At 39.3% G+C, this 288358-nt stretch overlaps 4 protein-coding genes across 5 annotated transcripts; 2 read left to right on the top strand and 2 right to left on the bottom strand.

Moving 5' to 3' along the window:
- Window positions 1-10986: 10986 nt before the first annotated feature.
- Window positions 10987-11898, bottom strand: LOC128740989 (glycine N-acyltransferase-like). Its single transcript, XM_053836565.1, has 2 exons — window positions 11686-11898; window positions 10987-11625 (listed from the first exon to the last, which is right to left on the bottom strand). The coding sequence occupies exons 1-2, from the start codon at window positions 11896-11898 to the stop codon at window positions 10987-10989; spliced, it is 852 nt and encodes a 283-aa protein (XP_053692540.1).
- Window positions 11899-75548: 63650 nt separating this feature from the next.
- LOC128740988 (RNA polymerase-associated protein LEO1-like) lies at window positions 75549-76178 on the top strand. Its single transcript, XM_053836564.1, has one exon. It carries the CDS (start codon window positions 75549-75551, stop codon window positions 76176-76178), a length of 630 nt encoding a protein of 209 aa, XP_053692539.1.
- An 89745-nt stretch (window positions 76179-165923) lies between these two features.
- On the top strand, window positions 165924-265070 carry LOC128744002 (protein sickie-like). Of its 2 annotated transcripts, none has more exons than XM_053840738.1 (6): window positions 165924-166854; window positions 223598-224926; window positions 263030-263113; window positions 263174-263296; window positions 263363-263669; window positions 263736-265070. In XM_053840738.1, the coding sequence occupies exons 2-6, from the start codon at window positions 223733-223735 to the stop codon at window positions 264695-264697; spliced, it is 2670 nt and encodes an 889-aa protein (XP_053696713.1). In that variant the 5' UTR covers window positions 165924-166854; window positions 223598-223732; the 3' UTR covers window positions 264698-265070. The 2 variants fall into 2 exon arrangements, with proteins under 2 accessions (XP_053696713.1, XP_053696711.1); XM_053840736.1 differs by having other exon boundaries at window positions 263360-263669.
- LOC128740987 (serine protease inhibitor dipetalogastin-like) lies at window positions 193849-202541 on the bottom strand. Its single transcript, XM_053836563.1, has 3 exons — window positions 202117-202541; window positions 195358-195650; window positions 193849-194048 (listed from the first exon to the last, which is right to left on the bottom strand). The coding sequence occupies exons 1-3, from the start codon at window positions 202539-202541 to the stop codon at window positions 193849-193851; spliced, it is 918 nt and encodes a 305-aa protein (XP_053692538.1).
- Window positions 265071-288358: the final 23288 nt, after the last annotated feature.

Genomic DNA, 288358 nt, shown 5'->3' with positions numbered 1-288358 from the left:
CAGCTAGTAAAGAATATTATAGTTCAATACCTGAATAATTGCCTTAGTCTAATATTTTGTTTTAGCTAGCAATCAAAAACTCATCAAAGCAAAGTATTTTGCAAAAAGAATGTTAATATCAATCGGTTTTCCTGTCATAGGAAACAACTAGGATGATTTTGTTAGAGTTTGAGATTGACTAACTGAATTTATTTATGTTGTTAAAACAATCAGTTTTCGAAAATTGCACAGTTTCGATGGCGCGTTGTTTTTATCCACCTATCATATCAATATGCATGATAAAATTTAATGCGCATATGCTGCAAACCAACGGAGACTGTTGAAAATTTATTAATTATTCTATGGGATAAGGGTCGCTACAAACCAAATCAATCAGGATGATCTGACAACTTTTCTGCTAACGTTTATATTTTCAAATTAACGAAGCTGGCGGACTGATTTAGCTTTTCGCTAGGCCATGGGCCGAAATAGATGGAGAAATCATACTGTGCAGGCCTTGTCATAAGACGTTAAGTCAAATAAGTAAGCAAGTAAGCCGTGAGTAGGATTTTTGTTTACGGTACATCGTTGTTTCTTGAAGTTTTGATCAAATAAACAACATATCATATTCACCTTTATTCTTGTTTACGGCCGTATCCTGCATTCGTTCGAATAGTTTGCTTCGAATGAATCGGGAAGCACTTTTCTCATAATCGAATGAACAAAAGGAAGGGGAGCTCGAACGTTCGAATTGATTTGAACGAAAACAAGAATACGAATCGGCTTAACTTTCGAACGAATATCATTCGAACGAAAACAAGAATAAGGGTGATTACTCCAATATTTTTATTTAAAAGAAAATATCTTTGGTTTGAGCTTGGCTAGAGTCGGTTTTACTCCAGCGGATTCCAGAGTAATTGATAAATACTTCTCTGTATTCCGAGAAAAGCAGGGTAAAATGCCTTTCATTTGGTCAAACATGCAGAAACAGAGTTGAGCCGTCAGCAAAATATCTTTCTTTCGACATCAAAAGGTTGAATGCAACACAACAGTTAATGGTAAAGGCTATAAGACACCGACTTTTTAAATTTTTGATAAATTGATTACCGTTAATGATAGGAGAAGGTATAGTTTCAACAAGACGATGCAACATGCCATACCACAATTGTCCTATGGGTTTCATTTTATTCAATGTGCAGTCTGAGGTATCCGCTACCTGATTTACGACCTCCATTACTGCAAAAAGCAATAGGAAAAATTCATTTTTCATTACGATCTGTCTGTGACCCACTGTGAAATAGAGTATCCCACGCGATGCACTATGCAAGCAATCAAAACGACAAAGTAAAATACTATAAAAACGCTGGCAGCACCTGGTATAAAACGAGCTAGCTGAGGATAAATTGCACTTCTGTCATCTCGACATACCGCTACCGGGCGATAGAAGTTTTACGGGTTTAGCAGTATTGTTTTCATAGCCATAGCTTGAGAATGACACATCAATACTTTCAACTTTATTTTGTTTTTTTTTCCTGGTTTCCGTTAAACCGGAAATTGAAAAAGACTTCTATATGTGGGGCTATAACCACAATGATGATGACAATGAGTGTTGTGACGAATGTTCGCAATCGAAAGTAGAATTTGCCATTCCGGGCTGAAAAATTCACTCCCAGAAGTGCCTTTTAGACGTTCCAAGTGGCACTAATATCGTTGTAAATTTTATTTGTACACTCAACTAAAACTAGTTTCTGCAGCTCGAAAATCGGAATCACTAGTAGTTTCAACTCTCAGTTACGAAAGTGAACCACCAAGGGAAATTTTATGGCAGAATCGAGAGGTTTTTTTTACGACGCTTGCAGTTTGGTCATCCATCAATTCGTTTGCATAACATAATCTAGTGGAAGAAGGATTGAATATTTAACCATTTATAACAGAAAGTTTTGAAGGTTCTTTCCAACGCAAGCAGGCAACAGACGACAAATAATTGATTATGGTAAACTTAAAGAAATATGTCCCATTGGACACATCCTCAATTTATATCCGGGTTAAAGGATTGAGACACGTCAAGCAGGTGAAGCAAACATAATCAATTTTCACGAAAATCGGTTCATTTTAAAATTTCAATTACTTTAAGGTCACCTTCATGCTGCAGGTAAATTCCCTGCATGCAAATGACCGTGAAATCAAATCAAAAACTTACCGTCCGTGATTGATTATTTCTTCCCGCTCATTCGGTTGTTTCCAAGGACCACCAGGCCAGGACATTAAACTGATTCCATCAAAACCACGTTCCGGTGATTCGCTCTAATTGCTCTGTGCCGGGCCGGGCCGGGCGTCCTGCCGTCCCCGTTCGTTCCTTAGTCCCCGTTCGGCCGACAGAACTCATCGATGAAAACACGTTCGGCCCATTCCGACGCAGTTTTCTTCGGTTTTTTTTTCCTGGAACGAAAATAAGAAAAATCAGGATGGCTTTTCCTCCGGAGAGTTCAGCTTAACCAAAACCCCATCTTGCTTCGGCGGGTGTGGGATGAAAGTTTGCTTGCTTATCAGGTCACAGCAAATTGATATAAATCTCCCGTGGTTTCTCGCTGTTTTGGTTGCTGTTGCTGCTGCTGCTGTTGCGTGATGAATGTTCGTACTTCAGACCTCAATCCTCAGCTTGAACCTGAAAATGTCCCTCGGGAATGTGAAAAGCTTGTGCGTTGACTACAGAGTTACTGCTTTCAGGATGGATGAAGTGTAGTTGGAATAAATTTGAAATAAACTATTTTCAGTTCGTTCGTTGTTTGTAGAAAGTGAAACAACGAACGAATAGGTAAAGCTAATTCCTTTTACATCCCACTCGTATCAACGGAAGTATCAACAGCTTACCCGGCACAGGATGAGCCCAAACACAGACACCCGGACCGGTAAGCAATGCTGTTAAATTAGATGACTTATTACATCATGGCAAGCGCTAGATCCGGTCGGCAGACCGACAGACAGACCACCGAACGAGAAGAAAAAGGGATTATCCGACCGGCATCGAATGTGGTAGACATGGCAACATGCCCGAGTCCGAACCTGAGCGAACAATGGGGATCACATGCACATGTCAGGCTCCCGGGAGGACTTGTAGAGTAGCATCGTTACACTTTACACAACAGGACCAGCAGCAGCAGCAACAGTAGTTTATGCCTATCCTAGCTCTAGCTACCTACCGGGCAACAGCCAGCGCCACATTTGCCGGGGAGATGTTCATTCGTTATTCATATCTCGATATGAAATTCGTAATTGGTGTATTTAAAATTTATGCCTTTAACTTTAACGACATAAAACTGAATTACGAGCTAGCGAGCTCGAACATGCCGGGTTGAGGCAAACTATAGCCTAAAACTATTTTCTATACAGAAACTTTGAAATGAAAGGTCGTTAAATTTGATTACAAATTTGATTTGGAAATAATTCCTTGTAGTCAATCGTCATACACGATTGTTTTATTATGATATCAAATATATGACTTTAAAAGGGTTACACTAGCACCAACTAGTCACTAGTGGAAGATTCCAGTAACATAAATTAAATATTGGTCGGATCTGACCTAGAACCTAGCGTATCATATTGCCCTGACAAATGAGAGTAATGATGGCGCCCCCTTAATGAGCCTCAAATTTGAAAACAAAAGAGTTGAATAGGAATGTTTCTTGTCGATAATTTCTCCTAGTAACCCACTTGAGCCAAAAAAAATTAATATATATTTTGTTTTTAAATGTCTTCAATCCAATAGTGAAAAAACGCATAACATTTTTGTCAAAGTCAACTTTCAATTTTCAGAAAAGAGGTTCGCATTTTCCGATCTCCATTGCATTATCGGTTCCTATTTTTTAAAACAGATTCTCAAAACGGAAAAATTAAACTAAACTGGACCTTCTTGGACAATATCCTAGAGAAATAAAAGCCGGCACGTTACTGCATACTTATCTTGTCTTGTCTTATCTTGTATAACATGAAATTAACTTTTAATGGATTAAAAAACAGTCTTTTAAGTTTCTACTGTTTCCAGTTTTTTCACTTATTTTACGTCTTTTTAATGTTTGCTATTTGTTCTATTCATTATCCTTTTCCCGTCATTTTTATGATTTTTTAATTTGTATCTTCTCATCTTTTCCAAATTCCTTAATAAGTATTATCTGCTCGTCTTTTGTTTTGGCTTAAATCTATTTCAGGTGCTCCATTTTCCAGTACATTTTTTTCTTTTTCTTTCCGTTTCGCCTTTTTTCTTTCGTTCTACTTTTTTCTATTCCCTGTTTCCTGTTTTATTGTCCCATTTTTCGCTTGTTTTTTGATATTTTCTTTCCTATGTTTCGTCTTGTTCTTTTCTCTTCTCCTTTTCCCTTTTCAGTTTCCAGTTTTCATCCTTTTCTAACTATTTATTTCCTTTCCTTCTCGTTTTTGGTTTTACTTCTTTTCCACTAGAACTATTCTGTTTTTTTTTCTGTCACGTTTATTCTGCTTATGGATCCCATTCATCTTCGCATTTCCCTTTTTCTATCCCGCCGATCGCTTTTTCTCTTCCATTTGTCTTTAGCCATTTTTGAATTTGTGTTTTCTTCTGTCCCATTGTACAGTTTATTCGTTCTCCTTTCTCCTGTTCTTTTTCTTTTTATATCACGCTTTTTCCCATTTTCTTGTTTCCTCCATCGGTTTTGTTTCTCGCTATTCTTCTGTTCCCTTTTGATTTCTCTTGTTTTCCGTTGTATTTCCTTTCTTGTATGCTCTCTCTCTCTCTCTCTCTCTCTCTCTCTCTCTCTCTCTCTCTCTCTCTCTCTCTCTCTCTCTCTCTCTCTCTCTCTCATTTTTCCCTTTTCTGCCCGCTGTACACTTCTTTTCTTGCTCTGTTTTTCGCCGTTTTCCTCTGATCCGGCCTTCGCCTTTTCCTGTTTGTGTTTTAATGTTCAGTTTGATTTCTTTCTTTTCACGACCCTGGCTTTCGTTCGCTTTTAAACTGCTGTCCTGAGATAGAGAGAGAGGAGGGGTGCTTTTAATTTTTAACTTTTATCTTTTAACTTTTAACTTCCAACTTTTACCTGCCTTTTCTTTTCATTTTTCTCGTTTCAGGTGTGCTACTAAGATGCAAATAAACATTAGTTATTTTTCTTTAGTTTATTTTTCCTGTTTTCCTTTTCCTTTGTTTCTATTTCTATCTTATTTTTCCACTTTTGTCCCATATTTCTCCTTTAATATCCCGTTTGATCTCTTTTTCCTCATGTTCTCTATGGGGGTTCTTCTCTTTCTTTCGCTATTCCTATTTTCCCTTTCGGTTTCTCTTGTTTTCTGTTCCGTATTTCCTTTCTTATTTCTTATCTTATTTTACCTTCTCTCGTTTTCCCCTTCCTCTGTTTCTTTTTTTTTCTTTTCCTGTCCCGTTGCTAGTCCTTCTCCTGAATCTTGATTGTTTTTTTTCGTTTTTGCCTTTTTCTACCATTTTTTCTCATTTTTAGGATCATTTTCCCACTTCCTGTGTCTCATTTTTTGTCATTTTCTGTCCCGTTTCGACTTTTCAGGACCTTTTTGCTTTTCCGTTTTCGTCTGCTATGATTTTTCTGTTATTATGTACTGCTTATCCATATTTTCTATCACATATTGTTTACTTTACTGAACGCTTTTTGCCTTTCGTTTTCTCTTTTTCTGTTCCGTATTCCCTCTCTTTTTCTCTTGTTTTTTTTTCTTTTTTATCCGTTGTTTCCTCTTCTTCTTTTCTATTTTTATTCTTTTTCTGTTCCGTTTTTACCCTTTCCCAGAGTCCTGGTTGTGCTTTTCCGATTTTAGTTTTTTTTGTTATTACTCGTCCCCAATCTGGTTTTTGGTTATTTTCTGTCCCATTTCAACGTTTTCGTCTCTTTTGTTTTCGTCTGTTCCGTTATTCCTCTTATTAGATCCTGCTTTACCTGATTTCCTATTACGCCGTTTTTCTATTCTTCTCCCTTTCTCGTATTTCGTGTTTCGTTTTTCGTTTCATTTTCCGTTTCATAATTTGACATTTTTCATTTCTCGCTTTTCGTTCTTCGTTTTCAACGTTCCATTTTCCAATCACCATTTTCAATTTTCCACTTTCCATTTTCCATTTTGCATTTTCCATTTTCCATTTTCCATTTTCCATTTTCCATTTTCCATTTTCCATTTTCCATTTTCCATTTTCCATTTTCCATTTTCCATTTTCCATTTTCCATTTTCCATTTTCCATTTTCCATTTTCCATTTTCCATTTTCCATTTTCCATTTTCCGTTTTCCGTTTTTCATTTTGCATTTTCCATTTTCCATATTTCGTTTTCCATTTTTAATTTTCAATTTTCAATTTTCAATTTTCAATTTTCAATTTTCAATTTTCAATTTTCAATTTTCAATTTTCAATTTTCAATTTTCAATTTTCAATTTTCAATTTTCAATTTTCAATTTTCAATTTTCAATTTTCAATTTTCAATTTTCAATTTTCAATTTTCAATTTTCAATTTTCAATTTTCAATTTTCAATTTTCAATTTTCAATTTTCAATTTTCAATTTTCAATTTTCAATTTTCAATTTTCAATTTTCAATTTTCAATTTTCAATTTTCAATTTTCAATTTTCAATTTTCAATTTTCAATTTTCAATTTTCAATTTTCAATTTTCAATTTTCAATTTTCAATTTTCAATTTTCAATTTTCAATTTTCAATTTTCAATTTTCAATTTTCAATTTTCAATTTTCAATTTTCAATTTTCAATTTTCAATTTTCAATTTTCAATTTTCAATTTTCAATTTTCAATTTTCAATTTTCAATTTTCAATTTTCAATTTTCAATTTTCAATTTTCAATTTTCAATTTTCAATTTTCAATTTTCAATTTTCAATTTTCAATTTTCAATTTTCAATTTTCAATTTTCAATTTTCAATTTTCAATTTTCAATTTTCAATTTTCAATTTTCAATTTTCAATTTTCAATTTTCAATTTTCAATTTTCAATTTTCAATTTTCAATTTTCAATTTTCAATTTTCAATTTTCAATTTTCAATTTTCAATTTTCAATTTTCAATTTTCAATTTTCAATTTTCAATTTTCAATTTTCAATTTTCAATTTTCAATTTTCAATTTTCAATTTTCAATTTTCAATTTTCAATTTTCAATTTTCAATTTTCAATTTTCAATTTTCAATTTTCAATTTTCAATTTTCAATTTTCAATTTTCAATTTTCAATTTTCAATTTTCAATTTTCAATTTTCAATTTTCAATTTTCAATTTTCAATTTTCAATTTTCAATTTTCAATTTTCAATTTTCAATTTTCAATTTTCAATTTTCAATTTTCAATTTTCAATTTTCAATTTTCAATTTTCAATTTTCAATTTTCAATTTTCAATTTTCAATTTTCAATTTTCAATTTTCAATTTTCAATTTTCAATTTTCAATTTTCAATTTTCAATTTTCAATTTTCAATTTTCAATTTTCAATTTTCAATTTTCAATTTTCAATTTTCAATTGTCAATTTTCAATTTTCAATTTTCAATTTTCAATTTTCAATTTTCAATGTTCAATTTTCAATTTTCAATTTTCAATTTTCAATTTTCAATTTTCAATTTTCAATTTTCAATTTTCAATTTTCAATTTTCAATTTTCAATTTTCAATTTTCAATTTTCAATTTTCAATTTTCAATTTTCAATTTTCAATTTTCAATTTTCAATTTTCAATTTTCAATTTTCAATTTTCAATTTTCAATTTTCAATTTTCAATTTTCAATTTTCAATTTTCAATTTTCAATTTTCAATTTTTAATTTTCAATTTTCAATTTTCAATTTTCAATTTTCAATTTTCAATTTTCAATTTTCAATTTTCAATGTTCAATTTTCAATTTTCAATTTTCAATTTTCAATTTTCAATTTTCAATTTTCAATTTTCAATTTTCAATGTTCAATTTTCAGTTTTCAATTTTCAATTTTCAATTTTCAATTTTCAATTTTCAATTTTCAATTTTCAATTTTCAATTTTCAATTTTCAATTTTCAATTTTCAATTTTCAATATTCAATATTCAATTTTCAATTTTCAATTTTCAATTTTCAATTTTCAATTTTCAATTTTCAATTTTCAATTTTCAATTTTCAATTTTCAATTTTCAATTTTCAATTTTCAATTTTCAATTTTCAATTTTCAATTTTCAATTTTCAATTTTCAATTTTCAATTTTCAATTTTCAATTTTCAATTTTCAATTTTCAATTTTCAATTTTCAATTTTCAATTTTCAATTTTCAATGTTCAATTTTCAATTTTCAATTTTCAATTTTCAATTTTCAATTTTCAGTTTTCAATTTTCAATTTTCAATTTTCAATTTTCAATTTCATCCTATTTCCAGTTTTATATGTGCATTTGTGTTTTTCTATTTATATTTCTCTCTTTTTTTTCTTGTTTGTCTTTTTCGATGTTTCTGTTTATACATTTTTCTGTACTCTGTTCTTCTGGTTTTATGTCCATCTGTTTCTTTTTCATTGTTTAATTTCACTTTCTGTTTTTCTGCTTTTCCATTTCAGCATGCTTTCCTATTTTTCCGTTTCCTGATTTTGTATTCTGCAACTTTTCGGCCACTCTGTTTATCCGCTTTTCGTATTTCTGTCTCCTGTTTCTCGTGTTTTCAGTATTTCTGTGTTTCTGTTTTTCTTCTGAGCTGATTTTTTTCCTTTTTCTCTATTTTTATGTTTTTCTGCTTCACTGTTTTCTGTTTTCTTATGTACTTCTGTTTTTTCTTTTCCTGTTTTTCTGTATTTCGGTTTCTCAATTTGGTTTTGTTTCTATTTTCTCATTTTTTTGTTTTTCTATTTTTCTATTTTTCTGTTCTTCTGTTCTTCTGTTCTTCTGTTCTTCTGTTCTTCTGTTCTTCTATTCTTCTGTTCTTCTGTTCTTCTGTTCTTCTGTTCTTCTGTTCTTCTGTTCTTCTGTTCTTCTGTTCTTCTGTTCTTCTGTTCTTCTGTTCTTCTGTTCTTCTGTTCTTCTGTTCTTCTGTTCTTCTGTTCTTCTGTTCTTCTGTTCTTCTGTTCTTCTGTTCTTCTGTTCTTCTGTTCTTCTGTTCTTCTGTTCTTCTGTTCTTCTGTTCTTCTGTTCTTCTGTTCTTCTGTTCTTCTGTTCTTCTGTTCTTCTGTTCTTCTGTTCTTCTGTTCTTCTGTTCTTCTGTTCTTCTGTTTTCTTATATTTCTGTTTTTCTACATTTCTGTTCTTCTGTGTTTTTGGTTCACTGTTTATTTGTATTTCTGTTAATCTGTTTTATCTGTTGATTTGTTTTTCTGATAATCTATTTTTTTGTTTTTCGATGTTTCTGGATTTCTGTTTTCTGTACTGGGAAATTAACTAGATATGAAAATCATGCTTGCTTTGAATGATTGTAAGCTAGTTTGAGCTTTAAGCTTAAACTGACAGCATCTTGGTATCGTTAATGTCACACCAAATAGTTTTGGACTGGCTTTGAACCGTCGTGTCGCTACAATGCATCATTTCAAAGGTTGTTAAGACAACACGGTTTGCAACCTGACTGTAGTACATTTGGAAATATGTTTCGAACAGATATACTCAAGCATTTTATTCGAGCAGTTCGCTCAAGCTCTCAGGCTATTGGTATAACTGAAGTTTATTTTAAATTTTTCAACTTTTACAGAACAAAGAAAATTATCTTTGCGTGATTTTTTATGATTTATGATTTGTTGAGGATGCAATAACAATAATATTTTGACAATGTTAATAGTCAAATAAAATCCGAATCATTAACAAACCAATTTCTCGATCTTTAAGAAAATCGCTTGGCATCCTCTGCTCAGTGCTCACGACAAACAATTTTACTTTTCTTTTGTTTCACACCGAAACCACCCCGCGGGAACTAACCAGATTGCGGCACACGTGCTCGGGATCTTTACCGGCGCGGCGGCATGGACATCTTTTGGATGGTGAAACAAGGTGTCATCGAACATAGGTTTTGTGCTCGGTTCCCGTGCACTTTGACGTCTGAGAGCGTTGTAACCTTTGTCGGGAGCTAATTTGAATACAATTAGATTTCGAGAGGCAAAGAAATTGATCTAACCAGATAATTGCGCTGGAACTTGTATAGAAGCCATCCGCGTGCAATTCATGCTGAGCTAAACCAAACTCCACTCGTGTAAAAAGCCAGAAACTTTTACATTGTGGTAAAAGTTCATTCATACTTCACCGACGAATACATGTAAAAGTTTGTCTCTTCATGCTGATGAACAACAGCTCATATGTACTTCCAACTGTAGGAAAGCTTTTATGTTCCAGACATGATTTAGTTGTGCTTTACTGTATCAGACTAGCTGTCATGTAACTTTGACTTGTACCCGTTTGTATACAAACACAAATCGCCTCCAGAAGTGAAGTGTATGGCCTCAACCGGACTTTCATTAGCCTGTTTATATTGACAATATAGTGCGTTGAACTAGATGAAAGCGTACTAATTTCAGTTGACTTCAAAAAGGAAATTGTAACCTTTTTCACGCGACATGTGCATGGGACCTTTAGCGGTTGTTTGATAGTCGGGAATATTAAACATCTTTGAAGTTACTTTCCAACATGTTCAGCTGCAGCTGAGCCAGATTGTACCACACTGCTTCTGGAGCAAACTGCATCCACTTGAAACAAACTCCGATCCTTGGGGCAATAAAATGCAATTTACAAGACCACAAAAGAATTTATAGCGATGGCGACAAACGCTCAAATTTAATGATCTGCAGGGTGCAGAGTAGACTGATACAATCTATCTCGGTGTCTGATTTGAGCCTGGAGGCTGACATTTACGTTGCACATTACTGAGTTCAGTGCAAATATAATTATGAATCGTGACAGTTTGTTTGCCAGAAGCTTTTTTAAAATTAACTAAATTTGGTTAGAGCTCAATAAACATTGTGCTGTCACAACCGGGTCGTGAGTTGCCCCAAAGATAAAAACAAATCTGGACTATATTTCACAAATCTAATGGCTACTTAATTTAAATCCAAGTCAGTTTAACTCTTTTTCGCTTCATTAACCACCCAATGAACGCGTTCCCGTGGCAAAAATCCAACACTCAGAAATAGTTTCTGGGATGGCTCGTTAGACGAGGTAATATTGGCGTAGACTGGTTGACCTTCGGTTGCAAGGCGTCTAGCGCAAGCTTTGATCAGCAGCGAGCCAAAGCCTTGCCGTCGAAATTCGGGGTCTACATGAAGTAGAGCCATTTCACCGCAGCATGATTGCAAACACCAGCCGATCAGCTGATCGGTAGACTCGATGAGTAGACCGATCGTTGCATTGTAAGCGATCAGTCGTCGAATGAAAGCCTCTGTCCCCGTAGTTCGATGTTCCCAGTTGCGGTCAATCTGGGCAGCGTGATGCGATTCGAGTGCAGCTAAACGGAATCCGGTGGGAACATCGATTTGTATTTTCATTGCCACTTCTTTCGGTAGGTGGTAGATGAAATCATCAGTAAATAGTGCGATTTGTATTCCGAGATCATGAAAAGTGTCCAAGATGATTTCCTTGAATTTAGTTGAAAGCATACAAACAGTATAACTATGACTCCAATCCAGTAAAAGCAGTGATTGTTTCAACGAATCGAAGTTATCGTAAAAGCTGTATGCATGAATGTACAAATGTATGGAATCCTAGAAAATTTATTGAACATCTTTAGTAAGTATTTTCTAACCATAAAACACGAAGCTTACCAGAATTATGAACGTTCCATCACTCTCCCAATTTTTGTTTAAACTAAAAATATTCACCTCTTCCGATAAATCAGGTTCCTTGTCAAGCCACACGATATAGTTTTGAACAGTGCGGCAAGCAATTTCGTAGTTTAGCAAATTATTTTGCAAAATCAACTTCAATTGCCTTAGATCGGAACAGTCTAGCTGTTCCAGAACGCCTGAGGATGACATTCTCTACTGTGGCAAAATGGGACTAAAGGATGATGAATGAACTCGCAGCGATAAGCACTCAATGACAATGGGATTACGTTATCGCCGCACATGTGCAAGCTTTGTAAGATTGCACATTTAACTTTTTATCACTTTTATTCAGACATGCGATTTAGCCGGCTTTGGAGGCTGAGTCTGATGCATTCACTTACGTTTTGTTAGATGAGGGGCAAGACGAAGAAATGGAACCAAATTTCTATAAGTTATCAGTAGGATTTCGAGTTTAGCAACCAATTTGTGTCCTCTTTTTTTCTTCTTCTTCTAGTAGCATTGAACCAAGGAGGCTCTTGGCTGTATCAAGAATTTCTCTCCACTGACTCGGTCCTGGGCTACTCGTCACCAATTTATGGAAGGTCACGACATACGCAAGTCGGTTTTAAATTAGTCGAGCCTTCCAACACGCTGCGCCCCTCTATTCCTGGTGCCTAGGCTCTTGAAAGGAACAAATTTCACTGCATAGTAGTCCGGCATCCTTGCAATGTGGCCGACCCATTGTAGCCTCCCGACTTTCACACCAGGTGTACGATGAGAGTAGTCGTGATTCATGGGTCAGGGCCACTCTCCGCCTTCCGTTTGTACTCCGCCAAAAATAGTCCGCAACACCTTTTGTTCAAAAACGGCCAGTGCGTATGTCTTCCGTAAGCAAAGTTACAATCTCAACTCCATAGAGGACTACCGGTCTGATTGATTCCTACCATATATTTGCTTTAGACGCATTGATTTGTAACCCAATTTTCCTAGCCTCCATTTTTAGTCTGGTGTAGATTGCCTCCGCCATCCCAAGGATTCTAGTAATGATGTCGAGGTCGTCTGCAAAGGCTAGGAGTTGGCTACTCTTACTGAAGATCGTTCCTCTCGTTGATTACACCTACAATAGCGATGCTGAATAACATGCAAGAGAGTCGAGCCACATGCCGCAACTCTGCATGATTCAACGGGACTCATGATTTTCGAGACTCGAAATCAACACGAAAATGTTGCATAGGCACGTTCTCAATCATTTCTGTAGAGTTTTGCCGGGAGTCGGTCCTTGCCGGCGGCCTTTAGTTATTCTTCAACTCTCCGATTTCGCGCCGGATCTCATCGAGACTGGAATCCGGCACACTGTTTTCATCCGGCATTCCTAGGTTAACTGTTGTTCCGTCTCCTTCTGTTATATCGCCACCTAAGCAACAATGTGAGTTTTATTGCACTCTTATGGAGGTTTTTATGACCAATTTTGGTCTTAAATGCCATCGTAAGAGTGTAATAAAACCCAAATTGTTACTTGGGCATTGAAAAACTACTTCCACATTTCGACCATTTCGCGCTCGTTTGGTCGCACGTTCAGGTTACTGAACTCACATATACTGCTACTAGGTAATGATCCGAGTTGATATCCGCACCCTGAAGAGAGCGTATATTCGATACAAGCCGACCATCGATGAGAATTTGGTCGGTTTAGCTCAGTATTCGTTGGTCAGGTGATCTCCGGAAACCCGATCGCCGGTTTATACATCACTTCCCTTCCGATCACATCCTCGAAAGCGATCTTGTCCTTATTTCGTCGCATTTATCCGTGCCGAATGTTTCGAGTCGAATTTTCTTGGTAACTCATAGTAAATGGGTTTAGCTAAGTTGTCTTTCCTTGGCTCACGCTACCGAGTCTCGCGATGGGGTTGCCATCTTAGGTGTAGTGCCGAGCAAACACATTTCTTAATTCAGCCAGCCGCTCAGGATCAGACGCTGTCATGAGCCGCTCCTAACCTTAGTACGATCTTAGTTCTTGCGGTTCCACTAAAGTTGCTCGTATTCTGGCTGGTACCACGGTGTTTCGGTTGGTACCAGAGATGTGATATATTTTACACCTGCAAGTGCGCGAGGCACCGATGTTATGCATTATCCAGCCACTCACCAATCCATATTACCTACTATGATTATATTCAAAAACTAAATATGTTTCACCTCCGAAACACATCCTTGAAATTCCGGATTTAAGGGAATCAGCTAAACTGAGTTATTACCAATCAGCACTGAAAGGGGAAATATTTCGATACAAACTGCTGTCAAAACATTGCAGATCCGACGTTGTAGTAAAATTAACAGTGCGTTCCGATGATAAATGACTCTAGTTTTATATGGATTCCACTCGATTCATTGAAGTAGCACTGACTAGTTAGGTTCATTACAATATTGAATCAGGTTGAATCAGGTTATAATCACAGTCAATTATAACCGAATTCGGGTTGCGGCATCTTGAATTAATCGATTTTTGGCAAATTTAGATTTTTTCCATAAACATGAAACAGGTAGGGTACTGGAGGGTATTTTCAGCCTGCTACTAAATTCAGCCTGCATTTTGTTTCTTTTGTTGCGCTTTCCCAAATAAAAACTTCGCCGTTATATAACAATATCGTTGATAGCACCCGTACGCCTTAATTTGCTATAACTATTTTTATTAAATTTCACAAATTGTGCTAATTTTTATTGAATGAACATTACCATCATGCTCAATTCTATATGACCCCCATAAAAGCCCTCTTGACAGTGCAAAGAGTCACTCTCATAGTTAAATGTACTGGCCAGCCTCGCCAGGGATGACTGTAATTGGAAACAGTACTGGCAGTGAGGAGCAAGGTGGGTAAAGTAGATCTAGCATTGAAGGAAGGTTACACACAAGCACGCATAAAATTTAATAAGCATATCGCTCATTCAATAGCAATAGCAAAAAATGCAGTGCATGTTATACAGCAAACACCCGGGCGATATCCCAATAGATCACCGATACTGGTCGCAGTGATGAGTCCATACAGGAAAAAAGAATTGAATGAACATCAAAGCCACTGTTTTCCCACTAGCACTCAATTAGACTGAAGAAATAGAAGCAATATTTGCAGCACTTGCAAAACACTAACACATAAACCTTTTGGTCTGCTGTTGAAGTACAGCAATCCACCGAATAGGGCTTGAGTTTGCTCATCGCAGTTTCACAGGCTTCTTTAAACAGATATGACTGATTTTTGGTAGGCGATAAGCCTTTGATAACCCGAGCAGGAGCGAAGAGCAAAATAATATCAAAACTATATCAAACTAAGGTATAATACTATATTTTGTTATTGAATAGATGTGGAGATACATTGATAACACATTTTGTTATTGAGCAGATATTTAGAACATTGTTTGGAAGATGAGTTTAATAACTGATTTTGTTATCATATCTTATTGTGATCTTAAAATGACATTCGATATTTTTCATAAAAATTTTTTCATTGTTTAAAGGGATTTTGAATTATAAATATTTTATAAAATAATTTTTTAATATGTCATATGCTACTACATTTGTTATTCAATACCTTAATAATACTAAAATATGTTATTCCAAACTCTGAATACAGTCATGTTATTGCTTTGTTATTCAAATAACACAAGTAGTTATTCTTTTGGCCTACAGAAACAAAATTTTGGTTTTTTTTGTTATTTTACCAACTATGTCAGCCAAGACAAGATCAAATTTTGATATGAGTTATTCGATTTCCATAACACATTTTGAAATTAATTTGCTCTTCGCTCCTGCTCGGGAAGCCCGAGCGATAGCCAAAAATCAACTTTATTGTTAATTAAGTAACTAAGAAAATACCTTGGGGCACGCACAGCGCCACCCCATGAGTTATTCGAAGGATTGTTTATAAGTGTTATGGTTTGTACCATACAGGCGTGTTCGGCCTGCTGGAAATTCAAGCTACACAGACGCCACAATAGTGTCGCAGGCCTGCAACAACCTAATCTTTTATAGCGAAAATAACTCAAATTTAAAGGCGTTTCATTAAAACTAAAATGCACTCCACTAAAATGCATGTACATGTTATCCAATCAATTGGAATGAATTGTGTCGAAAAAATAGAGTTTTACCATAATTCATGAATATTGTTCAGGATACTGCTTAATAAGCTGAAATTATCGTACCTTATATATTTCAATTGAAATGAGGCCGTAATTTGAAGTAAAGCTTCTAGTCTAGATTGGTCCAAATTTAAGTCCCATTTCATGTTCAACTTCATTTTTAGGTAAAATTTCAAGTTTAGTGTTAAATCAAACCCAATTTTACGTAAGATTAAGTTTTATTTCAAGTTCAATTTTATATCCCATTTCAAGTTCTATTTCACGTCTAATTTCAGGCCCATTTTAAAATCCAAATTCTTGGTCAACTTCAAGTTCAATTAGCATAGCATAGTTTGACCACCCGTGAGTTGCCCGCGATTGATCTAGATCAGCTGAGATTGCACAAGGAACCATCAGAACGATGCTGGGGAGTAGCAGATCATTCTCAGTGTGCATTTTCTGGTGATATAATTCTTTGTGATAATCAATAGCAAAGCAGGCCACGTCCATGCAGGCCAATTTGGGAGGGAAAGGAATGTTAGTCCGACACTTGTTGCTACTAGAGACCGAGGAATCCTCTACATCATCCACAAATGTCACAGGAAGGAGTTGTTGTTAAATGAAAGGAATTGATCTGGATGCACCGAGGCAGGTGGTGCGATCACTGTCATTCGAGCTCGCGTACGATTTGAGGACGTTTTTGGTTACGTGGCCATTGCGAAACAGGCAGTGGAGATCCGACATACCGATATAGGAAAAAACTATGAGAAATCAGTTTACCGCACTGAATGTTATGTTCTGTTTATGTTTATGTTCTACGTACGAGCGGTTCGGATAAACAGTTACTGGCCACCGCGAAATTACAATTTGCTGGTCCACCATCAACCACAGACCACCCAATTGCAGGCCTTTCAGTACAAAAGTTCTTTAACTTTCAAAAGGGTGAACCCCCCCCCCCCCATTACATACTGAAACTGAGTCATCACCCGCGAGAAATAGCACTGCACCACCTTTGCAAGCGCACCCAACACGTACCTGGACACTCGACCCAATGCGTCCACCTATCGTCAGCTTAACGCAACAATCAGCTGGCGGAGACGGACGGTTCCTGAAGGCGCGGTTGCGAGATCCGAAAATTATGTATCTCGTTCGCCTTTACCTGGCTTACATGTACGACAAGGAACCAGCGTTCTGCTACGAAGGTATGACGAACACCTAGTAAACCATTTGGTTTGTATATCTCGATTGCAACTGAGATATACGAAATCATATCTGAACGAAAAAGTTATATTTCACGCCATATAAGAACATATATGTACCAAAGTGGAGGCGATATACGTGCGAAAGCTTTGTCAATTAGTTGTAATTCTATTTTGCGTAGTTTTTATAACACGCAACTAAATACTCCTGAATATATGATTAAGATATAATCAAATATTGCAATCGCCTATCCTGCTTTATAATTCACAGTCATGAATTGTATATGAAGGCACGCACGACTGCAAAACAACTTATTGTTCACTTAGATTTGACATACTCTAATCATTATACAATTCCAATGTGAAATTGACATGAAAACGATTTAATGTGAACTTTCTATTACGATTTTGTGTTATCTGGGCACCGGCATAAAAATTAATTTAGCATCTGAAGGACTACCCGTCGCAGCGCAGGATCTCCTGAAAATCTTTATAGAGGTACATGAGGAACTTGGAGTACCGAAACAGGCGGCATCTGACGATTTGGAATCTTACCGGCGGCATCTCCAGAACCAACGAATTCAGTATCTGCAACGCGCAAGGAAAAGCGCCGACAAATTCAACAATCCGGTACGAATTTCCAGTCAAAATTTTCGGAAGTAACGACTCCTTTCGATGAGAAGGTAACTAGTTTAATTATTTCTTCAACCGACCCAGATCCATTTCCATTGATTTCTTCACTAAGACAGGATGGGACTGAAATTTTAATTTATTGTTAAAATTTCAATCGCATGAAAAGTCCAGCAAAAATGAAGGAAATCTATAAAAATTTACAGAGTTCATTCTTTTTTATTATTCTGGCAACTGAAACAAGCTGGGACGCAAGCGTAAAAAGTGAAGAAATTTTCGGAAGTGCCTTTAACGTATTTAGAGACGACAGAAATTTTCTTGAGTCTCAAAAGAAATCGGGTGGCGGGGTCCTCATAGCTTTGTTGTCTAATTTCAATTCTGAAATTATAATGACAACGCAATTTAAAGAATTTGAGCATGTCTGGGTGAAATCACGTATAGCAGGTGAAACACATGTATTTGCCTCAGTGTATTTTCCTCCAGACGCCAATTTCACGCCCAATATTAAGTTTAATTTTATGTAGAACTAATTAGAACTAACGCCCGGCAAACTTCGAAAAGCCACAAATTTATCTAAATGACGTTAATTGTAACTTTCGCGTGTGCTTTAAGCATAAGTTAAGTTTTGCACTTTTTTGAGAAGTTTACAGGTACTTTGATGAAATGTTTAGCTGAACACGGGATTTTCACAGAACATTTGTTTCTTACAACTGGGCTAAACCGTTAGTTAGAAATGATAATCTTTAAAAAATCTTAAAATTTATTGCTAAATAAGCATTGGAAATATAGCGATTTTTCAATGAAGTTTTTGGAGCGAAACCTAAAATTAAACATCCGATTTAATCCATCTAGTGGTGAAAGGAACCTTTGTTATATGTCATTTGATATGGGCATTTCCAGCTCAAATATTATTTTTGTTTTGTATTTGAATTTGTAATTTTCATAAAACTCTGTCAGTCAAATTATATACGTATCACTTTGAACTAAATTCATATATAAACTGTTTCTTAGGCCCAGCCGTTCTCAAGTTATTCAGATGTGAAATCTAAAAATTATCTATTAGAATCAACACATGCAAAGTATCCGATAATCGTGTAATCGGATTTGAACCAAATTTTGTCAGATTGTTCATTTTAGGTCAGAAAGCAAAAATCTTAAATTTGGTGCCGACTGATACAATTAGTGGCAGTACCCCCTTTTTTAAAAAAAGATCCGTTTTGTTAAAACTTTTTATTTTTTACTTACAGATAAACATGGAAATCTCGACCAACATGTCAAAAGGTCCAATGTGCAAATGAGAGATTCTCTTTGCGTTTCTTCTCTTATGCTTATTACGGCAACATAAATACATTTCAACCCAATTATTCTAAAGTATAAGCTTTCCAATAACACCAGTAATCGTTTCATGCAAAATAGACGCATTCAAGTGCATTTATGCCGCCGTAATAAGCCTAAGAAACGAGATGCAAAGAGAATCTCTCATTTGCACATTGGACCTCTAGAAATGTTGCTCGTCAAATATTAGGTTTAGAAAGAAACTATTTTCACATTCAAATTCCAATTCCAATCGAAAATAGTCAAGTAAAAAATTACTTTTTTAGCGTTTTGAGCTGGAAATGATCATACAGAAATCGACACGTCTTCGGAACTTAATTCAACTGTTTGTTAATGCTGTGCTAGTTATCATCCATATGCATCCTAGCGATAAATAATCTTCATTGTGTATTTTAACCTACTAAATAACTTTATAGAACAAATGAAAGCAATGAAAACAGCGTGTACAGAATTTTTGAGCAGAACTGATTTTAAAGTGGCTGTTAGCCTCAGGGCACAATGCTAGCCTAATAAGCCAATCGTCGTATGTTCGAATCTCGACTGATCGGTGCCGTTACGGAGTTAATAGGATCTTTGCCCTAGCCCGTAATTTTCCTGTACTCTAATAACCGGCTGCGAAGTCTGTCGATAAAGAAGGGTCAAGTTCTGAAGGACGTTTACACTCATGGCTTTGCTTTGCTTGATTTTAAAGAGATTTCTTTAAACAAATCATTAAATTTCGCAACCAATAAGAGGTAGATAGTTACTATTTGCAGCAAAGTTGCTTATTTTAGTGTGTTCTGCAATTCTGCAAGTTCGAAAACAGACACTGAGGAAGCCTGCAAGTCGTAGGCGAAATACGTATCTGTCGTGAATAAAATATACATAGTATAATTAAATTGGATAAATTGTCTTCTTTTTTAATTTTAGATTTTTCAATCTCCAGTACCCACCAAATGTACTGGTGTCTTTTTTTGTTAAGTGTTAATGTTAAATCCAACTCGGTTGGTTTAGAAATATATTGTGAATCCTCCCGTAAATTTTGACAGATCATAGTATTTTCTACTGGAACATTTACATAACAGTGTATTATCATAGTAGAACGCAACGAAATTATTTTTGGCAAAAAATGTATTTTTTTTATTTCACATTTTGTGCTTTAGTTGCCTGGATAATTCTCATAATTGGATGAATTTTGTATTTCATTTATATGAGAGCTCTCCCCTCTCCCCGCTTCCAGAGAGTAGACTGGTCTCGAACCACCATAGAAACATTTCTTGCCTTCAAATACCTTCACATTTCTTCATTTACTTGATTAGCTCTTGAGTTATGCAGAAATTTCTGTTTCATCTGTATGGGAGCCCTCTTCTTCCGGAGAGGAGAGGGGTCTCGAACCATCATAAGAACCTTCCCCGGTCCTCAGAACCCGATTCAGTAGTTTCCGAGTCTATAAGGGTCATACAGACCGATAGACAGACAGATATTTGTTTTTATTTATTTTATAGCCTGTTTTAAGTCTAATTTCACGTTCAATTTGAAGCTTGAAGTTCGTTGTAAAGTTCAACTTCGAGTTCAGTTTGAAATAAAGTTTCAAGCACAGGTTGGTCCAAAATTAAGTCCAGTTTCGTGTCAAATTTCAAATGAAATTTCGATTTTCATTTAAATTTAATTTCAATTTCAATCCCAATTTTAAGTCTAATTGAACATGTAACTTCAAGTTCTATATCATATCCAAATTCATGTCACATTTCAAGTCAAATTTAATTTCTATTTCGAGCTTAGCTTTGAGTTGTTTTTCTAGCCTAATTTTAAACTCACTTTTCAAGTATAGTTTCAAGTAAAATTTTAAATTAAATTTTTAGTTCGCTTTCATGTCTAATTTAGAGTAAAATTACATGCCTAATTTCCAGTCCAATTTGAGCTTCGATTTATAGACATACTTCATGCCGGATTTTATCTCGAATTTTAAGTATTTCGAATTTCCAGTTTAAATTGAGGTAAGGCTACAAGTCTAAATTGGCCTAGCTTAATTTCAGGTCCAATTTTGTGTCCAAATTCAAGTTCAATTTTGAATCCAGTTAGAAGAATTAAATTTTAAGCTATTGTGAAGCTCAAATGTATGTCTAATTTCGAGTCCGCTGGGGGCCCAGGCTGAGACATATGATCTATCTTCTCTATAAAATTTAATGTAAAAAATCGTCATGGTGTAACCCGGAAGGCCGGAGTTTTTAGTCTGATCAGCCGATGTTTTTTAATAAGTACCATAATTGCGTAAAAATATATGCGCCATCCTAACATTACAGGATTTTTCTAGGCTGCAATATGCTGCAGAAAACTCATTACAAAGCTTAGCTTCTAATCTCTAGAATACCAACTTTTTCTCCATAACTGAAACAGCAAGCTGCAACTGTGATGAACCAGATCCCATTGACACAGAAATAGAGTGTATTTGACAAACCTACTTCTAACACCTAGTGATAGGATTAGATCTTTTCTTCTTCTTCTTAGAGTTTAGAAATTTTCCTTTTAGAGATAGGCATACCGTTATTTCATCCCCTATCGTGCCTCTGCTGGCGAGTAGACGAAGCAGCTAACCATAAACTCCTGGTGGTGTGCTCGTTAGCAAATTTTATGGTTTCTTTCGAAAATCGTTAATGGTTTTCAATACCCATACGAACGCCTTGAAAGTGTTTCCTAGCTACGATTTCGTATCTTTGATGACAGAATTTACCAGCTTAAATTTAAAACTGAATGCAGAACAAAGAATTGGAAAGAAACTGCATAACATTTTTCAACTGATTCTTATAGATATTTAGCGACTGAATTCAGATAATAAACATTGTCCATCACGCCTAGTTTTTTTGCCAAACTTCTCAAACAATCTTGAAACTTGAGGTAGTTTACATTAAAATCTTAATTTTTCATCACAATTAAGTTTATTAATGTAAACTCTCCTAAATAATGTATTATTTTAAAGTAGAGTTCGTGCGCCCAAATACGCTCACTTACGCTAATTTGATTGTTTTGCTTTAACTATAGACGCAAATTCGGTAAAAGTCATATATATAACATTTGTAGAGCTGAATGCAATCTTCAATCTTCCTGAATTGTGTGGTGCACTATTTTTTGTGTTTACGTTGTAACAATGTTGCAACTTTATCATTAGCGCAAACAATCGTTTAGTTTTAACAAGGATAAAGAATAATGCAGTACTCAATTCAGGGAGATTGTAGATTACATTCAGCTCTGCATGACTTTTACAGATTTTGCTTCTATGAGGCAGTGAAGTTGAAAGCGTGTAATTGAGTGCAGTAACCCTGTTTTGCAGGAGAAAAATTGAAAACGGTTCAGGAATGCATCTAAATGCATCTATTGGTTGGAGAAGAAGGCATAAAGAACTGCATAGGATTTTTCTACCTACTGATTGTCGTCTACTAAATTAAAAAAAAACTGGTATAGCAGGTCTATCCGATCACGATTTCTTTATCAAAATAATTCAAGACTCCGATTTTTTTCTTTATATTTCATACCATTTGGTATGAACCAATGTGCGTCTTTCCGGTTACGTTTGATTGAAGTGAATTTTGCATGAACATTTCACATAACCTGAAATGCCGGAATTTGTTGTTTCCCCACAATCAACTGGAATTACTAGAGAATAATTGATACGGTCGATACAAATTTTTTAGGACAGAAAAATTTAAAAAAGTTCAACCGTTCACCAACAAACTGAAAACGATTGATTCTAAACTGGCTAGCAGTAAAGGTGTTGCAGCAGCAAATGGTCTTAATGATAATAGCTCCTACTATAGCACCTTTCGTACATTTTCGATTTCCGTTTAGGACGGAATGATATAATGAAAACAATAGACACAACATTTATGTTAGGTGTTACAGGAGCAACAGCAGCAGCATCAGACCGGTCGGTCCGGTGTTGATACGGAGCTTTACCAAAAAAACGAGTGTGATTTCTTCCATACCTGCTGCTGGCACCGTACCCAAGCTAACCAATGATAGGAGGCACCACTTTCAAATTGTGCATGGAAAGCAAACTGGGAAAATCCGACTAAAGAAAAGCTGGCCGTAGTTCGTTTTTTACTTTCTTTCCCCATCCCGCTTTCCTTGCTTGCTTCCTTCCAGAGCCAACCAAATCGAGCGGCAAATTCCGTCTGTTCGTACCTCTATAGGTTTCTCTACTTCGACTTCGACAAGGAGCAAGGACACAGCGGCCGTATGGAACCACCTGCACCGTCGCGACGACGACCGTCTGTGTGATGATGATCATATTTTCTTTTCGTTTTTCGGGAAATGTTTAATCCTCCGGTGTATATACGGTTTAATCTTTCGTGTTTTGCTTTGCTGTTCCTTGCTGCCGGGTGCCTCTCTGCCGGCAGGATTTGGGCTGCGGAACAGAGAAAGAAAAAGTGGAAAGCACGCAGTCGGCTAAGTGTAAGTACAATAAAATGTCCGAATTTATTGCACACTTTTTGTACAATTATCGAGCGGGAAAAACACGGGGTTTGCTCCCCCTTCGGTGGGTAATTAGAATGAAAATTAATGTTTCGACGGCTATCGATGTAAATCGTTAAAAGTTTGTAATGTCAAAGTTTTACTTTTTATCTAAAATATGACTAAAACGAATGTTCCATTTATTGTTTAAATTTATATTTCAAATGGACCACATTATAATGATTATAATAAATTAAAAGCGTGTTCATTACTTAAAATCATTCGTGAATTCCGAGCAAAGTGATAACTCATTTTGCGAGCGGGGGAGTGCCCCCTCTAGCATTGATGCTGATTCAAAGTCCGAACCGGTCCATGCCAGTGGCTGGACGTTCAGTCGTCCCCCATTTTCGCATAAATTGTGACTGTGAAAAATTCCACACTCAACTTCAAATTTATACGTATGAAGTGTGGTTTCGCATGTACGACTATGATAGATGATGGGTTTTCACGGCTGTGCGAGTTCGTAAATTGATTGTGAGCGCCCATGGCAGGGCCACAGCGCGCGTGAATGGTCGACACCGGACCGGCGGACCCGGGTCTTGAGATTAGATTGAGTCCGAAATCATGTGGATGTCGGATGTGAATTCGTAGCAATTGCGTTGATGATAGGGGAAATTTGGATTAATTTTGTTCGGGAGGATGAAAACTTGTTGTGATTGAATGGTGTGTATTAGGTGGATCGAAGTCAAATATAGAACCCCACAATATATCTTCTTTGTATGTAATATATTAATTTCTAATGTAATGGGCGAACCCAGGCTGGAACACACTGTGGCACGTGCCCCACCTTCTTTAAAAAGATTAATGTCTAACCATGAGACTATTTTTATGTCCCATTTTAAGGCCAATTTCAGTGCAATTTCAAGTCCAATGCAAAGTCCCATTTCAAATAAAATTTCAAGTCAAATTTTTAGAGTTAAATTTGACCTGAAATTGCATTTGAAATGGGACTTTGCATTGGACTTGAAATTGCAAGCAAATCTTTAGGCTTAAGTCTTTCTAAGATTGGACCCTTCTTTATCGACAGACTCCGCAGACAGTTATTAGAATACAGGACAGTTACGGGGCTAGTGAAACAATCCTACTGACTCTATCTAGCAGCATCGCCTAGCCGAGATTGGAACATACGACGACTGGCTTGTTAGACTAGCATTGTTCCTCGAAACCAGCTTAAAGCGGCCTAAATATAATTCCAATTTCAAGTAAAATTTGGTCCAATTTCAAGTCCATCTTAAGCTTCATTTAATTACAATTTCAAGGTAATATAAAAAGATAGTTATCGACCTTTCATAAGTATGTTTTGTCCTAAAAATTATCAAGTAATCATAGGATTGTCAGTATTGATACGTAATCAATTTACTTACCGCAAAAATGGCGGTCGATTAGGTTATGAATCCGGACTTTTGAACGTGAAAACTTTTTTACATTAAATTGTATAAAGAAGCCGGGAAATGTACCCAGTCTGATGCCACCGGACCAAGTCGCCAAATTAATAAAAAATGAGTTAATGACAGCGAAAGATCAAGAATTTCTCTAATTTGACTGTAATCAGAGTACATAACTAATACTATCTGATCAAATATTTAACTATTCCTATTAAAAATCGGTGACGAAATTTTACTAGCGAACCTCTGACTGCTATTACTTTCTCATCTCAACTTCTCCCTTCTAATTGAATCCGGTTATAATTGGCTCCCATTGCTTCGATCAGCGGATCCCCCGGCTTGGGTTAAGAGGAACGTTACACATACCTAATAAGCCTTGATTCAATGACCCTCCTTTACCTAACTTTTCTCTTTTTTCCCTTTACGTCTTGTCCCACTCTGTTTGGATACTAAAAATACCTTTGTTTCATTACTTTCTTCCGACGTTCCCAACGTCGATTGTGGAAACTACCGTTATAAAACATTAATACAATGTCTGACCTCATTATAAAGGTTAAGACAAAACACGATGTTTGTTTGCGAAAAGTTTTTGGTAGATAATTAGGCGTTTATTCTAATAATGATTCAAACGTTTCCATTTCTTCCTCTTGCTCAAATAGAAACACCTAAAATAAAATGATTGGATATTGACTGAACAAAAACGTAACAAATCTATTTAATTTTTTGAAAATTGTGCATGAAAATTGACTGTTTAATTGGTGGGGAGTCTTGTTTTTCTAACAAATGCAGTTTAACTAGTAGTTTATTTTTCTTATTTTTCCAAACCATCTTTCAACTCACAGCAATTTTCTTCATTCAAAAAGACAGCATCAGGCATCGTGAGAAAAGTAAAAGACAGTCTTTTAGGGAGGGAGAAAATGAGTTCTCTAGAGTTAGTCTGGACAACAACCATCAATGCACACTCTTTAGTACGGAAACTCTAATACGAAAACTTCTCGACAGAGGGATGAGAAGAATTTAGTTTCGTAGCAAATCTAGCCCCTGGCAGAGATATGTTATTCTTTGCATTTAACTTTTTCGGATGTTAAATGATGAAAGGAAAAATTAGTTGAATCAAAAACTGAAATGTTGGTAACACTGTTAAGAAAAACTTTGTTATTTACTGTATAAATGCTTTCCCGTTATGCCAAAGTCTTTTTATATTGCATAGAGAATCACTGCTTCAAGAAAAAGTTAATTTGCTCTTAATTTTACATAAAAAATGGAAGATTGCCTGCTTTAAAACGCTGTATCTCGGGATCGGCAAAGAATACCTCGGGGCGATGAGTGATTCTTATGTAAAAAAATCTGCGAAACACGATGAAGTTGGTATTTTTGAGATAAAATTGTCTTCATTGGAAGAAAAAAGTAAATTTGATTTTTAAATTGAGTTTAAAAATATTTGGCAGCACTGGTGCTCAAAAATAATATTTTTTTCGGTTACCTTACCAACGAGTTACCTTTGAAAATTGTGACTGGAAATTAAATAAAAAGAAAACTTATCCAATTTAATTCGACTATGTATATTTTATACTTGACAGATACGTATTTCGCCTAAGACTTGCAGGCTTCCTCAGTGTCTGTTTTCTAACTTCGAAAGGTTCTACTAAGACGCTCCAAAAACTTCATTTGAAAATAGTGTCTTTCTAAACCTAATATTTCCGGAGATATGAGCAAAAGAAAATAAGAATTTTTTGTCAAAAACGTGTATTTTCCTTAAAAAGGAGGTGCTCCCATTAATCGAGAGAATGTCCGATCGCCGCTAAATTTTGGATTTTTACTTTCTGACCGAAAACGAACAATCTGGCGAAATTTGGTTCCAATCCGTGAAGATCTATTACACGTTTGAACTTTTCTCGGTCACTTGACGTGGAATGACCCGTATTTACTTAATTAAACTTCAATACCATAATCGTATGCTCGCACCTTACGCTTACCTCCACTTATAAGGCTCTGTACAACATCTGGCTGCCGCTTCTTCTGTATGGAAACCCACTTTTTCTTCTTGTCTTCATCAGATGATTGACCTCCTTGGGATGTTTCCATAGTGCCTGGTTCATAATAGCCCAGTATTTTTCGATAGGTCTTAGTTCCGCTGCATTGGGGTTAGTTCATGCCCTTGGGTACGAAAGTGACTCCGTTGGCTTCGTACCTTTCTAGAACATCCTTTGAATAGTGGCACGAAGTTAGATCCAGTCAGAAGATCGTAAGGCCCGCGATTTGCTTCAACAGAGGAAGCAGCCGCTTCTCTGGACGCTGCTTGAGGTAGATCTGTCCGTTTACAGTCCCGGTAGTCACGAACGGTTTGCTACATGAGTAGATCGCTTGCCAAATCATGTATTTCTTGGCAAACTTTGTAAGTTTTTGCTTCCTTACTTCCTCTGAAACATAAAACTTGTACTTTTCGGGTGACGCCATTTTTCCAATTTTAGAAAAACTGATAGCAATAAAAATGCATTGTAAACATTACACTCCCCAGCTAGCACCAACTCGTATATCAATGTACGAAAATTATCGTAAATATCTCTTAACAAATCCGAAATCGTAACTAATGCTTGATAAAGTGGGCCCAAGTTGATTTTCTATCGTATATAATGATAATAACTGACTTACATACGATTTTCAGCACAAAATCGTATAGCATTACGAAGCGAGTCGCGCTTAATTGAATATTATCGTATATAAATACTTATATAGTCGTTACGCCTAAAATTATTCCTAATCACGTATATCGCCTCCAAAATAGTACGGATAAGCCAATTTTGCGCATCAAATACGATTTATTTGCATGTATATCGGTACGTAATGCTGAATTTTACCTTTTATATACATATGAAAATGCTAGCTGGGTCTAAACTACTTCTACCAAAATTTTCAAAAAAAAAATTTTTTTTTCAAGAAGAAAACATCCAATGAGTAATTTTCTACAACGTTTTGTCCGTGATGCAATTTGATGTGGGACACCCTTTAATAACTTGAACCTAACCTCAATTTGACTTTCTCGGAACTGTCTTATTTAGCATTGCAACCGTACACATCATGGGTGGCTGATATGATGTACCCGTAAGTAAACCATACACCTGGCCATGTCCTTACGATTGTAGAAATGGGTACGTTAGTTGACCACCTACTTTAAGAGGATGCGCAAAAACTCACGCAATCTTCATAGGTGTTTTTGTATCCAGTAATATACGATATGAATAAAATATTAAAAGTAAAATTAAATGAGGCATATATGGGAAAAATAGAACAATCGCACCATCAAACCTTCGAATGAAAAATTGCGTCAGTTTCCTTAATCTAATATCCAATAAGTAATTTAATTTTTCCTTACGATATCCATGTACATTATTCAAGCTTGTTACGGTTAGTCTAATTGTACAATAGGAGGTGCTTGAGCTAAAACGAAACAAATAATTAAAATAACATTATACTTACCAGCTACCAAGGCCATGTGGCTCAGCCGTCTGCATCTGAGAACCACGCGGCATCGCACCTCCTAGCTTAGCTACTCAATAGAGTATTACCGGGTATGGCCACGTGGAGGCGCTAGGTAGAAGCTTGGGCTGGCAAAAGCTATGTTGGTCGCTTTCTCGTTTACCTTCCCCATTTCATAGCCACTTTCCCGGAACTGTCTTATTTGCAACAAAAAAAATTTCAGGATGAATTTTCGCTGAAGACTTTTTGAGGGAATTTCAAGAGCTATCAACATTTTGGTTGCACAAGGCGTGTGCTAACTATTTGGACGCTAATTTTGATAGAGCATCCAAAAAGGCTCCCATCGTATTCTCCTGCTCAAGTAGATTGAACTGAAATAGATCGAATAGATATGGACTGATGGGGCTCCGTAGCCGCAAGGTTCCCGAGTCTGCTTTGACAAGCGAGTGGTCGTAGGTTCGAATCTTAGTAGAATCAAGCCATTCGATGTCAAGTGACTTTAGCATGGGTTTATTCTCAGGCCCCTCCATATACCCTTCCTTCATGCTGAATTCTACATATTTACCCACTGAAGCCTCCTGACAGTGCAAATGTCCCTCCTATATTTAAGTGTACGAATGAGTCCTCGCCAGGGACAGCTATAATATGGGATAGCACTGGCAGCGAGGAATAAGTGGGTGAAGTAGATCAAGCTTTGAAGGAAGGGTAAACCCCAATACACAAGCACGCATAAATTTAATAAGCATATCGCTCACTCAATAGCGATTATAGCAAAAAGAAATGCAGTGCAGGTCATTCAGCAAACACCCGGGCGATATCACAATAGACCAACTATACTGGTCGCAGTAATGAGTCCACACATGGAAAAAATGGACTGAAAAGGGATATTTTTCAAAGCCTATAAAAATATTTACAGTAATCGTAAAATTAACTGAATATACCGTTCTCATTTTTTAATTATTTTACTTTAAAAATCTTCTGTTTAATTGAAGAGCTTTTGCCGGTAGACTCAGTTCTTCGTTTTACAGCAAATGTTCTTTATTAGTTTAGTTTTGATAGATTTATTAGCAGAATAGAATCCTGCTATACATTTCAAATAATAAGTAGAATTCGACAAAATTTAACCAATGTTACCAAACTGACAGCATTCACAGCACGTTTTCTCCGGTATTGAAAGACAGCATCAGATTTAAATGGAAAAAATTTAGACAGCCTTCATGACGAAGGAGAAAATGAGTTCCATAAGGTTAGTCTAGACAACAACCCTCAATGGATACTCTTTTGTATTATGAAAACTTTCCGACAGAGGGACGACGAAAATCTAGTTTCGTATGCCCCTAGTAGATATTTTTTACCTTCCAATTAGTTTCTCAGATGTTAAATTATGGAATTGAAGATTTCTAACCTAATTAATGCTAATCGCTTTCTGTATAATATATGTGCAGTCGTTGAGAGTATCCTTGCTAATAAAAGTTAAGAGATACTCCGGACTCTCGGGGACGAACTAATGGCATTTAGACCAGAAGCTAGGCTGCAATGGGCCATGGATATAGCGACTTATTTCGCTCTCTGAAAATAGATTAACTACAGTAACTTCCAAAAATAATAGTTAAAATAATATGCTGATATCACTTGAAAATAAAGTCACGTGGTTTAGTGGTTGCCTAAAACTACAGTTAATAGACCAGGAACTGAAAACCACACGGCCTCGCATCTATGGCCACGTGGAGGCACTAGGTAGGGGCTTGGGATGGCTAGAGTTATGTTGGGTTTCTTCCTAATTGCCTTTCCCATTTCATATCCATAAATGATGGAGGTAAGCATTTTTAGAAAAACCTCCATCTTTCAATTTAAATAAACTTTTTTGATTGTCAATTGTTAAATGAAAGCATTGTTATAATACTAAGTAGCCAGCATCCCGGGTGGTGAAGTTATTCAGGTAGACGCAGACGACTCAGCGACAGCAAACCGAAGACAGCTGACCTGGTGAAAACCAGGAAGGTGTTGAGTCTGATTCAAGTGTCGTTCAAAACTTGCGTTTCGCGATGGGGCAAAGAAGTCACATGTTTCCATCTGGCTTATCCAAAAAACGCTTAAGCCGACCGGTTTTTCCGGCATTTAAATATTCAATGTCCGGCAGATACCGAACCGGAACGACAAATAAAACATGGTGGCCGTTTCCCTCGGAACTAAGGAAGATGAAGGTGGACAAATTCGTCAAAAGAATTTTGCTTTGGAATGCCGCGGGTGGGGCAAGATCACGACGGCTACCGCCAACGAACAAATTTACCGGAACAAGTGCCTCCAGAAGCACCTGCCACCCGTTCCGCTTTCTCACGGGGACGAGACGCTGTTTTGGCCGAATTTGGTATTCTGCCATAACACACAGCCAGTATTACACTGGCACAGAGAAAACAATGTGGTTTTGTACCAAAAGACGTCAACCCACAACACTTGCCAGAACTTCGCTCGAAGAAGAAGTTATGGGCCATTATGAAGGCCAGACTTTAAGAAACTAACACCAACAATAAAATTCTTGGAGAAAAATCTGAGGATAAACGTATCAAAAGAAATCTGTCCATCATTTCGCATAACCTTATGAGTGGTGGCAATGCCCGCACCTGGGGCATTCGATAATGTCGAGAAGATCCAATGAAGTAATAAAGTAGAAATCTAAAAACCTAATAACCTATACTTAATTTTGAGCAATGTTTCCTGAACATTTGAAGAAAACCAGACTGTTACCAATTTACCAATAGAGCAAACAAAATCGATTTATTCTGCTACGAAACTTGGCGCTTGAAGGGCTGATAATATCTCACGAAAGCAGGATTTTCAAAATATTTCTATTTCAACTCCTTCAGTAAAGAAGCATTTCGTTTTGTAAATCAGACTTGTCCTGGTAAATCAATACGTGTGGTTATGCTAGCCAATAATACTATCAATTTGTGCACAATAGTATTCAAATATATAGGATTAGGTCTCGGAAAGTGTGGAAATTTATATAAATTTTATAATTTAGTTATACACTATTCGATTTTCACAAACCCGATAAACGCAAAAAAATATTCGAAAAACAGTTCGTTAAAGCATAACTTCAGAAAGTCAAATAAATAATATGAAAATTTCCTCACCACAGCATCTTTGCATAAAAAAACTTTTCTCCAAACTTTCTACCCTAATGATTTCTACGACATTGAAACAACGGCAGACATGTCTAGCGTCAATGGCCTACAAGGACTGCAGTATTCACCATCATTCCCCCTCTTTCCCGGCAAGCATCTTAGCTAGCAACTGCAATCGTCTTGTCATCTTGCACGTAATCACAGATCCTAGATCCTATTTTATGGTCGTTGCATATGCTCGATTCACATCGCCGATAATCCCCCCGCCCGTCGCGCTAAAGAAAGACAGTTGTAATCTCCCTCCGGGATATGATGATAAAGTATCGCACAATCGTGATTGCTTTGCGATGTATTTACTGTTTAGAGTTTTAGATGAATCGAATGAATTCACTTGTTATAGCGTACATGCCATGATGTTGCACGACTAATTTAGTCATTTTGCTTCATTTGAAAGTAGTTAGTAATACGCATGTGCGTGTTTTCTCCTAGTTTTTACCGTTTCTCGTTCATCGACATTCATTTTCTTCAAGTTATCTGAAAGTTCAGAATATCTTCTGAATGAATTCATCAGTGACCATTGCAATATGCTGTTGCACCTGCTCGGTTGTTTTAATAAAAGCCAACATATGCCTCAAAAGTCCAGAAAGCATAAATTATAAAAGTGAAGAAATGGTGCTAATATCTCGAAAAACGAATTCAAAGATTGCTACTCTGTATTGTTTGTAGCTTTCAATCGTTCGGAATAATCTCATATCTCTGGCTGCTTGCAACACTTTTTTAGTCTGATCTATTCTTAATCCTTTGTTGTTATTAACTAACTTATGTAAATTTTTTCGACTTGGTCCGGTATGACTTAACACCGATCAACCGAAAATTAATCTTCTTTTTGTTTATAAGAGACGAAAAATACTGCAACCATTAATTATAATCTACATATATGGGAAGCGTTTGGTATGGGAGGTCCACACTTTCTTCCTTTCCCTTGATTTCAAGGAGTTGAACGAAATAAGGTATTATTTCTAGTTCCAGTTGAATGCTTGGAATTATATCTGCGGTACATACTGCGCAGTTGGCCTGACAAGTGACAAGAAAAATGAGAGATTCATGGTCATTTTCCAGTCATGGTCATTTGGAAGAGTTTCTTAAAATTAAAAATTCTATCGTCCAGTGGAATTCAAATTTTGATTAATCTCCCTAGCAACAAAAAATTTTTTTTTCATCAGTTTCAATATAACACATTGATATGTTCTGCAAAGTTTTACAACATATTATTACTAGAAATTTTTCTGAAGACACTAACCTTCTATCTCTTCAGCAAAGATAGAAAAATTCCATTTCTCATAAATGAAAAATCGATAAAATCAATTTTTCTATTTTAGCTGTTTTTGTAGTTGTTGTATGTCTTTTTTCTGTTTTACAAAGTTGTACAAATAGTAAAAATACACAACATTGCTGAACATAGTATACCTCTACCTTTACTTGTTTAAGAACTATAGACCTTTTACTATAAAAATACCCTTATTTTGACCCCGAATTACTCGCAAGAAGGCATCATTTTATTCAAAAACTCTTCCCAGAGAATCAGAATGGTCTCAAACAGGCTGAAAAGTTTTATAAATCATGTTTAAAAGCACAAAAGTTAAACAAAATTTATAGACTGACAAAATCGGGAAAATGCAAGCAAATATTCTCAGCAAATATTACTGGACGAAATTTTTCACAAAACTCAAAAGAATTGCCGAAAAAACTGTGTTCTGCTTCGAGGAAAATTCTCAGAATATTTTTTTCACAGATTTTCAATCTTTTGATGGTGAAAATTTCACAACTACGTTTCAATTGGAAAAGTGACGCATCTTTGAACTAGCCATTTCAGTATATCTCTATGTATTTACAGTTGTTTAAAGTTCATCAAGATACTACTTTTTTTTGCCAAACGAACTGTAACAAATTACCAGCTGCTAAATATTCGATTAATATTTTTAATACAAGTTAATCCTGCCTACAGCAACATTATACCATAAGTAAAGGACGTAATTAGTCCAAATGCGAAATAATCCATACGCTATCCAACATCCGGTAATTACCGTCATAAAACTGCCCTAATTTTTCTTTATTGAAGATATCCCTCGAATGTAGCCATTTGTAAGGCGCAAAAATCGTAAACCAGAATATCCGTTTTGCGTTTTCGAAAACCTCTCCAAATGGATTGCAAACAAACCACCGAGCCACCGGTGGTGCTTGCTGCCGCCTCATTGTATTCCTTTTAGGCTCAATAAAATTTAAGGCTTCAATCATAAACATTTGCTAATGCGGGAGTTTTTATGGCCACGACTAGCAGCAGCAGTGGCAGCAGTTCCAGATTTGGGGGGTAATTCTCACGCGAGCCAGCTGGAATTGAAATCCCTGCTCGGCTGGCAAAAGCGATAAGGCAAGCCTACTTCCGGTTTGCATTTGGCAAGGAGCGTCAGATTTATAGCTCAACATGTTGCCTACATAATTGATGAGAAAGTTCTCCGCTCTCTAATGTTTGTTAAACTTTTATTAAATTAGGTCATTTAAAGTTTAGTCTGGTTGGTAGAAAATCAATTAACTTTCTACGGGTCGTCGTTGTTCGGCTTCGGAGCACCTCGTCAATAATTAGCATATAATTTAATATCGCCTTCCGAACTTTCCGGTTGACGGACGACGAAGGGAAGACAAAGTCAATAAAAGTGAATACTACGAACCCTTTCGGTCGATTAAATTACGATGACGAAGGCTAGCGCCTTCGAAGGGACGCTTTTAGCCTTAGCAGTAGGTGTGGAAGTCCTTTGTAAGCCGTTTAAATGGAACCACAACAACTAAGAGCCTGCTGATGATAGAGTCTGTCTGTAGCAGGCGTAAGGTGCGCCGATTGTAACCTGACGCTGTTTGCTGATCGGAACAAACAATGCAGGTTGCCCACTGCCGATACCGGCGATGTACGACAAACGACAGGTGTTCATACACATCAGTCTGCTCACGCTGATGAAGAACAAATTCTAACTACTCTATTTCGACATAAAATGCTGAAATTTATCGAAACTAAAATTGAAACGGATTGGAACGTTAACATACATAATGTCTCCCCCAATCATCGGTAAATATTCGCAAATTGTAACAGATCCCATAACCATCGCAGCACCGCTGCGCATTCTATTCTGCATAAATCTACAAATATAATTTGAATATCATTTCCATCCCGTTCGTTCGACAGTCTGCTGATTGAGTTCCCCCACTTTGATTATCATAAACTGGCCCCATCCATCCGTGGAGCGGAATCCTCCTTTGCATCCGGAATTTTGCTTTCCAAAGCAGCAACGCGGTGGCAGGCAGCCAGGCAGCTACGGGTTCCGCAATATCAATCCATAATCTCCCCTCCGGAATCCGGACAACCGGTCGACCACTTTCCCAAGGATCGACTCAAGCGTGACCAATGATCGTTAAATTGATAATTGATTCGATTGTTTCCACTTTATCGGTGGTGTTCTTCCCGAGCTACCCCATCATATCGGAGCTCGGAACTGATTTCTAGTAGGGAAGTGGCAATTTTGGATCTACCTATTGTTGCTTTCCGCTCGCCCGGGGTCCGGGGAAGGGGGAAAAAGATGCGACTGTTCCTACGGAGAGGTCGTAACTTCGCATAGATTACTATCGAAATCATGCTCTTAGCCTTGTCCCCCATCCTTGCGCAACAGCAGTGGCACAGTCGTAATCGTAAACCGTTAACCGTTATGACCGATTAAATACATGTAGCTGCACAATCTGGACCCGAGTTGAGCCGGATAGGTGAACAGGTGGACAGCAGGAAATCGCTTTTCGATTTGCGTTAAATTACACGGTTAAGTAGTGAACATAAATGAGCACATTCCAGCCGGAAGAAGAGAAAAAGTTTGCGGATTAGTGGGCTTTTAAGACAGGAAAGAACCATTGAACAAAAGTTTTCAATGGTTGCACAGGGAACCAACACCATTCTAAAGAGATCTTCCACAGAAAAAAGTTTTTTACTGCGATACCAATGGATTATAATGACGGGTCCTTGGCGTGTAATTGCGGAACGATTTCTAAAGTGAATTATTATTCGAACAAATAATTGTTACTGAATGTCATTATTTGTTTAGTTTAATTAGGCCATTGCAAATTATTTTTAAAGTTTTTGTCCCCCGTCCTTCAATATTGGCTCTAAAAATTTTTGACGTAGGACTACGTCTTACGGTAAGTTTTGAGATAGGGTGTCATTCCAAAAAATCGAAAAATGCGAGCGTCACGAAAAATGAAAGGTTTTGAGCGCTAATAGCTCAGCGGGTTTCCGATCGATTTTCAATATTCTTACACCAATCGATCGGAAAATCTTCTAAGAATTGACCCAAATGAAGAAAAGTGTGGATTCTTGATGTTGAACTATTGAAAAATTGAAAATAATGTACCTATGTTGTACCAGAATTCTCGCTTTGTGATTGGTTGGAAGATTCTTTACGATGATCTAAACTTATACCAATTTGATATCTGTGCTTGGGAAGTAAGCCAAAACAAGTGACAAAGTTTCCTCATTTCAACAAGATTTCTTAACACCGCGGTTAAACCTAGACCATTTTGATGTCCTTGTTTGGGAAGTATGCCAGAAAGAGTGACAAAGCCCCCTCGTGCCAACAAATTTCTTACGAACGCGATTAAACCTAGTCCAATTTGATGTCTGTGTTAGGGAAGTGTGCCAGAAAAAATGACACAAGTTCATTGTCCCAACAGACCGCAAATTCTTTACTGCGAGACGATTAAACCTCGGCGAATTTGATATCTCTGTTGGAAAAATGTACTACAGTTGTAGTGTTCGGTTATAATACGACTCTGTATGAATACGCATGCTTGCCGTTTCATTAGAAGTGTAGTGAAAAGATGTGCTGTTGATAAAATAGGATTGAATAGGTAAAATCCCTTCAACGTGGGGAACCGTGGGTAATAAAAACAATCTTTAATTTCAGTAAGGTAGCAGGAAAGCAATAGTTTGTGTTCTTGATTTTGTTAAATTGTTTTCAAATGTACAATCTTTTGAGAATTGAACGTATGCAATGTTACTACTTTGATAAATGTTACATACAACGCATGTAACATGTATATATGTTGCATATAGCATGTATAGGGGAGACCAGGTAGACTTGATCCCTTGGGACACTTGATCCATTCATTGTTTCTCAGTAAATACAATGTTTTTTTTTATGCAGAAAAAAATAAAGTTGTACATTTCATTCAAGTAACAAAATTGCAAAACAAAAATGTAATAAATTTTTACATTGCAAGGAAAATATAATATAATAAGATTTGCAACGGAATAATTCTCTATACTTCTTTTTTTAGTGAAGTCCAACTTTTTGGCTACGGAGAACTGTCTTGAAATTTTTTAATTGCTTTTCAAACAAAAAATTAGCTAAACATGTGTATTCATTGATACTATATACATTTTGCAATAAAACTTGTATATATTTTACAAAATTAATTTTCAGTAAAACTTACTACGACAGGTACACTTGATCCACATAATTTCAGTGACACTTGATCCTTTTATTAGGAACTGAAGAGCTTGGAATCCGTTATGTCGTAAATAATAAAGTGAACAATTCTTCATATCGTAAACATTCGTCATGTAAAAATCACGAATAGTCCGGAGATCCGGTCAGAATGACTGCAAAAATGTTCAACTTGAATGTAATGACACTTAAGCGATATGTGAGAAAACGAAAAAATGCTTCTGAAAAGATCATTTAGCAACCGGACTATGGAGGAGCAACCCGTGCATTTTACAAGGAAGAAGAAAGACCGCTCGGACCGAAGTATTTATCTAAACAAAACAACTCATCTTCTTTGAAGAATTCTATTAATCATTGGTACCCGATGATTCCGAACAATACAATTATCTAAACACCTGTAGATATAAAACCATTTCCAAAGGCATCGCCACGTAAAAATATGCGAAGAGTAGGAAAACGAGGAGATACACATCCTTACAGATGCACTAACGAAATTGAAGCTGGAGGCTGCTCTGATTATTAAACAGGAAAAATATAATGCTTCGAAAATTCAAACCCAACGAAAAAGTTCTCGTCGCAGATTATAAAATATGTCCAAAGCTATACTTTTACAGATCGATGGACTTAACGATTTCTAAATACTTTTTATATTTTTGAATTAAGCTGTTGTACACTAAATAATGATACTACATGAACTAGGCCTATTTTAATAAAACTTCCAAATGAAAGTTGAGCTTTAAAAATATATATTTGCAAATGGATCAATTGTGCCTAAACTGGGGATCAAGTCTCCCGCATATTTTGAATATGTACAATTTTCTGTACTTTCCAAAATATCCCATATCTTTTGATTAGCGCTACGTATCACTAACTGATAAATTGTAGGCAGTAAGCTGTATTGTAAACTGTCGAAAAATTGAAAACCCAGGGTTTTGTTCTAGTGGACTTTTGAGAAATATACATAAAACAAAATGGGGATCAAGTCTCCCTTGTTTCCCCTACATCAAGAATCGAATGATTACAAGCATGAGTACATGCTACTATCACTACAAAGACACTTACGTAGTCCTGCGTCACCTATATATGCTGTCGTGTCTTGTACACAACCCCTCTGATTTTTTGTATAAAATCAATTATTTGTGGGTTTTACAGCCTAAAGAACTCGAAAAAAGAGTGCACGAAATGTTAACGCTTCTAGCACGAAACAAAAATGGAAGTACAAATAATGTAGCTTCCGAAAAACTGCAAAATTTTGTTTTCGGTTTTGACTCTATTTTGGAAGGTTTTTGCATGAAAAATAACAACGTACATATCAAAAGCAAGAATAAATTCGGGTTTCACGATTAAACTTTAAACAAAAATTCCTAAAAATGTTAATTTTTTTTGCGTGATTAAAAATTTCTATTTGTTATTTTTTGCACCAGCTGTTTTGGCAGCCAAATCCCATTTTCTCTTGAATTCCTTGCGTTTCATCCTTCCTCTTTTATTTGCCCTTCAAAATGGGCCAGTATCCCTCAATCGGGAGTATGAAATGGGGAGAGTTACTTGGAAGGAGCGTCAAACATAGCTCCGGTTCTCTCAAGCTCCAACCTAGGGCCTCCACGCAGATCTAAGTCAAATGATGACGATTGATGGCCTTACCTGGAAATGCTTCTTGTACATACTGGAGCAGCTAAGCTAGGATGTGCGTACTTGAACGCCTGTACCCTAGATAAGGGGCGGCTCACACAGCGTCTGTCTCGGAGCGAGCGGCTGATTATGAAATGCGGTATGCCGAAAGCTACGCCTAAGATGGCAGACCCATCAGCGGAATGTACGTACCGCAACCGCGGTAAGGTAGTATACTGAAACTCTCACCTACCACTTACAACGAATAAGGAAACATAGGATGGAACAATTGGTATAGGGCACGCAAGGAACAAGGAAACGAGTAATGTATAAATTGTGTTTTTTATCGACTGGATTCAATTGTAATTGTTAATATTTGGTAGGGCAGTCCTCGGAGAAATTTATCAAGACTGAAGTTTGATATTTTCCCGACGTTTCGACACCTTGTTGGTGTCTTTTTTCAAGGGGTAACATCATTTTGTCATTCGTTCTGTTTTTAGGAGTGTACATTTTACGGTCATGGAGGGTAGTAGTTGGTACATGAGTTTGAATATAAAAGATTTAAAAGTTTTTCCTGCTTTATAGCTGTACTGCGAAACACTCATGTACTTCATGTACCACATCTACTACAGTTGCGGCAGAAAAGCAGAATATGGTGTCGGTTTCGTAGTGTTTGGAAAGCAAAAGCAACAAGTTATCCGGCGGAGGCCCGTAGATTAGCGTATACAGTACTGGACAATATAAAGTACGCACCCGCTCTCATACTATATAACACGCGGTATCTTTTTTATTGTCAAACATATGAACTCGGTATATTTGGACAAATTTTGATCAAGCTATTGTATAGTTCTAGAAAAAGTCAATTTTTAGTTGGTCATAAAGTACGCACTACTAACATAATGACTGCACAACGCCGCCTACTGCATACGAATAGTTTCCTCGCCATCACACTGCAGCAAAGTGTCAAAACAAATTGTTTGTGATTGATTTTTCATTACTGGTGCGCGTTTTTATCTGGTACGATGTCAAAAAAGCAAATTTGTGAAGATATCCGTAAACTTATCGTTAAAAATCGTAAGGAAGGTGTAGGGAATGTACCGAGTTAGATGAATCAACGTAAAAATAAATCTGATTAAACTGAATTATTTGCTTCAGTGTAACTGAAAGTCTCTCGCATGTGTTGCGAGAATTCATCGTACGAACGATGAGGGAAACAGAGAGAAATCAAGAAATCGTTCAATATGAGACTTACGCATACTGGGGCATGTTATATTATGCTCTAAGCAAAAAGTCAGTTTTTGGACGAACGTAGACTTTATCGGTTGTTGTTGCTCTGTCGTCCGAAAGGTTCGGTTAACAGTGACTTACACTGACGGATACTACATTGGCGCAGAAGGAAAATGCTCCCAAAGAGTGAGTATAGTTTCTGGTTAAATTATTCAGTGAATAATTGGTGGCGTCTGGCAAACGCCTGTTTGAAACGGAACGAAAGACGTTTGTGCGCGTCTGTTTGGTTTGTTTACGCATGCTTCGTGCGCCTCTGAGAAGGCAGAATAATTTATTGAAATACGCTGGTATGCGTAGATTGAACGCCTCTGGGAGGGCTATTAAAAACGCTCGTGTGCGTTTGAATCGCTTGAGTGCGATATCTCCTCTGAGCGGGACTTATAGTAATTCGCTTGGGCGCGTCTTACTTTATTTAAATACGTTGGTATGCGTATATTGAACGCCTCTGGGAGGGCTGTTGAAAATCGCTCGTGTGCGTTTGAATCGCTTGTGTGCGATAGCTCCATTGAGAGGAACTTTCTTGGTTGTGTGCGTCTTTTTGCCAGTTTTTTCTGAGTATCGAAATGAAAAGGACGAAATACAGTGTAATTTAGATATTGGCAACTAAAGCTTGATTTTCACAACACATTGTGGCATGAGTTTGTAGCGAAAACGATGATATCGAAAATAGAAATGTAAATGGCGATAAAGGAAATGAAAATTATAATGGAATGTTGAAAATGATTATGATAATTATGAAAATGATGGAGATGATGAATATGGTAATGATGGTAATAACGAAAATTGTAATGGAAACGAAAATGTTGCAAATGATTATGGAAATGACGGAAATGATAATGACGAGAATAAAGTTGATAATGACGAATATAATGAAAGTGATGACGAATACGATGAAGGCGATGTCGAATATGATGATTGAAATGACGAAAATGATGATTATATTTACGAAGATGATGAAGGGGATGACGAATACGATAAAATGTGTTAACGAAAATGATGATAGAAATGACGAAAATGATGATGAAAATAATGATGGTAGTGACGGAAATGATGATGATAATGACGAAAATGAAGATGGAAACGACAAAAACGGAAACGGTAAAGACCAGAATTTTAATGGTAACGAAGATGATAATGACGAATTAAAGGTGATAAATACGATGTAGGTGGTGACGAGAATGATGAAATTAAAGATGGTGATGAAAAAATTATGATGGTAATGTCAAAAAACGATGTTGGTAGTGACGAAAATAACGATGGAATTGACAAAAATCAAAATAATGAGGAAAATGATGATGATAACGAAAATGAAAATGGTCATGATGAAAATGCTGATGGAAATGACGAAAACGATGATGGAAACGATGAAAATAAAAATGGGAATAATGATGGAAACTACGGAAATTAAGATGGCAATGACAAAATCGATGGTAATGATGAAAATTGTAAAGGAAAAAAAATAAATTACAATGACGAATATAACGAAGGTGATGACGAATACGATGAAGATGATGATGAAAATGACGAGAAAGATGGAAATGACGAAAATGATGATAACTAATTATGAAAATGATAGGTATGACAAAAATGATAGTAATGACAAATATAATGATGTTAAGGTGAAATTAGCAGTCATCGATTCTGCCAATTTCAAAAGCAGTTTTTTTGTTTGAAACAAAAATTCTGTTCATGAAAATCTATTCGCTGTGTTCAGTTTGGCAAGAAGAATGCAGTATTTAGATTTTACAATCAGAACTCCGCTTTTGAGTCCAAAAACTGCTTCCGAAATTGAGCTCTCTGACGAAAACGTAATGACTGCTAGTTTCCCGTTAATAACGAGAATAATGATGGTGATGACGTAAATTATAGCGATGATGACGAAAATGACAACGATGATGATAATGAAACTTTTTAAGATAATTTTTCAATGGAGTAGAAAAGAGGGTGAATGTAGGGAATGTACCGAGTTAGATGAATCAACGTAAAAATAAATCTGATTAAACTGAATTATTTGCTTCAGTGTAACTGAAAGTCTCTCGCATGTGTTGCGAGAATTCATCGTACGAACGATGAGGGAAACAGAGAGAAATCAAGAAATCGTTCAATATGAGACTTACGCATACTGGGGCATGTTATATTATGCTCTAAGCAAAAAGTCAGTTTTTGGACGAACGTAGACTTTATCGGTTGTTGTTGCTCTGTCGTCCGAAAGGTTCGGTTAACAGTGACTTACACTGACGGATACTACAGAAGGTTTCTCGAATAGAGAAATTGCTCGAAGATATGAAATTAGTGAGGCATGAGTACGAAAAACTTTGAAAAAATATGAGGAACTTGGAAGCGTGAAAGACCGGACTGAAAGAGGAAGAAAGCGGAGGACTACAACCAGTGATGATCGCCTGATTCGTCGAAAAGTGGCTAAAGATCCGTTCTCTACCAGCCGAGTAATCCGAGAAAATACGAACTTAAATATTTCCGAACGAACTGTTCGTCGAAGACTGAAGGAAATGGGATTTAAAAATGGATTTGCTCAACGAAGGCCATTTATCCGAGATGTTACAGGTTTGTTTATTTCATATTCAATATTTGTTTTTAAGTAATATTAATTTGTATAGGATCAAACGTCTTAAATTTGCTCAAAAATATATGGACAAACCTCTGGAGTATAAAGCCTCTGTATAAAACATCTTCTGAAAGTACATCTATAAAGCTAATTTTTGTTCGATCACTTTGAATAGTTATCTACTATAAATAATGAGAAAAGCATGAAAGTTTCAAGATGTGGTAAGTGCGTACTTTATTTTGTCCAGTACTGTAAGCATTGGCGGAACTAGGGGGGCCCGAGTTCTACGATAGGGTCGAGATGACCTATGGAGAGTGCCTAAAACACGACGTGACATAATCGGAGATCCAAATGCGCAGATCGGGGGGAGAAATTCTTCTGTCCAGTCATTGGAAGACATTTTTTTTCCTTGTGTGGACCAGTATAGTTGATCTATTGTTATAGCGCCCGGGTGTTTGCTGTATGACCTGCACTGCATTTCTTTTTGCTATAATCGCTATTGAGTGAGCGATATGCTTATTGAATTTTTTATGCGTGCTTGCGTGTATTGGGGTTTATACCCTTCCTTCAAAGCTTGGTCTACTTTACCCACTTATTCCTCGCTGCCAGCACTATCCCATATTACAGTCGTCCTTGGCGAGGACTCATTCGTACCTCTGACCAGTACACTTAACCGTTATGTGTGCGACAAAAAAAACACCTTTAGCAGGGCGACAAGGGTACCCGGGTACCCACAATTGATATTGTTATAACATCAACAATTTTAAACCGATTTTGATGAAATAGGTGTCATTTGATTCGTTAATTTATCTAGTTTTGAATCATTCGGCCGTTTGGCCATTAAAAGACATACGGGGCCCGAAAATCCGGAATTCCGACAGAGTGTCCGCTGTGGGATAGAGAACTGATTGTATTGCAGAAAAATCAGTCATGCGAATTTAAAAACTCTAAAAATTCATACAATGAACTATTTCATGTAATGAGATGAATCAGGTTGGCCATTCCGGAGTAGGTTCCTGTGGGGTCATGGGTGGCCAGTCTAGGATTGGAAGTAAAACCTAGCAATATGGGTATCAAAGTTCTTGGAATTAGTTCGGTAGGTGATATTTTTTACATTTCGATGTATTTTGATTGGTTATTTCGAAAATGGTTTCTACGGGGTCACAGATGATACCGCAGGATTCAAGATAATGCTTAGCATTATCAGATCAGTTCAAAACGTAGAACCATCCGTTATACATTTGGAATCAATTCCGAAATTATTAATAAGTACTAACTAAACTGGCCATATCAGTTCAAAACATCTAAGAGATCCGCTAAACCAATTCTAGTATTGGGTTATGTACCCAACTGGCCATCTATAACCCTACAGGAACCCAATTCTGGAATGGCCAATGCGATCTAAAGTCACCAATTTATATAATAAGATGAAAAAAGGGTCCACAATGTCAAGTTCAAAGCTTATAGATTCGCTGAAAGCTGATATTCTTTCAAAACAAGCGGCTTCCTACGTTTTACCGGACGTTGCTCCGGAATTATCGATTCCCGGGAACTACATATCATTTGATGGCCAAATGCTTTATCTAATCAAAACTAGATAAATGTACGAATCAAATCCACTGGTTTCATCCAAATCGGTTCAAGATAGCCAAAGTCATGAACATAGCAAATCATGGGTACCCGGGTACCCTTGTCGCCCTCCTACGTAATAAAAAAATTCAAGTGCCTCTCATTGCTAATCTCCTTTATGGATATGCACCAAAAAACCGCAATAACTTAAGATCAACGAGTTTTACAATGTCGCAAAATTTCAATGACGTATGTTTTAAATTGAATGAGTTATAACTATTTTAAAACTGAAAAGGTACCCGGGTACCCTGTTGCACACATAACGGTTAACTATATGAGGGACATTTGCACTGTCAAAAGGCTTCAGAGGGTAAATACAGAATTCAGCACGAAGGAAGGGTAAATGGAGGGGCCTGAGAATAAACCCATGCTAAAGTCACTTGGCATCGAATGGCTTGATTCTACTAAGATTCGAACCCACGACCACTCGCTTGTCAAAGCAGACTCGGTAACCTTGCGGCTACGGACTTACGGAGCCCCCCGTCATTGGAAGACATAGCCTTTATCTGTCGATCAATGGTAACGGTCTGAGGCTCATAAATTTTGCCGCGGTCAGAGGAATGGCCATCTGTAGCACCTACTTTCCACGTTTGAATATTCGGAAACACACCTGGAGGAATCCAAATGGAGACTCTAGCTCTCAGATCGATCATGTCTTGATTGACAATCGACACTTTTCGGATGTTATCGATGTACGGTCTTTTCGGGGATCAAATATCGACTCTGACCACTATCTCGTAGTGTGTAAGACTCGCGTAAGACTGTCGAACACGGCGAAGGCTCGCACTGTGAGGACGCTTCGTTTCAACATCCAGCGGTTGACGGCAGACGACGTGGCAGTGGAGTACGCCAGGAAGCTGGATCAACGAATCGCTGAACAGCAGGTAGAAGGAGATATAAATGAGCTGTGGAGGAATATCCATGGTGCCATCGAAACAGCTTCGAGAGAGGTGGTAGGCACGACGGCTGGAAGACAGCGTAACAGCTGGTTTGATGCTGAGTGACAGATGAAAAGAACCAGATCAGGAGTCGCATGCTCATTGTGGAAACGCGTCAAAACGGAGAGAGGTACAGGGAGACTAGAGCTGCGGAAAAAAGAACCCATCATCCAAAAAACGCGAGTACGAGGAGCACGTGCTCGCCGGCGCAGAGGAGCGATACGCCAGCAACGACACACGGAGTTTTTATAAAACGGTGAGATACAGGAATTTTTCCATGCTTGTGATGTACAATGATAGTAATAAACAGTGGTGGGCACCGCCAACCGAAAATTTAGCGTCGCAAACCGAAAAGATTAGCTCGCCAATCGCTAAACGCTAATTGATAAACTCAGATTAGCAAAAATTTCGCTAATCACTAAATCAAAATTACCCAAAAATTACTACATTTTCGTTTGAGCATGTACTATATATAGCGCAAATAAATGATGACATTTAATAATTTTGGAACATAATATATGGATAAAAAATTAACTGATTATAGCAATTACCCAGCCAACTGGCGATGAATCCACCTATGTACCGCCATTCTTTATCAATTGATTTTTAGCAGTTGTGACGAAAACAGGCAAGTAACTACACTTAATGCTTTGTTCGTACTGCCAGATGCAGCCCAGAGTGAAGAAATTGGACATCGTGAGGCACTTCGTGTCCGCCGGATATAGCCGATCCGGCACATGGAACATCCTCTCCCTTCTAGAGAATGGTTAAGCGCAGTAGAAGTTGAAAAGGGACACCGAGAGCAAGGTGCCCTCAGCCTTCCGCGCCTTGGGGAGGTCGGAACTAATCAACGAAGAAGTACCTCGCCAAAATGGACATTTTTATGTGGATGCGTCCCAAGTAACCAGTGAGCACTTAAAGAAGCAGAAATTTAGCTTTTTATTAGCCTATGGTGCACACCATATCGTGCAGCATAGCTCAATATGCCTATAAAAAGCTGCTAGAAAGCCGGTTTTGGCGAAATATCCGGCTACATTAGTGCTTGGAGCTTTACAAAAGTCATAAAACGTAACGTCTGTTGCGTAACGGTAAAACGTCAAACATAAAAAAATGCGAAAAATATATTGTACAATCCTTTTTTATCTTCCCTCTCTGTTATGCTTATATGGCGTACTTTGTTGACGTTTCAAGACTGCTTTTTGTTATTTTCTTTTTCGGTTAGAATTGAACCGCCAGCCAATCTGTCGATAGGAATAGGAATAGAGGAGTAGGGCAACGCCTTTACCAGTTGATCTGTAAACGGTAGTTGCGAGTCAGCTGCCAATAGCTCTACTTAAATTGCCGAAATTCTTAACTCGGATGTTTGATTTGTTTATCGAGGCGGAATGGAGGAAAAGATTTTGTTTTTCACATATCTTCCATAAGTTGCGCTTTGGGAGAATTACCTACCTTTTATTTTCTTTTTATGTGATCCGTATCCGTATCCGTATGCATATGCCCTATAGATTCGTGTTGATGTTTATTCAATCGGCGGTGCAGGATTTTGCGTAAGACAAAAAGAGAGGGAAGCATTTTTTCTGTTATCACGCGTACGTTAGCAAGGAGATTTCCTGCAAGTGTGAGCAGTGTTCAAAATCTCTTTTGATGCCGGTAACGGCAATAAAGCTTGCTTAGAGCATCTAAACAGCCCAAAGAAGGTCCTTCTATAACTGATGATCAGATAGAAGCGAATATCTAAGCCACTGTTCTTTCCTTTGGGCTTGTGGTGAACGGGGGTATATGCAGTATGAAGTGTTTGCTGGAAGTTACCTCCTGGAGGACGTGGTCTTTTGGCCGCCCTGGCCTCGACCTAATATGCCAAAAGATCAATGGAGAAAATGTACCGGCTAAAGATAATCATTGTACTGTGTACCGCCAACCCATCCAGCATTCCCCAGCTGCAAACAATAGAACACTTTCATCATTTCATCGGCCATGACTAAGGTTCCGGCTAATTGCCATAAAGCCGACAAACAGGGCGTCGAAATATTTGTTGTAGAAGGCTTAATAGAAGTAGCATTTAAGTATATTTTTGTAATGCATACGTTATCACCACAACTTGTATTGCTATCCTTAAAGAAAGAAACTGTGAAAGTAAACTAGTAAAACCTTCTCGGAGCAAAAGACAGTGAATTGACGCCACTAACTTACGTGCCTGTTGCCATTCATGTCAAAAGAGAAGCACATTCGAATGACATTTTGGTTTTAATGTTGTTTGTAACCAATGGCCCTTTTAAAGGCCACAAGCGAGTTAAAGTAAGATGATTGAAATATGTTAAGCAACGCATAATCATATTTAATACAATAATCTGTGGGCTGGTCATTCATTAGTATTTTAACCTTTATAATGCACACAAGTGATTTTTAAAAGGAATCTCTATGTCTCAATAGTTGCAGGCGTTGTACTTATGAACCCCCGTCTACGTATTTTCAAAGCCGCCATTGCATTCAATGAGGAATTGAATCTGAATATTTCCCTCTTCTCTTTTAAACATTCACTTAAACAATGGCACTCACAGATTGTTATAAATATACACATACCAGAAACGCAGTTTACATTAGTCTTTGATCTAATGATCTGATATAGTCGTACGTCACCCTTTCGTACAACCCTTAGGGCTGTATACCTTGTAGTTTTTTTAGCGAAGCTAACGGTTTCGCTGGCGTACTCCAAATTTAACGAAAATGCTAACTCGCTAACCAGAATTTAGCGTCGCTAACTAGCGATTTAGCGAATTAGCGAAAATGTGCCCAACGAGGGTGCTGAACCTGCTTACTGACAAAACGGCGGTAGCAGCCAGATGGAAGGAGCACTTCCAGACACTATTGAATGGAGAGGTAAACGCGGAGATCACCAGGAACACGAAAAGAATTGTAAGCGATGGCCAAGCTGCGGACAACACGAGAGGAGGTTAAGAAGGCAATCAGTGAGCTGAAGAACGGCAAGGCTGTTGGGAACTTCTAAACGTTCGCTCCACGACGGATCAGATGTTTACCCTGCGTCAGTAACTAGACAAGTTCCGGGAGTACAACTTGCAGACCCATAATCTTTTTGTGAATTTTAAGGCGGCGTACGATTCAGTCAAACGAAACGAGCTGTGGTAGATAATGCTAGAGTTTGGTTCTGCGATGACAATAATTACACTGATTCGTGCGATGCTCTGAAGCAAAGGGATGCATTCTCTAACCTGCGATTTAACATTGCCTTGGAAGGTGAAATACACCTGCGTGGAAGGGTACGGAACTATTGGTTTTGCGGATGACGTTGATATCATCGAAATCAACCACAGGGCAGTGGAAAAGGCCTTTGAGCCTTTTTAACGAGAAGCAGTGAGATTTGGACACTAACACCGTCAAAAGGAAGGTGACCGACGGGGTTTTGTGCGTAAAATTCTGTGATCAATACTTCGTGGCAAAATGGAATATGGAGCATGACATAGAGGTTTGATCCACGAGCTATATCACGTATACAAATATACTGATATAGTGAAGGTAGTACAATGTGGTAGGCTGCGGTGGGCTGGGCACGTGACCAGGATATCCGACGAAAGAGTAGCTTAAACTATTTTCTGCAGATAACCAGGATGAGGCCGTAGACTTTGGGGCAGATCCTGTGCTCGATGGATGTGCGCTGTCGAGTAATCATTCAAAACATTACGTTGAATTGTACATCGAGCGCCAGCAGGATATTTGGCAGATTTCCAAAAGTAACGATAAAATGCTACTTCCTTTTAGCTAAGCTCATTTCACAGGAGTCACGATGATTACTTTGTATACACTACGAAATCATCATTAAAAGTTGAAAATTTTCGTGTTTGAGGTTTACTTTGGTTCTGCTAGGTAAAGTCAAAAAAGTAAAGTACCTCCTAATTCACTTTTTTCAGTTTGCGTTTTTTAATCTACTTCCTGCATATTATACAAAAGAAAAAAGAATTATGTAATATAGATTTTCAATAATCTGCCTTTGGGGTATATTTTTCCATTAATTTTGTATCTAAATCTTAAGTTCTCTCTTCGTCGATTTTTTAAACTTTATGCTACAGCTCAGCATGAGAAACTCGCCGCAATAACCCATTCCAGAGTTACTCATTCCTCTCTGCGCCGCTGGATGAACTCTCGCAAGCACAACCATGCGTTTACCTTATTCGGGTTAAAAACTTTTTCATTCACTATACTCGTTCAGTTTCTCTCCAGTCCAGATCAGAATGCCTCCACTGCGCAGTCGAGACCAGCCGTGCACGCAGTATGCCACCACCGGCATCGGCAGCGCACCGCAAGGAGGCTGTGGTGGCTGTTGACTTGACTACCGACCGACCAACCGGCGTGCGCTCGCGATTTGTCGTTTCCGCCACAACAACACACCGCGGGCAGATCGGAATGATGATTGATTTCTATCACACGCGATCATCAGCATGCAACCCCGTTCCGTTTGAATGTTGTCGTTGGCAATGAGCTTGGGAGTTGATTGTCTAATGGCGAGGGCCATTAGAACACCTGATGACCGACCGGCTGGGGTTTTGTTTTTTGTTTTGCATTAGACAATATACGAGGTGCAGCGGAAATTATCTGTCAAGAGTGCATTGGTTATTATATAACTTGATTGTGGTGAATCTAGTACATTGTTTCTTGTTGCATTTCAATTTGACTGACACTACATAAAGTTACCGTCGATCTAATTATCTCATTTCCAATAACAAGATACGTATCGAAAGTGATATTGAGCGGATGCATTCCACAGCGAAAGAAGAAGATGACTACCGATTTGATCCGAATTCAACCGGGTCCGATTTCGTTAATTAAAGGGCCGGAATTCCAGGCAGTCCGTGGCGACTAAGGCACAGACCAGGCGCTACCGCCGACCGACCGACCGGCCGCACAACAACGCAACGGGCTAACGAGTCGCGACAAGTGAGCCGATAAATCAAGCGTATTTTGTCGGCTGTCCTAATACTTGATTTATGAACTAGCAGCCAGAGCCGTTGTTTAGCCGGTATTTAGTGTGGTGTTATACTTTTGCCATACAAATTTAAACACATTCCCTTGGGTTTCGGTTTGATTAAAGATACGAACGCTCACCGTACAACAGTAGGTATAGGCTTTGAATGCGAGCAGCCAACAGCAGTCGTTAATGAAGCTGTCGCCAGACTATTTGGAGTTGCTCCGCTCAGGGTGGCAATCTTCCGATGGTTATAATTAAAACCTGCGCCTATAGTTAACAAGTTCAAAGTCGTTGTGTTAGATAAGGTGGTTGTATAGAATTGAGAACTCACATCCTGCATGCATGCATGCGATGAAGTCGAGTGGCAGCTAATTCAATTATAATTCAATTCAACTGAATAATGCGTGGTATTAAGCATATATTAAACTCCCCGCTGATATAAAAGCTGTATAAAAGCTTATCAAGCGCTTGTTTTCAGATTATTAACTCATTAACGGCTTGCGTGGTGTTGAAAAACTTTTTTCTTTAAATTTGTCTAACTCCAAGGAAAAAACGACTTAAGAGAACAGGTCTCATTGATCCAATGTGGATTTAAATTGGATCTATGGATCGCTGCTTACACAGTAGCAAATGTATCTCACAAACTGATAAATTTTATTACCGCTTCTATTGAATACCCTGAATGCTTTGCAGATTTGCTCTCAGCTGTAGCACATTTATGCACAAGTTAAACAAGCCGCAGAGACAGGGACAGGACGGCGAAAAAACGGCAAGTCACCATTATGCACAGTTCGCACAACCATAACAAACAAGCAAACAACGAACAAATGGTGCACTAATCGCGATTATGACCTTTTACGGCCACTACCAGACCATTAGTTCAACATGTACAAACCTAGCGGCGCGGCTCCGTTACCAATGAGTCACCAAACCGACCGACCAAACCTACGGTGAAAGGTCACACTTTCCCGAATTGGTAATAAACATGGTGGTTGTACCTACAAAGATGGAACACACTAGAGTGAAATGGCTCGTAAAATCTCGACCGTCACTTTTCTATTAGCTTTCTCACATGCCGTAGATGGATATTCGAAGCAAGAACAATAACGCACAGGCCTCGCTTGGTAAGTGCGTTGCGTTAACCCACTTTCAAGTAAACCTCAGTTTTTCGACCGAAAGTAACAGGATTCTCCGGGTAGTAAAATTACTTGACACGCCCAATAAAATTCTATAAAATTCCAGTAAAAGGTTTCCCATAAATGTCATCAGCAGCAAGAAAGGAAAGCTGTTTTCCGCAACGTTTCCTGTTATGTGTTTGCGGTTTGTTTCGGCTTACGCCGCTCCTCCTCGGTATGGGTACGAGTGCTTGAGATTTTCAACTGGAAAATGAAAATTTATGCTCGACAGTAGGTTATGAGAGACATAAAAGCTCTATTAAAATTCATGTTTTGTTCAAATTGATGGGACTAATCAATATTTGCAATTTCCAACGACAGACGTATCCTGTGTTGATAGCTTCACACGAAGTCGAAAGCATTTTCCATTGAAGTGAACTCAAGGAAGCAGCTTGGAGTGGATTTAATTTAAATTTAATGACTTCATTCCTGTCTAGTAACAGTACGAACCAAATTATGATCCATGATTCATGGATCAGGCTGGCGGTCAATGTCCTCCCAGCCTCCACCGCCGTACCAGCAGCCCATCAAATTCCACCGGTTGACTGAGTGACTGCATTGCATCGCAATGCATTGCATTGTATTGCATTACATAGCATTGTTTCTGATTTAAAATTCAGGAATTCTGCATCGAGCCATACCGGGGATTGGCCTTCCCGTCGTGCATCGTGAGATGCTTCCATAAAAATCAGTGCCTGCCGCAGCAGCCCGTTTACAGCGCTGCCATCATACCAAAGTGGCATCATCACTATGACGTCTTGCTGTCCTGCTACTGCCATCTACGGGTATGATCCCCTCGACGGCATGCCACTCTTTACCCGTTCATCCATGGCGCACCATGGCAGGCATTATCATGCAGGGAGTTTATTTTTATCGACAGAACTATTTACGGTTGTAGCGCGGGACGGTCGACCGGCTCAATACAAAGAGGAGAAAATTATAAAATGTAAAATTGACCGCTGAATTCGAAAATGAGGTGAGCAAACTTTAAAGTAGGATAGTTTTTGAGATATGCATTAAAGTTGAAATTTTGCTTAAAGAAAGAAAGTACATGCACTTTAATACAAATGACTCCAGCTGCGGTGCACCAATTTCAAATCTCTTTTTTGCATATTAAAGAGGAGAAAATTTGCTATCGATTAGTTGAACTCCATTTTTCTGTAAGGATAATAGTACTGTAGATATTTGAGAATTTGTTCACAACAAAACAAAAAAGAGCGCAGTTTTTGGAATAATTTCAACTTTATCAAAGATTTTAGACAAGATTAACGCGTTTAAAACATTTCATTTTATGTGAGTCCTAAAGGCCGATAAAAAACCAAGAAACCATGGGGTTAATAACTATCGGTTGAAAATTGTAGAAATTATGACCATTTTACTAAAACAGTAATGTTTGCGCATTTAAATATCATGCTCTTGCAAACACCCCCTTACTTTAAGCTTTTACCCTCTTACTTATCCACATGTCTCAAATATACCTCTCTCTCTCTGTCTTTCTCTCTAGTCTTTCTATGTTTCCTCTCTTTATTTTTAAACACACACGCATCAATATTAAGGTCGGAGCAAATTTTCCAATCTGTTTCAAGCATATTTTCACACATGACGCATGATGAAACACTAGCGCCAACTTCTGTTTTATTTTCAGAAACTAGATGCGGTGTCCTATACAGTCTTCAAGCTCTGCTTAATGCTATCTATGAACAAACACCATTCAGCTGGGTCATAGGGCTCACCAATAGCCCCTTTACATCCAAACAGTAATTTCGAATTGCCCCTTCATATCCAAACACTAACAATCACTGTCTTAATTGGCATAACATTTATCGAATTGCTTGTCATGATCTTTATAAATGGACACGCAATTGGAAGCACAGTTTCCAATGAAGCAGTGAAATTAACCGGGATTGTAAAAATATAGTTTCCACAGGCGTAACAGAGTTTCTGTGGATTATTTTCACGTTTAAATTCATGCTTTGTTACGCTCATTTTTCTTACTGTTCTTACTATTTTCACAATACTTACTATTAAATTCAATCACTCTTCAAGCATGATCATGAGCATGATATTCAAATGCACAAATATTACTGTTTTAATAAAATGGTCATAGCTTCTACAATTTTCAACCGATTGTTATCATTAACCCCATGACTTCTTGGTTTTTTATCGACCTTTAAGACCCACATAAAATGAAATGTTTTAAATGCGTTAATCTTGTCTAAAACCTTTGATAAAGTTGAAATTATTCCGAAAACATGCGTTCTTTTTTGCTTTGTTGTGAAAAAATTCTCAAATATCTACAGTACTATTATTCTGATAGAGAAATGAAGTTAACCTAATCGATAGCAAATTTTCTCTTCTTTAATATGGAAAAAAGAGATTTGAAATTGGTGCATCGTAGCAGGAGAAATTTGTATTTATGTGCATGTACTTTCTTTAAGCAAAATTTCAACTTTAATGCATATCTTAAAAACTATCCTACTTTAAATTTTGCTGACCACATTTTCGGATTCAGCGGCCAATTTTACATGAAAAATCACCTTCAGCCCTCCTTCACCTTGGTTGTGGATATACTTTACATTAAATTCACTCAAAATTAAAATTAATGCAAGCGTTAGAGTCACTAGGATCGTAGCAACTGACCCTGCAATTGTCCCACACTCTAACAGCTGGCTGCGAAGTCTGTCGTATAAATATAGAAGGTCAAATTTCGATAACGGAATGTAGCACCTAGGTTTTGCTTTGCTTTGCTTTGCAAGCGTCTTATTTTTATGACCATTTACTTTACTGACAGTTATCGCTACTCACCCTATAGAGTCCCACTTCAAGTAGAATTTTGAGTCCGCTTTCATGTCAAGGTTCAAGTACATGTCCAAGTTTTAAGTTCAATTTGAAACTAATTTATATTTATTGGAAATTTTAGGTCCAATTCTAAACCCAGCTAGCATTTTCATATGTATAAAAACCCGAATTAATCCACCTAGCGGCGTGACCTAGCCTTTCTACTGCCACAATAATCATTATTTAATTTCTCAGGAACTTAATTGTAGATGTATAGATGTTATATTAGACTATATTTTTAAATATCCGTTCCGTATTCCTCAAAATCCTTATTTGCCAGTAAAATTCACAACGTATTGTGTAGAACAATTATATTTTCTTTCCTTGGGTGCGTAAATACATGTAAGCGTCATTTATGTTACTTGATGTTTTAGTGATGTATTTAGTTTTATAATATTTATAGAAAAATAATGTAAACACAAAAGATCATTTTTACAGACTTGAATGAATATGTATAGAAAATTAGAAATTAACCCTCTAACGGGTCTACAGACGGCCTTAACTTTCGGGCTTCAGAGCCACATACGAAACTTGTTATGAATTGACAATATGAAGTATTTGTTCATAGCAGATTTTTTGATATTTTGATATTAATACCATGCATTCAAAAGTTGGCATCTTTGAAAAACAAGAGTTCAGAAAAATTATTATTATATTTCGCTTTTGAAGAAAAAGGATACAACAAAATGTTTGATCTCAAAATTTTACCATTGGTTTGCTTGGCTTCAATTTTGCAATATATCTGAATTAGAAAAAAATTACTGAATAGAGCATTAGATATGAAAACGAGAAATGGAACTATTTCTTAGCTAGCGCTCCTTCAGATAATTATTTTTGCATGAAAATCAAAACTTAAGCTTCTTTTGAATGTACTTTCATGAAAAGATAGTCATTAGCTTGATCGCATCGTTTTTACAATGTTAGAGGGTTAGGAAAATAAGATGAGGTCGAAAAATAGTGCCAAAGCTGCGCCATAAACATGCTTGAGAATGGGAAATACGATCGATATGATTCCCAGTGCTTGTCTTTTTTGATTTATTTATTAAAACATGATACATGACATAAGACATCTGTCCTTTAAAATATCACTAACGAAAACAAATCTTACAAAATTTCTACCGTGCATCGTTTACTTCCTATTTTTCATATAACATTTCTAAGCTCTAGTATCTATTGATTTAAAAGAGCATCTATTGATGCGCAGAATTTGTTTGGAATTTGTACAAATTTATTTGGAAAAATCAACTCACTAGTATTTTTGATTCTATACACCACTATACCTACATGCTTAAATAAACTGCTTTTCTTCGCTTTTTGCTTTTCTTGTACAATTCTGAGTAACAGCAAGTGAAGAAAATGACAATTGAAATCTGAAATCAAAGAAAAAAAAAACTTTTCGATTGAATCCCACTATTTAATATTTATTTGCATCAGATACGTAGTTCGCCTACGACGTGCAGGCTTCATGAGTGTCTTATTCCAAAGCGTATACGTATCTGTCGCGAATAAATATTAAATAATGGAATTTAGTCGGTAAAAGTTTTTTCTTTTCTTTAATTTCAGAGTTCGTATTCCACTAAGAGGCTTCAAAAACTTCAGACAATTGACATGTTTCTCACTTTTCTTGAATTTCATTGCAAATTTTAAAATTGCAAATTGTCATCACATACATACATACATACATACATACATACACACACACATACACACACACATACATACACACATACATCACATACATTGAATACAATCAACATTTGATTGATATGTTTTGATTTCACACGTTTTAACGGTTTAATATACGGGGCTTAAATGTTAAAGTTTAAATAACTTTTGAATGAAGCGTCCGATTTTAAATAACTCGGTTTCGTTTGATAGATCTCAGCAGTAATTTTCAAATAATCATAAAATGTGTGATGTTTTTCATTAAATTAATGCTTATATGTTACATAAATATGTTTTAAATACTATTTTTTCACATTTCTTTATGTAACTTTCAAACTACAAGTCCAATCGTCATGAAATTTGGAAGTTAAGGGTTTGCAAGGCTCCTCTTTCATATGCAATCAATTTTATTCAAATCGGTTAAGAGACCTATGAGATAATGAAGTCCCATATTTTTCGTGTTTTTATACATAACTTTTGAACTAAAAGTCCGATCAGTATGAAATTCAATAGCGACCAATGGGACACCTAGACCTTTCATTTGACACTAAGAACATTAAAATCGGTCCAGCCATCTCCGAGAAAAGTGAGTGAGATTAAAAGCGTCACATACACACACACACACACACATACACACACACACACACACACACACACACACACACACACACACACACACACACACACACACACACACACACACACACACACACACACACACACACACACACACACACACACACATACATACACACACACAGAAAATGCTCAGTTTTCGAAACTGAGTCGAATGGTATATAACATTCGGCCCGCAGGACCTTCTTTCCATTTCCGGTTTTCCAAGTGATTTCTATACCTTTATACTATATATTTATATAGTAGAAAGGCAAAAAGGTAAAAATCTGCATTACGTACAGTTATACATGATAAATAAATCGTATTTCATGCGCAAAATTGGCATATCCGTACTATTTTGGAGGCGATATACTATATAAGTATTTATATACGATAACATCCGATTAAGCGCGAGTCGCTCCGTACTACTTTACGATTTTGTGCTGAAAATCGTATGTATGTCAGTCATTATCATTATATACGACAAAAAATCAACTTGATCCCACTTTATCCAGCTTTAGTTACGATTTCGAGTTTGTTAGGAGCTATTTACGATAGTTTTCGTACATTGATATACGAGTTAGTGCTAGCTGGGAGTCAAGTGAAGGTGGAAATCTACAAAAGTAAAGTCGGAAAACTATGTTCTGCAGCATGGAAATCTTTGATTTTTTTCTTAATTGTTTATTTCATTTGATAACCTTTTTGCCTTTCTACTATATAAATATATAGTATAAAGGTATAGAAATCACTTGGAAAACCGGAAATGGAAAGAAGGTCCTGCGGGCCGAATGTTATATACCATTCGGCTCAGTTTCGAAAACTGAGCATTTTCTGTGTGTGTGTATGTATGTGTGTGTGTGTGTGTGTGTGTGTGTGTGTGTGTGTGTGTATGTGTGTGTGTGTGTGTATGTGACGCTTTTAATCTCACTCACTTTTCTCGGAGATGGCTGGACCGATTTTAATGTTCTTAGTGTCAAATGAAAGGTCTAGGTGTCCCATTGGTCGCTATTGAATTTCATACTGATCGGACTTTTAGTTCAAAAGTTATGTATAAAAATAGGAAAAATATGGGACTTCATTATCTCATAGGTCTCTTAACCGATTTGAACAAAATTGATTGCATATGAAAGAAGAGCCTTGCAAACCCTTAACTTCCAAATTTCATGACGATTGGACTTGTAGTTTGAAAGTTACATAAAGAAATGTGAAAAAATAGTATTTAAAACATATTTATGTAACATATAAGCATTAATTTAATGAAAAACAGCACACATTTTATGATTATTTGAAAATTACTGCTGAGATCTATCAAACGAAACCGAGTTATTTAAAATCGGACGCTTCATTCAAAAGTTATTCAAACTTTAACACTTAAGCACCGTATATTAAACCGTTAAAACGTGTGAAATCAAAACATATCAATCAAATGTTGATTGTATTCAATGTATGAGATGTGTGTGATGTATGTGTGTATGTATGTATGTATGTATATATGTATGTATGCGATGACAATTTGCAATTTTAAAATTTGCAATGAAATTCAAGAAAAGTGAGAAACATGTCAATTGTCTGAAGTTTTTGAAGCCTCTTAGTGGAATACGAACTCTGAAATTAAAGAAAAGAAAAAACTTTTACCGACTAAATTCCACTATTTAATATTTATTCGCGACAGATACGTATACGCTTTGAAATAAGACACTGATGAAGTCTGCACGTCGTAGGCGAACTACGTATCTGTTGCAAATAAATATTAAATAGTGGGATTCAATCGAAAAGTTTTTTCTTTTCTTTGATTTCAGATTTCAATTGTCATTTTCTTCACTTGCTGTTACTCACAATTGTACAAGAAAAGCAAAAAGCGAAGAAAAGCAGTTTATTTATGCATGTAGGTATAGTGGTGTATTGAATCAAAAATACAAGTTAGTTGATTTTTCCAAATAAATTTATACAAATTTCAAACAAATTTTACGCAACTTTAGATGCTCTTTTCAATCAGTAGATACTAGAGCTTAGAAATGTTATATGAAAAATAGGAAGTAAACGTTGCACGATAGTAATTTTGTAATATTTGTTTTCGTTTGTGACATTTTAAAGGACAGATGTCTTATGTCATGTATCATGTTTTAATAAATAAATAAAAAAAAAACAAGCACTGGGAATCATATCGATCGTATTTCCCATTCTCAAGCATGTTTATGGTGCAGCTTTGGCACTATTTTTCGACCTCGTCTTGTTTTCCTAACCCTCTTACATTGTAAAAACGAAGCGATCAAGCTAATGACTATCTTTTCATGAAAGTACATTCAAAAGAAGCTTAAGTTTTGATTTTCATGCAAAAATAATTATCTGAAGGAGCGCTAGCTAAGAAATAGTTCCATTTCTCGTTTTCATATCTAATGCTCTATTCAGTAATTTTTGTCTAATTCAGATATATTGCAAAATTGAAGCCAAGCAAACTAATAGTAAAATTTTGAGATCAATCATTTTGTTGTAGATATCCTTTTTCTTCATAAGTGAAATATAATAATAATTTTTCTGAACTCTTGTTTTTCAAAGATGCTAACTTTTGAATGCATGGTATTAATATCAAAATATCAAAAAATCTGCTATGAACAAATACTTCATATTGTCAATTCAAAACAAGTTTCGTATGTGGCTCTGAAGCCCGAAAGTTAAGGCCGACCGATTATAAAACTAAATAAGGTGTTCATCAAGTAACATAAATGACGCTTACAAGTATTTACGCACCCAAGGAAAGAAAATATAAATATTTTACGCAATACGTTGTGAATTTTACTGGCAAATAAGGATTTCGAGGAATACGGAACGGATATGTAAAAATATAGTCAAGTTAATTGTTGATGTTCCTGAGAAGATAAATATTCATTATTGTGGCAGTAGAAAGGCTAGGTCACGCCGCTAGGTGGATTAATTTGGGTTTTTTGTTTGGTTTCCCGGAATATTTATCTAAATCAAAAATTCGTATCTTTTGAGCCAAGTAGTAGGTTGTTGTACTAGCAAACAGTTTCTTATGAAAATATAAGTATATTTTCTTCGCACATTCACGGAAGGATTACCGATGAATCTAGAGGTAGTTCGTTTGTTGCTGCTCCTAGAAAAAATTGAAAAGAGTACGGCGGAAAACGTGACAGAAACTGGACTCGAGATAGAAAAAGAGCCAAATCGCTAGAGAAAAGATAAAAACTGGCATAAAAAAAAGAAAACTAAAAAAAAATCGTAACAGATTAGGAGGGAAAAAAAGACTGAACAAAAAAACGGAAGGGAACGGAAGCGAAAAGAATAAAAATGAGAGAAAAAAGGAAAACGATACAGAAAATTAAGGCAAACTGGAGACAAGTAGAAAAACCGGAATAAAAAAGGAAAAAACAGAAAAGATAAAGAAAAATAAGGGAGCCGGAAAATTGAGAAACGAGAACACAAAAAAATGGAGAAAAAAATACAAACACGATAAAACATGACAGACAATGAAAGGAAGTGGGACATAACAAGAGGTGGAAAGGAACAGATGAAAATAAAAAAACAGAATTGGAGTTATCGGGACAGAAAATAAAAATTAAGACTAGAAAAGAAGAAAAATTGGCCAGAAAATGAGGTAAAACAGAAAACCGGAAGAGAGTGAGAAAGAGGAAGCAGCTGACAGAGAAAAGGGGTAAAACAAGACAAATAGTAGAGACCCTCCATCAACTGTAAAACCCATCGTTTCAAAAAAATATTAATACTAATGCCTGACCGCATTCAAGGTCAAAGACTAAAACACGAGTTTGGTCAAGACAAATAGAGCGATGGGACAGAAAAAGAGGAATCGTTTTTCAGAAAAGGAAATGAGACAAACAAAGAGGAAACTGGACAAAGAGAGAGAGAGAACGGAGAAAAATTAGAGAAAAGAAGAAAAAGAAAATGAGAACAAACTGGACAGAAAAGTAAAAAAATCGGAACAAGAAAGGAGAAAATACAGGATTTGAAGGGAGCATGAGCAGGAAATTTGAGAAACAAGAATAGAAAAAGAGGAGAATGGAGAGAGAAAAATGACAACGGAAGAAAAACGAGTGAAAAATATAACGTCACAGAAAATGAGGTTCACCCTCTAACGGTTAAGACCGTCTGTAGACGGCCTTCACTTTTGAAGCTCCAGAGCCCCACATACGAAATTTGTCTTGATTTGACAATATGAAATGTTGAGAACAGATTTCCTGATATTTTGATATTAATATCATAACATTCTGACCATGCGGTCTAACGTTTTCATCTTTCAAAAACATGAATTCCAAAAAATTTCGAAAAAAATGTGCTGCGAATATTTTCTTTTTTGCTTTTGAAGAAAAAGGACATCTAGAACAAAATCTTCGACATTAAATTTTTGTATCAGTAATTTACATGCATTATTTCAATTTTGTGATATAATTGAACTGAAAAAATATTTGGATAGAGCGTTAGGCATAAAAAACGAAAAGAAGCTATCTCATAGCTGGCGGTCCTCAAGATAACTATTTCCATGAAAATCAACTCTCCAGCTTCTTTCATGATAAAAAGTTATTTGCTTGGTCACATCGTTTTTACGATGTTGCCCGTTAGAGGGTTAAACAGAGGAAAAAGCGGAACACACAAAAGTATAACAAAAGGAAAGCAGGACTGCAAAGGGCAAAAACGGGATAGGAAGAGTATGCGGTAACAGCGGGCAAAGAAAAAGAGGCAAATAGAGGAAAGACGAGACAGAAAAAGAAAAAAATCGTGACTGAAAAAGTGGCAAAACGGGATAAAAGAAGCAAAACGAGACAACAAAGGAAAAACGGAAACAAACCAAACCAAAAGATAAAACAAGAACAGCATGGGAAAAAAGAAAACCGATAGGAGAAACGAGGAACACGGGAGGACAAAGATGGGACAAAATGGGAATGCGAAAAGGAATCAGTAAATGGAATTGAAAAACAAAAAAAGAAAGATAGGTAAAACGGGCCAAATAAAAACAAAGGACTGGAAAGAAAAAGACGAAAATTGAAAATGAAAAAGAGAAAATAGGAAGAAAAAAGACAGAAAACGGGAAAGAAAAGACGAAAAACGGAACAGACAGAAAAGAAATTAAACATGTAAGAGAGTGAGACAAAATTAGTCATTTTTAATTTTAAATAAGGCCATTACAAATATTCAAAAAAGTTTTTGTTCTTCTGGTGTTGGCCCACTGAAGGGTGGTGTGAGGGAGGGGGGGGGCGTGTGCCGAAAAAAGCGAAGAGATTTATTTAATCGAGCAAAAAAACAGCGTTTTTAGCATTTTTACTTAAAGCTTAAACGTGAAAACTATATTCGTTATTATTTTGCTTGCACAAAATATGAAAAGAAAGACAAAATCGAATGAAATTTTTTTTGCCGATTTTCGGAAATTCCGTTGTTCGAAATTTTTATTTCTTTTCCGTGTTAGAAGCGTTAATACTCATTTTTCGAGTTTTTAAGGCTGTAGAGTCCAAAGACAATTGATTTTATAAAAAGAATGTGACTTATATCCCACAAATTATTTTTTCGCGCACCGATTTTTCATGCCTATTTCAAAGGGAGGGGGGGGGGGTTGACACAAACTTTAAAAATAATTTGCAATGGCTTATACAAATTTGAAAAAAAGTTTATGTCACCCCCCCTTTCAAAAAATTTCGAAACGCGAAGGGGCAAAAACTAAAGTGTCATATTAAGCCATATTGTTCCATTTCTTGTTAGTAACTAAATGAACGTTCATTTAGTCACAGATGAGTTACTAGGATTGTAGCACCGTAACTACAAAAGATACAGCAAAACTTTGTTCAGCAAAATTGTAGATAGGAACTAGTTCTACAAATGTCCCATATGTAACTTTGTCATATTTGGCTCGGCTGAGAAAGTACTGTCATATGAATCAAAGTTGACACAAAGTGATCGAATCATCCCTGTGTTGGAGAACAGGAATAAGGAATAAACACTGGTTTCTTCTCTTTTGTTTAGTTAGTAATTTTTGATTTTATTTTTTCTTACCCCTAGCTTTATAAAATATTTGTAATGGCCTAAAACTTAGTATCTAATTTCAACTCAATGTACAAATTTAAAATTTAATGTCCAATGCGATGGCAAGTTCAATTTCAAGTCCGTTTTCTAGTATAATTTGAATTTCGATTCTAATTTCAAACGTAATCCACAGTCTAATCTCAAGTTCAATTTCAAACCAATTTCAAGTTCAATTTTAGGTTCAATTTCAAGCTTAATTTCGAATCCAATTTCAAATAAAAAGTCTTTTGAGTCCGATTTCATGTCTAACTTCGAGTGAAAATTCCAGTCCAAATTTTTCCTAATTTGAGTTCTATTTCCAATTCAATTTGAAATAAATCTTCAAGTCCAAATTAGTTCATTTGTTTAAGTTCATTTAATTACTAGAAACTAGACAGTTAAAAATACGTATTTCGATCTTGCACTGCAATAATTTTTGTTTTCTTTCTTATCGTTTCAGGTATTCTACTAAGACGCTTAAATAAACAATGGATAATATAAATTGTTTAATTGAAATTGAAATGATTATCATACGATTATTTGTTAATAAATCAGAGTCGGAGCGCTACCTACTGATTAGGTTAGTGCGTGCCAGTTGATAATAATCAAGGCTCGATAGGACGACTGCGGATTATCAAACAGTTACTCCAGCCTGTACCCAGGCTCATCATGCCCAGGGCGTGGTTGATCGGCTCGGGCGTTTCATGTTCTTTACCTGATGCACAGTGCACAGTAATTCTGGTTTTACCTAAGCCCGACACTGCACTGCCTTTCCCGTTGGCACAAGGGCATGTGACTTTAAAATCCGCGGGTGGTTCGGATACCTGGTCGCTTATCGTGCAGGCATGATAGTAAATTTTTTGGAAAAATAATTAAAATGGTTTATTTTTGAATAGTTATTCAAGCTCTGTACCTGGTTTTAACATTGCTGCTGTCCTGTTGTCTGTTTTTTTGAGGACCAATATTTAAGTCCTGGCATGAAAGTTTCCCTTTTCGGTGTATTTGACTTTAAGCAAGTTAGAATTTAGCTTTCCACATATTTTTTCATAAATGAGAGAATAAGAAAAAAAAGAGAAAATAATAAAGAGACAGCGATAGAAAATGAGAGGGAGAGATGATGTGAAAAATGAGAGAAATGAGACAAGGAGAAAGCAATAAAGAGAATGACAGAGAATGAGAGAAGAGAAAAAAGGCACCCTAAGATGTAAATATGTATATGGAAAACTTCGCAAAATTTTCATAAAATCGTTTAGTTTGACAAATCTTTTAGTTTTTCAAACATGTGCTTCAAAAACTTTAGTAGGTCTAAATATTTAGATTTAAACAGGTCTCAGCTCACTTTTATGGATCGCGCATGAGAGCCTAACTAACTACAATATTATGGAATAACTAATCTCACTTTATGTGTCATAAAAAATTGTAATATTTTCTATTGAATGGAATGGGAATAGGCAATTACGAAGATGATGATGTATGAGGAAAAACTGCAACCATTTCTAATCCTCTGTGAATAACAACATTCAGCAGCATTATTTAGCTAATCGCAGTATTCAACTCAATACTGCAGATGTCGCAGAGACGTTTAGTTTAGCTGACGAGTTACAAAATACTCACCATTTTACGCTTTTCGACTTCCAGCTTGGTCGCTTGCATCGACTTCGACTTTTGTTCGAGCATCTAGCGAGCTCGCATCAACACCGGCTGTGAGTAATTGGTTTGTTTCTTCGCTTACCTACAATTTCGATTTCACGCATCAATGTTGCGTAAATAATTCGAGCAGTTTGATTTTTCCTAGGACAAGAACTATGATTACGGGGAAATAAACGGCAAAAACTACAGACTTTATTACTTATTTTGCTACTAATTTTGTAATGATTCGACCACGTGATGTGGATGAAAAACGATCATACACATGTTAGTATTTCAGTGCCCAGCGGAACAAACTCGTTGTAATGAAACACCGCCCCCAAAAACACGGTTTTCAAAGTTTATGTACCTTTTTCTCGGAAACGTATTGACTTAAACTTTTGTTTTGTTTTGCAGGTAGAAGTTTAGAGAAAACTTTTATAACTTTTGAACTATGTACACAAAACACAGACAAAATTTTATTTTTTCTTCAAGATGCTTACGAATTTCAATCTTGCTCTGCACATATCCCATGCATAATCTTTTCAAGCTTTGTTTGACTGACGGGGTGCAATAAAATCAGCATATCCAAAGGAAAATGAGCAAATCAAGACCATTCTTTAGTCTATCTTTTTGCACGTCGTAAAGTACAATTATTTCCCCTTTTCTTATTTTCTTGCATTATCTTTTTTCTGGTCGTCGAAAGGCCGCCGTCAAAATAGGGTAGTTTAAGGCACCGAGACACGCCCAGATGTTGGAAAAATAAACAATTCAAATCGTTCGTGGGGCCAAAAACAACCAGGTAGATGCGCTATTTGCGCTGCAAGTCAAGTACCTAGCTAAAAGAAATGAATAAAGTACGGTCCAGGTAGCTTTACTAGTTGACCATCAAACTGAAGCAACTGAACAGCGCATAAGTTCAAACTGTACACAAACCCCAATAGAACGGCAAGGTTCTTATTTCCCAGATACATACATATCTGGTGCGTAACCAACATCTTTGGCATCCGAAAACCAACTTGTTCATCCTTTAATTCGGAAATTAGTTTTCGATTAAATCGAATTGTCCCATCCATGTTGAAGCGGTACATTTCAATGAATCAAAATCGAATGGAAATGATTGTACCTTTGGGAAAGCCGGTTAGAGTCAATAGGATCGTAGCAATATAGCCCTCGCAATTGTCCTCAACTCTATAACAGATCTGACTGCAAAGTCTGAACAACAATCTAAAAACAGAAGATCAAATTCCGAAAATGGAATATATCAGCTAGGAGGGTTTGCTTTATGCAGAGAAGTTGTTGAAGTGGACTTTTGCACGTAGATGGATTTTTTTGTTGTAAAATTCATGTTTTTGATCGCACAATTTCAATAATTTGATGAGCATTTTTGTAATTTCTAGCGTTAAATTGAACTTCAGCAGCCATATTTCATTTCATTTTTTTACCACGTGGCCAGTTGGGTCTTCATGCATTTTGTTGGACAGGGAAAAGACCGTTAAACATGTGACTTACACGATCCTTGGCAGGTAGTTCCCGCCTGCTTAGAAGAAAGCAATGTGTAAATAAGGAAAAACCTCACAACTAGGATCTTACATAAAGCTTTCATGGCAATGCTTGCTTAGTTGCCATGTAGCCGACTAATAATCACCAATTCAGACGTTCTAGACCTTAGTGGAGGCAAAATTATTTTTTCTGAGTTTGGGCGTTATTCGTCACTCTTGTACTTGTGCATGTATTGTCAATTACTTATACCCTGAATATTGTTCTGAATGCATACGGGGATACTCTCGGTAGTATTTACCTGAACCAAATGATCTACACCGAGGGGATAAAGAGCTGATCAACATTCTTATAGAACACCTTTATATGCTTCCTACCCGTTCCATAATAGAATGCAAAACACCAATTTTGTTCGAGTGCTTATCTTATATATTTACTAATACTTACAATGGTAAAATGGATTTTATGAATGTGGACTTTGTTCTTCGTCAGTTAAAAGTACAGTACTATTACGAATTTGGCAACAAATGCGTGTCGCCTATGTTGCCAAACTCGAAATCCCACTGCAGTTGAAAATACTTGCAATCATTTTTGCGCGTTGTTAACGGCCAGCTATTACGTCCCAACGTCTCAACGTCTCAATTACGTTGGTTACCAATGCTTGAGCACTGTTTTCAGGCGTCAATCGTATGGAACTAAGTGGCGTTAATCAGAAACTTCACATGGTCTCACAACACGAAAAAAGATAGCGGTGTTAAATCGCATTATTTTGGAACTCGAACATATCAATGAGTTACACCGTCTTGTTGAAACTACCGTCTTGTCGATGAAATGGTTTTTCGACTGTGGCATAAGGATTCTCGTCAGTCCGATACGAAACGACCGGCCGAAATTGTTACTCATATGAATAATAGTCCCGTAGCTCACTTTTACAAATTCTGCTTGGTTGAGATACAGTAATCAAAAAAGCAAAATTGAAGTGAAAAAAGCATGTCAGGCATGCCGGCACCAATCGGAAAATAACAAAATCTCTTTTTCTAGTCCGAAGAAAACCTGACATGAGCTGGTTTGTCATACTACCGTAAGAAAAGTCGACAGTACCGTTGAGCACATAACCACGACGACTGTATATGAAAAAGATCATACAAAACTGAAGGAATTGTGTCCGATCTAGTGGATAACGATGCCAAACAGTAACTGAGCAATAAATGTATTCTGGTGCAAAAGTTGCTACGAATGTGCTTCGGACCAAATACGAACCATTCGTAATAACAACTTTTGCGGTAGAATATAAAGCTACGAATGTTGTTAAGTGGTATGATATGTTTTTATTGGTTAGGAATATAGTTCTACGAATAATTTTTCTAAAACATTCCGAAATTATGTTCTCATTGTGGATTTTTCGTTGAATTTGCAAAGGCTCGCAATGTTTTTCTAATTTAGTATTGAGATGCAAACATTGTATAAGTATTAAGCACTGACTGACTGACTAAAGACTGACTGACCGACTAAAGACTGACTGAATCACTAAAGACTGATTGACTACATGACTAAAGACTGACTGACTGACTGACTGACTGGACTGGACTGGACTGGACTGGACTGGACTGGACTGGACTGGACTGGACTGGACTGGACTGGACTGGACTGGACTGGACTGGACTGGACTGGACTGGACTGGACTGGACTGGACTGGACTGGACTGGACTGGACTGGACTGGACTGGACTGGACTGGACTGGACTGGACTGGACTGGACTGGACTGGACTGGACTGGACTGGACTGGACTGGACTGGACTGGACTGGACTGGACTGGACTGGACTGGACTGGACTGGACTGGACTGGACTGGACTGGACTGGACTGGACTGGACTGGACTGGACTGGACTGGACTGGACTGGACTGGACTGGACTGGACTGGACTGGACTGGACTGGACTGGACTGGACTGGACTGGACTGGACTGGACTGGACTGGACTGGACTGGACTGGACTGGACTGGACTGGACTGGACTGGACTGGACTGGACTGGACTGGACTGGACTGGACTGGACTGGACTGGACTGGACTGGACTGGACTGGACTGGACTGGACTGGACTGGACTGGACTGGACTGGACTGGACTGGACTGGACTGGACTGGACTGGACTGGACTGGACTGGACTGGACTGGACTGGACTGGACTGGACTGGACTGGACTGGACTGGACTGGACTGGACTGGACTGGACTGGACTGGACTGGACTGGACTGGACTGGACTGGACTGGACTGGACTGGACTGGACTGGACTGGACTGGACTGGACTGGACTGGACTGGACTGGACTGGACTGGACTGGACTGGACTGGACTGGACTGGACTGGACTGGACTGGACTGGACTGGACTGGACTGGACTGGACTGGACTGGACTGGACTGGACTGGACTGGACTGGACTGGACTGGACTGGACTGGACTGGACTGGACTGGACTGGACTGGACTGGACTGGACTGGACTGGACTGGACTGGACTGGACTGGACTGGACTGGACTGGACTGGACTGGACTGGACTGGACTGGACTGGACTGGACTGGACTGGACTGGACTGGACTGGACTGGACTGGACTGGACTGGACTGGACTGGACTGGACTGGACTGGACTGGACTGGACTGGACTGGACTGGACTGGACTGGACTGGACTGGACTGGACTGGACTGGACTGGACTGGACTGGACTGGACTGGACTGGACTGGACTGGACTGGACTGGACTGGACTGGACTGGACTGGACTGGACTGGACTGGACTGGACTGGACTGGACTGGACTGGACTGGACTGGACTGGACTGGACTGGACTGGACTGGACTGGACTGGACTGGACTGGACTGGACTGGACTGGACTGGACTGGACTGGACTGGACTGGACTGGACTGGACTGGACTGGACTGGACTGGACTGGACTGGACTGGACTGGACTGGACTGGACTGGACTGGACTGGACTGGACTGGACTGGACTGGACTGGACTGGACTGGACTGGACTGGACTGGACTGGACTGGACTGGACTGGACTGGACTGGACTGGACTGGACTGGACTGGACTGGACTGGACTGGACTGGACTGGACTGGACTGGACTGGACTGGACTGGACTGGACTGGACTGGACTGGACTGGACTGGACTGGACTGGACTGGACTGGACTGGACTGGACTGGACTGGACTGGACTGGACTGGACTGGACTGGACTGGACTGGACTGGACTGGACTGGACTGGACTGGACTGGACTGGACTGGACTGGACTGGACTGGACTGGACTGGACTGGACTGGACTGGACTGGACTGGACTGGACTGGACTGGACTGGACTGGACTGGACTGGACTGGACTGGACTGGACTGGACTGGACTGGACTGGACTGGACTGGACTGGACTGGACTGGACTGGACTGGACTGGACTGGACTGGACTGGACTGGACTGGACTGGACTGGACTGGACTGGACTGGACTGGACTGGACTGGACTGGACTGGACTGGACTGGACTGGACTGGACTGGACTGGACTGGACTGGACTGGACTGGACTGGACTGGACTGGACTGGACTGGACTGGACTGGACTGGACTGGACTGGACTGGACTGGACTGGACTGGACTGGACTGGACTGGACTGGACTGGACTGGACTGGACTGGACTGGACTGGACTGGACTGGACTGGACTGGACTGGACTGGACTGGACTGGACTGGACTGGACTGGACTGGACTGGACTGGACTGGACTGGACTGGACTGGACTGGACTGGACTGGACTGGACTGGACTGGACTGGACTGGACTGGACTGGACTGGACTGGACTGGACTGGACTGGACTGGACTGGACTGGACTGGACTGGACTGGACTGGACTGGACTGGACTGGACTGGACTGGACTGGACTGGACTGGACTGGACTGGACTGGACTGGACTGGACTGGACTGGACTGGACTGGACTGGACTGGACTGGACTGGACTGGACTGGACTGGACTGGACTGGACTGGACTGGACTGGACTGGACTGGACTGGACTGGACTGGACTGGACTGGACTGGACTGGACTGGACTGGACTGGACTGGACTGGACTGGACTGGACTGGACTGGACTGGACTGGACTGGACTGGACTGGACTGGACTGGACTGGACTGGACTGGACTGGACTGGACTGGACTGGACTGGACTGGACTGGACTGGACTGGACTGGACTGGACTGGACTGGACTGGACTGGACTGGACTGGACTGGACTGGACTGGACTGGACTGGACTGGACTGGACTGGACTGGACTGGACTGGACTGGACTGGACTGGACTGGACTGGACTGGACTGGACTGGACTGGACTGGACTGGACTGGACTGGACTGGACTGGACTGGACTGGACTGGACTGGACTGGACTGGACTGGACTGGACTGGACTGGACTGGACTGGACTGGACTGGACTGGACTGGACTGGACTGGACTGGACTGGACTGGACTGGACTGGACTGGACTGGACTGGACTGGACTGGACTGGACTGGACTGGACTGGACTGGACTGGACTGGACTGGACTGGACTGGACTGGACTGGACTGGACTGGACTGGACTGGACTGGACTGGACTGGACTGGACTGGACTGGACTGGACTGGACTGGACTGGACTGGACTGGACTGGACTGGACTGGACTGGACTGGACTGGACTGGACTGGACTGGACTGGACTGGACTGGACTGGACTGGACTGGACTGGACTGGACTGGACTGGACTGGACTGGACTGGACTGGACTGGACTGGACTGGACTGGACTGGACTGGACTGGACTGGACTGGACTGGACTGGACTGGACTGGACTGGACTGGACTGGACTGGACTGGACTGGACTGGACTGGACTGGACTGGACTGGACTGGACTGGACTGGACTGGACTGGACTGGACTGGACTGGACTGGACTGGACTGGACTGGACTGGACTGGACTGGACTGGACTGGACTGGACTGGACTGGACTGGACTGGACTGGACTGGACTGGACTGGACTGGACTGGACTGGACTGGACTGGACTGGACTGGACTGGACTGGACTGGACTGGACTGGACTGGACTGGACTGGACTGGACTGGACTGGACTGGACTGGACTGGACTGGACTGGACTGGACTGGACTGGACTGGACTGGACTGGACTGGACTGGACTGGACTGGACTGGACTGGACTGGACTGGACTGGACTGGACTGGACTGGACTGGACTGGACTGGACTGGACTGGACTGGACTGGACTGGACTGGACTGGACTGGACTGGACTGGACTGGACTGGACTGGACTGGACTGGACTGGACTGGACTGGACTGGACTGGACTGGACTGGACTGGACTGGACTGGACTGGACTGGACTGGACTGGACTGGACTGGACTGGACTGGACTGGACTGGACTGGACTGGACTGGACTGGACTGGACTGGACTGGACTGGACTGGACTGGACTGGACTGGACTGGACTGGACTGGACTGGACTGGACTGGACTGGACTGGACTGGACTGGACTGGACTGGACTGGACTGGACTGGACTGGACTGGACTGGACTGGACTGGACTGGACTGGACTGGACTGGACTGGACTGGACTGGACTGGACTGGACTGGACTGGACTGGACTGGACTGGACTGGACTGGACTGGACTGGACTGGACTGGACTGGACTGGACTGGACTGGACTGGACTGGACTGGACTGGACTGGACTGGACTGGACTGGACTGGACTGGACTGGACTGGACTGGACTGGACTGGACTGGACTGGACTGGACTGGACTGGACTGGACTGGACTGGACTGGACTGGACTGGACTGGACTGGACTGGACTGGACTGGACTGGACTGGACTGGACTGGACTGGACTGGACTGGACTGGACTGGACTGGACTGGACTGGACTGGACTGGACTGGACTGGACTGGACTGGACTGGACTGGACTGGACTGGACTGGACTGGACTGGACTGGACTGGACTGGACTGGACTGGACTGGACTGGACTGGACTGGACTGGACTGGACTGGACTGGACTGGACTGGACTGGACTGGACTGGACTGGACTGGACTGGACTGGACTGGACTGGACTGGACTGGACTGGACTGGACTGGACTGGACTGGACTGGACTGGACTGGACTGGACTGGACTGGACTGGACTGGACTGGACTGGACTGGACTGGACTGGACTGGACTGGACTGGACTGGACTGGACTGGACTGGACTGGACTGGACTGGACTGGACTGGACTGGACTGGACTGGACTGGACTGGACTGGACTGGACTGGACTGGACTGGACTGGACTGGACTGGACTGGACTGGACTGGACTGGACTGGACTGGACTGGACTGGACTGGACTGGACTGGACTGGACTGGACTGGACTGGACTGGACTGGACTGGACTGGACTGGACTGGACTGGACTGGACTGGACTGGACTGGACTGGACTGGACTGGACTGGACTGGACTGGACTGGACTGGACTGGACTGGACTGGACTGGACTGGACTGGACTGGACTGGACTGGACTGGACTGGACTGGACTGGACTGGACTGGACTGGACTGGACTGGACTGGACTGGACTGGACTGGACTGGACTGGACTGGACTGGACTGGACTGGACTGGACTGGACTGGACTGGACTGGACTGGACTGGACTGGACTGGACTGGACTGGACTGGACTGGACTGGACTGGACTGGACTGGACTGGACTGGACTGGACTGGACTGGACTGGACTGGACTGGACTGGACTGGACTGGACTGGACTGGACTGGACTGGACTGGACTGGACTGGACTGGACTGGACTGGACTGGACTGGACTGGACTGGACTGGACTGGACTGGACTGGACTGGACTGGACTGGACTGGACTGGACTGGACTGGACTGGACTGGACTGGACTGGACTGGACTGGACTGGACTGGACTGCACTGGACTGGACTGGACTGGACTGGACTGGACTGGACTGGACTGGACTGGACTGGACTGGATGGAATTCCCATTTTTGGGCGATTCCGTAGGTCAAGATACCTTCTTGTAACACAGTTTCTGCTTAGTTCAACGTTTCCTTACGCATTTTCTTATCAGAGCATTGCCGGTTTTAAGGGATACTTGCTTAAAAAAGATGCTTCTTAAGACTTAATAGTTTTGGCAAAAATTTATCACATTCTTCTGCAAGATTGGTTTATCTTAATAATACTGCAATTAAACTCTCTTAACCAAACCGGTTATCCTAAGTATGAAAAGAACAAGGAAATCAGTCGGTGTTCAATATTTCGAAGTAAACAGAAGGGGTTCGATGTAGTGCATAAAAACTGTTGTTTTTTTGCAAAGCAATTTTTCAAACAAATTTAGTCAACAAGTATGCAAGCAATAAGAGATTTTAAACAATTTGACATGTATTTTTAAGAACTATAAGCCCCGAATTGGTTTAATTTATGATTTCTATTAAATTTCCGGTACTGGGAGACACAATTTTTAAGTAATGATTTTTAGCGATTTCTTATTTGGCTTCTACAATGGTTCATTAGTGTTGCAAGTACGTGTAACCTATTTTTATTGGAAAATAGTCTTCTAAACTACTCTTCCAGCGAATAATAACTGAAGTTATGCTAAGTGTTGATTTTATATATGTTAAAATCCTTAGGTGTCCGGTACTGTGGGACTTCAAATATACCTTAACCAATAACCAAAATACCCCAACATTTAACTACAATTCTAGCATCTGAAAAAAGTTTAAAAAATTTATTATTTTTCGGTCTTCCAGAGTAGGGTCCCCCCTTAAGAATGATATAAGCATAGAGGAGCTTATTGCCCTCTTGGACAAATTTTCATCATCTTGCGTTAGTCTAAGAATCGCTTTCTGGTTGATTTAGATAAAACCATTGCAAAAAGGGCGAACAGGGCTATTTGTAATTAAAATGAAATTTTGAAATTGTTAATTTTTTTTTGACGTAGGACTACGTCTTACGGCAAGTTTTAGGATAGGGTGTCATTCCAAAAAATCAAAAAATGCGAGCGTCACAAAAAATGAAAGGTTTTGAGCGCTAATAGCTCAGCGGTTTTCCAATCGATTTGTAATATTCTTACACCAATCGATCGGATATATTCTTACACCAATCGATCGGATAATCTTCTAAGAATTGACCCAAATGAAGAAAAGTATGGATTCTTGATGTTGAACTATTGAAAAATTGAAAATAATGAACCTATGTTTTACCAGAATTCTCGCTTCGTGATTGGTTGGAAGATTCTTTACGATGATCTAAACCTATACCAATTTGATATCTGTGCTTGGGAAGTAAGCCAAAACAAGTGGCAAACTTTCTTAATTTCAACAAGATTTCTTAACACCGCGGTTCAACCTAGACCATTTTGATGTCTTTGCTTGGGAAGTACGCCAGAAAGAGTGACAAAGCCCCCTCGTGCCAACAGATTTCTTACGAACGCGATTAAACCTAGTCCAATTTGATGTCTGTGTTAGGGAAGTGCGCCAGAAAAAATGACACAAGTTCGTTGTCCCAACAGAACGCAAATTCTTTACTGCGGGATTTGATATCTGTGTTGAAAAAATGTGCTACGGCAGTAGTGTTCGGTTATAATATGACTGTATGAATACGCATGCTTGCCGTTTCATTAGAAGTGTAGTGAAAAGATGTGCTGTTGATAAAATAGGATTGAATTGGAAAAATCCCTTCAACGTGGGGAACCATGGGTAATAAAAACAATCTTTAATTTCTGTAAGGTAGCAGGAAAGCAATAGTTTGTGTTCTTGATTTTGTTAAATTGTTTTCAAATGCACATAGAAATAACTCTGAAATCTTTTGAGAATTGAACGTATGCAATGTTACTACTTTGATAAATGTTACATATAACGCATGCAGCATATATATATGTTGCATACAGCATGTATACATGAAGAATCGAATGATTACAAGCATGGATGCATGCTACTATCACTACAAAGAGACTTAGGTAGTCCTGCGTCACTTATATATGCGGTCGTGTCTTGTACACAACCCCTCTGATTTTTTTTTGAAACGATGGTTTTTACAATTGAAGGAGGGACGGTAGGGGAAAGTAATGAAATTTTTTTGGGAAAGGATGGGAAAGAGTGGAAAGGAAGGGGAGGGGGGGGTAATAGGTAGCCGCGTTTAACAAGTGGTCATTGTGATTCCTATCTTTTGTCCAATGCTGGAAGGTTCATGGGTCGAACCAAGCTATAATCTAAGATTATAACCGGATTTGAACCCATAACACCTGCCAGGGCGTGTGGCTCGCTGGTACCAGTGTACCTTTGAACCATAGAGGCGCTGGACAAAAGAAGTCTGCACAACCCCCCTTATTAACGTAGCGACATGGGTCCACCTACTGTAGAAACCACCGACCGAGAAGTTTTAATCTAACTTATTTTTACTTTCAGGACGACGACACTATGCAGGCCCTTACGACTTGCAAGTTACTGAGTGTGACATTGTTCGTCCGTAAGCGTGTTAATCCGCGTTTCTCAGCGCGAGTCTTCGGAGAAAGGCTCCATTCCTATGAAATTGACCAAACTCGTGTTTTTAGTCTTTGACTTTGAAATGCGGTCAGGCATTAACATTAATATTAATATTAATAATGATCCGATCGCTCAGCTGCTTCGAATGGATTCGAACGAAAACAAAGATACGAATCGGCTTAACTTTCGAACGAAAACAAGAATAAGGGTGTATAAATAGAATCGATAAAAAGCTAAGCTAAGCGGCTGCGAAGTCATCCAAACCAGCATAGCTGAAGCGTACATATCCGATAACGATTACACGTCACATTTCTTTGAGTACGGCCAAAACAATGAACGTCTAACAGGAACTACTCACTGTCCTGATACCAAATGTACCACCTCTAGCAGCTAGTCAGCAAAACGGTCGTCGGACTTGATGTCCCGATAGCGGAACAGTCGTCAATATTGAAAAAACCGAGGCAAGCTCGGATTACGAACAAGAGGCAACTAACCAGCACTTACTTGATCATGTATGCGCTAGTTGGTTAGCGGACCAACAGATGGAGTGCACCAAATTATTATCAGAAAACAGGAACTTGGAAGATAGACTGTAGATAAAAGAGTGTTTTCAAGTATGGCTCATATTTTAAATCAGTTGGTCAACGGTGATTCTGACTCTTCGAGCGATGGCTCGTTCGTGTTCGTTAATCCGCTAGCGGAGAGCTCGGGTAATTCCCCGCAGGGAAGCGAGATCGATTCCGCCGATGATAGTTATTTCACTGCGGAACGAGGTGTAACCAACGAAGGCAATAGGTTGGAAATGGACCAACATTGTGCCGAAGGTGGTGGCGAATGGGATCCGGAAGAACTAATTGAAGGGTCGGATCCGGAAGAAACGGAGGGTGAAGAATGGGACTCAGAAGAAGCATCTGAAGGGTCGCATCCGGAAGAAGTGGAAGGTGAAGAATTGGACTCAGAAGAAACAGTTGAAGGGTCGGATCCGGAAGAAGCGGAGGGTGAAGAATGGGACTCAGAAGAAGCATCTGAAGGGTCGCATCCGGAAGAAGCGGAGGGTGAAGAATGGGACTCAGAAGAAGCATATGAAGAGTCGCATCCGGAAGAAGTGGATGAAGGAGAAGATTCTCCAAACGATAGCGGAACAGTCGTTAATATTGCTAAAACCGAGGCAAGCTCGGATTACGAACAAGAGGCAACTAACCAGCACAAACTTACTTACTTGATCATGTATGCGCTAGTTGGTTAGCGGACCAACAGCTGGAGTGCGCCAAATTATTAGCAGAAACCAGGAACTTGAAAGATGTGGAACAAAATTGCAGCGGTGCTAATGAGACTGTTAGTAGCCTTACGGATTATTCGGGCGGAAATCTGAGCGGCCTAAGCGAATTGGTCAATAAGTTGTACAAGTAAATTTTCGAGTGTCTGGCTGTGGCTAGAAGCCTCCGGAATGGCCAAGAGTACATCAGAAAAAGGTGTCCATCGCGAAAACAGATCAATCAGTTGGGATGGTCTGCATGGATTATCTGGTAAGGTATAGGCATTAGACTGCACAATGACGGATGTCTGATGATAGTGGATGATAATTTTTGGGCCACAGTGCGCGTCCGTAACTCGGAGCTTTTGAACCAAACTACCGATTTTGCCATGGCAAAAAACACTCTGTGCGAGCAACTAGAAATTGTTCAAGTTTTACGGGATGGTATGATAACGGAGAGTGACGCTCAGGAAAAGTTGCTAGTTGAGACGATTAAAGCTTCCTTAGTAGAGGAAACTTTCGGGTTGGATTGTATGCATCTAACTCATATAATTAATACTTATTCAGGTAGTTTAAAACCTGAAAAATGCCTGACGGATGTCACACTTCTTCGAGTACGGCCAACACAATAAACGTCTAACAGGAACTACTCACTGTCCTGATACCAAATGTACCACCTCTAGCAGCTAGTCAGCAACACGGTCATCGGACTTGATGTCCCGCGAGTAAAACGACGCTGATGCAATCACTAATCCTGCGCCAAAAATATCACGTGCTCCTGTAGTATGGCTAGCACGATCGTTGAAACTGAAGTCCCGTAAGTAAAACGCTGTCTGTGCTAGCGCCAGGGCATATCCTGGTCACGGCACCAGTGTTCGTGACCGTCGTTAGGCTGGGCCGGTTACCAACGGGACTGGATTCTTCACAGTAAAATAAAAACGCTAGATTGTCGGATGGCAACCATCCGCCAGCGGCGGTGCATCGCGTTCGGTTGAACGGACAATAGCGTTTTGTGACAATATTCGGCTGGACAATAGAAGCTTACTGTGAAGGAATATTACATTGCGGTTTTCTGCCGCAACAGGAGCAAATGCTACAAACCTCTTCAAGTGCACCTTAAAATTGAATTTGTTACTTGAATAGTCAAGCTTGTCCGGATTTTAAAATATTCCAATGTGTTGGTTTCACATCCGGCAGTGTAATTATTTATTAAAATGCATTTTATTTCAATACTATAATGCTTGACACTGCCTCAATTAAATAAAACTTATCTTCTATGTTGATGCTAAGCTAAAGATATCAATTTCCTCGCAATAATTAGTTCACAAAACCTTAAAACATGAAAGTACTACTTTTTGACTGAGAGAAAGAAGCCAGCTCAGTGACAGATTGATTGTTTTCGTTTTTGACGTAGGACTACGTCTTACGGCAAGTTTTGAGATAGGGTGTCATTCCAAAAAATGGAAAAATGCAAGCGTCACCAAAAATGAAAGGTTTTGAGCGCTAATAGCTCAGCGGTTTTCCGATCGATTTTCAATATTCTTACACCAATCGATCGGAAAATCTTCTAAGAATTGATCCAAATGAAGAAAGGTACGGATTCTTGATGTTGAACTATTGAAAAATTGAAAATAATGAACCTATGTTTTACCAGAATTCTCGCTTCGTGATTGGTTGGAAGATTCTTTGTGATGATCTAAACCTATACCAATTTGATATCTGTGCTTGGGAAGTAAGCCAAAACAAGTGACAAACTTTCTTCATTTCAACAAGATTTCTTAACACCGCGGTTCAACCTAGACCATTTTGATGTCTTTGCTTGGGAAGTACGCCAGAAAGAGTGACAAAGCCCCCTCGTGCCAACAGATTTCTTACGAACGCGATTAAACCTAGTCCAATTTGATGTCTGTGTTAGGGAAGTGCGCCAGAAAAAATGACACAAGTTCGTTGTCCCAACAGAACGCAAATTCTTTACTGCGGGATTTGATATCTGTGTTGGAAAAATGTGCTACGGCAGTAGTGTTCGGTTATAATATGACTGTATGAATACGCATGCTTGCCGTTGCATTAGAAGTGTAGTGAAAAGATGTGCTGTTGATAAAATAGGATTGCATTGGAAAAATCCCTTCAACGTGGGGAACCATGGGTAATAAAAACAATCTTTAATTTCTGTAAGGTAGCAGGAAAGCAATAGTTTGTGTTCTTGATTTTGTTAAATTGTTTTCAAATGCACATAGAAATAACTCTGAAATCTTTTGAGAATTGAACGTATGCAATGTTACTGCTTTGATAAATGTTACATACAACGCATGTAGCATGTATATATATTGCATATAACATGTATACATGAAGAATCGAATGATTACAAGCATGGATGCATGCTACTATCACTACAAAGAGACTTAAGAAGTCCTGCGTCACTTATATATGCGGTCGTGTCTTGTATACAACCCCTCTGATTTTTTTTTGAAACGATGGTTTTTACAATTGAAGGAGGGACGGTAGGGGAAAGTAATGATTTTTTTTTGGGAAAAGAAGGGAAAGAATGGAAAGGAACGGGGGGGGGGGGGGTAATAGGTAGCTACGCTTAACAAGTTGTTATTGTGACTCTTATCTTTTGTTCAATGCTGGAAGGTTCATGGGTTAAACCAAGCTATAATCTGAGATTATATTCGGATTTGAACCCACAACACCTGCCAGGGCGTGTGGCTCGCTGGTACCCGTGTTCCTTTGAACCATAGAGGCGCTGGACAAAAGAAGTCTGCACAACCCCCCTTATTAACGTAGCGACATGGGTCCACCTACTGTAGAAACCACCGACCGAGAAGTTTTAATCTAACTTGTTTTTACTTTCAGGACGACGACACTATGCAGGCCCTTACGATTTGCAATGTAATTTCTTCACATTTCTTCGAGTACGTCCAAAACAATGAACGTCTAACAGGAACTATTCACTGTCCTGATACCAAATGTACCACCTCTAGCAGCTAGTCAGCAACACGGTCATCGGACTTGATGTCCCGATAGCGGAACAGTTAATATTGAAAAAACCGAGGCAAGCTCGGATTACGAACAAGAGGCAACTAACCAGCACTTACTTGATAATATATGCGCTAGTTGGTTAGCGGACCAACAGCTGGAGTGCGCCAAATTATTAGCAGAAAACAGGAACTTGGAACAAGAAATGGAACAAAATTCCAGCGGTGCCAATGAGACTGTTAGTAGCCTTACGGATTATTCGGGCGGAAATCTGAGCGGCCTAACCGAATTGGTCAATAAGCTGTACAAGTACAGTTTCGAGTGTCTGGCTGTGGCTAGAAGCTTCCGGAATGGCCAAGAATACATCAGAAGGAGGTGTCTATCGCGAAAACAGATTGACCAGTTGGGATGGTCTGCATGGATTACCTGGCAAGGTATAAACATTAGACTGCACAACGACGGATGTCTGATGATAGTGGACGATAATTTTTGGGCCACAGTGCGCGTCCGTAACTCGGAGCTTTTGAACCAAACTTCCGATTTTGCCATGGCAAAAAACACTGTGCGAGCAACTAGAAATTGTTCAAGTTTTACGGGATGGTATGATAACGGAGTGACGCTCAGGAAAAGTTGCTAGTTGAGACGATTGAAGATTCCTTAGTAGAGGAAACTTTCGGGTTGGATTGTATGCATCTAACCAGCGATACCAGATCAGCGGTTTTCCCGCTAGATTTAGCGGGATTTCAAGCCGGATAGCGGGACTTAATAACCAAACAGCGGCTAGCGGGAATCTAGCGGTTTTTTTTAAATAACTCAGCGGGGTTTTAGCAGGATCTCGATTTAGCGATATTTGGTAGGCAAGAAGAATGCTGACAGAGAGGTTGACCGCAAAAAACTTCGTTTATTGACAGTCTAATGTCTGCTTATGCATTGGCAGATGGTTCAGTATATTCTGCTGATTAGAAAACTCCGTGGTTTTTACCTAGAATGGAATCAGTTCTGACAAATACTCATTAGAACTTACTGAACAAGAAGACCACCAAACCAATCCGTTTTGCGTATTCCTAATTTTTCCACAAACTAATTCGTTGCCAATGGCAAAATCCAACTGATTCATAAATTGCAAACAAAACAACACAAACAACTTATGTATCTATATACATCATAATTTGCTATATACCTCAGCATTTGTATGATAACAAAACCAAAACAAATCGGCTGATGAGCCGATAAACCCTAAGTCTAAAAGTCTAAAAGACAAATCGGTACATTTTTGCTAAAACAAAATATCAGCGAGAACAAAGAGCCGATGCGCTTTTCAGATATTTTTGAATTTTGGCTGCCTATAAAGATTGAAACATATCTTCTTTTGTCACCAAAAACCATAACCATTTGCCAGCTTTGCTGAAATTTTACATTACTTTTATCATAGCTAGACACAGAAAGAGAATTTGTGCTAAAAGCTTTTTTCGAAATTTTCGCATGCGTTCTTAGACTCCTTAATCTTATAATTCTTGCGAAATGTCGTAGTAAATTGTCATTATATGAAGGATAACAAGATACTTCTTTTTCTGTTTGCTGAAGCTTCGTCATCATGAATGCAGCAAATTTGCATAATGTTCATTTAATTGCAACCTCTCAATTTCAGTAGATCATCTTGATTTCAAATGCAAGCCTTACTGAAATGAATATTCTGCACCAGAAACGAAAGAATAATATGACTTTTGGTTCAGCGGGATTTCTGGCGGGAAATAGACTCTAGACAGCGGGATTTCAGCGGGAATCAACCTCTGGGCAGCGGAAAAATGGGCAATCGACCTGGTAACACTGCATCTAACTCATATAATTAATACTTATTCAGGTAGTTTAAAACCTGAAAAAAACCCTGACGGATGTCACACTTCTTCGAATACGGCCAACACAATGAACGTCGCACAGGAACTACTCACTGTCCTGATATCAAATGTACCACCTCTAGCAGCTAGTCAGCAACACGGTCGTCGGACTTGATGTCCCGATAGCGGAACAGTCGTTAATATTGAACAAAACTGAGGCAAGCTCAGATTACGAACAAGAGGCAACTAACCAGCACTTACTTGATCATGTATGCGCTAGTTGGTTAGCGGACCAACAGCTGGAGTGCGCACAGGACAGGAACTTGGAAGATGTGGAACAAAATTGCAGCGGTGCTAATGAGACTGTTAGTAGCCTTACGGATTATTCGGGCGGAAATCTGAGCGGCCTAAGCGAATTGATCAATAAGGCTTATACAAATTTGAAAAAAAGTTTATGTCACCCCCCCCTTTGAAAATTTTCGAAACGTGAAGGGGCAAAAAAATAAAGTGTCATATTAGTCTGTTGCATTTTTTTAGTGACAAGCAGATTTTTTCACAGTTCAATGAGTTTACATCTCTAAATTATCCAATATATAGAAAGTTATAGTTATCTCGTTAGTCTCGATCAACTTTCTTTCGCCAACTAAGCTTTCTGATTCTGCTGCAAGTCACAGGCAACTATTGTGCTAAATCTTTAAGTTCCCGATGTCGAAAATTGGGGTGCTTGCAATCAGACTTTCGGCTTGATTCCATTTTAATTTACCTTGTTTTAAGAGAACCGAATTAGATGGAGGCAACAATCAATTAAACAATATATTAGTGAAATTTGGTACCGCTTTTGACGGAGATATTCCGATTTTTGAATTGCAGTGGGATTGCAGTGGGTCAGAGGTACTAGATAAGATGAAAATAGAATTTTTCGGGTTTTCGGGGCTCAAAATGAGTCGTTTTACTCCGTAATGTCCAAGTAACTACCCTAATTTTGGAGGTAGGGGACGTAAAACACAACGATACAGTTTTTACCATTCATTGGATGCATGCAGCATGCAGGATGTCACTGAACTGTTCGAAACTTGAAATTTTCGAAAGGGTGTGCATCCTTAATATACAAAGGTAAACATGTTATTGTTGGAGAAGAAGCATCAGCTGCGGAGAGGCCTGATATTCATGACTAAAAGGTTGACCAAGAAACGTGAAGAGCTTCAGAGATTTGTTTTCTTAAAACATGTCGATAGCACAGCATAAGCGTTCCAAGTAATAAAGTGGCAGGGACTTAAACTGCCATTTTCACAATATGGTTAGATTACGATACTATGTCGGGGTTTCCGAGTTCTGAACTAGTAAGTGACACGGATTTCGATTCTTAAAAAAAGCAAGGTAACTAACCGAGTGGTTCAAAACAAAATTCAAATGAAGGTCAAGTTATACGTTTGTGGCTCTCTAAGGTGATCCTGTGGCACTCCACTATTATCAAACTGGTTCATCTCTACCAGGATGCTTACTTACTATGTGCTTGGGTTGAAAAATTTCGAAATTTGAAAGTCTTGAACTAAAATTTAAGTACTGTACAAAATATCTGTATTAAAATTTTAATAATATGGAAAAATAAACGCTGGTTTCTTCTCTTTTGTTTGGTTATTGAAGGTTTAATGTTATTATTTTTTTCTTGCCCCCCCCTTCAACAATATTTTGAGACCAGGACATAAACTTTTTTTCAAATTTGTATAAGCCTAAGTTGTACCAGTAAAGCTTCGAGTGTCTGGCTGTGGCTAGAAGCCTCCGGAATGGCTAAGAGTACATCAGAAAAAGGTGTCCATCGCGAAAACAGATCAATCAGTTGGGATGGTCTGCATGGATTATCTGGTAAGGTATAGGCATTAGACTGCACAACGATGGATGTCTGATGATAGCGGATGATAATTTTTGGGCCACAGTGCGCGTCCGTAACTCGGAGCTTTTGAACCAAACTACCGATTTTGCCATGGCAAAAAACACTCTGTGCGAGCAACTAGAAATTGTTCAAGTTTTACGGGATGGTATGATAACGGAGAGTGACGCTCAGGAAAAGTTGCTAGTTGAGACGATTAAAGCTTCCTTAGTAGAGGAAACTTTCGGGTTGGATTGTATGCATCTAACTCATATAATTAATACTTATTCAGGTAGTTTAAAACCTGAAAAATGCCTGACGGATGTCACACTTCTTCGAGTACGGCCAACACAATAAACGTCTAACAGGAACTACTCACTGTCCTGATACCAAATGTACCACCTCTAGCAGCTAGTCAGCAACACGGTCATCGGACTTGATGTCCCGCGAGTAAAACGACGCTGATGCAATCACTAATCCTGCGCCAAAAATATCACGTGCTCCTGTAGTATGGCTTCAACGATCGTTGAAACTGAAGTCCCGTAAGTAAAACGCTGTCTGTGCTAGCGCCAGGGCATATCCTGGTCACGGCACCAATGTTCGTGATCGTCGTTAGGGTGGGCCGGTTACCAACGGGACTGGATTCTTCACAGTAAAATAAAAACGCTAGATTGTCGGATGGCAACCATCCGCCAGCGGCGGTGCATCGCGTTCGGTTGAATTATTCGGTTTGAATTGTGACAATATTCGGCTGGACAATAGAAGCTTACTGTGAAGGAATATTACAATGCGGTTTTCTGCCGCAACAGGAGCAAATGCTACAAACCTCTACAAGTGCACCTTAAAATTGAATTTGTTACTTGGATAGTCAAGCTTGTCCGGATTTTAAAATATTCCAATGTGTTGGTTTCACATCCGGCAGTGTAATTATTTATTAAAATACATTTTATTTCAATACTATAATGCATGACACTGTCTCAATTAAATAAAACTTCTATGTTGATGCTAAGCTAAAGATATTAATTTCCTCGCAATAATTAGTTCACAAAACCTTAAAACATGAGAGTACTACTTTTTGACTGAGAGAAAGAAGCCAGCTCAGTGACAGATTGATTGTTTTCGTTTTTGACGTAGGACTACGTCTTACGGCAAGTTTTGAGATAGGGTGTCATTCCAAAAAATGGAAAAATGCAAGCGTCACGAAAAATGAAAGGTTTTGAGCGCTAATAGCTCAGCGGTTTTCCGACCGATTTACAATATTCTTACACCAATCGATCGGAAAATCTTCTAAGAATTGACCCAAATGAAGAAAAGTATTGATTATTCATGTTGAACTATTGAAAAATTGAAAATAATGAACCTATGTTTTACCAGAATTCTCGCTTCGTGATTGGTTGGAAGATTCTTTGTGATGATCTAAACCTATACCAATTTGATATCTGTGCTTGGGAAGTAAGCCAATGCAAGTGACCAAGTTCCCTCATTTCAACAAGATTTCTTAACACCGCGGTTAAACCTAGACCATTTTGATGTCTTTGCTTGGGAAGTACGCCAGAAAGAGTGACAAAGCCCCCTCGTGCCAACAGATTTCTTACGAACGCGATTAAACCTAGTAATTTGATGTCTGTGTTAGAGAAGTGTGCCAGAAAAAATGACACAAGTTCGTTGTCCCAACAGATCGCAAATTATTTACTGCGAGACGATTAAACCTCGGCGAATTTGATATCTGTGTTGGAAAAATGTGCTACGGCTGTAGTGTTCGGTTATAATACGACTCTGTATGAATACGCATGCTTGCCGTTTCATTAGAAGTGTAGTGAAAAGATGTGCTGTTGATAAAATAGGATTGCATTGGAAAAATCCCTTCAACGTGGGGAACCATGGGTAATAAAAACAATCTTTAATTTCTGTAAGGTAGCAGGAAAGCAATAGTTTGTGTTCTTGATTTTGTTAAATTGTTTTCAAATGCACATAGAAATAACTCTGAAATCTTTTGAGAATTGAACGTATGCAATGTTACTACTTTGATAAATGTTACATACAACGCATGCAGCATATATATATGTTGCATACAGCATGTATACATGAAGAATCGAATGATTACAAGCATGGATGCATGCTACTATCACTACAAAGATACTTAGGTAGTCCTGCGTCACTTATATATGCGGTCGTGTCTTGTACACAACCCCTCTGATTTTTTTTTGAAACGATGGTTTTTACAATTGAAGGAGGGACGGTAGGGGAAAGTAATGAATTTTTTTTGGGAAAGGATGGGAAAGAGTGGAAAGGAAGGGGAGGGGGGGGGGGTAATAGGTAGCCGCGTTTAACAAGTGGTCATTGTGACTCCTATCTTTTGTCCAATGCTGGAAGGTTCATGGGTCGAACCAAGCTATAATCTAAGATTATAACCGGATTTGAACCCATAACACCTGCCAGGGCGTGTGGCTCGCTGGTACCAGTGTACCTTTGAACCATAGAGGCGCTGGACAAAAGAAGTCTGCACAACCCCCCTTATTAACGTAGCGACATGGGTCCACCTACTGTAGAAACCACCGACCGAGAAGTTTTAATCTAACTTATTTTTACTTTCAGGACGACGACACTATGCAGGCCCTTACGACTTGCAAGGTATTGAGTGTGACATTGTTCGTCCGTAAGCGTGTTAATCCGCGTTTCTCAGCGCGGGTCTTCGGAGAAAGGCTCCATTCCTATGAAATTGACCAAACTCGTGTTTTTAGTCTTTGACTTTGAAATGCGGTCAAGCATTAATATTAATATTAATAATGATCCGATCGCTCAGCTGCTTCGAATGGATTCGAACGAAAACAAAGATACGAATCGGCTTAACTTTCGAACGAAAACAAGAATAAGGGTGTATAAATAGAATCGATAAAAAGCTAAGCTAAGCGGCTGCGAAGTCATCCAAACCAGCATAGCTGAAGCGTACATATCCGATAACGATTACACGTCACATTTCTTTGAGTACGGCCAAAACAATGAACGTCTAACAGGAACTACTCACTGTCCTGATACCAAATGTACCACCTCTAGCAGCTAGTCAGCAACACGGTCGTCGGACTTGATGTCCCGATAGCGGAACAGTCGTCAATATTGAAAAAACCGAGGCAAGCTCGGATTACGAACAAGAGGCAACTAACCAGCACTTACTTGATCATGTATGCGCTAGTTGGTTAGCGGACCAACAGATGGAGTGCACCAAATTATTATCAGAAAACAGGAACTTGGAAGATAGACTGTAGATAAAAGAGTGTTTTCAAGTATTGCTCATATTTTAAATCAGTTGGTCAACGGTGATTCTGACTCTTCGAGCGATGGCTCGTTCGTGTTCGTTAATCCGCTAGCGGAGAGCTCCGGTAATTCCCCGCAGGGAAGCGAGATCGATTCCGCCGATGATAGTTATTTCACTGCGGAACGAGGTGTAACCAACGAAGGCAATGGGTTGGAAATGGACCAACATTGTGCCGAAGGTGGTGGCGAATGGGATCCGGAAGAACCAATTGAAGGGTCGGATCCGGAAGAAACGGAGGGTGAAGAATGGGACTCAGAAGAAGCATCTGAAGGGTCGCATCCGGAAGAAGTGGAAGATGAAGAATTGGACTCAGAAGAACCAGTTGAAGGGTCGGATCCGGAAGAAGCGGAGGGTGAAGAATGGGACTCAGAAGAAGCATCTGAAGGGTCGCATCCGGAAGAAGCGGAGGGTGAAGAATGGGACTCAGAAGAAGCATCTGAAGAGTTGCATCCGGAAGAAGTGGATGAAGGAGAAGATTCTCCAAACGATAGCGGAACAGTCGTTAATATTGCTAAAACCGAGGCAAGCTCGGATTACGAACAAGAGGCAACTAACCAGCACAAACTTACTTACTTGATCATGTATGCGCTAGTTGGTTAGCGGACCAACAGCTGGAGTGCGCCAAATTATTAGCAGAAACCAGGAACTTGAAAGATGTGGAACAAAATTGCAGCGGTGCTAATGAGACTGTTAGTAGCCTTACGAATTATTCGGGCGGAAATCTGAGCGGCCTAAGCGAATTGGTCAATAAGTTGTACAAGTAAAGTTTCGAGTGTCTGGCTGTGGCTAGAAGCCTCCGGAATGGCTAAGAGTACATCAGAAAAAGGTGTCCATCGCGAAAACAGATCAATCAGTTGGGGTGGTCTGCATGGATTATCTGGTAAGGTATAGGCATTAGACTGCACAATGACGGATGTCTGATGATAGTGGATGATAATTTTTAGGCCACAGTGCGCGTCCGTAACTCGGAGGTTTTGAACCAAACTACCGATTTTGCCATGACAAAAAACACTGTGCGAGCAACTAGAAATTGTTCAAACTTTACGGGATGGTATGATAACGGAGAGTGACGCTCAGGAAAAGTTGCTAGTTGAGACGATTAAAGCTTCCTTAGTAGAGGAAACTTTCGGGTTGGATTGTATGCATCTAACTCATATAATTAATACTTATTCAGGTAGTTTAAAACCTGAAAAAATGCCTGACGGATGTTACACTTCTTCGAGTACGGCCAACACAATAAACGTCTAACAGGAACTACTCACTATCCTGATACCAAATGTACCACCTCTAGCAGCTAGTCAGCAACACGGTCATCGGACTTGATGTCCCGATAGCGGAACAGTTAATATTGAAAAAACCGAGGCAAGCTCGGATTACGAACAAGAGGCAACTAACCAGCACTTACTTGATAATATATGCGCTAGTTGGTTAGCGGACCAACAGCTGGAGTGCGCCAAATTATTAGCAGAAAACAGGAACTTGGAACAAGAAATGGAACAAAATTCCAGCGGTGCCAATGAGACTGTTAGTAGCCTTACGGATTATTCGGGCGGAAATCTGAGCGGCCTAACCGAATTGGTCAATAAGCTGTACAAGTACAGTTTCGAGTGTCTGGCTGTGGCTAGAAGCTTCCGGAATGGCCAAGAATACATCAGAAGGAGGTGTCTATCGCGAAAACAGATTGACCAGTTGGGATGGTCTGCATGGATTACCTGGCAAGGTATAAACATTAGACTGCACAACGACGGATGTCTGATGATAGTGGACGATAATTTTTGGGCCACAGTGCGCGTCCGTAACTCGGAGCTTTTGAACCAAACTTCCGATTTTGCCATGGCAAAAAACACTGTGCGAGCAACTAGAAATTGTTCAAGTTTTACGGGATGGTATGATAACGGAGTGACGCTCAGGAAAAGTTGCTAGTTGAGACGATTGAAGATTCCTTAGTAGAGGAAACTTTCGGGTTGGATTGTATGCATCTAACCAGCGATACCAGATCAGCGGTTTTCCCGCTAGATTTAGCGGGATTTCAAGCCGGATAGCGGGACTTAATAACCAAACAGCGGCTAGCGGGAATCTAGCGGTTTTTTTTAAATAACTCAGCGGGGTTTTAGCAGGATCTCGATTTAGCGATATTTGGTAGGCAAGAAGAATGCTGACAGAGAGGTTGACCGCAAAAAACTTCGTTTATTGACAGTCTAATGTCTGCTTATGCATTGGCAGATGGTTCAGTATATTCTGCTGATTAGAAAACTCCGTGGTTTTTACCTAGAATGGAATCAGTTCTGACAAATACTCATTAGAACTTACTGAACAAGAAGACCACCAAACCAATCCGTTTTGCGTATTCCTAATTTTTCCACAAACTAATTCGTTGCCAATGGCAAAATCCAACTGATTCATAAATTGCAAACAAAACAACACAAACAACTTATGTATCTATATACATCATAATTTGCTATATACCTCAGCATTTGTATGATAACAAAACCAAAACAAATCGGCTGATGAGCCGATAAACCCTAAGTCTAAAAGTCTAAAAGACAAATCGGTACATTTTTGCTAAAACAAAATATCAGCGAGAACAAAGAGCCGATGCGCTTTTCAGATATTTTTGAATTTTGGCTGCCTATAAAGATTGAAACATATCTTCTTTTGTCACCAAAAACCATAACCATTTGCCAGCTTTGCTGAAATTTTACATTACTTTTATCATAGCTAGACACAGAAAGAGAATTTGTGCTAAAAGCTTTTTTCGAAATTTTCGCATGCGTTCTTAGACTCCTTAATCTTATAATTCTTGCGAAATGTCGTAGTAAATTGTCATTATATGAAGGATAACAAGATACTTCTTTTTCTGTTTGCTGAAGCTTCGTCATCATGAATGCAGCAAATTTGCATAATGTTCATTTAATTGCAACCTCTCAATTTCAGTAGATCATCTTGATTTCAAATGCAAGCCTTACTGAAATGAATATTCTGCACCAGAAACGAAAGAATAATATGACTTTTGGTTCAGCGGGATTTCTGGCGGGAAATAGACTCTAGACAGCGGGATTTCAGCGGGAATCAACCTCTGGGCAGCGGAAAAATGGGCAATCGACCTGGTAACACTGCATCTAACTCATATAATTAATACTTATTCAGGTAGTTTAAAACCTGAAAAAAACCCTGACGGATGTCACACTTCTTCGAATACGGCCAACACAATGAACGTCGCACAGGAACTACTCACTGTCCTGATATCAAATGTACCACCTCTAGCAGCTAGTCAGCAACACGGTCGTCGGACTTGATGTCCCGATAGCGGAACAGTCGTTAATATTGAACAAAACTGAGGCAAGCTCAGATTACGAACAAGAGGCAACTAACCAGCACTTACTTGATCATGTATGCGCTAGTTGGTTAGCGGACCAACAGCTGGAGTGCGCACAGGACAGGAACTTGGAAGATGTGGAACAAAATTGCAGCGGTGCTAATGAGACTGTTAGTAGCCTTACGGATTATTCGGGCGGAAATCTGAGCGGCCTAAGCGAATTGATCAATAAGGCTTATACAAATTTGAAAAAAAGTTTATGTCACCCCCCCCTTTGAAAATTTTCGAAACGTGAAGGGGCAAAAAAATAAAGTGTCATATTAGTCTGTTGCATTTTTTTAGTGACAAGCAGATTTTTTCACAGTTCAATGAGTTTACATCTCTAAATTATCCAATATATAGAAAGTTATAGTTATCTCGTTAGTCTCGATCAACTTTCTTTCGCCAACTAAGCTTTCTGATTCTGCTGCAAGTCACAGGCAACTATTGTGCTAAATCTTTAAGTTCCCGATGTCGAAAATTGGGGTGCTTGCAATCAGACTTTCGGCTTGATTCCATTTTAATTTACCTTGTTTTAAGAGAACCGAATTAGATGGAGGCAACAATCAATTAAACAATATATTAGTGAAATTTGGTACCGCTTTTGACGGAGATATTCCGATTTTTGAATTGCAGTGGGATTGCAGTGGGTCAGAGGTACTAGATAAGATGAAAATAGAATTTTTCGGGTTTTCGGGGCTCAAAATGAGTCGTTTTACTCCGTAATGTCCAAGTAACTACCCTAATTTTGGAGGTAGGGGACGTAAAACACAACGATACAGTTTTTACCATTCATTGGATGCATGCAGCATGCAGGATGTCACTGAACTGTTCGAAACTTGAAATTTTCGAAAGGGTGTGCATCCTTAATATACAAAGGTAAACATGTTATTGTTGGAGAAGAAGCATCAGCTGCGGAGAGGCCTGATATTCATGACTAAAAGGTTGACCAAGAAACGTGAAGAGCTTCAGAGATTTGTTTTCTTAAAACATGTCGATAGCACAGCATAAGCGTTCCAAGTAATAAAGTGGCAGGGACTTAAACTGCCATTTTCACAATATGGTTAGATTACGATACTATGTCGGGGTTTCCGAGTTCTGAACTAGTAAGTGACACGGATTTCGATTCTTAAAAAAAGCAAGGTAACTAACCGAGTGGTTCAAAACAAAATTCAAATGAAGGTCAAGTTATACGTTTGTGGCTCTCTAAGGTGATCCTGTGGCACTCCACTATTATCAAACTGGTTCATCTCTACCAGGATGCTTACTTACTATGTGCTTGGGTTGAAAAATTTCGAAATTTGAAAGTCTTGAACTAAAATTTAAGTACTGTACAAAATATCTGTATTAAAATTTTAATAATATGGAAAAATAAACGCTGGTTTCTTCTCTTTTGTTTGGTTATTGAAGGTTTAATGTTATTATTTTTTTCTTGCCCCCCCCTTCAACAATATTTTGAGACCAGGACATAAACTTTTTTTCAAATTTGTATAAGCCTAAGTTGTACCAGTAAAGCTTCGAGTGTCTGGCTGTGGCTAGAAGCCTCCGGAATGGCTAAGAGTACATCAGAAAAAGGTGTCCATCGCGAAAACAGATCAATCAGTTGGGATGGTCTGCATGGATTATCTGGTAAGGTATAGGCATTAGACTGCACAACGATGGATGTCTGATGATAGCGGATGATAATTTTTGGGCCACAGTGCGCGTCCGTAACTCGGAGCTTTTGAACCAAACTACCGATTTTGCCATGGCAAAAAACACTCTGTGCGAGCAACTAGAAATTGTTCAAGTTTTACGGGATGGTATGATAACGGAGAGTGACGCTCAGGAAAAGTTGCTAGTTGAGACGATTAAAGCTTCCTTAGTAGAGGAAACTTTCGGGTTGGATTGTATGCATCTAACTCATATAATTAATACTTATTCAGGTAGTTTAAAACCTGAAAAATGCCTGACGGATGTCACACTTCTTCGAGTACGGCCAACACAATAAACGTCTAACAGGAACTACTCACTGTCCTGATACCAAATGTACCACCTCTAGCAGCTAGTCAGCAACACGGTCATCGGACTTGATGTCCCGCGAGTAAAACGACGCTGATGCAATCACTAATCCTGCGCCAAAAATATCACGTGCTCCTGTAGTATGGCTTCAACGATCGTTGAAACTGAAGTCCCGTAAGTAAAACGCTGTCTGTGCTAGCGCCAGGGCATATCCTGGTCACGGCACCAATGTTCGTGATCGTCGTTAGGGTGGGCCGGTTACCAACGGGACTGGATTCTTCACAGTAAAATAAAAACGCTAGATTGTCGGATGGCAACCATCCGCCAGCGGCGGTGCATCGCGTTCGGTTGAATTATTCGGTTTGAATTGTGACAATATTCGGCTGGACAATAGAAGCTTACTGTGAAGGAATATTACAATGCGGTTTTCTGCCGCAACAGGAGCAAATGCTACAAACCTCTACAAGTGCACCTTAAAATTGAATTTGTTACTTGGATAGTCAAGCTTGTCCGGATTTTAAAATATTCCAATGTGTTGGTTTCACATCCGGCAGTGTAATTATTTATTAAAATACATTTTATTTCAATACTATAATGCATGACACTGTCTCAATTAAATAAAACTTCTATGTTGATGCTAAGCTAAAGATATTAATTTCCTCGCAATAATTAGTTCACAAAACCTTAAAACATGAGAGTACTACTTTTTGACTGAGAGAAAGAAGCCAGCTCAGTGACAGATTGATTGTTTTCGTTTTTGACGTAGGACTACGTCTTACGGCAAGTTTTGAGATAGGGTGTCATTCCAAAAAATGGAAAAATGCAAGCGTCACGAAAAATGAAAGGTTTTGAGCGCTAATAGCTCAGCGGTTTTCCGACCGATTTACAATATTCTTACACCAATCGATCGGAAAATCTTCTAAGAATTGACCCAAATGAAGAAAAGTATTGATTATTCATGTTGAACTATTGAAAAATTGAAAATAATGAACCTATGTTTTACCAGAATTCTCGCTTCGTGATTGGTTGGAAGATTCTTTGTGATGATCTAAACCTATACCAATTTGATATCTGTGCTTGGGAAGTAAGCCAATGCAAGTGACCAAGTTCCCTCATTTCAACAAGATTTCTTAACACCGCGGTTAAACCTAGACCATTTTGATGTCTTTGCTTGGGAAGTACGCCAGAAAGAGTGACAAAGCCCCCTCGTGCCAACAGATTTCTTACGAACGCGATTAAACCTAGTAATTTGATGTCTGTGTTAGAGAAGTGTGCCAGAAAAAATGACACAAGTTCGTTGTCCCAACAGATCGCAAATTATTTACTGCGAGACGATTAAACCTCGGCGAATTTGATATCTGTGTTGGAAAAATGTGCTACGGCTGTAGTGTTCGGTTATAATACGACTCTGTATGAATACGCATGCTTGCCGTTTCATTAGAAGTGTAGTGAAAAGATGTGCTGTTGATAAAATAGGATTGCATTGGAAAAATCCCTTCAACGTGGGGAACCATGGGTAATAAAAACAATCTTTAATTTCTGTAAGGTAGCAGGAAAGCAATAGTTTGTGTTCTTGATTTTGTTAAATTGTTTTCAAATGCACATAGAAATAACTCTGAAATCTTTTGAGAATTGAACGTATGCAATGTTACTACTTTGATAAATGTTACATACAACGCATGCAGCATATATATATGTTGCATACAGCATGTATACATGAAGAATCGAATGATTACAAGCATGGATGCATGCTACTATCACTACAAAGATACTTAGGTAGTCCTGCGTCACTTATATATGCGGTCGTGTCTTGTACACAACCCCTCTGATTTTTTTTTGAAACGATGGTTTTTACAATTGAAGGAGGGACGGTAGGGGAAAGTAATGAATTTTTTTTGGGAAAGGATGGGAAAGAGTGGAAAGGAAGGGGAGGGGGGGGGGGGTAATAGGTAGCCGCGTTTAACAAGTGGTCATTGTGACTCCTATCTTTTGTCCAATGCTGGAAGGTTCATGGGTCGAACCAAGCTATAATCTAAGATTATAACCGGATTTGAACCCATAACACCTGCCAGGGCGTGTGGCTCGCTGGTACCAGTGTACCTTTGAACCATAGAGGCGCTGGACAAAAGAAGTCTGCACAACCCCCCTTATTAACGTAGCGACATGGGTCCACCTACTGTAGAAACCACCGACCGAGAAGTTTTAATCTAACTTATTTTTACTTTCAGGACGACGACACTATGCAGGCCCTTACGACTTGCAAGGTATTGAGTGTGACATTGTTCGTCCGTAAGCGTGTTAATCCGCGTTTCTCAGCGCGGGTCTTCGGAGAAAGGCTCCATTCCTATGAAATTGACCAAACTCGTGTTTTTAGTCTTTGACTTTGAAATGCGGTCAAGCATTAATATTAATATTAATAATGATCCGATCGCTCAGCTGCTTCGAATGGATTCGAACGAAAACAAAGATACGAATCGGCTTAACTTTCGAACGAAAACAAGAATAAGGGTGTATAAATAGAATCGATAAAAAGCTAAGCTAAGCGGCTGCGAAGTCATCCAAACCAGCATAGCTGAAGCGTACATATCCGATAACGATTACACGTCACATTTCTTTGAGTACGGCCAAAACAATGAACGTCTAACAGGAACTACTCACTGTCCTGATACCAAATGTACCACCTCTAGCAGCTAGTCAGCAACACGGTCGTCGGACTTGATGTCCCGATAGCGGAACAGTCGTCAATATTGAAAAAACCGAGGCAAGCTCGGATTACGAACAAGAGGCAACTAACCAGCACTTACTTGATCATGTATGCGCTAGTTGGTTAGCGGACCAACAGATGGAGTGCACCAAATTATTATCAGAAAACAGGAACTTGGAAGATAGACTGTAGATAAAAGAGTGTTTTCAAGTATTGCTCATATTTTAAATCAGTTGGTCAACGGTGATTCTGACTCTTCGAGCGATGGCTCGTTCGTGTTCGTTAATCCGCTAGCGGAGAGCTCCGGTAATTCCCCGCAGGGAAGCGAGATCGATTCCGCCGATGATAGTTATTTCACTGCGGAACGAGGTGTAACCAACGAAGGCAATGGGTTGGAAATGGACCAACATTGTGCCGAAGGTGGTGGCGAATGGGATCCGGAAGAACCAATTGAAGGGTCGGATCCGGAAGAAACGGAGGGTGAAGAATGGGACTCAGAAGAAGCATCTGAAGGGTCGCATCCGGAAGAAGTGGAAGATGAAGAATTGGACTCAGAAGAACCAGTTGAAGGGTCGGATCCGGAAGAAGCGGAGGGTGAAGAATGGGACTCAGAAGAAGCATCTGAAGGGTCGCATCCGGAAGAAGCGGAGGGTGAAGAATGGGACTCAGAAGAAGCATCTGAAGAGTTGCATCCGGAAGAAGTGGATGAAGGAGAAGATTCTCCAAACGATAGCGGAACAGTCGTTAATATTGCTAAAACCGAGGCAAGCTCGGATTACGAACAAGAGGCAACTAACCAGCACAAACTTACTTACTTGATCATGTATGCGCTAGTTGGTTAGCGGACCAACAGCTGGAGTGCGCCAAATTATTAGCAGAAACCAGGAACTTGAAAGATGTGGAACAAAATTGCAGCGGTGCTAATGAGACTGTTAGTAGCCTTACGAATTATTCGGGCGGAAATCTGAGCGGCCTAAGCGAATTGGTCAATAAGTTGTACAAGTAAAGTTTCGAGTGTCTGGCTGTGGCTAGAAGCCTCCGGAATGGCTAAGAGTACATCAGAAAAAGGTGTCCATCGCGAAAACAGATCAATCAGTTGGGGTGGTCTGCATGGATTATCTGGTAAGGTATAGGCATTAGACTGCACAATGACGGATGTCTGATGATAGTGGATGATAATTTTTAGGCCACAGTGCGCGTCCGTAACTCGGAGGTTTTGAACCAAACTACCGATTTTGCCATGACAAAAAACACTGTGCGAGCAACTAGAAATTGTTCAAACTTTACGGGATGGTATGATAACGGAGAGTGACGCTCAGGAAAAGTTGCTAGTTGAGACGATTAAAGCTTCCTTAGTAGAGGAAACTTTCGGGTTGGATTGTATGCATCTAACTCATATAATTAATACTTATTCAGGTAGTTTAAAACCTGAAAAAATGCCTGACGGATGTTACACTTCTTCGAGTACGGCCAACACAATAAACGTCTAACAGGAACTACTCACTATCCTGATACCAAATGTACCACCTCTAGCAGCTAGTCAGCAACACGGTCATCGGACTTGATGTCCCGCGAGTAAAACGACGCTGATGCAATCACTAATCCTGCGCCGAAAATATCACGTGCCCCAGTAATATGCTAGCACGATCGTTGAAACTGAAGTCCCGTAAGTAAAACGCTGTCTGTGCTAGCGCCAGGGCATATCTTGGTTGACGGCACCAATCTTCGTGATCGTCGTTAGGGTGGGCCGGTTACCAACGGGGCTGGATTCTTCACAGTAAAATAAAAACGCTAGATTATCGGATGGCAACCATCCGCCAGCGGCGGTGCATCGCGTTCGGTTGAACGGACAATAGGGGTTTGTGACAATATTCGGCTGGACAATAGAAGCTTACTGCGAAGGAATTTATTTATTTATTTATTTACTAGCTGACCCGACAAACTTCATATTGCCACAAATTAACCTGTGTTGTACATAAATCCTAAATCTCAAATGACCTTTATCACAATCTCGAGTTTTGCAAGTTTCTGAGGAGTTCATGGGTGTTTTAATATACAGATTTTCCTCACAGTAAAATAGAAAACAACTCCTCTCATTGCTTAGCCTTATCATTTCGCGAAAAACCTTACGCGGGATGTACCATTTTACGGAAAGCCTTTTCGTAGAAAGTACCATTTCGCAGGGGTGGCTCAACTGAAGGGAAGTAATAGAGGTCAGTAGTGATAGGAAAATAAATAAATCTGGATAGAGGTGATCTCTACGGGGGGCTACCGGGGGTATGTAAAAAACTGATTTTTTTTCATCGCTTGTATCTTTTTCTGTCATAAAAATTTAATGGTATTGATATTTTATCTCAAAACTAGACTTCATTTCCAGTCGATTGGTGAAAAGAGGATGGAGATCTGTCGAGGAACAGCCAGGTTATGGTCATTTCTTTGAAATCAGTGCCAGTAACAACTATTGCTCTGACCATATTAGGACATGACGCAAACCATATAAATATGAGCGTCAAACATAAGCCACTGAAACTGGAAGTAGTTCCAGGTTCGCAACTTGCCATGGCAACCCTGTAGCAGGTTCTGAGGACCTCAGCGGAAGTGGTCGTTTTTAGAAATATCCGAAATCATATCAATATAGATATCAAACTTCAGGATTTTCAACCCTCTTCAATTATTGAAGTTTGGCATCCACATTGGTATGGTTTCGGTCATGTTTTAAAATTGCCATAAAGGTAAGACGTTACTGGCAACATTTCCGGCACTTAATTTACTGAAATGGCCATATCTCGGTTGTTTATCAACGGATCTTCGTTCTCTTATTACCAATTGACTGGAAATAAAGTCAAGTTTTGGGATAAAATATGAATATATTTGAATTTTTATGACAGAAAAAGATCCAAGCGATAAAAAAAATCAGATTTTGAAATACCCCCGGACAACCCGGAATATCTCCGGTGGCCACCGGCTGCTGCAAATTTTGAATTATTATTATTTTATTATTTATTTATTTATCATACTTGTAGATTAAGAATACATTTTTATAAAATTCTACAATCGGAATTGACAACTACATTTTCCACTTGTTCTCACTTTCTTAACTTACTTAACTACACAACAATTATTTTCAAACCTAATTCCTTCCTTTCAACCATTCAATTCGCATTCGCTACGGAACCGAGCAGATGAATTTATCATTTTAATTTCGGCAGGAAGTTGGTTCCACCAGACTACTGCACGTGCAAAGAGGGGACCACTATAATGTGATGAATTGAAAAAGCTGTAATTTTTCTCGCAGATAATTTGGACCTGTTTGAAGAATTTTGTGAAAAGTTACACAGCATCTAAATTCCAAATAATTTTTAAAGGAACAACCCAGCAGTGTACTTTGAAGATGTGATACTCTTGAAAACCTACTCAATTTGTGAACCCAGCGAACGCAACAGTTCAATACATTTCGCAGTCTTTCGATAGCTCTAGCGGAGGCATTGACAATCCATTCTAGACCATAATTGAAATGCGGAAGTAACAGGGACTTGAATAGTTTTAACTTCAAAGACAGCGGTAATATAGATGCAGTCAATTTTAAATGTCGTAACCCTGCGTAAATTTTACCACATTGTGCATTTACCTGATCGTCCCATTCTAGGTCTTGCTGGAAAATTAACCCCAAAATAGATATCTTCGAAATATAACTGACTAGCTGACCCGACAAACTTCGTATTGCCACAAATTAACCTGTGTTGTACATAAATCATGAATCTCGGAGGATCTTTGTCACAATCTCGAGTTTTGCAAGCCCCCCAGTGGGCGGCGCTTCCGACGGCGGGTCACCGGCAACACTCGCGACCGTCTCGTCTTGAATGATCTAGTGTTACTATAGATAGTTTTTGTGGTCTTTTATTGACTAATGTTTTATGGAAGAGTCTCGAATTTCTCGAGTTCAATTAGTTTTTGAGTTTCGCACAAATTTCTGTTTTATTTGTATGAGAGTCCATATCCCCCTACCCCTGAGAGGTCTCTAACTATCGTAAAATAAATTCAAGACTCCAAAATCTCCCACATGCCAAATTTGGTTCCATTTGCTTGATTAGTTCTCAAGTTATAAGGAAATTTGAATTTCATTTGTATGGGAGCTCCCCTCTTAAAAGGGGAAGGGGTCGTAATTCACCATAGAAAAAATTTCTGCCATCTAAAACTCCCACATGCCAAATTTGATTCCATTTGATTGATTAGTTCTCGAGATAAGAGGAAATTTGCATTTCATTTGTATGGAAGCCCACCCTCTTAAAGGGGAGAACGGCCATAACTCGCTTTCTAAAGAAGAGAGGGGTCTCAATTCACCATAGAAAAAAATTTTGTCTCCAAAAACACCCACGTGCCAAATTTGGTTCCATTTGCTTGATTAGTTCTCGAGTTATGAGGAAATTTGTATTTCGTTTGTATAGGAGCCCCCCCTCTTAAAGTTGGGAGGGGTCCTAATTCACCATAGAAAATATTCTTGCCCTCGAAAACTTTCACATGCCAAATTTGGTTCCATTTGCTTGATTAGTTCTCGAGTTATGAGGAAATTTGTATTTCATTTGTATAGGAGCCCCCCCTCCTAAAGTGAGGAGGGATCCCAGTTCATCATAGAAAAAATTTTTGTCTCCAAAAACACCCATGTGCCAAATTTTGTTCCATTTGCTTGATTAGTTCTCGAGTTATGAGGAAATTTGTATTTAGTTTGTATAGGAGCCCCCCTCTTAAAGTGGGGAGAGGTCCTTATTCACCATAGAAAATATTCTTGCCCTCGAAAACTTTCACATGCCAAATTTTGTTCCATTTGCTTGATTAGTTCTTCAGTTATGAGGAAATTTGTATTTCATGTGTATAGGATCCCCACCTCCTAAAACGGGGAGGGGTCCCAATTCATCATAGAAAAAAATTTTGTCTCCAAAAACACCCACATGCCAAATTTGGTTCCATTTGCTTAATTACTTCTCGAGTTATGAGGAAAATTGTGTTTCTTTGGTACAGGAGCCCCCCCTCTAAAAGTGGGGAGGAGTCCTAATTTACTATAGAAAATATTCTTGCCCTCGAAAACTTTCACATGCCAAATTTGGTTCCATTTGCTTGATTAGTTCTCGAGTTATGAGGAAATTTGTATTTCATTTGTATAGGAGCCCCCCCTCCTAAAGTGAGGAGGGATCCCAGTTCATCATAGAAAAAATTTTTGTCTCCAAAAACACCCACGTGCCAAATTTTGTTCCATTTGCTTGATTAGTTCTCGAGTTATGAGGAAATTTGTATTTAGTTTGTATAGGAGCCCCCCCTCTTAAAGTGGGGAGAGGTCCTTATTCACCATAGAAAATATTCTTGCCCTCGAGAACCTTCACATGCCAATTTTGGTTCCATTTGCTTGATTAGTTCTCGAGTTATGAAAAATTTGTATGGAAGCCCCCCCTTTTAGAGAGGAGTTATAATTCCCCTTATAAAGAGGGGAGGGGTCTCAATTTACCATAGAATAAATTCTTGTCACCGAAAACACCCACATGCCAAATTTTGTTCTATTTGCTTGATTAGTTGTCGAGTTATGCAGAAATTTGTGTTTCATTTGTATGGGAGCCCCCCCTCTTAGTGGGGGGAGGGGTTTCTAACCATCACTTAAACCTTTCCTGGCTCCAAAAAACCTCTACATGCATATTTTCATGCCGATTGGTTCAGTAGTTTTCGATTCTATAAGGAACATACGGACAGACAGACAGACAGACAGACAGACAGACAGAAATCCTTCTTTATAGGTATAGATTTTCTCTTGATTTATTACTATGTCTGGCAAAAGTGTTGGACGTTGTCTTCGTGTTATGAGCATAGTTTTAGTTTTAGAGGAATTAATGGGAAGTAAAGTTCTTTCTGACCACGAGAATACATTAGAAAGATCACTATTTACAAGTCGGCACATTTCATTGATTGGAAGCTGTGACGAGCACAAATAGATTTGGACATCGTCGGCAGAAATATGAATTTTACAAAACTTTAATACGGTCGGCAAATCGTTGTTGAAAAGAGAAAAAAGCAGTGGCCCTAGAACTGATCCTTGTGGGACACCAGAAACCTGAAAGTTTACCCTCAACTTCTACAGCTTGGTATCGATTATTTAAGTATGAAAATATCAGGTTGACTGCATCGCGAGAAAAATTAAATTGATAAGAAAGTTTCTTCAAAAGTTTCACATGAGACACCCTATCAAATACCTAGCGAAAAAATCTAGCGTCCAAAACCACTTACATGTCAAATTTAGTTCCATTTGCTTGATTAGTTCTCGAGTTATGAGGAAATTTGCATTTCATTTGTATAGGAGCCCCCCTTCCTAAAGTGGGGAGGGGTCCCAATTCATCATAGAAAAAAAATTTGTATGTATGTATGTGTATGTATGGGGATAGCCACCATCACCTCAAGGGTTTCCCATTGTATGCAAGTAGAATTACTGCAGAATCGAATTTATCTACCCAGCAACTTTCATGCCAATGCTGTTCGTGAAGGACTAAAAGGGGTTTGGGTGGATCTGTAATCAAAGTCGCTTACAGGATTCCACGGGAATATAAGACACTCCTTCCAGCATAGACATCCGGCCACACGATAGATAACTTCGCCGTGCAAACTGAACTTACGTGATGATTTGTGTGTTAGAAGGGCGCGTCAAAATCCTCTCCGACCTTATATGACTTGGGCTGGTTACCACATCCCTCATCCAGTCTTTGATTCATTCGATACCCTGATGCTCCCTCCCCTCCCTTTTACAATTGACATATAGATTTATATGAATATAGTTATATGAATATGAATATAGCACTATGAAAAAATAGTATAACGTATATATATATAATATTGTATAATAATATAATAGTCATATAATAAATATTATATTAGATGTATTAAATAATACAATGTATTATAACTAAAGTCAAGCTTGTTGCACTGCAGTTGGAATTTCCGTTCAAACGTTTTGAAAGTTGTAATTTTGAGCTTCACTGTTAATCCATGGTTCATTTATCTTTCACAGTCATTGTCACTACACCACTTCATGCATGTCCACTTCATCCGAACCTGCTAGCGTTCATTTGCTCCTAACCCTAATTCACATCACACACAGCATGCACTGCTGCTAAACATAAACGAAAACGCATACATTGGTTACCGGCAAACGCTTATTGCAAAAGTCATCATCGTCATCGCTCTACGTCAATGCGCATTCCACACGATTTACGAAAAGAAACAAATAAAAAAATGTCATCACCAACACACTACCAACATCCGAGGTAGAATCAGAAAAAGCTTTGCACTAACACTGTTTCCTTTTTTCTTCAGCGTAGCAAACGAATACTAGCGCTATGCAAACCTCACGAAACAATTTCTTTACGTAAGCATTCACTTTGCAAAATCGACTCTACAGCAACCACCAAAATTTGGTCATTTAATGACAATACTAGTGTTCTGAGACAACAACTTAGCTGATATTTTCCGCTTTTCATCATAGAAAAAAATTTTGTCTCCAAAAACACCCACGTGCCAAATTTGGTTCCATTTGCTTGATTAGTTCTCGAGTTATGAGGAAATTTGTATTTCGTTTTTATAAGAGCCCCCCCTCTTAAAGTTGGGAGAGGTCCTAATTCACCATAGAAAATATTCTTACCCTCGAAAACTTTCACATGCCAAATTTGGTTCCATTTGCTGGATTAGTTCTCGAGTTATGAGAAAATTTGTATTTCATTTGTATAGGAGCCCCTCTCCTAAAGTGAGGAGGGGTCCCAGTTCATCATAGAAAAAATTTTTGTCTCCAAAAACACCCACGTGTCAAATTTGGTTCCATTTGCTTGATTAGTTCTCGAGTTATGAGGAAATTTGTATTTCGTTTGTATAGGAGCCCCCCCTCTTAAAGTGGGGAGGGGTTCTAATTCACCATAGAATATATTCATGCCCTAGAAAACTTTCACATGCCAAAGTTGGTTCCATTTGCCTGATTAATTCTCGAGTTATGAGGAAATTTGCATTTCATTTGTATAGGAGCCCCCCTTTCTAAAGTGGGGAGGGGTCCCAATTCATCATAGAAAAAAATTTTGTCTCCAAAAACACCCACGTGCCAAATTTTGTTCCATTTGCTTGATTAGTTCTCGAGTTATGAGGAAATTTGTATTTCGTTTATATAGGAGCCCCCCCCCCCCTCTTAAAGTTGGGAGAGGTCCTAATTCACCATAGAAAATATTCTTGCCCTCGAAAACTTTCACATGCCAAATTTTGTTCCATTTGCTTGATTAGTTCTTCAGTTATGAGGAAATTTGTATTTCATGTGTATAGGATCCCCCCCTCCTAAAACGGGGAGGGGTCCCAATTCATCATAGAAAAAATTTTTGTCTCCAAAAACACCCACATGCCAAATTTGGTTCCATTTGCTTAATTACTTCTCGAGTTATGAGGAAAATTGTGTTTCTTTGGTACAGGAGCCCTCCCTCTTAAAGTGGGGAGGGGTCCTAATTTACTATAGAACATATTCTTGCCCTCGAAAACCTTCACATGCCAAATTTGGTTCCATTTGCGTGATTAGTTCTCGAGTTATGAGGAAATTTGTATGGAAGCCCCCCCTTTTAAAGAGGAGAGGAGTTATAATTCCCCTTATAAAGAGGGGAAGGGTCTCAATTTACCATAGAATAAATTCTTGTCACCGAAAACACCCACATGCCAAATTTTGTTCTATTTGCCTGATTAGTTGTCGAGTTATGCAGAAATTTGTGTTTCATTTGTATGGGAGCCCCCCCTCTTAATGGGGGGAGGGGTTTCTAACCATCACTAAAACCTTTCCTGGCCCCAAAAAACCTCTACATGCATATTTTCATGCCGATTGGTTCAGTAGTTTTCGATTCTATAAGGAACATACAGACAGACAGACAGAAATCCTTATTTATAGGTATAGATACTACTTCATTTTCATCACAAGGCGCAAATTTCAGTCCGTTGGTATTAGGTGGTAATATTGACAAATGTTCAGTATCTCGTGTAAAGTTTTCACTGAAATACTTATTAATTTCATCATTTGTATTGATAAATTGGGTGTTACTGGAAGAAGAACTTACAACTTTTATCTCTTTGAGCTTTTTCCACATTACGCGGTTTGAATTTGCCGAGTTTAACGCTGTGGAAAAATATTCCGATTTAGCCTTGTTGATCAGATATGTAACATTATTGCGTAATCGTTTATATTGAACACTAGCTGACCCGACAAACTTCGTATAGCCACAAATTAAACTGTGTTGTACATAAATCATGAATCTCGGATGATCTTTGCCACAATCTCGAGTTTTGCAAGTTTCTGAGGAGTTCAACCTTAGATGATTCATTTTGGCAGTTACGTAACTATGAAAGCCAGGTAACCAATAAGCATCACAAATGCTATTCAAATGTAGGCCAATAAGCATTTAAGTCGCCTTAAATGCTGCTTAAATGCTATATTGGAAAAATATACAGCTACTTTACTGATAATCTTCTAATAGTGCTGACGATGCTAATTTACAGCTAATTACCAACACGAAGAATTTGAATGCAATTTTGCATGCCTATGCAGTCAAAAAGCTAATATACAACAACGTGCAGTGCCAGAAACGCTGATTTGCTGCTTATGTTAATGCTTATTAGTTACCAGGAATGGGTAGTTTAATATACAAATTTGCAATTTTTCCTCACAGTAAAGTAGAAAACAACTCCCCTGTCCCCTCATTGCATAGCCAGAAAGCGGATAGTAATATTCGCCATGATTGTATAACATTTCGCCGAATATCATTTTGCAAAAAACCTTAAGCGGAATGTACCATTTCACGGCAAACTTTTTTGTGGAAAGTATCTCGCTGTCGCTCGTTCCAGGAAACCCAAGTAGACCTAGGAAAGCAAACAAACCTAGACAGTAGTGATTTTTGCGGGGAGTTGCCTCCCCCCAGTGGGCGGCGCTTCCGACGGCGGGTCGCCGGCAACACTCGCGGCCGTCTCGTTCTGAATGATCTAATGTTACTATTGATACTTTTTCTGGTCTAGTTATTGACTAATGTTTTATGGAAGAAGTTTGTCACCGTTAATGATTGCCGTCCGTGGGAGGCGCGCGTTTGTCTCCTTTGAACCACTTCCTTTCATGTATTTGGTTTTCGGCGGATTTTTAGTAGTTTTATTTTTAGTCCAATCCTTCCAGACTCCGCTTTCAGTCTGGCGTCTAACCTCCACCGTCGCAAAATTCCTGGCTATGATATCAAAGTCATCTGCGAAGCCTAGAAGCTGACTGCCGCTATTTGAAAATCGTGCCATTCGTCTCGATACCCGTTCATCAGATCACGCCCTCAAAAGCGATGTTAAACAGCATGCAGCAGAATAAGCCGTCCGTCACCTTGGTTCAACCTTCGCCATGCCTCGAAGCGACTTAATTTTAAAGTTGTTGTTTTATTTGTCAAGCATTTGTAGACTACATACAATAATGTTATTACAATGTTTACTTATATACTATACATTGTTCCTATGGCTAAGTCGTAGTTTCATTTGGATTCTGGACATAGTGATGTCAATTCTTTCGCAATTTTGATTATAAAGGCGCATCATGTTATTGACTGGTCCATTTTTCGCATAATTGGTCTTATATGATTTTTCCAAAAATATTTTTCTAGTTCTAAGGTTACGACTCGGCGCATAAAAGTTTAATTGAGCAAGCAAATCTGCGGACTGGATGCGTTGAGAAATAATGTCATTGATAAAGTAAAGCATTGCTTGTTCGCGACGTTCTTTAAGTGTTTGTATATGGATGAGCATGCAGCGCGCTTCATAAGATGGTAATGGAAATACTGTCCAGTTAAGTTTTCGATGCGCGTATAGTAGAAATTGTTTCTGAACAGATTCAATGCGTCCTTCGTGTGACGCAGTGTGTGGGTGCCATACAATATTGCAATATTCCAGAATAGGTCTTACATATGTAATGTATAAAAGTTTTATTGTGTACGGGTCTTTGAAATTATGACTGAAGCGTTTGATAAAGCCCAGCATTCTATTTGCTTTATTAATAATGGTATTGTAATGTGCTGTAAATGTTAGTTTTGAGTCTAAGATTACTCCTAGATCCCTTACAATTTTACATTTTGGTACAATATTGTTTCCTAAGTATATGTCAATAGAGGGAGTTTGAATTTTCCTGCTAAATGCTATTGAGTTACATTTTTTTACATTGAGGTTTAGTAAAGATTTGTTGCACCAAGTGTTGAATACATTGACTTCATTCTGAAATACTGCGACGTCATGGGCATTTTTTATTTCCATATATATTTTCATGTCGTCTGCATATACAAGTACTTTTGAGTGGTTAAGTATGTAGAAAATGTCATTTACGTGCAAAATGAAAAGAAGTGGCCCTAAGTGGGAACCTTGGGGAACCCCAGAGGTGACTTGAATAGGGTCCGAGAGGGTATTTTGAAAGCGAACAATTTGTTTACGTTCCGTTAAATATGATTGAAGCCATTTCAAGAGCTTCGGTTCTATTCCAATTTTGCCTAATTTGAAGATTAATAATGGTATGTCTATTCTGTCAAATGCCTTACTAAAGTCCGTGTAAATAGCTTCTACGTGGTTGCCACTGTCCATTACATTAAGAGTAAAAGTTACAAATTCCAGAAGATTTGAGGCAGTAGAGCGGCCTTTAAAAAAGCCGTGTTGCTGACTTGTAATTTTGTGTTTTACTTGTTGAAAATTTTTTCATTTATAATTGATTCAAATAGTTTAGGAATGCAAGAGATAATGGCAATTCCACGGTAGTTTCGGATGTCTGATTTTGTTCCTGATTTGAAGATAGGGACTAAATACGAAGATTTCCATATTTCCGGGAATTTTCCATTTTTCAGAGACATGTTAAATAGGCGTTGTAATGGTGTAGCAAGTTCTTCGGCCAGGTTTTTGAGAAATATGGGTGCTATTCCGTCAGGCCCCGGCCCTTTTGACGCATTCAAGCCTTTGAGTGCTTCAAATACGTCAATTTCTGATAGTTGAGAGACAGATATGTCGTTAGAAAATTCGGGGATAAATGAGAAATTTCGTTTGTATGGGAGCCCTCCCCCCCTCCTAAAAAGGTAAGAAGTCCTAATTAATCATAGAAAAAATGGTTGCCTCCAAAAACACCCACATGCCAAATATGGTTCCATTTGCTTGATTAGTTCTCGAATTATGAGGAAATTTGAATTTCATTTGTGTAGCAGCCCCCCCTCTTAAAGTGGGGAGGGGTACTAATTCACCATAGAAAATATTTTTGCCTCCAAAAACCTCCACATGCCAAATTTGGGTCTATTTGCTTGATTAGTTCTCGAGTTATGCAGAAATTTGTGTTTCATTTGTATGGGAGCCCCCCCCCACTTAGTGGGAGGAGGGGTCTCTAACCATCACTAAAACCTTTCCTGGCCCCAAAAACCTCTACATGCAAATTTTCACGCCGATTAATTCAGTAGTTTTTGATTCTATAAGGAACATCCCGACAGAAATCCATTTTTATATATAAGAAGATGCAGAAAAAAAATATCTAGCAAATACGATGGAGTTAGATTTTTGGGACCAAATTGTATTCATTGAGAGAAAAATAGAACTTTAGTTTTTAACCCTCTAGTTCCCAACCCTGCCAATTGGCGGGCTTCAGCTTCAATCGTTGTAAATCTACTATGCTTATTCGTTTTATGTTGAGATCCACCCATACCTTCTCATTATAGTCTAATCTAACTATTCGAGTGGTTTGTTTGTTTTATTACGTTAATTTGAAACAGATATTTGGTGCGAAACTTGAAAAATGCCAGAAAACTGAGAAAAAAATTATTTTGCTCTGCAAAGTGAAATTCAAATTGTTGTAAATTGCTTATTTCTTGGAATAAATGAACAAAAAAATTATTGGTGAGTAGCTGATAAGTTGTACTTCATGGTGAAAAAGGAAATTTGCGATAAAAACTTTAGGAACTGGCCGATTTCTATCAAGGAACTGACCCCGCCAATTGGCGGGGTTGGGCATTGACGTCAACTTTTTTTTGGTAATTTGACAACGTGTTGTTTTCGTTGTATTTATTGATTTTTTTCGAGTTTAAGCTACAAATTATTGTTATAGGCCTTGTTAGCTTCTTTTATATGCCTTGAAAAATACACAAGCATGCAGTGGCATTAATATGGAAGGGGAATTTACAGGACTTATCGCCTAATTTTCAGTGCGCCTTTTTGACGAGCCCAGCTAGCTTCGAGGTACGATGCTGGTCTAACAAGCTAGTCGTCGCAAGTTCGAATCTCGGCTAGGCGGTGCTTGCTTGATAGAGTCAGTAGGATCGTTACACTGGCCCCGTAATTTTCCTGTACTCTAAACAGCCGGCTGCGAAGTCTGTCGATAAAGAAGGGTAATGTCTAATGACGGTTTAAGCCCACGACTTTGCTTTGCTTTGCTTTGCTTTTTGACGAGTTGCAATATAACGCTTTATAGCTATATCACAAAACATTTTTGCATTTTATGGTATTTGAAAAGCATAACCCTATAACCAAGAAACAGATTCATTGAAACCCGGCGAATTTTACTGCTTAACGACAAAATATTGATAAGCAAGACAATATTATTCAAAATGGGATCTATCATAGACCATTTTAAAACCGAAAATTTTAATCTATACCGCTTAATTAGTTTGTGTTAATGAACAAATTGAATGAATTACCAGTCGATAAAAGATTATAGTGAACAAATGTGTACTACAAAACTGAAAAACCCAATTTATCAAACAAGTCACATATATGAGGATTTAAGTTTCATGTTCTATCAGACTCTAAAGGTTTTTCAAAGGTTACAGTTTCAAAGCATATTATGGTGTAGGCAATCCTGACTTGGGAGCAGCTACTAATATTGTTGTTCGCCTTTCTAAAATTTTGCCGGATTTAAAAAATCATATTTTTCGATTATTATTATACGGCATTACCATTGATTATATATCTCCACTCGAGAGGAACGAGAGGAATATACGACTGGGAACTATTCGGAGTAATAGAATCCCCAAAAGCAAACTGCTTACTGATAAGCACAGCAATAAGGAAGATCGTAGTGATTCTGCTGAATTCATTGCCAAATTTGAAAATACAACTGTTTCTGTGTCTGTTTGGAAAGATTCGCTTCCCACGGGCAATGCCTATAGACAACGATGAACTGGAAGTGGTTGATGAGTTCATATATTTGGGATCTCTGGTCACCGCCGACAATATTACGCGTAAGGAAATTCAATGACGCATTCAAGCTGGAAGTCAAGTCTAGTTTTTCTCCGCAAGACGCTTCGATTAACCCCTCTAGGGTCTACTTCATTTTTTAGCACTGCAAAATTCACTAAAATGGCCGTAACTTTTTTATCTTTCAATATTTTTTAGCAAATTTGGGAATTTTTCCGGAAATATTTTCTATTTTCATAATATCTATAGATAATAGCCATATGTCATATGGTCCCGGAGTTATTCCGGAGTTCCTTAGGCGACCGTGACATGGCTTTCTTAGATAAAGTTGCCAAATATTTAAAACTTGTTTGAAATCTGTTGATTTTTCTAAACATATCATCGACTGTGGACATATCAGTTACTTTGCCGCAGTTATGAGCCATGGTGCGCGCCATCCGAATCCGGGGGGACATTATAAATCCGGAACCGGTTCCCATAAAGGGACATTTCAGCATCAGTAAATTATGTGGTGTCGCATATCAAAAACATCAGCACTCGACAAAATAGCGATTGGCGATCATCTCATGTCTCACAGAGGCCGTATGACCGGTTCCGGGCCCGGGGAGGGTTTCTTTTCTGATTCAAGCACGGAACGGATTTCGAAGGAAATTGTCCGGGACCTGGAATCGGCCATATGGTCAAAAATTTCAGTTGAAGCTCATTATAACTAGTTCCATAAATACTAGCACAGTTATAGATGTTCTAAAATCGATGTCCCGAATTAAATCGAAAAATTTGATTTTGCAACTTTTTTGCGCCCAGGTGCCCAACCCCGCCAATTGGCGGGTTACGAATTTTTATAAATAATCAAACTATTCCTGAACTTAGTAATTAAAGAATATTTTTTCCATTATTCTGGCCACGAAAGGAGCATTTTAAAATTTTTTCAAGCAAATCAAAAATTTGGGCACTAGAGGGTTAAGCTCACAGAAAAAAGACATTGTTTGACACCATTTTGGATTTATTTAAGTTATTTTGCGTAGTCTATAGTAAAGTTATCTACATAGTTACGCCTCATAAAATGCATATATTACATATTACATATACATATTACATATACATATTACATATAAGGATAAGTTCGTTAAATGGTCCAGATATTGGTACCGTCTGGATTTTGATGCAGCATTGTACACATATTTTGTAAAATGCCTTAATGCCTTACATTACATTACCTTACATTTACAAGTTTTGACTGAAATGTGGCGTTCGACAGTTGAAAAAGACGAAATTGTCAGGCAAATATTTTGTGTATTTTGTGTATGTGTGTATTGTGTATATTTGTGTATCAAACCAAAACCGGCATCTCAAGTCAGATCTGGAAGTGTGACTTTCGGTCAGGGCATGCTACCTGGTGGTAAATTTGATTTTTTGTTTCATCCCAATCTGGCGACCAATCGAATGGCGCTCGGCGATAGTGGATTGCTTCGATGTCCTTTCTTTGCATATTAACGGATACGGTGATTTTTCTGCCTGCGAATTTACGCCTGTGTTTGCGCGCGGTCATTGCTTCCTACCTGAACGGGCAGGGAACCGACGGAAGGTTTAAGTTTGCGTTTTAAGCGGCTTACGGCTTAGTTTGGATTTTTCGGTGGATCGGTGCAGTTATCTGTTCTCTGATTGTAATCGTACTGAGAGTAATCTGGTAGTGTGACAGTTTAGTGCCATTTTTATACTTTTTTCAAAAGCTGTTTTATAGTGAATCGCAATTTAATAGACTTTTCTACAGACAGTAATCTGGTAGTGTGACAGTTTAGTGCGATTTTTATACTTTTTTCAAAAGCTGTTTTATAGTGAATCGCAATTTAATAGACTTTTCTACAGACAGTAATCTGGTAGTGTGACAGTTTAGTGCGATTTTTATACTTTTTTCAAAAGCTGTTTTATAGTGAATCGCAATTTAATAGACTTTTCTACAGACAGTAATCTGGTAGTGTGACAGTTTAGTGCCATTTTTATACTTTTTTCAAAAGCTGTTTTATAGTGAATCGCAATTTAATAGACTTTTCTACAGACAGTAATCTGGTAGTGTGACAGTTTAGTGCGATTTTTATACTTTTTTCAAAAGCTGTTTTATAGTGAATCGCAATTTAATAGACTTTTCTACAGACAGTAATCTGGTAGTGTGACAGTTTAGTGCCATTTTTATACTTTTTTCAAAAGCTGTTTTATAGTGAATCGCAATTTAATAGACTTTTCTACAGACAGTAATCTGGTAGTGTGACAGTTTAGTGCCATTTTTATACTTTTTTCAAAAGCTGTTTTATAGTGAATCGCAATTTAATAGACTTTTCTAAGGTGAAGTGGAATTTTTTTCCAACAGTTCTACAGTGAAGTGGATATTTCCAAATCGTAAAGCTCAATTTTAATAGACTGTGGATAAAAGAGTGTTTTCAAGTATGGCTCATATTTTAAATCAGTTGGTCAACGGTGATTCTGACTCTTCGAGCGATGGCTCGTTCGTGTTCGTTAATCCGCTAGCGGAGAGCTCGGATAATTCTCCGCAGGGAAGCGAGATCGATTCCGCCGATGATAGTTATTTCACTGCGGAACGAGGTGTAACCAACGAAGGCAATGGGTTGGAAATGGACCAACATTGTGCCGAAGGTGGTGGCGAATGGGATCCGGAAGAACCAATTGAAGGGTCGGATCCGGAAGAAGCGGAAGGTGAAGAATGGGACTCAGAAGAAGCATCTGAAGGGTCGCATCCGGAAGAAGCGGAAGGTGAAGAATGGGAGTCAGAAGAACCAGTTGAAGGGTCGGATCCGGAAGAAGCGGAGGGTGAAGAATGGGACTCAGAAGAAGCATCTGAAGAGTCGCATCCGGAAGAAGCGGATGAAGGAGAAGATTCTCCAAACGATAGCGGAACAGTCGTTAATATTGCTAAAACCGAGGCAAGCTCGGATTACGAACAAGAGGCAACTAACCAGCACTTACTTGATAATATATGCGCTAGTTGGTTAGCGGACCAACAGCTGGAGTGCGCCAAATTATTAGCAGAAAACAGGAGCTTGGAAGAAATGGAACGAAATTGCATCGGTGCCAATGAGACTGTTAGTAGTCTTACGGATTATTCGGGCGGAAATCTGAGCGGCCTAACCGAATTGGTCAATAAGCTGTACAAGTACAGTTTCGAGAGTCTGGCTGTGGCTAGAAGCTTCCGGAATGGCCAAGAATACATCAGAAGGAGGTGTCTATCGCGAAAGCAGATCGACCAGTTGGGATGGTCTGCCTGGATTACCTGGCAAGGTATAGGCATTAGACTGCACAACGACGGATGCCTGATGATAGTGGACGATAATTTTTGGGCCACAGTGCGCGTCCGTAACTCGGAGCTTTTGAACCAAACTACTGATTTTGCCATGGCAAAAAATACTCTGTGCGAGCAACTAGAAATTGTTCAAGTTATTCGGGATGGTAGGATAACAGAGAGTGGCGCTCAGGACAAGTTGCTAGTTGAATCGCTTAAAGCTTCCTTAGTAGAGGAAACTTTCGGGTTAGATTGCATGCATCTAACTCATATAATTAATACTTATTCAGGTAGTTTGAAACCTGAAAAATTGTGCGAACAAATCGCAAACAACGAATTTATGAGCGAAAAAGTAAGGCAAGCGGTTAGATCGCTTCGGTTTAGCAAAGCTTACAGCACTTCAAGGGATGTTGTATTGGAACGTTTTGGTTACTGCAGGCCACCGGCACCTAAAAGTACCTTAGAAAGACGATTGCGCGACATGTTAAAAACATACAGTAGACTTTACAGACAACAACTTCTGAAAGAAGCACCGGCTTTTATGGACAGTGCTCTCGGCAGCCTGAGTAATGAGCGAATTCTGTTCGTTCAAAACCATCACATCCAAACGTTTTACGATATAAAGAATATGATCTCGGAAGACGAACATCACAAACTGCTGGTTAATCTCACCCGCCGTTGGGCCAACCGCTTGCGGAAAACTGACATAAATGATCTACTCTCAGTGGCTTCTCAAAGTAATGAAATTATTTTGTTTTTGATTCAAAGTTTAATGGAGTTGGTAGATGAAATTAGCAGCAATTCGGATACTACTGCGTCGCAGTTGCTATGCAAGTCCCACGAAGCATGGCAGTCAACCCGCATTTCCAACTGGAAATCGGACAGCGATTTAGAGAATAGTTTACAATGGGAGTACAATACTCTTATCCAGCTATTAGAGTACTACGATTTGGGTTCCGTCAGTCAAAATCAATTTTTCGACTACAATCCTAAGATTACAGTAAACACACCAATTATTTCCATTGAAAAGTATGCCTGGTTCTGTATGCTTGATAACGTGTTGCGTCACACTCTGACGGGTGAGCACTCGTACGACTGCTACATGCCCATGTTCCAAGCTTATACCCAGTGCTTGAGCAAAGCGGTAAAACATTTATTTGACTTGGAAATGTTCCGTGCCAACACCCACGTTATGATCCGTTTTGTCGCACACACCAAGACCTACGTAGAACGAGAGCATCGCTTGCCGATTGATGGACAAATCCTGGCGAAACAGCTCGAACGAATCGATGAACATACGTTCGGTTCATGCAAGTTCCAATCTATGCTAGGCGTATTCAACAATTATTGGTCCATCAGAAAAGGATTCATAACTCAGATTACCTCACACGTCAAGCAGCTCGATGTGGCACCGTTGAGAACGGCGTTGCTGGAAATCGTTTCGGTTGCGTTGGACAAAAAAGTTAGCCCGGAACTGACTATGTCCTTTTTCCGGGAATTCAACAATTTTTTGGAGGAGTTGAGATATTATCCGTACGATTGGTACACTACACATATTTGCAAGCAAGATGGATACATCTCTCAAGTACTGATGACCATACTGGCGTTCGTAAAAGAACAATTAATGAAAGCCAACTGGAAATTGGGTAATCGTCTATGTGAAAAACACCAAATTCGTTCAGCCACCGAGCTGATCGCTACCCTGCGAGTTCTGTTCTGGCATCCCACGGATCTGTCGGCGTACAAGGAGAGCCTGTCGGAGTTTTTCTTCGATAACTGGTTTGCACTCTTCGAGAGCGCAATGGAGGACAGCCTATCGGAGCAGGACCTTTCGGAGCGACTCGATCGGGTGCGACAAGCAGTAATGGTCGCAACGAAGAACAGCGATGGTAAGGCGGATTTGATTTGTTTAAACTTTCTACTTTAACTAACCGTATGTTTCGTCTTTCAGCTAGAGGAGATACAACACAAACCGTAGATGTCCTGGAAGAGTGACGACCCGGCGGAACTGACGGCTGAACTGGTGTTTGAATTCAGTTTTTTTTGTTGGAAGTCGGGCCAAGTTACAGTTAGAATGACAGCGTGTCATCGTAAGTACAGACATGTTAAGTCATTTCTGATAGAAAAAGTGATAAAAAGACTGTGGTAGTCTAGTAAACTCACCCGCTAGTGGATAGAAGCTTTTTATTCACTTTGTGAGGGAATCCATCTAGGAAATCTGGCGTATTTAGTTCCTTAAATAGTCTAAGGTTTTATCCCAGAGGACACCAATCTGTGTTCTCTGTGGTCCGATAAAATCGGTTGCAAAAAATAAAAAAAGCCTGATATTTTTTTTTCTACATAAAAATTTCGGAGCAAAAAAAATTCTTTAATATTTAATAAATTAAATTAATAGTTAAAATATAAATAAAATAGTTAATAACGAAAATTAAACAGTTAATAGTTAAATATGCTTTCAGGAACAATTGTTTTTATGTAGAAATAAAATATTTTTATTTCTACATAAAACTTTCGGAGCAAAAAAAAATGGTTGAGTAGTTAATAAATTAAATTAATAGTTAAAATATAAATAAAATAGTTAATAACGAAAATTAAATAGTTTATAGTTAAATATGCTTTCAGGAACAATTAACAGAGAAAAGTGTGTAGCTGTGCATTCAAGTACGAAAACTATATTAGCACTAATTAAACAGCGTTTTCAAACTTGATGAGAATGATAGGATGGTTTGATTGAAAATGTTAGAATGATAGAGAGAAGTTTGTTTGAGTTCCTATTATCTGTGATACCTTAGGAAATGTAACTCTAAAAAAGTAAAAAAAGACAAAAAAAATTATAGCGAGTTATTAATTTATTTATTTATTTAGTTATTTATTCCATTACGTTTGTATGCGAAGAACGGGATGCAATGAGTATTAATTATAGGAAAAGAAATTACAATGCATGTAAATGTATATTTTAAGTAGAAAAAAGAAATAAAAAAAATAAAGTGAGATTAACCAAGTTTTTTCCTCAAACACAGCATGGTAATGTTTGCGATGAGCATTAATTATAGGAAACGACCCAGTTAGCTTTGAGTTAGGTACGTTGCTACTCTAACTGGAATCCCGGCTGGGCGGCGCTTCTGGAGTCAGTAGGATCGTAGTAGGATTGACCTATACCCTAGTAAACCGACAGCGAAGTTTCTCGATAAAAAAAGCAGAAACTTGTATCAATAAATTATGGGCGAGAGAGAGAAAAATGCAAAAACGTCTTGAAAATTGATATGAAATATTATCACGACCCATAAACTGGCCAGGATTATAAAAACACTCTGGTATATCCTGCTTGGTAGTAAGTGAGGCTGCTCGGATAAGTGTTTGGTTCCGAAAAACGCCATAAAAACATTAGGTAATTAAGTGAAAATACGTATTGTAACAACGTTTCTGGTTTTGTCATAAGCCGTGATTTGTCTTAAATTGAATTGAATTAATTAATTAATTGCTCCACTGCCACTGAAACACTCGATGCTTGCTCGTAAAACGATGAAGAGAACTGTCGTGACTTCAAAAACTGTTTTTGGGCTTTATGCTCCAAGATATTTGAAATCCCGGTAAACTTCGAGTACTCTCTCTCACTCACTTCCTGCTTCACGCACTCACTGATTCTCTCTCTCTCTCTCTCTCAGCTGCTTGTAGACCGTTTTGCATAACAATTTTATATCTTTTGTTCTAGTTTACGCTAGAAGAAAGTAATGAAACAAAGGTGTTGATAACCTAATTACGCAATTTTCCGCTCTTTTCCCCTTCATGCTTTACCTCGTTCTATTTGGATACTATCAACACCTTTGTTTCATAATATTAAAATCTATTTTTATTTAATTTTAATTAGGATGCACTTGGGTTATTGCAGGTTGACTTATGGCCTAACTGCTATTAGTTCATCCCCATTGGCGTAGCTAGTGCCTAGGAGACCAAGCCCCCCCCAGAAATTTTCCACACTGCACCACTGATTCATCCAAACTACTTCTAATTTGTCCCCGTAACGGTTAACCGTTCCTGGGAGGCACACGTTTGTTTCCTTTCAGCCTCTTCCTTCCATGTATTTGGTCTTCGACGCATTTAATTTTAGCCCAATCCTCTTCAGTAGAGGCGTAGATTGCCTCCACCGTTGCAAAATTCGTGACCATGTTATAAAAGTCATCTGCACAGCCTAGGAATTGGTGGGAATCATGCATCTCGTTTTGATGCCCCCCGCGTATGATCACCCCCTCAAGAGCGATGTTAAACAACATGTAGGATAAGCCGTCACTTTGTCTCAACTTTCGTCGCGTCCCGAAAGGACTCGCGTCAGTTTGTTCGGAAAACTGTGTTCGAGCATTGTCTGCCATAGCTGGTATCGAAGAACTGTATCGTATGCTGCTTTGAAATAGATAAAGATGTGATGAGCGGGTATGCTGTATTCCCGACATTTCTACAAGATCTTTCCATCTCTATTAGTGCTACCGGTAACAGAGAAAGTGCCTTGTGGGTGACGTTTATTAGATTTATTTTTGTAGATAGACAAACCACTCGTTGCATCCATTCCACCGGTAGCTTCTTCTCCCAAATCTTGGAAATAACCCAGAATACAACCATTGTCAGCTTTTCTCGGGCATGTTTATAAAGATCTACTGGTAGGGCTTTCAAATGGAATAAAACATTTTTGCGGCCATCTTGGATTTGGTCGCCGCGTTGGATTTTATCAAAAAATCGCCGTTTTCACCATGAGCCCCAATCACAGAACAGAAGTGCAAAAGTTCCAATTTTTGAAGACATCGTGTCAGTGGTGGCCCCGTTTCAGCGAGAATTATTCATGGGTTTTCGACATTCAGCAATTTACAACGGTTCTCATAGGGTGGGAGATTTTGATAGGAGATGTCTTAATGATTAACTGATAAATCTCCGTTGCATGACTTCGATTTTTGTTGGCACCACGGAAGCCGTCTCAAGAATAGCGTGCACCAACAAAAGGTAAATAGCTCTCAAACGATGCGAGTCACGGAAATCTTTAGACATGCGCATGATAAAACCCAGATTACGATTCGCTTTCGAAATAATGTGTGAGTGATGGTTGTTCATGGTCATTCTAGTATCCAGCTCGACCCCTAAACTCCTAGACTACACTCCTAGACAAGACTAGGTGTTTTGCTTAGTGTAAACGTGAGGACAGTGCATTTGGAAATACTGATGGTCAAGTTATTTAAGCGACAACATTTTGTAAATTAGTCAATAAAACCTTGCAGAAGCTTACAGTCATACAGAGAGAATCTATAGATCATCAGCGTACAGTGGCTTGCAGCCCGGGGAGATCATAGAACAAACAATGTACAATGAACAACAATGTAATGAATAATAATGGTCATAGGTTGCTTCCTTGTGGAGCCCCAGACTGCTTGGAAAAGCAATACGACTTAGTGCAGCCAAATTTAACTGGAAGTTGACGATTTGTTAGACAAGTCTGACGATAGCAGACGAAGCCATTAGAAGCTACTAAATAATACAGTTTCCGAAATAGGTGGTCAATGCGGTCAAAAGTAGCTTTAAGATCTGTACGTACTCAGTCTCCTTGCCCTGCTTATTTTATCCGGCGAATACAAATCGAACACCCACACCATTAACTACATCATCATAAAGCATTCTATGCACAGCTGGAGGCAATGTACGACAGCTGCTCACCACGGGACTCGTCATAGGGGATATGAACACCCAGATCTGTAGGCAAGCAATGAATAGAGCGGTGATCGGGTGCCATAGCCTGCACACCGACACGAGCGATAACGGCTGATCAAAGCTACTCTGGAGCGAGTGATGTGTTACGTGCGCGTTTCTGGGACACTCTCGAGTCCTTTCGAATCGGGCAGAGGATTGCGGCTAGGGGATGGACTGTTATTGTTATTCTATATCGCTATTGAAGGTGTAATCCGGCGAGCGGGCATCGAAACGAGAGGAACGATCTTCAGCAAGAGTAGCCAACTCCTAGCCTTTGCAGACGACCTCGACAGCAGCACTAGAAACCGTGGGACGGCGAAGACAATCTACACCAGATTAAAAACGGAGGCTAGGATTGGGTTACAAATTAATGCGTCGAAAAACAAATATATGGTAGGAAGAGGCTCCCGAGAAAGTAACGTTTGCCTCCCACGGACAGTGACTATTGACGGCGATGAACTGGAAGTCGAGCCTACTTTTCCCTCCGCAAGACGTTTCGATCAAGGAGCATACGCCACCGCACAAAGCTGACGATGTACAAAACGCTAATCAGACCAATAGTCCTCTACGGACTTGAGACAGTAACTTTGCTTACTGAAGACATACGTGCACTTGCTGTTTTTGAACGAAAGGTGTTCCGGACTATTTATGGCGGAGTACAAACGGAAAGCGGAGAGCGGCGGAGTTGCAGGCACTACTTGGAGAGATTCCCATCGTACACCTGGCGAAAGTTGAGAGACTACGGTGGGCCGGCAACGTCGCAAGGATGCCGGACGACTGTGTAGGGAAGTCCGTTCTCTTCAAGAACCCCACCGGCACCAGGAATAGAGGGGCCCAACGTGCTAGATGGCGACCGCGTAAATTCCGAAATTCGCGTTTTTTTACTACTCTTCCAATGAAATGTCAACACGCGCAGACATATAGAATGGTATTACAATCGTACACTACAGCTGAAGTGCACTTCCCCAACACAGATATCAAATTTGTCTAGGTTTAATTGTCGTACGTAAAAAAACCCGACCTGTTTTATCACTTTTTCTGGCGTACTTCCCTAACACAGTAGGATTGAGCAAAATTCCCGAAAGTATCAATAATTGATTATCAATGATTATCAAATCCGCCGCTTTATCGATACCGTCGATATATCGATATATCGTTCGTGAAGCATCGATATTAGATTTATCGATACTATTTAAGGCGGCATCACAGAAAAGAAGTGGAAGTAGAAATCCAAACACGTACATGCTACTTTCTACAGATACTAGCGAACCTGGCGGTAGCGAGTCACTTTTTTCCACGAAAACACACGAACGCATACGAATGCACACGAAAGCATGTAAAAGCTGCTATGCGATTGGCAGCGAGCGTTCTGCTTATATTGCTGTTATTTGCTTCTATGCAAAAACCTTCCCAAAGAAAAATAAAAACAAAAAAGACGCTGTTACCAGTTTTGATCGCCGAATCATTCGGACTTCCACTTTTGTTCTATGGCGGCATTCTGGGATTAGGAAATGCTACACAAAAAACAGGGATTTATAAAAATTAAACAATAAAAAACAGCAAAGAGAGTGCCCCCAAAATACGCACGCAACACAACATCACTCGCTCCAGTGCAGCTCTATTTCGGACACGTCGCTGTGTACGGAAAACCGAACCACCTGCCAGAGCTGTTCGCGTTCGACTGAATCGTCTGCTGCTCCGGAATCCACAAAAATATGATGGGTTGTACTCCCGACATATCTGGATGATCTGCCGAAGAGTGAAAATTTGATCCGTAGTAGCACGGGCCTCCAAAAAGCCCACCTGGTATTACCCTACGAACTTTCCTGCCACTGGGGACAGATGACGCAACAAAATCTTGGAGAGCACCCTGTTGATGGCTTTGACCAGCGTTATGCTGCGCACGGAAAGAAATTTGATTCCGATGCCATGAATGGAATCATAAAATCATGAAATGTGAGTTCATGTCAAATCGTGACTGAACTGCCATATCAGACAGCACAAAATCATGAATAATAGTTCATGATTTTGCGTTGTGTTGTACTGCAAGAAGCTCGTGATATCATGATTTTTATTCATGGTGTATTTTCATAAATCATGTGCTAGAAACCGGGAATCATGAGTCATTTTGCTCGTTTTGGAGATCAAATTTCTACCCGTGCGGTAATTACAGCAATCTATCCAATCACCCTTTCTGTAGATCGGACAAACTACACTCTCAATCCCCTCATCCGGCAGCCCTCTCCCAAACCTCTGAAATCATCCATGTGTCGTTACTGGCGGTTCTTGGCCATTCCTGCAGAGTTCCGCCGGGATTTGCTCCTTTCCGGTTCTAGCTCTTCTCGATCTCTGTCTCACGTTTGCTACTTTCACCACAATTATGGCGCGTAAAAAGCTGGAAAGTCTTTGTTAATACCCTCAACGCCCAATACTACTCTCTGTGCTCTCTGGTCAGTTCTGAATTGCTAAAAATCGCGTATCGCATTCACTTACTGTTCAATAAGCGTTAAACATGTAAGTGACATTGTTCAAGGTTTTGCATAAGAGTCCATTCCAATAAAGTAAATTTGAGAATTAAGGTTAGTAGATACCTGAAAAGAAAACAGCGCGAGAAAAAATCCTTAAAATATTTCTTTCTTGTGCATTTCCTGGCCTAGTTTTAGCCTATTGTTTTCAGCTGCATATCCCGCTTTATCAAAACAGTATCGGGATGCAATTATCGATTTAGCATAATATCGACGACGTAAGTATCGATGAAATATATCGAAATATCGGCCTTCAAGTATCGATATCGCGGGTATCGATATGGTATCGGCCAATCCACAGACACAAAGATGCCAATGTTCCTCGCTTTTTACCTTTGTTATACTATAACAAAGGTTTAAAAATTGGTCGAAAAACACGAAATTGATCCGAGGCCCGGAGGTCCAAGTCACATATACCAATCGATAGGGTTCGACGATTTGAGCAATGTCTGTGTGTGTGTGTGTGTGTGTGTGTGTGTGTGTGTGTGTGTGTGTGTGTGTGTGTGTGTGTGTGTGTGTGTGTGTGTGTGTGTGTGTGTGTGTGTGTGTGTGTGTGTGTGTGTGTATGAATGTAATGATTTTTTCTATCGCCTGTTTCTCAAAGATGGCTGAACCGAATCGTTCGCTATTACTTTTGTTTGAAAGGTATTATTGTCTAGTAGATCACTATTGAGTTACTTCGTGACACGACGTTTCGTTTAAAAGTTATAAGCAAAAATGTGAAAAATACGTGACACGGTTTTCTCCGGAACTACATGACCGATTTCAACGATCTTAGTATCAAATGAAAGCCCTTATTAAAGCTAAATTATTCAGAAATTTTTAATTGAAAACAAACAAGTAGTTTAAAAGTTATGCTTAAAAAACCTGTTTTGACAAGGAAATAATTATCGCCTGTTTCTTAGAGATGGCCAAACCGATTTATGCGCTATTAGTCTCATTTGAAAGATAATATATGCTAATAGATCACTATTGAATGGTTTTTTGATTGGACGTTTAATTTGAAAGTTATAAGCAACCGTATACACCACACCAAAATTAACAATAATTTATAATGATTTTAACCAAGATAATTTACCTAATTTCAATTATTTTAATATCAAACGAGAGGTTTTGACACTACGAATATATATGCAAAATTTCATAAGAATTGGTTGTACCGGTCAAAAGATATTAACCCTCGAACACTCGCGCCAACTTTTGCAACACGGTTACTCGCGCGCACTATAACCCCAAACCAAAGAAAACGTGCGCACTAGAGGTTTGACTGGGAAAACTTGGTTTTAGGTTTATCGAACCTTTAGAATAGTTTCTTGAAATTAAAAGCTCTATCGTCTGGTGGAATCTAAATTTTGATTAATCCCCCTAAAAGTGAAATTAAAAAAAATATTTTTCTTTAGTGTCAATATAACACATTGATGTGCTCTGCAAAGTTATAGAGCATATTATTGCAAGAAATTTTGCTAGAGATAGTAACCTTCCATCTCTGCAGCTAAGATAGAAAAATCTTATTTGTTGTATATGAATTTGTAAACTCAGTTTTTATATTTTTGCTCTTTTTGTAATTGTTGTATGACTTTTTCTTGTATTACAAAATTGTACAAATGATAAAAATACACAACTTTGCTGAATTTAGTATACCTCTATGTTTGCTTGTTTAGGAACTGTAGAACTTTTATTATAAAAAATACCTTAATTTTGATTACGAATTACTCGACTACCAGCAGACGGATACATTTTAAACATTTTACATTGGCTAGTTTTGCTGCATACAGACACCATTTTTCCATATGAAGAAACGAAAGAAAATTCCACTTGGGGTCAATTGCGGTACACCTCGCATGCTGATTGTTTCGTTTCTGTGATGACGGTTTATGCTGATCTATTTTTCCAACAATTTAAATTATTAATGCATTGAATAATTATGACATTTTGCTCAGAATAAGTTTATTGAAGAATATTCGTTAGTTAAACAACGATTTGTAACTTTATAACAATATGGCGTTGAAAAACCTGCACGTGTTGTACAAAATACAACAGAGTGAGTAACCGAAGGTTAATAAAAATTGATTAAAATTATTCAAGTAAACTCTATTGATGTGAATCAAATAGAATGGCATTACAGAAAATTATGCATAGTTCAAAAACCTATAAACTAGACCTTTACTAGGCAATGTATTTGTTAAAGAATAAGATTTCCTCTTACAACTTACTTTTATTTGCACTTACTCAAATTAATAACAACTTACTTATCCTTACTCAGCAATTACATGAAAATAGGATCTATCAAAATTTAAAAGTGTTCCTATTTTGTTCAAAATTTGTAAACTTATTCAATTTTCAAAAATTTTATGTAAACCAACGCATTACGCAACGTTAACCAATAGATGAATTATGTTCCGAAAACGTATCGATTTTTATCTCAAATACCAAGTAAGACCGTATAACAAAGGTTCCTTTCACCACTAGGTGGATTAAATCGGGTTTTATCCTGATATTAAAAAACAACAATCTTGATTTTTCCTAATTTTCATGAATCTGAATTAACAACCTTTATTTTCATTTCTCATTTAATTTCATTTAATTGCCGAAACTAAACCTTGCGGAGATGAAACAAGAAACGTCAATGACGTCTTAAGGGCGCTTATTTTCATAAAATTCCGTATGGTTGCGACAGCGGCAGATAGTCAAAGCATAAGGAACAATGTAAGAGAATTTTGAGTATGTAAATCTATACCTATTGCTTTCACAAAAAATTAAAGAAAAAATCCTGAATTATCCTGATTTTCATTTCCTTTGTATCTTGAGTTCTGGAGAAAAATACTTAGCAACTCTGTGACAGACATCTAATTCTAGGTTTAGGTTGATCGTGATACGTACAAAATCTTGTTGATGTGGGAAGATTTTGTCACTTTTTCTGGTGTACTTCCCAAGCACATATATCAAATTGGTCTAGTTTCAGTCCTCGCAAAATATCTTCCACCTGTTGGGACGGGGAGATTCTGTCATTTTTTTTTCTAAAAACACACTAAAAGTTTGATAATTTCCGGTTGGACAATGCTTCATGCTTCTCAATAAGCTCACTTAAGAATTATTAGCGTTTGGGTGACGCGTAGAAGGTTTCCGGACAATCGGTGTAAGAATATAGAAAATCGATTTGGAAATCGCTAAGTCTGACCACTTTTAAGATAGATTATTTGGAATGACCCCCTGTACCAGCGACCTTCCTGAAAGACGTAGTCCAAACGACAAATATTATCTTGTACGAAATCGAGATTTCGAAGATGATATTTGCTGGTACAATATCCTGTCATGAGACTGACTGGTAAACGTGCTGATATCTTCCATAATCTAATTGAGACTCAGCAACTTTTGACTAATCTCAATATTCGGTTTTATAATTCTGCTCGATTGTTATTGGCCATGACTTTTCGGCTTTCCTATTGTTTCAATTCACTCTACACACCACTATAACAGGACTTTACTGAGTTTCTTACATGGCTTAGGTACTTGCCGTAAGAAGCAAATGCAGTCCCAGACAATTTTCCAGAGAAAAGTTCTCAAACTCAAAAGCTTTGAATGCCGCTGACACTCCAAAAAAATTCAGATATTGGCGTAAATATCGCCCAGTTAGCTCCGGGGTACGACCCTGGTTTAACAAGCCAGTCGTCGTAGGCTCGAATCTCGACCGGGCGGTGTCGCTATTGAGTCAATAGGATCTTTACACTAGCCCCGTAGTTTTTCTGTTCCCTAATAACCGGCTGCGAAGTCTGTCGATAAGGTAAAGTCAAGTTTTGAAGGTCCTTTATACCCATGGCTTCGCTTTGCTTTGCGTAAATATTTCCTTTTGGTGTTGGTAAATTTTATTATCGCAGCTAAAATAAAATTGATAATTATATGAGCTTATATAAATTTTTAGATTGGAAAATTTTCGTGAGAGGTAATAGTGAGCAACTATTTTTCAATTTCGATGTTATTTATCAGTTTTATGAGAGTCTTATTCCAGAAAAATCTGGTGATCAATTTGTTACTCCATTAAAGGCTAAACTTATCAAAAAAGTGTAAAACTTAACTTATAATGTATGCATAAAAAATGGACTTTTTTCGGGAGGTGGTAAATATACTAAGACAGCTAATTGAGTTAGAATATACCCGAAATTTATGTCATTTAGTTCAATTTGTGGCAGTACGAAGTTTGCTGGGTCAGCCTGCTAGCTGACCTAACTGAGTCTTAAAGTATCGTTTTATCTATACAACTTTCCTTCTACGAAATTTCTAACATTCAACTGCAATGTTTGTCCGTTTGCTTTTATTATAAAATTGGTTAAGATAATCATAGGGGAACTGTGGGTAAGACGAACAGGGTGGGTAAGACGGACAGGTGGTTGATTCTACCAGTTAAGCATTAAAATTCGTAAATGTTTTGATGGGCATCCAACCATCTTACTATCTCATGATTTCTGAACGTTTCCATCATCATTTATAACTTTCAACTTTCGATAAAATACAGAAAAACTTAAAAGTGGAAGTGATTCTGCGTTTGGATGTAACTTTTTTGCCATTGAAAATAAGCTTTTGGCGTGGTTTAATTCTAAAATGTTACCCATAACATGAAGTATTTCGATTTAATACCTTTTCAAGTAACGTCTGTATTGAAAAAATACGTAATTTTATTTACATATGAAAAATTGTAAACGTTTTAAAAATATGTATAATGGTGGGGTGAAATGGACAGCTGCCAGTGTGGGTAAGATGGTCAGTGAACATATTATAATAAAATGGTTTATTTTGCTTCTTAGTATTATCTCATGCATAAAAATGAAAATTTAACCGGCAAATGTGGACTTCAAACAAATTAGCAGCAGCCAGGCACGAAATAGACTTTGGAATGCTAGTTCATATTGCCGCTGCCAAACAATTTTCGATTGGCTGCTATTGGTGGGAGGGGGTGGACTGCCCCCTTCACTTTTTGCACGCTACACCACCATATTTTACGTATTCAATTTGTTAAGGGTCAAAAATAATAATATGCTCACTGTTGGGGCGATTTACAAAACCTGTCCATCTTACCCCCACACATTGTCCGTTTCACCCGCAGCACTAAAAAAGTTCACTTTTTCGGACCATTTTTAAAACTCAAAATACACTTTGAAAAACATTTTTTGTTAAATATTTCACTAGCTACTTTTGAAAACAATATATTGAACTGAAGTAGAACTGTATTTAGGTTTTGTAAATCATAAGTTCTCTGTATTATATTAGATGTTCTTCTTAACCTGTTCGTCTTACCCACAGTTCCCCTATCAATCGTTTCCTTTTCTTATCGTTGAATAAACTATAGAATGGTAGGCACTGTGCTACAGAGCTGATAGCCAAATCCGCAGATCCTTTAACCATGTCAATCGGGTAGGAGCACTCAAAACCACGGTCTGTTACTGTGTTGAGTGATGTGCAACATCACCACTAATGTAGCGCGACAAACACGTACAGCGTGAGTGACTCATGGAGTGTCTTTTGAAGTGCTCACTTCACATTCAAAGCAGCGCGAAGTGCAAGTGACGCGTGCGGGTGTGAATTCTTCATCCAAATTTTACAATCAAGTGCCTTGGTATAGGTACCAAGTGACAGGGATAACAATTTACTGTGACTGATTTTATATCAAAATCCTCCAAATTGTAGTCGCTAATTGTTTCCAGTCTGATTAATCATGACAAGATTCAAACCAGACAATGATTTGAGGTGTTACGGAGACGAGTCACGTGCTGCCGTGAACCATGTGAATCAGTCAACAATTATTTTGCAACGAATTCGTTACCATGGTTGCATGGCATAAGATGATAACTCCTGCTGAAATATTTAGAAAGGGTTGCATTCAACCCTTCTATCAATCAGTCAAAAAATGAGTCACGTTTTTAGGGAATTTGCCAAACATCATAAATGTGGTACAATATACACAGTGCTCAAACCCTTTTTGAGTAGATTTAATTATTTCGTGAGTTCATCCGAAATGCGAGTGATGCAGAGGACGGTACCTCCTTTTATTCGAATTATTGCGAACGGATGCTGTCCGCTTATGTGCTTCTACCTTATTCGGGAACAAGAGGATTTCGAAATTCAATTTTAAATGTAGTCAAATTAGCCGGATTGAGTGCTTTAGGGTGCAGCCGGCAGGAAAGATTGCCACCGGGGACGGAACAACCCTTGGAGAAAGACGAGGCGCAACGTGCAAATGAGGTGTTATATCAAGCGAAGTCGCACCAATTTGCATTGCGTACTTTTTAGTTTTGCAGAACAAAATATGGATTAAGCAAAATTACTAAGAGCTATTTATAATTTTTAATTTCTCATTGATCGAATAAAATATTGCTCGAAGTTTTCCTTGCTGACACCGTTATATATGGAAACATAGACGAGTTTTAACAGCACGCCATTCAAGTTCGCGAGTCGCGATCTCTTTAAGTCGACTGTTTCGAGATTACAAACGGTGCAAGACTCTACACTATCCGCAGAACAGCGGGAGATTTTCCCCGGGGTATATCCCGTCACAACCAGGCTGGCGTGCTTTTATAATTTAGTGATTCGAATTAAAACGAAATCAATTAAAAGCTCGTTTACAACCTGGAGCAGAAGTGGTTGTTGTTATCGTTTGAGTTCAGATTTCCTGCTTGTAATCTATGGCGCAGGGTAATCAATATTCAACCCGTGCGTGCTGCGTTGCTTTATCTTTGAAGTAGCTTTCAATGCACTTTGCTTTGGAAGGTCAGCAAGCAGTGGTACTGGTAGGGTACCAGTTCGTATCTAAATATTGGTCCGGGATTAAGTGAATAATTTCTGCCTTTTGAACCTTTTAAATCTACCGCCAGTATATATAGGAAATATGATTTAAATTTCGAAATCAGTTCCATTTCAACTTCTGCATCAACTTGATTCAGTAGGAAGGTACTTGGGGGCGAAGCGCGCAGTTCGAACTCGACTCAAGCTTTTTTTTCGTTCCATTTTGACGGTCAAATCAAGCGTGCACATATCTACTCCTCCTCGGTTCAATTCAGTTCCGCTACTATAATAGAATTGCTCTAGAGCCAAAGCATTCCGGAAACTCCGTTTTCCTTTATCGTCGCGTTCAATCAGTGTGAGCATTCCACTTCGAAGGAGATCTCGAGCGTTCGGAAATGCATTCCGAACCTGCATTGTAGCAGAAGAAACAATACAACCGGTACCGGGATTTTTTGTGCATCGGTTGAGAGTGCACTAGGGCAAGCGGGTCAACTAGTTGAATTTATTAAATGTACAGATTTCCAAATTCAGATTGTTTTGTAATCTTTTCTTGAAGTAAAGTTTAATATTCGATTGATTTTTGATCTTTCAAAGTGTGAATATTTTTCCCCACCTCACTTTCACCTTGCACTGGAATTTACTTCAATTGAAATATCAATTTCCGAACTAGGTGGGGAAATGTTGCTCGAAACCTTTTCTGTTTTCTCTTGAAACCAACCCGGACGTTATCGGGAGTCGATAGCGAACTGTCAATGCATTCGCAATGTTGTCCCTTCGCAGATTACTGTTGAGTTGACTACCGTTAATTCACGTATGAATCGGATTAAAGTCCATTCATGATACGTGAACATTGAGTATAATATATTACAGCAAAATCATAATCCGTACAATTCAACAAAGCCCGCATAGTACGTGAAGCATCATAACACTGGATATTTTCTTCTTCACAATATGACGACGAAGATGATGATGATGATGATTATTATTATTACTGTTATGGGTAGATTTCACTTCCATCGTCATCCTTCCCATTCAAGACCAATGCGCCACTTCAAACTTCCTGTGCGAATCCTGCCGACTGACTGTGCATAAGATGCGCTTGTCATCCTTCCTGTGTCCCGCCCGACTCCCGACCGACGCACTCACAGCTCAGCAATCAATTTAATCAGGATTGACGATACTCACTCGATAACAATAGCAGCAGATTTATCCACTCAAAAGCGGAAAACTAAACACTCGAACCCTTCGGACGGGCAAGGTGCATAATTCTGGAAAACTCAATTAGTCTGCTCCATTGATGGAGCTTAATTGACGCTTGTGTTTGAACAAGTTAAAACTTTTCAATGCGGATGCTGATCAAACTACTCAACGCTTGCGACGATCGTAGTGTGATGTATTGTCTTTAACTTTTCCGGCACCAGCTTGACTTGAAATATCAATATACGACATAAAGTTTATCCAGCATCATCCCCCCGCACGAAATGACATTCCCGTGCGATAACATTCAATTTTTCATCCCTCCGACAAATGGTAAAGTTTACCGAAGTGGGGGAGTCTTCCGTGTTATCAGCAATCGCAGCTTATTTCCGAAACCATAACGGACACACGCTTTTTCTGCCATACACTCACAAATCGCATTCATGGTCTAGAATAATTCTTCCGACGAAATGATGCTCTGCATCCGTCCGCCCGAAATGTGTCTCAGCCAGTCTTCTTCGGTTTCTTTCGATTGTTGGGATGATGGCGATTCCTTGCGGAAGCATGAAGGACGGTCCACGACAGCTAGACGCCAGCTGTTCTAGTAGCCAGAATCAGAATATGAACAACGAATTAGAGTGGCCATCTATGACCCGCTTGGTGCGTTGGGGATGCCTTCGATTGAAATGTTTGATCGGGAAGGTAGTGTTATGGTTCGTAAAAAACTAGTTGTTTTTTGGTAATATGTATGCCTTCCTTATCAATCGGAACCTTCAATAAAATTATCAAATTTGATTGAATTAAATTCGAATATCACTGTATATCTTTTCAGCATCTCTTAAAAACCCCTATCTTCAATAATGTGGAATAAAAATACATCATTTCCTTCATCACTTTTTCTGTTTATAAATGGTGCATAAAATTCTATTCAGTGGCTGCTAAATTTGAAAAAATATTTAGAGCCATTAAAGTTTGAATGGAAGTGCAAGGATAATAATTGAAATTCAATATGGGATTTATATAGCCTGAAATATTGAATGGAGAGACACCTTTTCTCACAGTTCCAAAACAATCAGAATTTAAATGGTGGCTTTTGAATATTGCACCAATCGTCCTAGCCCCCAAACTTCCTTTACTGTAGAGTGAACAAAGTGATTCAGCACCCAACAGAAGTGAACGCCCCTCAAACTTTACTATGAAGGGTAGTTTTCGAAAGAATGAAGCGTGTTATCACCAATCGAAGCGTATTTTCGTGATCATAGAGAACATGCTTTTGCCAGGCACTTATTCGGTGATGGTCAAATATAATTCGCCCATGTGATTTTTTTGCGTCCTTTGCCGAATGTAGCAGCGTTCTGTTCTTTCCTCCGTTCAGGGGTGAACGAATTGCAAAGGCAAGTGACCGTCAGCTGTTTCAGCTGAAATATGAACAACGAATAAGATAAAATAAGATGTCGAATAAATCCAAAAAAAAACGCAGCACTGAAAACAGCGAGGAAAAAATGCAAAAAGTTACTGTGATGAAGGTTTATCCTTTGGCTTTCGGTGTCATCCTAGCCAAAAATTATAATATAGCAAAAGTTATTCTATTCAGCAGGAGGCTCCTGCCAGGAGCATTATTCATCACTCGAAAGCTATTATAAAGCTATTGAATTATGGGTTGTTATAACCCAAACCTTTGATTTTCGAACAAAAGATATTTGCATATCCTTCCACAGTGTAAATTCTGGGCATTATAGGTAATTGTTAGATGAAACCGAAACTGTTGTTTCTGCTTCTTCAATCGCTTCTTTATAGAGTGGTTGAAATGAAGCTCATTTGCATTGGAGACTTTTCAACCATTATACTTCACACACACACACACACACACACACACACACACACACACACACACACACACACACACACACACACACACACACACACACACACACACACACACACACACACACACACACACACACACACACACACACACACACACACACACACACACACACACACACACACACACACACACACACACACACACACACACACACACACGCACACGCACACACACACGCACACACACACACACACACACACACACACACACACACACACACACACACACAGAGAACCTCGCGGTTTATTCTATACATGCAGCTATAAAATAGATATATAAAATAGATACCACGGAGGTCCACAGCCTCTTATTCAGCAACTCCTATCTCTACCTCCTCGTGGTCCGGGATACGTTCCTTAGTGGAAATCGGACAACCGGTCGAAACTAGAGTCGAATGCGGATAGGGAAGGAGGCACTCACGCGAATGCTGAGTGTTAATTCTCCGCCTGCAAATGACGGATCTCGGTAGGAACAGGCTCCAATGAATCTATAAATACTAGGAACCAGAACAGAGGGTCCAAAGCCCCAAAAGAGGATGGTTTTTATAGCTGTTATCCATTTATCCATGGTTATAATGTAAAACGTGAATGGATAAACCCCTAATCCAAGGTGTCATGCGACCCGTGCCGAGGGATGAATGGCGGGGGTTACAAATACTCAGCCGCAAATGGAGCCTCCGCCCTTACCGCATCATGAGAGGCTTTGATGTGGCGGACTTTTCTTTCTCCTCAACTCGTGGGATTCTTATGGAAAACAAAATCAAAAATACACCGAGGACCGAGGTTAAGGCCAAGAGGAGAGGCAGAGGAGGCTCCACCTAAACCGGAAAGGAAGCGAGCGAAGAAGGGCGACGCTCTTATTCTGAAAACCGACGGGTCGAAATACTCGGAGGTTCTGAAGGCCATGCGAGGAAACGCCCTACTCAAGGATCTGGGCGCGGACGTGCAGAGCATCCGCCGCTTACGCACGGGTGATATGAGTTAAAGAAGGACGCCACCAAGAAGAGTTCCGCATACAAGTCCATAGCGGAAGGAGTGCTCGGGGACGGAGTGCAGGTACGTGCTCTCACACCAGAAGTGACTCTCCAGCTTGAGAACCTAGATGAGATCACCGAAGTGCGCGAGGTTGTACAAGCTCTCAAAGAGCAAAGTGGAGTGGTGGTGGCAACCGAGGCGGTTCGCCTGCGTAGGGGTCCTATCGGGACCCAGGTAGCCACCATACGATTCTCGCTGACGGACGGAAACAAAGCCCTGAAAGCTGCTAGGCTAAAAGTGGGGTGGTCGGTATGCCCACTAAGCGTGCTGAAGCAATCGGAGGCTTGCTTCCGATGCTTCGAGCACGGGCATAAGGCCTGGAACTGCAAGGGGCCAGATAGGAGCCAATTGTGCAGGAGATGTGGCAGTGCTGGCTTAATGCAATGGACTGCGCGGAGCCTCCCAAGTGCCTGATCTGTACCGGTGAATGGGACGCAAACACGTAACGGGAGGTCCAAGCTGCCTGGCGGTGTGCCGGCGACTAAGCCACGTTCAAAGTGCAAGTGACACAACTCAACCTGAACCACTGCAGCACGGCTCAGCAGCTGTTACACCAAGCAGTTTCTGAGTCAGCAATGGACATTGCCATAATCTCGGATCCATATCGCGTCCCTGCCGGAAACGGCAACTGGGCCTCGGATAGGTCCGTTACGGCGGTTATATGGACAACAAGCCGGTTCCCGGTTCAGGAGGTTGTGTCAACTGCAGACGAGGGATTTGCGGTAGCCAAAGTGGGTGGAGTGTTCTACTGCAGCTGTTATGCTCCGCCGAGTTGGTCTATCGAACAGTTTACGCGGATGGTAGACCGAGTATCAATTGTGCTGACTTGTCTAAGGCCGGTGGTTGTCGCGGAAGACTTTAACGATTGGGCGGTTGAGTGGGGAAGTCGTCGCACGAACCATAGGGGTCGGATTCTGCTTGAGGCTCTGGCAAAGCTCAAGGTAGATTTGGCCAACGTCGGCACCACAAGTACCTTCAGTAGGAACGGTGCGGAGTCTATCATCGACGTGACATTCGGCAGTCCTGGTCTGATAGGAGACTGAAGGGTAGACAGGCGGCAGGCGGTGAGTAGAGCCAACACTCCAACCACCTGTGGATGGAAGACATCACACTTCGATCCCGAAGTATTTGTGGAAGCGATCCAGAGAGAGTACGGTGATCGCGGTATGCCCGATCCGAACGCTGATCATTTGGTTGAGGTACTGTCGCGATCGTGTGACGTGTGTGAGTAGATGCTTGGAAGATGGCCACTTCCCGAACAGATGGAAGAGACACAACCTGGTCCTATTGCCGAAGCCGGGAAAACCTCCAGGTGTCTTCTCGTCATATAGGCCGAACTGTCTGTTCGATATTGCCGGCAAGTTACTGGAGAGGGTTATCCTTAACAGACTCGTACAGTACACGGAGGGTACCAATTCGGCTTCCGAAAAGGCAAATCTACGGTGGATACCATCTTGTCTGTCACTAAGACAGCCGAGGTGGCAATCCAGCGTAAGAGGACGGATATCCGCCATTGCGCAGTTGTTACGCTCGACGTGAGAAATGCGTTAATAGCGCTAGTTGGGACTCCATAGCCAACTCGCTTCGGAACGTCCAAGTGCCGGTGTCGCTGTACAGGATTCTGAAAAAAAATTCCAGGTGCGTTCCAATCACCGCAGGGGTCCCACAAGGTTCCAAGCTGGGCCCGGTGTTGGGGAACGTCATGTATGACGAGGTGTTGAAGCTAAACTTCCCGGTAGGAGTGGTGATTGTCGGCTTTGCGGACGATATCACCTTGGAAGTCTACGGTGAATCTATCAGAGAAGTTGAGTTGATGGTTGCCCACTCTATAAGCATTGTCGAATAATGGATGCGCTCAAGGAAACTGGAGCTATTAGCGCATCATAAAACGGAGGTTATCGTGGTGAACAAACGCAAGTCAGTGCAGCAAGCAAATATCAGCGACGGGAACTGCACTATTTCGTCAACGCGGTTCTTAAAACTCCTGGGAGTCATGGACGACGACAAGCTCAAGTTCGGGAGCCTTGTCACTATGCCAGCAAGAAGGCTTCCACAGCTATTTCGGCATTGTCTCGTATGATGTCTAATAGCTCTGCGGTATATGGTAGCAAGCGAAGGCTATTAGCCAACGTGGTTCAGTCCATACTCAGGTATGACGGACCGGTATGGTCATCGGCGTTAGGAACCAAAAGCTACCTGGGTTAGCTGGAAAGTACCTATCGTCTCATGTGCTTAAGAGTGGCGAGTGCGTATCGCACAGTTTCATATGACGCAATCTGCGTCTTAGCGGGTATGATGCCTATTGACATCATCATCAGTGAGGACGAGGAGTGCCTCCCCTCAACCAACCAGTGTATGCATCGTGATGAGCCAAAATTTGCGAACTAAAATTAAAATTAACTTTACAAGTTTACCTTTATTTAGAATCCATAAACTAAGCGACAGTCACTTTGTATATTAAGCTCCGTGCAACATTTTACAGTTGTATTGCTAAGCAATAAATATCTCTATTTGTCACACGTATAACAGCTGTCAGTAGCTGAGACATAAACCAGTGCGACAGCTACAAAATTGTTTCATCGTACTGTGATATGTAGCATCACATCGCAGAGGAGTTCGAATACTGTTAGGTTTGAGTCTTGAATTCAATTTTTACGTACTGGCATAACATGAAAAGTTATCACTGCGTAACTGTTATACAATTCAGTTCTCAAATTCGCATTCAGTCCAGTAAAACTCGAAGTGCAATAGCAACAGGTGGATTTCGAGTCATAATTCTCACGTTGAAGCTCATATTATTGCAAAAGTTTTATTTATAAAACCGGAAAAAAGATTTCGAGTTTTTTTTAATATTGGTTTTGATCAAAAATCTATCAACTATTCGTATTCAACGTAATCAACATTTTTGGGAAGTTTGAGAATCTTTGGCCCAAACCTGTACAATAATTTCCAGCTTCCAACACCCTCACTTATGCTTTTTTGAGTTGACCCAAATTAACATCATCTAATTCTACTCTCATTAGCTTTTAGTCTAAGTTAAAATTGTCCTTCATAAACTGAACAGACTTTGTAGAGTTTGCGAAACGGACCTGGGTTTGGTTACTTGTCCCACAATTATTGTTATTTGATCGTTTATCATATATAGCCAGTTGAATGTTGAAGCGTTTAGACCAACGCTACAGGAGAAACAGATTTGTTCTCTAAATTGTGAAGAATTGTTGAAATAAGTTCTACAGACAAACCGACGCGACTCTTACGTTAATTTCATTGTCCGTGCAAAAACCATTCATTCTTCAAAAAGCATGTTTCCCCAACTTAGGAGGAAGTCCCCCAGCGCCGGACAGCTCCCAATACCGGACACTTCTGACTTTCATAGTTCAAATGGTGCACCTTAGTAGATAATATGATAAAATCAATAAAAAGGACAAAAAATTACCATGTGTGATTTTATAGGTCAGAATCATTCATCTAAACAGAGATTTGTTAGTTTTTATCTACCGCCGATGGAATTGTTATGTTTCGGCTATTTCATGTATAAAATATTTTTCAGTATATGTATAGTTTTCAAGCTCCATAGATCATTTTTCCACAAAGATATTCAATTCGCCAAAAAATATAGATTGTACTCAGTGATTCCCGTCACCCAGTACCGGACACCGAGCGGTCCCCTAATACCGGACAGCAAAAAATTGTTTTTCTTGGTTCAGTCAAATTCTTGAATAAAGCTAAGATTTTGCAAAAAGAAGAAGAGAAGAAAGAAAACATCACTAATACCTACCCGGTTATCTTACATATGAAAAAACAAAGAAACCATTTGATGATCAATTTTTCGAAGAACAGAGGGATTCGATGTAGTGCATAAAAACTGTTAATTTTTATGCAAAGCAATTTTGCAAACATCTTTAATCAACGCGTATGCAAACAATAAGAGATTTTAAACATGTATTTTTAAAAACTATTAGCCCTGAATTGGCTTATTTTACGATTTCGTGTCCGGTACTGGGAGACACAATTTTTAAGTAATGATTTATATCGATTTCTCATTTGGCTTCCAAAATGGTTCATTAGTGGTGCAAGCACGTGTAACCTATTTTTATTGGAAAATAGTCTTCTAAATTACTCTTCTAGCGCATAATAACTGAAGTTATGCTATATGTTGATTTTATATATGTCAAAATCCTTAGGTGTCCGGTACTGGAGGACTTCCTCCTATACGAACGGTGGCGGTTGAGTTTTGCATTTCCTACAAGTATGTTACGGCCATTTAACATTCAACTATTAGGTACCAAGAAATTGGAATCCTGGAAAGTTTTTGAAGTGTTTTGGGGCTTTACGAGCCGCAGAGATTCTATTTTAAAACAAATTCCAGCTTGAACTGAGCTACGAGAACCATTCTGGTTAAGCTTTCGAAAAATTTCACCGTAAAACTTTTCCTACATTAATGGATGCCAGTTTAACTTTCGCGAGAAGCCTTTTAGGTCTTCCTCGTCACTCTAAATAGAGGGCAAGTTCAACCATAACCAATTCCGTTGGTAAAAGAGAGGTTAAGATAGAATCATAATAAGCCCTCTAGCCCTTGTGGCATGTCTGGCAGCAGGATGATGAACGGAGACACAACTAGTCAGGTCACAAGTAGGGTAAGAGAAACTGTGAAATTGTGTTTTGTGCTGAACGCCGTTGTTGACAGGGCCGTCAGCAATAGCGCGTCGTGATGATAAGGAAGAGAAAACTATAAAAAAAAGACGAAGAAACATCGGAGAGCCTAAAGTTTTTGATGTCTACTTGCTGGTAACTTTAATGGCTGTAATCATTATTCGTTGAAATGGAAATTATCGTAGTTTATATTTAAATAAAACTCGCACGAATATGTGCATCAAGTTTATATGGAGTAAAAGTGTCAATGAATAACTCGCACGAGGCTGAAACTGAGCTACAGCTATTAATGCATACATGTTTGGCCTTATTTCAGTGACGAGAAAAACGCAAGGCATTTCCAAAGTAGAGTACACAATCTGGAGAAGTTAGGTTGAAAGATTGTGAACTTTCGAGTGCAATTGGATTTGTAATCAAATTTAGACTTGGATTTTTACTAATTTAAGTTACTTTATATGGAACCGAAAATTAGACTTGAAATAATATTTTAAATTGGGTTTGAAATTGAGCTTAACATTGGAATTCAAATTGTGCTTGAAATTCGACTTAAAATCAGATTTCAAGTTTGACATGAAATTGAACTTGAAATTTCAATTAAATTGGTCTTAAAATCTGATATGCAATTGAACTTGAAATTAAACCTGACGATTTAACGATAAATTAGACTTGCATTTAGACTAATTCGAACTTGAAATTTTACTACAATCCGAATTAGTTAAAGTTTTACTGACAATTAGAATTGAAATTTTTCATTTTATTCTTTCACACGCATTATCACTTTACTTCTACTTTTTTTTGTTTCTCCACCGTTCTCTTGGTGTTCGCTTTCACTTTCCTACCGTTTTTTCCTCTTTTTCTCGCATTTTCCTTTATCCTGTTGCTTGTTTTCTATTTCATTGTTTCGTTATTTTTCGTTTCCTGTAATATCTTTTTTTTTATTTTCAGTTCTGTTTTTCCTCATGTTTTTCACTGGGCTTGTAGTTATTTTCTTTTCCGATTTCGGTGTTTACTCTTCTCTTTTTCCCCTTATTCCTTCCCAGATTTTGGTCTATTTCTATATCTTTATATCTCCTTTCTGGGAATTTCGTTTCCGTCTTTTCTGTCACTGTTCTGTCATTTTGGGTTTGGCTCCCTTCTTCGCCTTTCCTCTCCGGTTTTCCTTTTTTATCACCCGTTTTTCGTTTTCGTTTTAACTCTTTCTTTAGTATGGTATTCCTAGTTTTCTTTTTCCGTTCCATTTTCGCATGCTAATTTGCAGTTTTTTGTCGCATCTTTCTCCTTAAATACCCCGCTTTACCTATTTTTTCCCGTTTTGTTTCCTTCTTCGGTTTTATTATTCTCTTTTACTATTCTTCTTTTACCTTTTGGATACGCTTGCCGTCTAGTTGTTACGTATTCCCCTTCTTGTCCCTCATGTTTCCTCTCGTGTTTCGTTTTTTTTTCGGAGTAATGATTTTCCTTTGTTTCGTTATTCCATTCCATCCATCCATTTTTCCTCACGTTTTTATTGTTATTTTCTGGCACGTGGCGACTTTTTTCGGACCCGAATTTAATCTTTTTTCGCTTTTTACCTCCTGTTCTATCCAGTTTCCGTTTTCGTCTGTTCCATTTTTCCTCTATTATGTCCTGCGTTATCCCCTTTTTTGTTACATACTGTTTTTATCTCTTTTGATATCTGTTTTCAATTTTTACACTCCATTTTTTCTTATTTCTGTTCCGTTTCCTCTCTTTTCCTGTACACGTTTCTCCATTTTCTGCTTCCGTATTTTCATCTTTTCTTTTCCTACTTTTCTGCCTCATTTTTCTTCTTTGTTGTCCCTTTAATTCTTCTTTTCTGAACAGTTTTTTCTTATTTGAATTATGGTTTTCCTTCTCTTTTTTCGTCTTTTCTGTAAAACTTTTTTAGACACTTTACAGTTGGATTTAAACTTACATTTAAATAATTTTAAATTCGTACTGAATTGTAATTTGTACTGAAGTTTTACTTGGAATTAGACATGTAATCTAATTTAAAACAGAATTTAAGGTTTCTTCATTTTCTGTCTCATTTTTTTTCTTATTTTCAATTTTTTATTTGCTTTTTGTTATTTGCTCTCCCGTTTTCTGTGTTTTCTCTTCTCTTTTTCCCTTTTTGTCGTCTCAAGTTTTCGATCTTTTCCATTTCTTATTATCTACCCTCCTTCTCGTTTTTCGTCTTCATCTGTTCTGTGGTTTTTTTTTTCGAAGTCCCGTTTTCCGTGTTTTCTGTAACGTTTAGTCTTGTTTTGATTCTTTTTTTCCATTTCCTCTCCAGTTTTCCTGTTTTGTTTTCAGTTGTTCATCTTTTTCTCTTCCGTTTTAACTTTTCTTTAGCTTGGCTTACAGTTTTTTCTTTCTTATTTTTAATTTGTCCAATTTTGCCACCTTCTTTCTTCTTATGTAACCCGCTTAACCTTAACTTAACGCTTGAATTTTTCCGGTTTTGTTTCCTCTTTCGGTTTATTTCTCTCGTTCAATTGTTATTTTCTCTTTTGTTTCTCTTGTTTGAGGTTCCGTTTTCGCCGTGTTTCCTCCATATTTTCTCTTCCTTTTTAGGTTTCAGTGCTTGTCATTTTCTGTCCCGTTATGACTTTTTTCTTCTTCGGCATACATCTTTTTTCGTTTTCTTTAATCTAGTTTTTCGCTTTAGTCCTCTTTCTTCTCTAATTTATGTCACGTTATGTCTATCCTTTTTGGCTTCTGCTTTAATTTTTTCTCTCCATTTTTCTTCTTTCTCTGTCCCGTTCTCCCTGTTTTTATGTACACATTTCTCTATTGTTCTGCTGCCGCAATTTCCCCTTTTCTTTTCCCTTTTTTCTTTTCCGTTTTTCTTGTTTTTGTCCCGTGTATTCTTCGTTTACGTCCAACATTTCAAATTTGGTTCTCCATTCATTTTTCGTCTTTTCTCTCCGATGCTTCATGTTTTTTTGTTCAGTCTTCACGATATTTACCATTTCCCCCTCATTTTCTCTTGTCCCACTTTTCCTTTGCATTCTGTCACGTTATTTCTTTCGTTTCCTTTTTTTCATTCAAGTTTTTTATCTCTGGCATTTTTATCACGTTTTCCTTCGTTCTCTTTACCGTTTTTTAACCTATTTGCTTTATTTGATATTGAACTGGAAATTGGGCTCAAAACTGGATTTTAAATTGCATTTAAATTTAAACTAATTTGGACTGAAAGTTTTACTCGGAATGAAATCAGACTAAAACAGAATTTAATGTTTATAATTTGAAATTTAATTCGAAGTTAATGTTAAATACGCCACAAATTTTAACTTGAAATTAGAATTGACATTTTCCATCTAATACATTCGAACGTTATACCACTCCAATTTTTCTCATTGTTAGTCCCGTTTAATCTTCTTTCCACTACCGTTTTCTTGATTTTTGCTTTCACTTTCCTTCCATTTTTGTTCCCTTTGTCTGTCGTCTTCCTTTTTTCTGTTACGTGTCTCCTGTTTTATTATTCCGTTTTTTCTTCGTTTCCTGTCCATTTATTTTCTTTTCATTTTCTCTGATTTTTCTCATGTTTTACCTTACATATTGTCTTTCCCATTTTCCACGTTTTCTCTTCTCTTCTTTCCAGTTTTTCGTTTCCTATTTATTGTCTTTTTGTAACTCTTTTTATCCCATTTCCCTCCCGTTTTTCGTCTTCGAAGCAAAAAAGTAGAAGATGAGAGTGCAGTAAAAAAAACGGAAAAAAGCACGAAGGAAAACGTGACGAAAAGTGCACAAACTTCATTAGAAAAAGAAGAGAAAGGTGGGAATGAAAAGAATGAATCTTAGCACGAAAAAAGAAAAGAAAAACAAAAAAAACGGGACAAAATTGGGAAAAAGGTCATAACAAGAAAAAAAAGTGGACGGAACGAACAAAACGGAAGAAAACAAAAATGAAAAAGGAGGCAAAAACGAGGAGACTAAACAAAAGGGATAAAATGCGGAAGGTAAAACGCCAAAGAAAACGGTGAAAATGAGGATAAATTTTCTCTATTTTGTCCCGTTTTCTTTGTATTCTTTCACTTTTTTTTCTTTCATTTCTTTTTTTCATGCCAGTTTTTTTCTCTGGCATTTTTGTCCTTCGTGCTCTTTACCATTTATTCACCTTTTCGTTTTATTTCTCAGTGGACTAGAAATAAGACCTAAAACTGGAAATTTAAATTGCACTTAAATTTAGAATAATTTGGACTTAAAGTTTTAGTTTAGGTTTTTAAGTTAAAATTTTAACTCTAACGTTTTACCACTTTTCTGCTCCGTTTTTCTCATCTTATTTCCTCTACCGTATTCTTGCTCTAACATTCTTTCCGTTTTTTTACTCTGTTCTGTCCTCCTTTTTTCTGTTATTTGTTTCTTATTTCATTGTTCTGTTTTTCTTCGTTACCTTCCCTATTTTTTTCTTTTCATTTTCTCTGACTTTCCTCATGTTTTTTCATTGGGTTTATTGCTATTTTCTTTTCCGTTTTCCGCGTTTTATCTTCTCTTCTTTCCTTCGTTTCCAGCTGTTGTCTTTTTGTTAGACTTTTCATCTCCTATCCTTCCTGTTTGTCGTTTTCGAAGCAACAAAGAAGAAAATGAGACAGAAGTACAGAAAAAGCACGGAAAAAAGTACGAAGGAAAACGGGACAAATACTGTACAAACGGGTTAGAAAAATAAGAGAAAGGTGGGAAAAATAGAATGAAAATTACGAAACAGAGAACAACGAAAAAACCCGATTTAATCCACCTAGTGGTGAAAGGAACCTTTGTTATACGGTCTTACTTGGTATTTGAGATAGAAATCGACACGTTTTCGGAACATAATTTATCTATTGGTTAACGTTGCGTAATGCGTTGGTTTACATAAAAATTTTTGAAAATTGAATAAGTTTACAAATTTTGAACAAAATAGGAACACTTTTAAATTTTGATAGATCCTTTTTTCATGTGATTACTGAGTAAGGATAAGTAAGTTGTTATTAATTTGAGTAAGTGCAAATAAAAGTAAGTTGTAAGAGGAAATCTTATTCTTTAACATATACATTGCCTAGTAAAGGTCTAGTTTATAGGTTTTTGAACTATGCATAATTTCCTGTAATGCCATTCTATTTGATTCACATCAATAGAGTTTTCTTGAATAATTTTAATCAATTTTTATTAACCTTCGGTTACTCACGCTGTTGTATTTTGTACAACACGTGTAGGTTTTTCAACGCCGTATTGTTATAAAGTTACAAATCGTTGTTTAACTAACGAATATTCTTCAATAAACTTATTCTGAGCAAAATGTCATAATTATTCAATGCATTAATAAATTAAATTGTTGGGAAAATAGATCAGCATAAACCACCATCACAGAAACGAAACAATCAGCATGCGAAGTGTACCGCAATTGACCCCAAGTGGAATTTTCTCGTTTCTTCATATGGAAAAATGCTGTCTGTATGCAGCAAAACTAGCCAATGTAAAATGTTTAAAATGTATCCGTCTGCTGGTAGTCGAGTAATTCGTAGTCAAAATTAAGGTATTTTTTATAATCAAAGTTCCTAAACAAGCAAACATAGAGGTATACTATATTCAGCAAAGTTGTGTATTTTTATCATTTGTACAATTTTGTAATACAAGAAAAAGTCATACAACAATTACAAAAAGAGCAAAAATATAAAAACTGAGTTTACAAATTCATATACAATAAATAATATTTTTCTATCTTAGCTGTAGAGATGGAAGGTTACTGTCTCTAGCAAAATTTCTTGTAATAATATGCTCTATAATTTTGCAGAGCACATCAATGTGTTATATTGACACTGAAGAAAAATATTTTTTTTTATTTCACTTTTAGGGGGATTAGTCAAAATTTAGATTCCACCAGACGATAGAGCTTTTAATTTCAAGAAACTATTCTAAAGGTTCGATAAACCTAAAACCAAGTTTTCCCAGTCAAACCTCTAGTGCGCACGTTTTCTTTGGTTTGGGGTTATAGTGCGCGCGAGTAACTGTGTTACAAAAGTTGGCGCGAGTGTTCGAGGGTTAATATCTTTTGACCGGTACAACCAATTCTTATGAAATTTTGCATATATATTCGTAGTGTCAAAACCTCTCGTTTGATATTAAAATAATTGAAATTAGGTAAATTATCTTGGTTAAAATCATTATAAATTATTGTTAATTTTGGTGTGGTGTATACGGTTGCTCATAACTTTCAAATTAAACGTCCAATCAAAAAACCATTCAATAGTGATCTATTAGCATATATTATCTTTCAAATGAGACTAATAGCGCATAAATCGGTTTGGTCATCTCTAAGAAACAGGCGATAATTATTACCTTGTCAAAACAGGTTTTTTAAGCATAACTTTTAAACTACTTGTTTGTTTTCAATTAAAAATTTCTGAATAATTTAGCTTTAATAAGGGCTTTCATTTGATACTAAGATCGTTGAAATCGGTCAAGTAGTTCTAGAGAAACCCGTGTCACGTATTTTTCACATTTTTGTTTATAACTTTTAAACGAAACGTCGTGTCACGAAGCAACTCAATAGTGATCTACTAGACAATAATACCTTTCAAACAAAAGTAATAGCGAACGATTTGGTTCAGCCATCTCTGAGAAACAGGCGATAGAAAAAATCATTACATACATACACACACACACACACACACACACACACACACACAGACATTGCTCAAATTGTCGAACCCTATCGATTGGTATATGTGACTTGGCCCTCCGGGCTTCGGATCAATTTCGTGTTTTTCGACCAATTTTTAAACCTTTGTTATAGTATAACAAAGGTAAAAACGTGACAAAATTGGGAAAAAGGTCAGAAAAATAAAAAAAAAGTGGACGGAACGAACAAAACGGAAAAAAGAAAAAGGAGGCAAAAACGAGGAGACTAAACAAAAGAGATAAAATGCGGAAGGTAAAGCCCCAAAGAAAACGATGAAAATAAGGGTAAATTGGAAAGAAAAGAGAAGAAACGGGACAAAGTAGGAAAAAGAGGTTAGAAAAGGGGAAAATGCGGGAGCAGGTGAAAGGAGAAACAGAAACAAACAAAGAGGAGCAGAAAGGGAAAACGAAAACGAAAAACAGAACGTGACAGAGGATATTGTAAGAGGAAGAACGGAACAGACCAACAAAGAAAACAAACGAAGAACAAAAAACGGGATATAAAAAGAGTTAAAGAGCGAAAAACGAACGAAAGGTGGGACCGGAAAAAAAATTAAAATGGAATAGAACATCACAAAACAGGGTTCTGACGAGGAGAAACGGACTTCGAAAGGGGGGAGGGGAGACCGAAGTAGAAGGAATGAAAACGATGCACAAGAAATTTAGGCCTCAGCCAAAGGGCGAAAAATGGGACAAGAAAAGAGAACGACAAAAGGAATACAGAAAGAGGAAACAGCGGGTAGAAAAACAGGAAAAACGAGAGAGAAAAAGAGGGAAAACAAGGAAACAAGAAAGGTTCCAACAAGAGAACCTAAATGAGAAAAAAATAACAAGAAATAAAAGAGCACGCCGATAGAAGAACCGAGAAAAACGGGAAAAGAAGTCAAGTGGGATATTACAAGGGATAAATGGGTCAAAAACCGGAAAAATGGGACAGATAAGGGAGAAAAGAAAAACAGACTAAAGAAAATGGTAAACCGGGCGTGCAAAAAACATTAAACGGGTGATAAAAAATGGAGTCAAAAACACAATAAAATGACAGATAGGATGAAAAATGCGACATCAAAATCAGGAAAATAGAACAGACGAAGACGTAAGATGAGAAAGAAAGGAGATAAAAGGAGTTAAGAAAATACGAAAAGTGGAAATGAAAAAAGGGAAAAATGGAGTAGAAAATCTCAGGTTCAAATTAAGGTCCAGATTCAGGTGGAAATTGTGGTCCAAATTCAGGTCCTGATATGAGTTTAAATCCAGCAAATTCAGGTCTTTGTTTAGGTCCAAATTCAAGCCAAAGTCAATGTCCAAAAATCAGGAATAATTTCAGGCTAAAATTTAAATTCAAATACTGGTCCAAATTGAGGTTCAAATTTAAGACAGGAAATTCAAATCGAATTCTAGGATAAAATTCAGTTTCCAATTCGGGTGGAAATTCAAGTCAGATTCAGATTTGATTATAGAGTTAAGACTTTCTTTTGTGTTCGTGAAAGATATTCTTATTGTGCATGTTCCATATCCTTTAGATCGCAACGGTATGGGCTATTTATTTCCCTTAAAATTTTACAGCTATTTTTGTTAAATCGTTTAAAAATGATGATTTTCAGTGCTAAAAGATATAATGTTCTCACAGTAGTTCCACAGTAGTAGTAGTATATCTACAGCTCTGTTGGTAGCAGAAATAAAAGAAGACTTGAGTGTACATGCATTTTTTTAGAAGTGAATTAATTTCCTACAAATGGTTTACGTGTTAATAACCCTTGTCTTATCAACTTGAACTTGGTATCGTGTAGAGAGTACCGTTGTGAATGGTATCGACTGCATTCTCCTTCCACTTACCAAAAAATATTGCGAGAATTACAACCAGTTTTTCACAAGTCATATGTGAGAAACAATGCTTTCCTCGGATCCCATCGCAACAAACAGGGATCCTGCCTGGCGAAGGTCACTCGAGGAATGCTATAATTATAGGCTATTCATTTTAATTTTTTTTGCGAACCTGCTCACCAGTAAGCAAGTTCGTTGATTGATAGCATCCGGTTCCTGATAAAACAAGGAGAAAACAGCATAATTGCACCGTTCAGCGAGGAAGCAATACTTCCCTTCCCGTCCCGACCCGTTCCGTAGTAGCTGGCAAAATTCGTCGCATAATTGCCTACGATTAACTCGCAAATGAATGTACTTAGTACGCTGTCCGTTCGAGTGCTGTGCAGATTCTATTTCGGTACCCGGTTTTCACATTCCGATTTGATTGACACCGCACCGGTGTCGGTCCCGGCCAGAAATGGACAACCAGTCGCTTTGACATCAAGATCGCGTCCGTTCGTTCGTTCGCGTATGAAAATGAGTTGTTCTTTCTAATTAGGCGTTCATAAACGTACCGAGAGTAACGCTTGCCCGCAGTTGGTGAATCAACCGTACATGGTTCGTCAGGGTAGTTCGATGTTTAATGGCAAAACTCGAATTTTCCTGTCCCTAATAATGCGCGAACTACACAGCAGTTTAGGCCCGCATTATGGCCGCGAGGAGATTGCATAAACTATGTACTGGTGCACGCATAAATATTCGTGATTACCCGGCGCAGATATGCATAAGTTTTCCTCCAGCCATACTTTCCGGAGCATAACTGTGGGAACATGGACTCGACTGTGGACTGACCTGACGACGATGGTGATACCATATGGTAGGGAAATGAAATGATCTTTTCTACTTTTCGAACGGTTTATGCACGACGCGTGATCCGGTTGAAAGTGCAGCATCCGAACAAAGATTTTAAGCTCACTCAACACCGAAAAGAGATAGCGTCTTTTTTTTACGACACCCTTCAGAGTGGGTGCTAAGCGATTGAAGATGAAATTTGATATATGCTGGTGCTTCAACTTGAGTATGGCACCGTTGCTGGGCTGGTAATCAGGTCAGTTAGAAGCGACCATTTCCTAACAAAACCGTTGACATAAATGATCTACGATCTGCATTACAAATCAGGCAGGATTCTTTCACGTCTCCATTCAACTCGAATGGACTCGAATCGTAAATCACCTCATCTTCCAACCAACTGTGGCGGAACATGATTGTATTCCCAGCCCTTCTACTCGCAACTGGGTCAACCAGCATTCGAGGGGACATCTGCTATAAATGTCAGCTGCGCCAAGTTGCGTTCCCGGATTCTCCTGAAGCGGCTGGCTGGTAGCAACCTCCAACATAATATGGTCAACGGGAAAAGTCTTCAAATAAGGCAAGTACCAGTTCGTCGCTCCCATTCTCCTGTCCCGAGCAGCTTGACCATCGCAGATGTACGAAAAAAGAGACAAACGCAGTGGGAAAGTGACAGGTCTCTCCGTTGAATCGAAGATAGCTATTATCGTCACCCCACCGACCGTCATCATCAACGTGGTCATCATCATCATCATCAGCTGCATCAGCATCATGATCGGCATTGCACTGAAAAATGCGCATTCCCATTATCCATAGGAGGACATCGCGCGGCAGGCACCGACTGTCCGTAAATCGCATCGTGATCGGGCAGTGTAGAAAAAGCTGCCGGAGCGCGGACGACATTGTTTGCATTGTCAATGGACATTTTTCTGTGCGCCTTTCTTGTTTTGGTTGTTTTTTTTCTCTCTCTCTCTGCGACCGACTCCTCCGGCTGCTAATAGCTCTGTTTTCCGCCAAGGTGATAAGAGAAAAAAACTGGTTTCGCGATTGCGATACCTGCCTAGTTTGCGCGCCGAATTCGTGCCTTTTTACACACCTGGAACTTGCTTTTGATTATTTTTTTTCCAGCATGGTGCTAAAACGGTGTGGTTTTCATCAATTGAAGGGTACATCGTTGAAAGTCAATTGGAAGTGTGTAGTTGTAAAAGTGAAAAAAATGATGCTACTAAATATTACATTGACATTTGCAGGATTAAGATCCACCCATAACTCAAAACTGTTGTTTAAGTTGCAAAAACTTAAGAGGAATAAAAACCCTTTCCTGCAAGAAGGTAAAAAGATAGGATTTACTTTTATCGATCTTTTAGGATTTAATTATCGTCAAAAGTAAGCCAAAAAGTCTCAGAATGTTATAAATTCATAACATGTTGTGGATGAATTTGGACTTCAAATTAAAATCTTGAATTTGATCTTTAATTTAGATCTTGAATTAGGATTTTGAATTTAGACTTGAATTTGGACTTGAAATTGGACTTGTAATACAAATAGAATTTGTTACGAATTTGGTCTCTGGCTTTGGACCTTAAATTTGAGGTCAAATTTGGACCTGAGTTTCTACCTGAATTTAGATCTGAATTTTGTCCTGATTTTGTATCTGAATTTGGAACTAGATTTCCCCATGAATTTGAATCTGAATTTGGGCCCTAAAATTCGACGTAGATTTGGACCGGAAATGGGATTTGAATTTGAATCTTGAAATTGGATCGCAAATTGGACCAGAAGTTGAATGTTGAAATCGTGAATGTCGACTTGAATTTGGATCTGAAATTGGACCTAAATTTGGGCCTTAATTGGGATCTTAACCTGGACTTGAATGTGCACTTTAATTCTCACCTGAATTTGGACCAAAAATTGAACTTGGATCTAGAGTTTCTACCTGATATTGGAGCTAAAATTGTACCTTGAAATACGATCTGAATTTAGATCTAAAATTGAACCTGACTAGACCAGAATTCACACCTGAATTAGGATTTAATTTGAACCTGAATTTGGATCTGAATATCGACCTTCATGTCTTGTCCTATTCTGTTTGAATACTATAAACATCTTTGTTTCATTATTACTTTCTATCGTCCCCCGTCGATTGTAAAAACTACTGAAGTTGAATTTTATTTGGAATTGCTCTTGCTCCGCTTCAAGAATTTGCGCCTATAATTCGATCTGAATTTGGACCTGGATTTGTACCCGAAAGTGAACCTGAATTTGGACCTAAATTGGGACCTTGATCAGGACCTAAATTTAAATTTCTATGTGATATTGGACCTGAATTCGGGCCGGAATATTGCACCACCTAAAATTGGAGCTTAATTTGTACCAAAATTTGTACCTAAGATTGGACATAAATTTGGTTCTGAATTTGAATCTAAAATTGGATTTCTACCTGAAATTAGACAAGAATCTGAATTTGTACCTTTGATTGGTTCTTAATTTAGACCAGAAATTGGATCTGAATTTGGACTTAAATTGGGAACTAAATTATACTTTCAATTGGACCTGAACATGAACCTAAAATTGCATTTCTATCAGAAATTGGACATGAATTTCGACCTGAATTAGTGCCTAAAATTGGATCTGAATTTGGACCTGAATTTGTACCTAAATTGGACCTTAAGTTGGACCTGACTTTGGACCTATAATTAGACTTAAATTTGGGCCTAAATTCGGACCCAAAATTGGATTTGAATTTGGACTTAAAATTGGACCTTGAATTGGACCTGACTTTGGATCTAAAGTTGGACCTACTCTCTAAAGTTGGTTTACTTGAAATTAGACATGAACTTAGACCTGCGTTTGTATCTAAAATTGCATATAAATTTGAACCCAAACGCTTGCAAAATTCGACCTGAATTGGGACCTAAATTGGAACTGAAATTTGACCTAAAATTGGAGTTCTATCTGAAATTGAACATGAATTTCGACCTGAATTTGGACCTGGATTTGTACCCAAAATTGAACGTAAATAGGGACCTTGATCAGGACCTAAATTTAAATTTCTATGTGATATTGGACCTGAATTCGGGCCGGAATATTGCACCACCTTAAATTGGACCTTAATTTGTACCAAAATTTGTACCTAAGATTTGACATATATTTGGACCTGAAATTGGATCTAAAATTACATCTGAGTTTAGACCTAAAATTGAACCTGAATTGGGACCTGAATGTACCTAAGATTGGACATAAATTTTAATCTGAACTTGTACCTTAAATTGGTGCTAAATTTGCGCCAGAAATTGGATCTGAACTTGGACTTAAATTGGGAACTAAATTGGACTTTCAATTGGACCTCAAATTGGACCTAAACTTGAACCCAAAATTGCATTTCTAGTACCTGAATTAGTGAAATTGGATCTGAAATTGAACCTGAATTTGTACCTAAATTGGACCTGACTTTGGACCTATAGTTGGACTTAAATTTGGGCCTAAATTCGGCCCCTTAATTGAATTTGAATTTGCACTCAAAATTGGACCCTTAATTGGACCTGACTTTGGACCTAAAGTTGGATTTCTACTTGAAATTGGACATGAACTTAGACCTGAGTTTGTATCTAAAATTGCATATGAATTTGGACCCAAAATTCGACCTGAATTGGGACCCAATTTGTACCTAAAATTTGACCTATAATTAAACCTAAATTGGGACCTTAAATTGGATATAAATTTGAACCTGAACTTGGACCAAAAATTGTATTTTCACCTGAAATTAGCAATAAATTTGAACGTGGATTACACCTGAATTTGGACTTAAATTTGACAAATTGGGACCCAAAATTGGACTTGAATTTGGAAGAAATCCAAATCCTCACATTGGATCTGAATTTAGACATGAATGCGGACGTTAAATTAGACGTTGAAATTCAACCTGAAATTCGCAAGTAGCATTTGTAGTTTTATTACACTCTTATGGCGGTTTTTATGACCGATTTTGGTCTCAAGAATCATTATAAGTCCGTAATAAAACTGGAAATGTTACTTGGATTGGAACCCGAAATCGAAGCGACAGTTGGACTTTTTGAACCATAAATGTGAACCTAAAATTTGTGTTGAATTTGGTATTGCATGGGGTATTGGAGCTTGTTTTGAATTTGATCTGGAATTTAACTTTCAATTTAGTGTTGGATTTATGTTTGGAAGCGCCAAAAAGAAGACAGATCGAATAGAATTAAAACAACTATTTCGAGATAATAGACCGTATGAATAAAAGCATTAGAGCAAACTCTCCTGTAAGATTTACACGGGAAAAGCAAAGCAAACTGTTTTATTCATACGGCTTAATGACACGCGCAGGTTTTACGAAAAGGTAAACCAATCTCGAAAGGGCTACACACCAACACCTGATCTCCGAGAAGTCAAACGAGAAACCGGGTTACTGAAGACCAACAAAACCGCTGGTAAGGACCGCCTATTGACAGAGCTTTGTAAACATGGCTAGGAGATGCTAGCAGCGGCTCTACACTGAGTAATTTCCAATTACTATTATGCCAGTTGTCACCGGGCGATAGCACAAGGTTTCGTTGGGTATTATCAGGCGGGCTTCACGGGGGCTCGCGCTGTAACGGCACAAATTTTTATCTATTTTGAATTAAAGTTGAGGAGCGTTTGGTGCGAAGAATATTAGACTGGATGTAACTGGGAAAAATTTTCGATATGAGGCTAAAAATATTGGGTAGTTTAGTGGTAGTGGGACTCCAACCCACAATTTCTCAGTTTGTACCCGAATGCTTTATGCAATTAAACTATACCACACCCATGAATTTGAACCTGAAATTAGACTGGCATTTTGAGCTAAATTTGGCCCGTGAAATGGGACCGCAAATTGGACCTGCATTTTATTCTAAATTTGGACGTTGAATGTCGCCATGCTTTTAGACCTTATATTTGACCTGAATTTGAACAAGAATTCGAACCAAAAAGTGGACCTAAAGTTGGATATTAAATTTTGAGCCGAATGTCTAGCTGTTCTGAATTCGGATATTAAATTTTCAACTAAATTTATACTTGATTTTGGACCTGAATTTAGACTTCGATTTCGATTTGATTTTGACCAAAAACTGGACCTGAACTTCGATTTAAATTTCGAACTGAACTTGGATCTAAATTTGAACCTTAAATTGGGCTTGAATTTGGACTTTAATTTCTACCTGATTCTGGACCTTAAAATTCGATTTGGGGTTTGAACTGATTTTCGACATTTCGGAACTGCGATTATTCCGCGAGTTTGATCTAAATTTATACCTTGAAATTGGCATTTTATTCTGAATTCGGACCTTGAATGCCGAACTCAAACCAAAAATTTGGACCTAAACTTGGATCTTGAATTTCTGCCTGAATTACGATCTGAATTTAGACTTTAATTTTCATCCATATTTGAGCCTGAATTTGTGACATTAATTTCGACTGATTTTGGACCTTCCACTGGAGCTGAATTTCGGCCAAAATTTAGCCAGAATATCAACCTGAATTTAGACCTTAATTGGAACCTCAAAATGGATCTGAATTTAGAATTGAATTTCGACCTGAAATGAATTTGAACCCTGAAATCCGTTTGGACCTGAATTTCGACATAAATTACATTGAAATTAGTCTGGGAATTTGACCAAAATTTTGAGCTTCAAATTGGACTGCAAATTGTACCTGCATTTTACTCTGAGTTTGGACCTTGAATGTCGACATGACCCATTTAGACCCGATTTTTGGCCTGAATTTAGACCTTAAAATACGATATGGGTTTGGATCTAAAATTGAATTTGGGACTGTAATTTCACATGATTTTGGACTTAAAATTGGAGCTAAATTTTGGCCTTTAGTTTACACTGAATTAAGACCTAAATTGGGACCAGCGCGTGCAGGGCGCTATATCTCTGCATATTAGTGTTGATAGGAGGAAATGCTTATCCACTTAGGGACTATATTGACACACTTCCTTGTGCCTGATTTTTAATTTTAGGTATAATAAATTTAAGTTTGTCACGAGGTTTTCAAGCCACTGTAAATCTCGCATGTGCATAATATTTCTCGATATAAATTTTCAAGCTATGGTTCATTATGTAGTACCATTACCATTATATTTCATTTATAAAAAAGTTGTATTTTTGATCTTAATTTTCTTAATTACTGGCTTTACACGAAAATTTCCGAATATCACGGTTAATCTCATACAACCGATGAATGTAAGCATCTGCTGAGCTGAGAATCTTTTCGTATGGTAATTTTACATCGTTTGCTTTCGTGTCCCGCGCATTGCATTTTTCCGACAGCGGTTGTTTTAGAACGCCATTTTGAATTCATTTGAGCACACTTAGCAATGGTGCGTTTACAAACCGGAACTTTTATTGAAATCTTATAAAACGTGCTTTTTAATCGTAAAATCGGTTACCTAGGAACATCGCGCGTTGTTTCTATCATATGATTATCCAATATCAAAAGCTTGATAGCTTTTATACAGCTCCCTAATAAAGTAGTCAGAGTTTTTAAGCAAGTTCTATGATCGAAGGATGCCAAAAGGTATCTTGCGCAGTCAATGTTTTCGATTTAATTGCCAAAATAAACCCGTTTGTCTCAGGACAGCTTTCGTGCATAGCAACAAATGTCTATCGGTATTTAATAAATGACCGCGCGCGATTTCGAACGAATCGAATATGTTGATAGCACATAACTTTCGGTGCGGTAAACTGATTTCTCATAGTTTTTTTTTTTCCTATATCGGTATGTCGGATATCCACTACCTGTTTCTCAATGGCCACGTAACCAAAAATGTCCTCAAATCGTACGCGAGCTCGAATGACAGTGATCGCACCACCTGCCTCGGTGGATCCAGATAAATTCCTTTCTACTAACAACTCCTTCCTGTGACACTTGTGGATGATGCAGAGGATTCCTCGGTCTCTAGTAGCAGCAAGTGTCGGACTAACATTCCTTTCTCTCCCAAATTGACCTGCATGGGCGTGTCCAGCTTTGCTATTGATCCTCACAAAGAATTAGATCACGAGAAAATGCACAGTGAGAATGATCTGCTACTCCCAAGCATCATTCTGATGGTTCTTTGTGCAATCTCAGCTGATCTAGATCAATCGCGGGCAACTCACGGGCGGTCAAACTGTGCTATGCTATGCTATGCTTAAGACCTAAATTGGGACCCTAAATTACTACTGAACTTGAAAACTGGAACTTGAAATGCGACCTAATTTTGGATCTGAAATTAAAGCGAAAGTTGAACCAGAATTATGCCCTGAATTTGGACTATTTAGACCAGAAATGTGGACCTTAAATTCAAACCTCAAATGCTATTCAACATTGCAGTGGAAGGTGCTATTCGAGGGGCAGGCGTGCAGAGAAGCGGTACCATCATTACGAATATGCTCCAATGATTTGCGGACGACGTTGATATCATCATTGGCGTAGCTAGAGGGGGTGCCTTGTGGACCTGGCCCCCTCCAGAATTCTTGGCGGCATATTAGACGAAGGTGTGTGGGGCAGGTCCATGAGTCATGAAATATACCAAGTATACAAAGATGCGAATATTGTAAAGCGAATAAAATACGGCAAGCTACAAACGGGCTGGCCACATAGCAAGGATGCCGGATGAAAGACCAGCGCAAACAATATTCGGCAGATAATCAGAGGCAGAGGCCGGCGACTTCGAGGCAGACCCCGTACCCGTTGGATGAGCGCCCGTAACGAGGATGCTAGAACAGCGGGTGTTAGGGACGACTGGAGAGCAGTAGCCCAAGACCAAACAGCGTGGAGGCGACTTCCAAATTCGGATCAGATTCGATAAGCAGATTGTCGTCGAAAACGGTAAAAGTAAGTAAGTTTCGTCTCAAATTTGGTCTCGAATTTGTTCGTAAATTTAGTTTTGAATTTGGTTTTAAATTTAGTGTCCAATTTTGCCTTAAAATGGTTTCAAATTTAAATTGAAATTTCAAATTTAGTTCTCAAATTTAAACTGATACATGATATTTAAGTCTTTATATACTCCCAGTAGCCAGCACAATGCCGAATGCAGAAAATCATTCTCGCAGATTTTCATCAACCGAATCGGCTGTAATGGTGGGGAAAATGGAACCTATCTTTAAAACGTTGTAGCCAGCGTTTCGAGTTTTGTAATGCTTTGTTTGTATGTCATTGTTACACAGCTTTAATTTGATTCACTGTAATATTTTCCAATTAGTTTTCATATGTTAAAACAATGTTGGGCGAAGCAAACAAATTGCGTGAGTGTTGATTTTCATATAAATTCGTCGTAACTTGAAGCTAGCTAATCGGTTTAGCTCCATTTGTACAGTACAAATCGTTTGACGCACATTTGTTTTTTATAAGCAGGCTGATACATATCGCTATGGCTGTGAGTCCACACAATCCGCCTAGCGGATTGGAGTGGCATGGAGTGGTGTCACTGTACGCCACGAAACGTAATGAATAATGAATGATTTGAACGTCCACAGCAACGGTTCAATCGTACAAGCATCCTTACCAGAGCAACACCTAAGAGTCAGTTCGCCAAGTTGTCGATCATCGCTCTAGTACCTACCCTCCACTGACCGGACACACACCGGTATGAATGACCACTGTGCTCCGAGCGCTATTAACGAGATTAACTGAGCCAGCGAGTGTTATTGATTGATTATTATGATGGTTTGATCCGATGCTGTCACATAAGTGTCCCTCGATTGCCCGAAGCAGCAAACCAGGTCAATGAGATGTCGAGTCACGACGGATTTGATTTCTCTCGCGGTTGAAGGGTTTGCTCGCGCAAACATAGCCGCTTCTTCGGAACGTGTCTCACCCGTTGTTAAAGGGAAGTACCTAATCCTTCTCGCGAAGGACCCCCAACTTCGGTTGGGCGAAGGCAAGAAAAAACAACAGCAGCAACGTGCACCGGTCGCTTCGGTTGCTATGGTTCTTGGCACACTTACAGGGAACGCAACAGGTGGAAACCCTGCTGGGAGCAGACGTTCGTGTACGTGTCTATATCAGGCTCCGCGGGAGACCACCAAAAGATTGCTTCTTCCCGCTTTCCGACTGCTACCATACCACCATGGGACTGAACTGGCAGCTTGTGACCGAGAAAAAAAATTGAAACATTATCGCCCGTATATGGACAAGTGTGAGCAAATGACACGAACGGCTTATTTGTGAAGGTTTGTTCTTGTCCTGACTCTATTTCCTCTGGAATGCCATTTCCTCAGTACTTTGTTCCACTTTATAAGAGTAGTTTCATATTAATTCTTGTAGTATCTTTCAATTGCCAGCTGTGTCTCATACCATGAAAGTCCAATAACTCATTGATTAGCGCGATTGGTGTGCAAATTAGTACCCAGCGCCAAAGGCCGATTGCACTTCCCGAGCAATTCCTATTCAATTCAATGCCATTAGACAAACGGGGCTTCATAGTGTTAAAGCGCAACAGCCGGCCTCCACAATGTCGATTGCTTGGCGTGGCAAACTTAGAACAACGTTGCATATTTTCCGCGCACGTCTATGTGTCAATTACGTGCAGTTTTTTTTACCGTTTTACACCATTCAAGTTAATTAGTGGTGAAAGGTTTGCCTCGAATTAAAGTGATTACATTCGGAAGGCCTCACCAGCAGCCGCTAAACCGGACATTGACTTTGGAACGGCCAGCAGAGTTAGGTGAGCCAGCTGAATTACCAATTCAGTAGAAAATGGCAAAATGAAAAAAAAGTCCAACTTTCGAGAATAGTTCCGATTAAATTAACACGAGTGTAGCACAGTGACGTTACCTACCGGAGACAAACAACCGATTGTGTAAGACCAGAGGTAATAAATTTTGGCACTGTTTTATTACATCGCCGTGAGCAGCTGCTAAATAAAACCTAACTGTAATACGTAAGCCGGGGCTGGATTGCATCGACCGAGTATGACTTTAATTACCTTCATCTTCAATACCTACTGATGGTTGGTGGTTGGTTATTTGACCAAAAGTGGTGTTTCTAATAATCACACAATCATGATGAACACGAGTACTTTCATCACGAGTCACACGTGTCCGTCCGAGAGACCCTCCGGGGCCCTGCTTGGGGCTGTACGAGCACGTACGACAATAAAAGTTTTTGTTTTCATTTGCCTACCGCCAACCAGCCAGCCAGCCTGCCAGTTGTCTTGCTTGATCTCGTTCGTTGGTCCGCGACCGCAGTCAGCTCAAGCATAAAGTTTGTGTGTTTTTCATATATTTTATTATGCTGCCGGCGTTCGATGCGGCTGCATCCATAATTCACGGACAGGCGAGAATACAGCAGAAGAAAGCTGAGGACGACGATGACGACGACGACGACAAGATAGAAGTTTGAAAGTGAAGTGGAAAAACGCTGGAGGAAAATAATAAACAAACACGAGTGGGAATGAGAATTAGATAAAAATCGTATGCCTTCTGCTGACACTTGAGTCGTGTCGTTTCAGTCTACTAGCTTGCAAATGGGTTGAACCTCGTAAAAGAAAGAGGAACGAACAATGAAGGTTTTCAATTTATTTCGGTAGGGTAATGCCACTGAATTGGGTCCTGAAGGCATATGTCTGATTTAGATTACAGCAAGTAGCCTTTAGAATTTCAAATTCGTTCTACTGACCCTAATGAGAAACGCAAACTTTAGCACACCGAATGAACTGTGCAAAACTGGGCAGAAGAACTCATCGGATTCGTTTGTTAGGTTCTTGATAATAGTACTCGGCTCGGTATCTTGTGCTATGGAGCTCAACACTAGCTCAGCTCGAGCCACTTGAGTTCAGCCGAAGGTCATTGAATCACACTTCACCGCAAGATACTGGTACTTCAGACTTCAGTGGTTTGTGGTAAAGTGATCTTGTTTGTCAGTAGCGAGGATTTGGGTTAACAGAGCAGCAAAGAGGTGATAATCTTTGAATATACAATATAATTAATATGCACAGACATAATGGATTAGATAAAAAACCAAATGTAATCGATATAACAAACAAAACCAATGTGATTTTTACATTACTGTTATAAGACTGCAAGCTAAACTCAAATTATCGTTCATTCAGGCCCCCAAGTTCACATCTGTGTCCAAACCTGAGTCAAAACCAAATCAAATTCAATATTAAAAATTAAAATTCAAATTAAATTGCAGGTTCCAAATTTAATTCAACTGCAACCAACAATCCAAGGTTCAATTCCAATCCCATTTCCGTTCGCTTGAATATGGTTAATCAGGTACAAGTTAAAGTTTAGATTCAATTCCTAAACCGAGTAAACGTAAAACTTCAATAATACGCTCCAAGACTAAGCCCAAGCGATTTTTCCCCGAATCCTAAGCCTAAGCTTGCAGATGCCATCTAGATTAGATCAAAGAACATATTTTTCACTCAACGACACTTAAAACACAACAGGAATCTATTCGTTGCTCTTCTAATTCGCTAATCGCGGCAATGCGAATGCCACTTGATCAAATCTCAAATAACAAATTCAATTTTAAGGTACACTTGAAGAGTTTTTTGGCATTTGCTTCCTAGAAACGATCATAAAATTTGTAATTCTGCAAAACACCGATATAACGGCCATAAAACTCTAATAAAACTAGAGAGGCCTACACTAAAGGAGAATATTTTTCCACTAGTGGACATCCGTCGGCTTTCCAAGGGGACAATGAGTACTGGAAACGTCTATATGATACTACTACAATTTGCGATCACAGTTCAGCGGAATGACTTTTACTCCCGTTATCTACGCTCTCGTTCCTTGTCGCTCTCCGAGATAGGATTCTCAGTAAATAAACGAATTTATATCAATGAAAATTTGGGACCTGGTGTCAGAGTTTTGCGATCTAAGGCTATGCAGCTAAAGAAGGCAGGGAGGCTGAATGGAGTTTACACGCGAGGTGGAATCTTATTCGTGAAGAGAACCGGAGAAGATAGGGAGATTGCTGTACTATCAGAAGATGATCTTCGTCGACCAGTTTAAATCCTATCCATACTAGTTTTTGTAAATCCTCACTCTCCCTTCCTTTCATCCCGTGCATTTCCCCCTCCTGAAAGTCTGTTCGTGTTGCTGCTGATGCTGCTGCTGGTGCTACTGGTGCTGCTGGTGCTGCTGGTGCTGCTGTTGTTCGGGCTCACTGAATGATACCTTATCTGATAGCTGTGGATTATGTAGAGGCAATAGATTGCAACCGTGTGCGTCACACTTACATTAGTTTTTTTTTTTGTTATTAGCAATGAAGAATGTAAAATTTGTAATTGAAGAAATGCTCATATATCATCCTCTCTATTTTGCCGTATTTTCTTTTCATTTACCCAATGGATAGTAATTCTAGTGTTTACACTTCGACGAATTGGTGCATTCCCGGTACTGTAATGAAATCCGCGTTACACGATGGAAAGCTTTCAATATGCTGTATTAATAGCCAAAGTATTTGTGCTCGAGAATTGTGTAAGATTGAGGAATTACGACAGATTTTATCAATTAGTGATGTTGATATTGTGTGTGTAAGTGAAACATGGTTAAATGACAGAATTAATGATTCCGTCATATCTGTTGACGGTTACAATATTGTTAGACATGATCGGGTAGGACGACTAGGAGGTGGTGTACTAATCTACATTAGAAGTGGTCTTGTATTCAATATACTGGCCAAGTCGAATAATTTGGCAGGAGTTGCCTGCACAGAATACATCTCCATCGAGGTAATAGTACAAAATGAAAAACTTATGTTAACGGCATTATACAACCCTCCAGAGTTGGAATGTACGGATACTATCGAGAGTATATTATCTTCGCATGGTTTGGCCTTTCAGCACGTTTTCTTTATGGGCGATTTTAATACTAACTTATTAGGGACGACTTCCTCTAAAACAGCCAGACTTAACAGCCTTATGACTGCTCATTCTTTACACAGTCTAGGAGGTGAACCTACGTATTTCCACAGAAATGGCGCGTCGCAATTGGATTTAATCCTTACTAATGATCCATCGAAAGTGCTGCGATTTAACCAAGTTGAAGCACCTGTATTATCTAACCATGATTTGATTTTCGCATCCCTCGATTTTAGTTTCTTGCCTTCTCCCAAAGTTATTACATATCATGATTACAATGCCATACAAATCGAGCCACTTGTAGAAGCTTTCAACTCAGTTGACTGGAGTTCTTTTTATCTAATTGATGACCCAAATTTTCAATTGAATTTCTTCAACCATTTTTTGTCTGCTTTTCATCATATGTTTGTTCCAATTCGTACAATTTATTGTCGTAAGAAGCATAATCCTTGGTTTAATACCAATATTAGTATGGAAATTGTCAATCGCGATTTATTATATAAGGAATGGAAAATGAGTAATAACCCAGATGTTCAAGTCGCTTTCAAAAGATCTCGTAATCAAGTCAACAGGCTAATACGTGTAGCAAAACTAAATTATTTCACTTCTCGTCTCGACTTGAACATAGCTCCTAAGGAATTATGGAAAAATCTTAAAACACTTGGGATCGGTCAAACTGCATCTCATAAAACAAATAACTTTACTGCTGATGAAATTAACCGCCAATTTTGCGATAATTTTTCCCAACATAATACTTCAGATTCCGGAGTCATTGATTCAAGCGAAATTGATCATAATGCTTTCTATTTTGGTAGAATTGATCAAATGGATGTAGTCAAAGCTATGTACTCCATACATTCTAATGCAACTGGAGTAGACATGCTACCAATAAAATTCTTAAAAGCTATCTGTCCTCTTTTAATTGAACTCATAACACATTTATTCAATTCTATAATAACGACAAGCGTATTTCCAGATGCATGGAAAAAGTCGAAAATTTTACCAATCCAGAAAAAAACGAATTTAAATACAATACACAATTTGCGACCTATCAGCATTCTTTGAGCTTTATCAAAAGTATTCGAGAAGATCGTTAAAGAAAACCTTTGTGATTACATCAATAGAAATAACCTGTTAAATCAGTTTCAGTCCGGATATCGCGTAAAACACAGTACGAAAACGGCAATGCTTAAAATAATTGACGATATTGGTCTAGTGCTTGATGGAGGTCGCCCTGTCGTTCTTATTCTGTTAGACTTTTCTAAGGCATTTGACACAGTATCACATAAAATTTTATGTCAAAAGCTGGTGTCCAATTTTGGTTTTTCCACCCATGCAGCAAACTTGATTAAATCGTATCTAAGCGAGCGGACACAAAGTGTGTTTAACAATGGAATTTTATCCCAATTTCTTTTCGTAGCATCTGGAGTTCCACAGGGATCCATTCTGGGCCCTATCTTGTTCTCGTTATACATTAACGACCTCCCGGAAGTAATGAAAGATTGCAAAATTCATCTTTTCGCTGATGATGTGCAGTTATATTTTGATTGTACGGATAATTCCAAATCCGAAATCTCTCAAAAAATCAACGATGATCTGAAAAGAGTATTCGATTGGTCCACTAATAACAAGCTGGCATTAAACTGCACTAAAACAAAAGCTATTTTTATTTCTAATAATGCTCATTATCATAGCCTAAAACCATCTTTGCTTTTAGGCAATAATATTGTCGAGTTTGTAGACAATGCAACGAGCCTAGGCATTTGCATCCAATCGAATTTTGGATGGGATAAATATGTATTATCGAGATGTGGAAAAATTTATGCTTGCTTGCGTTCACTGTATACCTCTGCATCGTTTCTCAAAACCGATATTAAATTAAAAATATTCAAGAGCCTTATTCTTCCCCATTTTTTGGCTTGTGATTTCATTCTTGATGATATATCCTTGTCCATTTTCAATAAATTAAAAGTTGCATTAAATTCATGTGTGCGTTTTGCGTTTAATTTAAATAGATTTTCCCATGTTTCACATCTACAACATCTACTTATAGGATGTCCAATAATGAACTTAAGCAAGCTGCGTTGTTGCTTATTTTTACATAGCCTCTCGAAAACAAAACAACCCGGATATTTATATAGTAAATTACAAATGACGCAAAGCAATCGGTCTATTAAATATATTTTGCCAAGACACCGAACGTCTAAGTACGGGAATTCATTTTTCGTGCGAGGTGTAGTACATTGGAATTATTTACCAAACAATCTAACTAAAGTTGAGTCTTACGCGGCATTTAAGAGAGGGTGTATAGAGCATTTCAATTGATTGGTTTTTTGGATTAAGTAATTTAGAAATTTAGTTTTTGGTCAAGAAATTCGTTACCATGTGTTGGTTTTATGTGACGCCTGTTCTACTACAATATTATCAATGTAACATGAAAAAGACGTAGGTCTTAAGTTACAAAATATGAATAAAAATAAATAAATAAAAAAATAAAGAAAATTTTCAAGCTTGTTTCCAAAAGTCTAAAACTTGTAATTTTTGTTTTTATGAGTCGTTTAAAACTAACCGCAAGTGTTGATGATTTCCAGGTTCTCCTCTTAAAAACACTTGCAAGACATCATTTTGTTTGATAAAGACTTGTATTTTAAATTGATTGAAACCTATCCAAGTAGGTACCCTTTAAAATCGTTCATAAGCTGAATTACACGCATCGTATTTTCATGGATTACAGGGAAGCATACGATTCGGTCGAGCGCAAACCGCTATGGCAGATAATGCACGAGAACAGTTTTCCGGACAAACTGACGCAGCTGAACAATGCTACCCTGGAGCGAGTGATGTGCTACGTACGTGTTTCGGGGGCATTCTCGAATCACTTGAAATCACGCACACCCGTTCACAAGAAATCTTCAACAAAAGTAACCAACTTCAAAATCTTCACAGACGACCTCGACATCATTACTAGAAACCTTGGGACGGCAGAGGCAATCTACGCCAGACTGAAAACGGAGCCTAGGAGGATTGGGTTACAAATCAATGCGTTGAAAACCAAATATATGGTAGGAAGAGACTTCAAAGAAAACAACGCGCACCTCCCACGGGTAGTGACTATTCATAGCGATGAACTGAAAGTGATTGATAATTTTGGGATCTTTGGACAATAATACGAGTCAGGAGAATCAACAACGCATCCAAGCTGAAAGTCGAGCCTCCCCACGCAAGACACTGCGATCAACGAGCATACGCCGCCGCGCAAAGCTAACGATGTACAAAACGCTAATCAAACCAGTAGTCCTCTACGGACTGAAAACTGTAACTTTACTTACGGAGGACATATGTCCACTAACCATATTTATACGGAGGGTGTTGCGGACTATTTTCGGTGGAGTATAAACAGAAAGCGAAGAGTGTCGTAGGTGTATGAGCCTTAAGCGGCGGGAACCGCTTGGAGAGATTCCCATCGTACACCTGGCGAAAGTTGGGAGACTACGGTGGGCCGGCCACGTCGAAGGGTTGCCGGACGATTGTGCATTGAAATCCGTTCTCTACAAAAGTCCCATAGGCATCAGGAATACAGAGGTCCAACGTGATAGATGGCCTGACCAAGTTGAAGCTAACTTACGTGTGTTGAGACGCTCAATAAATTGGTGACGAGTAGTTCAGGACAAAGTACAGTAGGGCCGAATTCTTGATACGCTAAGAGCCACCCTTGCCCTATACTGCTAGAAGAAGAAAGGTGTAGTGAAAATGACGTTTTAATGTTTTTCTTCAAATCTGCTTCAATCATATTCAGATATGTCAGTCAAATAAGACCAAATTTACTTGAGGAAAACCATTATAAAACCTGACAGACTCTGCTAACCTGTGATAAAATTACTATAAGAAATTATTGAAGTCGTTTCGCCGTTGGATTGTTACTTACTATTTGCTATGTACGAATCGGTTGCAGGCGTGAATACCGTAACGATCGAACGAAGAACGGATGTGACCGGATCGAACTCCGAAGAAAGTATCTCAGTGTTATCTAGGTCTGAGAAAACATACGTAAACATTTCAAACACAAATCTATGACTAAATGAAAAATTAAATTCGAGACCAAAGCCGAAACTGGTTTAAAGACTCCATTCAATACCAAGTTCAACAGAAAATCAGGGTTCAAATTTAAAAGGAAATACAAGTTCAACATCTGGTTCAAATTCAGGTCTTGTTTTGAATATAAATTCTATTTCTTAATTCAAACCAACCACCGGCCCCAATTAAAAAAAGCCCCATTAAAAAAAATAATAATGATAATAATAATTTAAGGTGCAATACCGCTCAATTCAAGACCAAACTCGAGACCAACTTCAGGTTCAAATACGAAATCAAATTCGATGTCAAATTCGATACCAAACACGAGACCAAATTCGAGTCCAAATTAGTGATCAAATATGAGATCAAAAACGAGAGAAGATTTGAGACCGAATTCGCTACCTAATTCAAGACCAATTTCGAGTTCAAATTAGTGTCCAAATATGAGACCAAATTCAAGGTCAAATTCGAGACCAAATTCGAGACCAATTTCGAGTCAAAATTAAAGGCCAAATATGAGACCAATTTCAAGATCAAATACGAGAAAAAATTCAAGTCAAAATTCAAGACCAATTCCAAATGCAGGTCCAGGTCCAGGTCCAAGTCCAGGTCCAGGTCCAGGTCCAGGTCCAGGTCCAGGTCCAGGTCCAGGTCCAGGTCCAGGTCCAGGTCCAGGTCCAGGTCCAGGTCCAGGTCCAGGTCCAGGTCCAGGTCCAGGTCCAGGTCCAGGTCCAGGTCCAGGTCCAGGTCCAGGTCCAGGTCCAGGTCCAGGTCCAGGTCCAGGTCCAGGTCCAGGTCCAGGTCCAGGTCCAGGTCCAGGTCCAGGTCCAGGTCCAGGTCCAGGTCCAGGTCCAGGTTCAGGTCCAGGTCCAGGTCCAGGTCCAGGTCCAGGTCCAGGTCCAGGTCCAGGTCCAGGTCCAGGTTCAGGTCCAGGTCTAAGTCCACATCCAGGTCTAAGGCCAGGTCCAGGTTCAGCTCCAGGTCCAGGCAGCTTTTCAAGCCACAGAAATTCGGATAGCTTGCCAAACCAGCAGAGGTTTCTTAGTGAACTTCAAATGTTTCATATGCTTTAAAATATCTGCCACCTTTTTCTTTCCGGTTGTTGTACTCAGGAAGCTGTTTGAAGTTTACCTTGACATAGGTTTCGTCGTTCGCTGAGAGTACTCGGTGTTCAAGGAATTGGAGAGAGGTAGCCCACAACCGAGTTACATGGATAAACCTTGTTCAACAGACTTTGTCTAAGGACAGCAAGTCACCTAAGTAAGTAGGTAAGTAAGGTTTCGTCGTCTACATACATGCTATTGAACACCATAAGCAACTCTGCAATCGTATTTTAGCTGTCTTGTTTAGATTATCATCGCGATTTGGAGTCACTATGTTCTTAAAATTCCACAATCCAATTCGTATTTTTGTCTTTTTTGTGTTCGCTGGCCATTCTTTTGGTCGTCGCTGAAGCTTTCGGCTTTCGATTTCTCCCCGATACAAGTTTCAACGTGCGAGTAATTTGTATTTGCGAGATGCGCGAGCAAAATTTTGATGCGTTACCAAAGTAAATTGATATACCAGGTATGTGACTATCGAGGGTTGCATTAGTGTGTGTAGAAAGAAGAAGACATAGTTCTGAAATATGGTGGAACTTGCATGAAAATTAAAACTAAATTAATTGTAATTAATGAATGCAGCTATATTATTCCAGAGAAATATTTGAACATTTACAATGAAATGTAAGGAATATATTTTAAAGTCATTTGCACTTGTAGCCTTCTTTAATTATACGTAAAAAATTTGAGAACATGGATGACTAACTATTTCGATGTGCAATTGAAAAATGAATTAATGTTTCTAATACTTCACGATCAATACGGTATACGGTTGCTTTAATTAAAACACGTTCCGTCCAACATTTTGCATGCATGATGCTCTTGAATATCTGCCTCTGATGTCTTCTTTTAAAAAATAGTTTTATTCGAATAGATGCTTGTGCTACTGCTTGAAAATCCTTAAGTTGAAGTCACTGTTCCAAGATGATACCTTTTTATCATAAATTTGCCCGCTCACATTGTTTGATATATATGCTCTTGTCTCAACACTACGTAGAAAACCTTAAAAAGTAATCTTAGATTGCTACAAAACAGTCTTAGATGATAATTAACACTTTAAAAGCTTATCAGAAATCAGACGAAAAATATTGCGGGCGGATTACAATGTTGCTCATGCTGCTTATTGAACAATCATGTCCGAGCATTTTAAAGAATTTCTTTTTTGTTTTACTACTTGTAGGAAAGCGGTATAAGGACATTTCTTTGAGACATCTTGATACCGCTTTGACGAAAAAATTTCCGCTTGCGATTTGGAATGTTGCACTTCATTGTATTCATGAAAATACATACTAGAAATAATGTTCTAAGCATAAACATAAAAGCTGTAAGAAAAAAAAAGACAAATCTTGCGTATCCAACGATCTTTTTAAAAAATTAACTAATTTTCCATACAAAATGCTCGAATTCTCAGAACTAGTGTAGATGTGTTAGTGCAAAGTGTATATGACAGCTCGCATTGTCATATACCTGGTATATATCAATTTACTTTGATGCGTTACACCGTTTGTTTGGACGCCATTTTGATAACTGAAGAGCAAATGGGAAATGACAAAATCAAAACAGAAACGTCATTCTGGCACGCACATACCAGCGAAATGAGGTCCTATGTTCAAGTTATTAAAATGCACGATCAAATAAAGTGCATCTATATTAAGTCGACCAAATTTTGATAGCAACAGCCATTAATCCCTTGAAGGTATTAAGAAATGAATGATTTATAAGTGCCAGGTCAAATGAGCACATTTCTGCTTTTCAATTTAGATTTTATACCATAATCTTCTGGTAAAACGAGGTTAAATAGTAGTAATAAGAAGAATTGCTATAACGTTATGCCAACTCGTTACTGGCAAATAATTTTTTTCAGTCTATCGTTTCAGTTGTACTGCGTATTGAGATCAATGGGATACAATTTCGCTTTGTAATAACGACTAGGAAATTAATCAAACAGTTTCGATTCGATACAGATAACATTAACAACGTAACAGATCAATAAAAAAATAATTGAATTCAAAGTAAAAGTGTAATCTTGCTCAATTTGTCGATTTCACTGTGACGCTCAATATAAAAACACCAGAGTCAGTAATTTCTGAGTTACTCCTTTATCTGTCTAAAACATATCAAATAAATGACATAACATACTCGGTAGTTATTTCAGTTTGAAATCGGACTTTCGTTGGCGCCCGGCCAATGCAATGTGGATAAGGATTTAATGCAAACAAATGGCAACTATCAGTATCCGGGCAATTGTAGTAGCATGCTTCCTGGAATGGCAGTAAAAGTAAAGTGCGGCAGGCATTGCAAATAGCATTTTAATTTCCATTATTGGTGAAAGTTTTGCTCTGGATAATTTAAAACTGTTAATTGGTTCACGGTACGGAGACTTGAGACTCATTAACTGTAAGTGCCACTGATAAACAACTTCATATTCCAAACGTCGAGTGTCAAAATAGAATTTTGCATATTTCAGTTTTATGTTCTGTGGAAAATGAAACCATTCTTTTTACCTTAGGGCGTCATGTGGATAGGGGCGACCTTTCGAAAAAACTAAAAAGAGGTGCAATAAATTATCAAACCTCATGTTTTCTTCAGTTGCATTTCGTGCAGGCAAATGAACACTGCATACAAAAGTGTGTGCGTGCTTAACACATTCAACACGTTGCATAGCCGTTGCATCCTTACATACAGTCGTAGACTGATGCAATTCTACCGGCGTCGCGGTAGCGCTCTGCGAAGGTGTTTATTTTTGTTCATTCTGGCTTCTCACCTGGAAAAGCTCTATCCAAGCAGCCGGCGCGACGTCAAGTCGCGGCGTTGCGATAGCTAGTCAGTTACCAACACAACCGCAATCGAAATTATGCTTGCTCTGCTGTGTGCGTTCCGTTACTGATGGCGAGCTGTGCTGATGGTGAATGAACTGCTGCTGCCGTGCCGTCGCCGCGTCGTCGCGCCGGCTTACGCTTGCTTTTTGGGACTCTTGGGAGTACGCTGAAAGCTCGCTGTCTGTCCGCACGGCATTCAGTTTGAGCGTAGACGGCGACTCGTTTGGTTCAGTGTTGTTTTTAATGCGCGCGAGACGGCGGTTAGTTGACGACGTTAGCCAACGCAACGCAACGACGCAGGCAGTGACGGCGGTGTGTGACGAAGACAACGACGCGGGCAACTTACTATAGACTCTACTAGAACGGTGGTGTGTACGAGGGTGAACGGTTATTTTAGTTTTTACTGTTGAGCCGAAGCCGAGGGTAATCGGTGTTGTGTGCGTGGTGCGTCCTGCAAAACCTAGAGACCTGCGGGCTGGAAGACATTTTCCTTAGCGTTTTAGCGACTATTGTTGAGGATAATAGTTTTGATGTTGTTGGCAGCTCATCGGATTCGAATAGTTCGACGAATTTTGACAGTGAATTAAGGTGGTTGCAAAGTGAAGTTTTCATTCAGTGCTGTACAGATTGGGAACCGGTAATTGGCAGATCGAATTCTGGCTGAAAAAGGATTGCAGTTTCGAACGAACCAAAAAACCAGACGACTTGTTTCCGGCGCGGATCAGCGCGATGACTTTTAGGATTTACCTGCTTCTTCAGGTGCTGCTGCTGCTGCTATAAATCTAGAAGAGGAAATCTGCCCAGCGTGAATAGAGAAGAAGTTTAACGGAATGAAATGTGTGCTTGATTGAGTTTCACAGTCGTCCGAAGGAAGAAGGGAAAAAGAGTTAAACCCGAAATAATGAGTTCAGAATTCGTCGATTGTTATCTTGCAGGTGAATAAAGATAACGAAGGTGAATGAGTGTGTGAGAAGATAAATTGAGTTTCGTTTATTTGTTTTTACTTCTGTCCCATTCGGATTTGATTACGGCAGACAGTTTGTTATTCTGGCGGTAGAATCAAGTGGCTGTACGATCTTAATTAATGGATTAATATTCAAACCTGAAGCGACTGAAGCTGACTGAAGCTGATTGAAGTGCTGGAAACGAAGGTAAGGGGAATTAAAAACCTACTGAGTGAGAACCGACACTGAAACGTTATGTGATGCAACATTTAAAATCCGAATCCAATTCGATTTGGTGCTGCCAAAAAAGGGGGTTACGAACTTTGAAATCGGTCTTGAAGGAGTTACCATTCGTTGTTGTTGTTTGATTGCTATCCCAGTTTTTTTTTGCTTTTTCGTCTGGCGAGAATCGATACAGCCAAGCCGGATACGACTCCGACAGGCGAACAGTCGAACAGTCGAACAGTGTTGTATAATATTCTTTTCTTTCCGTTCTCATCAAAACGCTTCGTCAATTAACTATCCAGCAGCGCATCTATCTAGCTGTCTTAGTTGTTGATTGTCAGGTCGCTAAAAGATAGCGCAAATTGTTTCCAAAGCGAAATAAAATTGGACCGAATTGTTCTGATTCACGAGAGTAGTATTGAATTCGTTTTTTGGTGTATGTTATTTCGGTCATGACTGTTTTAGTGTGTAAGATCGATAAACATAAACAATTGTTTATGTCATCGAACTATTGTAGACCGCAGTTTGTTGTAACTGCTTAAGTACAGCGAAGTTCTTATCTTCAATTTAAATTAAATTCTTCTAAATTAGAAGAATTTAATAGAGACGAAAATCAACGTGGGTTTAAATACAAGTTTTTTGAAGATGAAGCTTGTTGAACGTAGGATTATTTATTTTTGACCGCATCTGGATTCAGTGTATTGCAGGCAATAGTCAGTTCGCTCATCACTATACTTTTGTCGAGTATGTAATAACAATAGGTTATAGAAATAATAGAATTTGGATTGGTATACTACAACAATAGATTTGATTTCGAGTGTGGTTTCGATATATCACTTTTATCGATATCGTGCTAGGGTTGTCCCACCAGTCGATGTTGCGTTGAGCCTGGAATTTTTCCGTTAATTATTTTGCAATTGAAAAATAATCTGCCGATGCAGCAGTGTTCAGCAGAGAAAAGAGCACTGTACATTCAAATGGTATAGTATATAGTAATGTTCCGGTTTTGACAGCTCCCGATTTTGTCTACCCCCGATTTTATCAGCTTTTTATCCCGAATTTGTCAGGCTATAAATTTTGTTTAGCTTTTGTGCTTTTAAACATGATAAACTTTATTGTTTTATAACTTTGATTTATAAAACTTCTCAGTCTGCTTAAAACGATTCTGATTCTCTTGGTAGCGTTTTTGAGTAAAATGATGCCTTCTTGCGAGTAATTCGGGGTCAAAATTTTTATAGTAAAAGTTCTATAGTTCCTAAACAAGCAAAGATAGAGGTATACTATGTTCAGCAATGTTGTGTATTTTTATGATTTGTACAACTTTGTGGAACAAGAAAAATTCATACAACAATTACAAAACCAGCTAAAATAGAATAACTAATTTTAATGATTTTTCATTTATGAGAAATAGAATTTTTCTATCTTTGCTGAAGAGATAGAAGGTTACTGTCTTCAGCAAAATTTCTTGTAATAAAATGCTGCAAAACTTTGCAGAACACATCAATGTGTTATAATGAAACTGAAGAAAAATAAATTTTTTATCGCACTTTTAGGGAGATTAATCAAAATTTGAATACCGCTGGGCGATAGAACTTTTAATTTTAAGAAACTCTTCCAAAGGTTCCATAAACCTAAAACCAAGTTTTCCCGCTCAAAGCTAATTCGCACCAAAAAAGCTTCTGGACCAGTGTGCTGTTCTCGGTTCATTAAGCTTTCGGTTGACCAATTGAGGGTTCAAATTTAACGTTTAGTAGAAGTCTTCCATATTGTCCATTTTTATAGGTGTAGATTAGATATTGAGCTTGAATTGGGCTTGAAATTGGACTTGAAATCGGAGTTGAATTTGGCTTGAAATTTGACTGGACAATTGATATTAAACTTGACTAGACATTAGACTTCAAATCGGAGCTGAAATTGGTATTAGATTCGACTTGGGATTCGCATTAAAATGGGACATTATGCTGGGTTTGAAATTGAACCGCAATCGAACTTCAAATTGTACTTAAAATTGGGCTTGTAGTTGCACCTAATAGACTTCAAGTCTTACTATTGGACTTTAAATCGTAGTTTAAATTGAATTTAAATTAGACATGAAATTGGACATTACATTAGACTAAGTAGAACTTGAAATCGCAGGTGAAATCGGAATTAAATTAGGCTCGGAATTGGATTTACTTGAAATTTGCTTTGAAACTAAGCTTGCAATTGGACATGAATTTGAACCTCAATGGGACTTGAAATTGGTCTTAAAATCAGCGGTGAAATAGAAATTTAAACAGATTAGAAATTGGCATTGAAATTAGACTTCAATTGAATTTCAAATTGCAGACCTTAATTGGACATGGAAATTGAACTAGAAATTTGATTTGAAATTAGACTAGAAATTAGGCTTGAAAATGGATTTGAATTAGACTAACAATTGGTTTTAAAATGGGACATTGAAATTGGACTTGAAATTGAACTTGTGATTGGGCATGAAAATTCAGTTGAACTTAAACTCCAAATCGTACTTGAACATTAACGTTAAGTTATATTTGACATTAAAGTAAAATTGGCCTTGAAGCAAAATCTTTTTTAACGCATGTTATTTTCTTATCGCTTATTATTCAATACTAGGCTATTGAACTGATAACTCCGGACTTGCCGGTTGCATTTTGAGAAATTATTTTGTTATGCAGTACATTTGTTATAATCTGGGCAAGTTAGTAACCAGTGTTTTCTATATTCCGCGCTTCGTTCTTTTTGCAGTATCGTTATAAAGTGAGCAAACTCATTCCCAGCCAGCACCGAAAATTATCGTAAATCTTTCTTAACAAATTCGGACTCGTAAATAATGCCTAATAAAGCACACACAAGTTGACATTCTATCGTTCATAATGCTAGTAGCTGACAAACATACGATTTTCAGCACAACTGCGGATTATCTGTGCTCAAGTGTCGGTGTTTTTCATCCTTTCTTTTCCTTCTACGCTTTTTACTACTTTTCAACCAATCCCATTCCCGTAGACCCAGGGAGTGTGGAGACTAGTTATAGTTTGACCTTGGACTTGGAGGCTTCATCCACACCTCGAGCAAGCACAGCTCTTATAACTTGCCCTGGCAAGAGACATTCATTTTTCGACAAATACAGAATTTATTATAAAGGAAGAATATGGAGGAGCCTCTCACTCATGCTAAACTCAGTTAACATAGGAATAACCCGATTCTACTAAGATTCGATTTACTTTAAATGTTCATTTTGAAGGTTTTGGTGGTTTACTGACTAGTTTATTCCTATAAAAATTGCAACCAAGAAACACGGCAACACTTGATCACGAGACTTGCTGCTATTCTGTCGATTACGGTCGTCTCTAAAAACTGTGAAATCTGTGAAAATGATGAAACGAAAGACAGTCACGAAAGATGTTTTTATAGTATATTAGTAATTTTATTCAATTTAATAGGCCACCAGTGAGTTTTGATAAATCTTTGCTATCATCAGTAGATATCACAACTGAAGCTAAATAATTCGAGGTTTTTCTGTAATCTGGCTTTCCGCAACAAGAAAGAACAATGCAATCCTCTCTGACACACGCATACCACAGTTCATAACACAAATAGTTTATGCTTGCGCGAGGTTACTAGTCGGAAAACTGCTGATCCACATTCAGACACAGGCCCTGGATGATTAAGTTAATAATTGTTCAAAACTAGCTGATTGCCCGGTCTTCAGGGCCTCTTTGTTTCTCAGTCACATGCATATCTGTTATTGTAACGAAAATTCTCATAATGCAAGAAACAAAACCCTTTTTCTTCATTTAAAGGTGTCTACCCCCACTGTCAGCTCCCCTTCTGTTATCCCCCAGCTACTTGTAAATCTGTCTTCTGTTTGGTAATTTTTATAAAGCCTTTTTTGCAGTTTTGAATCTCCCCCTAGTTAATGGCCTCGCTATTCCCTCCTTTCAGAAATTCGTTTTTGTTGTCCAGCCAATTACATACGATACGCACCGCTTTACTTTGAACTTTCCTGCCCCTGTGTAAGAGACCGTTTCCCCCTTTTGTCAACCCTCTGCGCTGATTCTTTGATGTCAAAAAACATGTGTGCCAAGATTGATGAAGAACCGACCAGGCGTTCCTGAGTTATAGTGGAACATATTTTCGTGCTCACGTTCCCCGTCTTTCCCCGGTGGCTCCTTCCCAGTCAGGTTCCACTTCTGTCACGTAGCCAATTATGCATCTGTTTGCTCTTTGAAAATCCCTATTACGGAAGCGAAACAAAGCTTTTATCCATTTATTCCTCCTCGGTGGATCCTCCCCAATGTGATATATACAGGTGTAGCAATGTTGGTTAAGTGGTGTTAGTGCAATGAAGAAATTTCGTCATGGTGTGGATGGAATCGTAAATCGACCAATCACGATGAAGCGTGACGTCAAACTACAAAAACAAACCCCATTATCCGACGCGGTTTGTTTTTGTAGTTTGACGTCGTTTTCTGATTTTTCGCTACTAATACCATCAAATGTCTTCATTTGCCACACCCTTTTAAACCTCATTAGATCCTCCCCCCTTCTTGTCTCTCAGTCACTTCCCCAGTGCACAATTGCAATCAGTCTAAATGCAAAAGAAACTTTTACTTATTTGTAAATTAAGTCCCTTTTACTAGGGGCCAGTCCTCCTTTTAACAAATTCTCTGCGCTGATTCTTTTATGTCAAGAAACATGTGTGCCAACTTTGGTCAACAACGGTCGAGGCGTTCTGAAGTTATGCCGATCCGTACCCCATCCTCATCTTAGGAACCACCCTCCCTTTTGTAAACCCCACATTGCTAATTCCTTTATGTTACGAAATATGTGTGTCAAGTTTGGTGGAGAACGGTCAAGGCGTTGCCGAAACATACAACCATACGTTCACTTTTATATAGTCAGAAGATTTATGGACGTCCTACATAATATTCTTGAAAGCAAATTTTGCTTGAATTAGTCATGTAATATTATTGCATAAACTCAGTTCAGTGCTCGTCCATACGCAGACGAACAGTTCGTGTCAAGTTTGGTTCCTACATTTTATCGCGGTTTACCAAAACCTCGGAGTACCGCAGGGATGTAGTACGGGGCACTTATGTTTTTACTCATATACAGGGGTTAGACAAAATGATCATGACAGGCAAAATTATGATGAAATTCAAACGGCCATAACTTTCCCAAAGTTGGACATTTTTCAATTAAACTAATTGCATCCGACGGGGAAATCTTTCTAGTTTTTCTAGACACCCGAGATATTCCGGGTTATCTGGGGGTAAGTCAAAGGCTGATTTTTTACATCGCTTGTATCTTTTTCTGTCATGGAAATTTATTCATATTCATATTTGATCCCAAAACTAGATTTCTTTCCAGCCGATTGGTGAAAAAACGAAAATCCGACGAGAAACAACCAAGTTACGGCAATTTTCGTAAAATCAGTATCAGTTAAATCTTATCAAAATTTTGCCTGTTCCGATCATTTTGTCTATCGCCTGTACAACATCGCTTTATTGTTGGATTTTATGTGTTGTTGGGCAAATTTGTTTACGCTGATGAGTTATAACTATTTCTGGTAACCGAATAGCTTTATTTAGGTCTTTACTTAGGATGGTCAGATGAATCAAATAAATAAATGATAAATCACGAGCAACAAGTAAAAAAAGTTCCAATGTGTAAGTGAGAGATTCTCTTTGCGTCTCCTCTCTTACACTTCTCTTACCGGTATAAAGGCATTTCAACCCAATTTTTCTTAAAGATTAGCTAGCCAATAACGCCAGCTTATCGTTTCATGCTAAACAGATGCTTTACAGTACATTTTTTAACAGCGGGAAAAGTTTAAGAGAGGAGAAGGACGGAATAAGCACGAAGGACGAGAATCTCTCATTTGCACATTGGACCTTTTGACATAATGCTATAGAAATGATCGATTACATCATATTTGATGTAAAAAGTAAATGAAACTGGTTTATAGTGCTGCTAAATGCAGGTGATGAGTTTCTACCATGCAATAAAGTCGATTCTTTTGGGTTGTTAACACATATTAGATAATTCATTTTTACTTGCTAAATAATGTTCAGTTAAATCGGTCCACTGAGATACTAAGATACACGAGAATCGAAAAATAGAAAACTGAACGTTGAAAATCGAAAATCAAAATTCAAAATTCAAAATTGAGAATTGAAAATCGAAAACCTGATATCGAAGATCGAAATCAAAAATTGAGAATCGAAAATCAAAAACCGAAAACCAAAATTCGAAACCAAACGAAAATCAAAAATCGAAAAGTTAGAATAAAAAATCGAACATCTGAACTCGATAATCCAATTTTGAAAATCGAAAATGGAAAACGTAAAACGAAAATCGAAAATTAAATATTTTACATTGAAAATTAAAAATTAAAGATTGAAAACTGAAATTTGAAAATTGAATATTGAACATTGAATATTAAAAATTGAATATTGAATACTGAAAAATGAAAAATGAAAAATGAAGCATAAGCATAAGCATACCGCCCGTGGAAAATGAAAAAAGAAAAATGTAAAATGAAAAATGAAAAATGAAAAATGAAAAATGAAAAATGAAAAATGAAAAATGAAAAATGAAAAATGAAAAATGAAAAATGAAAAATGAAAAATGAAAAATGAAAAATGAAAAATGAAAAATGAAAAATGAAAAATGAAAAATGAAAAATGAAAAATGAAAAATGAAAAATGAAAAATGAAAAATGAAAAATGAAAAATGAAAAATGAAAAATGAAAAATGAAAAATGAAAAATGAAAAATGAAAAATGAAAAAAGAAAAATGTAAAATGAAAAATGAAAAATGAAAAATGAAAAATGAAAAATGAAAAATGAAAAATGAAAAATGAAAAATGAAAAATGAAAAATGAAAAATGAAAAATGAAAAATGAAAAATGAAAAATGAAAAATGAAAACTGAAAAATGAAAAATGAAAAATGAAAAATGAAAAATGGAAAATGAAAAATGAAAAATGAAAAATGAAAAATGAAAAATGAAAAATGAAAAATGAAAAATGAAAAATGAAAAATGAAAAATGAAAAATGAAAAATGAAAAATGAAAAATGAAAAATGAAAAATGAAAAATGAAAAATGAAAAATGAAAAATGAAAAATGAAAAATGAAAAATGAAAAATGAAAAATGAAAAATGAAAAATGAAAAATGAAAAATGAAAAATGAAAAATGAAAAATGAAAAATGAAAAATGAAAAATGAAAAATGAAAAATGAAAAATGAAAAATGAAAAATGAAAAATGAAAAATGAAAAATGAAAAATGAAAAATGAAAAATGAAAAATGAAAAATGAAAAATGAAAAATGAAAAATAAAAAATGGAAAATGCAAAATGAAACATGAAAAATGAAAAATTTGAAAACGAAAATTAAAAATATAAAATAGACAATTCAAATTCGCAAATTGAAAAATAGGAATTGATAGTCATCAAGTACAGTTTTAAATTTAAACGTTTCAAGTTTTCCTAGAGAGATGAACAAAAATTGTTCAGAAAAATTGGATTTAAGAAACTAGTCTTAAATTGGATGTTCCAGTAGGAAAATTGCTGAAATCATTCCAAAGAACGATATCAAATCGCCTGCATCGAATCTAATTTAAATAAAAACCAACTTCAAACCTTCCATCGGTGTTGAGCCATGAATTACCGCTCAATATCGATCGAAACGATGAAGAAAGCAGTACACCTCCTCCTAGTGGCAGTGATTCTAGTGGCGAATTTTACCACCAGCTCTGGCCGCTTACCAGGCCGATCTCCGGATGACTGTCTTTGCCAGGATTTCCGCAAACCCGTTTGCGGTAGCGACGGGAAAACCTACCTCAGCGAGTGTCATCTGGATTGTCGCTACCTAACGATAGCTGCCGTTAACGACGTCGGGCTGTACAAAGTGTCGGACGGGAAGTGCTGAAGGGATTTTCTAATTGAACTTTCCGAGGCACATTTTAAGATGAAAATATTTTGATTACCTGAAGCAATTTATTTGTAATATATTCGAGAAATAAACGAAAAGTCGTCATATATTTGAGTGATTGTACTTAGAACTGAAAAAAATCTTGGTTCAAAACTGAAACTTGAAAATATTTCGATGACAGGGGCTTGACCTAGGAGTACGGATTTCTGTTCCATCAATGCTCACTGGATTCCGTTAACGACCTCACTACAAGGATCTCTAATTTCAGGATTAAGAAGACGAACTCTATCCCTGTTCGTAGTTCTGACTTTTCTAATGAAAATCTTTTAAGATTAAGTTTAAATATTTCAAAACTGGCACGAGTGATTTCGGATTTGTTTGACCAGCGATAAAAGTATTAATTTTTCGATCCACTATTTATTTAACTTGAACTTCGATATCAGAATAATAATCAAAACCATCGGGTTCATACTCCTGAAAGCTCCTGGCACCCCTTTTCCCAGCGCACCAGCCCTTCGATTGCACCTTAAGTTCGGTTTTCAGCTTTTTCGCTTCACATTGCATAACGCACTCGTTGGCGTAGCTGTTCCCATCGCTGCCGCAAACCGGATTCATCTTACGGTCACACATACAATCGGACATTTCCGCCGGACCAGTGGTGCCCGGAGTCAGCGCGGTGACCACCGCGATCACCGTCAGCGATGCCAAGATGAAAATTAGCACACTTGACGAATGCATGCTGCCTGCTCTGCTAGGATGAACGCGGCTAGATGTTCTCCCGACTGGTTCTGAACGACGTGCGAGATTGCGAATAAATAAATCTTGAGTCCGAGGAACATGTTGCAATACCGGAACGGATTCGATTTAACGGATAATCGCAATTTACACGTTTATGGCTCGCTCAATTCGCTCGGGGATCGTACGGAGATTCGACGGTGCAAAATGGCAAACATTCGTTTGCGTTGATATGTTGTGAAGTGAAACTTGATACCAGCAGATTTGCGAAAAGATAGTCACATTCCTAAGCAGAGTGGATTAACCCACGTTGAAATCTCATCGGTAAAGTCAAAAATAGTATATTCTATCGATACATTCCAGTAATAATTCCACTTATTACAGGAAAAAAAACAAAAGATTTCAAAAGCAACTGCACCGATCATTGCAACGGAATAAATTAAACAAGCAAAAACTTGTTCAAGAACCTCTTATACCATAAACCAAGCATCGGGTGTAACGGCCTTTGAACAGCTTGTCGCTCAATTCCAGTACTTATTCATGACTTTATTTCCCCCCTCCGAAAGCACAACCGCCAATGAGCTGGTCAAAGTTGGTCTCAACACACCGCGGTGACATGGCTAGTAGCCTACTGGCTACTGTGGCGGCGGCAGGACAATTTATCTTTTTTTCCTTGTACATATATTAATTATGCCGTCGCCGTTGTCTTCGAGTTCTACAACACTCATTCTACAAACGGAGCGAAAAGAACAACGGTTGCACTCGGACATGCCTTGCCGTAGGTACCTACAAACGTCTTTGTGCAGCTGCAAGTACTCAGCTGAAATGGAGCCAAAGCCTGAACGTGAACGGCACAACCTAGGGATGTCTGGTTCAAATTGTGCCCCGCAGATCCGAAATTCTCGCAGTTTTCATAATACTCTTACGTTGGCTAATCAATGAACAAATGGCTTAACCTAGGTTTTAATTTCGAACGAAATCACATCACATTTGTGTCTGTCTGACGTAAACCGAAAAATCCGGCAGCCGCGGCATGAAAAACGACCGACGGTCGGTCGTGATCATCAGCGAAAGGGGCTTACAATTGTGCAAACGAATATATTTATAAGAGCGTACACGAAGCAAATTATTGGTGCAATAATGGCAGAAGGGAGTCGTCGTGCTATAAATAATAAAACCCGCAAACCTCCCCGGGGGCGGCAGCGCAGGAGCCGGCCGCGAAAAAAAAACGGCCAAGCAAAAAGTACGTCACGTCTTCCCCCCAGCCAACCGGCACGGCAATGACGACGACGACGATCGGTGACAGCTAGCGTCACGTTTTTGCCTCGCCGGATTCTCAACAACTCCGTGCGGCCTGAACCACAACAACAACAACAACAACAGCATCACACATCGGCAATTGCAACACGCGGGTGCACTTCGATTCGAGCCGGTATGGTGGTAGGATGTTTACGTTGCGGATGGCCCTTCCTTGCTTAGATGATGGATTGCTGTACTGCGTGAAGAGAGGTTCACCGCAACGACGTAATTTATTGCAAACTGCGGAAACAGGACTCGTACGCCGCCGGTGCGTTAGAGTATCTAGTACATATACGTAGAAGAGATTTATTCCCTTAAACACTTGGTAATTAGAGAAAAAAGTGCTCATTTTCCCGGGGTCGTTACTTTTTGCAGAAGGAAAACAACAGTTTAATAGTGAATGTATGTTTTCCTTATAGAGCTCTGGATTTTATTAAATATAGCTATGGCCTTTACAATAAATTATATGGAAAGCACCATCTGCATCTGTTGAATCGGTTGATTTTAATACATAAATTTTGTTAGAAATTTCTAATCGAGAAATAATTCACTAGTTATCAGTCTGACTAAAATATATTCCAAGTGCAATAAATTGCACTCATAAAGTGATCAAAAATGTTTAGCATTAACAACTAGGTTACGTATACCTTCCAATTACCATCAATTGGCCAATCAACTTCCCTATTAGAGTACAGTACGCCGCTCATCGATTTCTCATAATTGTCAGCATCCTGTCCCGGCTGTCCCTAACAGACAAGCATTTCCGATGATGCTCTAATTCTCTAATTACCTACCCTCACTAGCGGACCCGACGTACTTTCGAAGAAGAAACTGAGGCACCAAGCATTTAGCAGCAGACCGATTAGGTTAGGAGTAGTGTTCGACATCGGAACGAAAATTGAAGTCCGGGTTCCGGTCCGGTCCGGTCCGGTAAAAATTCGGAACGAAATTTTTAGGTCCGATTTCGTTCCGGTCCGATTTAGCTCTGTTCCGGTTCCGGTCCGATTCCGGTCCGGAAGTCCGAAATTGCCCGGATGCAAAATTTACCAATTTTTAAAAAATAGGTAAATGTCAAAGGTAAAGCTTTGAATGTGTAGAACCTTCTGTAACTTCTAAACGCTAACCGGCCTGAAATGGATCATTTAAAAAAATTGAAAAATGTGGCACAATTAACTGGTGCTTGGTAGCTTACCCATCATGGAATGGTGCACTTTCAGACATAAAAGTCAGATTTTAATTAAAAAATTGTCATTCAACCGGTAGTTTATGCTCTTTTTAATGAAAATTATTTTAAATTCGCGATTTTTTATTTTCCCCGGAAACTTTAAATCAAATTTTCCAGTTTTCTCGAACATCACTTGCTTCAAAAGTTTATAGCTCTTGAACAATTTGTTTTATGAAACGGTGAACAAAATCTCAGCCAAAAAATATTTCTCAAAATTTTCCACGGTGGTGGAAAACTCCTGTAGAAAAATAAAATCACTGCAGTGAAATTTTTGACACTAACACTAAGAAAAAAAATACAGTGGACTCTTGGAAAAGTTAACTCTCTGAAAAGTTAATTGTTCAGAAAAGTTAAGCGAATATTAGCTCCCATGCAACACTCTAAAAAGTTAATGTTTGCCTTAACTTTTCTGAGAGTTTAAATTTTTTGGTTATCCAAAGCGTTCATTCACACACCTGTGTTTTCCTTCAATCTTTATTTCTCATTTTTGGATTCCTAACGCATTTTCACAGTTTAATACAGAGTCTCATCATAACTGGAATTAAATTAAACTCTTGTAGCGGACAGTTATAGCAACAATTCAATACGGGCACATACTTATCTTAGGATTTTTGGAAAAGCGCAAACTTAGATTGAATTTTAAATGCAAAAGAAGCAATAGCAGGGACGAAACCGACTATTTTAAATTTACTGAAAGGAACTAAGTATTATTTTATAAAGATGTTTTTTTCGTTTTGTTTTCTTTTTTTCGGGTTATCCAACTGGTCGCTTAATCTCTATACCTATAAAAATGGATTTCTGTCTGTCTGTCGGTATGCTCCTTACAGAATCGAAAACTACTGAACCGTTCGGCTTGAAAATGTAGGGGTTTTTGGGGCCGAGGAAGGTTCTTATGATGGTTAGAGACCCCTCCCCTCACTAAGAGGGAGGGCTCCCATACAAATGAAACACAAATTTCTGCATAACTCGAGAACTAATCAAGCAAACGGAACCAAATTCGGCATGTGAAGGTTTTGGGAGCATGAGCATGAGCACGACCACACACATCGTAGTTGCACCTCCGTGATTGATCTGAGCTAATTAAGTTGCACAGGGAACCACACAGATAGCATTTCGGGAAAGTTGACTATCGTCAATGTGTAACAATTCAGTAGCTACAACTTTATATAGATCAATAACGGCGCCGGCCACGTCCTTGTGATCGTTAGGAAAGGAAAGGATAGTTAGTTCAACATTCGCTGTTATGAGTCCGAGTTTACCTCTGCATCTCCACGAATGTCACGGGAAGAAGGATCTGGATTCACTGTGGTAAGTGATGCGATCAGGCGATTTATTAAAAGTACTTCAAACAGCAAATAGAAACGAAACCCATGGCTTCCGGCCACTGGTAAAATAATCCGCGTAACGGCATGTGAAAGTTTTGGGAGGCAAGATTTTTTTTCTATGGTGAATTAGGACTCCTCCCCACTTTAGGAGGGGAATTAGGGCCCCTCCCCACTTCTCCTACACAAATGAAATACAAATTTCCTTTTAACTCGAGAACTAATTAAGCAAATGGAACCAAAGTTGGCATGTGAAAGTTTTCGGAGGCAAGAATTTTTTTATATGATGAATTAGGACCCCTTCCCACTTTAGGAGGAGGCTCCTATACAAATGTAATACATATTTTTTCATAACTCGAGAACTGATCAGGCAAATGAAACAAACTTTGGCATATGGGTATTTTTGGAGATAAGAGTTTTTTTTATGGTGAATTGAAACCCTTCCTTTCTTTAAGAGGGGAATAATGACCCCTCCCCCCTTTAGGAGGGGAGGCTCCCATACAAAGGAAATACAAATTTCCTCATAACTCAAGAACTAATCAAGCAAATGGAACCAAATTTGGCATGTGGGGGATTTTGCAGGCAGGATTTTTTTATGATGGTTTGAGACCCCTCACCCCTGTGGTAGGGGAATAAGAACTCTCATACAAACTCAGCTAATCGAGCTCGAGAAATTTTAGACTCTTCCTTAAAACATAACAGACAATAACAAGACCACCAAAAACTTTCTGCAGCCGCCCGCAGAAATCAGCTATGCCCAGGTTTATTTGTTTTCCTAGGTCTACTGACCTCTATTACTTTCCTTCAGTTGGGTCCGGACGAGCGACAACGAGTAAGGAGAGGATCACCCCGAGGATCGAAATGGTACTTTTCATGAAAAGGTTTCCCGTGAAATGGTACATGCCGCGTAAGGTTTTTCACGAAATGGTATTCGGCAAAATGTTATACAATCACGGCGAATATTTAAGTGCTATTCGCTTTATTTTATCTGGCTAAGTAACAGGGGGATTGTTTTCTACTTTATTGTGAGGAAAAATTGAAAATTTGTAAATTAAATGTAAATGTAAATAGTGACGTTACTGCCAAAATGAATTATCTTAGGTTGAGCTCCTCAGAAACTTGCTAAACTCGAGATTGTGACAGATTCACGATTTATGTACAACACATTTTAATTTGTGGCAATACGAAGTTTGCCGGGTCAGCTAGTAGCGTTTAAAACTCTGCGCTGGGTCCATTTGTAATGTTAACGAAGTGTCAGGGAGACCTCAAACATCAGTTCTACCTGACGAGACAGGCAATGTCGCCCACTAAAACACAGGTAGAACCCCAAGCATAGTCGTCACGCCTATGCCCGCAGGCGGAGGCGTTCCGGCCCTGCGCGGACTCTACGAACTGACTCTAAGATCTCTCTGCCAAAGGCCGGAATGCCATACTTTAAATATAATGATGATGATGATGATGAGAAGAAAAATGATAGATCGAATTTGTTAATGTGCTTTGGACTTTTTGTACTACTTGAGTTAGACTAATCTCATGTTTTTAGTCTTGACCTTGAAATGCGGTCATACTTGAGTTGTAAAATGTAGTATAGTGAAGAAGTGGAGGATTCGTCAGCCCCGTCTGACGCCGATTCTCAACCGCGCGCCCGCTTTCAAACAACCACAAATGATCTAATAGGAAAGACAAATTTCGGAGCATTAGCGGTTATCAACTTATCAGGGCAAATTGAATCGTTCATTCCCCCAGCATTTATGCACTGCCCCAAGATACAAAGTAAATTGAGCGCAGCATAACCCGGACGTTCGCGGTAGTCGAGAGGAGTTGGAGCTTATAAAGCTTTATAGAGACGCACTCGTCTTCCAACCCTCGAGAACAAAGAGCTAATGCAGTAAAGCTGTGGGCTTAAACGTCTCTCTAAGACTCAACCCCTCCCTATCGACAGACCCCGCGGCCGGCCACAGAGCACAGGACAGCCACGAGGCCAGTGCGAAAATCCAGCAGCATCGCCCAGCCGAGACTCGAACACACGACACGAATTGACCTAATTTTCCTATCTGCTACCTAAGTACTTCTATTATTATAGCAGTAATCATTGTAAAGTTGTCCTTCGGCATTCAACCGGATCTGGTAACTCGCTTACATCCCCTTACTAACCCTAAGTCCCCGATCGACCCAATCAATCCAACATTTTGCGGAGATATTTGTGACAGCTGTGATAAATAGAGATGAATCCCAGAAACATTCATCTATTTATTATCAGAGATTCCCATACTGGACACATTTGGTAAATTTTTACCCCGAGTCCCACTTGAAATCACAAAAGTATTTTGGCATATACCCACATTCAGAAGTAAACGTGACCGCTGCTCATTTACTGATTAGTTAAAAAGCCATACACCACGACAAGGTTCAGTTTTATCGTGGGGAAGCATTATTTCATAAAGATCTTGCTACATATTTCTTTGCGTTACAACTTCCAGATACCTAAAAATAAGTATCCTGCATCCGAGAATATATTTTTCGATTTTGTGTTTATCATTTTCAATGACTCTTAGGACTACTCAGAAAGGGTAATATTTCGAAAAAGCTAGCCGACCCATTCATTAACTTTTCCGAAAGTCCACTGTATTTCAAAATTTCTTAAGACTTAGATCATGGGCTTTCCAACATTTCCTTAAAATTTTGCACCGTCATAGAAAATCATGTGGAAAACTTGTTCCAACTAATATTTTTCCTGGATTGCTGAAAAAATTTTATTACATTTTCATAAAAAAATTGTTCTGCAATGCTTGATTTTAAAACTATAAACTTTCGAAATAAGCGATGTTCGAAAAAATCGAAAAATTTCTAGTGGAGTTTTCTGGGAAAATAGGATAACATATTGTTTTCATTAAAAAGTTAACATCCTATACTCGTAAGCAAAATTTCATGAAAATCTGAGACTCTTCGGCCCAAACCTATACGATAATTTTGAAAAATCCGATGAAACTTTTGAGTTATCTTTCATATTGGACCATAAGCGTGAATATCGGTTACCTATGGCATTACCGAGAAGATGAAGTGCCATAATTACATAATTTTTAAAATTAGTTCTTTGAAATTAAATTTTGAGGGATCATAAGGCACGAGTGCACGAGCCGATGCTGCGACGTTCGGTTTTAAGACCCACAGATATTTGCTAATTTTTAAAAAAATAATCGATTAGTTGGACTTGTTTTGGAGCCTTAAACAGAAAGTGTATTATTGCTAGCGAAATTATTGTCTTTCCTCAATACTGAGGAAGTTAAAGGAAATTAGTTTTAAACATATAAAGTAAGTCCTAGTCATCGTTTCCACTGCGGTCAGTTTTACGATCAAAAGTGCTCCGGACTTTTCCGGACTTTCAACGGAAGACCTGGTCCGGTCCGGTTCCGGAACGCTTCGTTCCGGTTCCGGTCCGATAAAAAATCGGACTCTAAAATTTCGTTCCGATCGGACTTCGGACCGGACATCGGACCGGACTTTCCGGACTTTACCCGGTCCGATGTCGATCACTAGTTAGGAGTGGGCCTGTGAAGCACGAGTGCGCATTTTTTTTTGCTAAAGGCGCAAACGACAGCCCCAGTAGTAATCGTTTGCCGTAGAAGAACTGACGAAGCAGTTTAATCGCAGTAACAGTAAACCATATGAATTTTATTGCACTTTTATTGCGCGGTTTTAATGACCAAATTTCGTCACCAAAACCATAAACGCTATATTATTGTTACTTGAGTATTGTTACGTGTGAGTTTAATCAATTTTGTTTCACTTTTACTCGCCGTTTGTAATTAGATACGTTGAATAAAAAGGTGGTGATGACTGTAATTGTTTGTCATTTTCATTTGAATATCACTTCCGACGTTTGGCTATCTCAGCTGATCCGGAAGTCCAATTTCCGATCACTTTTGCAGCAATGCTTTACAAAAAACATAGCCTAGCAGTATAAGATCGCTTTCCATGATCAAGCGTCAAGGTTTTTTTCATCAAATTGTTTGCCGAGCGCGCGTTGTGGCATGTTGCACCATCTTGTTGAAATCACAGCTTCTCCACATTAAGGCCACCCAGTTGTGGTACAAAAACATCGACGATCATGGGCCCGCAACCATCATCTTTGACTGTTACGTTCTGACCAGAATCAATGCTTTCAACGACGCACAAAAAGCCCATCAAACAGTGATCTTTTTAGATGTGTTGACAATATGCCCCGTTGCCGATGAGCTCATTTAGCTCTTCTTTTGTACTATGTACATGTATAGCAGCATCAATCGCCAAAGTCACTTTCAATTGCAAAACGTTATTCAACCAACAATGAAACAACGAACCTTTGGTTTCAACTGGCTACAAGTAGCGCTGGTGAAGCGGGTTTCAAATAATGATGACGATCGCTTTTAACATTAAACGCACCAACAGTTCACGCAAACCTATTCATAAGGTAAGGAAAGTCACTTCAATTTTCATCATTTCTTGGATGGATGTAACGAATAATCCAAAAGTTGTTGTGCCGAATGGATTCAAACACACTTACCTTCCGATCCGTGCACCTCAATTTCACTAAAAAAAGCTATTATTATGAGCATTTTACTGAAATTAAGCAACTGACTTTATTTCTTAAATTCGTCATATCGTTTTAAAATCCGTCCATCAAAATTTTTCATCGTCCGAACTAAAAATCACAACAATGTTTACGAAATTATCGCGCATGTATTTGTGTAGGACGGCAGAATAAACGTTATTCTGCAAAAATTTCTACTGGTCATGCAAGTTTTCCCAGCTGCAGAATAACGACAATGCGATACGTGAGCTATTTTCATTTTATGAATGACGAAAATTGAACCGATTGGTCGATATTTTCTTCTTCCGCGCACGAAAATACGTAGGAAATTTGGCTGCTAGGAATTCTTTAATGAAAAAAAAAACATTTAAATGGATCTCAGCTCACTTTGATTGATCGCGTATGATAGTCAACAAACTAAAATATTTTGGAATTACTAATTTTGCATTGTGTGTCATAAAAAACGCTGATATTTTTAATAATATGTGTTGGGTAGGACGGGAATAGGCAATTACGACGAAGTAGCAACATGCCCTACTATGAAAAACAGGCACTCACTGATGAAGCCAGCAAGTCGTAGACGGCATACGTATCTGTCAGAAAAAAATTAAATTTCGTTAATTACGATCTTTGATTTTCGATCTTCGATTTTTGATGTTGGATTTTCGATTTTCGATCATTGATTTTCAATTCTTTAGTCTTGAGTTTTGATTTCGATCATCGGTCTTCGATATTAGATTTTCAATTTTCGGTTCTCGATTCAAGATTTTTGATTTTCGAGTTTCGATTTTCAATTTTCGATTTTTGATTTTCAATTTTTGGTTTTCGATTTTTGACTCCGATTTACGACTTTTGATATTCGAGTTTCGAATTTCGGTTTACGATTTGCGATTTGATCCATGATTTTTACCCTTCTATTTTGGTTCTTCGATCTTTGATATTAGTTGTTCGATTTTCTAGTTTGGCTAATTTCTGAATCTCGATTCCGAGATTTGCTTTTTGATCTTCGGTTTTTGCTTGTCAATTTTTGATGATCAATCTTCGATTTTCGGGTTTCGGTTTACAATATTCGATTCTAGATTTTCGTGTTTTAATTTTCGATTTTCGATTTTCGAGATTAGATGTTAGATTTCCAATTTTCAATTTTCGATATTTCGATATTTGATTTTTGCCTCTCAATTATTTTCTCAATTTGGTTTTCGATTTTCGGTTTTCGGTTTACGATCTTCGGAATTAGATCTTTGAGGGTCGATGATTTTTTAATTTCGATTTTGACCTGTGATTTTCGATAGTGGATATTCGATATCGGCTGTTCAATTTTCGATTCTCGATGTGCCGACGCTTGGTTTTCGACTTTTGCTTCTCGATTTTTGATTTTCGATTCTCTATCCTTGATCTTCGGTCTTTGACATTAGATTTTCGATTCTCAATTTAATCTCCAATGCACAATGGTCCAGAAACGAAAGTTAAGTGAAAAATTACTTATGCGGTTAAGCGATTCATAATAGCTTCCCATAATGTTCAGCAAAGTTGTTCAACTCTAAAAGATAATTAATGTGAAATTAACGGCCAAGTTCCAGTTTGGCTTGTAAATACATAACACATAATAACTTTTTATAGAAAAGAGATAGAAGAATAATTACTTCGACAAAGTTGTAGCTAAAGAATATCTAAGTAACTTTTCCAAAGATATAATAGGCGTATTTTTCATAATTTTTGACTCACAGGGTGTTTTATATAAAGACCTACACAACATCACTTGTTCGCTAATTACTTCAAATTTATTGGTTTTATTGCATCATAATGTTTTACAAAGATGTTTTTCTTATCAAAAGACATATTTTTGTAGAACATTGTATATTGAAAACTCATACGTGAAACGTTGTTGGTTGGAAATGTCTCCGTATTTGTCAAAGTGGTGCTGTTTAACACTCGAAAAAATTAAGTTAACATGAAAACATAGGTAATTCTCATCCACCACACATTTCATGTAACGTTCACGTGAATTATTGGTAGCTTTGGTAGCCAGTTTACGTACGGTACCGGTAAATTTTATCAACTTTCCCATTAACTAGCACCTGAAGCTCATGCGAGTTGCTTTTTCACGTGTAAGCGACGCACAGTGGCGCTCCTCCATACAAAGCTTGGCCAAAAGTCAAAAGTTACTCCAAATTGGCTGAAAATAACATCTTTAACTAATTTTGGATCACTGATTTCAAATTTGGGATCAAAAATCAAAAAAAAAATAAGCGCTCATTAGTGTGGTTCAAAAAATTTTAAAAAAAATTTCTCTATTAACTAGGTTTATTTTTGTTTGTTGTTTTTTGTGATGGCGAACTTTGTATTTGCCGTTGAAAACATAAAAAACTTGTATCATGATGCATTAGGGTGGTTCAGAAACCATAAAAAAAACTTTATTCCAAATAAAATAAAAACTAGTAAATTATAAGCTTTTAGGTTGGTTCAAAAAATAATAAAATTGAAAATTAAAAATTAAAAAGAAAACGCTTTAATAATATGACGATAAATATCATTTCACTAGTCATTAACAACCATCATTAAAGTAAGAAAAATTTAAAATCTGAGGGGCCTTGCTTTGCGGTATTCACTAAGCTAGTTCCAACTATAGAATTGGCTCTTGGTAACGCTATCGCAAGGTACACAAAAATACGCTATACAAAAATCGAGTAGAAAAAAATGTACCTATGCTATGTGAAGATGAGAAGAAGAGATTGGGTTACCATAATAAAAGTCGTTGTAATTAACGTAGACTAAACGTAAAGTAAAAACCTTTTAATTTTATTCGTAGAGATTTTAATGGAAGAAAAAAATATTACAAAATTGCATTGGATAGTATTATTATTCTTTACGCGAACCTTTGAACGAATGGTCTCTTCTAATTCTTCTTATGTCCTTATTGAGTGCTTCTTGTGCCTCCTCCGAAAGCCTTCCTATAGGAAGGATGGATTTGTTAACGATGTCACAACCATGTTCAAGCATTTTGTGTACAGTGGTCGGCATATTGTACCACCCATAAAGCGACACATATTGCTTAGCTGTTTGTCGTGTAAATTCGCGGAATTTGGGTTCGTTAATTTCGTGCCCAGAAGAGATGGTTATCAATACCGTTCGAAACATTTCGATCAGATAATAACGCATATTCGCAGTGAGTCAGGTAACAGTAATCTGCCGTATTAGATTTTCGATTTTTGACCAACCGGCACCGCTGCCACTTTCGGTCATCGATTTTCGATTTTCGTCTTCGATTTTTAATTTTCGGTTTACAATCTGATTGTAGATCTACGATTTTTGATTTTCGATTTTCCATTCTGATATTCTAACTTTTATATTCTCGATTTCGATCATCGATTTTTGATATTAGATTTTCGATTCTCCAATACCAATAACATTGGCATTAGCATAAGCATTCTCGCTTTTCCTGACGATTTTGAGCTTAGGTGTCTTAGGAAAAGTTTCTTATAAAAGTATTCTGCATCTATTCACATTTTTATTCAATTAGATATTAAGGAGATAACAGGTTTGAAAAAAATAACTTTTTATAGGGACTAGATGACATGTTCATGTGTTCAGCAAAGTAGTAGAACTTTGAATTTCGTTGAACTTTGCCAAAGATACGAAGTATCTGTATCATATGGTTTGCAAGATATAATAGACTTTCTGTCGTGACCCCCTTAAAATCAGTTTATTAAGCTTTTTGTACACCAAACCTCATCTAACAGGTTTGACATGTTCTACAAACATTTTGATACCATCAATATACGCAACTTTCTAGAAGGTGTAAATAACGTACGTTGCTTTATTTGCTTTAAAAACTGATTTGAAGCATAAATTTTACCGTTTTTACAAGTAATTTTTTCCGTAAATAGGCACCTCCTGGCAGATAAAGTTAGTATCGTTTGAACCGCTATAAAATATAGTATAAGTGTGCCGAAAATCACGACCGGGTCTGCTCGATTCTCGTTTTTCGATTTCTATCTACGGTCTTCGATATTAAATTCGAATATCGAGATCGATTTTTGATCGTTGACTTTATTGACGTTGACTGATTTTCGAACTTCAGTTTTTGATTTTCAATTTTAAATTACAATTTTAAATTACAATTTTAAATTTGACGGTCACATAGTTCACAGGCAGGTTGGGTTCGAGTCTGGTTTTAATTGGCTCCCAGTGTATATCTTGGTTCAAAGCGCGGATTTTCCAGTTTGGTAAAAATTACGACCTCTCAAAGCAACAATTCAAAAGTGAATTGATTTTATTCATTTCTTATAGTAGTTTTATTATAGCTTTGCCGAGTCTGTCTAGTCCTATAATGGCTTTCCTCAAGAAAGTGTCGTCATGGTTGAAGAAGGCTTAAAAAAACCCTCTATCAATATCAATAAGTAAAGTTCACATTTTAAGTGGTTTTAGCAAGGCAAAGCCTTAGGTTTATACCGTCTGTAGACATTACCCTTCTTTATCGACAGACTTCGCAGCCGGCTATTAGAGTACAGAAAAGTTACGGGACCAGTGTAACGATCCTACTGACTCTATCTAGCAAGCACCGCCTAGCCGAGATTCGAACATACGACGACTGGCTTGTAAGACCAGCATCGTACCTCGAAGCTAACTGGGCGGGCGAAGTGGTTTTAGAGTATATTTGAAAAACCGTTTAAAAACGACATTTTACAGCTTTCTTAAAACTTGACAATAGTTTGGACAAATATTTATGACATTGTTTTGCAAAATGAATTTATCTTATTATTGCTGCCATAAAACTTTCTTGAAACCGTTTATTCTTGAATGAACAATAGTACTCTTAAGAAAGAACAAAATCTGTCAACAAATGGACTGAGCGTGGCGTGGAAAATTTCACCTTTATGTGCTACAAAGTGCATGATCTTATAACAAATTTTATAGGCCTTTATCAGGCAATGTAATGTTTTGCAAGTGTTTTTTTTTTAAGAAGCGAACCTTGAAATCATCAACAATTGTGGTAGTTTTATTATAGTTTTAAGCTACTCTTGGGAGTCACTATACAAAGATATCGATAAACGTTACAAGTTTACAGAGGACGTTTGGAACTATTCTTGAGAACCTTCTTTGTGGACTACTCTAGTTTTATAAGAGTTTTATGGCCCTTTTAACGCGTTTTTTTTTGTAAAATTACACGTCTTATGATCGGGTTTAGGGAGCAAATGCTGTGAAAACCTCTTCAAGTCCACCATAAAATTGAGTTTGTTATTTGGGTAGTAAGTGTTACTTCAACGGCTCTGCCTTACCTAATTTTCCGCTCTTTCTCTATCACGTCTAATTCCGTAATCAACATCCAGTTGATTCGAAACAAACTGCAATCTGAACTGACAACTATTTACACCGTGCAAGAAAACACGGTATGTAAACGCTTTGTGCCATTAGCTCAGTAGTGGTCAGAGTGAGAGATTGACTTGAATTGAAACGAAGCTGCTGGTAGTTTCGTTAGTATCCTTCTTAGCATTTATCGTTGCTGCCACCAGTACTGGTGACGATCCAGCTACCGACGAGGTATGCACCAGGTATGGGATACGAGAGTGCTCCGATTTGTGCAAGTAACGGATAAACCTACCTTAGCGAATGTGTCCTTCGGTGCGCAAACGCAGCCTATAGTGCGTATGGTTTCAAGGAAGAAAAAGTTTGGGATGGAAAATGTTAAATGTTAAGAGGGAAAACTTTCCCAACTTTCTGTAACGAATAAACTAAGGTGCAATTGGATTTTGAATAAATGTTTCGTATGTTTTGCTCTGAATTACAGTCCCCAGGGAACTGGGGAGTTTTTCAATCTTCGAGTAAAATAGTAACAGTTGGAGTTTGCCCCTTCTGTTTATGGCGGCTTGTCCGAGGCTTTGGCCATCTACTTTTTGTTCATATATTAATCACTGCAATCACACTACCAAGATACTGCTGTATCTTTATGATGTCCGTGCTTGAGAGTTAAAAACGAATTTTGATAAAACAAATGAGGAAATTCGTTTGAGTTGTTTCGAAATTAGTTGAGTCCCTCAACTTGTTACTGAATCTGTGCAAATCCAATTGATTCGACACAAACTGAAATCTGAGCTACTACTTGCTTATGCTGCGCAAAAATCACAGTATAAATGCTTTTCCTGATAAGGTCAGTGGTTAGAGTGAAATTGACTTGAAATGACGCTGCTGGTAGTTGTGTTAGTATGCTTCTTGGCATTTACCAGCGGTGCTACTAGTGATGACGATCCGGCAGTTTACGAGGCATGTAAATGCACCTACGAGTATGATCCCGTTTGTGGCAGTGATGGACAAACCTACGCCACCGAGTGTCTCCTACGTTGTGCAAACGCAAAAGATGCTGCCCTCAACGTACACAAAACCAAGGATGGAGAATGTTGAATGTGTAGGAAAAACTACCAAAATTCTGTGACGAATAAATTTTTGACAAATTTTTCATTTGAGATTTATATTTCTCTTTTTGCTAGTAACAGGGTAGTAACCCCATAACGCCATAAATACAAAAGAATAAACTATACTTTCTTCAACAATATTGTAGATAATAGTTAACTCTACAATTGCGCTATACACTGCTTTTTTGAATTCCGTTTCACTTAGGCACTGTAGTCAAAAGCCCTGTAGTCACTGAGCACAAAAATAGCAAATGAAGGCTGGTTAAAAAGTGAACGAAAGCCTGGCTTAATGGCAATTAAGTGCTAAACAGATAAAAGCTGGTTGCTGGTTAAGGAACTTTTTTGAGAGTGCAGCAAATCACAGCATAATAAAATGAAACGCAAATTAACTGAACAACGACTCAAAGATTGAAATCAACTATCATGACTATGTTAAGCTGCGAAAAATTGATTGCAATTTTGTACAAATTGCAATTTGTATTCCTTCACGTTTAAGGTTGTTTTTGTTGCACAAACAATTTATTATAATTTATTCAAGGAGAAAGAAATAAAATTGGCAATTAGGATTTTATTCGCTCGGAGCCTGTGCTTTTGAGATCACTCTAATGGAGTGCTTAATATATTTTTAACCTTCTTTAACCCTATGTAATTTCGAAGAGGAGTATTGACAGCATCAATCGGATAGGTGAAAACTTTTGGTAAAACACTGTCTAAAATCGGTCGCGTGACTTAAAAAGCATAAAAGTTCAGTAAGGTTAGCTCAACCATTTTCCAATAGTTAAAAATATTCTACAGAAGGGTATAAGAGAGACTTATCAGCCATATTAAAAAAAGATCGAATCATGTCAAACAAATACCTCAAATTAAGCCAAACTAATTGGAATGTAAGGCAATCATGCTTTCCCCATCGTAATCCAACCGATACCGTTTCTGATTAGTTAATTGTTACAAACTTACAGAAAAACCATTTTGTTAAGCGCATTGGTCATGCTTGATCGTAATAAAACTGTTCATTTGCAGGCCTTTGAATGGTTAGAAAGTTTAGCACGATAAAAAATTTCCCGCTGACTTAATCGGCTCGCACCGGTTGATACCTTCGGTCGTCGTCATATATCATTGAACATCGTTGGAACCTTCTTTTTTTTCCTTTATTCCCTGTTACTTTTTTTACGATCCCCTACATGTGCACCTTTATGCCCTTTCCAAGCTCCGGATCACTCTGATAAAGTCACCAGGGGAAATTAATAACATTTCGTGCAGTCATTCATTATTTTCGATTTTTCATTTCTCCTACTTTATTCTTTTGCATTTTGAATGCAGTTAAGAGCTACCTCACCTGGGGAGAAAGCTTCAAACGGACGAAAGCAGAGGTAAAGTTCCGGTTCAAACCCGGATTGAGTGACCCGTTTTACCCCGGCAAACCGTCCTTGCTTCATCAGCGTCATTCCGAATGTTTACACTTACTTTACGACATTCGTTCATTTAGGAACCTTTTTTTTTCTTCTTCTTTCGGTTCGCCATAAAACCTTCGTGTTGTGGACATTTGAGCATTTCGCCTACCCATCGATAAATCATCTCTACCTCTCTCTCTCTCGTTCTCGTATGGTATGATGGTATGGTGCGAGGAGCCATAAAACCTTGAGCCCTGCGTCGAAGCCGGAGCGACATGGTAAAGGTCTTTTGCGAATTTGGAACCTTCCACGTTGATCACTTAATCCTGCGAGAAGGGATCATCAACGCGCGGAAATCTCCCGGTCGGGCGTATTTGTTTGCACTATTTTACCAATCACATCAGTGAAAACCACAGCCGGCACACATGCCGAGGACCGCTGACGGATTATTCCAGTAGCAGATAATATTTGTTTGGATAGCTGCCAGTTTTTCGACAAGTTTGCTCAATCGCATCGCTCGCTCGCTCGCTCGGTCATTGATCGAAACGATCTAAATGCAGTAGGGAATGTAGCATAAAAAAAACATGAAAAGCAGCACACATTCAGATAGGGAAACTATACCTAACTATTGATGAATTGAACTATCGGAAGGGGCTGGTGGAAAGGGGGACGACGGGCAGGGTTTTGGTTTTCCGTTGCAGCCGGCCCTTGGACGGGTGTGTGATTTTTCACTTTGCCTATCGATTTCTGGGCGCGCTGGCAATGAGATATCTGGTTTCATTTGCTACATAGGCAGTATTATTGGCAGTTCTAGTTTATGTGTGGTTTAGCTAGATGTAGTTCAATGCCGTTCTGGTTAGCTCAGTATCAGCTAAAGATATTTTTATTTTCGAGCAAACACAGTGAGTGGTTCGCAGGGTTTAATTGCCATAGTTTTTTTATTGGCAAATTTATTGGCATGGTCCATCACTGACTTTGTATGCATTAGATTCGGAATTTCTGACGTTTGAGCACTCCATTTCGAACTCGGTATTGTAGGTTTGTCCGTCGCTTGCACAAACGCGATCCAACTCCAGCGGACAGCGACATGCTTTTTAAATTGAGGAGTCATCCACGGGGAAACCAAAAGTAACGATTAAAGATGCCAACAAAGTTACCAGCTATTGATTCTTTGTTTACAAGGTAACATTTTGGGTTTTATTGTACCCTTATAACGGTATTTACGACCAATTTTGGTGATGAAAACCATCATAAGACAATAATAAAGCTTTCATTGTTACTGGGTTTCTATGTGTCTTTCCTTTGCGATTTTGTGGCAATAGAAATACTTCCTTCCTTCCAAACAGAATACTTCCTTGGAACTTTATTTAAACCTTTCTCTATGACCATTTATTTGAGTCTTTCTTTGGCACTCTCTTGAGTTCTTTAATTGACTTTGGATTGTTTTTGGATTATTTTTTGAACCCAAACGGTGGTCATTTCTCGAACACTTGTTCGACTGCTATTGGGTTCTTTTTGGAATATCGTTGGATTTTGCTCTTTGTTGTTGTGTTTTGGATCTTTTTGGACATTTATCAAGTCTTTGCACGGGCTTTATGGACTTTTTTGAAGTCTTTTACGCTCTATTTGAAATGTTTTAAATCGGTTTTGAACCCTTTCTAGATTATTCTTGGACTTTAATTTTACCCACCTATCATACCAATATAAACGATAAAATTTAATACGCATATGCTGCACAACTACGGAAACTGCTGAAAATTTATTATTAATTCTACTGGATGTTTTGCTATAGTCGCTATAAACCAAATCGATCAGGATGATCTGACAGTAAAATTTAACTTTCATTTCACGGCTTGTGCTTATACCCTGATTCGTAGAGACATTATAAAAACTTTCTGAAGATTGGGTCACTTGATCGGAAGACAGTTTTATAGCTATCATCAGAAAGTTCTGGAGCAGCTCATAGTTTTGTTAGCTGTTTTATGACATTGGTCATGAAAACCACTAGATTCAATAACCTGAAAGACGTTCAATCAAAACGGAGTGTTTTATTCACCATTTAATTAGGAAAGTTTTTCTGTCTCTTTTAACACGGTCCATCCTTGGTTTTTTGAACGGCGCCATTCATGGCACTGGCACACTGCATATCGCACTGGTTATCGTAGGTTTGCCCATCACTTCCGCAAACAGGATCAAACTCCAAGGTACAACGACATGCTTCGTAGACAGCCATATCGTCACCAGCAGCGCCGCCACCGAGAGTAAATGCTAAGCAAGCCAGCAAAGCTGCAATCGGAAACTTAATTTTAGTTCGACTTTGGTTGTGTCACACACTGACTAAGCTGAAGGCATTGAGTAGAGTGGGTGACTACCGGCATTCATAATTCTGTACAGTTATAACTGGTGCTAATTAAGGTTTCGGTTCGAATCGAATCGTTTAGATTTGTAAAATCCAAATCCTCACTGCTGTTATCGAACTCGATTTGCTTTAGATTCGGACATTATCATCCACCGAACTTTTTATTTAAAAGTTAAATCTTGTAATGCAATAAATAGTTAGAAAAATTTCCAATCGATTGATACAAATATCTCATAAATCTTGAGGATTGACTGAGTTATAAGCATGTAAAATGTTACCACTTTGATACTGGCTACATGTAACGCAAATTAGCAAGGCTTTCAAAAAAAAGCAACTCAGTTAGGAAACCGCTAAGTTATTAGCGTTCAAAACCTGACCACTTCTCGAAATAGATATTTTAGAATGATATCCTATCTAGGCAAATCTTGCCATAAGACGTAGTCCTACGTCAAAAAATGCTCGAATAAATAGTAAAATAAAAGTCAAACGAGGAATCACAAAAAAAATTAAGCATCAAAGAAACAATCATAGAATGAGTTCGAGAAAGACTCTAAGTCCGAGAAAGAGTCTAGGAATAAACCAAAGAGAGAGTCACAGAAAGAGTCAAAGAAAGTGTTAAAGAACAGGTCCACTTTATTTGACCTTTTCTTTAACACTTTTTTGACTTTGAAGGAAAAAGTGAAAGAAAGAATCACAGAAAGAGTCAAAGAGAGAGCCAAAGAAAAAAGTAATAGAAATAATCCAGGAAAGAATTCAAAAAAGAATCATAGAAGATATCCAGGAAAGAGTCTAAGAAAGGGTCTAAGAAAGAGTCAAAGGAACCAGGGAGAAAGAGTCACGAGACGAGTCTAAAAATGGGTTCGAGAAAGAGTCAAAGAGATAGTCAAAGAAAATTTCAAAGAAAGTGTCACAGAAAGAGTCAAAAAAGTGTGAAACAAACAGTCAAAGAAAGGACCAAAGAATCAAAGAAAGATTCAATGAAAGAATCAAAGACAAAGTCATAAAAACGGTCCAAAGAAGAGTTTACATTAACAAAAAACCAATATTAGGTACGGAATTTGAGCCCTTCAAAGGAAAATAGAAATGAATTTGTGCCAGCAGTTATCAAATTTTATTCATATTCAGGACTAATAAGGCTGTGATGTTTAACATGTTTCTGTGAAAAATTCACCACCGACGGTAATAATTATGCCGGAATCAAAATATAGTTATTCCTTTTAGCCCGAGAGCTTATACGCTCCTTGGCAGGGATGCATAGCCGGGAAGTACCCGGCAAGTAAACACACATTTCCGCGTCTGAGTTGGGAACTTTTCCACGACCACGAATACGTTTTGCGCGTTGTTGCTGCTGTGCTCCCGGGATAAGTCCCCTCTCAGCTCCAGCAGGACAGGCCCCATATTTCACTACGCTCAACTTTATTCCTTTTTCTCTTGCTGCACACGCCATATGACATTTGTTTCTGTAAGGTTTTCCATCACTGCCACAAACCAGCAATAAAATGCTGGTGCACGTGCATTCAGAATGCACCCTAACGGTCGCAGAAATTATTAGCGATACGGTGAAAACTAGTGCAGCTGAAAGGTGCATTTTATTGCGGGTAATCGAGAACGAGTGAAACCATTTTCTAAGCTATTCTTATATCTTCTGTTTTTGTTTGTTTATTTTTCCGTGTATTAATTGGCATACCCGTAACGCTTCAGGGATAAATTGCGTAAAAAGTATAATTTGCGTTTAAGCAAGAATCAAAGAAAGGGTCTAAAAAGAGTGGAAATAATAGTAAAAAAAGAACTGGTGAAGAAGAGTCAAATAAAGAATCACAAAAAGAGTTGACAAAAGCACCAAAGAAACAGTCGTAGAAAGAGTTGGGGAAAATTTTTTAGAGTGTCCGAAAAAGAGTCTAAGAAAGAGAACAGAAAGAGTCAAAGAAAATATGAAAGAGAGTAAACGAAAGAGTCTAAGAAAGAGCAAAGAAAAAATTTAAGAAAGAGTCCATGAAAGACTAACGGAAAGAGTTCAGGAAAGAGTCTAAGAATGAGTCCAAGAAAGAATAAAAACGGTCTAAGAGATAGAGAGTTAAAACGTGTGTCACAAAAAGGGTCCGAAATAATCAAAGGGAAGCGCTAAAGTTTCAAAGAAAGTGTGAAACAAAGAGTAAAAGTAAGAGTGAACGAAAAAAAACTTTAGGAATGAGTCCGAAAAAAGGTTTAAGACAAAGTCAAAGAGAAAGATCAAAGAAAAGATCACTGAAAAAGCCATAGAAAGAATCCATGAAAGAATCCGTAAATGATTTCTAGTCTACAGTCTAAGAAAAAGTCCGAGAAAGAGCTCAAGAGGGTGTCAAAAATAGAGTCACAGAAAGAGTCAAAGAAAGAGTTGAAAAAAGTGTGAGAGAAAGAGTGTAAGTTAGAGAAGGAAAGGAAAGAGTCACCGGAAAGATTCAAGTAACGCGTGGAAAAACGAGTCAACGAAAGAGTCAAAGAAAAGGTCAAAAAATGAGTCCAAGAAAGAATCCCAGAAAGAATCCGAAAAAGACGTTTAGAAAGAGTTCAGGAAAGAGTCATAGAATGAGTCCGAGAAAGAGTCTAAGAGATAGTCAAAGAGAAAGTCACGGAAAGAGTCAGAGAAAAGAGCCAAAACTGTCAAAGAAAGTGTGAAAGAAAGAGTGAAAATTTTCATTCTCGTTAAGGAAGAGGTAAAGAAAGAGTCAAAGGATGAATCAAAAAGAGAGTCGACGAAAGAGTCAAAGGAAAGATCACTGAAAAAGTCATTGAAAAAGTCATAGAAAGAATCTAAGAAAGAATCCGAAAAAGTCTTTCAGAAAGAGTCTAAGAATGAGTCCGAAAAAGGGTTTAGGAGGGAGTTAAAGATTAAGTCACAGAAAAAGTCAAAAAAGAGTTGAAAAAAAGTTTGAAAAAAGAGTGAAAATAAGAGAACATGTCTAAAGAAGAGTCCAAAAAAGAGTCACAAGAAGAATCAAGTAAAGTGTGAAAGAAAGAGTGAAAAAAAAAGAGTCAACGAGAGAGTCAAAGCACTGACGAACTGACATGACACATAGAAGAAAATTCTTCAAAAACCATCGTCCTACACATTTTGCTTGCACACTAGCGCTCTCTGTTATGCATGTTGCGGAGTAGCTTGCATTTGCAGGGTTTTATACTGTAGGTTTTTTACATTTGCAGGGTTTTATACTGCAGGTTTTTTACATTTGTATGGTTATATACTGGAAACTCGAAGCAACACTCGAGCGCCGCGGTGTGGCCATGTTGCGAAACATGCTTTTTTGAAAAATAAGTGGTTTTTGAATGGACGATGGAATTAACGCGAGTGTCTCGTCTGTTTGTCTGTGGTCAAAGAAAAGGTCATAAAACGAGTTCAAGAAAGAATCCAAAAAAGAATCCGAAAAAGACTCATAGAGAGAGTCCAGGAAAGAGTCTAAGAATGAGTTCGGGAAAGGTCCTAAGAGATAGTAGGCTAAGGGAAAGTCTAAGTTGGAGGCACAAACCTTTCTATCAATGATGGGAACGTGCTGCTCAAGCCGAAAGAACTGAAGGAAAAGTCAGAAAGCATCAAAGAAAGAACCAAAGAAAGTGGTAAAGAAAGAATCCAAGAAAGTGTGAAAGAAAGAGTGAAAGTGTGAATGAAAGAAGGAGGCAAAGGAAGTACCAAAAAGAGAACCGACAAAAGAGTCAAAGGAAAAATAACCGAAAAAGCCATTGAAAAAGTTATAGGAAGAATACAAGAAAGAATCCGAAAAAGATTTCTAGAAAGACATTAAGAAAAAGTCCGAGAAAAAATTTAAGAGGGAGCCAAAAATAGAGTCACAGAAAGTGTAAAAGAAGGAGTTGAAAAAAGTGTGAAAGAAACAGTGTAAGTTAGAGAAAAAGTCTAAGAAAGAGTCAAGGAAAGATTCAATAACGTGTGGAAAAACGAGTCAACGAAAGAGTCAAAGAAAAGGTCAAAAAATTAATCCAAGAAAGAGTCCCAGAAAGAATCCAAAAAAGACTTTTAGAAAGAGTTCAGGAAAGAGTCAAAGAATGAGTCCGAGAAAGAGGCTAAGAGACGATCAAAGAGAAAGTTACAGAAAGAGCCAAAGAAAGTGTAACAGAAAGTGCCAAAGAAAATGTGAAAGAAAGAATGAAAGTAAAAATGAAAGAAGTGATCGAGAAAAGAATCAAGAAGCGAGTTGACGATAGAGTAAAAAATCATTGAAAGAGTTATAGAAAAGTCCAAGAAAGAATCCCAGATAGAATCCTAAAAAGACTTATAGGAAGAAGGAAAGAATCTAAGAATGAGTCCGAGAAAGAGTCAAAAAGAAAGTCACAGAAAGAGTCAAAAAAAAGAGTCAATGGAAGAATCAAAGTGTACACTGATGTCGCTTTCAACGCGGTTTTTTACGCTGTTTGTTTTTTACGCAATTTTCGGAATTCACGCGGATGTGCTCAATAAGTCTATTTTTTCGCGCAGTGTTGAATCCACAAAGTATATTTTTATGCGAATTTTTAGGTTTTTTACGTAAATTTCGGAATTTAACCGGTTTTTTTGACGCAAATTTCAGAATTAACGCGGTTTTTTACACGATTCTGGTTTACGCGGAACGTATCCTTCGCATAAAAAGCGACTTGAGGGTATACGAAACAGTCATAGACAAAGTCAACGAAAGAGTCAAAGAGAAGGCCAAAAAATGAGTCCGAGAAAGAATTCCAGAAAGACTCGGAAAAAGACTTTTAGAAAGAGTTCAGGAAAGAGTCAAAGAATGAGTCCGAGAAAGAGTCTAAGAGATAGTCAAAGAGAGAGTTACAGAAAGAGTCAAAGAAAGAGTCAAAGAAAGAGCCAAAGAAAGTTTAACAGAAAGTGTCAAAGAAAATGTGAAAAAAAAGAATGAAAGAAGTGGTCAAAGAAAGAATCAAGAAGCGAGTCGACGATAGAGTAAAAAAGTCAATGAGAGTTATAGAAAAAGTTCAAGAAAGAATCCCAGATAGAATTCGAAAAATATCGAGAAAGAAGGAAAGAATCTAAGAATGAGTCCGAGAAAGAGTCAATAAGATACTCACAGAAAGAGTCAAAGAAATAGCCAATGGAAGAATCAAAGTGTATATGAAACAGTCGTAGACAAAGTCATAGAAAGAGTGCAAGAAAAAATCACCAAAAGAGTCATAGAGTGCATCGAAGAATGTGTCAAATAAAGGGTCACGAAATGAGTCAAAACACGGTCACAAATATAATTACAAAAGAGGACTATAATTACAAAACAGGAAATTTTACAAAAATAATCAAGGAAAGTATTAAAGAGGGAGTCAAAGAAATAATAAAAAAAGAGCCAAAGATTTCGTTGCAGAATTTGTTAAATCTGGGCCACAGAAAGAGTTAAACCAGAGTGAAGACAATAATAAAAAAAGTAAAGAAAGAATTACAAAAATAGTCAAAAAAAATTTCATAAAAAGTGGATGAGAGAATAAAAAAAAAAGATTCATAGAAGGAGTATAAAAAACAGTCAACGAAGTCCTCAGAATTCAGAGAAATAGTCAGCGCAAGAGTGAAAGAAAAATCCAAAGCAATAGTCCATGGAAGATCCCAAGAAAAAGCCTAGGAAAGTTTCAAAGAATGAGTACAAGAAAGAGTCAAAACCTAAAAGCTAAAAGTGACAAGCATTTGCCTGAAATAACCTTTGACCTGATTTTCTTCATTTTTTCCGCATTTGTCAGAATAATAAATACAAAGTAACATTAATCATAATCAAAAGTCAAAGAAAAAGTCAAAAAAGATTCAAGTTATAGTCAAAGTCAACTTGAAAATAGAGCCGAAGAAAAGTCAAAGAAAGAATCCAAGAAAGAGTCCAAGAAAAAATCAAACAAAAACTCGGCACAGACAGCGTCAACAATGACTCAAAAAAGAGTCATAGAAAGATTTATAGGAAAAGTCATAAAAAGCGACACAGAGTCATAAATTGAGTCGCTACTTTCAGCGAAAGAAACAACCAAAGAAAAAATCAATCTTTCAAAATACCCAATTGCAAATAACTGGACAAGTTCACCTTTATCTATTAACAGATTTCATGAAGAAACATTAGTTAAAGTATGGAATAATTGTAGAAAATAAAAAAAGTAGTAGAGTAAAGACACGCCTAATAAAATTGCACAATTGTCTTATTGGAGAAAACAACGAACACGTTTTACAAGACTCTATGAAGAGGAAAACTTGAACCATTTGCATTGCTTTTATTTATCTTTGTTTTAAAAAAGATAAAAAAAAATCTATGAGATTCACTTTTACAATAAAACAAAACAAACTTCCTCCCAAACCAACGAAAAAACTGCGTCACGAAGTTTGCAAATAGTTTAAGTATCTTAATTTAGTAACTTTAATTTTGCTGTATAACGGGTACACAAAAATGACTAGGATCCCATAATACTTCCTTGAAGAACGTCAAAGTTTACACATCAAGAAGATAACTTTCATTTCAACCATTTTCGGTTGAAAATGGAATCCTCTAACTTGAAATGAATTGATCTGTTGTGTTGTATTGTATGTTGGACGACTGTTAGTATTATATTTTCGAATTTTTCTCGGAACTAATTCAGTCAAAGTGTCAAAAGCTTGTTTTGCCTTTACAGGTGAATGTTTCAATAATTTATTTTGGCTTTTTCAGGTGATTCTATAAAATATAATATATGAATTTATGCCAGCAGTTATGAAATTTTATTCGCATTTAGGATTGCTATGAATTATGTCGAGATTAAAATATAATATCGATGTTCTTTTTAGTCGGAGAGGTTATACGGTCCTTCACAGGAATGCATAGCCGGGAATTACCCGGCCCATAAACACACATTTCCGCGTCCGAATTGGGAACTTTTCCACGACCACGAATAGGTTTTGCGGGTCGCTGTATTCCCGGGATAAGTCCTCTCTCAGCTGCTTCCTCAGGGCAGACCCCAAACTTCAACATGCTCAACTTTATTCCTTTTTCTCTCGCTGCACACCGTAACTCACATTGGTTGAGGTAAGTTTTTCCATCACTGCCACAAACCCATGCTAAATGTTTGCTACACACGCATAGGGAATGCACCCTAACGGTCGCTGGAATTATCAGCGATAAAGTGAAAAGTAGTGCAGCTGAAAGGTGCATTTTATTACTGGTAATCGAGAACGGGTGAATTCATTTTTATACCTTTCTAAGGTATGTATTTTTATATCTGTTATTTTTCTGGATATTAATTGGCATGCCTGTAACGCTTCAAGCATACATTGAAGTAATTGGCGTTAGTTGCAATTTAACATTGCACAATATTTTTTACTGGTAATGATTTTTTTTTTCAATTTGAGGATTTGTACTAGTATCAGAATAAGTGGAATTAAAATAAACTATCAAACGGATTCTTAGAGACCGGGTCAATTTTTCGAATTTATTTTTATTAGCCGGCAAGGCAAATGTATTGTTAAACAGAAAAAATTTAAAAAAAAACCAGCATGATTTCATTACTTTTTTATAGCAGGATTGCCAATAAAGAAAATAATATCGCAGACGTTTTCCCGTAAACGGCAAATAGAAATGTTGTTCAAAGTTAAACCTTTCTAGAAACAATTCCCTTCAAAACCTAAATATCATTCCTATTTTATGACAAAGTTTGGACGGTAAGGCCTTATAATGATTCAACTCGTGTGAAAATTTTGCATTACCGTGCTAGGGAATATTTGTTTTTTTTGCGGTTTGCGGTTTGCGTTTTTTTGGTTTGCGGCTTTTTTCTTCAATTTTCAAGACAATATTGATTTTCTAACAAGATTTTATTTATTCAACTGATAATTTCTTCAAACAGATCGCTGCTTCTGTTGTTCTGTTCTGTTGTGCCTTTAGTTTTATTTTTAATATGAAATTCCTAATCTGGTAACAAAAGAATTTATCCAAATTTGGTTTCAAATTCCTTGGGGTTTTACTCACGAATACATAAGTTAGGATAACCTGGTGAACTTAAGCATTTTCCCCTGTGTTCTGGAACCTCCTTTCCATTAGGAGTTTACTGCCCAGTAATGGTATTGGTAATCCTTCGTCGCAGCGGCCTTTCTTCGCGTACATCAGTCGGGTTGCTCTTTTGCGTGCTTCGCAGCCCAGAATACACATGTTGGGGTATGTTTTACCGTCAGTGCCACAAACAGGAACATAAATATCCGGACAGTCACACTGACCATCGGGAACCGTCGGTTCACGATCGCTATCACATGGGCCATTACGCACGACGGTTAGCTCGATTCGTCTTCTGTGCCCTTCACAACCCATCTGACATTTGTTGCTATAAGTTTTTCCATCGCTGGCGCAAACCCGGAGCAGGTTTCTGTGACAGACGCACGGGTCTTTAACAAACGCACCAATAACTATTCCAATTTGCAGAGCAAATAGGAAAACTAGTCCACTCGCCGGATGCATGTTTTTCTGACAACTAATGTTCTACTAGTTGCACAAATCACTCCTTTTCCAATATATAACAATTATTTTTATTTGTTGTTCCGATTACTTCGTAACTGTAATGATTTAGTCACGAATTAAGATTGTAGCTTATAACTCAGATAAGTTGCAGAGGCATTTCACGCCAATTCACAAGCTCATCCGGAACAACTTTCTATGATTTGACTGAAATTTTTACATGTTTATTCACTTTGAGCGAATGTGTCAATGTACACTCTACTCAGTAAACCTCTACCCGTATTTCAGACAAAATTGCTGTTTCAAAAGTATTTCCAGTTCGTTTCGTTTGTTTAGCAAAGACTGGGAAACCTAATCGGCTCAATTAGGACGCTTAACAAAATCAAACGCAGCTTTGAATGGTTCCCGAACCCTTCTATGTATTCCATCGTCGCTGAATTCTAAAAGTTCTGAGGTTTGTGAATAATGATCTCTTTTACTTCTCCTCCAAGAGGTCCCAAGTAACAATTTGGGTTTTATCACACTCTTATGATGGCATTTAAGACTAAAATTGGTCTTGAAGATCACCATAAGAGTACAATACAACTCACATTGTTGCTTGGGGTACGATGCTGGTCTAACAAGCTAGTCGTTGTACGTTCCAATCTTCATTGGGCGAGAGTCAGTAGTATCGATAAAGAAGGGTCAAGTCTTATAGACGTTTATACCCAAGGGTCTGCTGTTTTATATCCCAAGTACAAAGGAAACCGACATTTGAAAACAAATGAGCATCGAAAAGTAATGTGTACAGAAAACCAATATTAAAATCCTTTTATAACAAGTACATATATTCAATATTCTACAATCATTTAATTGCCATTCTTAAACACTATGATTTGCCCTGCCAGTCGGTTGACTTCACGCTTCGAAAGACTGGGCTATTTCCTCCAAAATTCGGGCAGGGTACTTCAAACAAATTTGGATCCGCCCGGTACGCACACTGCAGCTGGCACTGGTTCAGGTAATGTGCTCCATCATTTGTGCATCCCGTCTCTTCCGGTTGGTCCGGACAAACGCATTCCGGCTCCTGCGCAGTGGCGCGCGTTGCCAAGCATAGTAGCAGTGGCAGAATAAAACTGATCGGAGCTGAGAAATGCATCTTTCTTCGGGAACGGTTAGATGGAAACTTAGCTTCAACTCTACAGTTTATGTACTGGTTCCAGTTAATTCCTGTGCATAATTCATTAGTTATCCTCGATTGTTTAGCAACTTTCACCGGTATTGTTTCCAGATTGCCTGATGAACGTTTTTGACACAGAACTAGGTAGAAAAACGAGGTGTTTTACTAGCGCAGACATCAATTTGATCATTGCCAGTTCAGCTACAAGTCAGACGATAAAACAACAAAACATGTTCGGATTGAACGGACCAACGACTGCAAACAACTGTTTGCTTGACAGAGAGTACATTTATTAGCTTGTCTCGCTTTTGAAACAACAGACTGTACACGGTCCGACTTTTTTATGTTCAAGGTTTGCATTTTCAAGAAACTTTTTGGCAAAGCTCATTTACGCAATGTAACGAAACAAACATAGATCTCCAATTTATCATTACCTGATTTTGTCGCTAGCAAAAATATTCGTTTTAGGCAAAACAGGCTTGCTTTCCAAAACTATGAAACTAACAATTTCTAACATACATATTTTTAACGTCATAAAAACACATGATTGGACTTAAGATAGGATTTGTATTTTGACTAGAATTTGATATTATTTGGGACTTGATTGAACACTTCATTTTGGACTTCGGTTTTGACTTGAAATTGAAATTTTGGTCGTTTGGACTTGATTTTAGACATGAATGTGGACTTGAATTTGAGCTTAAAAATGAACTTTAATTTGGATATAAATTTGGACGTCACTTTTGATTTGAATTTGAGCCTGTATTAGAATTTGAAATCGGTCAGGCTGCATCCCGGTTCAACTTCTAAAAGCGGGGAGCGAACGGCTGTACGAAGCAATCTACCGGATCATTATCAGGATCTGGGAGAAAGAACTTCAAGGCGGCGTATGATTCAGTCAAACGATATGAGCTGTGGCAGATAATGCTAGAAAATGGTTTTCAGGCGAAACTAGTTTCCCTGATTCGTGCGATACCGCAACCTTTAGGGGCCTTTAGGGCCTTTAAACGGGAAGAAGCGAAAGTGAGACTTACCATTAACACCACTAGAACCCACTAGAATACCACTAGATGTAAAGTAGCGGAGGAATTCATATACCTTGGTACGCTCGTGACCTGTGACAACGATGTAAACCGCGAAGTGAAACGACGAACTGCAGTCGCGAATCGGGCTTTCTACGGATCATGTAGCCAGGTGAAGTCCCGTAGGTTGCAAATTCAGGCTAGGGCTAAAGGCTTTGTTTCTCTTCCGTTATAGGAATGTTCAGAGAGTAAGCAGATGCCTAATTGACTATGTGACAGAAGCGTGAGCTGACTGTGAAGAGGCTAACCAGGAAAGGGGGGGGGGGTTGAAGAACGTGAGTATGAGTGTAAGTTCCGCTATAACTCAGGAACGCCTAGATGGGGGGAGAATAGAGTGACCATTGACAAGGGGGAGATTCAAAACCGAGAAAAAGGGATTTATCTCGCTTCCCTATAGATTGTTGAAAAGAAGACAGATTTACAAGTGACTGCGACATAACGGGAGGGAGGAACTGACAAATGGTAGACACATTTACATGAAGAAAAAGGGTTTTGTCTCTTGCATTACGAGAATTTTTGTTACAATATGTAAAAGACAAAGGGGCCCCGAGTAAGATTGGGTAATTAGCTTGTTCTTCAATCAAACCAGTATCCTATTCTGTTTTTTTCGCTTTGCCATTTAGGGGATTTGGTAGTATGTATGTATGTAGCATGTAACCATGCTCATCCATTCGGTCAATGGAAATTTCCATTGCAAATTTCCATATAAATTTTAGGTCAAGTTTTCTCAAAAACATACGACGTTGATACGACTATATTACGGTGCATATTTGTTCAATTCAAAGCCTGTGACCGATCGTGATAGTTCCTTGTTAGTCTTGCTTGAATTTAGTGTCAAATTTGGCCCCGAAATTTGGATCTCGAATATGGCCATGCATTTGGTTCCGAATTTGGTCAGGAGTTTTTGTTTTCGCATTTGGACCCACATTTGTTCTCCAATCTGGGTTTGAATGGCGTTTCGGAGTTGGCCTCGAATTTAGTTTCAAATTCGATCTTGAATTTGAACATGCATTGGAGCCCAAATTAGCTCTCAAAATTGGTTTCGAATTTAGTCTCGCAAACTTGATCTTAAATTTTGTCCACAAATTCAGTCTGAAATTTGGTCTCGAATTTGGCCTCGAGTTTGATCTCAAATTCAGCCCCATATTTGGTCCTGAGGCCAATTTTTAATTTGGTCTCATCTTGGTCTTGCAGTTGGTCCCAAATTTGGTCTGAAATTGTGTCTTAAATTTAGTCGTGAATACAGTCTCAAAATCAGTCTACAATTTGGGCTAGAATTAGCCTTTAAATCTAGTCTCGAATTTGGTATTGAATTTGGCCTCAAATTTGGTCTCGACTTTGATCTTGACTTTGATCTCAATTTTCGGTCTCGATTTAGTGTTGAATTTGCACTCAAATACTAAATTCGAGTCCTAACTCGGTCTCGCATTTGATCCAAATTTAGTCTCGAATTGGCCTTGAATTTGGTTTGAAATTTGGTCTTAAATTTGATATCGAATTTGGGCTAAAATTTAAGATCAAATTTTGATCTCATAGTTGGTACCGAAATTGGTCTCAAATTTGACCTCGAATATGGTCTCTAAGTTGGCCACAAATTTGGTCTCGACTTTAGTCTCCAATTTTGCTTTAAATTTTGCTTTTTTTTCGTCTCGAAGCTAGTCAAAAATTTGGTCTAGAAATTGTTCTCGGGTTTGGTCTCGAACTTGACCTCAACCTTGGCGTTAAATATGTCTCGAGGTTGGCCTCAAATATGGTCTTGAATTTGGCCTCAAACCTGGTCTCAAATTAGGCCTCGAAATTGTCCCGTCGGGCGGGGCTTAGGGTTAGTAAGGGGATGTAAGCGGGATACCAGACTCTGTTTGGATGCCTAAAGAGCATTCTACAATGATTACGGGCAATGATAGAAGTGCTAAAGTATCAGCTTTTATCATTTTTGATATCGAATTATACTCGTCAAATTAATTTGGCTAACGCATGCTAAGGTATCAGGTGGGAAAAATAATTCTTATACTATATTACATTCGCTTCACAATAATAATATTTCTAGCAGTTGGTTTTTGGAGTTTGGGGACAGTTTCTCGTTATAAATACTGCGCACAAGCTCTTTGGTCTCGAGGGTAAGGAGGCGGATCCGACTCTATGGTTTATAGCATCTGTCGACTACCGCGAACGTCCTGGTTGGACTGGACAAATCTAGTTTCGAATTTGGTTTCAAATTTGGTATTGAATTTGGCCTCAAATTTGGTCTCGACCTTGATCTTGACTTGGATCTTTAATTTGCTCTTAAATTTAGGTCTCGATTTAGTGTTGAATTTGCACTCGAATTAAGTCTCGAACTTGGTCTTACATTTGGTCTAAATTTAGTCTCGAATTGATCTGGAATTTGATTTGAAATTTGGCCTCAAATTTGATTTCCAATTTGGGCTAAAATTTAGGATCGAATTCGGTCCGCAATTTAATCTTAAATTTGATCTCATAGTTGGTGCCGAATGTGGTCTCAAATTTGGCCTCGAATATGGTCTCGAAGTTGGCCACGAATTTGGTCTCGAATTTGGTCTCGACTTTAGTCTCCAATTTTGCTTTAAATTTGGTTTCCAATTTAATCTCGAATTTCGTCTCGAAGCTAGTCACAAATTTGGTCTAGAAATTGTTCTCGCATTTGGTCTCGAACTTGACCTCAACTTTGGGTTTAATATGTCTCGAGGTTGGCCTCAAATATGGTCTTGAATTTGGCCTCAAACTTGGTCTCAAATTAGGTATCGAAATTGGCCTCAAATTTGGCTTCGAATATAGTTTCCGGGTTAGCCACAAATTTGGGTTTGAATTTGGTCTCAAATTTGGTCTCAAATTGAGCTTGAATTTGGCCTCAAATTTAGTACGCTGGTCCCGACTTTAGTATCAAATTTCGCCCTGAAATTGGGTTTCGAATTTAGTCTCGAGTTTGATCTCAAATTTGGTCTAGAAGCTAGCCGCCAATTCGGCCTCGAACACAGTCTCGAAATTGGCCACAAATTTGGTATAGCATTTGACCTCAAACTTGGTCTCAGTTTAGGTCTCGAATTTGATCTCGAAGTTGGTCTCAAATTTTTTCTCGAATTTGGCCTTCAATTTGATCTCAAAATTCGTTTCGAATTTAGTCTCGCAAATCCGATCTCAAATTTTGCCTCAATTCATTATCAAATTCGGCTACTAATTTGATCTCGTACTTGGTCTTGAAGTTGGTCCCGAATTTGGTTTGAAATTTTGTCTTAAATTTGGTCTTGAATACAGTGTTGAATTTGAGCTCGAAAATGGTCTCATATTTGATCTCCAAATCAGGCTCGAATTTGTGTTCAACTTGGGTTAGAATTTGGCCTCGAAGTTAGTCTCAGATTTCATCTCGAATTTGGCCTCGACCTTGGTCTTAAATTGGATCTTTAATTTGTTCTCAAATTCAGTCTCGAATTAGTGTTTAATTTGCGCTCGAATTAAGTCTCGAATTTGGCCTCGAATATGGTCTTGAATTCAGTCTCGAAGTTGGTACCCACTTTAGTTCCAAAATGTGCTTTAAATTAGGCTTCGAATTCAATCTCGAATTCGGTCTCGATGATAGTCGCAATTTTGGTCTAGAAATTGTTGTCGAATTTAGTCTTGGATTTGGTCTCGAACTTGTCCCCAACCTTGGCCTCAAATATGGTCTCAAGGTTGGCTACAAGGCCTAAGGTTTCGAATTTGACATCGAAGCTGGTCTCGAAGTGGGTTCCGACTTTAGTCCCAAATTTGGTTTGAATTTGGCCTCCAACTTGGTCTCAAATTAGGTATCGGATTTGGCCTCAAATTTAGTATCGAAGCTGGTCTCGAATTCGGTCTCGATGTTGGTCCCGACTTTATTGCCAAATTTTGCTTCGAATTTAATCTCGGTTTTGGTCGAGAAGTTGTTCTCGAATTTGGTCTTGGACTTAACCTCAATAGACCAAACTCGTGTTTTTAATCTTTGACCTTGAAATGTGGTCAGGCATTAATATTAATATTTTTTTGAAACGGTGGTCGTACAATTGGACAAAAGGTAGCAGTCAAAACAACTACTTGTTAAGCGTAGCTACCAATACCACCTCCCCCTCCCCTCACCTTTCCGCTCTTTCCCCTCCATTACCAAAATTTTCATTACTTTCCCTTACCGTCCCTGCATCAATTGTAGAACCACCGTTTCAAAAAAATATTAAATTAACCTCAATCTTGGTCATGTATGGTCTCGAGGTTGTCCTCAGATATGGTCTTGAATTTGGTTTCAAACTTAGTACGAAACTGGTTCCGACTTTAGTCTCCAATGTCACCTTAAATTTGGTTTCGAATTTAGTCTCGAATTTAGGCTAAAATTTGGTCTCGTATTTGGCCTTAAATGTTCTTGAATTTGATCTCCGAGCTAGTCTCAAATTTATTTTTACATTGTTCCTGAAAAAAGTTTCGAATTTAGTCTCAAATTTGAGGCCATAATCGAATTTGGTTTCTATCTTTTTCCTAAAATTTGGTCTCGAATTTAGTCTCTATGTTAGTTTCGGATTAGGTTTTAAATTTGGTCTCGAATTTTGGCTAGAAGTTAACCTCGAATTTGGTTCTGTATTTAGTCTTCAATTTGGTCTCAAATTTAGTTTTGAATTAGTCTTGGTTCGAGTTAAGTCTCGAAGCTGGTATCGACTTTTATCTGGAAGCTAGTCGCAATTTTGATCTCGAGGATGGTCTCGAATTTGGTCTCAAAGTTGGTCTCGAATTTACCCTCAAATTAAGTCTCGAATTTGGCCTCAAATTTAGTCTCTACCTTGAGCTGGATCTTTAATTTGTTCTTAAATTTGGACTCAAATGTAGTCTCGAATTTAGCGTCAACTTTGGTCTCGAATTTGGTCTTAAATTTTGCCTCAAATATGGTTTCAATTGTATTTCTGGTTGGCCACAAATTTGGTTATGAATTTATCCTCAAATTTGGTCTCAAATTTGGTCTCAAATTAGGTCTCGAATTTCGCCTCAAATATAGAATCGAAGCTGGTCTCGACGTTGGTCCCGACTTTAGTGTCAAATTTTGCTTTGAATTTGGCTTCGAATTTAATCTCGAATTTGGTCGCAAATTTGGTTTAGAAGATGTTCTCGAATTTGGTCTTAGATTTGGTCTTTGACTTAGCCTCAATCTTGGTCAGCTATGGTCTCGAGGTTGGCCTCAGATATGGTCTTGAATTTGGTTTCAAACTTGGTCTCGAATTTGACCTCAAATTTAGTACGAAGCTGGTTCCGACTTTAGTCTCCAAATTCACCTTAAATTTGGTTTCGAATTAAGTCTCGAAGCAAGTCGTAAATTTTGTGTCGAATTTGGTCACGAAGTTGGCTTCAAATTTGGTCTCGAGGTTGGTCATAAATTTTGTATTGGACTTGGCCTCTAACATGGTCTCAGTTTAGGTCTTGAATTTGACCTCGAAGCCCAAATTTGGTCCCGACTTTAATCTCGAATTTCGCCTTAAATTTGGTATCGAATTTAGTCTCGAATTTGGTCTCAAATTTAGTCTTGAAGCTAATCGCAAATTTGGTGACAAATTTGGTATAGAAGATAGTCACAAATGTGGTCCTGAAGTAGGCCATCGATTTGAGCTAGAATTTAATCTCATATTTTATCTTGAATTTGATCTTGAATTTAGTCTCGAAGTTTGTCCCGAATTCGGTCTCGAATTTGGCCTCAAATGTTGTCCCCTACGACAAGGGCTTTTTGACTAATCAGTAAATGAACAGCAGTCGCGTTTACTTCTGAATATGGGTGTATGTCATAATACTTTTGTGTTTTCAAGTGGGACTCGAGGTAAAAATTTACCAAACATGATTGTTGCGTTGTTTAGAAAGTGCTTTTATTCCGTTTAAGAATAAGGCCAGTACTGGGATCTTTGATAATTAATAGAGGAAGGTTTCTCGGGCTCATTTTTATCACAGCTATCATAAATATCTTCTAAAAATGTCTGATTGATTGGGTCGGCCGGGGCTTAGGGTTAGTAAGGGGATGTAAGCGGAATACCAGACTCCGTTTGGGTGCCTAAAGAGCATTCTACACGGGCAATGAGTAAAGTATTAACTTTTATCACTTTTGATATCGAATTATACTGGTCAAATTAATTTGGCTAAGGCATGCTAAGGTATTAGGTGGGAAAATTAAGTCATTTCTTATACTATAAGTAATACATTTGCACGATAATAATATTTCTAGCGGTTGGTTTTTGGAGTTTGGCCACAGATTTGCGTTATAAATACTGCGCACTAGCTCTTTGGTCTCGGAAGTAAGGAGGCGGGTCCGACTCTATGGTTTATAGCTTCTGTCAACTACCGCGAAGGTGCTGCATTCCGTTATCGAAACTTGACCTTCTGTTTCTATAAGACGAATTTCGCGGCCAGCTGTTAGAGTGCAGGACAATTGCAGGGCCAGTTGCTACGATCCTATTGACTCTAACAGCCTCTCCCAGTCGGGATTCGAACATACGACGACTGGCTTATTAAGCCAGCATCATACCTCGAGGCCAACATGGAGGTTATTTTGGTCTCGAAGCTTTTCTCGAATTTAGTCTCAAATTTGGCCTCATAGTTGGTCTCGAATTTAGTCTCAAATTTTGTCTTAAATTAGGTCTCGAATTTGACCTCGAAGATGGTCTCGAATTTTATCTCGAATTTCGCCTTAAATTTGGTTTCCAATTTAGTCTCGAGTTTGGTCTCAAATTTGATGTAAAATATGGTCTAGAAGTTGTTCTCGAATTTGCTATTGGATTTGGGATAAAATTTGGTATCGAATTTGATCTCGAAGCTTTTTTCGAATTTAGCCTCAAATTTTGTCCTAGCTTTGATCTTGAATTTAGTCTTAAATTTGGTGGCGTGTTAATATGTTCCGCGTTCCGCAAGGGAGCAATTTGGGACCACGATTGTTCGTCATTTTCTTCAACGATGTTCAACTAATTTACGCCGATTTATTTATGCCTGCAATTGTTACTAAACATGTAAACATTTGTGTCAGCTGAACAAACTCATTATCAGTATCGCAAAATGCAGCGTTATGACTCTTCATCGTTCAACAGATACGATTATCTTTGATTATCATATCGACGGTATTATTCTCAACCGAGTGTACCATGTAACGGATCTTGGTATTCTACTGGATCCTAGCCTTACCTTCTTGTTATACTGCTTCCACTTTATTGCAGGGTCTAGTAAATTAGACATTAGACAATAAATGGTTTTTACTAGTATGTTTCACAACTGACTAATAAGATTGTTTTCATTGCTGTGTAGTTTAAGTCGAACTGTCTCAGAATATATTAATTATTTTATGAGTTCATTGATTTATGGGATAAATGTGGAGGAAAATTAGTAATTATAGTATGAAACATAGGTAAACCAACTATCTTATGCCACTCAGACTACTTCAAACGCAGACATGATTAAAGGGGGAAATCACCCCACGCAAGCAGTCGTCTACCCGTTGTTGTAACATCTAATCAACAACCAATCTGCACAGACTCCGCGGGAGTCTGTAACCGATAGGGCAGTCCGCTAGCCAGCGCAGTGCAGCGGTCCGAAAATGAATTATGGGCAGATCGAAAGAGGAAAAAAAAGCCTCAAAAGTTCGAACCTCCAACAAACCGACCGCGGTGCGTGACGTATCATTATCAATTTACTAAATGTCAAACCACCCGACCAACGACCACGGCGACGACCCCGGAATGGACCCCAGCCGACTCGCTGATTTAGGATGGCTTCCGAAGGGTGAATTATTAATTGGAGAGAGTAGTTTTATCCGGAATTGGCTATCATATACCTACGTTCGGTTCGCTTGCAACCAGGTGGTTGCTTTGCTAATGAAGTAATGAAATACGCGACTGCTGGTTTGTTAATTGAGAAGGGAAGTCTCATCATTCCATAACGGCACACGGCCGTTGGGCGTAACGAAAAACACACGGTTAGGTACTAGTTAAACTGGAAGTCACCCGTTTGTGAAGCGTTAAATTTTCGCTGTCCACTGCCTACGATTAGATTCGGTTTTGATAACAACGGGTCTCAACGGAAAAACAAATTACATAAATGAAGAAAGCTAAACGAACGCGCACCGTTTGAGATTCGAAATTTTTATCACAAAAAAAAAGTAAATTATCGGAATAATTTGTTGCAATCTCTACGCTTTTAAACGGCGATATGTTTACACGTGTCTGATATTATCTAACCATGATTCGACTCAAGGTTTTTGACACCGTAATCGGAAACACTCCAAAATCGAACAACAATGGTCAGCATGCAAAAATTCCTTCGAAAAAAAAAACACATTATCGAACAACAGAACGGTTGTTCGACGACCTTCGGTCGCACCCGTACCGAAGGGCGATAAGCTCGCCGGGAGAAAAAAGGAACCAAACCCAGCCCAGCGATAAGGACGAACCCGAGGTGAATCCGCGTAGGTTTGATTAGCAGCGGGCGATGCGATAGTGGCTTGTTGGGTCGCGCTCGCGCTGCCCTGGTGCGTGCGTAGAGTTTATAGATGAGTAAATGTTTACATCAAGGCCCGCTCTGCCTGCCTGCCTGCCAGCCAACGTCTTTACTTAGCAGCAGGTTGCGTGTCTACTTATGTGGATGATTTAATTCCTACGAGTGTGCTGCTGGTAAACAACTGATTATGGGCTTCGAGATGATGAGACTAACGGGGTTAAGCAAACTGCGCGTTTTTTCAACAACCGACGCGACGGCCGGTCAATTGACTCATCCGTGTACGTACCAACGGGCAGGGCTTAGTGGGAGCTTTGGTTTTAAATTAAAATTATCAAAAAAAGATTATCGAATTCTTTAGCCTGTTGGTTATGCTATACCATTGGCATACGCGTAATAAAAATATGACTAATTTAATTTATTACTTTCGACGGATTGGCCAATTAGCTGACCGGACTGACCCCGGCGCTTTCGTCGTGTCTAAATGCCACCAGTAGCCCTCTCATTATGGCCAATAAAATTATATTCATCTCCGAACGTGGTCAAGCAGTGACTGCCTGTGCTGCGTTGAAACCTAACCCTTTCTGGCGGGAACCAGGCGCAAAGATTTATGATTAACCCAACGAACTGTCACGGAACCTTATACACAAAGCGAACCGAAGAAGACCCAACCAAGCTTGTTGGGATATGATATCCTCTTCTTCGGTGTGAAGTTATCTCGAAATATTCGCTAATTATTACCGGACCCCCAGACATTAATGAGTCGTGTTGGCTGCCATGTTGAGGCGGACGGGGCGGAAGAAACTTTCCTCCGGAAAGACGAAAGGGTCATTCCGATTGGGCCCACCCGTTGTGTGACATCAACCTTTGCGACTTATGTATGTACATGTTATAAGCATTAAAATTATAATCGTACCGAGTCCGCAACATAACCGGCTGAATCGGAGACCATTGCACGGATGGCGGATAGCAGCGAAAAGCAATTGACTGGCCGGTAGGAGGTAAAAGTTGCCCTTTTCAAAAAGGCGCAATGACGTAAGGGAAAATCTCCGGATAGCGGATGGGTTTGGCCGTGCGTAATCCAACGTTAGTTATCACCTTTGTTAGTCATACTTAATAGGTTTGGCACGCTCTTTTCGCTTTTATTTTGCTCTTTTGATTACAGCGCCTCAGCCAAGCATAATTTGAAAAGGTGATGTATAGGGCAATTGGAGAGTTAGTTATTATCTACAATAATGCTGAAGAAAGTATAGTTTTATCTTTTGTATTCATGGTGCTATGAACCTGCTAGCTGATTGGTAGCAAAAAGAGCGCTCTTTTTTGCAACTAAAGGCGTTGCAGCCCTATAGCTCCATAAATACAAATCATAAAAGTATACTTTTTTCTGCAAAATTGTAAACAACTATTGCGCTGTACACCCTTTATTAGAATTCTGTATAACTGAGATGTAGTAGTCGTAAGAGCACAAACGAAACGAAAAGTTCATACCAAGATACAGTTTCTTTTTATAATTGGTATCATCGGAGGTTTCACTCGATTGTAAGACATGAAAATTCACAGTCTAATCGTTAAAACAAATATGGGTACAATTTTTACCTTTCGTTCTTTGGACGAATGCGGATGCTCAATGAAGCGTGAAAATGACTACAGTCCTGTACCTGAAAAGAATGCAGAAAGAAAACAATATTTAATACATCTTTTTCGTAGCTTGCTGAAATGCAATGAAACTGATGCTGCAGTAATTACATTATGGGATGTAAAAATATGCTTTTTAACCATAAAAATTACTTGAATATCAACTGAACTGATATACAAATGGAAATTTCTCACCGCAGTTTTTTTGTTTCTTGAGCTCCATCCATTCAGATCATTGAAATAGTTGAACGTTAAGTTATAGGAACAGTCGTCCCAAGATGTACAGTGGAAGCCCGTCCACTGTATTTTCTTGTGTTTTCATCTTAATTTTTTTTCCAAAACACACCCAGCCGAAAGACAGTCTACCAAATTTATCGTTAAAAGGAATTCAAATTAAACTCAACTTTTATTCGCTTCTTCTCTTCCTTATTTTAATATTCTGGTCCTACTCCTACTCCTACTCCTGCTCCTACTCCTACTCCTTCTCCGACTCCTACTCCGACTCCGACTCCGACTCCGACTCCTACTCTCTCTCTCTCTCTAGTTTCACGTTCATAACTCTGTTCAGGTCGCTCAGTTTTATGATTTTTCTCTTTTTTGCGTATTTTTACATTCTTTCCGTTTTCTCACTTCAACTCAATTTCCTTTTGTCTTCGTTTTCGATGTTTATCTGTCTCTTTTATCTTCTTTTTTCGATATTTTCTTTATTTTTGTTAAATGTTTTGTTTTCTAACTCGTTTTTGTCTCTTGTATTACATTTTGCTCCCCAAATTCTATGCCGTTTTATCACCTTCTAATGCTTTTCTCTTTTTTGTCTAGTTTTTTTCTGTTCTCTATCTTCTCCATGTCTTTTATCTTCTTTCCTTTTCGCTTTTCTTTTTCTTTTTTATGTTTACACTTTCTGTTCCTATTCTTTTTGTATGCCTTTTTGCTTCGTCTTTATTTTTGTCTCTGATTTCTGTTTTCTTTTTTTGATTTGTTCTGTTTTCTTGATTCTTTTATATTCTGCTATGTTTTGTATTTTTGATCGTTTGGTTTTTTGTTTTCCCTTTAATCACCTTTTATAGCTCTCTCTCTCTCTCTCTCTCTCTCTCTCTCTCTCTCTCTCGCGTTCTGACTTTCTTTAACTTTTTCAAGCTTTACCAGACTCTCTTTTTGACATTTTTCGCCTTTCTCTTCCTTTTTTTCTGGCTCTCCATCAGCCTTCATGTGGCTTTCACTGTTGAGTTTGTCGGATTCTTTTTTTATTTTTTTATGGCTTTTCTTTCAATTTATGAGAGTCAAGATTTTGAACTTGAAATTTTTTACATTTTCTAAAGCTCTCTTTTATACTTTTTCTAAATTTCTTTTAGACTTTTTATCCTTTATCCTTTACTGTTTCTATATATTTTTCTTCTTTGTCTTCCGCAGTTCTCTAGCTCTTTTTATCCGTTTAGCTTATATTCTTTCTTATTTGTGGATTTTTTATAGTTTTTTCTCTTTGTTGCCTTCTTTTTCTCTCTCTTTTTCGTCGATTTACTTCGACTCTGTGTCTATTTTATGTATCTTTTTTCTTACGTTTCCTGCGTCTGTCTTAATTTTTTTTCCTTCATTTTTTTTCTTTTTGTCTGGGAATTTTTCTCCATCTTTTGTGTACATCTTATTTGTTTGTCTTATTTTTCTCATTAATGCTTATCTCACTTTTCTCACTACCATTTGCCTCCATTTTGTCTCCTTTTCGTTTATCCTGTTTCCTTTTTTTTCGGCTGACTTGTTCCTTTCTTTCCCTTTGTTTCTTATACGTCTTTTCCTGCTTTTTTATCTCCTTTCTCATTATTATTATTATACTCACTCTGTTTTCTGTTTTTTCTCTCTATCGCTGTCTTTGTTTAAAACTCCGCACTTTTCTCATTTTTCTCTTCTCTTCTCGTTTTTTCTCTTTTCAACGATTTTTTCCTCTTTTACCTTTTTATCTAGTTTTGTCTTTCCTATTTTCTCTCTTTTCTGTTTTTTCGTTATTCTCTTGGTATGTTCGCTTCCCTTTTCTTTCTTCTCTCTTTCTACGCAGGCTTCATTTTCGACTTTTCTCTCTTTTTTTGCTCCTATTTACTCCCTCTTATTTGTACGTATGTATTGTATGTAGCCTTTTCCTTTTCCCACTTTATCCTCTTTGTTCTTTCTTTTTAATTTTTCTCCTTTTTTCCTCTCTTCAGTTTAGTTTTCTTTTTAACATTTGCCTTAATTGTGTCTCCCTTTTTCACTTTTTGCTCTCTGTTTTCCCCTTATTTCTATGTCTCTCCCCAACTCTGTTTTGTGTCTTCTCTCCCTCCTTGGTTTTATCATTTTTTAAGCTTTTTGCTATTTTCTTTTTTGCTTCTTCTTTTTCCATCTTGTTGGCGGTTTTTGTGTCGGTTGTGTAAGTCTTCTCTCCCTCCTTTTTCAAACTTTTGGTTTTTTCACTTTTTAAGCTTTCGTTTCTTTCCTTTTCTTTGCTCTTCTATGTTTTTGTCTTTTTTCATCTTCTTTTTTCATCTCCTTTTTTCATTATTTTCACTCTCTTCCGGCCTAGGTAAGCTCATTCCTTTTCTTCTTCTTCTCTCTCTCATAGTCCTCTCTGTGTATAAAACTCTGTGTTTTTTCTCTTTAGCACTTCTCTTTTTTTATCTCATTGTGTCCTTTTCGCTCTCCTTTTCTCCTTCTCCGATTCTTTGCTTTATTTCTCTTTGTAGCTACTCTCTTGTTTTTCCGTTTTCTTTCTCTTTGTTTTTATGTCTCCTCTCCTTTTATTCTCTTTTTCGTCATATATCTATCATATAATCTGTCCCTTTCTTTAATTTTTTTAATTTTTTTTTGTTTCTTATCTCTGCTATCTTTCCTTTGATTCTAGTTTCTTTTGTATATATTTCCTTCTCTTTTTGCTCACATTCGAGTTTTCCAGGCTGTAAAACCCACAGATAATTGATTTATAAACAATTTAAGTCATATCCCACAAATTATTTTTGGCCTGACTACGTTTTTTGCTCTCTTTCAATATCTTCATGTTCTTCCTGTCTTCTTTTGATTTCTCGCTGTTCTCGTTTACTATTTTTATCTAAATTTCTCCTCTCTGTCTTCCGCTGATTTCTATCTCTTTCTATTCGTTTTTGTTCATATTATCTCTTATTTGTGTTTTTTTATCGTTTCTTGCCTTTGTTCCCTTCGTTTTTATTTCCTGTTTCGCTCTCTGTTTTGTTGATTTACTTCGTCTTTGGGACTATTATATACATCTTTATTTTCTTACGTTATTATTCTTTTTACTCTTTTTTCTGAGATTTTTTCTCTACCTTTTGTATATATTTTATTTGTCTTTTTTCACTTTTCTCGCTAATGCTTATCTCACCTCCATGCCTCCATTTTGTCTCCTTTTCTATCATTTTTCTTTCATTTGTCTCATTTTCTGTGGATACTCTTACCATGTGTTGATTTTTCGCTGTTTTCCCCCATCATTTTCTGCCTTATTTTGCTTCTCTTTTCATTTTATTTTAATGCCTTTTGTCATCTTTTTCCTTTTATTTGGCTATATCCTTTTCTCTCTTCTCTTTATTCTCTCCCTTTATAACTCACTCTTAACGTTTTATCTGTTTTCACTTTTTTAGTCTTCCTCCGTTCTCCTTTTGGTTCATTCTGTTTCCTTTTTCTTCGGTTCGTTTTTTTTCTTTTTTTTTTCTTTTCTTATACCTCTGTATTTTCTTCTTTTTCTATCTCTTTTCTCATTATTGTCATTATACGCACTTTGTTTCCTGTCTTTTCTCTTTATTTTTTTTACCTTCTTTGCTCTCTTTGCTTAAAACTCCGTACTTTTCTCAATTTTTTCTCTTCTCTTCTTAGTTTCTATTTTCAACGTCTTTTCTTTTTCCTCCTTTCTTTTTGCTCTCATTTTGTCGTTAATTTTGTGTTTTTTCCCTCCTTTTCTTCTCTCCTTCTCTTCTACGTAGGCTTCATTTTTGATTTCGTTTTTTCTCTAGGTTGCCTTCTTTTTTACTCCCTTTGTATGTATGTATGTATGTATGTATCTATGTATGTACTTTTTCATTTTCCCACGTTATCCTTCTTTCGTTTTAAACACCTTTTTTCCTCTCTTCAGTCTACTTTTTTATGACATTTGCTGTAATTGTGTCTGCTTTTTATATAATACTTTGCTACTTTGCTCGTTTTGCTCTGCGTTGCGTTTTGTCTCTTTATTTGCTCCTTTTCTCACTTTTCTTTCTTTCTTTCTCTCTTTCTTTTTCTGTGTCAGCCTCCCTTTGTGTAAGTCTTTTTCTCTCGCCTTATAACACACGTTCACTTGGAATTTTCACTTTTTAAGCTTTTTTGTTGTTTTCTTTTTTGTTTCTTCTGTTTCCGTCTTTTTGACTGATTTTTTCGTTTCTTTCCTCTATATTTTTATCCTTTTTCATTATCTCCTTTTTTCATTATTTCCTTTTCGCTTTTCTTCTCTCACTTCAACGTTTTTGTTTCTCTGTTTTAGTTCTTTTTGTTGCTACCCCCTTGTTTTTCCGTTTCTTTTTCTCTTTGTTTTATATATTTGTTTTTAATGTCTTCTCTCCTTCTATTCTCTTTTTCTTCTTATATATATCATATGGTCTATCTCTTTTTTATATTTTTTCAATATTTTTTGTTTGTTTCTTATCTTTGTTATCTTTCATTTGATTCTTGTTTCCTTTGTATGTATTTCCTTTTTTTGCTCACTTGTTTGCGCTATTTGTTTCGTTTTTATTTTTTTTAATTCTCTTTTTGACATTTTTTCACATTTTTTAGCCTTTTTGCTTGTCTCATTTTCTCTTTCTTGTCTCGTCTTGTCTTGTCTTAATTCTTTTTCTCTTTTCTATCTGTCTTCTTTTCTCTTTGTTTTCGATTTACTTTTCACTCGTTTTGCTTCCCCTTTCCTCCTCCTATTTTTCTTTCCTTTTTATTCCTCTCTTTCATTCTCTTCCTCTTTTGTCTCTCTTATCTTTTTCTGTCCGTCATTTCTCTGTTATTTCCTTGATTGTTTCACTTTTTCGTACTCTTTGACATTGTTATGAATTTTTCTGTTTCTTTTTTTCCTTGCTTTTTGTCCTCTTTTCGCTCTCCTATTTCTATTTTCCCTCATTTATTTACTTCTTTTGTCCAATTGATTTTTTCTCTTTTATCAATCTACTGCACATCTCTCTCGTTTTAAAGTTATTGTTTTCCTTTTTTCCACTTTTTCCTCTTCGTTGCATTTTTTCGTTCACGTTCAAAACTCTTTTTTATTTCGTCTCTCGGTTTATTTTTTATATCTTTTATTTTTCCTTTTTCCTTTCTCTCTTTCTGCTCAAGTTGCACAGCTTATTTCGCTATCTTCTCTCTTGCTGATTCTTTCCTCATGTTTTTTCTCATTTTGTTCTCTGCTTTTGTCTTATTTTATTTCTCTCTTGTCTTGTTTAATTCTCTTTGTTTTTCTCTCTTCACTACTTTTTTCGCTTTTTTTTATCACTTGACTGTCTTTTCTCCCCATGTTCTGTCTGTTTTATTTTTCTCTGATTTCTATTGTTTCTATTGCCGCTCGCTTTCTCTGGCAGGTGAAAAGCAAACGACTTTTATAGTAAACTAGCTGACCCGACAAACTTCGTATTGCCACAAATTAACCTGTGTTGAACATAAATCATGAATCTCGGATGATCTTTGTCACTATCTCGAGTTTTGCAAGCCCCCCAGTGGGCGGCGCTTCCGACGGCGGGTCACCGGCAACACTCGCGACCGGCTCGTCCTGAATGATCTAGTGTTACTATAGATAGTTTTTGTGGTCTTGTTATTGATTAATGTTTTATGGAAGAGTCTCGAATTTCTCGAGTTGGATTAGTTTTTGAGTTTCGCAAAAATTTCTGTTTTATTTGTATGAGAGTCCATATCCCCCTACCACAGGGGTGAGAGGTCTCTAACTATCATAAAATAAATTCAAGACTCAAAAATCTCCTACATGCTAAATTTGGTTCCATTTGCTTGATTAGTACTCAAATTATAAGGAAATTTGTATTTCATTTGTATGGGAGCCCACCCTCTTAAAAGGGAAAGGGGTCGTAATACACCACAGAAAAAAAATTCTGCCATCTAAAACTCTCACATGCCAAATTTGGTTCCATTTGCTTGATTAGTTGTAAAGTTATGAGCAAATTTGTATTTCGTTTGAATGGGAGCCACCCCCCCCCCCCTACTAAAAAGGTAAGAAGTCCTAATTCTTAATGGGAAAAATGGTTGCCTCCAAAAACACCCACATGCCAAATATGGTTCCATTTGCTTGATTAGTTCTCGAATTATGAGGAAATTTGTATTTCATTTGTGTAGAAGCCCCCCCTCTTGAAGTGTGGAAGGATCCTAATTCACCGTAGGAAATATTTTTACCTCCAAAAACCTCCACATGCCGAATTTGGTTCCATTTGCTTGATTAGTTCTCGAGTTATGGGGAAATTTGTATTTCATTTGTATTGGAGCCCCCCCTCCTAATGTGGGAAGAGGTCCTAATTCATCACAGAAAAAATTCTTGCCTCCAAAAACACCTACACGCCAAATTTGGTTCCATTTGCTGGATTAGTTCTCGAGTTATGAGGAAATTTGTATTTCATTTGTACAGGAGCCCCTCCTCTTAAAGTGGGGAGGGGTCCTAATTCACCATAGAAAATTTTCTTGCTCTCGAAAACCTTCACATGCCAAATTTGGTTGCATTTGCTTGATTAGTTCTCGAGTTATGAGGAAATTTGTATGGAAGCCCACCCTCCTAAAGGGGAGAGGAGTTATAATTCCTCTTATAAAGAGGGGAGGGGTCTCAATTCACCATAGAATAAATTCTTGTCACCAAAAAAACACCCACATGCCAAATGTTGTTCTATTTGCTTGATTAGTTCTCGAGTTATGAGGAAATTGGTATTTCATTTGTACAGGAGCCCCCCCTCTTAAAGTGAGGAGGGGTCCTAATTCAACATAGAAAATTTTCTTGCCCTCGAAAACTTTCACATGCCAAATTTGGTTCCATTTGCTTGATTAGTTCTCGAGTTATGAGGAAATTTGTATGGAAACCCCCCCTCTTAATGGGGAGAGGAGTTATAATTCCCCTTATAAAGAGGGGAGGGGTCTCAAATTACCCTATAATAAATTCTTGTCACCGAAAACACCCACATGCCAAATTTGGTTCTATTTGCTTGATTAGTTCTCGAGTTATGCAGAAATTTGTGTTTCATTTGTATGGGAGCCCCCCCTCTTAGTGGGGGGAGGGGTCTCTAACCATCACTAAAACCTTTCCTGGCCCCAAAAACCTCTACATGCAAATTTTCACGCCGATTGGTTCAGTAGTTTTTGATTCTATAAGGAACACAGGACAGACAGACAGACAGACAGACAGACAGACAGACAGACAGACAGAAATCCTTCTTTATAGGTATAGATAATGTGAATTGGTTTTACCAAAATTCGTATATTAAAGCGATTGATTCCCGGAAATTTAACAATTATTTTAAATTATGAATTGCTAAGTAATTTGATAAAATCTATATCGTTTCATGATTTCTTAGTTTCGATATTCCATACAAGGACAATATGTTTTATATTTTAAAGCGTTAACTTAGATTTTTAACTTAAATTCATTTTCATTTAATGATCGATTGCGTTCGTTTTATATTTTTGATGGTATTTGGCATAAACACAAGTGTTTCTGGCATTAAATTTTCAATGCCTATAAATACTTTAAGGCTTAAAATATGGCCGTGAGAACAAAAAAGTCAATTTTCTCGAACTAAACAGAGCAGCGCATTATTTTCAACCGAATCACACCTGGAGGTGATGCTCAAAAACATCGATCCTAGTGACCCCATTTCTTGCGACCGATCAGACAGTTCTTTAAAAAAATCCTTCCTCATTTCTGATAGCGGCTAATCAAACAGCTCTTGACGTACGTACGTACGTACGTACGTACGAACGTATACGTGCTAGTTTCTCCTCCGCACGGCACGATTAAAGTTGCATGACATCAGCGCGATCCTCGCACAAAGTTCCGCGCTGATGCTCCGAGAGCTCCGAGGCTTTTCGAACGATCAATTAAGCCGATAGCCACCGCACTCGTCTGCCCTGGCCAGTACCCCTGGCCAGGACGGGGTGTTTGTTGTTTGCGATTTTTTGTTTCCCTCTGCGTCAAGAACCGGTTTTTTTTCGAATTGATGCAAACTATCGTCGGTCCACGGTGCTCCCAGGAAATTCCACCGCTTAAACAGTAGGTAGGATGAGGAGGAACAGTTCCTCGCGAGGCACTCTATTGAATCAAGGTCACCCTGCCAAGCCTACCGGCGGATGCGGACAAGTTGCCTTCGCAAGGTGAAATCACCTGTTGCGATCATCTGCCACTGCCAGCCAACGTTAGCAGCGAGTAAGTGTCAGCATAAATTTATGAGCAAGCGGGATTTTGCAGAAAAACCACACAGCACTGAGTTTGCGTGCGAGATGGCTGAAGCGTTACGAATTGCTAAATGGAAATTCTTGGGATTTTTTGCTTCGCGTTTAATCAGAAATCGAATGGGTCAGCCTAGGTTCGGTCTCGCAACAAAGAAATCCGATCGCTCGTCGGCACGCCGAGCCGAAGTCGTTGAACTACTCGAACGAAGAAGAATAAACTTGCATCATACAACATCACGCCTTGATTGCGCTCAATTTGCTAAATTGATTTCCTCTTTTTCTGTCTTTTGCAGGCACACTGAACGATGCAAACTACTCGAGCCACCCACTTCTGTGTTGGAAGCAGTTTAAATATAGAGTAAAACCTCGATATCGTAAGTGGATTTGAGTGCGCTAGTTGTTAGAGTTGGAGTTTAGTGAAACCAGCCATGCCTGAGGGATTTGCCACTATTCGGACGCGTGGTTTGGCACGCAGCACTAGCCGGGCGGAGCAGGTGCCCCCGCCGCGAAGAAACACCGGCCCTTTAAAACCCGCCGGTTCGGGTCCGCTGTATGAAAACCACAATGGCGCGGATGGCAATCGGCTGTCATACAAAAGCTCATCGGCTACGTTGATTTGCGTCCCACCACCGGTTCCTCCCAGGACCAGCTCGGAACTGACGATGAAAAACGACATTAAGGATGTCGATGACAGAAGCTCATTTCGAGATGATGATGACATCTACTGTACGGCCGCTTTGACGTATGAAACGTTTAAACCGCTGAAAAGTCCTACGCTCAATTCGGAGTTAGCCGATTACGTGAATTTGGGCCAATCAATAGACAGCATAAATCGGTTGAATTATGATTTCGAAATGCCCCCGCTTAAGAGTCCACAATACATCACGGAACTGAAGCTAATTCAGTCAAAGGCAACGGAAAACGGGAGCCTGTTTTCCCGACCGGAAAGTCCCCCCTACGGGAAAATTCGTCACAGCTACCGCTCATCAACGCCGGAGAGTTGCGATTGCTCGTCGGGTTCCTCCACCTACTCGAATCCAATCAACAGCGGCAAAAACAGCAGCTTGAGTGGATTTCTCGGACCGGAAGAGACCCCGCGGCCGCCACTTCCCAACCCGAAATCGGTCACCCTGCAGTACCGTAAATCCTACTCAAACTCCCGCTCGGAAATCATCTACGAAGAATCGAAAAAACTAACGAACGGAAGCCAATCGAGCGATACCGATTCCGGATACCACGGAAGCCAGGGTAGCAGCTATTCGAAGATTCACAAAAGTGCCGAACTGCTCAACTGCGTGTCCGACCAGCCGGCGCCGACCCGTTCACCGCCGAAACTCACGCGAGGCTATTCCACGTTGGGACATCCCCGGGATGTTCTCATTGCTGGGAATCAGGCAGGCGGCCAACCGCGGCCAGTCGGCGGCAGCGGCGGTGGCGGCAGTAAGTCGACGACTTCCCTGAACGAAACGGGCAAACGGCCGGCCGGCGGCAAGCAACAACCGGAGCAGCTGGAACTGGACCAGAAGATTGGCGATCAGACAACTCTCCGGAGTAAGCCGGTTATTCCGTGGTACGAGTTGGCCATCCGGAAGGATCATCGCCAGAGCTGTCCGCCGCTACAGGTAAGTCGGGACACGACACACGCGTTCGGGTATGATTTATGCTTGTTTGTTACGCGGTCTGGTTAGTGCGAGCAATTGTGACGGCAATAGTTGCCGGTGCTGTTGCCGGTGCTGGTTGGTTGCAGTTAGTTGTGCATCATAAATTGCGATCGTTGCCATCGTTGAACCGATTCGCTTTCGCGCACTAACGGAGGGAGCAGTTTATTTCTGGCGGGATTCACAATGAGTCCACTTTTCGCTGCATTTGAAGTGCTATTTTTATTACGCTTCCCTGGTTGCGTCGCACAAAAGCACTGCGACACGGCCAGCGTTGGAATGCATTTTTCGAGCCAATTTCGTTCGTTTTCTTGATTTCTGGCAAATTTTGGTTGTTCAGTTTCTAGGATACTTTCGAAAGTCACAACTTTCGTGTGAAAAATTGATACATATAAATCGAATTTTTAATTAATTGGATATGATTTCACACTTCAGCCATGCCTACGTTTATTGTTTGACAAATTTTGGAGATTTCAAAAATGTTTCTTTATTAGTTTTCTGTTTGTAGAATTTGTATTTGCATTTCTTCTCTTTAGTATTTCCATTTATAATATGTCACAATTTGCAAGTCAACTTACTTTTTGATATTCGGAAACAATAGGGAGTCTGCAAAATTTAGATTCAGGCCAGTGTCATGAAAAAATAAAAAATTTGAAATGCTTTAAGCTTTTTTTTAAATTTAAACATCTTTTGATGGGTTTGCATTCCAGTAGATGTAATAATTGCATGGTAACCAATATAACGTTGTTTTTCAATTTTCTATTTGTTAAACTTAATAAAGTTTCAAGGTTTTGCCTACATTTTAAGTGTGATCGCTTTGCTTCCCAGGCATGATCAACAATCCGTTCTCCTTCTCCGTAATTTCAATTATTTCCAATTACAAAAAAGCGACATGGGACCTCGTACCAACACGTCTTGGACGAAATCGTACTGGGAAAGCGAGGAATAAACCCCTTATTTCGACCGATTGTGTTCAAAACGCAGCTGCACGTGCGTGACCCCTTACGTATGTGTGTTCAATTTCGGAAAACAGGTTTGGCAATAATTCGCATGTGGTTTTTGTGCTGGCAGAACCGTTGTTAGATTTTTCCACTTCCAACCTACGGTTCCCAAATGCCGCCCATGTGAGTTGAAGACGGAGGCAGAAACTCGTATCGTAGCGAGTATCAGAATTTCGAGAACCAGAAAAACCCTACGAAATTTGTTTGAACCGGTACGCTGTTGCCTGATGCGCCATATTATCCCAATCGATCTTCGAGCCTCTCTTTTTCGCTTTTTATCAAATGTACTGGACACATGCGCACATACTTTGCACAGGACTAGAGGAGTCATATTTTGCTGAATCAATTTCAATCACCGGCCATATTCGTCGTACATTACTATCCGGGTTAGTAAGACCCTCGATAAACATAACGGACGAAAGCACGAAATGGAAACGGGCTTCAGATTTAAGCTTCTCAGGGATATGATTTAATGGGCTTAAGTTTCTAAAACGTTCCGTGGTGTCACGCCCGGTGGGGTTGTCAAAGAAAACCGTCACACTGTCGTCATCCTTAAGACGTATCCGGCCCACTATAGCTTACCGACTTTAGCCAGAATTACGATGCGAATCTCTCCAAGCAGTGCCTCTTGCTCGTGATTCATATGTCTTCGCCACTCTCCACTTTCCGTTTGTACTCCGCGAAACACCTTTCAGTCAAATTCAACAAGCGCACATATGTCACAAGTCCGTAGAGGACTACCGATCTGGTTGGTCCGCTTTGTCGATCGAAGCGTCTTTCGGAGGGAAAAGTAGGCTCGACTTTCAGCGCTTGAATACGCTGCTGGATCTTTTAACTAGCATTGTTGTCCGCGGTCACCATTCCACCGATCCCAAATAGACGAACCCATCTACCAATTCTAGTTCGTTACCGTCAATGGTTACAGTCCTTGCCTAGACGCATTTATTTTTAGCCCAATCTTCCTAGAATCTGCTATCTGTCTGGCGTAGATCACCTCCGCCGTTGCAAAATTGCTGGCTATGATATGAAAGTTATCTGCAAAGCATAGGAGTTGGTTATTTTTGGTGAAAATAGTGTCTCTCGTTTCGATGCCAGTTCGTCGGATCACCCCTTCAAGCGCGACGTTGAACAGCATGCAGGATAAGCAGCCAACTTGTCTCAACCCTCGTTGCGTCCCGAAGGGACTCGAAAGTGTTCCTGAGATTCGAATGAGACACGTCACTCGATGCAATGGTGCTCCGATCAGTCGCGTCAGTTTGTCCGGAAAACCAGCCATAGCTGGTCTCGATTGACTGTATCGTTTGCTGCTTTGTAGCTGATAAAGATGTGATGCGTGGGTAAGTTTTACTCCTGACATTTCTGCAAAATTTGAGCTGTTGGTTTCGTGAGCGGGTTACGCTACGAGGCTGTGTGCACCCGTGAGTGCGTCGGTGGATGCATACAGCACCAACGGTTGTTTGTCGTACGCTGGCGTCACTGGAGTATATATTTCTCACACTCGTTCGCGTATGGGTGAGCATCGTTTGCTTTGGAACATTGACATCCGGTTGAAACATATTTTTAAATACAACTTTTGTTTTGCATGCTAGTTTTTCATGAAACTTCGCAAAAAAGTATGAAATTCTGTGTTGAGAGGCATAAACGCAGGGTTGAGGGTTGACATAAAACTGCGAATTAGGTTCAATTCGGTATTAAAACTCATGGACTTGAAGAATTCACGAATCAATTGCGCAAAACTATTCCTCTGTTGAGCGTTTCTTTCAATAAATCAATTAGCGTACACGCATTGTGGCATGTTGAAACAAGACATGCTTTTCCATAAGACGTGATTCTACATCAAAACTTAATTGGGGACTGTCGCGGACTAGGAGACGGGAGACTGGGATTGAGACTGAGGCCGAGACGGGGACTGGATCTGGGACTGGGACTAGGACTAGGACTAGGACTGGGACTGGGACTGGGACTGGGACTGGGACTGGGACTGGGACTGGGAGTGGGACTGGGACTGGGACTGGGGCTGGGACTGGGACTGGGACTGGGACTGGGACTGGGACTGGGACTGGGACTGGGACTGGGACTGGGACTGGGACTGGGACTGGGACTGGGACTGGGACTGGAACTGGGAGTTCAAACAATATAATGACCGAAAAGCGATAAAAAAGACTTTGTATTTTGTCTCTATTCTGGTAGACTTCGTATGGAAAATAATAACGTTTGCATGAAAAATAAGAATTTATTTGGGTTTTATAAGGCCATTACAAATATTTTATAAAGTTTTTGTCCTTCCGGTGTTGGGCCACTGAAGGGGGGGGGGCGAAAAAAAGATTTTTTTAATCGAGCCGAAAAAATATTGATTTGAGGCATTTTTACTTAAAGTTTAAACGTGAAAATCAAATCTATTCTTGCTGTTAATATATACGTTATTATTTTCCATGCAAAAATCTACGAAAAAAGACAAAAACGAAAGAAAAATTTTTCGGCCGATTTTCGGAAATTCCGTTGTTCGAATTTGCATTTATGTTTCGTGCTAGAGGCATTAACTCAACTCGTACACTCATTTTTCGAGTTTTTCAGGCTGTAGAGCCCACAGACAATTGATTTTATGAAAAAAAATTAAATCATATCCTACAAATTATTTTTTTGCCCCCCGATTTTTCAAGCTAATTTTCAAGGGGGGGGGGGGGAAATGTCCTGTCCAAACCTTAAAACGCCCAAATATTTTTACTCTTTTTAAAAAAAACTCATTGTTTATTTTATTCTCCTCTCCTCGTTAATTGCCCAACATCGAAAGGACAAAAACTTAAAAAGAATATTTGTAATGGTTTTATTTCCGTTTCGGATCCTGCGAAGTGACTCGTAGTAATCGTCTTATTGTCATGGTGAATGCGAGGTGAACCGCAAAATTTATACGTAGTAAAATTACTTGATGTCAAAAAATCTCCAAAAAGTCGTTAAATGTCATCAAGTCGTAAAGTTGTAAAAAAAGTGGTCAAACAGTTGTTAAGGCCATAGAAAAGTCGACAAAAAATTGTCAAAATGTCAAAAAGTCTTCGTATGTCAAAAAGACTTCGTAAAAGAGTCGTATAGAAATCGTCAGAAAATTAAATCGTTTAAAAATCGTCAGCTAGTCAGCAGAAAGTCGTAAAGTCATTTAAAAGATATCAAAAGTTGTTTAAAAGTCCTATAAAAGTGATCAAAAAGTCGTTTGAGCCGCAGAAAAGTCGTTAAAATGTCAAAAAGTCGTCTAATAGTCGTTTAGAAGTCGTCAAAAAGTTAAACCGTTTAAAAGTCGTCAACAAGTCAGCAGAAAGTCGATAAAGTCATCTAAAAGATGTCAAAAAATCGTCAAAAAGTCGTATAAAATCGTAAAAGAGTGGGCAAACAGTTGTTGAAACCGTAGAAAAGTCCTCAAAAGTTGTTAAAATGTCAAAAAGTCTAACAATCGTATAGAATTCGTCAGAAAAATAAATCGTTTTAAAGTCGTCAGAAAGTTAATAGAAAGTCATTGAGATTAAAAAATTTTTTATCACGATTGACCTCCACTATTAATGTTATTCACGAAAGACACGTATATCGCTTAAACTTGCAGTTCGAAAACAGACACTGATGAAGCCTATAAGTCGTCGGCGAAATACGCACCTGTCGTGAATAAAATTAATAGTGGAATTCAATCGTAAAAAAAGTTTTCCTTAGTTTCAATCTTCCTATTCCACTAAGACGCTCTAATAACTTCAACCAACAGAAAGTCCTCACGAAGTCGTTAAAACGTCGACAAAAAGTGTTATTAAAAAGATGTGAAGAAGTTATCAATAAGTTATCAAAGAGTCTTTCAAATGAATGTCGACAAAAAGTCGTCTTTTAAGTTAAAAAGTCATTTGAATGTTGTCAAAAATCGTAAAAAAAAGTAGTTTAAGAGTCGTTCAAGCGGTAGAAAAATCATGAAACAGTCGGCTAGAGGTCGTCAGAAAGTCGCCAAAAGGTCATCGAAAAGTCGTCAAGAAGACAGTTAAAAGTCGTCAGAAATTCGTCAGAAAGTTGTCTAAAATTCATCGAGAAGTTGCTATTGTTATTTTTAACAATCAGTTATAAAGTTGGTAACAAACTGTCAAAAAATCGTCGAAAGTGTCAAAAAGCTTTCAAATCGTGTAAAAATCGCGAAAATTGCATAAAACCTCATAAATTCCGAATCGCCCAAATTCCAAAATTCCCCTAAGGACTGGATGCGTAGAGTATGTACAACATGAAAATCAGGACTCAGGAAAAGGGTGCAAAATGGGACACGAAAGAAAAGAAACAGGCGCAAAGAGCGGACAGACAAAATGAAGAGAAAAAAGGGAAAACAAGATAAGAAAGCGAATAGAACAGAAAACAAGAGAAACCAAAAAGGAAAAGAAAGAGAAAGAAAGAAAAAATAAAACAGACTGAAGAAACGGGAAAGATGTCTAACAAGATATAAGAGGAGAAAGATGGGTCAAAAAACGGGAAACTAGGACAGAAGAGAAAGAAAATAAAGACAGGAAAAACGGACTAAAGAAAAAAGTAAATGGAAGAGAAAAATACGTAAAACGGAGCATAAAAAAGGAAAACTAGAAGGAAACTGAGAAAAAGGGAACCAAAAACTGAACAAAAGTGACAGACAAGACGAAAAAACTGGGCATCAAAACAAGGAGAAATGAAACCGACGAAGACTAAAAACGAGAAGGCAGGGAGATAAAAGAGTTAGAAAAAATGAAATCTGGAAACGAAAAAACATGAATAAGGAGAAAAGAAAATACAAAAGAAAAGACGGGAACGAAAATACTAACAAGAGGAAAAACTACTAAAAATAAGTATAAATCGAGACAGGAAACGAAGAAAAACAAAAAACGAAACAGGATAGAGCCGAGTGCTATACTGCCCATGGATGCATAGTTGACGTAACGACCAACTCCATCATTGTTGAGAACACGCATTTTTTTCGAGAAAAATGTTTAAGGCCATATAATCTTAACTGTATTCTTTTTCAATCAAATAATCTATCAATTTGGTAGGTATTATTAGTCAAAGGAGGGCCGATGGGGTTTCGTGATTTATTTCTCGGTTTTTGTATTCAAAAAATGCATACGTCAGTTTATGCGAAGAAACAGACTGTTTATTCTCATAGTTTGGCGTAAAGCCCGTGAAAAGCAGGTTGCTATGCTAGCTGATTATGCGGGGAGTTATGTCAACTATGCATAGTAGCTCCATTTTCTCAAATTTCTCGAGTATTTTCAAACTTACAAATGTTGTTTGAGCATTGGGCATGTATATTACATAGTTAAGAATGCGTAGGACCGAAAAAGTACACGTCACAGTACAAGGTCATTTTGGCTTTTACGTCAACTATGAATCCATTGGCAGTATAAAACTCAAATTGTTGCTTAGGCAATTTTAAACGTTATTTCCATCCAAGATTAGGAAACATAAGTTACGAAACATTTCCCAGCATTAAATAAATAATGCAACGGCGAAAAATGTCAAGAACAACCCATAAGCTGCTAAAGTTTCCACAATTTACCGCCATCATCAACATTCTAGCTAGCAGAGCATTACAACGCGCACCGTAGCGAGGGTCAACTTTGTCTGCACTGTAAAGCAATCCGAAGCATGTAAGCAATCCGTTTACACCGGGTTCTAATGAAGCGTAATTACCTACCTACCGTCATAGACTCAGAGAGGGAAGGGCCCTTGGTGGTGTGTTCCGAACCAAGCGAAATTATTATGGCAATAGCCCGGCTCTGGCTCTCAGCTCAGTCTAAGTCTGAGTACGATCATCTGCGCGAGTGTAAACGATTCAGGTGTTTTCGAACCACGCCGTCTCCATTACCGCTAAATACCTATCGAGGATCGGGAGGTGCATCGAAACCGTGTGTGTGTGTGTTTTCATTTGGAGTAGGCGTCGAAAAGCTAATGACTTGCAACCTTCCTTAGGCGGCCACGGGCCGCCAGGAAAACAGTCGCTCGGTCGTTCGCAATAATTTGTTTGTTTGGATTATTATTAAATCAACACGACACACTGCACTTTTACACTATTGGACGTACGGTTACACGTACGGACAGCGGGTTGCTTGGATCGTGGAGTTTTTGGCGCTGGCAGCGCCATAGACTGGCGGAAAATTGTTCTATTTCAGGCTGGCACGGCTTGCAGCGTTCGGGTTGTGCTTCATTTAGGTTGACTAAATGCTATTTTGGTTTGCTTCTCGGCTTCCAGCCAAAACTGTCGTCGACCGTCGCTGATGTGGAAAAAGGGTACAACATGTTGGTGACAAAGTAAAAAAAAAATGAAATGAAATGCATAAAGTGTAAAGTAAACACGATGCTTAATTAATGCAACATGTGTGTGATCAAGTGCACTTTCTGCCCATGCCTGCGCCTTCGGGGCCGAAATGGAACCGTTTTCGAAACAGTAATAACCGTCCGTTGCTTCATTAAGTGCTGATCTGACAACGCCGACAAGCGACAAGGCCGGGACGGGACGCTTCCCGTCCAGGTCGCTCGACTCGAAGAAGTCATTTCCAAACCGAACACTACTAAGTGAGTACAACTTGTTCCCTACCCGGCAAACATGGAATCTGAATTAGCGAGGTGATGATGTTTTGCTTTCAAAGAATGTTTTTTTTCTTGCTACGCAATCGTTTCATCTATGATCCAATTTTTTCATCACAAACATTAAGATTTCTTATGTTGTTAGAAACCCACACGATTGTCGGAATGAATTAGTCGGAAAACCCGAATAGTCGTCATTTGTGGAGAACATAAACAAAGCATGACTTTTGAGTCTTTATCTAAATTCCAATAATTTGTGTTTGTTTTCGGTCGCTTGCGACGTTCTGTTGTGTATGTACAGAGAATCGTTAGTCGGTATAATTCTCTGGAAAAACATTATCCAACTTGATCCGTGCGGCGACGCGACTAACGCGTTCAAAACGGATTAAAGAAAAACAAAACCAAAAACAAAGCCGGTCCGCGGTATCAACAGTCGGTCCCCCTGAACGTGACCCCCAGAACATATGTAAACAAGCCTCACCCAAGCTGACGAACGAGCAAAGAATAACAATAAATTTACACACGTACAAGCGTGGTTCGCTGCCTGGGAGGGGGGAGAAGACCATGCACGACCATGCGGCGCGGGCTCAGTGCCCTTTTGCCGTGAGGGGAGACACACCTTCGCCCACGGCTGAAATGACCCTTTGTCAAAAGCTCGGTGCGTGACTGTGATGAAGTGACTGAATTATGACCAATTAGGCATATTTGTTTACTTTCGGTCACGCTGCTGACGGGCTCCGTTTGGCATTTGAATTCTTGACGTTTGAGGATACGACCTTCTGTGGTGGATCTTGAACGCGAAGCGTTCAGTTGTTAGTTTTAACAAAGTTTGTTTTCGACCAAATCTTGTTTGAAAAATTGACCCCTGCTCATATGTCAGTCATTTCGTCTCAGGAAGAACCTTCCTACAACAACAAAACCCAATCATATTATATTTCACTATCACCTACTCTACTACTGTTATACTTTTTCTTCCAGCAATGTTGCACTGACAGAAGATAGTTGCAGTGCAGTTGTTGTTTTTGCTCCTAAAAGTCTCGCATCACCATCAGCAGATGTTGTTTCGTGTACCTATTTTTTCCTCCCATTTCTTGCTTCACTGCGAACAACACGACGGATGTCGTCGACACGCAGAAAGCGAGCAACAGCGTGTAGCTGAAGAAGAGCCCCCGAACATTACCGGCAGATTTATTGCGCTACGCTAGCCGTGGGTCCGAACCGAAACCGGTGTTTTGCCGGTGCAAAACAACCAACCAGCAGCTAAACCCAGCGAGCGTTGCAACAAGAGCGAGTGGCAGCAGTGCCAGAAGAAGGGCAAACTTATTACTTTTACCATTTCCTTTCTCACGATTCCCATGTGCTGCCATCATCAGCCACATCCAAGGAAGCGAGGAAAAAAGGCCAACTAGAGTTCTGCAACGCGCTACTTAACCTTCTTCTGCCATTACACTGTCAGTTTCGGTGGCATTCTGCTGTTGTTGTTATTGCTGTTGTAAGGGCGAGCGGCAGATGTTTCCAACTGAGCCTTCGTCTTTTATCTATCGACAGTTGTTAACACGCTCACTGCGATCTAGCAAGCAGTGTGAACCGAATCTCCCAGGGCAGGAAATCAATTTTCAAGCATTTCCGTTCCAAGACAGAACCGAAAAAAGTAACATAACTTTCAAAAACTATATCGGTTATTATCGGTTCTGTGTGTGCGGTCTTCATCGGTGGCAGTGGCGATAAAAGTTGTCCGCACGGAATTTCGCCGCACCGCCAAAGTGCAGTCATCGATTCGCAAAAAAAAAACACACACTTCCTTTATTGTTTGCCGCCGTTTTGATGGGCGATTGTGCGCTTTCGTTCGCGGTTGCACCGCGCCGCGCTACCGCGGCCACCAGGCCTGACCTCTGCCGACCGGCTTAGCATTAATCATTGCATTGCGGTCGGATCGGCTATACCAACCTAAGTGTATGCGTACTTTGAGGTCGTACCTACGTTGTACATATTTGCAAATTCAAACACACGGAAATTAATGTGTTTGGAAACCGTCGATGACATCTGAATTCAGCGCAAAATGACAAATGATGGGCGGCACTTTTTGAGCCACCCAGGAACGACACGGCACCCGGGTGGCTGCTACACTACACGGCGGCCGGCGGTTTCCTGTCCTTCTGTTTTTTCGCGGAGACACACAATCTTTTGCTTCTTCTTTTTTTTCTGTGCTCGTTAGGATGACCTTTTGGCAGAAATGTTATGGAAATTAACTTGAATAGCTGTTTTGTTTACAATTTTATGCCGCATGTATCTTTGTGAGTATAGTTTGTTAGAAATAGATTGCAGAATAAGTTATTGATCGTAAACATGAGTTCGCGATAAAACTTGCAGAATTGAAAAACATGATGCGTTTTGTTTGCATCAGGATCAGTAGTTGGTAAAGAATTGCAACAGCTCCTCTAGTACCGTGATCTCGGTCAAAACTGACTGCAGATGCAAAGTGAACTTGCAGTATATGCAAGACATATATTTGAGACATCTTTCAACACTTTACTTTAACTTTAAATTTAACATGCTTGAAATCAGGTTTTTAAAGAAACAAATTAGAAGGGTTGTACTCTTGGTTTGGCAGTTAGATCTCTAGATTGTTTCAAACTCGACTGGTTTAGTTTAAAATCTTGAATATTGAAGCAAACTTCGATAATAATTCCTTTTATAAATATGGCGGCCTTGAAAAGTACTGTTTGGTTTGAATGTAAAGGTGTAATGTTTCGGGTTAACTCCTACGAATACTGTATTGGTCGGGGATGGAATGAACTTCTTGAATCCAAATCAAGGAAACTTACAGCTGAATAAACTTGGTTGTCATTGTCCTCAACAGCGTACATCCATCGGGTGCGGCCTCTTCCTGATTCACTACTGAAAATAGTGTTGGCTACTCTTTCATCGGGCATTCTGATCACGTACCCAGCCCGCCGCAACCTGCCACATTGTACTACCGTCACTATATTAGTATCGTTGCATACTTCATATAGGTCGTGGTTCATGCGTCTAGGTCACACTTCATTGTTTATTTTGCCATCAAGTGTAGATTGCCGAATTTTACGCTCAAATACCCCACGCACTTGTCGGTCAGTCTCCTTCAGCGTCTATGATTCATAGAGCGTTAGTTTCGGGGGAATTTGCAAATTACGGAATTTCAGCTGGCTACGTAACCCGTAGAAAGCTCAATTCGCAATTCGTCGTTTCACATCGTTTCACGCTTATATCGTTGTCACATGTCATGAGCACACCAAGGTATATGAATTCCTCAACTGCTTCATATCGTTCCCCATCCAGGTCCAACTCGGCACCAACAGCATTTGGACTCCCACGTTCCCTGCTAGCAACCATGTACTTCATTTTGGCGATGTTAATGGTACGTCCCAATCTCGCTGCTTCCCATTTTCAAGGCTTAAGGGCCTCTTCCACTGCTCTACGGTTGAATTCGATTATATCAACGTCCTATCCAGCAATCGCACAAATCAGTGTAATTAGTTTCGTCGGAAAACCATGTTCTAGCATTATCTGCCACAGCTTTGTTTGACTGAATCGTACGCCACCTTAAAATCCAGAAACAGATACCGGATCTACAAGTTATACATCCGGAACTTGTCAAGTAACGGGTAAACGGAGGGTAAACATCTGATCCGTCGTGGAGTGACCCTCACGATCCTCAGCCTGTGCCTTGGTTTTCATTTCATGCTTGTTAATATGTTTGGCGTTCTGCAGGGGACAATTTGGGATTACTGTTGGGTATCATGTTCTTCAATTAGTTATTAGAATCGCAAACTCGTTCCATAAAGCTGATTATCTTCGACTCGCATATCGACGGCACTATTTTCAACCGGGTAAACCGTGTAACATATTTTGGTGTATTTAGCTGCCCAGTTAGCTACGGGGTACGATGTCGTCGTATGTTCGAATCTTGTCTGGGTGGTGCTGCTATAGAATCAGTAGAATCATTGCATTAGCCCCGTAATTGTCTTCTTCTTCTTCTTCTTCTTCTTCTTCTTCAGCAGCATAGAGCAGGGGTGGCTTGTGCTGTTTCAAGCACTCGTCTCCATTCAACTCGGTCTTGGGCCACTCGTCGTCAATTTCCTAGTCGTCTCAGAAGTCGCAAATCGCTTTCGACCTGGTAGAGCCATCGTGCACGTTGGGCCCCCCTGTTCCTGGTGCCGGTGAGGTTGTTGAAGAGGACTATTTTCGTCGCACTGTCGTCCGGCATCCTCACGACGTGTCTGGCCCACCGTAGCCTCCTAACTTTCGCTAGATGTACGATGGGAGTCTCCCCAAGTAGTGCCTGTAGCTCGTGATTCATACGCCTCCGCCACTCTCCGCTTTCAGTTTGCACTCCGCCAAATATTGTCCGCAGCACTTTCCGCTCAAACACGGCAAGGGCGCGTATGTCTTCCGTAAGCAGCGTCACGGCTTCAAGTCCATAAAGAACTACCGGCCTAATAATGGGTTTGTACATTGTTAGCTTCGTACGGCGGCGTATGCTTCCTGATCGTAGCGTTTTACGAAGTGTTGTTGTCCGCGGTCACCAGCGATCCCAAATACACGAACTTCTCTACCACTTCTAGTTCGTCGCCGTCAACGGTTACCGTCCGTGGGAGGCGCGCGTTTGTTTCCTTTGGGCGTCTTGCTTTCATGTATTTGGTCTTCGACGCATTTATTTTTAGCCCAATTCTCCTAGACTCCGCTTTCAGTCTGGCGTTGATTGCCTCCGTCGTCGCAAAGTTCCTGGCAATGGTATCGAAGTCATCTGCAAAGCCTAGAAGTTGACTACCCTTGGTAAAAATCGTGCCGCTCGTTTCGATGTCCGCTCGTCGGATCACCCCCTCAAGAGCGATGTTGAACAGCATGCAGGATAGACCGTCACCTTGTCTCAACCCTCGCCGCGTCTCAAAGGGACTCGAGAGTGTCCCAGAGATGCGTACGAAACACATCACTCGATCCAATGTAGCTCTGATCAGTCGCGTCAGTTTGTTCGGAAAACCGTGTTCGTGCATTATCTGCCATAGCTTGTCTCGATCGACTGTATCGTATGCAGCTTTGAAATCAATAAAGATGTGATGCGTGGGCACGTTGTACTTCCGACATTCCTACAAGATCTGTCGGATAGTAAAAATTTGGTCCGAAGTTGCGCGAGCCCCCATGAAACCCGCCTGATAATTCGGTACGAAACCTTGTGCTATCGGTGATTGATTTGAATTGATCCTAGTTATCCTTTTATTTGCAGCTTCATGACATCATGGCTGTCAGAGAGTGGGGAAGTGGTTTCTATATGAAAACACAATTTTTAGTATTAGTCTACAGTGTAATGTTCAGTATGCAGAAAACCCGAATCAAGTCACCTTTCACGTTTTCGAGAATAAAATATTTAAAATGAGGGGCAATCAAAATGATAACAATATTCCTTTGCCACCCGGACAGCACAAGAAGGCCGGATCATGGATTTAATTATGGTAGTGGCTAATGCCGGATTTTTGACGTGATTTTAGCGTATAAAGACATAAACAACATGGTATGAGTGTTTATTGTTACTTTTTGGTGCGCAGAATTAGGAGCAATGCTGCGCAGAATTAGAAACATGGGCAAGAAAGTGCGCAGAATTAGGCACCGTGGATAAGTTTACAAAACGAAAAAAAAAAACTCAATTGTTGGTCGACTTATAGTTCCCATATTTTTTACCAGATTAATTTTAGACCGTAGCACTACACGTTGCTGCTATCCACGTTGTTAATTTAAATCTAGAATACTTAGAATAGCGGAAGAAGCATAAAATTGTCTTAACTGCGCAGAATATGGTACGTTCACGGTACCCAGACCTAAACAGACGGTTGGACACCGGCCTTTCAAAAGTAGGTTTTCGTTTGAAAAAATCAAGCAGTCGTAGGAGAGCCCCATAGAACTTCCTTGCCTAGTACTGACTTAAGCCTAGAATTGAAATTTGACCTAAAACTGAACTTGGATTCCGACTTCAAATTGGTTTGAAATTGGACCGAAATTTGGAGAAATTTAGACTTACAGCTTGACCTTAATTGAATTAAACTGGAAATTGGACTTTCAATTGAACTCAAAATAGAACTTAAATTTGAGCTTCCAATTTCAACTGAAATCGGACATGAAATAGGGCTTAAATTAGATTTGAAATTGGATGTGAATTCGCACTTTAAAGCATTAATTTCACCTAGAATTAGACATTAAATTTTGCTTAAAATTGAATTTGGAACAGGACTTGATATTGGACTAAAATTGAACTTGAAATTATACTTCAAATTGGCATGAAATTGGACTTTGGGTTGAAATTGAAATTGAAATTAAAGAAAGCTTTTTCATGATTGAATTCCAGTAACACGCTCAAAAGATTTCAGTTAGGATTGGCAGTTTCGATCAATTTGGATTTCAAATTGAACTGGAAGTTTATAAAGAACTTAAAAATGAACTTGAAACAGGACTTGAAACTAGAAATTAATTGTACGTAAAATGTTACTTGAAATTGGATTTCAAATTGAACCTGAAATTAGACATGAAATTGGACTTGAAATATAGGATTTAAAATTGAATTTGATGAAATCCGACTTTAAATTTTTGAACTAGAAATTGGAATCGAAATTAAACTTGAAATTGGGATTGAGATTCGACTTGAAACTGGATCTATTTTTACACGGTTAGTTTATTTATCGCAAAAATACCCGGCTATTAAAATAGTCTACGGTACTTTTAAGTTACGCCTTGAGAATTTTTTTCTGCGATAAATTTTATAGAGAAGATGGGGCACGTACCTCAGTCTGGGTACTCCCCAATACTAATATCAATTAAAATTTAAGAACAATTTTAACTCCAATTTCACGTTCAATGCCGAGTCAAATTTCCAGTTCAATTGGCAGTATACCGTGAATTGGTCCAAATTTAAGTCCGGATTAATGTCAAATTTCGTACAAACTACTGATTCAATTTCAAGTTTAATTTAATTTCATACTCAAGCGAAACTTTAAGTCCAATGCTACTCCGAATTGGACTTCAACAATTTTAATTCCAATTTCCAAGTTCAAATTAAATTTAGTTTTAAATGCAGTTTCAAGTCCAATTTACATGTCTCATTTCAAGTCCTTTTCATGGCCAATTTTCAGTATAATTTAAGGTAAAACTTCAAGTCTAAATTGATCTGCATTCAAGTCCTACTTTGTGTCCAATTTTACTCCAATTTTATCCCAATTCCAAGCAATATTTTAGGTCCAACTACAGTTGACAGGTTTGAAGTCCAATTTCAATACCTATTTTATGGCCAATTTCAAGCCAATTTAAAGTCTGACTAAATTCTAGTTTCAAATTAAATGCTTAGTCATGTCAAGTACAATTTTCAGTTTAATTGTCGAATGTTATATCCAAACCTAATTTGAAGTTTGCTTTATTATAAGCTTCAAATCCTATTCAATTTCAATTTTGATTCCAATTTCAATTTCAAGTATAGTTTCAAGTCCAACTTAAGTCCCATTGTGAGTCCTATTTCGTCTCTATTTTCATGGCCCTTTTCATGTCCAATTTTAGGCTCAATTTTAAGTCTAATTTCAAATCCGACATCTATTTAGTCCACCGGTATTGTGCTCAGTTTGAGAGGCACGAGTCTAGTCTTTTGCATAAAACTGAATGTAAAAAATCCTCCTGATACAATTCAGAACTCTCCGACCAATCCCACCGAATAATATTGCGAAAAATATATCAATATTGCTAAATGACGCCACCATCCTACGATTATTTGATAGCATTCAGACAAAACATGCCGTTGGAAGGTCTGTGTTCTACCTTCTGTTCATGCCTGGGCATGGCAGTGCGGCTCAAACCGATTCGTGGGCCTCCGGCCGAATTTCATGCCCGGTAGATCACGTCTCTGAAATACATAGTAGGGCACAAGTTGGTGTCATCGGAATACCTCACGAATAGAAACCTCAAGCATGGTCCTCGATTGATTTCATGATTTTCATTTCATTTTGAGCTTGTTAATATATTTAACGTTCCACAGGGGAGCAATTTGGAGTCACTTTTAGGACAAATCTATCCAGTAATGCGTTGTTTCGAGAATTGTCTCCATGTACAAATGTTGCCGATCGTGTTCTTCAATTGGTGTCTGCTAAACAAATTAGTTATCAGTGTCACAAAATGTAATCTTGTAACTTTTAATCGTTCATTGGAGTCATGGATAATCTTCCGCTACACCATATCAACGATACTATTTTCAACGGAGTAAACCACGTAACGTATCATGGTATTCTGTTAGATCCAGAAGTTTGCCTTCAATGTACACCAGATGTCGATTATTTGTACGGCAAACCGAAAACTTGGCTTCATTTTCAACGATCTTTGAAAATGCTTCAGTAGGATGTGTTATGAACAAGAGTAACATGGAATTTAAGGAACGAGCAAATCCACAAAAGATTCATGCGGCTTGCTCTCAGAAATATTCCGTGACGTGATCTATAGAAGCTTCCAACGTACTCAGATTGGTGTCAACTGCTTAGTCTCGAAACATTCGCTCGAAGACGAAAGAGTACCTTTTCGTACCTTAAGAAAAGCCCAGCACCCAGTGTTTCAGCATATGTTTCAGCACATAGGCCGTTCACCTGGAGAATAGTAGCAATAGAATAATGAATTTCAAAGATCCATTCGAATAATGGCCTGAACATTCAGAATGCCAGTAAGCATTTTCGAAAATTATACGACTTGCTGTGTGACCTGTCTGCAGTGAAACCTGCCAGCGTGGAATCGTGTGCAACTTCATTCCGTCTCTAGTCTTGTCAATGACAATTTTTGTTCATGACATGATGACGACCGAACATGACTTGAGCAAATGGATTTAATACTGATCAAAACGCTTCAGCTGGACTCTTTGTTACATATGATAAAACTTGCCCTTTGCAGTGATGTGCGAACAAATCCTCAAAACAATTACATAATGGCAACTATATTATATTGATTGTTGCACTATTCTGGCGATACGCAGTAAGTAAGCATATTACTAAACGTGTGCTATGACTTCATCATTGCACGGGACAACTGGTATAAATTTATTTTCTTGGAACGGATCTACACCGAATTGTAATTCTGTTATTTGCCCACCTTTAGTTGTTTGCAATGTCAAGTTTAACGTCATTTGATACTCGTCAAGTTTTATGGTATTTATATACGGTGTGCGTGATGTGGGAAACTATTTACTGCAGCAAAATAAATTTGCATCGCATTCTAATGAGACGCAAAATGTGCAAATATTTTAATTTTCGGATAAGCCATCTATTATTCATTGGAAATTTTGCATTGATTGGAACTGTTTAAAATGCCAGCGCATATTTTAACTTTGAATATCGCCGAAATTGTGCAAATGGAAGCAGTATTATATTTCAGTTAAAAAAAAAACCTCTATCATCGGAGAAGTATCTCGTGGAGAGTTGAAAACAGTATTTTAAGCTGCAGAAAACGAAACCGCTATTGAATACTTATCCGACATTCGATAAACAAGACTAAAAGTAAGCTGATGTTCCAAGAGCGTAATGTAGCATCAAGGTTTTGCTAATCTAATGATTAAGGGGTCAAACAACATCGAAAAAGCTCAATCCACTTAAGCGAGCTTAAATATATCAGCGCTGACCACCCGCGGCTCGCCGATTCCCGGCTCACCGTTTTGTCAGATAATAAAAAACCCTTAACTTAATTCCTTCGTCTCCACTTAGGAGGCATTACTAAATTTGTCTTAACTTTGCACTCCAAAATTGGTCAAACAGTTGATAGCCGTAATTTTATAACCGGGCAAAAAATCGCTGCCACCATTATTGTGCATCGATGCCGGCAATGCGAACCAACCAATCGCGGGCAGGTCCCCATGAGCTGCCAGCACCAAGATCTCTCGAAGTCCAAAAACCCACAATTTATGGCTTTCTTCACCGCGTCGGGAAATTGCCCTCCACCTGTCTAAGTTACAAGTCTCAAACTCTCCCACCGACCGGGATCGTTTCAATGCTTTCGCGTTTAGTCGCACTAGGTAGGTACTTAAATAGACGTTGTTTTACAACATTAGCCTTTCACGGTAGGTTGAGATTTAACTGCATGATTTGGGTACAATGGGGAGAAAATGAAACTTCGCGGTTCGTATCTACCATCTTTACTAACCGTTGTTCGACAGATTATTTTCCTGGAATGAGCTGACTGAGTGCAGGCAAGCGCATTTTAACGGTATGGGCATTTACTACCTACTACTTTAAATTCAGTCCAATTCGTTACAGTTGCATGCTTTCCGAATGGGTGCAATTCTACTTACTTGCGTCATAAATCTCAATCCAATTTTAAAACACAGAAATCAAATTGCTATTGTTAGTTTTAAAGTAATCAGTCACTTCCGTCAAAAACTAAAACAAGTTTCAGTTAAATTACGTTGTGCAATGACATTCTAATGTAGAACTGACACTAATGACAGTGGGTCTAAACGAGAACTGAATAACAGATTTCAGTGGATTGCTTCGATTGGGAAGCGAAGATCTTACGTCGTCGGACAGATGTTCAATCGAAAAGTGATTGGAATTGTACCACCAGACTGAATAACTAAATAGCAACAGATCGAAAGCGCGAAAGACAATTGAACAACTGCCAACGAAAAAAAAAAAACAAAACAATCACCCAAAGAAGGAAGAAGTAAGCCGACACTCTCCACCATAGGGAGTGTCATACCCGAGCCGCGCGCGGACGCGGTCGGATTTGCATACAACCGCCGTCGTCGTCGTCGTCTGTGTCGCTGCGCTGCACTCTGCGCTGGAGGGGCATAATTTGTTCCGCGAGTGTTCGGCCGGCATTGGAAACTAAATTAGGTGGCTCGGTTGGTTTGGTAGGACGTATCCCAACAACGAAACGAACCACCAACGTTGAATCCGGCCGGGGCCCGGTCTCGGGCCCGGATTGAGTTGTGCAGCAGCAGCGGGACTAAACTGGCACACTGGATTCTTGCCTAATGTTGTGGCCCGGAGTGAACTGAATTCCTAAGTAAGCTCGGTACAGTCGTTATTTCATCACAGACAAGTGAATGTAACAGTACTTTCGATCAGTAAAGTTCGACGAGTTGAGGCACCGCACCGCAGCACTGCCTTGGGGGATGAAATTCGATGTATGACACTAAGCGGCTGTGTGCCTCGGTTAAACGCGTGTTAATAGCGCTTATCTATCGGTGGTTTTTTAATCGCACACCGGCAGACTGCATGTAGCCGAATTGCGTCATTGCGTCTCGTTTATTTCCAGCTAATCTCACCGAAGTCTGTTGTTTTTATAAGTACTGTCAATCACGCAGGAGCGAAGATGATTATTTGCTGATGTAATTCGTCTGCTGTTAACAGCAAATAATAATTGGGGAACCATTAATAACTTAAATCCGCTGCGGACGGAATAAAACTGTCACTAGTTTTTGGCGGCTATATCACAGCAGGATCACGGAGGATTTACGTTCCGATGGTTTTGAATTCCGTCATTCCGTCGTCGTAAGCATTCGGTTATTATGACATTCGAGAAAGCCGAATATTTATGGCTGCTTTTGGGCTGCTTTCCTCAGTTTGTTGTTTTTATTTTGGTAATGATCAATAGCGGTGGTTTGGGGCTGGGAAGATCACATTTCAAAACGCTATTGATTTACAATCCGGGTGGATTGTGCTGTGATTGCGTCCCTGCGTGGAATGCATGATGGAATCGATCACGGTAAGGAAATAAAATAGCATATACTTAATACCGCTGCGGGTGTTGCATGTAATCCGACAAGCTTAGTTTCGTGTTTCATTTGGTTGACAGTTTTCTTTTTTGTCTTCATTGTGCGGTTTCAAAAAGCACGCTCAGAAAACAACTAACCACTAATATTAATACACATTCATTATTAATTAGGTAAATATTTCGGTTTCGGGTTTCAAATTAGTGTGTTTGCAAAAGTCAAAAAATTGAGTGAAAGTAGCCTCGGACTGTTCTTGAAGAAAGAATATTTATAATGCAGTTGTCAAAACTTCAACCCTAGACTGGGATGTTATACGAATTATCTTGAATTTTATCGAGAAGCTGAACCATCATTATCTGAAATGGAAACCGATTTATCATTTTTATCAATCTCAAGATTGCCTATGAAAATCATACACAATTTATCAGTAAAACATTTATTAAAACTATCCCCACTTTTTTAGTTCATAAACCTGTTATCAAGATAGCCAACAAAAATATATATCAAAACTAAGTCTCCTCACTTCCCAGACACGGACGACAATTGAATATACCTTCCGTTTACTGGTACTTCCATTATTTCTATTCAAGAATAAAAACACGAATAGAAAATCACCGTCCCAACAGGTCAGCAGCTGTTTATCTTCTTTTATACCTATAAAGAAGGATTTCTGTCCGTCTGTCTGTCTGTCTGTCCGTATGTTCCTTATAGAATCGAAAACTACTGAACCAATCGGCAATGAAATATGCATATAGAGGTTTTTTGGGGCCAGTAAAGGTTTTAGTGATGGTTAGAAACCCCTCCCCCCACTAAGAGGGGGGGCTCCCATACAAATGAAACACAAATTTCTGCACAACTCGACAACTAATCAAGCAAATAGAACGAAATTTGGCATGTGGGTGTTTTCGGTGACAAGAATTTATTCTATGGTAAATTGAGACCCCTCCCCTCTTTATAAGGGAAATTATAACTCCTCTCCTCTTTAAAAGGGGGGGCTTCCATACAAATTTCCTCATAACTCGAGAACTAATCAAGCAAATGGAACCAAATTTGGCATGTGAAGGTTTTCGAGGGCAAGAAAATTTTCTATGTTGAATTAGGACCCCTCCTCACTTTAAGAGGGGGGGCTCCTGTACAAATCAAATACCAATTTCCTCATAACTCGAGAACTAATCAAGCAAATAGAACCAAATTTGGCATGTGGGTGTTTTCGGTGACAAGAATTTATTCTATGGTAAATTGAGACCCCTCCCTCTTTATAAGGGGAATTATAACTCCTCTCCCCTTTAAGAGGGGGGCTTCCATACAAATTTCCTCATAACTCGAGAACTAATCAAGCAAATGGAACCAAATTTGGCATGTGAAGGTTTTCGAGAGCAAGAAAATTTTCTACGGTGAATTAGGACCCCTCCCCACTTTAAGAGGGGGGGCTCCTGTACAAATGAAATATAAATTTCCTCCTAAATCGAGAACTAATCAAGCAAATAGAACAACATTTGGCATGTGGGTGTTTTCGGTGACAAGAATTTATTCTATGGTGAATTGAGACCCCTCCTTCTTTATAAGGGGAATTATAACTCCTCTCCCCTTTAAGAGGGGGGGCTTCCATACAAATTTACTCATAACTCGAGAACTAATCAAGCGAATTGAACCAAATTTGGCGTGTAGGTGTTTTTGGAGGCAAGAATTTTTTCTGTGACGAATTATGACCTCTTCCCACATTAAGAGGGGGGCTCCTATACAAATGAAATACGAATTTCCTCATAATTCGAGAACTAATCAAGCAAATGGAACCAAGTTTAGCATGTAGGAGATTTTTGAGTCTTGAATTTATTTTATGACAGTTAGAGACCTCTCACCCCTGTGGTACGGGGATATGGACTCTCATACAAATAAAACAGAAATTTTTGCGAAACTCAAAAACTAATCCAACACGAGAAATTCGAGACTTCCATAAAACATTAATCAATAACAAGACCACAAAAACTATCTATAGTAACACTAGATCATTCAGGACGAGCCGGTCGCGAGTGTTGCAGGTGACCCGCCGTCGGAATCGCCGCCCACTCGGGGGGCTTGCAAAACTCGAGATTGTGACAAAGATCATCCGAGATTCATGATTTATGTACAACACAGGTTAATTTGTGGCAATACGAAGTTTGTCGGGTCAGCTAGTTTCATATAAACCTAGACCGACATGATGTTCCGAAAGTAAACCTGTAAAGGTGATCTAGCGATCAAAAACTTCTAGATAATATTTTTCCTGAATAACTAAGAAAATTTACTTGCATTTTCATTATAGAATTATGGAATTATTTTGCGGAAAATCCATTCGTAATTGACTGCAACACGGAATGTACTGTTTCGCGTTAAACCATTGTGTGTGTTACAGTAAAGTTCCAATCTTGTCAGCCCCATGTTGAATTTTGGGTTGACAAAATCAGGAAATTTTTTCTCCATTTTTTTTTTCAAAATTCAAGATTTAAAACCTTGCAATATCGAAGACTTCTATTAAAAATTAAATTTTAACCCTCAATTGGTCAACCGAAAGCTCAATGAACCGGGCCCAGCGCACTGGTCCAGAAGCTTTTTTGGTGCGCATTAGCTTTGAGCGGGAAAACTTGGTTTTGGGTTTATGGAACCTTTGGAAGAGTTTCTTAACATTAAAAGTTATATCGTCTAGCGAAATTCAAATTCAGTGTTTTGCAAAGTTTTACAGCATATTATTACAAGAAATTTTGCTGAAGACAGTAGCTTTCTATCTCTTCAGCAAAGATAGAAAAATCCTATTTCTCATAAATGAAAAATCGTTAAAATCAGTTTTTCTATTTTAGCTGTTTTTGTAGTTGTTGTATGACTTTTTCCAGTTTTACAAAGTTGCAAAAATAGTAAAAATACACAGCATTGCTGAAAGTAGTATACCTCTATCTTTGCTTATTTAGGAACTATAGAACTTTTACTATGAAAATACCCTAATTTTGACCCCGAATTACTCGCAAGAAGGCATCATTTTATTCAAAAACTCTCCCCAGTGAATTAGAATAGTTTCAAGCAGGCTGAAAAATTTTATAAATCTTGTTTGAAAGCACAAAAGTTAAACAAAATTTAAAGGCTGACAAAATCGGGATAAAAAGCTGATAAATCGGGGGCAGACAAAATCGGGGGTAGACAAAATCGGGAGCTGACAAAATCGGAACATTACTGTATTTGGTGAAAAAAAAATTACGCACAGAAAACGGATGGGGAAATTTGACCTTGAAACTTTCCGTTAATTTTCACTATTTAGTGATTGAAAATGATAGTTGTAATAAAAACCACATAATTGCTACATCTATTATGAATCTATTGGTATTCAAACCATCAAAATACATTCTTAATTGGCAGAGATATTAGCGTTTGTTGGCCTGCCAATTGGCCTCGAGGTATGATGCTGGCCCAATAAGCCAGTCGTCGTATGTTTGAATCTCGGCTGGGAGGGGCTGTTGGAATCAGTAAGATCGTAGCAACTGGCCCTGCAATTGTCCTGTATTCTAACAGCTGGCTGCGAAGTCTGCCGTATAAAAAACAGAAGGTCAAGTTTCGATAACGGCATGTAGCACCAAGGCTATTAGCACAGAACAGAAGTGGAAGTAGAAATCCAAACACGTATATGCTACTTTCTACAAATACTAGCGAACCTAGCGGTAGCGAGTCACTTTTTTTCACGAAAACACGAGCGCATACGAATGCACACGAAAGCATGTGAAAGCTGCTATGCGATTGGCAGCGAGCGTTCTGCTTATATTGCTATTATTCGCTGCTATGCGAAAACCTTCCCAAAGAAAAATAAAAACAAAAAAGACTCTGTTACCAGTTTTGATTGCCGAATCGTTCGGACTTCCACTTCTGTTCTGTGCTATTAGCGTTTAAAAACTTCGATATTTTCGCTCCGCTCGCATTTTTTGATTTTTTAGAATTACACTCTGTACCAGCTATTTTCGACGTAAGGCCTACGTCAAAATTGTTATAGATATAATGATTGAAATAGGCAGTTTTTGACATTTTTTCCGTCGTTTGTATTTTTTCCAGTACATAAATTGATTAAGGAATATATTTTTCCCAAAAACTAGATTCATTTCTTAGTCGATCGTACACCGTACACCACCCCCCTTTGAAAGAATGACGTAATGCAGTAGTACAGTAAAACATTTATGCTTGCCAAATCAAGAATTTCTTGGTAAACTTCGACATCTGCTATTTTCGGATGCTTTCTGGAACATCTAATTTATCTCTTACAGCATGGGCGTAGCCAGAAATGTTTCCTGGGGGGGGGAGGGGGGTTACAAAAAAAATCTGACATAGCCTAACCGTAAGGAGTTTATTCAGGAAATGGGGAATTATTTTCAGTTGAAAGCTATTTTGGTTGAAATTGAGTGTTTTTTTCACTAAAAAGATAATATTGAAATAATAGAAACCGAATGTTAAAATTTTGTCTCCCAGTTGGCATTGAGATACGTCGTATGTTCGAATCTCGGCTGGGAGAGGCTGTTAGAGCCCATCGGATCGAGTCTCTTCGAGACGTAGTGAAGGTGCTGCTAACAACTTATCTTGCAAAATTTAAAACTTCGCTCTTGAAGTGATCCACCGAGCAGATTTCGAAACTGGTGGTTTGATTTTCAGAAAAGGCAGCAAACTTCTTGGCTACGCAGGTGACTTTGATATTAAAACCAGAAACTTTGCCACTGCAGAGGTCATTTGCGCTAAACTGAAAGCGGTGGCTAGGAGGATTCGGCCTAAAATAAACGCGTCGAAGATTAAATATATGAATGACTGAAGCTCAAACGAAACGAACGTGTTTTTTTCGCGGACGGTAACCGTTGACGGCGACGAACCAAAAGTGGCAGATGAGTTCGCGTATGTGGGATGGCTGATAGCCGTGGATAACACAAATAAGAAGATCCAGCGATGTTGCTGCTCACCAATTTCGGACAGCACAAATCCGCAGACGAAAGTACGATACCCACTATCTTTGAACTTATCCTGTGGGCCATAAGACGAATAGTATCAGCTTTCAATGGACAGCGAAACAGGACAAATTTTCGGCAGAATAAAACACCGCATGATCGTACTTGACCATCTATATTACGCAACTAAACTATCGCGGACAACAGTATTCTATTTATACGGACGTTACATTGTTCTAATCTTCTTACATTTAACAAGGCTATTTATCTCGCAGAGAATCCAGTAATAGATTCCGTCGCACTCAATCTCAGATAAAACAAGCGGCGTATTCAAACAGGACATCGAAACTGCTTTGCCCTTCGCAAAACGCTACGATCAAAAGGCATAAGCCGCCGTACGAACCCCCTACTAGACCGATAGTTTTTATAGATTTGACAACACAGATGCAGGGCATACGCGCCTTTGCGGACGACATTTGGAGGAGTACAAGCTGTGAGCTAAGAGCAGCGAAGGTGCATGAATCAAGGGTAATAGATACTGCTTTTGGGGCGAACCAACCACTGGTTGAAAGCCTCATTGAAAAAAGTTAATAAATAAATAGATACTGCTTGGGGAGACGTGCATTTGGCGAAAATCGGTAACCCACGGTGTACCGGACAGGTCGTAAGGAAAACAGATGGCTCGTTCAGTTCTAAAGTGACATTTTTTATTTTTTAAATAAAATAAACTGCGACTTCAGAGACGCCTGGGAAATGAGCGGCGAGTAACCCAAGATCGAGTTGAATAGAGCTTGAAACAGTAAGAAAAGAACTAACCCGGCTCTAAGCTGCTGCTGACGACGACGAGGATCGTACAACATGGCCCGTAAATATTCCTGTGCTCTAACCAGCTGGCTATGAAATTTCAAGCTAAAAAGTATAGATCAAATTTTCGTCTGGGGGGGGGCCTTGAACCCCCAAACCCCCCCACAAATCCTCAACAGTATGGACGGACGACTTTTTTCTTCGCATCTTAGCTTACGATCCACAGTCAGACGTTCTTCGAACCGTTTTTATGACACGGGAAACCGTAAAATTCGGGTTTCTCAACTTATTACCGATGGCCCGATGGGATAGATTCTAATTTTATGCATAAGCTGTTCTTTGGACGGCGTTTTACAGATGAAAAGACTCACACAGTGTGAACAATGCACTTGGAAGTTTCTCCATACCAAATTTCATATAATTTTACCCAACGGTTCAAAAGTTAGAGCCTAAGTTAGAGTGTGTTGCAATTTTACCATGGGCACCCTTTAGTATTAGCTACTGCACTTAGAAGCCGTGTTTTAAAACACAATCTGAACTCACAATATCATGCAAAGTGAGCAGTCACAGAGATATGATCTGCAATGTTTGTACACAGATGATTCGAGGTACTATAACTCAAAAATCGCGATGATCCTATCTTGACAGTGGCCCGACTCTAGCAATATTACCCTCACTGAGAACATAATTTCTATTCAAAAAAAAAAATATTCGTAAAACTATATTTGTAATTGATAATAAATTCATAGTATTTAAGAACATTCGCAGGCTTATTTTCTACAGCAAGTGTAATTATTACGAATGGTTTCTAGTACGAGAACTTATTCGTAGTACATTTTGCACCAGGACGCATTTGATGCACAGTTATTGTCTGGCATCGTTATCGACGAGATCGGGCTACAAAGATTGATTGTATATAAAAGAAAATATACTTCTGCACCTCTTATGACTTGCTTAGTAAGCAGCTGTCAGAGTTCGGTGGTTTGAGGCTGTTCTTACGGTATGACCAAAGCAGCTCAATGTCGAATCCCGATTATGCCAGCTTTTTTCGAAGAAAAAAGAGTTTCACGATGCAGAATTTTCCAAGCGTCTCTTATCTTAATCTTATCCGATTTGACCAATATTTCAAATCTCTTTGATAATTCACTTCTCTGTTGCCCAAGACTCAAACTTCCGGAAACCGTTAGTGAGAGCCGTTCCGAAAGTCATTAATATTAACTGTAGCAATTTCCCTGAGTTCACGTTTGAATCGCGGTATGAGCGTGTGATTAAAATTCCACGCACGATCTGTTCGTTTGCTAATTGGGTACAATCGCTATCAAGGGATCCAATCGGCGCACGATCATCGATCCGAGCCGTAACGTAAGTCGCGGCTTGGCACTTGGACATATCATAATTTTTGCGTTTTAAGGTCAACGTCGTTCCAGAAATATTTACTGGATTTTCTCAAATCCAATGAATAATGCTTCTCTGTTCCACCGTGGCTTGAGTTTCAAAACTAGGAATCCACATCACTTCCGGGAAAGGTTTTCAGCTGACTCTTTGCAAGTCAATTTAAATAGAACAGCTTCGAGTTAAATTCGCCACACTTAAGTAAGTGTGGTTAGTGTGATTGAAATTCCACGCATTCTACCGGTTGTGATTGCTAAATGCTAAATTGGTCCGTTCGATCGGAACATTGTATGCAATTGCAACTGTCGGACCAAGCCGTAAACCATCACCTTTGTAAAATCGTGACTTGGTCTACTACCTCCTATATGGGCGGCAGTTGCAGTTCAATTCTAATAAAAAATTGCAAAGAAAGCTGTTCGAAGCAAAGCAGTGAATTTCACTCGCCGTAAAATTATTTTTGTATCGCTTTGTCGGTCAGGCCAGACACAGCAGTGAAGAGGGTCGTCACCTGGTAAGTGGTCGTCAAATCGATTGGTAACGCAGCAGCGAGTCAAATCAGTGATAGGCCTCAGTCACTGATACGATGATAGCCCCAAGCCGGTCGGCGTGCGCGTGATTTGTCGCTAAACCGTGAAATTATTTCCTTCCATCGGAATATTTACGCTCAAAATGGGTGAAAAATTGCATAAGACTTTCTAAATTATTGCATATTTTTTCTATTGTTGACTGTGATTGATGTTCGACAGTAACTGCTCGGAGGAAAGCAAGCACTAATGAACCTTTAGCAGAGACAAAAAGGTCAACAGGTTTGAGTCTTTGTTGTAATTGGTTACACTTATTTTTTATTTTAAATTTACAAAACAAAGATCGAAAGCCAATAAAACGGCATGAACGGTGTCACCTTTCGATGAGGAGGCGTACACGACATTTTCACCGTGAAATTATCTCATCCGAAAAGGTTTCAGCACTATCCTCGGCCATTTCGACCATACCAGACTCAGAGCCCAGACGCATGTTTCAATTTCCCCCTTTCCGCTGTTGCTGGGCAATTCCCTGGCAGAAGTTGTTTGTCATTTCAGCTGAACTGTGGCACTGTTGTTTGTGCAAGTACAATTTACAATTACAATTTACTCTCTCTATCCGCACGCATTCAGGACTGCAGCAAAAGGCGTACATTTTAATTTGCCAGACCTTCAACGCTGGGCGCGTACGTAATTTATGGTATCGCTGCCGCGTGATCTTGTTCACCCCCGGAGACACAACACGGTGTCGACGACTGCCAGCAGCGGCTGTCGATGGTTCGATTTCGATTGCCTGGCCTGTGCGTGGCGTCCACCAGCCACCCGGACGATGTCAACAGCCGTGCAGCCCCAGCAGTGTTGGCTCTCGTAATCTGTCTGAGTGGTCCGCGGGAAATTAATGGGCAACTGTCTAGCTTATCGAAAGATGACGATTCAATTGACATTTTTTGCTTCGACGAAAAATATTTTCGTTTCAAACTTAATGTTGTATTTTATTCAAACTAAATAATTTGCAATCAAACGGACAAATTCTAATTGACGCTTTAGTTCAGTTGAAAAATAAAACAATGAAACATTTGTTCTTGACTGTCATGCAATCGAACATTAAACCATCCTAATGGACTGGAACTAACCGCAAACCATTCCCACGTTTTCAGCTGAACAATGAAAAACCAATATAAAAAGGAACGAAGCGCTGGCTGGGCTGGACTGGAGCTTAGAAACTCAACCACACCCAACCCGAAAGAGCTCGATTTAACGACTTCGCAGCGGGTTTTCGGAGGAAAACAGAAAAGAATTGCACCCAAGCCGTTCAGTTCGTTCATGTTGTTGTCGTTGTTATGCAAATAGATCGAAAAACTATGGTCGCTTTTGTTGCCAATTCCGCGCGAGTACCAACGATCGATCGATCGCAAACAAAAATATTAAGCCCGAAGATTGAGCCGCCCAGCCGGGAGGGGCGGGTGGTGGTGGGTGGTGGGGTTCCTCAACAGAGTAAATTTATGCATAAAACCGGCGTCTTTCGGTCGTTCGAACACAACACTGCCTGTTGATATGCTTAGCCTTTTTTTGGTCTTTTCGGTGGTAGGGTTAAATCGCCTGTACGCCGGTTTTTTGCCTTCCTGCCTGCCTAACTGCGGCGGACGGACGTTTGCGGTTCAAACGTGAACCTCTCACCCTAGCTCGATGGTTGACGACGATGGTTCGATTTCCTGTCATGTTTATTTTTCTTTTATTTGCCTTTTTAAACTGCCGTTACCGAGTTCGGTCGGAACAAACGGGCTTGCGCAAGTTGCTCAGCTGAATGCTGATGAGGTTGTCTTGACCGTCGCCGCTGCCGCCGGACCAGGTTAACCTTGATCATCTCGTTCGTATGGTTTCGGAAATAGAACGTAATTCTATCCGTTGTCGAGATGGGTGAACGATCAAAGCCTAGTCCTGAAGCTGTTTTCTAGAAACTTGAAATTGTCTCATTAGCAGGCACCGAAGCTGGGTTCACACGTTAGAAACTTGGTTCGAACCACATCGTTAAACAAACGAACAAACAAATCGTGTGATCTGTCTGCTGACATGTGCATGTGCTAAGCATTTACCATATGACACCCGGTGCTGGTTTATTATTTTAAGCGATTATTAATTACCCCGCCTGTTGCACCACACTGTCGTATTTTTTTAATTTAGCAAACGACTGCCTTATTTTGATTTATTGCTTTCCTAGTGCGGACTTGAATCGCGTTCTCGTGTTTCGCTTCTTCCGATCGGATGACGCGTTACTTTGCAAACCACCCCGAAGGGGCTAAGTACCCAACTCCATCCATTAGTAGGCAGGTAGGTGGGTGGAAGGCTGAAAAAGTTTCTCTCCGTACAATCTCCGTGAGGCCCAAATGTGTCCACGAAGTTCCGGTTGAACCGTGCGAGTAAATATTTTTCTCCGGTCAAGTAAGGTTGATAAATCTTTGAGATGCGAATAAATAAAGCGCCTTTTTCGGCGGGCTCTCGGCTGGTCGGGGGGTGATCAGCACTGATCAGATAAACAGCGAAAATTGACGCGATGCGAAAAAATGCTTTAGAGTGCGAGGGCAAATACACTCACTGCGCACTGACTGAGTGAGCAAACACTGCGCACACTGCGGACATGTGGTCGTCACGGTTTGTTTGCTCAACCGGTTCGGTTTATGCTGACGAAAAAAAAAACACGACCGCGTACTTGACGATAAGAAGCGGCCCGCGTTTTAGGACAGGCGTACACATATTGGAGATTGTGGCGTTGCGTTGGTCCGGTGAATGCCAACCGACGACGACGACGATGGCGACATACGGCCTATAGAGGGCCCCCTTTCGATCCATCGAATCCATTCGAACTATTCGACTGATCGAATTGGGTAGGCCAGAGTCAATGGCTTTATGGCTTATCTCGGAAAGTGACTATGTTTGGCGCGCGAACGGACACTAATTCAAACCTGTGCAACCAACCCCGTCATTGACTCGATACTGATAAAGTAAGATACAGTTGCTGGAATGATAGATCAGTGCGTGAAAAACTATCAATGTTGATATGTTGAGTCTTTTGTGCTACAGTAGCACCCCCTTCTTATACCTTCCATACATGTATATCAGATAAAATAATTTTTGGTAAAACCAGTTTGCAACACTTGATGAATCAAAAGATTTTCGAGCACTTGTTTATTACTTTGGGAGCGAATTTTGTTACTTACGTGTAAGGAATTCACAAGTTATTATCACCTCAAAACAATATAAATGAGGAAAACTGAAGGAAAATTACAATTATTTTGTATGGAAGTTCGAAGCAATCTTCCTTACAAAAATAAACAAAAATTGTGACAACCGATGTATTACATCATTCTTCCCAAGGGGGGAGGGTGATGTACGGCACCGAAAATGGTTACACGAATGTGATAATATTTAACAGATTTTCGATATAGATTTTCAACCACCAACAGTCACGTCCGTTCTTAAAAAGTCTCTACTGTAGGTGTTTTCATGCAGAATGCTAAGTAATAGTCCGCAATCTTGAATTTAAACACGGTAATCAATATCGTTTTTTTTTGCCTTTAACAGTCATTCCTATTTCCAAACAGTACGTATTGTATAAGTTTTCATGCAAAATATTGAAAATAACTTTAAATGCCAATTGCTTCTTGCATCACAATGGCGTCGAATATCCGATTCTCGGAGAGAGACTATGTTTGGGGCGAATTGACAATAATTCAAACCTGTGGGGAGTCACTCGTCATTGACTCGTGACTGATAATAAATATAGCCACATAACAAATATAGCCTCTGGAATGATAGTTTAATGGAAAAATAGCAATGTTGATGAAATATAGGGTATGTTGCTACATCGTCGTAATTGTCTATTCCCGTCTTATCCAACACAAATTATTAAAAATGTCAGCATTTTTATGACGCACATTGCAAAACTAATTAATTCCTAATATTTTAGTTTGTTGTCTATCACATGCGATCAATCAAAGTGAGCTGAGATTTATTTAAATGCTTTTTATCATTAAAGAAGTCTCACCAGCCAAATTTCCTACGTTTTTTCGTGCGACGAAGAAGACAATGTCGACTAATCGTTTTAATTTCCGTCATTCATAAATGAAAATAATTCACGCAAGGCATTGTCGTTATTCTACAGCCAGGAAAACTTGCCTGACCTGCAGAAATTTTGTAGAATAACATTTGTCATGCCGTCCTACACAAATACATGTGCGTTAGCGTCGTAAACATTGTTGTGATTTTTAGTTCGGACGATGAAAAATTTTGATGGAAGAATTTTAAAATGGTACGACGAATTTTAGAAATAAAGTTAGTTGCGTAGTTTCAATAATATGCAATAATTTAATTGTCGCTTTTCAGTGATTTCAAAGCTGACGGATCGGAAGGTAAGTGTGTTTTAGTCAAATCAGCACAAGAACTTTTGGAGTATTCATGAAATCCATCCAACAAATGATGAAAACTAGAATGACTTTACTTATAACGACGGGAATTAGGAAAAAACCCTATGTGAAGCACAGTCTGACTAACTTACCACTAATATTTTATTTTCAAGACTTGAAATTTTTAGAAATTGTTTTCTAAAACTTGTATTAATTCGGTTGAACGAAACAAACAGAGCGAGCATGTGATTCCTAATTTGGCACTCTCCGATTTTCTTTCTAGTAAAGCAATATTTTCAAGTTGTTTGCTATTCTATTTACACTATATTGATTATACATAGGTCAAACTTATCAAAACTTTTTTTGTCAGCCATTCGATCATGATAATACAACTTTCTGATTTTTCCTTTAAGCATAATCAAATCGCAAGTCTACCGAACATCGTCTGTATAAAAGTCACTTTATTCCCAGACGAGGCGACTTATAAATACGGTACGACTCGGATCAGATTAGATTGCCTTGTTGCGATTGTACCAAATTAGCAAACGAACCGATATCGTGCGTGGAATTTTAATCGTTCCCATACTGCGTATCGAACCTCCTCGAACCGTTACACTTAATTTTAATGAGAAAAGTTCTGCTCTCACTAATGGTTTCCGCGTCCGGCAGTTTGAGGCTTGGGTAGCAGCGAAATGGTTATTCGAAATAATATAATGAATTTTTGTTTTTCCCATGTTGCACCCTCTAATTTTTACTTAAAATTCTTGAAAAATCATAAAAAATTTAACGTATTTAACCTAAATTGTAAATGAAATTCTGAAAAAATGGTAACAGAATTGATTTTAAAAAATCAACGAAATCAAAAAATAGTTAAGGCAAACTGGATGTGAAAAATTGATCTAAAACCAATAGTTGGACAATTTGAAATGTAATTTAAATAACACAAAAATAATGTTACCGTTAATGTATGCTATATTGTATGCCAGAAGGGCACTGGGTTCAAAAAATGCCACTGCGACAGTCACAAAGACTGTCTTTTGTAGCTGGCTCCGATTGCTAATTGCTCATACCCATTGAAGGGGTTGAGCTTGGCTGTAAAACTGTGCCCCAATTAGGTACTAAATGGTTAATGAAACCAATAACTTCTTAGGATGAAGTTTCCATACAGAGTATGGAGTTAATAGGTGGCTTCCGAAGAAGCTGTTCCTGGAAGACGCAAGAGCTCCATAGGAGCAGAGCAACTACTTGGAGAGATTTCCAGCGTACACCTGGCGAAAGTTGGGAGACTACGGTGTGCCGGCCACGTCCCAAGGATGCCAGACGAATATGCAATGTGAAATCCGTTCTCTTCGAGAACCCCACCGGCACCAGAAATAGAGGGGCCCAATGTGCTAGATGGTTCGATCAGGTTGAATCCGACTTGCGTGTGTCGAGACGCGCAACGAATTGGCGACGAGTAGCCCAGAACCGAGTACAATGGAAAGGAATTCTTGATACGGCAAGAGACACAGTAACAGAGTAAGAGTGCCAGTACTGCAGCCTGGCTGTCCGTAAAGATTCCGATTTTCGCATGCCTATACTTTCGTTTTAGACATATCTTGACGCAGATGTATATTGCATATACTTCCGCTCGAAAAACGGTGGGTACAGAAACAAGATGGTACCGGATGGAAAAACAGGCCCCCCATTGTTCCATACAGTGCGATCTATATCAATTACCTTGTTAGAGATTGTCGTTAATTTAAACTCCCTTAGTGCGCGAAGATGGCCAATTTGGTCCCCCTTCAGTATGTTACGACACCTTTGCAACCTTAGTGCACCGAGTTCGGCTTCCTTCTTCACAAAAAGATGTAAAGGTAGCAAGCATAACCATTGCCTCCATGGCTGCAGTTGGTGTTGTGCGCATAACGCTGGTCACTGACAGACATGCCAGGCGATGAACTTTGTTTAGCTTGGCCTGCGCTGTCACGTCATTCACCTTTGGCCACCATACACGAGTGGCATAAGTTAGCCTAAGTCGTGCATTAGTAGTGTAGGACCAAAGGGCTAGTTAAGACTTCAGTCCCCAAGTTTTGCCAAACAGTGAACTGCATGCCCAGCTGGCTGAAGTTGCAGCATAGTCTAGGCGGGCATTCCAGTTCAGTTTATGATCCAGGATACTACCCAGATGTTTAACTTCATTGTTGAAGCTTAGTCTGCCGCCATTCAGTACAGGGGGAGTAAGAGTATGTCTCCTCCGCCTAGTAAATAATATCACCACTGTTTTGGTGGGGTTTATATTAAGCCCCTCTCGTAAACACCACGAAAAAGTGATATTTAGAGCTTTTTGCATACGACTGGACAGCACTGCAACAAATTTACCGCTGACAATAAGTATTATGTCGTCGGCGTACGCAACGACCTCATAACCATGCTGTGATTGCCAACTGCCGACGGTTACCTGACATGGCTTTTTCCTGCTACCAGGACAGATTCTAAAAAAATATGCGCTTCAAGTCATTTTTATTGAATGTTGAGGTACGAAGGGGGGGGAGGTTTGGTTAACGTTACGTAATTTAATGGGGGGGGTTATGCCAAGCGTTACTTAATGTTACATAGGGGAGGGGGGGGGGGGTTCAAAAAACCGAAATTTTTGCGTTACGTAATTAGTGTACCACGCCTAATGACAAGTGGCAGGGCCGGCGCTAGCCAATTTGTCGCTTCAAGCAAATGCTCAAAATGGCGCCCTCAGAATTTGGTCGTAAAAATAAGGTAGATTTATTCGAATAGATATTTATAACGACGTCAAAATTTCTAGTACATTTAACAATTGAAAAAAATGTTTCAATAAAATTGATAGCACTCTAAAATAGAGTTAAAGCCTTCTACTTTAAATTTCAGAGTAGAATCCCAAGTAACAATTTGGGTTTTATTACACTCTTATGATGGCATTTGAGACCAAAATTGGTCAGAAAGACTATCATAAGAGTACAATAAAACTCACATTGTTGCTTGGGATCGGTTTGTCATGAAAAAGTTGCTTCTTGTAGCAGGAGGGGATACAATCCTCAAAAACAAGCGACACTTCAAAGTTACAGTTAACCACCATTTCTCTTGCATAATGGTTGGACTCGTGGAACCCATTATGAGAATGATAAACCTTCAAAAATAAAAAAAGTTCGGTTCAAACTTCCTGTTGCTTCAGAAACATTGTCCTCATACCCTGCTGCTTCATCGAAAGATAAATCTGCTGATTTTAAAGAGATTCGAAAATCTCTTCCGAAAAATTTCTAAATAATTTAATAGCATCAAACGACCTTCTCACCCCGCTTATCTGAGTGTTTTTATTGTTAAGTTTCGTTACAAATAGGTTTTCATCAAAGTAAACAAAGCTGTAGTTTTGTAGCACTGCAACTCGGAAAACGGAGAATAAGCAGAAAATGTCGTAAATGTCAGAAAAACTGAAAGCCCAAGTCCCAAGAGGTAACCAAAAACAGTTCGAGAATGAGTCAGCAGAGAAGGTTAAAAAAGATGCCTGAAAGAGAGACTCAGAAAAGTCAATAGAAGAGCCAGAAAAAATCAAAAAGAATCACAGAAAAGTTGAAAGAGTTTCGGAGAAAGTCAGAAAGAGAGTAAATTAAAGTCAGAAGTAGAGTGAGAGAAAGTCAGAAAATGTTGAAATTAAACTAAATTAAAAGGAGAGCTGGAAAAAGTCAAAAAGAGAATCAGAAAAAGTGAAAATATAAAAAGAGTCAGAAAAAGCCAGAACGAGAGGCAGAAAATCGAATAGTAGAAATCCAGAGAGAATGTAAGAGTCAGAGTCAGAGAGAGAGAGAGAGAGAGAGAGAGAGAGAGAGAGAGAGAGAGTTGAAGATCATTCAAGGCAGAAAAAAAGTCAGTATGTGCTGCTCGAGCAACAGATGCTGATGCTGAAGAGAGAGTCCTAGTGAAAGATTAGACAGAATGTTAGTAAGAATAGAAATATAGAGTGACAGAAAGAGAAAGTAAAAGAAAGAAGAAATAGTAGAAAAATAGTAAGACGAAGTCTGAGAGAGGATCAGAAAAATCGAAAAGTCAGTCAAAGAAAGGCTGAAAGAATTAGAAATGGTGAAAAAAAGTAACCGAGAAAGTCAGAAAGAGTCTGGCTGGAAGTCAGGAAAAGCATCAAGTAAAGTCGAAAAGTGAGCCAAAGAAATTCAGAAAGAGAGTCAGAAAAAGCCCAGGTGAGAGTCAGAAAATGTTAAAAAGAGTCACATAAAAGCAGAAATAGAATGAAGAAAAATAAAAATGAGAGTCGAAATAAACGCTAGAGAAAGTTAGAAAGAGACAAAGAAACCCAAAGGAGTCAAAAAAAAAAATTCGAAGAGAGATTGTCAGAAAATTTTTTGAAGGAAGTTAAAAAGAAAATTAGAGAAAGTGAAAAAACATAATAAGAAAAGGTATGAGAGAGAGAGATTCGAGACAAAGTCAGAAAGAAAGACAGAAAAGGTCAACAAGAGAGTCACAGAAAATAGTCAAGATAGTCAAGAAAAATTATAAAAAGAGCCAGAAACATTAAAAAGGAGAGTCGGAAAAAGTGAAAAAGCAAAACAGAAAATCAGAAAAAGACAAAAACACGGTCAAAAATGTTCAGAAAGAGAGTCGTAGTAAGTGAGGGAAAAACACATTACATGTGTTTATGAAACGAATATCCGGACAATGCGTTGTGCCCGTGCCGTGACATCGTCGAAACCAACAAATTAAACTGAATTTTTTTTACATTCGTTTCAAAAGTACCGTGACTTGTTTTATTTGTTGAATAAAATCTTTCAAGCTTTAATATAAGACATTACTGCAATTACGTTGACTCCCGATCAATTGCGAACGTGCGAATAACACTGTAAGGAATGTTATTCAATATTGATTCATTTTCATTTAAGTTTGCTGGACTTCTACCCTTTTTTGATAGAAAAATACAAATGAAACCCATTTCAATTGCGCTTATGGAAGCCAGTTTTAAGATATGGTCCTACTCTACCGAAAAACAATGGATTTTTGTGAGACTTTTGTCCGATATTGGAAATAAAGTTAAGTATTGGGGTATTTTGGTTATTCGTTAGGGGGACAAGAACGACTAAAAATACTAAAAAAAGCATTAGTTTTTAAATTCAGAACTCAAATTAACAGAATTTTTCGCTTATTTTGTCACTAATTCTGCAATGATCCGACCACGGGAAGCAGATGTAAAAGGATCATACACATATCAATTCCATGAGAGTCTTAATTCTCACTGACACTTAATTTATACAGCACATTGTCGTGCAGTCCTTCTACTGCTTCACCCTGAACCACTTTGCGAACCGTTCGACTCATGTGTGCTGGTTGAATCATATCCGAGGGAAATTTATTACTCAAACGATCTTGACTGTTGACTCAATTTTCAATTCACCTTCGCAAATCGTAAAATATCGACAGTTTTACGACCCTCCAGGGGGTTTGCTCAAATGCGCAAACATTGCTTAGCGCTAATAATAAGAGCTATATAGATAATTGATTCCAACCGACCGACTTAACTCGAATCGATTTCCCACCCAGCGAATAATGGCAGCGCAGGCAGCTGCGCATAGTCGTCACCCTATCAGCTTAATTATCCTCCATCCAAGTACTATGATGCTGATGATGATGATCATTATCATTATTATTATTGACTAAACGAGGCCGACAAGGCTGTCGGTTGGTGAGTGCCTACTGACTTAGCGGAAAGCCAGCATCAGCATCGCAGCTGAATCTTACGATCAAGTTCCTCCGTCTACGGAAGGAAAAAGTTAACTAACGTTGCGTGCCCTGTGTATCTGTACGGGCATGTTTTTGCATCGGAACATGCGTGCGATTGTTAGTTAGGTTTAATTATTGCTCAAAAGCACTTTCCAGCTTTCACACGTGACTTCTCCGTCCGTCTTGCCGTGCTGTTCCGTCCCTAATGAAGGTTAGCAGCTATTGTTAGCCGCGATGTAAACTTTTTATTAGCCGCGATGCACAGTGTATTACTTTCCATAATGACAACAGAAAAGAGCCCGAAGGGTTTGGCTTTTTGTCAGCGCGATTTAGTTTTTCCGAATAGCAGCAGCAACCGCGCGCGCTCATAAAAAGTCATAAATCATTCGAAGCCAGCATAAATTACCAGGCTGCATGTTTTCTGGGTTGATGTTTTGGCGTTTGCTGTCCATGTGCGGCCACCGCCGCACCGCGCCACCCGGTGCGGTGCGGTGTGATGGTCTGGGTAGTGTGACATTAGGTGCCATCTCGGTAGCAACGAATTTTTAATGACGGAAAGTGACATTAGAGTTTCCGAACGAAGAAAACTATTCTCCATTCCATGGCGGCCTACTACGAGTCGAAAAGAAGCGCTGCTGGTCGTAAACTTTTAGAGCTCGATTTTCGTTTATAGAATTGCATGAAGGCAACCACTCACGCACGGGCCGCCTACTTGATCGATGCCGTATGGTTTGCGGTATCGATTTTGGCGGGTTGTTGGGTGGTCGCCGGCTCTGCACTTTGAGGGATCGGCCATATCAATCATCGAACGTTGAAAATGATGGATTCAATTCGATGCCTATCTGTTAGACTATGTTTGAGGGGACGGACGTGATTACCACCTGGAAGCCGGCCGGGTGTTAACTGCTGACTGTTTGAACTTAACGTTCGTTTTTTATTGCTTTATTTCAGACGCACGTTGTAGAGGCCTTCGAGCAGAGTTTGATTAATGTATCCCAGAAGCTGCAGAAACTGACCGTTTCCAAAGATCAGAAGGTAATTTTACGATGACAACAAATCCATTTAATTGATGGCTAATTTGGCTCACATTTGCAGGAGAACGAAATTCAAGAAATGCGACAAACGATCGAGCTTCTACGTCAACAGTCGGCGGGAATTGCCGCCACGCAGCTGCTGGCGTTGAGTGCCGCTCACGGCACGACCACCACTGGAACGGCGGTAATTAACGAAGCCACAAGCGCTGCAGGCCGAAATTCAAACTAATCGCTTTTCTCATTTTAGCAGCCGCCACCACCACCACCGAGAAGCGAGAAGAAACGCCATAACAGTGCCGATTCGATGCATTCGGTTAGTTCCGTCAGTTCTGCCCCGCCGGAAAAGCCGAAGAAGAAGGGAGGCCTTCGGCTCTCTCTTACCCGAGCTTTTTCGCGAAGCCACAAGGATCCCAAACCGAATCGACCGGTCAGTCAAGGTTCCACTTCAAGCGTGGAAACGTCCCTTCAAGCATATCGCAGTCGGGAGGATATCTGCGCTTCCCCAATATCTCCTTATAATATAAGCCCGACAAGCTCCACCAGTCCAATACTAAACGGTACTACAAGTCTTCCCTCAGACAAACTAATTTCCCCTTCTAATTCAACTGACCTCCTCATTTCAGATGAACTCATCTACGATCGCGACGGCAACCCAACCGTGGTCGAACGGCTGGTCGAACAGCTCCGCGAGAAGGACATGGTACTCACCGACATTCGACTGGAAGCCCTAACAACGGCCTCACAAGTGGAAAACCTCAAAGACACCGTCATGAAGATGCGCCAGGAAATGATCAACCTCAAGCAGAACAACGACCGGCTGCAGCACATGGTGACCCGACGCTCGGTGACGGGAAGCGACAATTCACTGGCCTCCTCCTCGAGTCCATCCAACTCCGCAACCGATTCCCGCCGGCTTAGCAGCTCAACGGCCGACTATCCATCAAACGGCCGTCTAGCATTCGATCTAAACCTAGATGAATGCGACGAGGACAGTATGCCACCGGCACCGGCTCTGCCGGATCCTCTTCCGGAACCGCTGAGTCCAGCGTTCATCGCCGATATGTCACCGTCGGTGGAGCGACCGTCCATCGCGGATGGCATCACCACTCTTCCTTCGGAAGCGGCAGCAGATAACATCGAAGGCAAAAAGATTGCCATCGCCGTTTACCTCGGCCAGGCCGACCAGTTTCTCAAGTACCTGGAGACGGTGAACGAAAACAGTCACCCGGAGAGAAGCGGTAAAATCAAGCAGAATGAATTCACCATCGCCTTCACGTACGTCTGTGGAAAAACCAGCTGGCAAAGTTTGGACTACATTGTCGGACGCAGTTTCCGCGATTTTCTCGAACGTGTTGATCCCAGTGGAAACCTGGGCCTAAGTACGGAATCGATCGCCAGCTACCACGTGGGCGAAGCTAGACGGTCACATGAGCTCTACCTACCGGAGCTGCTCCCGTACGGTTACATCATCGGAAACGTTGACACGCTGTACATCTGCCTGCGAGGTGTCAGTAACGTTGCGCTGGATAATCTCATCATCAAAAACATGGTGCTTCGCTACAAATCGGCCGCCGTTTCGACGTGAGAGCGGATTCGATTGATTGACCAAATCTTAGGTTCATAGTGAAAATGTCGTTCAAAATAAATCCCACATCGAAGTGAGTAGTTTGTTTGCTCATATCGCTGGCGATTCTATTTATGATAGTTTTATAAACTAGCGTTCAATGGATTGATGACTCTTCATCAATTTGATGAAGAGCTTTGTTGTATTCTAGACGGCTTTCAACGCGTTGTAGCAAATTATTTAATTCAATGTGCTTTATTGAAACGGTTATAAGGTTATGAGTGCGTGTGTATAAATTATGTTGCGAGTTTTGATGTTATAGAATTACATCTCGAAGTTGGCTAAATAGAATAGGGATTTAGCTATAAAAAAAATCAAAAAAACCCATGGACAGTTGCGTTAAAATAAACTTTGATTGTTGTGGATCATTTTGGTAGAACATTTTTTCAAAGAACGTCCCATTCTCAAGCATTCCCTGGTAATCTAGTTTGAAATGGTTAGAACATTGGTGTTCCAGGACTGTTTCGTATGCGTTTACAACTCGATTAAATCCGTTGGATTCCATACCCTAATCCAGACTAGACTTTTGTACCTCAATATGCATTATCACTAACCAGCAGTCATGGTTTGCGTCCCCGAAAGTAATTAGACACACATGCGGATTTTCAATATTGCTCCATTACGGATCGACAGAAGATGATAACGACGGATTTAATGCTGATGTCAGGTCCGAATCTAAAAAGAAAGCCGATGACTATACATCGCGGGAAAGAAATCTGAGCTTAGGAAAGAAAGGTAAAGAGTTTGTTATCCCTCTTTGTATTCCCGCAAAGGCAGTTCTCTGGATCAGTCAATCGCTAATAGAAACGGAACGGAAATCCAAATCCTCCGAGACCAAGCGAGAATGGATGTACGAAAACCATTCATTTAGCCCGCTTTCAAATGAAATGCCAGCGCAAGAATTATTATTGCAACCTATAAACTCCTTTGAATTCCACTTTCTTCTGCGAATTCTTCTCTGAGGATTATCCCAACTCCGAACTATCAACGCTTCTCACACAGCACTGCGTACCATCCAACGTCGATTTAATCAATAGGAATTAGTTTCCCGGGGTTGCTGTGCTCGTCCATGATTTTCCATAGCTCTTTTCGGTCGATATCATCATATGCATCCTTGAAGTCTACGAACAACTGGTGCCAGGGTTCTATATATTCACGGCCTTTTTGGAGGATTTCCCGTTGTCGCACAATAGTTCTGCTTGTCAGCTCAGATGATGCATCAGCTTTTCAGCAATATTTGAAAAACCGCAACTTTTCCGGTGGACTGGATTCAGGGCATATTGGTCAAAGTCCCTAAGAAAGGAGACCTAACTGAATGCGGTAACTGGCGTGGCATCACGTTGCTCTGTATTATTCTCGAAGTACTCTGTAAGGTAATCCTCAATCGGATCCAGCAGAAGATCGACGCTACTCTCCGGGGGCAGCAAGATGGATTTCGTGCTGGCCGAGCAGATCATCGAATTCCAGGACTGTCTTCTACTGGTGTTCGTTGACTTCCAAAAGGCGTTCGACCGTCTCAACCATGAAAACATCTGGGGCGCACTTAGGCGTAGAGGAGTTCCGGATAAGCTAGTCCATCTCAGTACGAGGCGTTCTCGTGCAAGGTTTTGCATGACGGCGTCTTGTCCGAGACAGGGCTGCATTTTATCACCGCTTCTGTTTCTCATCGTTATGGATGAGATATTAGTTGGAGCAATTGACAGTAGACCAAATCGAGGATTACCTTGGAATCCTCTGACGATGGCGCAGCTAAATGACCTCGACCTAGCCGACGACATTGTCTTGCTCGCACAACGCCGAAACGATATGCAGAGCAAGTTAAATGACCTCTCCGAGAGCTCCCAGGCAGCAGGTCTTACAGCCAATGTAACGAAAACTAAGTCTATGGTAGTGAACACTGACAATTCCACCAATTTCACAGTAGCGGGACAACAAGTTGAGCAGGTAGACGCCTTTCAATATCTTGGTAGCCAGACAACGCCCGATGGTGGTTCCAAGACTGATATAGCCATACGGATCAGGAAGGCCAACGGAGCCTTTGCAGGTCTGCGAAACATTTGGCGCTCAAACCAGATCACTTTAATTCAAACGTTAAATCCGTACTACTGTATGCCTACGAAACGTGGTGCGTCTCAGCGGAGACAACACAAAAACTGCACGTATTTATTAACCGGTGCCTGTGATACATCATTCGCGCCTGGTGGCCTGATAACTGGATATACAATGAGGAACTGCATCGTCGGTGTCATCAATGGCCAATAGCCACAGAAATTCGTGAACGTAGGTGGAAGTGGATCGGACACACCTTGAGGAAAGGAGCGAACTCGACTAGAATCCACAAGGACAGCGTAGAAGAGGTAGACCCAAAGGCTCATGTCGAGCTTAGTCCACGACATCCGGGCTGTAGACGGGAACCTGTCCTGGCGACAGGTAAAAGCCTTGGCGGGTAGCCGTCAGCAGTGGAGATCTCTGATTTCATCCCTTTGTTCTGTTGGATCGGCCGGACATGGCCACATAAGTAAGTAAGTAAGTAAATAAATGGTGAGTCCTGCAATGATCTAATCTCAATGCAGTTCTTGCGAATTGGTCGCCAACAGTCGACGAAACTTCCATTCGTCAGTTCGCTTTAGCGAAATTTAACTGAGAGTAAATTCGAGGCATCGCCGAACTTTAAGCCAACATGCGGCGGCTAAAATTTTGGCGACCAGCATGTCCAATGGCACAGAGTCTCAATACTCTAGGAACCCTGGTAATCCTGTGACAGTACTGAGATCAGTAGCACCAAATTCGTTGTTCCACAAACGGATTTGAACAACTCTGGCAGGGCTTCTGGTGAAGTCAATGGCTTTTCGCAGTTCAGCATCCCTCGGAAGCAATCTGCTAAACGTACATAATATGAGAACAGCAGAAATTGCAGAATAGTATTATTGATTATTTAATTGACTTTCCGTTCTAAAGCATAGCCGAATGAATAAAATTTATCCAAACTCGGCAAAGCAGAATTGACTAGATTTGTTAGAGATCGTGCCCGCGAGATGATATCCACTATCACTTAAAGCACTGTAAATATTCCGTTGTTGGCCTTGTAACGATTCCAAAAGAAGAGAATCGACTTAACTATCACTAGTCTAGTAGTCACTCCGGCCGGTGTATCTTAAAATCCGGATCACTGGAAGGCAAGGCAAGTGTGAACAAAGTCGGAGACGACAAGCCGAATCCACCGATCCCGATCCCATCCTACCGTCCATTAATCTAACCCCATCCCTTTCAACAACTAAGTAGACCCAGATGACGCCATCGCCGAGATCTGAACTGCGCCGAGTGGACTGTGAGCGAGTCAAAACGTACCATAAAGTACGGAAATAAGTCTGTCTATTCTTTTTATATAAGGTTCCGCGAATGCCAAAGTGCCAAAGGGACGCTAGATTGGTCGTCGTTGACCGTACCCGTTACTCCTGTTACCCAGAAGAGTCCGTGGGGGAAGGGCCAAAGGTAACAGCCAAAGAGCCGCGTTATCCAGGAACCGGTGCATTGTCCATCGCGAGGTGTCCTGAGCCAACGGGACTGGTGGAAAAGGTGAGTCTGACCCGTTCTGCGATCCGAGCCTCTGCCTTTACGGTAGGTGTGAAAGGTAGGTTTCTTCACAGACCACGCCCTAACCAACAAAAGAGAGGGGACTCAGAATACCCTAAATAAAACAACGCTACTGGTCTTAAACATTGTTTTATTCCCGTAAGTGGGCCAATTCACAAAAAACCAGTTACAACCTTCCTTCAACGAAGCCCACACACGATAGTTCTCTCAGTGCCTTTTTTGTCGATCGTGGGCAGATAACCCCGTCCGTCCACTCCTCCGCTCAGCTAGTTGTTGAGTATCCCAATTCCTTATAAACAGCCGGCGCACACAAATTCCTAGCATTACATTTCGGCTGCAGAATGCTGCAACCGCTCCAACTCCGCATATTCCCGGTCTTACAGGCAGCGCGTTTACTTCCGGAAGATTTAGGTTCGCTGCATTTTTTTTCCTGTATCTTTTCATATTCTGACGACCCACTAACACACATTACTGGATTCCTGTTTCCGATGCGCGGAATCCCAGATATCTTTTTGGTTCGTCCGTGCAATGGCACAGTGTATGTTTGGCGTCCACGAAGTGTTCTCCCAGGTATTTTTAAGAACTTTTTCGAAATCAATAAAGAAAGCCCTAGAAATGTTTGATTTTCTCCAACATGATACGTTATATGGTTCACACATGACACAGCTTGCAGAGTCGCTCCGTTTTTCTCTTGGATCCGATTAAGACCTTGCAGAGTACTTTGAGACTAATACAGAGCAACATGAGGCTGCATCTGTTCACATTCCATAAAGGTGGCCTGCATCCGCTACACCGGAAATGTCACGGTTTCCAAGATAATGCTGAGTTGATGCATATTTTCGTTTATTATACTGAGTGCGATTTACTGGACTTTATGCGTTCGATTGCCGCTTCAACTTTAGCTAATGGCGGTACCTCATTGCTGACGCGGTTGTGTACTCTGGGTGTCACATGCTGCTGGTTTTCTTTGCTTGCGATAGCTGGGACTCGGAAAAGTTGTTCTAAGTACCTATGTAAATTATTGTGACCAGAATAAGTGGATACCAATCCGAATCACTTGCAAGCCAAAAGCGGGATGATCGAATGCTGGCAAAGACCTTTCAAACCTAAAAACACACAAAAAGTTGCATTGAAGTTCTGCCATTAGTTTTGCTTGGTCGAACTGCAGTGCCTGATGGAACATCAGCAGACGAGATGCACTCTGGGACAACCATCTGTATTCTCGGCGCGATAGTAGATAAACGACCCCTCATGAGCACTTCCGACACATATGTTTCTAATTGGCGAGGAACGCCACAAAGCAATGCGTGTTTATTGTAAGGGATCTTGCGAAGGGCACACACGAGTTTTTAAGAACAAATAGAGCCAGAGTTGCATTGGAATCTCCCTTTCCAGACTGATGCGACTCGTGCTGAGCTCTGATGTAATAAACAAGTTTATCTGGGACTCCTCTACGTCCTAGATGTTTTCGTGGTAGAGTCGGTCAAATGCATTTTTAAAGTCAACGGTCACCAACAGAAAAGAGTCGTGGAATTCGTTCATCTGCTCTGATATGGCGGTCTCCGTAGGGACTTTTACTAATCTACCCCTGAGACGAGACGTGTCAACACGTAGCAGATTTTTAGATCATTTTAAACTAGCTGCTAATTAGCCGAATTGGACTGCTTTGCACGCTAGAAAAAAACGCAAAAAGGACACTCAGCAGTGTTGTCAAGAACAACAAGTTGACATGCTCTATCCTAGATCTACCCTGCATCCAATTCAGCGATGCATCATGTGGGCTGACAAAGATGGGTCAGCTCAGCTGTGAGTATCTCGATTGAAATGCAGCCTATCACTAGCCGTCTGTTGGATCTTACGCTCTTAATTACTACTTCAAATGCATCCACAGACGGCATCGAAAATCAGAATGTTCATTCCATCGTTTAGGCTATTCTGTGCGGTCAATAACTGGCTAGTTTTGTCCTTTAACGGCCGATGCACCTACGAACACATGCAGCTGGATCACATTTCGTTCACCTATGCTTGTTTTTCAATTTTTCCAGCTAACAGCACTTCGCTAGATTTCCTGGTGCAGTATCTTCAGGAACATTGGGCAGTGTGCTACTAGTCTCAACGGATCGTAGATTATCATCAACGTGGTTAACCCTCCTTTTGTTGGATTGATGTCACCTTGCAGCAGTTCGGCGTTGATTCTTGGATATATCTTGAAGGTGAAAGTGTCGGCAGCAGTACAATGCCACCAGCCAAGTACTTCTTACTCGACATGATGAAACTTATCTCACCGGCGAGACAGTTATGTGAACAACATGTTTGTTTACAACATTCTAGCAACATCGACAGAGATCGTAAAGCGCTAGAACAACTAGAAACCGAGAAATCGATCAGCTTAAGAATAGAGCCGCCGTAAAGAACCAACTCCCGGCAGAACTATTTAAAAATGGCCAAAACCACTAGTACTACGGTACTTCACTGGATACTTTCAATCATTTGGGAAAGGGCGAAACTATTGAAGGAGAGAATGGAAGGTGTGGATTGTCCCAACTACACAAAAGGGAATCAGCTAGATTGGTGCAATTACCACGACAGTACGCTGGTCAACGCCGCCTACAAAGGTGCTCTCCCAAATTTTGTTGAGTCGTTCATCCCGGATAACAAGAGAATTCGTAAGGCAATATACGGCAGGCTTTATAGGGGCTTGTGCTACTACGGATCAAACTTTTACTCCGACAAAGTCTCCACAAATGTCGGGAGTACAACGTGCTCACATAAGTATCATTGTTTTGATAAACTTCAGGGCAGCATTCGAGAGAGTCGAGCGCGAACAGCTATGGCAGATAATACACTAGTACAGTTTTCCGGTCAACGTGGCACATCATAGCTAACGTACGCATTAAAAAATGGATTTTTTTTCGGATGTAGATAAAAAAACTAAGGCAACTAATAGAGTTTGACCAAACTCGTGATTTTAGTCAAAACCTTGAAATGCGGTAAGGCATACATTAATATTTTTTTTTTGAAACGGTGATTCTACAATTGATGAAAAAAAAATAGAGTTTGATAAATTTCCCATGGAAGGTAATTATATTGGCTACCTTGCAAAAAAATTCTGCAGCTCTATCAGTCGAATTCTAACCGTGATGGCGAAAACAGTGAAGCTACTCCGTTCAGAAGAGTGCGCGTTCAAAGAACGGTACCCCGTCGCGTCGAAAACGGGCATCGTGCGGCACTTTGTGGACACCGGATACGCCCTTTCCGGCATCTACAACATCTTGGCACTATTGGACAACAATCAGAGCATCGAAAGAAAGCCCGGTTCCGGACGGCCGACGAACCTGAGCGACAAGAAGCTCCAAAGGATGCCGAAGAGGACGACCGAGGGAAAAGTGGTTACAGCGAAAAGTGCGCTTGGTCGGGAGGTCGGTGCAACCAGCTAAATAGTGAAAAAGTACCTGGCGAACCTGGGGATACATGTCAGGAAGCAGTAGTCCCGTCTACTGGTCTCGGAGCTGCAGGCAATGACGCAGCGGCAGCGGCTGAATAAGATGGTCCAAACGATTTTCCCGGCGAATCGCAACATAGCGGTGGTGATGGACGACGAGACCTATCTCACCTTGGATGGCAACGACAGGCAGGGCACTTCGTATTTTACTTCCCCCACGAAGGAAGTGAGCTCCGAGGTAAAGTTCATTTCACACACCAAGTTCTCCAAAAAGGTGCGGCTGTGGCTGACAATCTGCAAGAAGGGGATGTCAAAGCCGGTATTCTTTCGCTCCCGACTGGCAGTGAACGGGTAAATTTATAGTACGTAGTGCCTGCCGGAAGTTGCGTCGTTCATCAAGAAATATCATAAGGGCGAAGACGCGGTGTTCTGGCGTCGGCCCACTACTCGAAGCGATCGTTGGAGGAGATAGAGCGATTGAATATCGAAGTTGGCGATCTCGCCCAATGTCCCCCAGCTGCGTCCCATAGGGAATTTCTAGGCAAACCTGAATGGTAAGATCTACTCCAACAATTTTGTCGTGAAGACTGAGGAGGAATTGATAAATAAAACGAAGAAAGAACTCAAAAACATGCCTACACGCATGTTTTCGTCCGCCATGGCGAATGTTCCGGTTAACGCAATGGCGTAGTATTTTTTTGCAGGTAAGCTTCATGGGAAATTTACCAAACGCAATCAACTTTCTTAGTTTTTTAATCACCATCCGAAAAAAGTCCATTTTTTAATGCATACGTTACCCCGGAGCGAGTGCTGTGCTACGTACGCGTTTCGGGAGCACTCTCGAGTCCTTTCAAATCCCGTAGACGGTTGCGGTAAGACAATGGACTGTCTTGTATGTTATTCCACATCGTTATTGAAGGTGTGATTCGACCAGCGGGCATCGAAACGAGAGGAACGATCTTCAAAAAAAGTAGCCAACTTCTAGCCTTCCCAGACGACCTTGAAATCATTACGGCGGAACGGCGGAAGACATACGTGTACTTGCCGTATTAGGCACAAACGAAACGTGGAGAGAATCACGAGTTGCAGGCACTACTTGGAGAGATTCCCATCATAGACTTGGCAAATGATGGGAGACTACGCCGCAAGGATGCCGGACGTCGCATTTATTAAATGCCCACGCAGGTATACCACAAACAAATGCTCGAATCTTTCAAGCAATCTGATGATTATAGATGAGCACTTCAGAATACAGGGTACAAGGTGCTCTTCTTCCAAAACAAAACAATTATTACAAAAATTCATCAGCATTTTGGGGTGTTATTGGTCATCATTGGTGGATTGTGAGGAAGCTCATGAATATTGGCCAAAAATGTTTTGCACTGCTTTTGTAAATTGAAAGCCCATCTACGTTTATATTGACCGATATAAATATATCGGTAGAACCAAATTTCAGGCGATTTCGAAGACCATCAAGCCATGGGATCAATATTTGCCGATGAAGGCTATTCAATTATTTCAAAATTTCTGGGAATTCTCATCAGCGTTCGTAGATGTTTTGGAAGATCAAAAGCAAAGCAAAGCCTGGGTGCTAACTCCGTTATCGAAATTTGACCTTCTGTTTTTATACGACAGACTTCGCAACTAGCTGTTAGAATACAGGACAGTGCGGGGTCAGTGCTACGATCCTATTGACTCTAACAGCCTCTCCAAGCCGAGAGTAGAACATACGACGACTGGCTTACTAGACCAGTGTCTTATCTCGAGGCCAACTGGGAGGCCTGTAGTACAGAAACCTTGAGTATAATGGGGCAAAACACACTTGTAGATTATGTTGCATTAGATTTAAATTGTTCATATACCTTTTTTACAACATTCTTCTTATTTCCTTACCACAGAATCTCAAATTAGAGAGAGTTTGTACATGATTCTTTCAAAACTATTAGAAAATAGGGGTGAATGGGATAAAATAAGCTACTTCTCGTCATTGAGACCATGCGTTGAGACCATCACCAATCGATTTTTCGTGATTTGTTTATATAAGAAAAGTCACTTTTTACCCCTTAAAAACCGCGCCAACAAAAAGTTCCGTTTTTTCGATCGATTCTATCCACTGTGCATTGGTAATTAAAACAATCTTTGATTTTTCTAAGGTTACAGAACGGCAGTAGTTTGTTGCTCGATTTTGTTAAATTGTTTCCAAATGCACATTTTCGCCAGGGCAACTGTGATGTGTTTTCAAACTCAGATCCCCGTGATTTGAATGAAGCACTTGGTTTGGTTTAAATATCATTAGAAACATTTCAGCGTTACGGGACACAATTAGCAACCTCTTTTACCGTTGACTGAAGTTTTTGGAGAATACAAAACTTGAAATTAAAGAAAAGAAGAAAACTTTTTGTAAATTAAATGTATGTTCTAACAAACAGACACTGATGAAGCCTGCAAGTCGTAGGCGAAATACGTATCTGTCGCGAATAAATGTTAATAGTGGAATTTAATTTGGAAAAAGTTTTCTTTTCTTCAATTTCAGACATTTTTACCGAACCACTTTATTCTTATTTCACCAAATTTTTGGCAAATAGCTTGTAAAATTAGTGACTCTACTTTCCAGTTGTAAGCCAGAGATTGTTTCCCTGCTTTCTACTATAGCACCTGTGCGCAAATTGCCCGTTCTTTAGGTCTTTCAGTTGTTCGTCCGCTAGTTGTATGATAGTGCAACTAAAGATCAGTTTTGTCAAACTTTACGTGGCTACGTGAACAATTTAAGATAATTACAAAAGTAAAAAACAATACAATAGGGTAAATAAATATGTGATAAAGTCTTTATTTTGAAATTGTGCCATTTACCATTTTCATGTCTTCTTATTTGAATGTATCAGAAGTTTCTTGCATTCTTCTCTCAATTACAAAACTTGGCAGTGTATTAGTAAAGTTATCAAACCGTAATTGATGTCGATAATTTTACAGCAACATGGAATAATGTTTCAATTTTAACGCAGCACCAAATTATTTCGAATTTAAAAAAAACACATCTAAATAAATAAATAATCTTATCTAGTGTAAGTAGATTAGACAGGAACGATTGATATTTGATAACTTACGTGAATTACTGTAAAAGCTTCATTCAATTACTCAATTTTTCCGCATTTGGATGAAAATACTTTTAACACCAAGCTCATCGTTGTAGATAGCAACTGAAGATTGAAAGCACACTTTTTTCACAAAATAGTCTACGACAGCAAGATTGAGAAAAGCAAACTGACAGTTAAACTTCTTTTTAAAGCAAACATAACACACTAATCGTTATAATTTAGTCGCTTACTTTGATGCAAATAGAAACGGAAACCCGTCGAATGGTAAATTGTGACGAGTAGGCGTATATTTACGATGTTGACCAAACTAACTTCCTTTGATTAGTGTACAAAAATTGTAAATCTCTTTAAAGTATGAACATTTATTGCACAAAATTTGTCACAGTCACAGTCGTTTCAAATCAACTGACTGAATTATAAAATTTTCAGTGCTCTGGCGGCAACTAGCTAAAGCACAACACTATAATCGCAGTCCGTTTCATTCTCACTTTATAGCTCGCCCAACAACCGACACAGTCACTTGCAATTTTTCGAACATTTCATAACACGCTACGCTTCGTGAACGCACTCCACAGTAGCGCGCGCTCTGCTCGCCGCTCTCTACTCCACCAAAGAGGAAACTCCCTCTCTGTTTACACAACCCCCGTACGTGAGGAGTTAGGCTAACCAGCCCACACCGGAAGGAAGTAACAGCCCGCTCGGTGCTGCTGCTGCTGCTGCTCTTTGCTTCGCTTTCAGGGAGAGTATCAAACAACCGCCTAAGCAAGGAACTCCACTCACGGTTCCAGACGACGACGGCCGGAAAATAGCATCACTGTCCTCGGTTGGTTGGTCGGTCGGTTGGTTGGTGGCCGCTCTAGTAGCGAATCTGCGGTCGGTCGATAAGGATGTGGTTTTCCTCGAGGCGTGCCTACGTGCTGTCGTGTCCGCCGGATTCTCGTTCTCGGTGGTTCTGGTAGTTTAGAATCCGGTCGGTTGTGGAGTATTCGCACCTGAGAGAGCCGCAGAATGGACAACAGCAGTGTGTGACACACCAGTCAGCCAGTGAAGTAGCTTCGGGATTTTCCTTTTATTTTTTGGAAACTTGTTTCTTTCTCGTGGTCGGGGTGGCTCGTGGCGCTCGAAATGTGCAGCATCGGCGGCGGCGGTGGCAGCGGATGGGACGCCGGTGCCGGTACTAGTCGAATCGGGTGGCTGCTGTGGGGCTGGGGATGCGTTATGCTGAGCGCGGAACGGCAGCGAACGTGTTTCGAGTGGCTAATGAGCTGCTGCTGTGAAGGGGTGCAGTTCGGTCACGAGGGAGACGATGATTATGCCGTTAGTGTCGGATTCGGTCCAGATGCTGCCGAAGGTGTAGGAGGATGCTCCGAGGATAGTCAAACCGTCGTCGTCACCGATAGCACGTTCATGTGAGGTACGGCGCGGATGGGAGTCGAGAGAAAGAACCGATGCGAAATTGGATTACCAGTGCCAGTGCCAGGAAAAGTGCGGGATGTAACAAGCGAAGTGCTTTACGAAGAAGATTTTTGCGGCATCACGCGGGAATTTTACGGAATAAAGAGGTTTTTTGAAGGTGGAAGTAATTTCAAGGTGATCACGGCCGACAGATTGTGGCAAGCAACGTCGAAGTTTGCTGCTGGCGGGTTCCAGTAAAGTGAAGCATTTTATTTGGTTACGAAGCAAAAGCGGAAATTTATGTCTGTTTGTTTAGTGCACACATCGATATACATACACGTACCGGCTGAGGCGATTCCCGTCATTCTCTTGGAGACGACGGGCGATGGAAAATGAAAACAAATAAAGTATGATTTGTTATTAGACGTGCCAGTTTTTGCCTCGATAGCATGCTTGCGAACGACTAACAACCAAGGCTAGGAGTTCGGTTGTGTACAAAGTGGTTTTATTACAGAGTGCAATAGGCAGAACCGGAGGTTTTGACCTACCTCAAGTCGGGAATAGGATCAACAGCGGCAAGCCAGTTGCTGAATTCCGGTGTGGTTCGATAATACGATAACAATAAAAGGGAAAATGAATGTTCGTCTGCAGTGCTGTGTTTGTGAATGATTTGAAATTTATGTGATAGCTGGAAGGCAACAAAATACAAGTGCAATATGGAAGAGGTCGATGTTTAGATTACCATATGGAAACTATTTACTCAAGTTAGTGATCGTAGAAAACACACAATCAACTGCCAAGGATTAATTAGCTGTTTTAAAACAGTGCAATAGCGGTTTAGTTTAGGTAATGATGTTCAATTTAGCCATATTGATTCATTTCAAAGAGTAATATCAAAAGCAAAAGAGAATACGACGAATAAATCTAACTAACTCAGTTATTTTTCAATTTTATCTTATGAATTTCAGTCGATTTTTTGCTTTACAATATTTTTTATTCCAATATTGTTCATTTTCGTTTGGAAGTTTTTACCGACCTAGTAAATCGTTTCTATTCTGCAAAAAATTGCAAAAATCTTTTTCGGTTCAAGGTCAAATTTCCCCATATATTTTCTTTGTGATCACCTTGTTTGACGGGCAGGGACGACAGTTAAAAACAGGGGAATGTCCCCGGTTATGAAACAGGTTATTTTTTGGTCATAGCTTTTGAACGGATTATTTAATTCCAAATCATTTTAAAGCATTTGAAAGATTGAAGACTTACGTATGTTTTTACTAAAGACAGCATGAAACAAAAAAGTTACAGCGAAATTGGGAGACATAGAATTTTTTGACCAAAAAAAAGTGTCCCCGGTTGTGAAACACTTCGAAAAATCCATAAAATAAAATAAAAATAAAGAAGAAAATAAATAAATATGAAATGAAAATAAAATATTACATTCATTTATTAACGGAAAACACCTTAAATGCAAAGTAATTTAACAGTTTCTTAATTTAATCATCTAAATCTAAATTGTAATCAATATATGTAAAAACAGGAAGTCCGAGATCTCAAATATGCGGATTTGGCTCTCATGTGCCTGAAAAGTGTGCTGAAAATGTTTGTGATCACTAAAGTATTGAATAATCGTTTTTCTGAATTTTTCATAACCGGAGAACTTCACTGTTTCACAACCGGGGCGAACGATGAGTTTGTAAACATTTATGTAATATTTTTTGAGTAAATTATTTCACTTAAAATTTGCCTGTGTAATGAAATAGAGGTCCAAAACTAAGGTTATAAGCATTTTACTGCCTTTTTCTATTTTATCCCAAAAATCAATCCCAAAATATTCTAAAAAACTTTTTCGGGCATGTTTTTCGAACACATTTCCTACAAAACATTCTAAAAGCTGTATTTTGATTGTTGTTTGCTCAAAAGGTAGAGTCTAATGAGACAAGCCGTTGGTAGTAATTTGGTAGTGCTAGTTTAATAAACACGTCAAAAACGATGGGTGTTTCACAACCGGAGCCGTTTCACAACAGGGGACAATCTCCTACCGTCTGTTGGTTGTGATTTCCCTTTACAAAAAAGTAGAAAAAAAACCTTGTCCCAACCGGTCAAAGATTCTTCACGACGATTGAACCCATACCAATTTGATATCTGAGCTTGGGAAGTACGCCAGAAACAGAGATAAAGTCTCCTGGTTCCAACAAATTGACGATTTTTTTTCGAATGGCGATTAAACTTAGACGAACTTGATGTCTGTGCTGAAAAGCGCATCAGAAACATAATCATAATAACATAATCTCCTTATTCCAGTGTCAAAGATTCTTTACGTAGATTAATCCTCTAGGTCAATTTGATATCTGTGTTGGAAAAGTGCGGTACAGCTGTACCATTCGGTTGAATATGAATGTATATGTGCATATCTAGCCCTAGCCCTAGCCCTAGCCCTAGCCCTAGCCCTAGCCCTAGCCCTAGCCCTAGCCCTAGCCTTAGCCCTAGCCTTAGCCCTAGCCCTAGCCCTAGCCCTAGCCCTAGCCCTAGCCCTAGCCCTAGCCCTAGCCCTAGCCCTAGCCCTAGCCCTAGCCCTAGCCCTAGCCCTAGCCCTAGCCCTAGCCCTAGCCCTAGCCCTAGCCCTAGCCCTAGCCCTAGCCCTAGCCCTAGCCCTAGCCCTAGCCCTAGCCCTAGCCCTAGCCCTAGCCCTAGCCCTAGCCCTAGCCCTAGCCCTAGCCCTAGCCCTAGCCCTAGCCCTAGCCCTAGCCCTAGCCCTAGCCCTAGCCCTAGCCCTAGCCCTAGCCCTAGCCCTAGCCCTAGCCCTAGCCCTAGCCCTAGCCCTAGCCCTAGCCCTAGCCCTAGCCCTAGCCCTAGCCCTAGCCCTAGCCCTAGCCCTAGCCCTAGCCCTAGCCCTAGCCCTAGCCCTAGCCCTAGCCCTAGCCCTAGCCCTAGCCCTAGCCCTAGCCCTAGCCCTAGCCCTAGCCCTAGCCCTAGCCCTAGCCCTAGCCCTAGCCCTAGCCCTAGCCCTAGCCCTAGCCCTAGCCCTAGCCCTAGCCCTAGCCCTAGCCCTAGCCCTAGCCCTAGCCCTAGCCCTAGCCCTAGCCCTAGCCCTAGCCCTAGCCCTAGCCCTAGCCCTAGCCCTAGCCCTAGCCCTAGCCCTAGCCCTAGCCCTAGCCCTAGCCCTAGCCCTAGCCCTAGCCCTAGCCCTAGCCCTAGCCCTAGCCCTAGCCCTAGCCCTAGCCCTAGCCCTAGCCCTAGCCCTAGCCCTAGCCCTAGCCCTAGCCCTAGCCCTAGCCCTAGCCCTAGCCCTAGCCCTAGCCCTAGCCCTAGCCCTAGCCCTAGCCCTAGCCCTAGCCCTAGCCCTGCAAAACTGTTTTTAACTGTAACTGTAAAATCGGAGTATTTTAGAATAGAAATCTGCCTCACGCACTCGCTATTAAGTAAATTCAAGCAAAAAAATTAAAACTTCAAAATAATATATTATTGGTATTAATGAAAGCCATTTCTTGATCTGACTTTATCCAGATTTAAATTATTCTATATTTAGCGTACGTTTGTCCACACTGACAATTATCAAAAAGCAAGCTTGACGTACAAATGTCATTTAATTCTATTCTTTGCCATATTTGCTCTAGTCTGCTCTCTCATTGTGCGGCTGCAACCGTCCAGGCACGAACATTGATTTACATTAGCAAGTCCATAACTACATATCTCACCTGTTTGCAGCGTGAGCCTTTTAGTTGGCTTCGAGGTACGATACTGGTCTAACAATTCAGACGTCGCATGTTCGAATCTCGACTGAAAGAGGCTGGTAGAGTCAACAGACAATACACTATTGCACTACCCCTACAATTGTTCTGCACTTTAATTTCGTGGCGCTGGCTTGAATCCAAATTTTGGACTGAGAGCCCTGCGACAAGACGTAGTTCTACGTCAAAAAACAGTAGCATGGTGGTCTGCAAAGGCTAGTGAAAGAGTTTCGTATTTTGTTACACAATTGGAAAATTTTTTAGATGTTTAGAAACGATGCGTGAAGTCGGAGTAGTACCCATGCAATTGAACCTGGTCAGCATCGTCCTGTACAGCTTCCGGGATCGTGGTTTGGTCATTATGTTTGTTGATTGTCGCTATATGAACAGTCCAGCTCGTTTTTCTAACTGAAGAGCTGCATGGATGACGACATTATACTCTCAGCTTGTTAGCGACCTCTTTGGCGAAAAGGCTGGGGTTCCACTTAAATGCGCTGGCCACTCTTTTGTCATTGTCCGAGGCTTTCGGCCTTCAATTTTTTTCTGGTCCAATCTTCCAGCCTGTCGACGAGTGTTCCCCGAACATATTAATTACATTAGTGGTAGGTGGTAGCTAATTGGACCATTTTTACACAATTTCGTTAACTCCATGCGCGAGTAGTTCCGATTTTCGTGATGCTTAAGCAATGTTTTAACCCCTCTTGCTTGAACCCTAGTTTGATCACTGAAGCAAATGTCAAAATCCAAAACACATACAGCTCGATTACTCGTAATGTTCAAACGACTTCAACAGATCAAGTAATAAAATTAAATAAGATTTTTTCTATAAGTACCAAGAAAAAATTGGCAGTAAAAACTTCAGCTGCAGGCCACTTGCGGTTTTTACTACGATCTTCAAAAGCTCTACAACTGGCATGTTTTACAGGGTGATAGAGGACCACATTTGACGAAATAAAATCCTTCTACGCATATAGTCAAATCTGAAACGTTACAGAGTTACATTAAACATCATTAGTTATCGGTTTTGTATTGAAAATTGTTTTGAAACCTTCTACTTCATGAAATTTAGAAACTTTTTAGAAGCAAAGACCTACGAAATAAGTGTTTTGCGAGCCATTTTTATCAAATTTCGCCTAAAAAAGCGTGATAAAGTTGATTGCTTTCATCTACCAAATTGAAACTCTGGTATCATTCTACTTTGTTCTTTGGAGTGAAACGGCCAGCTCGCAGTTTCGTTGCAATTTAATTTTAAACGTAGGGTAAGGAACGAGTTAAGCAGTGTTACCTATTTTAATCAGTTGAACATAAATGAGCCGAAAATGCACTTTTTTATTCATATTTTCAAAATCTTTTGATAGGATTATCTTCACAAATCACTTAACCATACATTTGATTCACACAAACACAATTTACTGGGTTTCCGACAAGAAATATGATGAATTAAAAATTGTTGTCCAAAAACGTACATTTTTCAGCTGCTCTTCAGCAATCGCCACCTCGCTACTAACGAATTCATCAAATTTTCAGCACTGATTACAGCCACTCTGAAAGTCAAGTACTCAATTGTCACATACCATATTATTCAGTCTCTTTTTTTCTATTATCTAAGGCTTTGTCACTAGCCAAAAGTTTTATTATTTTCTAACAAAACTGAAAACAATTTCTGAATTGACGGAACCTGTTCACCACTAGCAGCAGCTGCAGCACAACTGATGAACTATCGTGTTGCCAAGACACTGTTTCGGTTCTGGAAATAAGAATTTTAAGTTTGAAATTACCTGAAACCTCCTATGGTGAAAACGTGGTTCAATACTTTCAAGAGAAATGTATGTTCATAATTAATTTTTCTTTATTAAAAACAACAGAAAAGACAGCTTTTTCAATAATTTTCGAAGATTTTCTCAGTGATTTAATAAAGCAACGATGTGTTTCAATGTTATTTGCTTTGACAACACTGTTCTGAGTCGGATCGTTTGTACTGCTATATTTTACCTCTTTTGTTCTCCCACCATCCTTATGAACAGCGAGTGAGACGTCAAACTCGCAGTTTCCCATAAGAACACCAGAGAATAAAAGAGACGACGAATACCGTTTGCCGAACGGTGCGGTGAGTGTATGCCCCGATAAACAATTTAGACAGATGGCATTTTACGCATCTAAGCCGATACGCTATGCCGATTACGCATCAGATGCCGATTAGTAGGTCGCGGATAGGAACGCGAACTTACTGAATAGGGGGAAAAGTTCGAGGGATTTTTTAACGGGACGTAAAAAAATTCAGATTTCAGGATTGCTTAAAATAGCACCTTGCGGGTGAAAATGGGTTCGGTGTGTTCAAAATTAGTTCCGCCGCTCCAACTTTTAAAGCGAAAAATCAAAAGTTTAGCTCAACAATAGTGTCTTCCAATGGTAACAGCTTGAAGAACTAAAGATAGCAAGAAGATTGGTATGCTGATATCCCCCACTTAGTCAACCCATCGCTTGTAATAAGGTAAAACAATCAGTGACCCACTTAGACTGCTTAAAACTAGTTCTTTACCCTATTTAGTGATGTCCGAAATTTTCAATTATTCGATTACCGATTAATCGGCGAGCGTTGTCTGCACTAATCGATTAATTCAACTATTCGTGCTAGTCGCATTCGATTAGAAATATTCGAATATTTTTTGACGTAGGACTACGTCTTTGTTTACTATACTGGGACTGGGTAGCACTTTATGAAAACGAAAATAGAAGTGTAACGTTTGAATGAAAGATTTCAAATGCTAATAACTACTAAACTACTGAACGAAACAGAACAATTTATATGTCGTTGGATAGATAAAATGACCAGCAATTTTATAGGGGGTAAGAGAGTAATTTTAAGGAGGGCGTAAGAGGGGGGTTCCTATACAAATGAAACACAAATTTCTTCAAAACTCAAGAACTAATCAAGTAAATGGGACCAAATTTGGCATGTGGGGGTTTCAGAAGGCAGGATTTTTTTCTATGGTATAATGAGACCCATACGTCTTTTAACAGGGGGGGTGGGGAATTTTTTCTATGGTGAATCAGAAGTTTCTTTAAGGGGAGATCCCATACAAATGAAATTCAAATTTCTTCATAACTCGGGAACTAATCAAGCAAATGGTACCAAATTTGGCATGTGGGAGTTTTTGGAGGCATGAATTTATTTTGAATTTATTTATTTTATGGTGGTTTGAGACCCTTCACCCCTGCGGTAGGAGGATAACGACTCTCATATAAATAAAACAGAAATTGATCATTCATTACCATTTCAACTTTTATGATGCACACAAGTGATTTTTGAAAGAAATCTCTGCGTCTCAAAGGTTGCAGGCGTTGTACTTGAACCCTCGTCCACGTATTTTCAAAGCCACCATTGCATTAAATGAAGAATTGAATCTGAATATTTCACTCTTCTCTTTTGACCATTCACTTAAACAATGGCACTCACAGATTCTTATAAACATACATATGCCAGAAATGCAGTTTACATTAGTCTTTGATCTGATGATCTGATATAGTCCTACGTCACCCTTTCGTACAGCCCTTAGGGCTGTATACCATGTAGTTTTTCATTAATTCGATTAATCGAACGATTATGAACAATTAATGGCCATTATTCGGGGATTATTCGCATTCACATTATTTCCTTTGAACTATTCGATTAATTCAACTACTCGTGCTGGTAGTCATCGATTAAAAATTATTCGTATATTTTTATAGTTATTCGATTAGTTGAGTTAATCGAACGATTAACGGACATCACTACACGTATTAAGTTGCAGTTTTACCCGGTTCAGCATGCTCGACGCCTTTCAGTTTGACACAGAGCTATGGTAATAATTCCCCCGATTTGCATAATTTCATGGTCAATCACTGACGCCACTTGCTGATGCTGCTCTCCTCGAAGTCTTGTTAAAAACAACGTTTCTTCTCGGAAGCGAAGGTGCGTTATCGTAAAAGTTCCTGAATTAAAATCAACAAAACATAAAATCAACAACAAACAAAACGACAACTGCTAAACTCAAAGTGCGCGAAGTGGAAGAGCAGTACCACTCCCTTCGAATAATAAGTTTTAACGCATATATCAGCCGCACTGAAAACAACCTGCAACAAAACCCACCATCTTTTTGGTCCTATGTGAAACGCCTTAAACAAACGGACGGTGTGCCACAATCTGTACACCACGGCGATCAGTCTGCTGAAAATCCAACTGATATTGCTGATCTTTTCTCCATGTTTTTTCGCGGGGTACTGAACAACGATGAACCGCCCTTTGTAGAATCTTATTTAAACAGTCTACCTCAGCGTGGTGCATCGATTCCACACCTGCCATTCTCGCCAAACGATGTCCTTGTTAAACTTCGGTCACTCGATATTTCAATAGGCTCTGGACCCGATTGTCTCCCGCCCGTCCTCTTTAATAACTGCACAGAGTCCCTTGCAGCTCCTTTGAGCATCATCTTTAACAAATCTCTCAGCGAAGGTGTCTTCCATACTTGCTGGAAAACCGCTACGATAATACCCATTCATAAGGCCGGAAGCATTCATGACGTGAAGAACTACAGAGCAATATCTATCCTTAGTAGTCTTCCAAAAGTCCTAGAGTGTTTAATCCTGGATGCAGTATACCCCCACGTTCATCATTTTATCAGCGAAGATCAACATGGGTTTATGAAAAAGTGTTCTACAACTACCAATATGATGTCATATGTCTCCTCACTAGTACGTAGCGTCGAAAAAAGAGTGCAAGTCGACACTGTATATGTGGACTTCTCAAAGGCCTTCGATCGAGTACCGCATAGACTAGTCGTAGAAACACTAAAACGGAGCGGTTTTCCCGATTGGTTGACAACGTGGATTTCTTCATACCTGAGTAACCGAAGCGCGTCTGTACGAATTGGAGGCATCTAGTCGCAACCGTTTAATATCTGCTCTGGCGTCCCACAAGGCAGCCACCTGGTTCCGCTGCTCTTTGTTTTGTTCGTCAATGACTTATGCAACTTACTCAAAGCACCGAAATTTATGTTCGCCGATGATCTCAAGTTCTTCCGCGCGATTATTTTAGTTGATGATTGTATCGCACTCTAGGAAGACATTGATCTGCTTGTGGAATGGTGTGCAACAAATGGAATGGAAGCTAACGTTAAAAAGTGTCACATCATAACGTTCACTCGTCAGCGCAATCCAATCTATTTTAACTACACTATGTCATCAACTGACCTGGACAGAGTGCAGATCGTCAAAGATTTGGGAATCACATTGGACAGTAAGTTAACCTTCTCGGAGCATATTTCATCATGTGTGGCAAAAGCATTCTCCGTGTTAGGTTTCATCAAGCGCAACACTCAGCAATTTAGCAACATATACTGCTTATAGTCGCTATATTGCTGCCTGGTACGAAGCATCCTAGAGTACGGAGTTCAAGTTTGGGCACCATACCAAGCCATCCACATCAACAGGATTGAAAGAGTTCAGAAAATGTTCATCCGCTACGCACTTCGTTCGCTTGCTTGGAATAATCCCATTGCACTTCCACCGTATGAACAACGTTGTCAACGCATCTGTCTGACTACTCTCGAATCCAGACGGTTACTGCTTCAACGGCTGTTCATGTTTGACATTATAACATCGACTGCACGCACTTGTTATCGCAATTGCGGTTCAACGTCCCGCCAAAGAACACGCGATCATCAAGTTTCTTCCGAACGGTTCATCATCGAACGCAGTATGGCCAATTTAATCCTCTGGAAACCTGTTGCCGAAGATTCAACGAAATTTGTGATATGTATGATTGTAATATAACTAAGTCAGTGTTTAGATTAAGACTTTTAAAATACGAACTGTCTGTACGACAAACTTGAGTCGAAGACTGAATAATAAAATCATTGGGTAATAAAACGAACACTTTTGGGTTGTCGTTGCTCAACAATTAGCAACGTCATGGAAAAAGTGATTGTCCGCGGGTTCTTTCGGAGGATACATTTTGATGTTGCAAACGTTTTCAAAAACGTCCTAGAGAGACCCGAGAAATCTGCTTCGTTGTTGTTATCTGTACGCGTCTGATCGTGTCCGATGCACGCAGTGATCTAGTGTGCTATTCGTGATGTTTGAATTCACTGATTTAACACTTAACACGTTACGTTTAAAATTAAATTGCAACGAAACTAAAAGAGATAGGCATTTCAAGTCAAAGGCGATATTATCGAACGGTACAATCAACTTATCATGCTTTTTTAAGAAGAAATTTCATGAAGATGCCTAGAGAAACACTAATTTCAAAGCTCTTTGATTCTTAAAAGTTTCTAAATTTTACGAAGTAGAAGGTTTAAGGGCAATTTTCAGAACAAAATTTTCTCAGCTTTCGAATGAAAGCCACAGAATTTTCGCTGTCTAGCATACTTTTTGTACTAGGACTAATTTAAGGTAAACAGAATCGAAAACTAAAAATGTTCGATAACTCTGTAATGATTGAGACTTGACCATATGCGAAGAAGAATGTTTTTTATCACCGCTAAATTCACATAAAAATTTTCCACCTCTTTACCTGGTTAACTGGTTCCACTTAACCTCGTATTGGACAACCTTTCAAAGTCTCACCTCTTTGGTAGACACCCTCATCAAACAAAAGCAAACCTGTCGGGAAAAGATTGTTCGAACCTTGACTTCTTGGTTGGCGGGTTCGACATGACCGCACAGTCTAGGTTTCGTCCAGGGAACGCTTCCCTACAGGCACGTACACACACGGTCGTCGAAGATAAACAGACCCTCTTCGGAACACCCACACGTTACAACCAACCAAGTGGTGCAGACAAACAACAACCGGTGCAAACCCGAGCCGAGCCTCGAGGGTGAATTATAACACAAAATGATAACAAAAAAAATCAACTTCAGGTACGAAGCTCATATCCTCGCATGTAAACAGACCGGAGCGCGGCCGGCTAGATTGGTTGATTGGGTTGATGAAATTTGCGAGAGGGGTTGTGCAGCAGCAGCAGCAGCTTTGATGCGGTAGCGATAGAGCGATGAGCCATCACAACAGCATCCGGCCGGGCTGGGCCAGGTTTGGCGTTCCGTAAAAGAACCTCATCATCAGCATTACACCGAAGCCCAAGGCTGAGGGCTGGTTGTTGTGTTGTGCAATTCTCTACTCTCAATACACTAAATATTTGCAAAGGATCGACTTTCTCCTGCCGTCGTCCCCTGCTTGGTTCTGGCACTGGCGCTGAATGCAGTTTAGGTTGATCGTAGTTTTTTGCTTTGTTCTCTTCTCGTGTTTTGACTCGGTTGTAAAAGGTTTTTGCTGTTTTATTTGATGTGAGCTGCTCAGTGCACTCACTACTGACGGAGGGTAAAGAAAATGATGTTCGTAATTCGAGGAGCATCCTCCATTTGCGATGAGGGCACTCTTATCCCGGTACGGTCAAATTATTCCCTAAGGATGCAACGTAATGTGATGGCATTTTTCCCTTCTTCCCAGAATTCGTTTCACAACGGAGCTTCTTCGCAAAAAAAAATGGAGAGCTGATGATGGACATGTTGTGACAAAATTACGAATCTACAAACTCTTCAAGGAAGTCGATAAAAACAAACAAGGGAATGGCTGTACATCCAGTCAAATCCTCTTGACAAAATTGAGTTCTTGTATCAGCTTTTTCATCCCTAACCGACGAGTGGAATCGAATCATGGTGGGGAACGGTGGTTCTGCTTTTTTTACCAATATCAGTGCATCCGATTGAAGCAAGTGAATACGTTCCGATTTGACAAGGTTCGCCGACCAAAAAAAAAATCGATACAAATTTGCATAATTTCTATTAGCACTCGAGAGGCTCCTGAAACACAAATTGAATTCGATTTTTTCTTCTCTCTTCCTGGTTCCGTAAATATTTTAACTCCACTTTGCGTTGGGTTTGTGAAAATCTCATACATATCCTGCGACCTGCGAAGTTGAAAATCTCCCCGACTTACCGGGCACATTGCATGTAGCAATGTGTGTTCACAACCGTTGTTAGAATTGGACCATCGAAGCAGGAATCGTCGTGTAGTCATTAGGAATGCTGCACCAGACATCTAATAAAAATGAAGAAAAGCGACAGTAGAAAGCGTACGTGAAAGTTGTACCAAATCGATTTGGCGCGGCAGCTGATTTCGACTTCCTTTTTCGGGGGGATGAAGACCGTGAAACGCACAAGTCGGCATTTTTGCAACTTTAACGAGTGAAGCAGAAAAGTTTCCGGTTTGTACCGGAATGTGTGTTCAATCAGGATTGATTGTTTGCTTAGCGAGCCAATCAAATTGCGGAATACTTGAGCAGAACGTCGCAATCGATATTTCAAACAAAATCCGGAATTCTTCAATTTG

This window comes from Sabethes cyaneus, chromosome 3 (assembly GCF_943734655.1).
Source record: "Sabethes cyaneus chromosome 3, idSabCyanKW18_F2, whole genome shotgun sequence".
Taxonomy (NCBI): domain Eukaryota; kingdom Metazoa; phylum Arthropoda; class Insecta; order Diptera; family Culicidae; genus Sabethes; species Sabethes cyaneus.
Note: the sequence above shows the minus strand (reverse complement) of the source record. Positions and strands in the feature narration are given on the sequence as shown.

Excerpts from the sequence above, each read along its gene's own strand:
- LOC128740989 (XM_053836565.1), bottom strand. The coding sequence starts at position 11,898 with ATGTCATCCTCAGGCGTTCTGGAACAGCTAGACTGTTCCGATCTAAGG. Across the intron at positions 11,626-11,685 it reads ATGGAACGTTCATAATTCTG|GATTCCATACATTTGTACAT; the intron begins GTAAGCTTCGTG and ends TAAATTTTCTAG.
- LOC128740988 (XM_053836564.1), top strand. The coding sequence starts at position 75,549 with ATGGCTCATATTTTAAATCAGTTGGTCAACGGTGATTCTGACTCTTCG.
- LOC128740987 (XM_053836563.1), bottom strand. The coding sequence starts at position 202,541 with ATGCATCCGGCGAGTGGACTAGTTTTCCTATTTGCTCTGCAAATTGGA. Across the intron at positions 195,651-202,116 it reads AAACTCCTAATGGAAAGGAG|GGTGCATTCTGAATGCACGT; the intron begins GTTCCAGAACAC and ends TGCGACCGTTAG. Across the intron at positions 194,049-195,357 it reads ATGCATCCCTGCCAAGGAGC|CTTTGCTGGCTTGCTTAGCA; the intron begins GTATAAGCTCTC and ends TTCCGATTGCAG.
- LOC128744002 (XM_053840736.1), top strand. The coding sequence starts at position 223,733 with ATGCCTGAGGGATTTGCCACTATTCGGACGCGTGGTTTGGCACGCAGC. Across the intron at positions 224,927-263,029 it reads AGAGCTGTCCGCCGCTACAG|ACGCACGTTGTAGAGGCCTT; the intron begins GTAAGTCGGGAC and ends GCTTTATTTCAG. Across the intron at positions 263,297-263,359 it reads CGACCACCACTGGAACGGCG|CAGCCGCCACCACCACCACC; the intron begins GTAATTAACGAA and ends TTCTCATTTTAG.